Source organism: Chiloscyllium punctatum, chromosome 36 (assembly GCF_047496795.1).
Source record: "Chiloscyllium punctatum isolate Juve2018m chromosome 36, sChiPun1.3, whole genome shotgun sequence".
In the NCBI taxonomy this organism is placed as follows: domain Eukaryota; kingdom Metazoa; phylum Chordata; class Chondrichthyes; order Orectolobiformes; family Hemiscylliidae; genus Chiloscyllium; species Chiloscyllium punctatum.
In genome coordinates, this window is record NC_092774.1 from 18,112,825 (window position 1) to 18,377,353 (window position 264,529).

At 47.4% G+C, this 264,529-nt stretch overlaps 4 protein-coding genes, 3 long non-coding RNA genes and 1 pseudogene across 9 annotated transcripts; 2 read left to right on the forward strand and 6 right to left on the reverse strand.

Annotated features, from left to right (window-relative positions):
- The first annotated feature begins 10,160 nt into the window (after window positions 1–10,160).
- Window positions 10,161–214,427, forward strand: LOC140460023 (uncharacterized). The gene is made up of 12 exons (XM_072554429.1): window positions 10,161–11,154; window positions 39,543–39,679; window positions 47,088–47,214; window positions 49,088–49,159; window positions 79,871–79,884; window positions 82,612–84,012; window positions 105,183–105,308; window positions 114,813–114,870; window positions 115,115–115,251; window positions 122,767–122,893; window positions 124,762–124,875; window positions 212,898–214,427. Exons 1-12 carry the CDS (start codon window positions 10,524–10,526, stop codon window positions 214,226–214,228), a joined length of 4,275 nt encoding a protein of 1,424 aa, XP_072410530.1. The 5' UTR covers window positions 10,161–10,523; the 3' UTR covers window positions 214,229–214,427.
- On the reverse strand, window positions 25,357–46,881 carry LOC140460880 (uncharacterized). The gene is made up of 3 exons (XM_072555587.1): window positions 44,719–46,881; window positions 35,993–37,020; window positions 25,357–27,194 (listed from the first exon to the last, which is right to left on the reverse strand). The coding sequence occupies exons 1-3, from the start codon at window positions 46,078–46,080 to the stop codon at window positions 25,919–25,921; spliced, it is 3,666 nt and encodes a 1,221-aa protein (XP_072411688.1). The 5' UTR covers window positions 46,081–46,881; the 3' UTR covers window positions 25,357–25,918.
- Window positions 52,389–106,134, reverse strand: LOC140460848 (uncharacterized). 2 transcript variants are annotated; one of them, XM_072555537.1, is made up of 2 exons: window positions 106,105–106,134; window positions 52,389–54,797 (listed from the first exon to the last, which is right to left on the reverse strand). In XM_072555537.1, the coding sequence occupies exon 2, from the start codon at window positions 54,388–54,390 to the stop codon at window positions 53,002–53,004; it is 1,389 nt and encodes a 462-aa protein (XP_072411638.1). In that variant the 5' UTR covers window positions 54,391–54,797; window positions 106,105–106,134; the 3' UTR covers window positions 52,389–53,001. The 2 variants fall into 2 exon arrangements, with proteins under 2 accessions (XP_072411638.1, XP_072411637.1); XM_072555536.1 differs by lacking the exon at window positions 106,105–106,134 and adding an exon at window positions 57,385–57,448.
- Window positions 62,161–67,750, forward strand: LOC140460893 (uncharacterized). The gene is made up of 3 exons (XR_011954378.1): window positions 62,161–62,338; window positions 63,852–63,989; window positions 66,588–67,750. It is a non-coding gene; the product is annotated as an uncharacterized lncRNA (long non-coding RNA).
- LOC140460854 (uncharacterized) lies at window positions 95,744–115,162 on the reverse strand (annotated as a pseudogene).
- On the reverse strand, window positions 110,745–168,248 carry LOC140460847 (uncharacterized). 2 transcript variants are annotated; one of them, XM_072555535.1, is made up of 4 exons: window positions 166,776–166,912; window positions 164,050–165,667; window positions 120,744–121,455; window positions 110,745–112,638 (listed from the first exon to the last, which is right to left on the reverse strand). In XM_072555535.1, exons 2-4 carry the CDS (start codon window positions 165,258–165,260, stop codon window positions 111,325–111,327), a joined length of 3,237 nt encoding a protein of 1,078 aa, XP_072411636.1. In that variant the 5' UTR covers window positions 165,261–165,667; window positions 166,776–166,912; the 3' UTR covers window positions 110,745–111,324. The 2 variants fall into 2 exon arrangements, with proteins under 2 accessions (XP_072411636.1, XP_072411634.1); XM_072555533.1 differs by lacking the exons at window positions 110,745–112,638; window positions 120,744–121,455; window positions 166,776–166,912 and adding an exon at window positions 168,225–168,248 and having other exon boundaries at window positions 163,663–165,667.
- A 446-nt stretch (window positions 214,428–214,873) lies between the features above and the next one.
- LOC140460891 (uncharacterized) lies at window positions 214,874–226,663 on the reverse strand. Its single transcript, XR_011954377.1, has 4 exons — window positions 226,584–226,663; window positions 224,992–225,034; window positions 221,393–221,551; window positions 214,874–217,050 (listed from the first exon to the last, which is right to left on the reverse strand). It is a non-coding gene; the product is annotated as an uncharacterized lncRNA (long non-coding RNA).
- A 6,411-nt stretch (window positions 226,664–233,074) lies between these two features.
- On the reverse strand, window positions 233,075–238,528 carry LOC140460895 (uncharacterized). Its single transcript, XR_011954380.1, has 3 exons — window positions 238,428–238,528; window positions 236,785–236,922; window positions 233,075–234,182 (listed from the first exon to the last, which is right to left on the reverse strand). It is a non-coding gene; the product is annotated as an uncharacterized lncRNA (long non-coding RNA).
- Between the last annotated feature and the right edge of the window lie 26,001 nt (window positions 238,529–264,529).

A 264,529-nucleotide genomic window follows, 5' to 3' on the forward strand; every position in this document is an offset into this window, starting at 1 on the left:
CTTCATGTCTACAAAACTGAATGTTATCTTATACTGCAGGTTCAGCTAGGCTCTAATTACCGATAAGGGACAGAGAGAACCAATCCATCATTCTATGAAGCAGCACAGTCTAATGGCCTGAGGAGCAGAGACAGCCTGCAGCTGCAAGGTCAGGCTATCAAAACAGAATTCCTTAGCCAGGGCTCAGACAGCATTCTGTTAACAGGCTACATTTTACTGCAAACATTGCTTTGTGACAATATGGCTTCCATGCAGTTTTGTGTCAGGGGTAGCTAGCTTTTCTGTTTTTATATTTAAAATGCACCCGATTCCCACCAGTAACTGCAACAGGTACAAGTACAGCACATGCAATATTCCTCATTGCAGCTTCAAGCCGGTTTTGCATCCTCTGTTCTTCCTTCACTTTGGCTCCAGCACATTCAGCTTCCTTCCCTCATTCCCAGCCCCCCGCCCTAATGTTCCAAGCTGACCCGCAAAAGTTCGGTTTGTCCCTCCATTCTTTCCCAGTTGTCTTTTGTGGGTTTTGAAAACTTTCCCAATCCTCTGATTATAGGAGTTGAATTTATGTTGTAGCTGCACCAGACATTGGTTAGGCCACTTTTGGGATGTTGTGTGCAGTTCTGGTATCTCTGCTAGAGGAAGGATGTTGTGAAACTTGAAAGAGTTCGGAAAAGATTGACAAGGATGTTGTCAGGGTTTGAGCTGAACAGGCTGGGGCTGTTTTCTCTCGAGCACCAGAGGCTGAGGGGTGACCCTACAAACATTTATAAAATCAGGAGGGGCATGGAGAGGGTAAATAGACAAGATCTTTTCCCTAGATGGGTCGTAGTGTCAGGGTGAGGGTGAGATTTAAAAGGGGCAACTCCTCCATTCAGAGGGTGGTGCGTGGAAGGAATGAGCTGCCAGAGGAAGTGGTGGCGGCTGGTACAATTACAGCATTTAAAAGGTACCCAGCTGGTGTAATGGAAAATTAACATTTATTGTGAAATCTATAAAAGCATAGGGTAACAAAGAAGTCAGGGCCTGACTTTGCAGACAGGCAGAAAAAAAATGTCAAGTTAAACCGACCTAACAGCAGACTTACAAGGCCAGTAAACTACCATATCAAGAGTCAAGGAATGAGAAAAACAACTCCATACATGAAAAGGACCTCCAATGTTCCAGGCTCCTGGTCTTGAGCTGTTGATAAGGAGAAGTGAATCCAGCCAGGACTGACACAGTTAAGGCGAGTGTTGTAGAGCAAGGAGACCTTGGACTGTAGTTCCTTGAAATTGGAGTCGCAGGTAGGCAGGATAGTGAAGAAGGCGTTTGGTATGCTGGCCTTTATTGGTCAGAGCAGAGAGTACAGGAGTTGGGAGGTTAAGTTGTGGATGTGCAGGGCATTGGTCAGGCCACTTTTGGGAATACTGTGTTCAGTTCTGGTCTCCCTGCTGTAGGAAACACGTGTGATACTTCGAAAGATTGACAAGGCTGTTGCCAGATTTTGAGGGTTTGAGCTACATGGAGAGGCTGAATAGGCTGGGAATATTTACCCTGGAGCATCGGAGGCTGCATGGTGATTTTATAGACGTTTGTGAGGGGCATGGATAGGGTGAGTACTTAAAGTCGTTTCCCCAGGGTAGGGGAGTCCAAAACTAGAGGGCATCCATTTGAGGTGAGAGGGGAATGATTTGAAAGGGACCTGAGGGGCAACCTTTTCACACAGAGGGTGGTGCATGTATAGAACGAACTACCAGAGGAAGTGGTGGAGACTGGTAGAATTACAACTTTTAAAAGGCATCGAGATGTTAGTCTGTTCTCAGCTCTGCTGGATTTCTATAAATTCGGTGTCTTTTGATCTTATTCTCCACAACCACCTGGTGAAGGATCAGCGCTCCAAAAGCGAGTGCTTCCAAATAACCCATTGAACACTCACTCGGTGTTGTGTGATTTTTAAGTATGTCCAGGTATGGTTGGATTGACTGTGCTCAATTACATAGTGCCCAGGGATGTGCAGGTTAGGTGCATTAATCAGGGGATAAATGTTGAGCAATAGGGGTAAGGGAATGAGTGTGGGTGGGTTACCTTTGGAGGGTCAATGTGGAGTCTTTGTGCCAAGTGGCCTGCTCCCACACTCTGGGGATTCTCACAATCTCATTTTTTTTTTGCTTCCCAAAATCAGACCTGCTCACCTCTCCGCAGGATCCCAGTGTTGTGAAATATATTAACTTTCAGGTGGAGTTATCCAAAATTCAGAGAGATGTCAGTCTTGATGTTTTTGCTCATCTGCCCCTGTAAGATCCTGAATCAGCACCTTCAGGAGAATTAGTTAGAATGGAGTGAGAACAGAGGGGGAGAGAGAGTGGGATGGTGCCTTCAATTTTGTGGAATAACAAAAGAAAAGGATATTCCACAGAAAGTAGAATTCCTTGTTCAGGTTTTCTACCCTGCACTGACAGTGATGACCTTTGTAATCTCTTTTTACAGAGTATTTGAAGATCTGAAGATGGAAGTTTCAATATCAACACATGAAGTGCTTATGCCCAAAACATCGACTCTCCTGCTCCTCCGATGCTGCCTGACCTGCTGTGCTTTTCCAGCACTGCACTTTTCGACTCTGACTCTCCAGCATCTGCTGTCCTCACTTTGACGTCAGTGTCTGACAGTCACTGCAAGGATGCCTGCCTTGAAGAAGTTTTCCTCCTCTCTCTCTACAAGAATCTCAGGGAGTCCCTCTCCCACTGCAACTCCCAGGTCATTTCCTCTGCCCTGAAGCTCTTCAACCATGTCGTGAAACAGACTCGCTACCACAGCCTCCTTGACCTATCACCTTCATCCCCTCCCCCACTCACCCATTGTATTCTATGCTACTTTCTCCCCACCCCCACCCTCCTCTAGCTTATCTCTACACGCTTCAGGCTGACTGCCTTTATTCCTGATGAAGGGCTTTTGCCCGAAACGTCGATTTCGAAGCTACTTGGATGCTGCCCTAACTGCTGTGCTCTTCCAGCACCACTAATCCAGAATCTGGTTTCCAGCATCTGCAGTCATTGTTTTTACCTCGTCACTCAATCCATCAGGAACACAATGATTTTTGACTATGATTCTGTGAGAAGGAGCAAAGCCTTTTGGTTCCTGTTTGAGCACGTTTTCAGCATCAGTGGGACTGGATGAGAGACCCTACCGTTGCAGTGCACTGAGTGTGGGGCCTGGGAAGAGGAATTTACGGCGGGGAGGGGCTCCACACGCGTTGGTGTGTGGCTGAAGCTTTGGCCATGGAGAAACCTGAGGAATCCCGCCCCGTGGAGAAACCGTGGAAGTGTGGCGACTGTGGGACTGGCTTTCGTGCCCCGTCTGTCCCGGAGACTCATCGGCGCAGTCACACCGGGGAGAGGCCATTCCCCTGCACCGACTGCGGGAAGGCCTTCAGACATTCCTCCAACCTCCAGACCCACCGGCGGGTCCACACCGGGGAGAGGCCGTTCCCGTGCAACGAGTGCGGGAAGGCCTTCAGCAATTCCTCTAACCTGCTGAGGCACCAGCGGGTCCACACGGGGGAGAGGCCCTTCAGCTGCCCCGAGTGCGGGAAGGCCTTCACCCGCTCCTCCTACCTGCGGAGCCACCAGCGAGTTCATGTACCATCGCAGGGCGATTGAAGGAATGACGGCCGAGTACCATTTATTGACTGGACTATCAACCCAGTTCCAGGGATCCCGGGTTCAATTCCCACCACGACAGATGGTGGAATTGGAATTTGGTCAGAAATCTGGAGTTCAGAATCTAACGGTGAAACCATTGTCGGTGGGGTGGGGGTGGAAGAAAACCCCCACCCTGATTCACTCCGTTCTTTTTTAGGGAAAGAAACTGTCGTTGTGGGAGAGGATTCACTCAACCGTCCCAGCTGCATCCTTTACCCGGTCTGGCCTACACGTGACTCCAGACCCACAGCAGTATGATTGACTCTACACTGCCCATCCAACTTACTTGGAAACAGGGATACGTTGAAAATGCTGAGTGAGGCAGTACTTTCTCCGGGTTAAGGCTGTACCAAGGATCCAATTACAAAGGGTCAACTGGGTAATGACCAATAATGAAGAAAGTGAGGGGTTGGAGGGGGTGTGTGCTCTTTGGTGAAGCTGTATCAAAGTTGGGTCGCAATAAAGATTACCTGCCGAGCTCAGGCCAGCTCAGACTCTCATTGAGAGCTTTGAACTGCAACAGGTTTTTGTTTTAAAACTGCTCATTTCTTACAGGTGAAAGTGAGAACTGCTGATGCTGGAGATCAGAGTCGAGCTTAGAGTGGTGCTGGCAAAGCACAGCATGTCAGGCAGCATCCGAAGAGCAGGAAAATCGACATTTTTTGGGCAACGTTGATTTTCCTGCTCCTCGGATGCTGCCTGACCTGTTGTGCTGATTTCTGACAGCCTCCTGTACTATGTTTCCAATGTTATGTATCGGTTGCAGCAGTGAATGAGTAGCCAGTATTGTTAGAAATTGTGAATTTTTCAGGAGTGCAGGTACTCCATCATCCCATTGTCATTGTACAGTTTCCTGGCAGCACTGGGAGGTGTGGGCTGTGTCCATTGGAAACGATATGGAGGTGCTGGTGTTGGACTGGGGTGGAGAAAGTTACAAATCACACAACACCAGGTTATAGTCCAACAGGTTTATTTGTAAGCACGAGCTTTCGGAGCGGTGCCCCTTCATCAGGTAGCTGTGGAGCAAGGTCATAAGACACAGAATTTATAGCAAAAGATCACAGTGTCATGCAACAGACAGGACATATTAAACAAATCTAGATTGCAGATTAATCTTTCATCTTTTAGTATGGGCTGCAGGTTTCAGTTCATTAATATGTAAATCCCAGAACTACTTTTAATTCACCTTCTCGAGATGATGTAAGGTTTTATAAAAATAGGTGACGTTGCAGCTCAGATACTGCACAAAAGTGTCTGAATCCCAATCTTGAATCAGACTGGTTCTCCGAACCAAAGTAGGAATTCATAAAATATTACATGGATTGACTGTCTGCAGTTTGTATGATTTTGAGCAAAATTGAATATATCTGCAAATATAATTCTGCAAATGGAAATTCACCCCATTGACTTATGTGTGATTGTATCTGCACGAGTGTGTGTGTGTGTGAGATGGTGTATAAGCCTGTGAGATGGTGTGAGTGTTAGGGTGTGTGTGTGTCTGAGAGAGCGAGAGATAAAGGAAAGGGGTTGCATTTTGCTAAAAGAAGGAAGGGCAGGACTTGTACCATTAATGGTAGGGCCCTGCATCGTCATGTAGAACAGATTCATGGGGGGGGGGCGTTGAGGGGTTCAGGTACATAAAGTTAAAAATCTCTCAACACCAGGTTATTGTCCAACTGGTTTATTTGGAAACACAAGCTTTTGGAGCACTGCTCCTTCATGGGATGTTTGTGGAACAGGATCATAAGACACAACCACCTGATGAAGGAGCAGTACTCCAAAAGCTAATGCTTGCAAATGAGCCTGTTGGAGTATCAGCTGGTGTGGTGTGAATTTTAACTTCATCCACCCCAGTCCAACACCGGCATCTCCAAGTCGGGGACATAGTTCTTTGGAAGTTGCATCATTGGTAGACAGGGTGGTGAAAGAGGCATTTAGCACACTTTCCTTCATTGTTCACACCGTTCAGTGCAGGAGTTGGGACATCACGTTGAGGTTGGACAGGATATTGGTTGAGACCATGTGTAGAGTACTGAGTACACTTCTGGTCGCCCTATCGACGACCACAAGTTGTCGGGTGACCTTATTTCGATTTATAAAGTCATGGGGCGTGTAGGAAAGGTAAATATAACAGGGGAAAAAAATGATGCATCTCCCCTTTTTAACTTCTCTTGACATTCAGACACTTCAATCCTGTCAGTAACAGCCTCATCGCCAGAGAGCAGACTGCGCGTGCTCCTCACTGCACACAAGGCACACGTCTCGCGACTTTCTTTTGGTGGACCAATCGGAAGCCTTGGAGGACCGGAAGGTGACTGGTCCTCCTGCCAATCAGAGCCTTCCTATTGTCTGAATGCGGAAGTTGGAACACGAGCTTCGAGAGCTGCTGCTGCTCTGTCTCTGAATGAAGATTGAGTTTGCTCCAGACTGCAACCTCTTTACTCTGTCAACCATCTGTGAGTAGGGCACTCTCTTCCCAACTCCTTTTCCTGTTTTTCCCCCCCATTCTTGGATTCAGTCTTTGACTTCCATTTCCTTTCGGTTGCTGCAAGTGAATGCACGGCGTGGACCGATTCGGGAAAAGGTTTTCATAAACAGAGAGTGGTTCATGTATGGGATGAATGTCCAGAGGTAGTGGTGGATGCACTACCCCCAACAACCCTCTGAAGAGCAACCCTCCCAGACCCACTCCCCAACATTTACCCCTTCACCTGACCCTACACGCAATTTAGCGTGGCCAATTCACCTAACCTGCACATCTTTGGAGTGTGGGAGGAAACCAGAGCACCCGGAGGAAACCCACACAGACAGTTGCCCGAGGCAGGAATTGAACTTGGGTCTCTGGCGCTGTGACGCAGCAGTGCTACTCACTGTGCCACCTAGGACAGATGAGGAGGAACTGCTTTTCCTAGAGAATAGTCAATCTATGGAATTCTCTGCCCAAGGAAGCAGTAGAGGCATCTTCATTAAGTATATTCAAGACACAATGGATGGGTTTTCATGGTCAGGGAGTTAAGGGTAGTTGGGATAATGCAGGGAGAAAGAGCTGAGCCAATGGATATATCAGCCACAATCAGCTCGGATTTCAGTTTCCCACAGAGTAAGATATTGGTCTGTTCTCTGCTCTGCTGGATTTCTGCTGAAGCCTTGACCCCCCCACCCCCACACCTTCTGGAACAATAAAACATTCAGTTATTCAAGACTCAAGCCACAGTCTCCCAGCCTGTCAACCATCCAGACACAGAGTGAGGTCCTAGCTGGGAATCAAACAAGAAAAACAGAACAAAATTAGAAATAAATAAATGCTCGTGCTTAATGTTTGTTCATGAGGAAGTAAACCAGAAATAGGGCTCTCCCACGATTCTTATAGTGCCCCTCTTAAGGCACACTCTCACCCTAACATCTAACTATTCATACCCAGCTATGATTTACAACAATATTTACACCAGCAGAATTAAAGCATCTGTTATCAAGTAGACATCGGGATATACAGCACGAAATAGACTTTTCTCTGTCTCATTCACACACATATACACATATACATCCATGGGGGTGAATTTATATTTGCAGAATTATATTTGCAGAGACATTCTATTTTTCTCAAAAATGCACAATCTGAAGGCTGATCCATGTAATATTTTGTAAATTCCACTTTGGAAATAGAACCAGTCTGAATCAAGATCGTGTTACAGACACTCTGACCTTTAATGCATTGTCAGAGCTGAGATGTCACCTTTTCTTATAAAACCTTGAGTTATCGCAAGAAGATGTCTTTCAGGAAATTCTGGGATTTACAAATGAATGATACGAGCAGCCCATACTAAAAGATGAAAGACTTAACTATCCAGGGTTTTTCAATATATCATTTCAGTGCACAGTAATGTTTTTCCATCCATTCTGTGCCTTATGATTGTATTCTCCACAATCACCTGATGAAGGAGCCACGCTCTGAGTGTTAGTCATAGAGATGTACAGCATGGAAACAAACCCTTCGGTCCAACCCGTCCATGCTGACCAGATATCCCAACCCAATCTAATACCCCCTGGCAGCACGCAGTCCATATCCTTCCAAACCCTTCCTGTTCATATACCCATCCAAATGCCTCTGAAACGTTGCAATTGTACCCACCTCCACCACTTCCTCTGGCAGTTCATTCCATACATGCATAACCCTCTGCATGAAAAGTTGTCCCTTAGGCCCCTTTTAAATCTTTCCCTTCTCACCTTAAACCTATGCCTTCTAGTTTTTGACTCCCCCACCCTGGGGGGAAAAGACCTAGGCTATTTGCCCTATCTATGCCCCTCATGATTATATAAACCTCTCTAAGGTCACCCCTCAGGCTCTGATGCTCCAGGGTAAAATAAATGCCCCAGCCCCTCTCTCAGTCTGTTCCAAAGTCAGTTCATTGGGACACATACACTCATTCTGTGTAACCAGTTAAAGCTCAGTTCACTGGTATGTTCCTCTCCGAGTGCTCCTCTGCTCACACTGATGTCCAGTACCTTTTGAAGCAGGTCAAATGGATTTCTCTTTCCAGACTCAACCCCCCCAACGATATTGAGTGACCCTGTCAGATCTTGTTATGGAATTTCTTCCAAGATTTCTGACTGCAGATCCTCCCCTTCTGATACCCCGTTAGCAAAGTTGAAACAAGTCATCACTGTCTGTACCGAATAGAAATTCTGATTATATTGTATGTGTCTGTGTGTTTAAAGTACTAACCCAGCAACATACAAACGGTATTATTGATTTAAAATACACAGGAGACGTGAGGAGGGAGGTGTCAGGACCTGGCACACTCCAAACCCTAACAGGGTGTTCCAAAATATTTCAAAATGAAGGGGATGGCCATAGAGCTGTACAGCACAGAAACAGTCCATCTCGTCCATGCTGACTAGATATCCGAAATTAATCTATCCTATTTACCAGCACTTGGCCCATATTCCTCTAAACCCTACCTACTCACATACCCATCCAGCTGCCATTTAAAAGTTGTAATTGTGCCAGCCTCCACCACTTCCTCTCGCAGCTCATTGCACACACGCACCACCCTCTCTGTGAAAAAGTACAGAAATATTCCTTCCTCATTCCCCGTTTTACCTGTACTGATACCTTTGGGGATCTCTGAACTTGGACAGTAAGGTCCCTTTGTTCCTGAGCACTCTGTAGGGATCTACTATTTATTGCTTACTTCCTTCCCTATTAAGATGAGATGTTGTCCCTCCAATTTGTGGTTTGATTCGTTGTGGCAATAGAGGAGGCCAAAGATGGTCATGTCAGAAAGGAGGTGGGAAGGGGAATTGAAATGGGTGGTGACTGGGAACTCTGGTCGGCTCTGTGGACGTGGATATGATGTTCAGTGAACCATTTCCCAGGTTTGTGCTCACTCTCCCCGATATAGAGAAGACCACAACTGGCAAACACATGGCAAATGCAGTACCACAATATGAAGTTATAGCCTTTATTTTGGGAAAAAAATTAGAAAGGAAGTGCATTGTTTAAATGGAGATGTAATTGGATGTGGAGAAAGTGAGAACTGCAGATGCTGGAGATCAGGGTCAAAAAGTGTGGTACTGGAAGAGCACGGTAGGTTAGGCAGCATCCGGGGAGCAGGACAATTGACTTTTTGGGCACGAGCCCTTTATCAGGAATGATGTGTGGATAGACAAAGGAGCCTCAGCGTCCTTCTACATCAGTCACTGTCATTTGTCAGACAGGTGCAGCAAACAATCAGCAAGGCAAGTGGTGTATTAGCAAGAGGAATTGAGTTTAGAAATGGGGATGTCTTCCTCCAGTTAGGGGGTCATTGAATATATTCCAGGCTGAGTTCATCTGATTTTTGAAGAACAAAGAAGTGGATGTTTGTGGGGGAAGGCAAGAACATGGTTTCAAGACCAGTACAGAACAGTTCCAGAGTCAAACAGCACAGAAACAAACCCTTAAGTCCAACTAGTCAGAGAGATATACAGCATGGAAAGAGACCCTTCGGTCCAACCCGTCCATGCCGACCAGATATCCCATCCCAATCTAGTCCCATCTGCCAGCATCTGGCCCATATCCCTCCAAACCCTTCCCATTCATATACCCGTCCAGATGGCTTTTAAATCTTGTAATTGTACCAGCCTCCACCACTTCCTCCTGCAGCTCATTCCATACATGTCCTACCCTCTGTGTGAAAAGGTTGCCCCTCAGATCTCTTTTGTTTCTTTCTCACCCTAAACCTATGCCCTCTTGTTCTGAGATGTCAGTCTTGACGTTTTTGCTTTTTCTGCCCTTGTAAGATCCTGAATCAGCACTTCCAGGAGAATTAGTTAGAGCGGAGTGAGAACAGAGTGGGGGGGGGGGTAAGAGAGTGGGATGGTGCTTTCAATTTTGTAGAATAACAAAAGAAAAGAAAATTCTACAAAGTAGAATTGCTTGTTTAGAGTTTCTACCCTGGGGCTGACAGTGGTGACTTTTGTAATCTATTTTTACAGAGTATTTGAAGATCTGATGGTGGAAGTTTCTCAATCAACAGATGAGAAACATTGGCCCTCCTGCTCCTCAGATGCTGTCTGACATCCCCATGCTTTTCCAGTGCCACATTTTTCGACTGACTCTCCAGCATTTGCGGTCCTCACTTCAACCTCAACGTCTGACAGTCACTCAGTCCACCAGGACCGCAACGATTTACGACTGTGATTTCTGTGAGAGGGATCAAAGCTTTTTGGTTCCTGACTGAGTATGTTTTCACCGTCAGTCTGACCCACTGAGTGTGGAGCCTGAAACAGTTGGACGGCCTGGGAAGAGGAATTCACGGCAGGGAGGGGCTGGAAAAGGGTTTATGTGCAGCTGAAGCTTCAGCCATGGAGAAACCTGAGGAATCCCGCCCCATGGAGAAACGGTGGAAGTGTGGCGACTGTGGGAAAGGCTTTCATTTCCCGTCTGCCCTGGAGACCCATCGGCGCAGTCACACCGGGGAGAGGCCATTCCCCTGCCCTGTCTGCGGGAAGGCCTTCAGACATTCCTCCCACCTGCTGGCCCACCAGCGGGACCACACGGGGGAAAGGCCCTTCAGCTGTCCCAATTGTGGGAAGGCCTTCATGTTTTTCTCTGCCCTGTTGGCCCACCGGCGAATCCACATGGGGGAGAGGCCGTTCAGCTGCTCTGAGTGTGGGAAGGCCTTCAACTATTCCTCCGACCTGCTGAGGCACCGACGGGTTCACTCAGGGGAGGGGCCCTTCAGCTGCCCCGAGTGCGGGAAGGCCTTCAGCAATTACTCCAACCTCCAGACCCACCAGCGGGTCCACACGGGGGAGAGGCCCTTCAGCTGCCCCGAGTGTGGGAAGGCCTTTACCCAGGTCTCCACCCTGCTGAGACACCAGCGGATCCACACCGGGGAGAGGCCATTCACCTGCTCTCAGTGTGGGAAGGGCTTCACCCGCTCCTTCCATCTGCAGAAGCACCAGCGAGTTCACGTGCCATCGCAGGGAGATTGAAGGAGTGACGGCCGAGTGCCATTATTGATTGGACTATCAACCCGGTTCCGGGGACTCCCGGGTTCGAATCCTGCCAAGACAGATGGCAGAATCGGTATTCGGTCAGAAATGTGGAGTTCGGTATCTAACCATGAGGCCGTTTCAAGGAGGGGGTGGTGCAGGGGAGAAAGCCCCCATCTGATTCCCTCTCTCCCTTGTTAGGGAAGGGAACCACCATTGGGGGAAAGGATTCACTCAGTCGTTCCAGCTGCATCCTTTACCCGGTCTGGCCTACACCTGACTCCAGACCCACAGCAGTCTGGTTGACTCTACACTGCCCCTTCCTGGCAAATGAGCGGGGAGAAACTTACTTGGAGACAGGGTATGGGTTAAAATTGCTGAGTGAGGCAATACTTCCTCCGGGTTACCGATGTACCAAGGATCCAATTACAAAGGGACAACTTGGTGCTGACCAATAGTAAAGACAGTGGGGTGTGTGTGGGCTTTGATCTTGAATTGTTTAAAAAGCTGCTACTTTTTCTCTGCCTTTTTGCTGGGGGAATCTGAAGCTGTAACAAAGTCGGGTCACAATCAAGGTTACCTGAACTTACCGCCGGGCTCAGGCTCTCATTGAAAGGTTTGAGCTCCGAGAGGTTTTTGTTTTAAAGCTGCTCCTGTCTTTCAGCCTCCTGCAGAGTTTCCAATGTCGTGTATCAGATGGAGCAGTGAATGAGTAGCTTGTATCATTAGAAATTGTACATCTTTCAGGTACTGTGTTGTTTCATCAGCATTGTCAAGTTTCCTGGCAGCACCAGGAGGTGGGGGCTGTGTTCAGTCGAAATGATATGGAGGGGTTGGTATGAGACTGGGGTGATAAAGTTTAAAAAATCACAATACCAGGTTATTGTCCAACAGGTTTATTTGGAAGCACTAGCTTTCTGAGTGCTGCTCCTTTATCGGGTAGCTGTGGAGCAGACACAGAACGTATATCAAAAGATCATGCAACTGATAGAATATATTGAACAAGCCTAGATTGCTGTTAAGCCTTTCATCTCTTAGAATGGGTGCAGGTTTTGGTTCATTAATGTGTAACTGCTAGAACATCTTTTAAGTCACATTCTTGAGATGACTTAAGGTTTTATGAAAAAGATAACATCTCAGCTCAGACCATGCTTTAAAGGTGTGAGATTTGAGTCTGTCAGTATTCCAATCTTGAATCAGACTGATTCTATTTCCAAAGGAGGAATTCATAAAATAATTCATGGATTGACTGCCTGGACATTGTGTGCTTTTTGACCAAAATTGAATGTATCTGCAAATATAATTCTGCCAATACAAATTCACCCCAAAGAATTGTGTGTGCGTGCATGTGAGTTTGTGCATGAGAGTGTGTGCATGCTTGGTAAAGTGTGAGTGTGATGGTGTATAAGCCTGTGAGAGTATTGGGGGGAGGAGGAGTGTGTGTGTGTGTGTGTGTGTGTGTGTGTGTGTGTGTGTGTGTGTGTCTGAGTCTGAGGGGGAGCATATGTGTGAGAGATATTAATACAACCAAGGGGTTGCATTTTGCTAAAACAAGGAAGGGCAGCACTTGTCCAGATAATGATAGGGCCCTGGGTCATGTTATAGAACAGACAGACATGGGGGGGGTGGTGTTCAGGTACATGGTTCTTTGGAAGTTGCATCACAGGTAGCCAGGGCAGTTAAGAAGGCATTTAGCAGCATAGCATTCATTGTTCACACCATTGAGTATAGGGGTTGGGACATCATGTTGAGGTTGTACAGGATGTTGGTGAGGCCACTTTCAGAGGACTGAGTACAGTTCTGATGGCCCAGTATTCTTCCAATTACAATCAGAGAGGGTTCGGTAAAGATTTACCAGGATGTTGTAAGGACTGGAGGGTTTGAGTTATAAGGAGAGGCTGGGACTTTATTCACTGGAGCACAGGAGGTTGGGGGTGACCTCATTGAGATTGATAAAATCATGAAGAGTGGAGGTAAGGTGAATAGCAAATGGCTCTTGCTTAGCGTAGGGGAAATCAAAACTAGGGGGCTTTTTTTAACGTGAGGAGAGAGATTTAAAAGGAACCGGAGGGGCAACATTTTGAAAGAGGGTGATTTGTATGTGGAATGAACTTGCTGAGGATGTGGTAGATGCAGGTACAGTGACAACATTGAAACAGCATTCAGATGGATACATGAGTAGAAAGGTTTAGAGGGATATGGGCCAAATGCAGGCAAATGGGACTGGTTTAGTTTGGAATCCTGGTCAACATGGACAAATTGGACCGAAGTGTCTGTTTCTGTGCTGTCTACCTTTATTGAAACCAGTAGATTTCTGAAAGGGGCTTGACAGGATAGATGCAGATAAAATGCTCCTTTGTGGGGAGGGTCATCGAATTCCGACAAGTTGGAAGCGGGCCATTCAGCCCATCTATTTCACTCTGGCCCTCTGAACAGTATCCCACCCATACCCAACCCCTGACTCCGTATTTCCCATGGCCAAGCCACCCTAACCTGTACATCCCTGGTCACTATGGGTAACTTAGCACGGCCAATTCTCCCTAACCTCTACACCCTAATCTATAAATTACCTTCTCAAGAATGTAATTTAAATGCAGAGCTTTTCTAAGACTCAACATTGGGACACAGATTGTCTCTACTTATAAATAGGGCAACGTCTCTTTGAAATGTAGATTCATTTAGATATAACTGCGTCACTTTACATATGAAGATATCCCTCTGAATGTGCCCACATCCCCTTGAAATATAATCTTGTCCATTTAAACCTCTTTATTTGCAGAAATACCCGTTAAAATGTCCACGTCCCTTTAAAATGCAGATTTCCCCCTTTAGATATGACGCCGTTCCGTTCGATGTCGGAATATCTGTTTAAATTGAGCCGTGAGCTTTCCCAATGTAGACAGGGCTCCTCGAAACGTGGCAGTGTCCCCGCCCCCCGCAGCTGCAGAGTGAGACAGGAGAGTTTGTTTTTGTGAATGAACAGTTGGAGCGCGAGGTGGCTGTGACTTGGTGACGGTGAGGCCACGGCCCCGCCCATCCCCCACCCCGTGCCCCGCCCATCCCCCCACCCCGTGCCCCGCCCATCCCCCCACCCCGTGCCCCGCCCATCCCCCCACCCCGGGCCCCGCCCATCCCCCACCCCCCACCCCGTGCCCCGCCCATCCCCCCACCCCGGGCCCCGCCCATCCCCACCCCCGGCCCCGCCCATCCCAGCACGTGCAGACGTCACGCGGGGGTGAAGGCGGTTGGGAGGAGAAGTCGCTCGAGCGAGGAAGCGGCGGGAGGGCGGCCGTTAGGAAAATCCAGATATCCTGAATTAATCTAGTCCCCTTTGCCAGCGCTATATCCCTCTAAACCCTTCCTATTCATATACCCATCCAGATACCTTTTAAAGGCTGTAATTATACCAGCCTCCTCCACTTCCTCTGGCAGCTCATTCCATACCTGCACCACCCTCCACATGGAAACGTTGCCCCTTCAGGAACCTTTTATATCTTTGTGGCCTCACCCTAAACCTATTCCCTCTAGTTGTGAGTCTCACCCCAACACTGAGGAAAAGGCTTAAAAACATTGAGCAGCCAGAAAAATGCAAAAAACAATCAAATATCGAGCCACATTGGGGGGAATTATGACTCTGCCCTTTTTGTTCTCCGATAGGTAATTGGAAACTTAAAATCTGTCAATAACATCAGCATTGCTACAGAGCACGTTGTGTACACTCCTCAGTGTCAACAAGCAGGGCACGTGTTTGCCAATGTCACCAAAACATTGGGCATGTTCCTCACTGTTGGCAGAAAAGTTGCGAAACCTACTTTTGATGGACGAATAAGGAGCACTGGAGGACCGGGGGGAGACTTGTCCTTCTGCCATTCGGAGCTCCCCTATTGGTGAATGTGGAAGTTGGACCATGAGCTTCTTAAGGTCCTGCTCCTCCTCTCTCTGAAGGAAGATTGAGCTTCACCTCAGACTGCAACTTCTTTCCTCCGTCCAACATGTGAGTACAGCACTCTCTTTTCTCACCCCCTTTTCCATTTACGTTTCATTCTGGGGTTCAAGTGTTGACTTGGAGCAACTGAAAGGAATAGGAGTGAATCCAGCGAGGGGACAGACTCTGGAAAAGTTAGTCCAGGCCTGTGTCTCAATTGGCAAAATAGACAGACAGGAGACTGGAAGAGCAAGCCAGGCAGTATCAGGAGGTGGAGAAGTCGAGGTATCTGGTGCAACCCTTGTTCAGGACTGGGGGGTGGGTATAGGGAGAACTGTGGAACAAGGGTGTGCTGGGGGCAGGGTATTGAAGTGGGGATAGGTGGAGACAGGTAGAGGGTACAATAGACAATAGGTGCAGGAGTAGGCTGTTCTGCCCTTCGAGTCAGCACCACCATTCATTGTGATAATGGCTGATCATCCTCAATCAGTATCCTGTTCCTGCCTTATCGTCATAACCTGGTACGACCTGGTTGGTGAATGGGAGGAAGGAATCTAGTTGGCAGGGAAGAGTGGAAGGGGCTGGGAAGTGAGTTGGGGGATGGGATGGGAGATTATTTGAAATTGGAGAACTCTGTGTTGAGTCATCCGGGCTGTTGACTGCTCAGACAAGATGAGATTTTGTTCCTCCAATTTGTGGTTTGGTTTGTTGTGGTAATGGAGGAAGCCAAAGATAGTCATGTCAGAAGGGGAGTGGGAAGGGGCATTAAAATGGGTGGAGACTGGGAAGTCCGCTCAGCCTCTGCGGACCCGGCTGTGATGCTCAGCAAACCGTTCCCCAAGTTTATGCTCGGTTTCCCCGATGTAGAGAAGACCACAATTGACAAAGCACAGCAGGTCAAGCAGCATCTGAGCAGTAGGACAGTCGAAGTTTGGGGCACGAGCTCTTCATCAGGAATGATGTGTGGATGTTCCAAAGGGCATCAGTGTCCTTCTGTGCCAGTTGTCAGACAGGTGCAGCAGGCAATGAGCAAGGCAAGTGGTGTATTAGCAAGAGGAATTGAGTTCAGAAGTAGGGATGTCTTCTTGCAGTTAGGGGGTCATTGAATATATTCAAGGCTGAGTTCATCTGATTTTTATGTGAATGTTTATGGGGAAGGCAAGAAAATGGTTTAAAGACTAGTATAGAACCAAGTTACAGAAACAGACCCTTCAGTCCAACTAGTCCATGCTGACTATGTTCTCAAACTAAACCAGTCCCACCTGCCAGTGTTTTGGCTCATATCCCTCCAAGCCTTTCCTATTCATGAACTTATCCAAATGTCTTTTAAACATCGTTACTGTATCTGCATCCACCACTTCCTCTAGACATTTAGTCCACACGTGAACCACTCTATAAAAAAAAATTGTGCCCTTCAAGTCTTTTTAAAATTTCTTTCTCCTGTCACCATCAAAATTTGCTCCCTAATCTTGAAACCCCAACCCTAGGGGAAGGACACCCGTCGTTCACCTCGTCTCTCTCCTCATGATTTTATAAACCTTGATAAGGTCACATCTCCTCCTCCTCTGATCCAGTGAAAGTCCCAGCCCATCCACCAAGATGCAGGTAGATCCATATCCAATCATGATCAGTTCAATGCTGGTCCCAATTCTCTCTCTCGGTGTCCAGGACAGCAAGAGACCACAAGACACAGGAGCAGAAATTAGACCACCAGGTCTGCTCATTCCATTCAATCATGGCTGATATGTTTCTCAGTTACATTCTTCCGCTATAAGCAAAGTGAAAATGGAGGGAGTGAGTGTGGGATGGAGATTTTCGGTTTCCAGGGAATAAGAGAGGAAAGAGTTCACTATAAATTAGAATTTATGGGATCGGCTGATGAGCCGAGGAGTGTCAGTTGGAGTTTAATTTAGAGAAATCAGAGGTTTGTATTTTGGTCAAGCAATCCAGGCAGGACTGACACAGTTAAGGGGAGTTTTGCAGAATAAAGAGACCTTGGGAGTGCTGGAGTCTCAGGTGAACAGAGTAGTGAAGGCAGCGTTTGGTTTGCTTTCCTTCATTGCTAATAGCATTGAGTATAGAAGTTGTGAGATCATGTTATACACACTTCCCACTCGAACGTGTTATCTACCTGCTTAACTGTTTTTAGTGAATATAATCCACACCTCCCGCTGCTGCCATAACATGGTTTGTTTGGAAGCCCTAGATTTCAGAGTGATTAGATTTATTTTAGATTTTATTACTTACAGTGTGGAAACAGGCCCTTCAGCCCAAACCAGCCCTTCGAAGAGCTACCCTCCCAGACTCATTCCCCAACATTTACCCCTTCACCTAACACTACAGGCAAATTAGCGTGGCCACTTCACCTAACCTGCACATCTTTGGACTGTGGGAGGAAACCCACGCAGACACGGGGAGAATGTGCAAACTCCACACTGACAGTTGCCCGAGGTGGGAATTGAACCCGGATCTCTGGCACTCTGAAGTGCTGCTGCTGCTTCAGGTGGTTGTGGACAATAAGATCATGATTAGACTATTTATAGCCAACGGAGTCCAGATCATGGAGATGTGATACATTAAACAATTTAGATTAAATCTTCCATCTTTTAGAATGGAGTTCTGTTCTTTGGTATGTTAATTCCAGAACCTGTTTTCAGTAACTTTCTCAAGAACGTAATTTAAATGCATAGCTTTTCTATCAAAAATGTCAGGCTGACTCGACATTGGGACCAAGACAGAATTCACACCTATTGGTGGGTAGGCTGGGACTTTTTTCACTGGAGCACAGGAGGTTGAAAGGTGAAGGTATCGAGTGCCTCATTAGCAAGTTTGCAGATGACATTCAGATTGATGGAAAATCAGATAGTGAAGGGGACTGTCAGACGCTTCAGCAGAATATAGACCGGAGAGTTGGGAAGAGAAATGACAGATGGAGTTCAACCCAGACAAATGTGAGGTGATGCATTTTGGAAGATGCAATTCAAGAGCGAGCTATACAGTAAATGGAAAGGTCCTGGGGGAAATTGATGTACAGAGAGAGCTGGGTGTTCAGGTCTATTGTTCTCTGAAGGTGGCAAATGCATGTCAGTAGAGTGGTCAAGGCAGCATACAACACATGTTCCATCATCGGACGGATTGAGGAAAAGAGCTGGCAGGTCATGTTAAAGTTAGAAAAGATTTTGGTTTGGCGCATTTGGAATACTGCATACAATTCCGGTCGCCAGATTTCCAAAAGGATGTGGATACGTTTGGAGAGAGTGCAGAGGGGGTTCACCAGGATGTTGCCTGTTATGGAGAGCGCTAGCTATGAGGAGAGGTTGAGTAAATTAGGATTATTTTCACTGGAAATAAGGAGGTCGAGGCGGGGTGGGGGGGGTTCCTGATCGAGGCCGAAAAACCATGAGGGGTGTAAACGGGGTGGATAGGAAGAATTATTTTCCCAGAGGAGAAGACTTAATTACTCAGGGTTACGAGTTCAAAGTGAGAGGGGAAAGGTTTGAGGGAGATATACATGGAAAGTTCTTTACAGAGAGGGTGGTGGGCGCCTCGAATGCATCACCAGCAGAGGCAGTAGGGTGGGATCGATAGTGTCATTTAAGATGTATCTAGACAGATACATGAATGGGCAAGGAGCAGAGGGATACAGATCCTTAGAAAATAGGCGGCAGGTTTAGATAGAGTATCTCGATCAGCATAACCTTGGAGGGCTGAAGGGCCTGTTCCTGTGCTGTAGGGTTCTTTATTCTCTTTATAGAGGTTTCCAAAACCATGAGGGGCCTAGATAAGGTGAACGGCATGTGTCCTTTCAAGATTAGGCTGCAAATTAAGGGGAGAGGAGAAAGATTTGAAAAACACATGAGGAGCAAACACATGCAGGAAGCTGCAAGAAACAAAAACCGTTTGAAGCTCTAAGCTTTCAATGAGAGCCTGAGCCCGGCAGAACGTTCAGGTAACCTTTATTGTGTCCCAACATTGTTACAGCTTCAGATGCCCCCAGCAAAAAGGCAGAGAAAGAGTAGCTGTTTTTTCGACAGCTCAACAACAGGGGAGGAGCAAGAGGCGGGGCAAGGCCAACAGCAGGTCCCCGCACTACGCTTGCGTTACCTTGCACAGTTTACAAAAATCCCTTCCCCTTCAGAGACTCCCCACAGTGTGGGAGCAGGCCACTCGGCCCAAAGACTACACACTGATCCTCCGAAGGGTAACCCACCCACACAATTCCCCTACCCCTATTGCTCAACATTTACCCCTGACTAATGCACCTAACCTGCACATCCCTGTGCACGATATCCCAACCCAATCTTGTCCCACCTTCCAGCAGGGGGCCCATATCCCTCCAGTTGCCTTTTAAATGTTGTAATTGTACCAGCCTCCACCACTTCCTCTGGCAGCTCATTCCATACACGTACCACCCTCTAAATGAAAAGGTTGCCTCTTAGGTCTCTTTCATATCTTTCCCCTCTCGGTGTAAACCTATGCCCTCCAGTTCTAGACTCTCCCACCCCAGGGAAAAGACTTTGTCTCTCTATCCTATCCATGCCCCTCATGATTTTATAATCCTATAGAAAATCACCCCCCAGTCTCTGACGCTCCAGGGAAAACAGCCCCAGCCTGTTCTGTCTCTCCCTATAGCTCAAATCTTCCAGTCTTGGCAACATCCTTGTAAATCTTTTCTGAACCCTTAAGTTTCACAACATCTTTCTGATCGGAAGGGAACCAGAATTGCACGCAATATTCCAACTGTACAGTAGTAACATGACCTCCCAACTCCTGTACTCAATATTCTGACCAATAAAGGAAAGCATACAAAACACCATCTTCACTATCCTGTCAACCTGCAATTCCACTTTCAAGGAGTTATGAACTTGCACTCCAAGGTCCCTTTGTTCAGCAACACTCCCTAAGACTTTACCATTAAATGTATAAGTCCTGCTAGGATTTGCTTTCCCAAAGTGCAGCACCTCTCATTTACCTAAATTAAATTCCATTTCCCACTTCTCAGCCCATTGGCCCATCTGATCAAGATCCCATTGTAATCTGAGGTAACCTCCTTCGTTGTCCACAACACCTCCGATTTTGGTGTCATCAGCAAACTTACTTACTATACCACTTATGCTCACATCCAAAACGTAGTGGGCCCATTATCTATTTTCAAAGTGGAATTTACAATATATTACATGTATTGACTGCCTGCAGATTGTGCAGTCTTTCAGCAAAGTAGAATGTTTAGGGTGCAAGTTTGCTCGCTGAGCTGTAGGTTTGATATCCAGACATTTCATTACCTGGCTAGGTAACATCATCAGTGGTGACCTCCAAGTGAAGCGAAGCTGTTGTCTCCTACTTTCTATTTATACGTTTGTCCTGGATGGGGTTCCTAGGATTTGTGGTGATATCAAAGTTATGAAGAGAGATACATGTTTTGTTTAACCAACTACAATGGCAGTGCAGAGAATTTCAGAAAAGTGCAATAAATATTTACTTTTTACCCCTTATTCAACTCATTCAAGAATTTCAAATTGAATCTGAGCTAACTTGAGAGCAAATGGCAACATTCGTTTGTTAATAGACTCACCATATATTATGAAAGATCACTTTTAGCAAAGTCACAATGTTTAATCCCAAACAGAGCAATTAAGTGCAAAGTTACTTTCAACCATTTAATAAAACACTGCAAATTTCATTTCATATGAAAATACAATCATTTTATAATTTGGATAAGATCTTTACAAAGGAAATATATTAAACGAAATAGCTTTCCTGGGTATCAATATTGACAACAGTTATGCAGCTATTATTTGGCAATTGACCAACTAATTGAAATAGTTTCAGAATAAATGAGCTGCTTCATTATTATACATTGAGGTATTGCATATCTTGGCTCTCACCCAAGTATTGTCCGAAGAAAAAAATGTATCTGGATGGAGACATGAATAGGAAGCATTCAGAAGGATATGGGCCAAATGCTGGCAAATGGGTCACTTGATTAATTTAGGATATCTGGTTGGCCTGGACTGAAGGGTTTGTTTCTGTGTGTCATTACAGACGCCCCTCTTCTGGGATCCCCATACCAGCTGTTATTTTCATGAAATAATCTGACAATTGTTGACTTCCATCAACCTATTCCATCCGGAGAAATTTCCTCTCTCTGCCAAGTGTGGTTCACGTTGGCAAGTTCAATCCTCCTCAGCAAAAAGGCAGAGAGAAAGTAGCTGCTTTTTAAACAGCTCAAGATCAAAGCGCACCCCACCGTCCCCCCCCCTCCCTCCAACCCACCTCACTTCTATACTATTGGTCACCACCAAGTTGTCCCTTTGTAATTGGATCCTTGGTACAGCCTTAACCTGGAGGAAGTATTGCCTCACTCGGCAATTTCAACCCATACACTGTATCGCACCATCTGCTGCAGTGGGATTCAAACCCGGGAGCCCCTGGAACTGGGTTGATAGTCCAGTCGATAATGGCACTCAGCCATCGCGCCTTCAATCCACCTGTGATGGTACATGAACTCCCTGGTGCCTCCGGAGGTTGGTAGAGCTGGTGAAAGCCTTCCCGCACTCTGAGCAGCTGAAGGGCCTCTCTCCTGTGTGGATCTGCTGGTGAGTCAGCAGGTTGGAGGCCTGGGTAAATCTCTACCTGCACTTGGGGCAGCTGAAGGGCCTCTTCCCCCGTGTGGACCCACTGGTGCCTCAGCAGGATGGAGGAATCACTGAAGGCCTTCCTGCACACTGGCCAGCTGAAGGGTGTCTCCCCAGTGTGGATCCGCTGGTGGGTTAGCAGGGTGGAGGAAGTGCTGAAGCCCTTCCCGCAGACGGGACAGGAGAACGGGCGCTCCCTGGTGTGGCTGCGCCGATGAGTCTCCAGGACAGAGGGGACACGGAAGCTTTTCCTGCAGTCGCCACACTTCCACCATTTCTCCATGGGGTGGGATTCCTCGGGTTACTCCGTGGCCGAACCTTCAGTTACACACAAACGTGTGTGGAGCCCCTCCCCACCCTGAATTCCCCTTCCCAGGCTGTATAACTGTTTCAGGCTCCACACTCAGTGCACTGCAACAGTGGGGTCTCTCATCCAGTCCCACTGATGCTGAAAACATCCTCAAACAGGAACCAAAACACTTTGCTCCTTCTCTCAGACTCAGTTGAAAATTGTTTCCTGTCCCGATGGATTGAGCGACTGTCAGACATTGACGTTAAAGTGAGGTCTGCAGACGCTGGAGAGTCAGTGTCAAAATGTGTGGTACTGGAAAAGCACAGCAGGTCAGGCAGCATCCGAATCAAAGGAGAGTCAATGTTTCGGGCGTAAGGCCTTCATCTGTTGGTTTTGAAGCTTCCGTCTTCAGATCTTCAAATACACTGTTAAAAACAGATTACAAAAGTCATCACTATCCGTGCAGGGTAGAAATTCAGAACAAGCAATTCTACTTTCGGTGGAATATTCTTTTCTTTTGCTGTTCCACAAAATTAAAAGCACCATCCCACTGTCCCTTCCCCTCTGTTCTCACTCTGCTCTAACTAACTCACTCTCCTGAAGATGCTGAAAAGCAAAAACATCAAGACTGACATCTCTCTGAATTTTGGATACCTCCACCTGAAAGTTAATATCTTTCACAACACTGGGATCCTGCTGAGAGTGAGCAGGTCTGATTTTGGGAAGCAAAACAAAAGTGTCAATTCAGGGCGAACCTGCAATGCAGTTTCTTGAGGAAGGACCAGACACAAAATGGTTAATGACCCCGAGAAAGTGGGAGCAAAATGAGACATCAAGGCATTAACACCGACACACTTCAGACAAACTCTTCTGCTTCCAGTCAGGGCAAAACATGCTCTGAAAGTCCAGCCTTCACAACAACACTTCTGCTTTCACTGAAGACAATTAGAGTCACACAGCGCAGAAACAGAACCTTTGGCCCAATCTGCCCAGATATCCTAAATTAATCTAGTCAGATTTGCCATCACTTGGCCCCTATATGGGCCGGGTGCTGACAGCTGGGACTAAATTGGGTTGGCTCTCTTGTCAGCAAGGACGAGTTGGACCGAAGGGTCTGTTTCTGTGCTGCACATCTCTATGACTCCAGTCACATTTGCCATCACTTGGCCCTGACCCATCTGAACCCTTCATATTCAGATGCCCGTCCAGGAGCCTTTTAACTTGTCATCGTACCAGCACCCACCACTTCCTCTGGCAGCTCACTCCATCGCTCAAGCGACTCCACGTTGAAAGCGTCTGGTCTGGTGCACCAGATGACATCAGGATAATCTCAGATCGTTCCAGATCGCATCGATACTCAGTCAGTGGCATTCCCGATCAGGATGTTGTACGTGATCAAACAGGTCAGTGAGTAGGCGATCCCCCACCTCTTAGTTCAAGTATCTCTACGAGAGCTCCCTTGCTGGAGGGTCCCTTGGAGACACTTCAACTGGACTTCATTGAGTTGGAGAAATGAGTTGAGTTGCTATAAATATGTTTTGCTTATTGCTGATGTCTTTTCGAAGTGGATTGAAGTCTACCCTCCTCCTAACGCTACTGCTGAGACTGTGGTGAAGGTTTTGTTTAAGGAAATAATTCCCCCCTTCAGTATACCTGCGTGCATTAGCTCTGACAATGGACCACACTTTGTAGGTAATATTAACGGAGAACTCTGTTCCCAGCTTTGTATTTGTCGGCAACTGCACGGTGCTTATCATCCTCAGGTGACCGGCCTTGTTGAATGTTTTAACCAGACTCAAGACTAAACTTGCCAAATAAGTGGCAGAGTCTGGCCTCTCCTGGTTATGCTAATCCCTGTGGCCTTATTCCAGTTGTGATCCATGTCTGTGGGCAAGACACGACTGTCTCCAGCTGAGAGTCTCTCTGGTCACCCCCTCCGTACCCCTTGGAACGATTCGGCTCCCTTCTCAGTCCACGTCCATCACATGACCGAAGCAATGATTGGTTATGTTCTTGCTTTAACCAATGTTATGTGTGCCTTTCACCTCCCAGGAGCGTGCGGCCTAGAGCGATGTTCCCTCCCTTTCAGCCTCGTCACGGGTAGACCCTGGTTCATTGGTGCTCGTCAAGAACTGGACTGGCAAAGGTCTCCAACCTCGTTGGGATGGCCCCTTCCAGGTTTTACTTCCCACCCCTACGGCGGTCACAGTCACTGGGCGCTCAGCTTGGGTCCAACTGCACCATTGAGAATTGATTGACCGCACCAATCAAAAGTGGGGAAAGACGAGGAGAGAATCCTGGAATCTCATGAAAAGGAGTGGACCCTGTCCAGTTGGGTTTTTGAATCCTGCTGTTGTTCTAATGTTAATCTTATTACAGATACTTGAACTAAGAGGAGCGAGTGGTGGTTTATGGAAAATATTCAGCCTGTTGTCTGGTTACTAGTGGTGTGCCACAAGGATCTGTTTTGGGACTACTGCGGTTTGTCATTTTTATAAATGACTTGGATACAGGCATAGGTGGATGGATTAGCAGAATTGGACAGAGAGGAGGCAAATGGAGTTCAATGCAGCTAAATGTGAGGTGATTCACTTTGGGAAGAATAACAGGAAGGCAGTGATCTTGGAGTCCATGTGCACAGATCCCTGAAAGTTGCCACTCAGGTAAATAGTGCTGTGAAGAAGGCATACGGTGTGTTAGGTTTCATTTGTAGAGGGATTGAGTTCTGGAACCGCAATATCACACTGCAACAAAACCAAACACGGGTGCGGCCACATTTGGAATATCCTGTATAGTTCTGGCCCCCATATTTCAGGAAGGATGTGGGAAGCATTGGAAACGGTGCAGAGGAGATTTACCAGGTTGTTGCCTGGTCTGGAGGGAGGGTCTTATGAGGAAAGGCTGAGAGAGGGTCTGTTCTCATTGGAAAGAAGGCGGATAAGGGGGGATTTGATAGAGACATATAAGATATAGATAGGGTAGACAGTGAAAGACTCTTTCCTAGGATGGTGACGTCAGCTTGCACGAGGGGGCATAACTACAAATTGAGGGGTGATAGATTTAAGACAGATGTCAGAGGCAAGTTCTTTATGCAGAGAGTGGTAAGGGCATGGAATGCCCTCCCTGCTAAGGTAGTCAACTCAGCCACATTAGGGAGATTTAAACAATCCTTAGATAAGCACATGGTTGATTTTGGGATAGTGTAGGGGGACAAGCTGAGAATAGTTCACAGGTCAGCGCAACATCGAGGGCTGAAGGGCCTGTTCTGCAGTGTACTGTTCTATGTTCCATGTTCTAAACTTAGTGCAGGAGGCTGAAAGAAATGAGCAGCTTTAAAACAAAAACCTCTTGGAGCTCAAAGCTTTCAATGAGAGTCTGAGCCCGGCAGTAAGTTCAGGTAACCTTTATTGCAACCCAACTTTGTTACAGCTTCAGATTCCCCCAGCAAAAAGGCAGAGAAAAAGAAGTTGCTTTTTGAACAGCTCAAGGTCAAAGTGCACACACCACACCTCCCCTGTCCCACCTCCCCCTCACTGTCTTTACTATTGGTCAGCACCAAGTTGTCCCTTTGTAATTGGATCCTTGTTACAGCCGTAACCCGGAGGAAGTATTGCCTCACTCAGCAATTTTAACCCATACCCTGTCTCCAAGTAAGTGGCTCCCTGCTCATTTGCCAGGAAGGGGCAGTGTAGAGTCAACCAGACTGCTGTGGGTCTGGAGTCACGTGTAGACCAGACCGGGTAAAGGATGCAGCTGGAACGATTGAGTGAATCCTTTCCCCCAATGGTGGTTCCCTTCCCTAACAAGGGAGAGAGTGAATCAGATGGGGGCTTTCTCCCCCGCACCACCCCCTCCCTGAAACGGTCTCATTGTTAGATTCCGAACTCCACATTTCTGACCGAATACCGATTCAGCCATCTGTCGTGGCAGGATTTGAACCCGGCGGACCCCGGAACCTGGTTGATAGTCCAATCGATAATGGCACTCGGCCGTCACTCCTCAAATCCCCCTGTGATGGCACGTGAACTCGCTGGTGCTTCCACAGGTTGTAGGGGTAGGTGAAGCCCTTCCCGCACTGAGAGCAGGTGAACGGCCTCTCCCCCGTGTGGATCCGCTGGTGCCTCAGCAGGGTGGAAGATGTGCTGAAAGCCTTCCCACACTCGGGGCAGCTGAAGGGCCTCTCTCCCGTGTGGACCCGCCAGTGGGTCAGCAGATGGGAGGTATACCTGAAGCCCTTCCTGCACTGAGAGCAGGTGAATGGCCTCTCCCCCGTGTGGACCCGCTGGTGGATCAGCAGGGTGGAGGAATTGCTGAAGGCCTTCCCGCACTCGGCACAGCTGAAGGGCCTCTCCCCCGTGTGGACACGTTGGTGCCTCAGCAGGGTGGAAACCTGGGTAAAGGCCTTCCCACACTCGGGGCAGCTAAAGGGCCTCTCCCCCGTGTGGACCCGCTGGTGGGTCTGCAGGTTGAAGGAGCAGGTGAAGCCCTTCCCGCACTGAGAGCAGGTGAACGGCCTCTCCCCCGTGTGGATACGCTGGTGGGTCATCAGGGAGGAGACGTCGGTAAAGGCCTTCCTGCACTGAGAGCAGCTGAAGGGTTTCTCCCCCGTGTGGATACGCTGGTGACTCTGCAGGGTGGAGGAGCAGGTGAAGCCCTTCCCGCACAGAGAGCAGGTGTTTGGCCTCTCCCCCGTGTGGACATGTTGGTGCCTCAACAGGGCGGAGGAATTACTGAAGGCCTTCCTGCATTCAGGGCAGCTGAAGGGCCTCTCCCCCGTGTGGATACGCTGGTGGCTCCGCAGGTTGGAGGAGCAGGTGAAGCCCTTTCCGCACTGAGAGCAGGTGAACGGCCTCTCCCCATTGTGGACACGCTGGTGACTCCGCAGGGTGGAGGAATCGCTGAAGGCCTTCCCGCACTCAGGACAGCTGAAGGGCCTCTCCCCCGTGTGGACACGCTGGTGCCTCAGTAGGGTGGAGACCTGGGTAAAGGCCTTCCCACACTCTGGGCAGCTGAATGGCCTCTCCCCCGTGTGGACCCGCTGGTGGGTCAGCAGGGTGGAGGAATTACTGAAGGCCTTCCCACACTCGGGGCAGCTGAAGGGCCTCTCCCCTGTGTGGACACGCTGGTGCCTCAGCAGGGTGGAGACCTGGGTAAAGGCCTTCCCACACTCTGGGCATCTGAACGGCCTCTCCCCCGTGTGGATACGCCGGTGACTCTGCAGTGTGGAGGCCTGGGTAAAGGCCTTCCCGCACTCTGGGCAGCTGAAGGGCCTTTCCCCCGTTTGGTCCTGCTGGTGGGCCAACAGGTGAGAGGAATGTCTGAAGGCCTTCCCGCAGTCGGTACAGGGGAATGGCCTCTCCCCCGTGTGACTGCGCCGATGAGTCTCCAGGGCAGACGGGAAATGGTAGCCTTTCCCACAGTCACCACACTTCCACGGTTCCTCCACAGGGCGGGATTCCTCAGGTTTCTCCATGGCCACAGCTTCAGCTGCACACAAACACGTGTAGAGCCCCTCCCTGCCGTGAAGTCCCCTTCCCAGGCTGTATAACTGTTTCAGGCTCCACACACAGTTTGCTGCAACAGTGGGATCTCTCGTCCAGTCCCACTGATGCTGAAAACGTCCTCAAACAGGAACCAAAAAGTGTAGATCCCTCTCACAGAAATCACAGTCAAAAATCGTTGCGGTCCCGATGGATTCAGAGACTGTCAGACATTGACATCAAAGTGAGGACTGCAGACACTGGAGAGTCAGTCAAAAAATGTGGCGCTGGAAAAGCACAGCAGGTCAGGCAGCATCCGAGGAACAGGAGAGTCAATGTTTCGGGAATAAGCCCTTCGTCCGTTGATTTTGAAACTTCAGTCTTCAGATTTTCATATACTCTGCAAAAAGAGATTACAAAAGTCATCACTATCAGTACAGGGTAGAAATTCAGAATAAGCAATTCTACTTTCTGTGGAATATTCTTTTGCTGTTCCACAATGTTGAAAGCACCATCCCACTCTCCCTTCCCCTCTGTTCTCAGCCCGCTGTAACTAATTCCCCTGAAGGTGCTGATTCAGGATCTTACAGGGGCAGAAAAAGCAAAAACATCAAGACTGACATCTCTCTGAATTTTGGATACCTCCACCTGAAAGTTAATATCTTTCACAACACTGGGATCCTGCTTAGAGTGAGCAGGTCTGATTTTGGGAAGCAATAAAAAAGTGTCAATTCAGCTACAATGCAGCTTCTTGAGGAAGGACCAGACACAAAATGATTAATGACCCCGGGAAGGTGGAAGCAAAATGAGATATCAAGGCATTAACACCGACACACTTCAGTCAAACTCTTCTGCTCCCAGTCAGGGCAGAACATGCTCTCTACGAGAACTCCCTTGCTGGCGGGTCCCTTGGAGACACTTCAACTGGACTTCATTGAGTTGGAGAAATGAGTTGAGTTGCTATAAATATGTTTTGCTTATTGTTGATATCTTTTTGAAGTGGATTGAAGTCTACCCTCCTCCTAACACTACTGCTGAGACTGTGATGAAGATTTTGTTTAAGGAAATAATTCCCCGCTTCAGTATACCTGCGTGCATTCGCTCAGACAATGGACGACACTTTGCATGTAATATTAACGGAGAACGGAGAAACCTTCCAGGTTTTACTTCCCACCCCTACGACGGTCACAGTTGCTGGGCGCTCAGCTTGCGTCCAACTGCACCGTTGTCAATTGAATAGCCGCACCAATCAGTCACCGATTCCATTCTATTTGTCAGACTCCCTACTGCCGATCCTGTGAAGAGAAATATCACTTTCCAATACCTCCGGTCTGTGTATACAAACAGCCGGTGTAACACTGCCTGGGGTACAGCAGGCCTTATGTGGCACATGGACCTGGAACGGAACCCTTCCCTTGTGCATTTATAGGCCTTTTCTCTTTTCAGAACCAGATACTGTCACCAAGACCATGAACAATAGAGCTAAGGGAGAGCCCAATGGGAACAGCATTCTGAGGACCATTGTCTCCCATACAGTGCGAGTGCTCGAGTCACTTGGCCCATTTTGTACAGTGCTAAAGCGACTCCTCTTCCAAAACGTTGACCCTATACTCCTGTAGACCTGACCAGACCCCCTGCTGTAACATTTCGGTAACCTATTTTGACAAACTCTCCCTAATATACACCAAACCAGACTATTATTTCTTCAGCTAAGGTATAGCTACCAATTTCCTTGTCCTGGATGGCAAAGATGTCCCTCATAAGGTCACTATCGGAGCCCTTGTTCCCACAACAGTACCTTGTCCAGGCCAGTGGACAAGTCGATGGAACCTCAGCCAACCTTGTTCCAACTGAAAGGATCCCAAGGGACTGGGTGACAATACAGGACACCCGATAGGCTGGGGAATCCAGAGTACCCTGAGGTTGGAAGGATCGGCAGGGGTGACAAGTCAACAGAACCTCAATTCCCTCTTTTGTGGCCTGACCATTTGAGGAATTAAGAGTGAAGAGGCTCTGAATCAGAGTAGACTGGGATTATCAGACCTGTGTCTTTACTCTGTGCAGAATCGGTGTGCCTTAGACTATATACTCGCCTGGGAGGGTGAGGTCAGCACCATTGTCCAAGATAAACGCACTATGGGCATTCCCAATCTCACTGGCAATATTAACTAAGATACAAGAAGTGATCCAGGTATTCCGTGACAGAATGACTGAAGGGACCAGTTGGGGAAACTGCAGATTGGGCCGATGGTACAATTGGCTTATCGGTTTAGCTATGTCTGTTTGTTGGTATTGGTATTGTTAGCTATTTAATTGCTAGGCTTATGAGGTCCCTTAGCGATATAGATTTGCCCCAGAAGATGTTCCTTTCGCGATCTGATGGCTCACCCACACGTGTCGATGGTGATGATAAATATGACCAGATGAGCTGTGAAGATGGTGGTGCTGCTCTACAGGATGTTGATGGCTGGACCACCTTGAAGGGCATTCGTTTGGACTAGCCTTCTCTTTCAGTGATCGTGGTGCAATCAAAGGGAGGAATGAGAGTGTGGGCATCTGGGTGATAAAGTCTATAGCCTTAAAACTTGTCTTTAAACATTCAGACTAAAATGTAATGCTGAATTATTGAATACATTTACTGCACGAGAAAATAAACAGGTAGGAAGGCTCAGAAAGAGGAGAGAACTTAAAGATAGGGACACCTGGGCTCACCAAGTGATAACAGGATGCTGTAAGGCAATGAAGAACGTTTGCCTCAGCATCGGTGAATCTGTGTGAACAGGACACCAAGTGATAACATTCACAGCCGTTCCCTTGTGAGACCATTTTAGTGCTGAGACTGTTGAATCCTGTAGAAAATTAACTCTTAGTGCTTATCTGCAATGGATTGAAATGAATTGCATTTTGGGACTTTATGATGATATTGAGTATCCATTACTGGTTATTAAATACAAACTCTGTAAAAGGAAATATTGATAAAGCTTTACCTTACTTGCTGCAGGCGAGGCTCCAGCGGAGAAAACAGGCCGCGGCCACACTTCCGGCTTCGGGATGGCCACGCCCACTGATCCAGGTCCTGTCCCGCCCCCTCCTCCGCCAACGTCACACGTCAACCCCGCCCCTTCCGAACGCAGCTCGTAGACCCCGCCCCTTCCTGAAGCAGGTCATATGCCCCGCCGCTTCGGGACAAAGCCCCGCCTCTGGGAACCAAACCTCTTTCCCCCTCCTGCACTAAACCCCACCCCTTCGCCGCGAACCCCGCGCGAGTCAAAACCACGCCCCCCTTTCTCACGCGCAACCGCCCACAAAGCCGCGCGCGTCCACGCTGGACGCGCCGCATCGTCCGCTGAGCCTCGCCCCGCCTACAAGCGCGCGAACCTCACGAGACACGCCCCGCCCATGAGCACCGCCCTCCCGCTAAAACCCGTCCCCCAGGCTAAACCCCGCCCCTCCTGGTAAACCCCGCCCACCCAGGTGTATTTGGAAGCACTAGCTTCTGCAGCGCTGCTCCTTCTGCGGGTGGCTGTGCTGCAGGATCATAAGACACAGAATTAATAGCAAAACATCACAGTGTCTTGCAACCGATGCAATATTTGGCACAAACCTGGACCGCTGCTGAATCCTTCATCTTTTAGAAGGGGTTGCAGGTTTCAGTTCATCAATATATAAATTCCAGAACTTTAGATTAGATTGCCTCCAGTGTGGAAACAGGCCCTTCGGCCCAACAAGTCCACACCGACCCGTCGAAGAGCAAAACACCCAGCCCCATTCCCCGTCACCTAATACAATGGTGCAATTTAGCGTGGCCAATTCACCCTAACCCACACATCTTGGGACTGTGGGAGGATATCCGCGCAGACGTGGGAGGGGAATTGAACCCGGGGCTCTGGCGCTGTGAGGCAGCAGTGCTAACCACAAAAAAAACAGGTGACATTTTCTATTTTTCAGCGGCAGCAGCAACCCAGGAGTGGGGAGTCACTGAGTTGAGGTTTTACATTTGAAGTTGGAGAGCAGAGGTTCCTGGGAGAGGAGGGACGACTTATTTTTATTTTCTTCCTGCTGTATAAATCAGAGGGTACTGTTGAGGGGGGAAAACGTCCTACTAGGGGTATGCACTGGGGCCCAGGTCTCTTGCACCAGAAGAAAGGAGGGAAAGCAGGAGAGTATTAGTCATTGGGGAGTCGATACTTAGAGGGTCAGATAGAAGGTTTGTTGGGAACGAACAAGACTCGCGGTTGGTGTGTTGCCTCTCAGGTGCCAGGGTGCGTGATGTCTTGGATCATGTCTTTGGGGTCCTGAAGGGAGAGGGTGTCCTGCCCCAAACCATGGTCCACGTAGGTACCAACGACATAGGTAGAAAGAGGGATAGGGATGTAAGGCAGGATTTCAGGGAGCTAGGGTGGAAGCTGAGGGCTAGAACAAACAGAGTGGTTATCTCTGGTTTGTTACCCATGCCACGTGATAGCAGAGCAAGGAATAGGGAGAGATATTATCTGACCACGTGGCTGTAAGGATGGTGCAGGAGGGAGGGTTTCAGGTTTTTGGATAATTGGGGAAAGTGGGACTTGTACAAACAGGACAGTCTTCACTTGAACCAGGGTGGGAAATTTGCTGGTGCTATTCGGGTGGGTTTAAACTATCTCAGCAGGGGGTTGGGAACCAGGGGTGTAGCTGCAATGCACAGGAGGATGAGAATAGGAAGGACAGGGACAGGATTTCAGGGTCACAGGAATGTGCTGGCAGACAGCGAAGTGGTTTGAAGTGTGTCTACATCAATGCCAGAGTATCCACAATAAGGTAGGTGAGCTTGCAGCACAGATAGGTACCTGGGACTTGGATGTTGTGGCCATTTCGGAGACATGGATAGAGCAGGGTGAGGAATGGATGTTGCAGGTTCCAGGGTTTTGATCTTTCATTGAGAACAGCCAAGACGGTAAAAGAGGGAGAGGTGTGGCCTTGTTAGTCAAGGATAGTATAACGGTGGCTGACAGAACTTTTGATGAGGACTCGTCTACTGAGGTAATGTGGGCTGAGGTTAGAAACAGGAGAGGAGACGTTACACTGCTTGGAGTTTTTTTTAATAGGCCTCCGCAGAGTTCCAGGGAGGTGGAAGAGAGGATTAGCAAAAATTATTCTGGGTAGGAGTGAAAGGAACAGGATGGTCATTAGGGGGGACTTTACCTCCCCCAACATTGACAGGAAATGCTTTCACTCTAGTACATCGTATGGATCAGTTTTTGTCCAGTGTGTGCAAGAGGGTTTTCTGACACAGTATGTCGAAGGGCCAACAAGAGGGGAGGTCACACTGGATCTGGTGCTTGGAAATGAATCAGGCCAGATGTTTGATTTAGTGGAAGGTAAGCACTTTGGAGAGAGTGACCATAATTCAGTTAGGTTTCATTTAGCGATGTAAAGGGATAGGAACATGCCACAGGTCAAGAGTTATCGATGGGGCAAGGGCAATTATAATGCAATTAGGCAAGAGTTAGGATGCATAGAATAGGGTAGCAAAATGCAGGGGATAAGGACAATTGAAATGTGGAGCTGGTTTAAGGAACAGATATTGTGTGTCCTTGATAGGTATGTCCCTGTCAGGCAGGGAGGAAGTTATAGGGTAAGGGAAGCGTGGTTTACAATAGAAATTGCGTCTCTTGTTACAAAGAAGGAGACGGCTTATGTGTTGATGAGGCAAGATGGTTCAGATGAGGTGATGGAGAATTATAGATCAGCGAGGAAGGATCTAAAGAGAGAGTTAAGAGCAAAGAGAGGACATGAGCAGTCTTTAACAAATAGAATACAGGAGAAGCCTAAAGCTTTCTATAGGTATGTGAGGAATAAGAGGATGATTAGGGTAGGAATAGGGCCAGTCAAAGACAGAAGTGGGAAGTTGAGTGTGGGCCCTGTGGAGATTGGAGAGGTGTTAATGAATATCTCTCATCGGTCTTCACTCAGGAAAAAGAGAATATTGTAGAGGAGAAGAATGAGGTATGAGATATTAGACTCGAAAGGATCGAGGTTAGTTGCACACAGGTGTTATCAATTCTAGAAGGAGTGAAAATAGACAAATGCCCTGGGCCGAATGGGATTTATCAGAGGATTCTTTGGGAAGCGAGTGAGGAGATAGAAGAGCCTTTGGCTGTGATATTTGAGTCGTTATTGTCTACAGGTTTAGTACCAGAGTGGAGGATTGCAAATGTTGTGCCCTTGTTCAAGAAGGGCAGCAGAGATGACCCAGATAATTATAGACCAGTAAGCCTTACTTCTGTTGTAGGAAAGCTTTTGGAAAGGAATGTTAGAGATAGGATCTATAATCATCTAGCAAGCATCAATTTGATTTCAGATAGTCAACATGGTTTCATCAAGGGCAGATCGTGTCTCACAAACCTCATTGGGTTTATTGAGAAGGTGACCAAGCATGGAGATGAGGGTAGGGCAGTTGACATGGTGTACATGGACCTCAGTAAAGGTTCCACATGGCAGGCTGTTGGAGAAAATGCAGAGGCATGGGATTGTGGGTGATTTAGCAGTCTGGATTAGAAACTGGCTTTCTGAAAGAAGGCAGCATGTGGTGGTTTATGGAAAATATTCAGCCTGGAATCCAGTTACTAGTGGTGTGCCACAAGGATCTGTTTTGGGACTATTGCGGTTTGTCATTTTTATAGATGACTTAGATGCAGGCATAGGTGGATGGATTAGTAAATTTGCAGAAAACACTAAAGTGGGGGGAGTACTGGACAGTTTGGAAGAATGTTATAGGTTGCAGGGGGACTTGGATAAACTGCAGAATTGGGCTGAGAGGTGGCAAATGAAGTTCAATGCAGCTAAATGTGAGGTGATTCGCTTTGGGAAGAATAACAGGAAGGCAGTGATCTTGGAGTCCATGTACATAGATCCCTGAAAGTTGCCACCCAGGTGGATAGTGCTGTGAAGAAGGCATACGGTGTGTTAGGTTTCATTCATAGAGGGATTGAGTTCCGGAACCGCAATATCATGCTGCAACTGTACAAAACGCTGGTGCGGCCACACTTGGAATATTGTGTATAGTTCTGGCCCCCATATTTCAGGAAGGATATGGGAAGCATTGGAAAAGGAGCAGAGGAGATTTACCAGGTTGTTGCCTGGTCTGGAGGGAGGGTCTTATGAGGAAAGGCTGAGAGACTTGGGTCTGTTCTCATTGGAAAGAAGAAGGCTAAGAGGGGATTTGATAGAGACATACAAGGTAATCAGAGGATTAGATAGGGTAGACAGTGAAAGACTCTTTCCTAGGATGGTGATGTCAGCTTGTACGAGGGGACATAACTACAAATTGAGGGATGATAGATTTAAGACAGATGTCAGAGGCAAGTTCTTTATGCAGAGAGTGGTAAGGGCGTGGAATGCCCTACCTGCTAAGGTAGTCAACTCAGCCACATTAGGGAGATTTAAACAATCCTTAGATAAGCGCGTGGATGATTTTGGGATAGTGTCGGGGGACAAGCTGAGAATAGTTCAAAGGTCGGCGTAACATCGAGGGCTGAAAGGCCTGTTCTGCACTGTACTGTTCTATGTTCCATGTTCTAAACTTAGTGCAGGAGGCTGAAAGAAATGAGCAGCTTTAAAACAAAAACCTCTTGGAGCTCAAAGCTTTCAATGAGAGTCTGAGCCCGGCAGTAAGTTCAGGTAACCTTTATTGCAACCCAACTTTGTTACAGCTTCAGATCCCCCCAGCAAAAAGGCAGAGAAACAGCAGGTGCTTTTTGAACAGCTCAACGTGAAAGTGCACCCCCCTCCCCTCACTGTCTTTACTATTGGTCAGCACCAAGTTGTCCCTTTGTTATTGGATCCTTGGTACATCCGTAACCCGGAGGAAGTATTGCCTCACTCAGCAATTTTAACCCATACCCTGTCTCCAAGTAAGTTTCTCCCCGCTCATTTGCCAGGAAGGGGCAGTGTAGAGTCAACCAGACTGCTGTGGGTCTGGAGTCAGGTGTAGACCAGACCGGGTAAAGGATGCAGCTGGAACGACTGAGTGAATCCTTTCCCCCAATGGTGGTTCCCTTCCCTAACAAGGGAGAGAGGGAATCAGATAGGGGCTTTCTCCCCTGCTCCACCCCCTCCCTGAAACGGTCTCATCGTTAGATTCCAAACTCCACATTTCTGACCGAATACCAATTCTGCCGTCTGTCTTGGCGGGATTCAAACCCGGGAGTCCCCGGAACCTGGTTGATAGTCCAATCGATAATGGCACTCGGCCGTCACTCCTTCAATCCCCCTGCGATGGCACGTGAACTCGCTGGTGGGTCAGCAGGTGGGAGGAGTAGGTGAAGGCCTTCCCGCACTGAGAGCAGGTGAACGGCCTCTCCCCCGTGTGGATCCGTTGGTGCCTCAGGAGGGAGGAGGATGTGCTGAAGCCCTTTCCGCATTTGGGGCAGCTGAAGGGCCTCTCTCCCGTGTGGATCCGCCAGTGGGTCAGCAGGTGGGAGGTATACCTGAAGCCCTTCCCGCACTGAGAGCAAGTGAAGGGCCTCTCCCCCGTGTGGACACGCTGGTGCCTCAGCAGGGTGGAGGCCTGGGTAAAGGCCTTCCCACACTCGGGGCAGCTGAAGGGCCTCTCCCCCGTGTGGACACGCTGGTGCCTCAGCAGGGCGGAGGAGCAGGTGAAGCCCTTTCCGCACTGAGAGCAGGTGAACGGTCTCTCCCCCGTGTGGATCTGCTGGTGGGTCAGCAGGGTGGAGGAATTGCTGAAGGCCTTCCCACACTCGGGGCAGCTGAAGGGCCTCTCCCCCGTGTGGACCCGTCGGTGGGTCAGCAGGTGGGAGGAATCGCTGAAGGCCTTCCCGCACTGAGAGCAGGTGAACGGCCTCTCCCCCGTGTGGACCCGCTGGTGCCTCCGCAGGGAGGAGGAATCGCTGAAGGCCTTCCCGCACTTGGGGCAGCTGAAGGGCCTCTCCCCCGTGTGGACACGCTGGTGGCTCCACAGGTGGGACGAATTGCTGAAGGCCTTCCCGCACTCGGGGCAGCTGAAGGGCCTCTCCCCCGTATGGACCCGCTGGTGGGTCAGCAGGTGGGAGGGGCAGGTGAAGCCCTTCCCGCACTGAGAGCAGGTGAACGGTCTCTCCCCGGTGTGGACATGCTGGTGGGCCAACAGGGTAGAGGAATTGCTGAAGGCCTTTCCGCACTCGGGGCAACTGAAGGGTCTCTCCCCGGTGTGGACACGCTGATGCCTCAACAGGTGGGAGGAATACCTGAAGCCCTTCCCGCACTGAGAGCAAGTGAAGGGCCTCTCCCCCGTGTGGACCTGCTGGTGGGTCAGCAGGTGGGAGGAGCAGGTGAAGCCCTTCCCGCACTGAGAGCAGGTGAATGGCCTCTCCCCGGTGTGGACACGCCCGTGCCTCAGCAGGGTGGAGGAGTCGCTGAAGGCCTTCCCACACTTGGGGCAGCTGAAGGGCCTTTCCCCCGTGTGGACACGCTGGTGCCTCAGTAGGGTGGAGGCCTGGGTAAAGGCCTTCCCGCACTCTGGGCAGCTGAAGGGCCTCTCCCCTGTGTGGACCCGCTGGTGGGTCAGCAGGGTGGAGGCCTGGGTAAAGGCCTTCAAGCACACTGGGCAGCTGAAGGGCCTCTCCCCCGTGTGGACACGCTGGTGGGTCAGCAGGTGGGAGGATGTGCTGAAGGCCTTCCCACACTCTGGGCAGCTAAAGGGCTTCTCCCCCGTGTGGTCCCGCTGGTGGGCCAACAGGTGGGAGGAATGTCTGAAGGCCTTCCCGCAATCAGTGCAGGGGAATGGCCTCTCCCCGGTGTGACTGCGCCGATGTGTCTCCAGGGCAGATGGGACACGGAAGCCTTTCCCACAGTCGCCACACTTCCACGGTTCCTCCACAGGGCGGGATTCCTCAGGTTTCTCCATAGCCACAGCTTCAGCTGCACACAAACACGTGTAGAGCCCCTCCCTGCCGTGAAGTCCCCTTCCCAGGCCGTATAACTGTTCCAGGCTCCACGCACAGTGCGCTGAAAACGTCCTCAAAGAGGAACCAAAAAGTGTAGATCCCTCTCACAGAAATCACAGTCAAAAATCGTTGTGGTCCCGATGGATTCAGAGACTGTCAGACATTGACATCAAAGTGAGGACTGCAGACACTGGAGAGTCAGTCAAAAAATGTGGCGCTGGAAAAGCACAGCAGGTCAGGCAGCATCCGAGGAACAGGAGAGTCAATGTTTCGGGAATAAGCCCTTCGTCCGTTGATTTTGAAACTTCAGTCTTCAGATTTTCATATACTCTGCAAAAAGAGATTACAAAAGTCATCACTATCAGTGTAGGGTAGAAATTCAGAACAAGCAATTCTACTTTCTGTGGAATATTCATTTGCTGTTCCACAATGTTGAAAGCACCATCCCACTCTCCCTTCCCCTCTGTTCTCAGCCCGCTGTAACTAATTCCCCTGAAGGTGCTGATTCAGGATCTTACAGGGGCAGAAAAAGCAAAAACATCAAGACTGACATCTCTCTGAATTTTGGATACCTCCACCTGAAAGTTAATATCTTTCACAACACTGGGATCCTGCTGAGAATGAGCAGGTCTGATTTTGGGAAGCAAAAATAAAGTGTCAATTCAGGGTGAACCTGCAATGCAGCTTCTCGAGGAAGGACCAGACACAAAATGGTTAATGACCCCGAGAAGGTGGGAGCAAAATGAGACATCAAGGCATTAACACCAACACACTTCAGTCAAACTCTTCTGCTTCCAGTCAGGGCAGAACATGCTCTGAAGGTCCAGCCTTCACAACCACACTTCTGCTTTCACTGAAGACAATTAGGGTCACACAGCGCAGAAACAGACTCTTTGGCCCAACCTGCCCAGATATCCTAAATTAATCTAGTCACGTTTGCCATCACTTGGCCCCTATATGGGCCGGGTGCTGGCAGCTGGGACTAAATTGGGTTGGCTCTCTTGTCAGCAAGGACGAGTTGGACCGAAGGGTCTGTTTCTGTGCTGTACATCTCTATGAGTGCAGTTGCATTTGCCATCACTTGGCCCTGACCCATCTGAACCCTTCATATTCAGATGCCCATCCAGGAGCCTTTTAACTTGCCATCGTACCAGCACCCCCACCACTTCCTCTGGCAGCTCACTCCATCACTCAAGCGACTCCACGTTGAAAGCGTCAGGTCTGCTGCAGAACTCCCTTGCTGGAGGGTCCCTTGGAGACACTTCAACTGGACTTCATTGAGTTGGAGAAATGAGTTGAGTTTCTATAAATATGTTTTGCTTATTGTTGATGTCTTTTTGAAGTGGATTGAAGCCTACCCTCCTCCTAACACTACTGCTGAGACTGTGATGAAGATTTTGTTTAAGGAAATAATTCCCCGCTTCAGTATACCTGCGTGCATTAGCTCAGACAATGGACCACACTTTGCATGTAATATTAACGGAGAACTCTGTTCCCAGCTTTGTATTTGCCGGCAACTGCACGGTGCTTATCATCCGCAGGCGGCCGGCCTTGTTGAATGTTTTAACCAGACGCAAGACTAAACTTGCCAAATTAGTGGCAGAGTCTGGCCTCTCCTGGTTATGCTAATCCCTGTGGCCTTATTCCAGATGTGATCCATGTCTGCGGGCAAGACACGATTGTCTCCAGCTGAGAGTCTCTCTGGTCACCCCCTCCGTACCCCTTGGAACGATTCGGCTCCCTTCTCAGTCCACGTCCACCACATGACCAAAACAATGATTGGTTATGTTCTTGCTCTAACCAATGTTATGTGTGTCTTTCACTCCCAGGAGCGTGTGACCTACGGCGATGTTCCCTCCCTTTCAGCCTCGTCACGGGTAGACCCTGGTTCGTTGGTGCTCGTCAAGAACTGGACTGGCAAAGGTCTCCAACCTCGTTGGGATGGCCCCTTCCAGGTTTTACTTCCCACCTGTTGAATCCTGTAGAAAATTAACTCTTAGTGCTTATCTGCAATGGATTGAAATGAATTGCATTTTGGGACTTTATGATGATATTGAGTATCCATTACTGGTTATTAAATACAAACTCTGTAAAAGGAAATATTGATAAAGCTTTACCTTACTTGCTGCAGGCGAGGCTCCAGCGGAGGAAACAGGCCGCGGGCACACTTCCGGCTTCGGGATGGCCACGCCCATTGGCCCAGGTCCTGGTCCCGACCCCTCCTACGCCCAGGGGACACGTCAACCCCGCTCCTTCCTAACGCAGCTCGTAAACCCCGCCCCTTCCGAACGCAGCTCGTAGACCCCGCCCCTTCCTGAAGCAGGTCATAAGCCCCGCCGCTTCGGGACAAAGCCCCGCCTCTGGGAACCAAACCTCTTTCCCCCTCCTGCACTAAACCCCACCCCTTCGCCGCGATCCCCGCGCGAGTCAAAACCACGCCCCCCTCCTTCACGCTCCACCGCCCACAAAGACGCGCGTCTCCAAGATCGACGCGCCGCATCGTCCGCTAAGCCTCGCCCCGCCTACCAGCGCGCGAACCTCACGATACACGTCCATGAGCACCGCCCACCCGCTAAACCCCGCCCACCCAGGTGTATTTGGAAGCACTCGCTTCTGCAGCGCTGCTCCTTCTGCGGGTGGCTGTGCTGCAGGATCATAAGACACAGAATTAATAGCAAAACATCACAGTGTCTTGCAACCGATGCAATATTTGGAACAAACCTGCTGAGTCCTTCATCTTTTAGAAGGGGTTTGCAGGTTTCAGTTCATCAATATATAAATTCCAGAACTTTAGATCAGATTCCCTACAGTGTGGAAACAGGCCCTTCGGCCCAACAAGTCCACACCGACCCGCCAAAGAGCAAAACACCCAGCCCCATTCCCCGTCACCTAACAATACAGGGCAATTTAGCGTGGCCAATTCACCCTAACCCACACGTCTTTGGACTGTGGGAGGATATCCGCACAGATGTGGGGGGGGGGAGGGTGGAATTGAACCTGGGGCTCTGGCGCTGTGAGGCAGCAGTGCTAACCGCAAAAAAGCAGGTGACATTTTCTGTTTTTCAGCGGCAGCAGCAATCCAGGAGTGGGGAGTTACTGATTTGAGGTTTTAAATTTGAAGTTGGAGAGCAGAGGTTAATGGGAGAGGAGGGACGACTTATTTGTATTTCCTTCTGTATAAGTCAGTGGGTACTGCATAACTCAGGGGTATGCACTGGGGCCCAAGTCTCTGGCACAGAGCTTGTCCCTGTTGCATCAGAAGGGAAGGAGGGAAAGGAGGAGAGTGTTAGACATTGGGGACTCGATAGTTAGAGGGTCAGATAGAACTTTTGTTGGGAATTAACAAGACTCGCGGTTAGTGTGTTGCCTCCCAGGTGCCAGGGTGCGTGATGTCTCGGATCGTATCTTTGGAGTCCTGAAGGGAGAGGGTTTCCAACCCCAAGTCATGGTCCATGTAGGTACCAATGACACAGGTAGAAATGTGAGAAACAGAACTCAATCACAAATCAATCAGCCTGAGACAAAGCCTTGGAAACAAGAACAATTTATTACAGTCTTACAAGTACCGGACGCTTCCGCAATTGAGCAGAAATGTGTGCCAAAACAGAGCATGTTCGCTTTCTTATTCAGTTTACAAGTTGCTGAATCACACCTCCCTTTTCCCATCCTATCATAAGCCGATTACCTCACTTATTAGTAATTTTCTGATCTGGCCATCCTGCTGTCCTTGTCTGCATTCTTTGTTCCTTGTTTGTTACAGCTTGTTCTTTTATCCAGTTTCTCTTATCATACTAAAAGCTTTATTGTGAAATGTCCCTGCTGCTTCTTTTTGTGGTCAACTACAACACTTTAAAGTTATTTCCTAGCTTAAAACTATTTTCTTTAAAAGACCCTCTATATTCATTACGTACGCTACATGCTACAAGAATTCCGCTTCCCTTCCCCCCACTTCGCCTCCTCTGCAAAAAACAACATTTCTAATCTCCCACAGCAAGAGGGATAGGGATGTAAGGCAGGATTTCAGGGAGCTCGGGTGGAAGCTGAGGGCTAGAACAAACAGAATGGTTATCTCTGCTTTGTTACCCGTGCCACGTGATAGCAAGGCAAGGAATAGGGAGAGATATCAGCTGAACATGCGGCAGCAAGGATAGTGCAGGAGGGAGGGTTTCAGGTTTTTGGATAATTGGGGCTCATTCTGGGGAAGGTGGGACTTGTACAAACAGGACAGTCTTCACTTGAACCAGAGGGGTACTAATATCCTGGGTGGGAAATTTGCTGGTGCTATTCGGGTGGGTTTAAACTAGCTCAGCAGGGGGATGGGAACCAGGGGGTGTAGCTGCAATGCACAGGAGGATGAGAATAGGGAGGACAGGGACAGGATTTCAGGGTCACAGGAATGTGCTGGCAGACAGCGAAGTGGTTTGAAGTGTGTCTACATCAATGACAGAGTATCCACAATAAGGTAGGTGAGCTTGCAGCACAGATAGGTACCTGGGACTTGGATGTTGTGGCCATTTCGGAGACATGGATAGAGCAGGGTGAGGAATGGATGTTGCAGGTTCCAGGGTTTTGATCTTTCATTGAGAACAGCCAAGGCTGTAAAAGAGGGAGAGGCGTGGCCTTGTTAGTCAAGGATAGTATAACGGTGGCTGACGGAACTTTTGATGAGGACTCGACTACTGAGGTAATGTGGGCTGAGGTTAGAAACAGGTGAGAAGAGGTCACACTGCTTGGAGTTTTTTTATAGACCTCTGCAGAATTCCAGGGAGGTGGAAGAGAGGATTAGCAAAATTATTCTGGGTAGGAGTGAAAGGAACAGGGTGGTCATTATGGGGGACTTTAACTTCCCCAACATTGACTGTAAATGCTTTCATTCTAGTACAGGTATGGATCAGTTTTTGTCCAGTGTGGGCAAGTGGGTTTTCTGACACAGTATGTTGAAGGGCCAACAAGAGGGGAGGTCACACTGGAGCTTGGTGCTTGGTAATGAACCAGGCCAGATGTTTGATTTAGTGGAAGGTGAACACTTTGGAGAGCGTGACCATAATTCAGTTAGGTTTCATTTAGCGATGTAAAGGGATAGGAACATGCCACAGGTCAAGAGTTATCGATGGGGCAAGGGCAATTATAATGCAATTAGGCAAGACTTAGGATGCATAGAATAGGGTAGCAAAATGCAGGGGATGGACACAATTGAAATGTGGAACTGGTTTAAGGAACAGATATTGTGTATCCTTGATAGGTATGTCCCTGTCAGGCAGGGAGGAAGTGATAAGGTCAGGGAACCATGGTCTACAATAGAAATTGTGTCTCTTGTTACAAAGAAGGAGGAGGCTTATGTGTTGATGAGGCAAGATGGTTCAGATGAGGCGATGGAGAGTTACAGATCAGCTAGGAAGGATTTAAAGAGAGTTAAGAGCAAAGAGAGGACATGAGCAGTCTTTAACACATAAAGGAGAACCCTAAAGCTTTCTATAGGTATGTGAGGAATAAAAGGATGATTAGGGTAGGAATAGGGCCAGTCAAAGACAGAAGTGGAAAGTTGAGTGTGGGCCCTGTGGAGATTGGAGAGGTGTTAATGAATATCTCTCATCGGTCTTCACTCAGGAAAAAGAGAATATTGTAGAGGAGAAGAATGAGGTACGAGATATTAGACTCGAAAGGATCGAGGTTAGTTGCACACAGGTGGTATCAATTCTAGAAGGAGTGAAAGTAGACAAATTTGCAGACGACACTAAAGTTGGTGCAGTACTGGACAGTTTGGAAGAATGTTACAGGTTGCAGGGGGACTTGGATAAACTGCAGAATTGGGCTGAGAGGTGGCAAATGAAGTTCAATGCAGCTAAATGTGAGGTGATTCACTTTGGGAAGAATAACAGGAAGGCAGTGATCTTGGAGTCCATGTACATAGATCCCTGAAATTTGCCACCCTGGTGGATAGTGCTGTGAAGAAGGCACACGGTGTGTTAGGTTTCATTGGTAGGGGGATCGAGTTCCGGAACCGCAATATCATGCTGCAACTATACAAACGCTGGTGCGGCCACACTTGGAATATTGTGTATAGTTCTGGTCCCCATATTTCAGGAAGGATGTGGGAAGTATTGGAAACGGTGCAGAAGAGATTTACCAGGTTGTTGCCTGGTCTGGAGGGAGGGTCTTATGAGGAAAGGCTGAGAGACTTGGGTCTTTTCTCATTGGAAAGAAGAAGGCTAAGAGGGGATTTGATAGAGACATACAAGGTAATCAGAGGATTAGATAGGGTAGACAGTGAAAGACTCTTTCCTAGCATGGTGACGTCAGCTTGTACGAGGGGACATAACTACAAATTGAGGGATGATAGATCTAAGACAGATGTCAGAGGCAAGTTCTTTATGCAGAGAGTGGTAAGGGGGTGGAATGCCCTACCTGCTAAGGTAGTCAACTCAGCCACATTAGGGAGATTTAAACAATCCTTAGATAAGCACATGGTTGATTTTGGGATAGTGTAGGGGGACAAGCTGAGAATAGTTCACAGGTCGGCGCAAAATCGAGGGCAGAAGGGCCTGTTCTGCACTGTACTGTTCTATGTTCCATGTTCTAAACTTAGTGCAGGAGGCTGAAAGAAATGAGCAGCTTTAAAACAAAAACCTCTTGGAGCTCAAAGCTTTCAATGAGAGTCTGAGGCCGGTGTTAAGTTCAGGTAACCTTTATTGCAACCCAACTTTGTTACAGCTTCAGATCCCACCAGCAAAAAGGCAGAGAAACAGCAGGTGCTTTTTGAACAGCTCAAGGTCAAAGTGCACACACCACTCCTCCCCTGTCCCACCCCCCTCACTGTTTTTACTATTGGCCAGCACCAAGTTGTCCCTTTGTAATTGGATCCTTGGTACAGCTGTAACCCGGAGGAAGTATTGCCTCACTCAGCAATTTTAACCCATACCCTGTCTCCAAGTAAGTGTCTCCCTGCTCATTTGCCAGGAAGGGGCAGTGTAGAGTCAACCAGACTGCTGTGGGTCTGGAGTCAGGTATAGGCCAGACCGGGTAAAGGATGCAGCTGGAATGACTGAGTGAATCCTTTCCCACAATGGTGGTTCCCTTCCCTAACAAGGGAGAGAGGGAATCAGATGGGGGCTTTCTCCCCTGCACCACCCCCTCCCTGAAACGGTCTCATTGTTAGATTCCGAACTCCACATTTCTGACCGAATACCGATTCTGCCATCTGTCGTGGCAGGATTTGAATCCGGCAGACCCCGGAACCGGGTTGATAGTCCAATCGATAATGGCACTCGGCCGTCACTCCTTCAATCCCCCTGCGATGGCACGTGAACTCGCTGGTGCTTCCACAGGTTGCAGGAGTAGGTGAAGCCCTTCCCGCACTGAGAGCAGGTGAACGGTCTCTCCCCGGTGTGGATCCGCTGGTGTCTCAGCAGGGTGGAAGATGTGCTGAAGGCCTTCCCACACTCGGGGCAGCTGAATGGCCTCTCCCCCGTGTGGACCCGCTGGTGGGTCAGCAGGGTGGAGGAATTGCTGAAGGCCTTCCCGCACTCGGGGCAGCTGAAGGGCCTCTCCCCCGTGTGGACACGTTGGTGCCTCAGCAGGGTGGAAACCTGGGTAAAGGCCTTCCCACACTCTGGGCAGCTAAAGGGCCTCTCCCCCGTGTGGACCCGCTGGTGAGTCAGCAGGTTGAAGGAGCAGGTGAAGCCCTTCCCGCACTGAGAGCACGTGAACGGCCTCTCCTCCGTGTGGATCCGCTGGTGGGTCATCAGGGAGGAGACGTGGGTAAAGGCCTTCCCGCACTGAGAGCAGCTGAAGGGTCTCTCCCCTGTGTGGATACGCTGGTGACTCTGCAGGGTGGAGGAGCAGGTGAAGCCCTTTCCGCACTGAGAGCAGGTGAATGGCCTCTCCCCCGTGTGGACATGTTGGTGCCTCAACAGGGCGGAGGAATTACTGAAGGCCTTCCTGCATTCAGGGCAGCTGAAGGGCCTCTCCCCCGTGTGGATACGCTGGTGGCTCCGCAGGTTGGAGGAGCAGGTGAAGCCCTTTCCGCACTGAGAGCAGGTGAACGGCCTCTCCCCATTGTGGACACGCTGGTGACTCCGCAGGGTGGAGGAATCGCTGAAGGCCTTCCCACACTCCGGGCAGCTGAAGGGCCTTTCCCCCGTGTGGACACACTGGTGCCTCAGTAGGGTGGAGACCTGGGTAAAGGCCTTCCCGCACTCTGGGCAGCTGAATGGCCTCTCCCCCGTGTGGACCCGCTGGTGGGTCAGCAGGGTGGAGGAATTACTGAAGGCCTTCCCACACTCGGGGCAGCTGAAGGGCCTCTCCCCTGTGTGGACCCGCTGGTGCCTCAGCAGGGTGGAGACTTGGGTAAAGGCCTTCCCACACTCTGGGCATCTGAAGGGCCTCTCCCCCGTGTGGATACGCCGGTGACTCTGCAGTGTGGAGGCCTGGGTAAAGGCCTTCCCACACTGTGGGCAGCTGAAGGGCCTTTCCCCCGTTTGGTCCTGCTGGTGGGCCAACAGGTGAGAGGAATATCTGAAGGCCTTCCCGCAGTCGGTGCAGAGGAATGGCCTCTCCCCCGTGTAACTGCGTCGATGAGTCTCCAGGGTAGGTGGGACAAGGAAGCCTTTCCCACAGTCACCACACTTCCACGGTTCCTCCACAGGGTGGGATTCCTCAGGTTCCTCCATGGCCACAGCTTCAGCTGCACACAAACACGTGTAGAGCCCCTCCCTGCCGTGAAGTCCCCTTCCCAGGCTGTATCACTGTTTCAGGCTCCACACACAGTGCGCTGCAACAGTGGGATCTCTCGTCCAGTCCCACTGATGCTGAAAACGTCCTCAAACAGGAACCAAAAAGTGTAGATCCCTCTCACAGAAATCACAGTCAAAAATCGTTGTGGTCCCGATGGATTCAGAGACTGTCAGACATTGACGTCAAAGTGAGGACTGCAGACACTAGAGAGTCAGTCAAAAAATGTGGCGCTGGAAAAGCACAGCAGGTCAGGCAGCATCCGAGGAACAGGAGAGTCAATGTTTCGGGAATAAGCCCTTCATCCGTTGATTTTGAAACTTCAGTCTTCAGATTTTCATATACTCTGCAAAAAGAGATTACAAAAGTCATCACTATCAGTACAGGGTAGAAATTCAGAACAAGCAATTCTACTTTCTGTGGAATAATCTTTTGTTGTTCCACAAAACTGAAAGTACCATCCCACTCTCCCATCCCCTCTGTTCTCACTGCGCTCTAACTAATTCCCCTGAAGGTGCTGATTCAGGATCTTACAGGGGCAGAAAAAGCAAAAACATCAAGACTGACATCTCTCTGAATTTTGGATACCTCCACCTGAAAGTTAATATCTTTCACAACACTGGGATCCTGCTGAGAGTGAGCAGGTCTGATTTTGGGAAGCAATAAAAAAGTGTCAATTCAGCTACAATGCAGCTTCTTGAGGAAGGACCAGACACAAAATGGTTAATGACACCGGGAAGGTGAGAGCAAAATGAGACATCAAGGCATTAACACAGACACACTTCAGTCAAACCCTTCTGCTCCCAGTCAGGGCAGAACATGCTCTCTACGAGAACTCCCTTGCTGGAGGGTCCCTTGGAGACACTTCAACTGGACTTCATTGAGTTGGAGAAATGAGTTGAGTTGCTATAAATATGTTTTGCTTATTGTTGATGTCTTTTTGAAGTGGATTGAAGCCTACCCTCCTCCTAACACTACTGCTGAGACTGTGATGAAGATTTTGTTTAAGGAAATAATTCCCCGCTTCAGTATACCTGCGTGCATTCGCTCAGACAATGGACGACACTTTGCATGTAATATTAACGGAGAACGGAGAAACCTTCCAGGTTTTACTTCCCAACCCTATGACGGTCACAGTCGCTGGGCGCTCAGCTTGCGTCCAACTGCACCGTTGTCAATTGAATGGCCGCACCAATCAGTCCCCGATTCCATTCTATTTGTCAGACTTCCTACTGCCAATCCTTTGAAGAGAAATATCACTTTCCAATACCTCCGGTCTGTGTATACAAACAGCTGGTGTAACACTGCCTGGGGTACAGCAGGCCTTATGTGGCACATGGACCTGGAACGGAACCCTTCCCTTGTGCATTTATAGGCCTTTTCTCTTTTCAGAACCTGATACTGTCACCAAGACCATGAACAATAGAGCGAAGGGAGAGCCCAACGGGAACAGCATTCTGAGGACCATTGTCTCCCATACACTGCGAGTGCTCGAGTCACTTGGCCCATTTTGTACAGTGCTAAAGCGACTCCTCTTGCAAAACGTTGACCCTATACTCCTGTAGACCTGACCAGACCCCCTGCTGTAACATTTCAGTAACCTATTTTGACAAACTCTCCCTAATATACACCAAACCAGACTATTATTTCTTCAGCTAAGGTAAAGCTACCAATTTCCTTGTCCTGGATGGCAAAGATGTCCCTCATAAGGTCACTATCGGAACCCTTGTTCCCACAACAGTACCTTGTCCAGGCCAGTGGACAAGTCGATGGAACCTCAGCCAACCTTGCTCCAACTGAAAGGATCCCAAGGGACTGGGTGACAATACAGGACACCCGATAGGCTGGGGAATCCAGAGTACCCTGAGGTTGGAAGGATCGGCAGGGGTGACAAGTCAACAGAACCTCAATTCCCTCTTTTGTGGCCTGACCATTTAAGGAAATAAGAGTAAAGAGGCTCTGGAACAGAGTAAACTGGGATTATCAGACCTGTGTCTTTACTCTATGCAGAATCGGTGTGCCTTAGGCTATATACTCGCCCGGGAGGGTGAGGTCTGCACCATTGTCCAAGATAAACGCACTATGGGCATTCCCAATCTCACTGGCAATATTACAAAGATACAAGAAGTGATCCAGGTATTCCGTGACAGAATGACTGAAGGGACCAGTTGGGGAAACTGCAGATTGGGCCGATGGTACAATTGGCTTATCAGTTTAGCTATGTCTGTTTGTCGGTATTGGTATTGTTAGCTATTTAATTGCTAGGCTTCTGAGGTCCCTTAGTGATATAGATTTGCCCCAGAAGATGTTCCTTTTGCGATCTGATGGCTCACCCACACGTGTCGATGGTGATGATAAATATGACCAGATGAGCTGTGAAGATGGTGGTGCTGCTCTACAGGATGTTGATGGCTGGACCACCTTGAAGGGCATTCGTTTGGACTAGCCTTCTCTTTCAGTAACCACAGTGCAATCAAAGGGAGGAATGAGAGTGTGGGCATCTGGATGATGAAGTCTATAGCCTTAAAACTTGTCTTTAAACATTCAGACTAAAATGTAATGCTGAATTATTGAATACATTTACTGCACTAGAAAATAAACAGGCAGGAAGGCTCAGAATGAGGAGAGAACTTAAAGATAGGGACACCTGGGCTCACCAAGTGAGAACAGGATGCTGTAAGGCAATTAAGAACGTTTGCCTCAGCATCGGTGAATCTGTGTGAACAGGACACCAAGTGATAACATTCACAGCCGTTCCCTTGTGAGACCATTTTAGTGCTGAGACTGTTGAATCCTGTAGAAAATTAACTCTTAGTGCTTATCTGCAATGGATTGAAATGAATTGCATTTTGGGACTTGATGATGATATTGAGTATCCATTACTGGTTATTAAATACAAACTCTGTAAAAGGAAATATTGATAAAGCTTTACCTTACTTGCTGCAGGCGAGGCTCCAGCGGAGGAAACAGACCGCGGGCACACTTCCGGCTTCCGGATGGCCACGCCCACTGGTCCAGGTACTAGTCCCGCCCCCTCCTCCGCCCAGGGGACACGTCGACCCCGCCCCTTCCGAACGCAGCTCGTAAACCCCGCCCCTTCCAGGATTGACTCGTAAACCCCGCCCCTTCGGAACAAAGGAGAGTCAGTCGAAAAATGTGGCGCTGGAAAAGCACAGGGGAGTCAGGGAGCATCCGAGGAACAGGAGGGTCAATGTTTCGGGAATACGCCCTTCATCCGTTGATTTTGAAACTTCAGTCTTCAGATTTTCATATACTCTGCAAAAAGAGATTACAAAAGTCATCACTATCAGTACAGGGTAGAAATTCAGAACAAGCAATTCTACTTTCTGTGGAATAATCTTTTCTTTTGTTGTTCCACAAAATTGAAAGCACCATCCCACTCTCCCTTCCCCTCTGTTCTCACTCCGCTCTAACTAATTCCCCTGAAGGTGCTGATTCAGGATCTTACAGGGGCAGAAAAAGCAAAAACATCAAGACTGACATCTCTCTGAATTTTGGATACCTCCACCTGAAAGTTAATATCTTTCACAACACTGGGATCCTGCTGAGAGTGAGCAGGTCTGATTTTGGGAAGCAAAAAAAAAAGTGTGTCAATTCAGGGTGAACCTGCAATGCAGTTTCTTGAGGAAGGACCAGACACAAAATGGTTAAGGCCCCGGGAAGGTGGGAGCAAAATGAGACATCAAGGCATTAATACCGACACACTTCAGACAAACTCTTCTGCTTCCAGTCAGGGCAAAACATGCTCTGAAAGTCCAGCCTTCACAACAAAACTTCTGCTTTCACTGAAGACAATTAGAGTCACACAGCGCAGAAACAGAACCTTTGGCCCAATCTGCCCAGATATCCTAAATTAATCTAGTCAGATTTGCCATCACTTGCCCCCTATATGGGTCGGGTGCTGACAGCTGGGACTAAATTGGGTTGGCTATCTTGTCAGCAAGGACGGAGTTGGACCGAAGGGTCTGTTTCTGTGCTGTACATCTCTATGACTCCAGTCACATTTGCCATCACTTGGCCCTGACCCATTTGAACCCTTCATATTCAGATGCCCGTCCAGGAGCCTTTTAACTTGTCATCGTACCAGCACCCACCACTTCCTCTGGCAGCTCACTCCATCGCTCAAGCGACTCCACGTTGAAAGCGTCTGGTCTGGTGCACCAGATGACATCAGGATAATCTCAGATCGTTCCAGATCGCTTCGATACTCAGTCAGTGGCTTTCCCGATCAGGATGTTGTACGTGATCAAACAGGTCAGTGAGTAGGCGATCCCCCACCTCTTAGTTCAAGTCTCTCTACGAGAACTCCTTTGCTGGAGGGTCCCTTGGAGACACTTCAACTGGACTTCATTGAGTTGGAGAAATGAGTTGAGTTGCTATAAATATGTTTTGCTTATTGCTGATGTCTTTTCGAAGTGGATTGAAGCCTACCCTCCTCCTAACACTACTGCTGAGACTGTGGTGAAGATTTTGTTTAAGGAAATAATTCCCCCCTTCAGTATACCTGCGTGCATTAGCTCAGACAATGGACCACACTTTGTGGGTAATATTAACGGAGAACTCTGTTCCCAGCTTTGTATTTGTCGGCAACTGCACGGTGCTTATCATCCTCAGGTGACCGGCCTTGTTGAATGTTTTAACCAGACTCAAGACTAAACTTGCCAAATTAGTGGCAGAGTCTGGCCTCTCCTGGTTATGCTAATCCCTGTGGCCTTATTCCAGATGTGATCCATGTCTGTGGGCAAGACACGACTGTCTCCAGCTGAGAGTCTCTCTGGTCACCCTCTCCGTACCCCTTGGAACGATTCGGCTCCCTTCTCAGTCCACGTCCACCACATGACCGAAGCAATGATTGGTTATGTTCTTGCTTTAACCAATGTTATGTGTGCCTTTCACTCCCAGGAGCGTGCGGCCTAGAGCGATGTTCCCTCCCTTTCAGCCTCGTCACGGGTAGACCCTGGTTCATTGGTGCTCGTCAAGAACTGGACTGGCAAAGGTCTCCAACCTCGTTGGGATGGCCCCTTCCAGGTTTTACTTCCCACCCCTACGGCGGTCACAGTCACTGGGCGCTCAGCTTGGGTCCAACTGCACCATTGAGAATTGATTGACCGCACCAATCAAAAGGGGGAAAGAGGAGGAGAGAATCCTGGAATCTCATGAAAAGGAGTGGACCCTGTCCATTTGGGTTTTTGAATCCTGCTGTTGTTCTAATTTTAATCTTATTACAGATACTTGAACTAAGAGGAGCGAGTGGTGGTTTATGGAAAATATTCAGGCTGGTGTCTGGTTACTAGTGGTGTGCCACAAGGATCTACTGCGGTTTGTCATTTTTATAAATGACTTAGATACAGGCATAGGTGGATGGATTAGCAGAATTGTACAGAGAGGTGGCAAATGGAGTTCAATGCAGCTAAATGTGAGGTGATTCACTTTGGGAAGAATAACAGGAAGGCAGTGATCTTGGAGTCCATGTGCACAAATCCCTGAAAGTTGCCACTCAGGTAAATAGTGCTGTGAAGAAGGCATACGGTGTGTTAGGTTTCATTCGTAGAGGGATTGAGTTCTGGAACCGCAATATCACACTGCAACAAAACCAAACACAGGTGCGGCCACATTTGGAATATCCTGTATAGTTCTGGCCCCCATATTTCAGGAAGGATGTGGGAAGCATTGGAAACGGTGCAGAGGAGATTTACCAGGTTGTTGCCTGGTCTGGAGGGAGGGTCTTATGAGGAAAGGCTGAGAGAGGGTCTGTTCTCATTGGAAAAAAGGCGGCTAAGGTGGGATTTGATAGAGACATATAAGATATAGATAGGGTAGACAGTGAAAGACTCTTTCCTAGGATGGTGACGTCAGCTTGTACGAGGGGGCATAACTACAAATTGAGGGATGATAGATTTAAGACAGATGTCAGAGGCGAGTTCTTTATGCAGAGAGTGGTAAGGGCGTGGAATGCCCTCCCTGCTAAGGTAAGTCAACTCAGCCACATTAGGGAGATGTAAACAATCCTTAGATAAGCACATGGATGATTTTGGGATAGTGTAGGGGGACAAGCTGAGAATAGTTCACAGGTCAGCGCAACATCGAGGGCTGAAGGGCCTGTTCTGCACTGTACTGTTCTATGTTCCATGTTCTAAACTTAGTGCAGGAGGCTGAAAGAAATGAGCAGCTTTAAAACAAAAACCTCTTGGAGCTCAAAGCTTTCAATGAGAGTCTGAGCCCGGTGGTAAGTTCAGGTAACCTTTATTGCAACCCAACTTTGTTACAGCTTCAGATCCCCCCAGCAAAAAGGCAGAGAAAAAGAAGTTGCTTTTTGAACAGCTCAAGGTCAAAGTGCACACACCACACCTCCCCTGTCCCACCTCCCCCTCACTGTCTTTACTATTGGTCAGCACCAAGTTGTCCCTTTGTAATTGGATCCTTGGTACAGCCGTAACCCGGAGGAAGTATTGCCTCACTCAGCAATTTTAACCCATACCCTGTCTCCAAGTAAGTGGCTCCCTGCTCATTTGCCAGGAAGGGGCAGTGTAGAGTCAACCAGACTGCTGTGGGTCTGGAGTCACGTGTAGACCAGACCGGGTAAAGGATGCAGCTGGAACGACTGAGTGAATCCTTTCCCACAATGGTGGTTCCCTTCCCTAACAAGGGAGAGAGTGAATCAGATGGGGGCTTTATCCCCCGCACCACCCCCTCCCTGAAACGGTCTCATTGTTAGATTCCGAACTCCACATTTCTGACCGAATACCGATTCTGCCATCTGTCGTGGCAGGATTTGAACCCGGCGGACCCCGGAACCGGGTTGATAGTCCAATCGATAATGGCACTCGGCCATCACTCCTTCAATCCCCCTGCGATGGCACGTGAACTCGCTGGTGCTTCCACAGGTTGCAGGAGTAGGTGAAGCCCTTCCCGCACTGAGAGCAGGTGAACGGCCTCTCCCCCGTGTGGATCCGCTGGTGCCTCAGCAGGGTGGAAGATGTGCTGAAAGCCTTCCCACACTCGGGGCAGCTGAAGGGCCTCTCTCCCGTGTGGACCCGCCGGTGGGTCAGCAGGTGGGAGGTATACCTGAAGCCCTTCCTGCATTGAGAGCAGGTGAATGGCCTCTCCCCCGTGTGGACCCGCTGGTGGGTCAGCAGGGTGGAGGAATTGCTGAAGGCCTTCCTGCACTCGGGGCAGCTGAAGGGCCTCTCCCCCGTGTGGACACGTTGGTGCCTCAGCAGGGTGGAAACCTGGGTAAAGGCCTTCCCACACTCTGGGCAGCTAAAGGGCCTCTCCCCCGTGTGGACCCGCTGGTGGGTCTGCAGGTTGAAGGAGCAGGTGAAGCCCTTCCCGCACTGAGAGCAGGTGAACGGCCTCTCCCCCGTGTGGATACGCTGGTGGGTCATCAGGGAGGAGGAGCAGGTGAAGCCCTTCCCGCACAGAGAGCAGGTGAATGGCCTCTCCCCCGTGTGGACATGTTGGTGCCTCAACAGGGCGGAGGAATTACTGAAGGCCTTCCTGCATTCAGGACAGCTGAAGGGCCTCTCCCCCGTGTGGATACGCTGGTGGCTCCGCAGGTTGGAGGAGCAGGTGAAGCCCTTTCCGCACTGAGAGCAGGTGAACGGCCTCTCCCCATTGTGGACACGCTGGTGACTCCGCAGGGTGGAGGAATCGCTGAAGGCCTTCCCACACTCAGGACAGCTGAAGGGCCTTTCCCCCGTGTGGACACGCTGGTGCCTCAGTAGGGTGGAGACCTGGGTAAAGGCCTTCCCACACTCTGGGCAGCTGAATGGCCTCTCCCCCGTGTGGACCCGCTGGTGGGTCAGCAGGGTGGAGGAATTACTGAAGGCCTTCCCACACTCGGGGCAACTGAAGGGCCTCTTCCCTGTGTGGACACGCTGGTGCCTCAGCAGGGTGGAGACCTGGGTAAAGGCCTTCCCACACTCTGGGCAGCTAAAGGGCCTCTCCCCCGTGTGGATACGCCGGTGACTCTGCAGTGTGGAGGCCTGGGTAAAGGCCTTCCCGCACTCTGGGCAGCTGAAGGGCCTTTCCCCCGTTTGGTCCTGCTGGTGGGCCAACAGGTGAGAGGAATGTCTGAAGGCCTTCCCGCAGTCGGTGCAGAGGAATGGCCTCTCCCCCGTGTAACTCCATCGATGAGTCTCCAGGGTAAGCGGGACAAGGAAGCCTTTCCCACAGTCACCACACTTCCACGGTTTCTCCACAGGGCGGGATTCCTCAGGTTTCTCCATGGCCACAGCTTCAGCTGCACACAAACACGTGTAGAGCCCCTCCCTGCCGGGAAGTCCCCTTCCCAGGCTGTGTAACTGTTTTAGGCTCCACACACAGTTCGCTGCAACAGTGGGATCTCTCGTCCAGTCCCACTGATGCTGAAAATGTCCTCAAACAGGAACCAAAAAGTGTAGATCCCTCTCACAGAAATCACAGTCAAAAATCGTTGCGGTCCCGATGGATTCAGAGACTGTCAGACATTGACATCAAAGTGAGGACTGCAGACACTGGAGAGTCAGTCAAAAAATGTGGCGCTGGAAAAGCACAGCAGGTCAGGCAGCATCCGAGGAACAGGAGAGTCAATGTTTCGGGAATAAGCCCTTCGTCCGTTGATTTTGAAACTTCAGTCTTCAGATTTTCATATACTCTGCAAAAAGAGATTACAAAAGTCATCACTATCAGTGTAGGGTAGAAATTCAGAACAAGCAATTCTACTTTCTGTGGAATATTCTTTTGCTGTTCCACAATGTTGAAAGCACCATCCCACTCTCCCTTCCCCTCTGTTCTCAGCCCGCTGTAACTAATTCCCCTGAAGGTGCTGATTCAGGATCTTACAGGGGCAGAAAAAGCAAAAACATCAAGACTGACATCTCTCTGAATTTTGGATACCTCCACCTGAAAGTTAATATCTTTCACAACACTGGGATCCTGCTGAGAGTGAGCAGGTCTGATTTTGGGAAGCAATAAAAAAGTGTCAATTCAGCTGCAATGCAGCTTCTTGAGGAAGGACCAGACACAAAATGGTTAATGACCCCGAGAAGGTGGGAGCAAAATGAGACATCAAGGCATTAACACCGACACACTTCAGTCAAACTCTTCTGCTCCCAGTCAGGGCAGAACATGCTCTCTACGAGAACTCCCTTGCTGGAGGGTCCCTTGGAGACACTTCAACTGGACTTCATTGAGTTGGAGAAATGAGTTGAGTTGCTATAAATATGTTTTGCTTATTGTTGATGTCTTTTTGAAGTGGATTGAAGCCTACCCTCCTCCGAACACTACTGCTGAGACTGTGATGAAGATTTTGTTTAAGGAAATAATTCCCCGCTTCAGTATACCTGCGTGCATTCGCTCAGACAATGGACCACACTTTGCATGTAATATTAACTGAGAACGGAGAAACCTTCCAGGTTTTACTTCCCACCCCTACGACGGTCACAGTCGCCGGGCGCTCAGCTTGCGTCCAACTGCACCGTTGTCAATTGAATAGCCGCAGCAATCAGTCCCCGATTCCATTCTATTTGTCAGACTTCCTACTGCCGATCCTTTGAAGAGAAATATCACTTTCCAATACCTCCGGTCTGTGTATACAAACAGCCAGTGTAACACTGCCTGGGGTACAGCAGGCCTTATGTGGCACATGGACCTGGAACGGAACCCTTCCCTTGTGCATTTATAGGCCTTTTCTCTTTTCAGAACCAGATACTGTCACCAAGACCATGAATAATAGAGCTAAGGGAGAGCCCAATGGGAACAGCATTCTGAGGACCATTGTCTCCCATACAGTGCGAGTGCTCGAGTCACTTGGCCCATTTTGTACAGTGCTAAAGTGACTCCTCTTCCAAAACGTTGACCCCATACTCCTGTAGACCTGACCAGACCCCCTGCTGTAACATTTCGGTAACCTATTTTGACAAACTCTCCCTAATATACACCAAACCAGACTATTATTTCTTCAGCTAAGGTAAAGCTACCAATTTCCTTGTCCTGGATGGCAAAGATGTCCCTCATAAGGTCACTATCGGAGCCCTTGTTCCCACAACAGTACCTTGTCCAGGCCAGTGGACAAGTCGATGGAACCTCAGCCAACCTTGCTCCAACTGAAAGGATCCCAAGGGACTGGGTGACAATACAGGACACCCGATAGGCTGGGGAATCCAGAGTACCCTGAGGTTGGAAGGATCGGCAGGGGTGACAAGTCAACAGAACCTCAATTCCCTCTTTTGTGGCCTGACCATTTGAGGAAATAAGAGTAAAGAGGCTCTGAATCAGAGTAGACTGGGATTATCAGACCTGTGTCTTTACTCTGTGCAGAATCGGTGTGCCTTAGACTATATACTCGCCTGGGAGGGTGAGGTCAGCACCATTGTCCAAGATAAACGCACTATGGGCATTCCCAATCTCACTGGCAATATTAACTAAGATACAAGAAGTGATCCAGGTATTCCGTGACAGAATGACTGAAGGGACCAGTTGGGGAAACTGCAGATTGGGCCGATGGTACAATTGGCTTATCGGTTTAGCTATGTCTGTTTGTCGGTATTGGTATTGTTAGCTATTTAATTGCTAGGCTTATGAGGTCCCTTAGCGATATAGATTTGCCCCAGAAGATGTTCCTTTCGCGATCTGATGGCTCACCCACACGTGTCGATGGTGATGATAAATATGACCAGATGAGCTGTGAAGATGGTGGTGCTGCTCTACAGGATGTTGATGGCTGGACCACCTTGAAGGGCATTCGTTTGGACTAGCCTTCTCTTTCAGTGATCGCGGTGCAATCAAAGGGAGGAATGAGAGTGTGGGCATCTGGGTGATAAAGTCTATAGCCTTAAAACTTGTCTTTAAACATTCAGACTAAAATGTAATGCTGAATTATTGAATACATTTACTGCACTAGAAAATAAACAGGCAGGAAGGCTCAGAATGAGGAGAGAACTTAAAGATAGGGACACCTGGGCTCACCAAGTGAGAACAGGATGCTGTCAGGCAATTAAGAACGTTTGCCTCAGCATCGGTGAATCTGTGTGAACAGGACACCAAGTGATAACATTCACAGCCGTTCCCTTGTGAGACCATTTTAGTGCTGAGACTGTTGAATCCTGTAGAAAATTAACTCTTAGTGCTTATCTGCAATGGATTGAAATGAATTGCATTTTGGGACTTTATGACGATATTGAGTATCCATTACTGGTTATTAAATACAAACTCTGTCAAAGGAAATATTGATAAAGCTTTACCTTACTTGCTGCAGGCTAGGCTCCAGCGGAGGAAACAGGCCGCGGCCACACTTCCGGCTTCGGGATGGCCACGCCCACTGATCCAGGTCCTGTCCCGCCCCCTCCTCCGCCAACGTCACACGTCAACCCCGCCCCTTCCGAACGCAGCTCGTAAACCCCGCCCCTTCCTGAAGCAGGTCGTAAACCCCGCCGCTTCGGGACAAAGCCCCGCCTCTGGGAACCAAACCTCTTTCCCCTCCTGCACTAAACCCCACCCCTTCGCCGCGATCCCCGCGCGAGTCAAAACCACGCCAGGTGAGCTTGCAGCACAGATAGGTTCCTGGGACTTGGATGTTGTGACCATTTTGGAGACATGGATAGAGCAGGGTGAGGAATGGATGTTGCAGGTTCCAGGGTTTTGATCTTTCATTGAGAACAGCCAAGACGGTAAAAGAGGGAGAGGAGTGGCCTTGTTAGTCAAGGATAGTATAACGGTGGCTGACAGAACTTTTGATGAGGACTCATCTACTGAGGTAATGTGGGCTGAGGTTAGAAACAGGAGAGGAGACGTTACACTGCTTGGAGTTTTTGTATAGGCCTCCGCAGAGTTCCAGGGAGGTGGAAGAGAGGATTAGCAAAAATTATTCTGGGTAGGAGTGAAAGGAACAGGATGGTCATTAGGGGGGACTTTACCTTCCCCAACATTGACAGGAAATGCTTTCACTCTAGTACATCTTATGGATCAGTTTTTGTCCAGTGTGTGCAGGAGGGTTTTCTGACACAGTATGTCGAAGGGCCGACAAGAGGGGAGGTCACACTGGATCTGGTGCTTGGTAATGAACCAGGCCAGATGTTTGATTTAGTGGAAAGTGAACACTTTGGAGAGAGTGACCATAATTCAATTAGGTTTCATTTAGCGATGTAAAGGGATAGGAACATGCCACAGGTCAAGAGTTATCGATGGGGCAAGGGCAATTATAATGCAATTAGGCAAGAGTTAGGATGCATAGAATAGGGTAGCAAAATGCAGGGGATGGGGACAATTGAAATGTGGAACTGGTTTAAGGAACAGATATTGTGTGTCCTTGATAGGTATGTCCCTGTCAGGCAGGGAGGAAGTGATAGGGTAAGGGAAGCGTGGTTTACAATAGAAATTGCGTCTCTTGTTACAAAGAAGGAGACGGCTTATGTGTTGATGAGCCAAGATGGTTCAGATGAGGCGATGGAGAATTATAGATCAGCGAGGAAGGATCTAAAGAGAGAGTTAAGAGCAAAGAGAGGACATGAGCAGTCTTTAACAAATAGAATACAGGAGAACCCTAAAGCTTTCTCTAGGTATGTGAGGAATAAGAGGATGATTAGGGTAGGAATAGGGCCAGTCAAAGACAGAAGTGGGAAGTTGAGTGTGGGCCCTGTGGAGATTGGAGAGGTGTTAATGAATATCTCTCATCGGTTTTCACTCAGGAAAAAGAGAATATTGTAGAGGAGAAGAATGAGGTACGAGATATTAGACTCGAAAGGATCGAGGTTAGTTGCACACTGGTGTTATCAATTCTAGAAGAGGTGAAAGTAGACAAATGCCCTGGGCCGGATGGGATTTATCAGAGGATTCTTTGGGAAGCGAGTGAGGAGATAGAAGAGCCTTTGGCTTTGATATTTGAGTTGTCATTGTCTACAGGTTTAGTACCAGAGTGGAGGATTGCAAATGTTGTGCCCATGTTCAAGAAGGGCAGCAGAGATGACCCAGGTAATTATAGACCAGTGAGCCTTACTTCTGTTGAAGGAAAGCTTTTGGAAAGGAATATTAGAGATAGGATTTATAATCATCTAGCAAGCAACAATTTGATTTCAGATAGTCAAGATGGTTTCATCGAGGGCAGATCGTGTCTCACAAACCTCATTGGGTTTATTGAGAAGGTGACCAAGCATGGAGATGAGGATAGGGCAGTTGACGTGGTGTACATGGACCTCAGTAAAGCCTTTGATAAGGTTCTATATGGAGGCTGTTGGAGAAATTGCAGAGGCATGGGTTGTTGTGGGCTCACCCAGTGATAACATAATGCTGTAATGCAATTAAGAATGTTTACCTTAGCGTCGGTGAATCTGTGTGAACAGGACACCAAGTGATAACATTCACAGCCGTTCCCTTGTGAAATTAATGATAGTCTTTGAATCTGACCCTGAAACAAGACTCGGTACTATCCATAGCTTTGTAATTAATGGTTGGATCTTATCCATTATAATGGATTCTTCTTCCCCTTGCAAGCGGGGTATTCACAAAATAAATCTTTGCTGTCTTCAGCATTCAAAAGGACGAGAGAGAGAGAGACAGAGAGAGAGAGAGAGAGAGAGAGAGACAGAGAGAGAGAGAGAGAGACAGAGAGAGAGAGAGAGACAGAGAGAGAGAGAGAGACAGAGACAGAGAGAGAGAGAGAGAGAGAGACAGAGAGAGAGAGAGACAGAGAGAGAGAGACAGAGACAGATCGAGATCTGCTATGGATTGAATTGAATTGCATTTGGGGCTTTATGATGAGAGATTTTTATTCCACGCTTCCAAAGAGTATGATTTCCAGGACAAACCAAGAGTGAGGCTTTACAGGTCTGAGTTCTCAAAGGATTCCCTGGGCCACCTCAAATCTCCACTTTAACATGGGAGGTAGGACAAAATGGCTTCTGCTTGGCTAACTCGGTGGGACTGAGTCAGGCAGATACGACTCAGAACAAACAAGAAACCTCAGACAGATGTAAGTCCAGTGAAAAAAATTGCAAATGCAGAAGTAACAAATCTGAACCTAACCATCAATCGCACAAGTAACGTTTAATCCTAACCACCAGACAGGACAAATACGATCCCAAGAACAGGTTGTCTACAAGAGATTATGCTAGATTAGATTAGATTCCCTACAGTTTGAAACAGGCCCTTTGGCCCAACCAGTCCACACTGACCCTCTGAAGAGTAACCCACCCAGAACTATTTTCCCTCTGACTAATGCACCTAACACTATGGGCAATTTAGCATGGCCAATCCACCTGACCTGCACATCTTTGGACTCTGGGAGGAAACCGGAGCACCCGGAGGAAACCCACGCAGACACAGGGAGAATGTGCAAACTCCACACAGACGGTCACCCAAGGCTGGAATCGAACCTGGGACCCTGGTGCTGTGAGGCAGCAGTAGCTAACCACTGAGCCACCATGCCACCCTAGGCTAAGTCAAAAATGCACGAGGACCTTGCAGGATCTGATTGGTTGTTACTATGTGATCATGCTCAATGTCTGAGTCTGAACAATGTACATAAGTTCTATCCAAACTCTGTAAAAGTCGGCGGATTCTTTTGGCACTCTAGGAGTACTCATCGGTGGCTCAGTGGTTAGCACTGCTGCCTCACAACACCAGGGTCCCAGGTTCAATTCCAGCCTTGGGTGACCGTCTGTGTGGAGTTTGCACAATCTCCCCGTGTCTGCGTGGGTTTCCTCCCACAATCCAAAGATGTGCAGGTTTGGTGAATTGGCCATGATAAACTGCCCGTAATGTTAGGTGAATTAGTTAGAGGGAGATGGGTCTGGGTGGGCTACTCTTCAGAGGGTCGGTGTGGACTGGTTGGGCCGAAGGGCCTGTTTCCACACTGTTGGGAATCTAATCTAATCCTTCTGGGCTGATCAGAGTCTACCGACCCGGCCGTATCAAAGAATAAACTATTGCTTGTATGATTGACAAAGAGTCATTTCCAGGTGTGTTTATTGACCAATCCCAGAAATCCAAAGATCCAGACAGCAGTCCAGATCAGAACAACCAGACAGGAAATAGTTAATGTCCCCAGGATGTGGGGAGCAAAATAAGACACCAAGGCGTTAACACCAACACCAGGGAGAACCTGAACATACAGACGTGACAAACATTAGTGGCAAGCCAGAATCACAGATGTACAGCACAGAAACAGTCCCTTCAGTCCATGCTGACCAGATATCCTAAATCAATCTAGTCCCACTTGCCAGCACTTGGCCCATGTCCCTCTAAATGTTTCCCAACATATACCCATCCAGATACCTTTTAAAGGTTATAATTGTAGCCACCACTTCCTCTGGCAGCTCATTCTTTACACACACCACCCTCTGTACATAGGAGTTTCTCCTTAGGTTTCTTTTAAATCTCACCCTAAACCAATGAGCAATCCCAGATCAAAGATCCAAAAATGTGCAGGTTAGGTGAATTGGCCGTCCTAGTCTTGTGAAGTTGGTTCCAACTATCTAGAAATAGCGTCACAGAGCACAGAAACATACCCTTCGGTCTATGCCGACCAGATATCCTAAATTAATCTAGTGATCCATTTGCCAGTATTTGGCTCCTTATCCCTCTGAATCTGTCCTATTTATATCCCCATCCAGATGCATTTTAAATATTATCATTGTACTAGCCTCCACCACTCCCTCTGGCTGACACGCACCAGCGTCTGTGCAAAAAGGTTGCCCCTCAGAAATCTTGCCCCTCTCACCCTAAACCCATGCCCTCCAGTTCTGGACTCGCCCCCCAACGTGGGGAAAAGACATACAAAAGTTGAGCAGCCAGACAGAATGCAAAAACAATACAATGTCGAATCACAGCGATTAAACAAATAGTAGCTCGACCCCTTTTTTGTCCTATTAAAATCTGACAGGAACACCAGCACCCCTAGTGAGCATACTGCGCATGTTTCCCGGTGTCAGTAACGCAGTGCACATGCCCAATGGTGTCAGCTAAACACTGGGCATGCTCGTCGCTTTCCGCAAAAAAAGGCGCGCGACCTTCCTTTCATAGTCCAATACGGAACCGTGGAGGACCAAACAAAACCTGGTCCTCCTGCCAATCAGAGCCACCCCATTGTCTGAATGCGGAAGTTGGACCATGAGTTTCTGAAGCTGCTCTTCCTGCTCCTCTCTTTCTGAATCAACATTGAGCTTCACTCAGACCGCAAATTCATTCCTCTGTCTCAGATCTGTGAGTACGGCACTCTCTTATCTCGCCCCCTTTGCCATTTCTGTTTCTTTCCGGAGTTCAATTGTTGACTTACACCAACTGAAAGGAAAGGGATTGAACCCAGGGAAGGGGCGGACGATGGAAAAGTGATCGAGGTCTGTGTCTCAATTGGCAAAATAGACAGACAGGAGGCTGGAAGGACACAGCAAATCAGGCAGCATCAAGAGGTGTAGAAGTTGATATTTCGGGTGTAACCCTTCATGGCTGGGGCTGGGGGCTAAAGTGGGGATAGGTGAAGACAGGGAGAGGGTCCGGCCTGATTAATCATTGGGTGGAAGAAATCAGGTTGGTGACAGGAAGGAGTGATAGTGAGGGGCACGGGGCTGAGAAGGGAGTCGGGGGATGGAAAGGGAGGTTATTTGAAATTGGAGAACTCGATGTTGGGTCCTGTAGGCTGCCCGGGTGGAAGATGGGGTTTGTTCCCTAATTTGCGGTTTGGTTCGTTGTGGCAATAGAGGAAGGCTAAGATGTTCTTGTCAGAAAGGGAGTGGGAAGGGGAATTAAAATCAATGGTGACTGGGAGGTCTAGTCAGCCTCTCGGACCCAGCTGTGATCCTCACCAATCCGTTCCCCAAGTTTACGCTCAGTCTCCCCGAAGTAGAGAAGACCACAATTTACAAACACGTGGCAAATGCAGTATCTCTATGTGAAGTTATAGTCTTTGCTATGAAAAAAAAGCAGAAAGACAGTGTATTATTTAAATGGTGATACTTTGGGATGTGGAGAAAGTGAGAACTGCAGATGCTGGAGATCAGAGGCAAAGTGTGGTGCTAGAAAAAGGCAGTAGGTCAGGCAACATCTGAGGATCAGGAGATTCGACATTTCAGTCCCAAGCACTTCATCAGGAACGATGTGTGGATGGACAAAGGGTCTGATTCTGTGCTGTATGACTCTAATCATCTTCGGGGAGAGCAGAAGGGTGATTGTGAAGGTTGGAGTTTAAGAGGAGCTTTCAAAGATGTTTGCCCTGAATGGGAGCAGAAGAAGTTACAATGAAATCTTGCATTTGTGAGACAGCAACTAAGTGAGTGAGTAAATCCGAGGTTTTGGTGCAAAGTGGGAATTCATTGCACTGTGAGGATGAAGCCCTACCTATTGAGTCATTTCTGCTGGTGAATGAAACCAGGCTCAAGATTAGGAGGAGTAAATTTAGGACAGGGATGAGGAGGAACTGCTTTTCCTGGAGTCGAGTGAATCTATGGAATTCTCTGCCCCAGGAAGCAGTGAAGGCAGCTTCATTAAGTATATTCAAGACACAGTTGGATGAGTTTTTGCATGATAGGGGAATTAAAGGTAGTTGGGACAATGCAAGGAGGAGGATCTCAGATGATGAATAGATTAGCCATGATCTTAATGAATGGCGGAGCAGGTTGGATGGGCCAAATGGCCTTCTCCTGCTTCTACCACTATGTAACTGTAACCCTGCATTTCCCACAGCTAACCCACCTAACCTACACATCCGTCATCATTATAGGCAATTTAGCATGGCCAATCCAAATCAAGGCTGGTGAGCAGTGAGGTGATGTGGGAAATGAATATTAGAGAAAGGGACAAGGAGAGTAAATGGACCAGCAATCAAAACTGGATTCTAAAGATCACAAAAACTGAAACGGTGAGTCTGAATGTGTGCTGCATTGTAACAAAAGTGAATGAGTTAACTGCACACATTGAAGTGAATAATTATGGTCTGAGACTCCTTACAGAGACATGGCTTTAGGATGGCAAGGATTAGATTCTGCATATTGAGGGTGTTGTCTAATGGGAAGCTTGGTAAAGGTAAAGGGTTGGCACTGCTCATCAAAGCTCTGATCACATGGTAGTCTGATGTCAGCTCGGGTTTTAGGGCCTGGTTTCTCTGTCCTCTGTTGATCTCCCTGTCCCCAAGGAGTATGATGTCGGTCTGTGCTCAGCTCTGCGGATTTCTGCTGAAGCTTTGTCCCCTTTCTCACCTTCTGGAACAATAAAGCATTCAGTCAATCAAGCCCGAACCCACCATCTCCCAGCCTGTCAGCCACCCAGGCACAGTGTACTCACAGCAGGTGATCTCACAAGAAAAAGGAAACCAAATTCGAAATGACGAGGTGCTCGTGTTTTAATGTTTGTTCATGAGAAAGTAAACCACAAATGGGGCTCTCCCAGGATTCTTATACTATCCTACTTGAGGAATTCTCTCTCCCTTACATCTAACTCTGAGAACCCAGCTATGATTTACAACAAATTTACACCAGCAGAAGTAAGGCACCTGTTCTCAAATAGACAGAGAGATATACAAGATCTCTCATACACACACACACACACACACAAGTTCACGGGAGTGAATGCACATTTGCAGAGCTGAGCTCAAGTGTCACTTTTTGTCATAAAACTTTAAGTTCGCTTGATAAGGTGCTTTCCAGGAAGTTCTGGGATTTGCATATTAATGATACCTACAACCCATTTGTAAAGATGAAAGCCTTAACAATCCAGGTTTGTTCAATGGATCATTTCAGTGACAGGACACTGTCATGTTTTTCGCTAAATTCTGTGTCTTATTATCTTATTCTCCATAACCACCTGATGAAGGAACAGTGCTCCAAAAGCTAGTGCTTCTAAATAAACCTCTTGGACTATAACGTGGTGTTGTGATTTTTAACTTTGTCCAGTTTAGGGGGGGAAATTGCTATGCTAAATTACCCATAGTGCCCAGGGATGTGCAGGTTAGGTGTGATAGTCAGGGAGTAGAGCAACAGGTGTAGGGGAATGGATGTGGGTGGGTTACCCTTCGGAGGGTCAGTGTGGACTCGTCGGGCCGAGTGGCCTGCTTCCACACTGGGGATTCTGTGAAGGGAAGGAATTCCTGCAAACTGTGCAGGGCAGTGCAGGCTAGCCAGCCGGCCGGCCGCGCCCCACCCCTTCCTCTCTCCCCTTTTCCCATTCCCTACCCCACCCCTGACCCATTGAAGGCGTCACAACGTGGTAGTGGCCCTGTCAGTTTGCATGAAACTCCCTCCCTCTTGGCAATTCTTCATCGTGTGGTGTGTGTGTGGGGGGTGGGATGGCGGGGGAGGGGAATATGTTCACTTGTGCCAACTGGAGTGAATCCAAGGAGGCAGCAGACTCTGCAAACTCAGGTATGTGTCTTAATTACCCGGGTGAGGAGGGACAGAAGGATGGGGTGGAGCTGTTTTCCCCTTCGCGCCAGAGTCTTGAGACTTTTATAAAATCATGAGGGGTATAGATAGGGTAAATAGACAAGGTCTTTCCCTTGGGATGGGAGAGTCCCAAACTAGAGGGTCATAGGTTCAGGGTGAGGGCGGGGGGAGATGTAAAAGAGACCTCAGGGGCAACTTTATCATGAAGAGGGTGGTGCTTTTATGGAATGAGCTGCCAGAGGAAGTGGTGGGGGCTGGTACAATTCCAACAGTTAAAAGGCATTTGGATAGGTGTATGAATACAAAGGGTTCAGATGGGTCAGGGCCAAGTGATGGTAAATGCGACTGGCGTCATAGAGATGTACAGCACAGAAACAGACCCTTCGATCCAACTCGTCCTTGCTGACAAGATAGCCAACCCAATTTAGTCCCAGCTGCCAGCACCCTGCCCATATAGGGGCGAAGTGATGGCAAACGTGACTAGATTAATTTAGGATATCTGGGGAGGTTGGGCCAAAGGGTCTGTTTCCGTGCTGTGTTACCCTAATTGTCCTCGGTGAAAGCAGAAGTGTGGTTGTGAAGGCTGGACTTTCAGAGCATGTTTTGCCCTGACTGGGAGCAGAAGGGTTTGTCTGAAGTGTGTTGGTGTTAATGCCTTGATGTCTCATTTTGCTCCCACCTTCTTGGGGTCATTAACCATTTTGTGTCTGGTCCTTCCTCAAGGCGCTGCATTGCAGGTTCACCCTGAATTGACACACTATTTTTTTGCTTCCCAAAATCAGACCTGCTCACTCTCAGCAGGATCCCAGTGTTGTGAAAGATAACTTTCAGGTGGAGGTATCCAAAATTCAGAGAGAAGTCAGTCTTGATGTTTTTGCTTTTTCTGCCCCTGTAAGATCCTGAATCAGCACCTTCAGGGGAATTAGTTCAAGTGGAGTGAGAACAGAGGTGAAGGGAGAGTGGGATGGTGCTTTCAATTTTGTGGAACAACAAAAGAATATTCCACACAAAGTCGATTTGCTTGTTCTGAATTTCTACCCTACACTGATAGTGATGACTTTTGTAATCTCTTTTTGCAGAGTATTTGAAAATCTGAAGTCAGAAGATTCAAAATCAACAAATGAAGGCCTTATGCCCGAAACGTGGACTCTCCTGTTCCTCGGATGCTGCCTGACCTGCTGTGATTTTTCCAATGCCACACATTTCGACACTGACTCTCCAGCGTCTGCAGTCCTCACTTTGAGTCAATGTCTGACAGTCACTCAGTGCATTCGGACCGCAACAATTTTCAACTATGATTCTGTGAGAAGGAGCAAAGCTTTTTGGTTCCTGTTTGAGTACGTTTTCAGTGTCAGTGGGACTGGATGAGAGACCCTACTGTTGCAGCGCACTGATTGTGGAGCATGTAACCGCTATACAGCCTGGGAAGGGGAATTGACGGCAGGGTGGGGCTGTATGCGTGTTTGTGTGTAACTGAAGCATTGGCCATGGAGAAACCCAAGGAATCCCACCTTTTGGAGAAACGATGGAAGTGTGATGACTGTGGGAAAAGCTTCTGTTTCCCATCTACCCTGGACTCTCATCGGCGCAGCCACACCGGGGAGAGGCCGTTCCCCTGCCCCGAGTGCGGGAAGGCCTTCAGCAATTCCTCCAACCTGCTGACCCACCAACGGGTTCACACGGGGGAGAGGCCCTTCAGCTGCCCAGAGTGCGGGAAGTGCTTTACCCAGGTCTCCACCCTGCTGACCCACCGGCGGGTCCACACGGGGGAGAGGCCGTTCACCTGCTGTCAGTGCAAGAAGGCTTCCACCTGCTCCTCCGCCCTGCGGAGGCACCAGCGAGTTCACCTGGAGGGGAATTGAAACTGTGATGGCCAAGTTGCATCCTTTACCCGGTCTGGCCTACACATGACTCCAGGTCTACAGCAGTGTGGTTGACTCTACACTGCCCCACCCCTCCTCGCTCGGCAAATGAGAGGGGAGAAACTTACTTGGAGACAGAGTATGGATTGAAATTGCTGAGTGAGGAGGCAACACATCCTCCTGGTTACAGCTGTACCAAGGATCCAATTACAAAGGGACGACTGGGTGCTAACCAATAGTAAAGAATGTGGGGGTGGGGGGTGGAGTGTATGTACTTTGACCTTGAGCTGTTTAAAAAGCAGCTACTTTTTCTCTGCCTTTTTGCAGGGGGATCTGAAGCTGTAACAAAGTTGGGTTGCAATAAAGGTTACCTGAATTTACCCCCTGGCTCAGACTCTCATTGAAAGCTTTGAGCTCCAAGAGGTTTTGTTTTAAAGCTGATCATTTCTTTCAGCCTCCTGCACTAAGCTTCCAATGTTGTCTGTCAGATGGAGCAGTGAATGAGGAGCCAGTATCATTCGAAATTGTAAGTTTTTCAGGATTGTAGAGTGCATCATTTCATCGTCATTGTAAAGTTTCCTGGCAGCATCGGGAGGTGTGGGCTGTGTTCAATGGAAACGAGGTGGAGGAGCCGATGGGGGACTGGCCTGGATGAAGTTAAAAATCCCACAACACCAGGTTATAGTCTAACAGGTTTATTTGGAAGCACTAGCTTTCGTAGCGCTGCTCCTTCACCGGGTAGCTGTGGAGCCGGATCAAAAGACACAGAATTGATAGCAAAAGCTCACAGTGTCATGCAACTGATAGGATATATTGAACAAACCTAGATTGCTGTTCAGACTTCCATCTTTGAGAATGGATTGCAGGTTTTGGTTCATTTATATGTAAATCCCAGAACATCTTTTAAGTTACGTTCTTGAGATGACTTAAGGTTTTATTTTTAAAAAAGGCTTACAGCTCAGACAATGCATTAAAGGTGTGAGGTTCGAGCCTGTCATACCCCAATCTTGGATCAGACTGGTTCCAGTTCCAAAGTAGGAATTTATAAAATATTACACAGATTGACTGCCTGCAGTTTCTGCACATTTTGAGCAAAGTAGAATGTATTTGGAAAGGCAAGGACTGATTTAGGGCTAGTCAACATGACATTCTGCATGGGAAATCATGTCTGACGAACTTGATTGAGTTTTTCTGAAGAAATTACAAAGAGGATAGATGAGGGCAGAGCTGTAGATGTGATCTATATAGACTTCAGTAAGGCATTCAACAAGGTTCCCCATGGGAGACTGATTAGCAAGGTTAGATCTCATGGAATACAGGGAGAACTAGCCATTTGGATACAGAACTGGCTCAAAGGTAGAAGACAGAGGGTGGTGGTGGAGGGTTGTTTTTCAGACTGGAGGCCTGTGACCAGTGGAGTGCCACAAGGATCGGTGCTGGGTCCTCTACTTTTTGTCATTTACATAAATGATTTGGATGCGAGCATAAGAGGTACGGTTAGTAAATTTGCAGATGACACCAAAATTGGAGGTGCAGTAGACAGCGAAGAGGGTTACCTCAGATTACAACAGGATCTGGACCCAATGGGCTGAGAAGTGACAGATGAAGTTTAATTCAGATAAATGCGAGCTGCTGCATTTTGGGAGAGCAAATCTTAACAGGACTTATACACTTAATAGGAAGGTACTAGAGAGTGTTGCTGAACAAAGAGACCTTTGGAGTGCAGGTTCATAGCTCCTTGAAAGTGGAGTTGTAGGTAGATAGGATAGTGAAGAAGGCATTTGGTATGCTTTCCTTTATTGGTCAGAGTATTGAGTACAGGAGTTGGGAGGTCATGTTGTGGCTGTACAGGACATTGATTAGGCCACTGTTGGAATGTTGGATGCAATTCTGGTCTCCTTCCTATCGGAAAGGTGTTGTGAAACTTGAAAGGGTACAGAAAAGATTTACAAGGATGTTGCCAGGGTTGGAGGATCTGAGCTTCAGGGAGAGGCTGAACAGGCTGGGGCTGTTTTCCCTGGAGCGTTGGAGGCTGAGGGGTGACATTATTGAGGTTTCCAAAATTACAAGGGGCATGGATAGGATAAATAGACCAAGTCTTTTCCCTGGGGTCGGGGAGTCCAGAACTAGAGGGCATAGGTTTAGGGTGAGAGGGGAAAGATATAAAAGAGACCTAAGGGGCAACATTTTCATGCAGAGGGTAGTACGTATATGGAATGAGCTGCCAGAGGATGTGGTGGAGGCTGGTACAATTGCAACATTTAAAAGGCATTTGGATGGGTATATGAATAGGAAGGGTTTGGAAGGATATGGGCCGGGTGCTGGCAGGTGGGACTAGATTCAATTGGGATATCTGGTCAGCATGGACGGGTTGGACCAAAGGGTCTGTTTCTATGCTGTACATCTCTATGACTCTAAAAGCAAGTTGTAGACAAGTAAAAAGGCCCAACCAGGCAAGGAGGTGGTTAACAACCTTAGGGCATCCCTCTTAAACCATGCATCTTGTTTGTTTACAAATTAAACATGCTTCAGCTCTTTTCCTATCTGCTTTCTGGAAATCTGGGTGACACCAGGTTTGTAATACAGTATTAACCATTCCCTCCTTGCCCACGTGTGTACAATACTGCACATAATCAATAGAAAAAGGCAGAGGCAAAGAAGGAACACAAAGTAGTCCATCAGGGGTCACCCACATTTCGGTTTGAGTATCGAGGGAGTACCCTGTTTGAGGCCATAGTTTGTGCTGCTCAGCAGGGGGCGCACCCTGTGATTTCAGTCCCATAGCCAGGCCTGGCATTTCTATCCCCATATTGTCTCTGTCGGGGTTTTGCTGGGGACCCAATGGGACCAGAGGTTTGGGGTGTCAGGCTGCCTGCTTGGCAGCAGCATCCATCTGCTCATTCCTTTGGAGACTGTATCCATTGCCTCAGCATGAGCTGAACATCTTGATAGCTGCCAGATTGATTGGACAAAACAGCATTACTGTTCGTCTGCCCCATGGGGGTTAAAAATCCTCTCCGTTCCCCCAAGTCTCTGTAATCATGGGTCACACCAAAAGCACAGTGAGAGTTGAAGATCTCAACCCCGGGGAGGGGTCTCTCAGTTCCGAGATCGGTCAAACAAACACTAGGATTATGGTCTGCTTCAGCAAGGTTTCACACTTTAATTTGTAACGGCCGGGCAAAGATTTGTCCAGCAACACAGATATTAAAAGATTGTGTTCCTTCGAGAAACTGTGTGATTAACGTGGAATAAAATATCAATTTTCATATGTTTCTTAAGAGACAGTACAGCCTTAATTACAGAATAATCCAATAAAATGTAATAAAATTACATAGTGGACAACAGATTAACCCAATGATATTTCCTGGGAACAATGTTCTTATACTTGTGATTCAAGGTTAGCTAGGATGGTTAGTAATGTCTTAATTAGATCCATACAATGAAGAAGGCATTGTTTGCTTAATCTGTAATTCAGTTAGCTCAGGAATGCAGAAATGCAGCTTTTAGCCATTTTAAACACAGTGTTAATTTGCAGCCTGAAGCCTACATTACTTTATAGTATATTACTTTATATTGAGATGCTATTTTGAGGTTATTAAAAGCTCCTGACAACAGCCTAAATCTAGGTATTAGATCCTCATCTGGTGTGGACCTGCTCCGTCACTCAAAACAAAACTAAATGTACGATTTAAAGCCATACGTGCTATTCTGCTAAATTAATCCAGCTGATTTGTTTTTCTTTAAATATGTGAAAACCTCGTGAACAGTTCTTCCAGTTAATTACTGGATATTCAACTTTCTCTTCAAAATTAAAGATCATCACAAAACTGGGTGTCATTGTGGAATTTTGAATCTGGAGGGTGTGCTTGAATGAACAATATTTCAAAGTGAATGTTATCGTGTTCAGTATTAAGACTTTCTGGAGATGAAAAATTTGCCCTTGTGTGTTTTGCAACACTTAACCAAGGTCAGTTCTATAGAATATGCAGACAGGTTGATGTGAGAGTTGAGAGCTGGGGCAAACATCAGAAATAATGGAGGCAGGAGCACAGCAATTAGAGTTAGAAAGTTAGCCAAAAATATAAAAACAGGAAGGAAAGTTTCGTCACTTTGTTAGCTTTTATAAGAAAAGCTAAGTGTTGGTTCTGTAAGACCATAAGACCATAAGACATAGGAGTGGAAGTAAGGCCATTCGACCCATCGAGTCCACTCCACCATTCAATCATGGCTGATGCGCATTTCAGCTCCACTTACCAGCGTTCTCCCCGTAGCCCTTAATTCCTCTAGACAACAAGAATCTATCAATCTCGGCCTTGATGACATGTAGTGTCCCGGCTTCCACTGCACTCCGTGGCAATGAATTCCACAGGCCCACCACTCTCTGGCTGAAGAAATGTCTCCGCATTTCTGTTCTGAAATGACCCCCTCTAATTCTAAGGCTGTGTCCACGGGTCCTAGTCTCCTCGTCTAACGGAAACAATTTCCTAGCATCCACCTTTTCCAAGCCATGTATTATTTTGTACGTCTCTATTAAGTCTCCCCTTAATCTTCTAAACTCCAACGAATACAATCCCAGTATCCTCAACCGTTCCTCATATGCTAGACCTGTCATTCCAGGGATCATCCGTGTGAATCTCCGCTGGACACGTTCCAGTGCCAGTATGTCCTTCCTGAGGTGTGGGGACCAAAACTGGACACAGTACTCCAAATGGGGCCTAACCAGAGCTTTATAAAGTCTTAGTAGTACATCTCTGCTTTTATATTCCAACCCTCTTCAGATAAGAGACAACATTGCATTCGCTTTCTTAATCACAGACTCAACCTGCATGTTTACCTTTAGAGAATCCTCGACTAGCACTCCCAGATCCCTTTGTGCTTTGGCTTTATTAATTTTCTCACCATTTAGAAAGTAGTCCATGCTTTTATTCTTTTTGCCAAAGTGCAAGACCTCGCACTTGCTCACGTTAAATTCCATCAGCCATTTCCTGGACCACTCTCCCAACCTGTCTAGATCCTTCTGTAGCCTCCCCACTTCCTCAGTACTACCTGCCTGTCCACCTAACTTCGTACCATCGGCAAACTTCGCTAGAATGCCCCCGGTTCCCTCATCCAAATCATTAATATATAATGCGAACAGCTGTGGCCCCAGCACCGAACCCTGCGGGACACTGCTCGTCACCGGCTGCCATTCTGAAAAAGAACCTTTTATCCCAACTCTCTGCCTTCTGTTAGACAGCCAATCCTCAATCCATCCCAGCAGCTCACCTCGAACACCATGGGCCCTCACCTTGCTCAGCAGCCTCCCGTGTGGCACCTTATCAAAGGCCTTTTGAAAGTCTAGATAGACCACACCCACTGGGTTTCCCTGGTCTAACCTACTTGTTACCTCTTCAAAAAATTCCAACAGGTTTGTCAGGCATGACCTCCCTTTACTAAATCCATGTTGACTTGTTCTAATCAGACTCTGCTCTTCCAAGAATTTAGAAACCTCATCCTTAATGATGGATTCTAGAATTTTACCAACAACCGAGGTTAAGCTGATTGGCCTATAATTTTCCATCTTTTGCCTTGATCCTTTCTTGAACAAGGGGGTTACAACAGCCATCTTCCAATCATCCGGGACCTTTCCTGACTCCAGTGACTCTTGAAAGATCTCAACCAATGCCTCTGCTATTTCCTCAGCCACCTCTCTCAGAACTCTAGGGTGTATCCCATCGGGGCCAGGAGATTTATCAATTTTAAGACTTTTTAACTTTTCTAGCACTATCTCTTTCGTAATGGCAACCATACTCAACTCAGCCCCGTGACACCCTTTAATTTTTGGGATATTACTCATGTCTTCCACTGTGAAAACTGACGCAAAGTACTTATTAAGCTCTCCTGCTATTTCCTTATCTCCCATCACTAGGCTTCCTGCATCAGTTTGAAGTGGCCTCATGTCTACTTTTGCCTGTCGTTTGTTTCTTATGTACTGAAAGAAACTTTTACTATTATTTCTAATATTACTGGCTAGCCTACCTTCATATTTGATCCTCTCATTTCTTATTACACTCTTTGTTATCCTCTGGGGAGTCTGGGGATTCAATAACGGAGGATAAAGAGATGGTCGGTGAATTGAAAAGAGCTTGAATCTGTCTTCAGTAGAGAGGATACAAGTAACACCCTAGAACGAGCTGGAAATCAGGAATTGAAAGTGAAGGAGGAACTGAAGACAATTACAATTACCGGGGAAGTAGTACTGAGTAAACTGTTGGAACTACAAGCTCACAAGTCCCAGGGGTCCAAAGGATTATATTCTAGATCCTTAAAGAAAAACTAGCTGGTGATATAGTTAATGCATTGGTTTTAATTTTCCAAACGTCATTAGTTTCAGGGAAGGTTTCTGTAGATTGGAAAACTCCTTTATCCAAAAAGGGAGACCGAGAACAGGAAACTGCAGACCATTTACCTTAACATATGCCATCGGGAAAATGTTCAAAGCTATGATTAAAGATGTGATGACAGGGCACTTGTACAAGTTCAAGGGAATCAGGCAGCGTGAATGTGTTTTTGTCAATGGGAAATAATGTTGTAATAATGTTTTGAAGAACTGCCTCTCCCACCTGTGACTGAGCTGATAAATCTCATGGACCGACAGGGAATGGAATCCGTTAGCACAGTCCCCGCATTTCTACGACTTCTCTGTCGTTCTGGTGTCCTTTTGGCTCCCTGTTTCTGATGAACGATTGAAACTGTGATCACACTCAGGAAATGTGTGCAGTTACTCCCTGCTGCGAATACTATAATGTTACTTCAGTCTGTGTAACTGGTTACAGCTCCATCCCATAGACAGCTCACTGGGGCACACTCTCTCTCAACAAGGACAAAAGACATACAAAAGTGGAGTAACCAGACAAAACGCAGAAGCGATAAAATGTCGAACCACAGGGGGAAAAAATTGTGGCTCTACCCCTTTTTTCCCTGTTGGCATTTGGACACTTCAAATCTGTCAATAACAGCAGCAGCCTCAAAGAGCATACTGCGCATGTTTGCCGGTGTCAGCAACGCAGTACGCATGCTCGCTGGTGTCAGCAAAAACTGGTGCGCATGCTAATCGCTATCGGCAAATAAGACGCGAGACCATCTTTTGATTGACCAATAGGGACCATAGGAGGACCGGAAGGACGTTGGTCCTCCTGCCAATCAGAGTCACCCCATTGTCTGAATGCGGAAGTTGGACCATGAGGTTCTGAAGCTGCTGCTGCTCGTGTCTGAATGAACATTGAGCTTCATCCCAGACTGCAAATTCCTCCCTCTGTCCATTATCTGGGAGTACGGCACTCTCTTCTCTTGTCACCTTTTCCATTTATTTTTTTCATTCTGGGATTCAGTTGTTGACTTGCAGCAACTAAAAGGAAAGGGAGTGTGTCGGGATGGGGACAGACTCTGGAAACGTTGCTCCAGGTCTGTGTCTCAATTGGCAAGATACACAGGAAGGAGGCTGGAAGAACACAACAAGCCAGGCAGTATCAGGAGGTGGAGAAGTCAACGTTTCGGGTGTAACCCTTCTTCAGGATTGGGGATGGGTGTAGGGGGCGATGCAGATAAAGGGTGTGCTGGTTGGTGAAGTGGGCACAGATGTAGACAGGTAGAGGGTTCAACCTAGGCAAAAGGGAGGACTGCAGATGCTGGAAACCAGAGTTTAGATCAGAGTGGTGCTGGAAAAGCACAGTAGGTCAGGCAGCATCCGAGGAGCAGGAAAGTCGATGCTTCGGGCAAAAGCCCTTCATCAGGAATTTCCCCAGGGTTGGGGAGTCCAAAGCTAGAGGACATATGTTTGAGGTGAGAGGGGAATGATTTAAAAGAGACATGAAGGACAACCTTTTCACATAGACAGTTGTGCATGTGTGGAACGAGCTGCCAGAGGAATTGGTGGAGGTTGGTACGATTATATTTAAAATGCATCTGGCTGGGTACATGAATCGGGATGGTTTGGAGCCGTGTGGGTCACATGCTGGCAAACGGGATTAGATTAATTTTGGATATCTGGTCATCATGGACAAGTTGGGCCAAAGGGTCTGTTTCCATGCTGTATGACTCTTAATCGTCTTTGGTGAAAGCAGAAGTGTGGTTGTGAAGACTAGAGTTTCAGAGCAGCTTTCGAAGATGTTTTGCCCTTACTGGGAGCAGAAGAATACAATGAAATCTTGCATTTGTGAGCGAGCAACTGAGTAAAGGGAGTACATCTGCGTTTTTGGTGGAAAATGGGAATTCATTGCACTGTGGGGATGAAGCCCTACACTATCCAGTTATTTCAGCACGTGGATGAGACTCGGCAGTTCACACAGGCAGTCAATCCAGTAATATTTTGTAAATTTCACTTTGGAAATAGAACCAGTCTGATTCAAGATTGGGATACAGGCAGACTCTGACCTCACACCTTTAATGCATTGTCTAAGCTGATATGACACCTTTTTCTTATAAAACCTTGTTATCTCAAGAAAGTGTCTTACAGGAAGTTCTGGGATTTCCATATTAATGATACCTGCAACCCATTCTGAAATATGAAAGGCTTAACAATCCAGGTTTGTTCAATATATCATTTCAGTGGCAGGACACCGTAATGTTTTTCTATAAATTCTGTGCCTTATGATCTTATTCTCCACAACCACCTGATGAAGGAGCAGCACTCCAAATGCTGGTCCTTCCAAATAAACCTGTTGGACAATAACCTGGGTGTGTGTGATTGTTTTTTTAAACATTGTCCAGGTTAGGTTGTGTTCCATGGCGAAGTTGTGCAATTACATTTGAAAATGACACGTTATTTATTTAGGTTTTTTTAAGAGACAGTACAGCCTTAATTACAAGAAAAGACCAATCAAATGTAATAAGGTGACATGATTTAGAGCAGGTTAATCCAATGATATTTCCTGGGGAAGGGGTCTTAATTACATAAATCATCATGCCATGGTAGCAGCTCAAGGTTAGTTCAAATGGTCAATTAATGTGTCCGTGTTCATTTTAAACAAACTCCATTGTCCTCTTATCTTTGGATTTTAGCTTAATTCTGCAAAACAGCAGGACAAGCTCACAGAGTTCAATCATTATTCTCAGCCATTTTGTTGTATTATTTTAAATTGAAAAGCCATTTTGTGGTTCGTAAAAATCTACATATACTTGTTGAGTCTGACAATAACCTAAATTCAAATTTTAGATCCTCACCTGAAGCATCAGAGTCTGAGGGGTGACCTGATAAACGTTTGTAAGAGGCATGGATATGGTGAATACCCAAGGTCTTTTCCCCAGGGTAAGTGAGTCCAAAGCTCGAGGCCATATGTTTGAGGTGAGAGGGGAATGATTTCAAAGGGACCTGAGGGGCAACTTCACACAGAGAGTGGTGCATGTATGGAACGAGCTGCCAGAGGGAGTGGTGGTGGTGGGTACAATTACAACATTTAAAAAGCATCCGGATGGGGATATGAATAGGAAGGGTTCAGAGGGATATGGGGCACATGCAGATAAATGAGACTAAATTAGTTTAGGATATCTGATCAGATGAATTGGACCAAAGGGTCTGTTTCTGTGCTGTACGACACTAATCGTCTTTGGCGAAAGCAGAAGTGTGGTTGTGAAGACTGGACTTTCAGAGCAGCTTTCAAAGGTGTTTTGTCTTTACTGGGAGCAGAAGAAGTTACAATGAAATCTTGCATTTGTGAGACATCGACTAAGTGAGTGAGTACATCCCAGATTTTGGTGGAAAGTGGGAATTCATTACACTGTGGGGATGAAGCCGGACCCTATCCAGTCATTTCTGCTGGTGGGTAAGACCAGACCTCAAGACTAGGGGGAGTAGATTTAGGACAGAGATGAGGAGGAGAAAGTGAGGACTACTGCTCTTCCTGGACTATAGTGAATCTATGGAATTGTCTTCATTAAGTATATTCAAAATGGGCTTTTGCATGGTTGGGGAATTAAGGGTAGTTGGGGCAATGTTGCTAGGAGGAGCTGAGATGATGGATAGATCGGCCATGATCACAATGAAGAACGGGGCAGGCTGGATGGGCCAAATGGCTGACTCCTGCTTTTATTACTATGAAACTATTTCCCATGGCTAACCCACCTAATCTGTACATTACTGGGCACTATGGGTAATTTAGCACAGCCAATCCAACCGAATCCGCACAACACTGAACACTGGGTAATTTAGCATGGTCAATCCACCCGAACCTGGACAAAGTTAAACATCACATAACACCAGGTTATAGCCCGACAGGTTTATTTGGAAGTACTAGCTTTCGGAGCACTGCTCCATCATCAGGTGGTTGCGGAGTATAAGATCAGAACGCACAGAATTTATGGGAAAACATGACAATGTCCTGCTACTGAAATGATATATTGAACAAATCTGGATTGTTACCCCTCTCATCTTTTACAGTGGGTTGCAACTACCATTCATATGTAAATCTCGATAACATAAGGTTTTATAACAAAAGGTAACAACATCTGGGCGGCACGGTGGCTCAGTGGTTCTTAATTCTGCCTCACAGCGCTTGGGACCCAGGTTCAATTCCAGCCACTGGCCACAGTCTGTGTGGAGTTTGCACATTCTCCCCGTGTCTGCATGAGATTTCTCCAGATGCTCCGGTTTCCTCCCACAATCCAAAAATATGCAGGTGAGGTGAATTGGCCATGCTTAAATTGCGCGGTGTGTTACATGCATTGGTCAGGGGGTAAATATGGGGAATGGGGCCTGGTGGGTTACTCTTTGGAAGGTTAGTGTGGACCTGTTGGGCCAAAGGGCCTGTTTCCGTACTCTAGGGAATCTAATCCAATCTCAGCTCAGACAATGCGTTAAAAGTCAGAGTCTGTCTTTATCCCCACCTTGAATCTGACTAGTTCTGTTTCTAAAGTAGGAATTTATAAAATACAATATGTTCCGACAGCTTGCAGATTGTGCATTTTTGAGCAAAATAGAATTTATCTGAAAATATAATTCTGCAAATGCAAATTCACCCCCAAGGACTTGTGTATACTTACAGCAAAAAAGTTTATTTCCGTGCTGTGTATCTCTGTCTATTTGGTAACAGATGCTTTATTTCTGTTGGTGTAAATATTGTTGTAAATCATAGCTACGTACGAACAGTTACATGTAAGGGAAAGAGAATTCCTCAAGTAGGGCACTATCGGAATCCTGGGAGACCCCTATTTCTGGTTTACTTCCTATTGACAAACATTAAGCATGAGCACGTATTTATTTCTTTTTTTTGTTTCACTTTTCTTGTTTGATTCCCTGGTACGACTACACTCTGTGACTGGTCGGTTGTCAGGCTGGGAGGTAGTGGATTGGGTTTCGATTGACTGAATGTTGTATTGTTCTGGAAGGAGTAAAGGGGTTGAGGGGTGGGGTGTTGGGGAATCAAAACTTCAGCAGAGCTGAACATCTTGCTCTTTGAGAACAGGGAGATCAACAGAGGACAGAGAAGCCAGGACCTGAAATCCGACCTGACACCGGATTACTGTGATCAGTGTTTTGATTTGCAATGCCAACCCTCTACCTTCACCTAGCTTCCCGTTTGACTACCCCCTCGACGTTCAAGGACTAATCCTTGTCGTCCTGAAGCCACGTCTCTGTAAGGAGTCTCAGACCATAATTATTCTCTTCAATGTGTGCAGTCAATTCATTCACTTTTGTAACAGTGCAGCACACATGCAGACACCCTGTTTTCGGTTTAGATCTTTGCAATCCAGATTTAATTGCTGGTACATTTCCTCTCCTTGTCTCCATCATTCTGTGATGTTCATTTCCCACATCACTACATTGCTCACTGGCCTTGATTGGGATTGGCCGTGCGAAATTACCCATAGTGCCCAGGGATGTGCAGGTTAGGTGTATTTGTCAGGGTAATGTAGAGCAGTATGGGTGGGTTCCCCTTCAGAGGGTCCGGTGTGGACTCGTTGGGCCGAGTGGCCTGCTCCCACACTGTGGGGATTCTCTGAAGCGAAGGGATGGTTGCAAACGGTGCGGGGCAGGACAGCGCAGGCGCAATGCGTGCGCCCGGCTTGGCCCCGCCCACCCGCTCCTATTGTGGCGTCACAACGCGGAAGTGACACTGAATGAATGAAAATCCCTCCGTCTGGGCAAATGGTGGGGCGGGAAAATCTGTTCACTTGGAGCAATGGGAGTGAATCCAGGGCGGGAGCAGACCCTGTCAGCTCAGGGATGGGAGTTAATTACCGCGGAGGGTCGGCAGGAGGGAGTCTGACGAATAGATTGGATTCGGGGACTGGGGACGGGGCAAGTCAGTCATCTCCCGTTAGAGAGGAGTAACATACTACCGCCTCTGGGGTGAAGAGCGTTCTGTGGGCCTGTATAAATAAGTTCATTGTGGATTGAGGAGTTTCCCCTATCAGGCTTCCCTTTTCTCGAATCGGCCCGTCCTACAAAAAGGGATGGTGTTCCTGGGCGTCCTTAAAATATTTACCATAATGACGGGGTTGATCATTTTTATCCTCACTAGGCTTGCGTCTGCAGGTAAGATCAAAAAGACAGGTTCGGTAAAGACATGGTAACTCCCCCTGATTTCTACTGTCCAGATGGACCATCTGGTCTTTCTGATGGAAGAGTCCATTACAATAATCAATCTTCATCACGTTCCACACGTCAAAGGCGTCTGGTCCGGTGCACTGGACGACATCTCCTCAGTATGGGTGGTGATAACCTCTGATCATTCCTGGTCCCATCCATACTTAGTGGCTTTCCCCATCAGGATGTTGTACGTGATCAGAAAGGTGAGGAGATAAGCGATCCCCCACATGTCCCTCCTCTTAGTTCAAGTATCTGTAATAAGATTAACATTAGAACAACAGCAAGATTCAAAAACCCAAATGGACAGGGTCCACTCCTTTTGTTGGGATTCCAGAATTCTCTCCTCGTCTTTCCCCCTTTTGATTGGTGCGGTCAATCAATTTACAACGGTGCAGTTGGACCCAAGCTGAGTGCCCAGCGACTGTGACCGCCATAGGGGTTGGAAGTAGAACCTGGAAGGGGCCATCCCAACGAGGTTGGAGACCTTTGCCAGTCCAGTTCTTGACGAGCACCAACGAACTGGGCTCTACCCGTGATGAGGCTGAAACGGAGGGAACATCGCTGTAGGCCGCATGCTCCTGAGAGTGAAAGGCACGCATAACACTAGTTAGAGCAAGAACATAACCAATGATTGCTTCGGTCACGTGGTCGACGTGGACTGAGAAGGGAGCCGAACCGTTCCAAGGGGTACGGAGGGGGTGACCAGAGAGACTCTCAGCTGGAGACAGTCGTGTCTTGCCCGCAGACATGGATCACATCTGGAATAAGCCCACAGGGATTAACATAACCAGGAGAGGCCAGATTCGGCCATTAATTTGGCAAGGTTAGTCTTGAGTCTGGTTAAAAATTCAACAAGGCTGGTCACCTGAGGACGATAAGCACCGTGCAGTTCCCGACAAATACAAAGCTGGGAACAGAGTTCTCCGTTAATATTACATGCAAAGTGTGGTCCATTGTCTGAGCTAATGCATGCAGGTATACTGAAGGGGGGAATTCTTTCCTTAAGCAAAATCTTTATCACAGTCTCAGCAGTAGCGTTAGGAGGAGGGTAGGCTTCAATCCACTTCGAAAAGACATCAGCAATAAGCAAAACATATTTATAGCAACTCAACTCATTTCTCCAACTCAATGAAATCCAGTTGAAGTGTCTTCAAGGGACCCTCCAGCAAGGGAGTTCTCGTAGAGATACTTGAACTAAGAGGTGGGGGATCGCCTACTCACTGACCCGTTTGATCACGTACAACATCCTGATCGGGAAAGTCACTGACTGAGTATCGATGCGATCTGGAACGATCTGAGATTATCCTGGTGTCATCTGGTGCACCAGACCAGATGCTTTCAACGTGGAGTCGCTTGAGCGATGGAGTGAGCTGCCAGAGGAAGTGGTGGGTGCTGGTACGATGACAAGTTAAAAGGCTCCTGGATTGGCATCTGAATATGAAGGGTTCAGGTGGGTCAGGGCCAAGTGATGGCAAATGTGACTGGAGTCATAGAGATGTACAGCACAGAAACAGACCCTTCGGTCCAACTCCGTCCTTGCTGACAAGAGAGCCAACCCAACTTAGTCCCAGCTGTCAGCACCCGGCCCATATAGGGGGCAAGTGATGGCAAATTTGACTAGATTAATTTAGGATATCTGGGCAGGTTGGGCCAAAGGTTCTGTTTCCGTGCTGTGTGACTCTAATTGTCTTCAGTGAAAGCAGAAGTGTGGTTGTGAAGGCTGGACTTTCAGAGCATGTTTTGCCCTGACTGGAAGCAGCTGAAAATGTGTTGTTGGAAAAGCGCAGCAGGTCAAGCAGCATCCAAGGATCAGGAGAATTGACGAACCAGGCGTGAGCCCTGAAGAAGGGCTCATGCCCGAAGCGTCGATTCTCCTGCTCCTTGTATGCTGCCTGACCTGTTGTGTTTTTCCAGCAACAGATTTTCAGCTCTGATCTCTAGCATCTGCAGTCCTCATTTTCTCCTGACTGGAAGCAAAAGAGTTGGACTGAAGTGTGTTGGTGTTAATGCCTTGATGTCTCATTTTGCTCCCACCTTCCCAGGGACGTTAACCATTTTGTGTCTGGTCCTTCCTCAAGAAGCTGCATTGCAGGTTCACCCTGAATTGACACTTTTATTGCTTCCCAAAATCAGACCTGCTCACTCTCAGCAGGATCCCAGTGTTGTGAAAGATATTAACTTTCAGGTGGAGGTATCCAAAATTCAGAGAGATGTCAGTCTTGATGTTTTTGCTTTTTCTGCCCCTGTAAGATCCTGAATCTTCAGGGGAATTAGTTAGAGCAGAGTGAGAACAGAGGGGAAGGGAGAGTGGGATGGTGCTTTCAATTTTGTGGAATAACAAAAGGAAAGGATATTCCACAGAAAGTAGAATTGATTGTTCAGAATTTCTACCCTGCACTGATCATCCCTTTTGTAATCCCTTTTTGCAGAGTATTTGAAAATCTGAAGACTGAAGTTTCAAAATCAACGAATGAAGGGCTTACACCCGAAACATTGACTCTCCTGCTCTCCAAATGCTGCCTGACCTGCTGTGCTTTTTGATTGACTCTCCAGTGTCTGCAGTCCTCACTTTGATGTCAATGTCTGACAGTCTCTGAATCCATTGGGACCGCAACTATTTTTGACTGTGATTTCTGTGAGAGGGATCTACACTTTTTGGTTCCTCTTTGAGGACGTTTTCAGCATCAGTGGGACTGGACGAGAGACCCCTCTGTTACAGCGCACTGTGTGTGGAGCCTGAAACAGTTATACGGCCTGGGAAGGGGACTTCACGGCAGGGAGGGGCTCTACACGTGTTTGTGTGCAGCTGAAGCTGTGGCTATGGAGAAACCTGAGGAATCCCGCCCCGTGGAGAAACCGTGGAAGTGTGGTGACTGTGGGAAAGGCTTCCGTGTCCCGTCTGCCCTGGAGACTCATCAGCGCAGTCACACCGGGGAGAGGCCATTCCCCTGCACCGACTGCGGGATGGCCTTCAGACATTCCTCCCACCTGTTGGCCCACCAGCGGGACCACACGGGGGAGAGGCCCTTCAGCTGTCCAGATTATGGGAAGGCCTTCAGATATTCCTCCTCCCTGATGAGGCAACAGCGTGTCCACACGGGGGAGAGGCCCTTTAGCTGCCCCGAGTGCGGGAAGGCCTATACCGACATCTCCTCCCTGATGAGGCACCGGCGGGCCCACACTGGGGAGAGGCCCTTCAGCTGCCCCGAGTGCGGGAAGGCCTTTACCGACATCTCCTCCCTGATGAGGCACCAGCAGATCCACACGGGGGAGAGGCCCTTCAGCTGCCCCGAGTGTGGGAAGGCCTTCAGTTATTCCTCTGCCCTGCGGAGCCACCGGCGCATCCACACGGGGGAGAAGCCCTTCAGCTGCCCTGAATGTGGGAAGGCCTTCACAGATGTCTCCACCCTGCAGAAGCACCAGCGTATCCACACGGGGGAGAGGCCCTTCAGCTGCCCCGAGTGTGGGAAGGCCTTTACCCACGGCTGCGCCCTGCGGAGACACCAGCGTGTCCACACCGGGGAGAGGCCCTTCAGCTGCCCCGAGTGTGGGAAGGCCTATACTGACATCTCCTCCCTGATGAGGCACCAGCGGGCCCACACGGGGGAGAGGCCCTTCAGCTGCCCCGAGTGTGGGAAGGCCTTTACCGAAGTCTCCTCCCTGATGAGGCACCAGCGGATCCACACGGGGGAGAGGCCCTTTACCTGCTCTCAGTGCGGGAAGGCCTTCAGCAATTCCTCCACCCTGCTGACCCACCAGCAGATCCACACGGGGGAGAGGCCATTCACCTGCTCTCAGTGCGGGAAGGGCTTCACCAGCTCCTCCAACCTGCGGAGCCACCGACGCGTCCACACGGGGGAGAGGCCCTTCAGCTGCCCCGAGTGTGGGAAGGCCTTTAGCGATTCCTCGAACCTGCTGGCCCACCAGCGGATCCACACCGGGGAGAGGCCGTTCACCTGCTCTCAGTGCGGGAAGGGCTTCACCCGCACCTCCCACCTGCTGACCCATCAGCGAGTTCACGTGCCATTGCAGGGGGATCGATTGGACTATCAACCCGGTTCCGGGGAGTCCCGGGTTTGAATCCCGCCAAGACAGATGGCAGAATCGGTATTCGGTCAGAAATGTGGAGTTCGGAATCTAACAATGAGACCGTTTCAGGGAGGGGGTGGTGCGGGGGAGAAAGCCCCCATCTGATTCACTCTCTCCCTTGTTAGGGAAGGGAACCACCATTGGGGGAAAGGATTCACTCAGTCGTTCCAGCTGCATCCTTTACCCGGTCTGGCCTACACCTGACTCCAGACCCACAGCAGTCTGGTTGACTCTACACTGCCCCTTCCTTGCAAATGAGCAGGGAGCCACTTACTTGGAGACAGGGTATGGGTTAAAATTGCTGAGTGAGGCAATACTTCCTCCGGGTTGCGGATGTACCAAGGATCCAATTACAAAGGGACAACTTGGTGCTGACCAATAGTAAAGACAGTGAGGGGGGTGGGACAAGGGGACGTGTGGTGTGTGCACTTTGACCTTGAGCTGTTCAAAAAGCAACTGCTTTTTCTCTGCCTTTTTGCTGGGGGGATCTGAAGCTGTGACAAAGTTGGGTTGCAATAAAGGTTACCTGAACTTACCACCGGGCTCAGACTCTCATTGAACGCTTTGAGCTCCAAGAGGTTTTTGTTTTAAAGCTGCTCATTTCTTTCAGCCTCCTGCACTAAGTTTAGAACATGGAACATAGAACAGTACAGTGCAGAACAGGCCCTTCAGCCCTCGATGTTGCACTGACCTGTGAACTATTCTCAGCTTGTCCCCCTACACTATCCCAAAATCAACCATGTGCTTATCTAAGGATTGTTTACATCTCCCTAATGTGGCTGAGTTGACTACCTTCGCAGGTCGGGAAATCCACGCCCTTACCACTCTCTGCATAAAGAACTTGCCTCTGACATCCATCTTAGATCTATCATCCCTCAATTTGTAGTTATGTCCCCTTGTACAAGCTGACGTCACCATGCTAGGAAAGAGTCTTTCACTGTCTACCCTATCTAATCCTCTGATCATCTTATATGTCTCTATCAAATCCCCTCTTAGCCTTCTTCTTTCCAATGAGAACAGACCCAAGTCTCTCAGCCTTTCCTCATAAGACCCTCCCTCCAGACCAGGCAACATCCTGGTAAATCTCCTCTGCACCTTTTCCAATGCTTCCACATCCTTTCTGTAATTGGGCGACCAGAACTATACACAATATTCCAAATATGGCTGCACCAGTGTTTTGTATAGTTGCAGCATGATATTGCGGTTCCAGAACTCAATCCTTCTACGAATGAGACCTAACACACCGTGTGCCTTCTTCACAGCACTACCCATCTGAGTGGCAACTTTCAGGGATCTATGTACATGGACTCCAAGATCCCTCTGCACATCCACACTACCAAGAATCTTTCCATTGACCAACTACTCTGCCATCCTGATATTCTTCCCGAAGTGCATCACCTCACATTTAGCTGCATTGAACTCCATTTGCCACCTCTCAGCCCAATTCTGCAGTTTATCCAATCCCCCTGCAACTTGTAACATTCTTCCAAACTGTCCAGTACTCCACCGACTTTAGTGTCATCTGCAAATTTACTAATCCATCCACCTATGCCTGTGTCTAAGTCAGTTATAAAAATGACAAACAGCAGTGGTGCCAAAACAGATCCTTGTGGAACACCACTAGTAACTGGACTCCAGGCTGAATATTTTCCATCAACCACCACTCGCTGCCTTCTTCCAGTTTCTAATCTTTTCTACAATAGATGTAAGACTCACTGGTCTATAATTACCTGGGTCATCTCTGCTGCCCTTCTTGAATAAGGGCACATTTGCAATCCTCCAGTCCTCAGGTACTAAACCCGTAGACAATGACGACTCAAATATCAAAGTCAAAGGCTCTGCTATCTCCTCCCTCGCTTCCCAGAGAATCCTTGTATAAATCCCATCTAGCCCAGGGGACTTGTCCACTTTCACTCCTCCTTGAATTGATAACACCTGTGTGTAACCAACCTCGGTCCTTTCGAGTCCAATATCTCGTACCTCATTCTTTTCCTGAGTGAACACTGATGAGAAATGTTCATTTAGCCTCTCTCCGAACTCTACAGGGCCCACACTCCACTTCCCACTTCTGTCTTTGATTGGCCCTATTCCTACCCTAATCATCCTTTTATTCCTCACATACCTATCGAAAGCTTTAGGGTTCTCCTTTATTCTGTTTGCTAAAGACTGCTGGTGTCCTCTCTTTGCTCTTCTTAACTCTCTCTTTCAATCCTTCCTCGGTGATCTGTAATTCTCAATCGCCTCATCTGTACCATCCTGCCTCATCGACACATAAGCCTCATAGAACAGCATCATAAGACACAGAACTTACATCAAAAGATCAGTGTCATGCAACTGATAGAATATATTGAACAAACTTAGATAGTCTTCATCTCTTAGAATGGGTGTGGGCTTTGGTTCATTAATGTGTAACAATGTTCTTGAGATGACTTCAGGTTTTATAAAAAAAAGACATGTCTGCTCAGACAATGCATTAAAGGTGAGATTTCAGTCTGTTGGTATTCCAATCTTGAATCAGACTGGTTCTGTTTCCAAAGTCTGAATTTGTAAAATATTACATGCATTGACTGCCTGCAGATTGTGTGCTTTTTGAACAAACTTGAATGTAGCTGCAAATATAGTTCTGCCAATACAATTTCACCCCACAGAGTAGTGTGTGTGTATCTGTGTGCATGTGAGTTTGTGTGTGTGTGTGGGGTGGGGGGGGGGGGGTGGTGGTGGTGTTCAGGTACATAGTTCTTTGATAGTTTCATTACTGCTAGTCAGGGTGGTTAAGGTGGCATTTCGCAACATTGCCTTCATTGTTCACCCCATTGAGTATCGGGGTTGGGACATCATGTTGTGGTTGTACAGGATGTTGGTGAGGGCACTTTCAGAGTACGGAGTACAGTTCTGGTGGCCCTGTAATAGGAAGAACACTATTAGAGAGGGTTTAATAAAGATTTACCAGGATGTTGGAAGGACTGGAGGGTTTGAGTTATGAGGAGAGGCTGGGACTTTATTCACAGGAGCACAGGAAGTTGGGGGTGACCTCATTGAGATTGATAAAATCATGAAGAGTGGAGGTAAGGTGAATAGCAAATGGCTCTTGCTTAGCGAAGGGGAAATCAAAACTAGGGGGCTTTTTTTAATGTGAGGAGAGAGATTTAAAAGGAACCAGAGGGGCAACATTTTGAAAGAGGGTGATTTGCATGTGGAATGAACTTGCTGAGGATGTGGTAGATGCAGGTACGGTTACAACATTGAAACAGCATTCGGATGGATACATGAATAGAAAGGTTTAGAGGGATATGGGCCAAATGCAGGCAAGTGGGACTGGTTTAGATTGGGAATCCTGGTCAACATGGACAAATTGGACCGAAGTGTCTGTTTCTGTGCTGTATACCTCTATTGAAACCAGTAGATTTCTGAAAGGGGCTTGACAGGATAGATGCAGATAAAATGCTCCTTTGTGGGGAGGGTCATCGAATTCCGACAAGGTGGAAGCGGGCCATTCAGCCCATCTATTTCACTCTGGCCCTCTGAATGGTATCCCACCCATAACCCAACCCCTTACTCTGTATTTCCCATGGCCAAGCCACCCTAACCTGTACATCCCTGGTCACTATGGGTAACTTAGCACGGCCAATTCTCCCTAACCTCTACACCCTAATCTATAAATTACCTTCTCAAGAATGTAATTTAAATGCAGAGCTTTTCTAAGACTCAACATTGGGACACAGATTGTCTCTACTTATAAATAGGGCAACGTCCCTTTGAAATGTAGATTCATTTAGATATAACTGCGTCACTTTACATATGAAGATATCCCTTTGAATGTGCTCACATCCCTTTGAAATATAATCTTGTCCATTTAAACCTCTTTATTTGCAGAAATACCCGCTAAAATGTCCACGTCCCTTTAAAATGCAGATTTCCCCCTTTAGATATGACGCCGTTCCGTTAGATGTCGGAATATCTGTTTAAATTGAGCAGTGAGCTTTCCCAATGTAGACAGGGCTCCTCGAAACGTGGCAGTGTCCCCCCGCCCCCATCCCTCTAATCCCTTCCTGTTCATATACCCATCCAGATGTGTTTTAAATGCTGTAATTATACCGGCCTCCACTACTTCCTCTGGCAGTTCATTCCATACATGCACCACCCTCTACATGGAAAAGTTGCCCCTTAGGTACCTTTTAATATCTTTCTGCTCTCACCCTAAACCTGTGCTCTCTAGTTGTGAACCTCACCCCTACACTGACAAAAAGACATTTTTAAAAAAAGTTGAGCAGCCAGACAACATGCAAAAGCTATAAAACGTTGAGCCACTTGGGGAAAAAAGAACTGTGGCTCTACCCTTTGTTTCTCCTCTTGGCATTTGAACACTTAACATCTGTCAATAACACCAGCATCGCCACAGAGCATATTGTGTCTGCTCCTCTGTGTGAACAACAACGCACCTGCTCGCTGGTGTCACCAACACATTGTCCATGCTCCTCGCTGTCGGCAGAAAAGGCGACATCGCTTATCTCTGTTCCTAAAGTTCTTCCCTTTATTCTTAAAGCTGTGCCCTCTGGTACTAGTCTCTCCTACCAATGGAAACAGCTTCCCAATGTCATTGCACTGTGGGGATGAAGCCCTACCCTGTCCGGTAATTTCTGCTGGTGGGTGAGACTAGGCCTCAAGGTTAGAGGGAGTCGCTTTCAGACTGAGATGAGGAACTGCTTTTCCCAGAGGGTCGTGAATCTTTGGAATAGTCTAGATTAGAGTGGTGCTGGAAAAGCACAGCAGGTCAGGCAGCGGCCGAGGAGCAGGAAAATCGACATTTCGGGTAAAAGCTCTTCCTCAGGTGCTGCCAGACCTGCTGTGCTCATTTCTGACAGTCTGCTGTACTATGTTTCCAATGTTGTGTATCGATTGCAGCAGTGAATGAGTAGCCAGTAGTGTTAGAAATTGTAAAGTTTTCAGGAGTGCAATGTCATCAGCATTGTCGTTTCCTGGCAGCACTGAGAAGGGTGGGCTTGGTTCATTGGAAACGATGTGGAGGTGCCCGTGTTGGACTGGGGTGGATAAAGTTCAAACTCAACACCAGGTTATCGTCCAACTGGCTTATTTGGAAGCACAAGCTCCTTCATGGGGTGTTTGTGGAACAGGATCATAAGACACAGCCACCTGATGAAGGAGCAGTACTCCAAAAGCTAGTGCTTACAAATGAGCCTGTTGGAGTATCACCTGGTGTTGTGTGAAATTTAACTTCATACACCACAGTCCAACACCAGTATCTCCAAATCAGGTACATAGTCCTTTGAAAGTTGCATCATTGGGAGACAGGGTGGTGAAAGAGGCCAGTCAGGAGCCCTGGAGGACTGGAAGGTGACTGGTCCTCCTGCCAATCAGAGCCTTCCTATTGTCTGAATGCAGACGTTGGAACATGAGCCTCGGAAGCTGCTGCTGCTCTGTCTCTGAATGAAGATTGAGTTTGCTCCAGACTGCAACCTCTTTACTCTGTCAACCATCTGTGAGTAGGGTACTCTCTTCCCAACTCCTTTTCCATTTTTTTCATTCTGGGCTTCAATTTACGACTTGCAGCAACCGAAAGGAAAGGGAATGAATTCAAGGAGTGGACAGAATCAGGAAAAGTTTGTTTATAAACAGAGCGGTTCATGTGTGGAGTGAATGTAAAGAGGAAGTGGTGGATGCACATTCAGATGCAACGTTTAAAAGACATTTGGATAAGTATATGAAGAGGCACGGTGCACAGGGATATGGGCCAAGCACTGGCACGTGGCCCTAGTTTAGTTTGAGAACGTAGTCAACGTGGACTAGTTGGATTGAAGGGTCCGTTTCTGTGCTGTCTAACAGTAACTGTTCTGTCGTGGTCTTAAAACCATTTTCTTGCCTTCCACTTTCAACGTGGATACTGGACCTGCATCCAACACATAAGCCATTCAAAAGAAAAACCCACCTCCCGCGCACAAAAAAATCCACACTTTATTGTTCAAAAATCAGATGAACTCCGCCTTAAATATATTCAATGACCCCCCTAACTGCAGGAAGACATCCCCACTTCTAATCTCAGTTCAACCTGCTAATATACCACTTACCTTGCTGAACCTGTCTGACAACTGGCATTGACTGATGTAAAAGGATGCTGCTAATCAAAGCACTGATCACAGGGTGGAATGGTGTCAGCTCGGGTTTCAGGCCCTGATTTCTCTGTCCTCTGTTGATCCTCCTATTCCCACAGACTAAAATGTCGGTCTGTTCTCAGCACGGCTGGATTTCTGCTAAAGCGTTGACCCCCCTCCCCCTCCCCCTCCCCCCTCTCCCCTCTCCTTTATAACTTCTGGAACGATAAAATATTCAATCCAGACCCAACCCACAATCTCCCAGCCTGTCAACCATCCTGATAAAAGGTGCAGTCATAGCAGGGAATCAAATAAGAAAAATGAAAATCATAAATAGGCGCACGTGCTTAATGTTTGTTCATGAGGAAGTAAACCAGGAGTCTCTTAGGAATCTTACAGTGCCCTACGTGAGGAATTCTGTCACCATTGCATCTATTAGTACCCAGCTATGAATTACAACAACATTTACACCATCAGAAATAAAGCATCTGTTATCAAATAGACATAGAGATATACAGCACGGGCGTAGACTTTTTTTCTGTCTCATACACACACAAGATAGATCATCCATGGGGGTGAGTTTGTATTTGCAGCATGATGTTTAGGGTGTAGGTTTGCTCGCTGAGCTGTAGGTTTGATATCCAGACGCTTCATTACCTGGCTAGGTAACATCATCAGTGGTGACCTCCAAGTGAAGCGAAGCTGTTGTCTCCTGCTTTCTATTTATATGTTTGTCCTGGATAGGGTTCCTGGGGTTTGTGGTGATGTCATTTCCTGTTCATTTTCTGAGGGGATGATAGATGGCATCTAGATCTATGTGTTTGTTTCTGCCGTTGTGGTTGGAGTGCCAGGCCTCTAGGAATTCTCTGGCATGTCTTTGCTTAGTTTGCCCCAGTCGAAATTGTGGGGTTATTTTCATCCGTACGTAGGGCTACGAGGGATAGAGGGTCGGGTCTTTTTGTGGCTAGCTGGTGTTAGTGTATCCTGGTGGCTAACTTTCTTCCTGTTTGTCTGACGTAGTGTTTGTGGCAGTCCTTGCAAACCCCGCCCCCCCGGAACCCCACCCAGGAGAAAGATATAAATAGAAAGTAGGAGACAACAGCTTCACTTCACTTGGAGGTCACCACTGATGATGTTACCTCGCCAGGTAATGAAATGTCTGGATATCAAACCTACAGCTCAGCGAGCAAACCTGCACCCTAAACATTCTACTTTGCTGAAAGACTGCACAATCTGCAGGCAGTCAATACATGTAATATATTGTAAATTCCACTTTGAAAATAGATAATGGGCCCACTACGTTTTGGATGTGAGCATAAGTGGTATAGTAAGTAAGTTTGCAGATGACACCAAAATCGGAGGTGTAGTGGACAACGAAGGAGGTTACCTCAGATTACAATGGGATCTTGATCAGATGGGCCAATGGGCTGAGAAGTGGGAAATGGAGTTTAATTTAGGTAAATGAGAGGTGCTGCACTTTGGGAAAGCAAATCCTAGCAGGACTTATACATTTAATGGTAAAGTCTTAGGGAGTGTTGCTGAACAAAGAGACCTTGGAGTGCAAGTTCATAGCTCCTTGAAAGTGGAATCGCAGGTTGACAGGATAGTGAAGATGGTGTTTTGTATGCTTTCCTTTATTGGTCAGAATATTGAGTACAGGAGTTGGGAGGTCATGTTACTGCTGTACAGTTGGAATATTGTGTGCAATTCTGGTTCCCTTCCTATCAGAAAGATGTTGTGAAACTTAAGGGTTCAGAAAAGATTTACAAGAATGTTACCAAGGCTGGAGGATTTGAGCTATAGGGAGAGACAGAACAGGCTGGGGCTGTTTTCCCTGGAGCGTCAGAGGCTGGGGGGGTGACCTTCTGTAGGATTATAAAATCATGAGGGGCATGTATAGGATAGAGAGACAAAGTCTTTTCCCTGGGATGGGGGAGGGCATAGGTTTACAGTGAGAGGGGAAATATACGAAAGAGACCTAAGAGGCAACCTTTTCATTTAGAAGGTGGTACGTGTATGGAATGAGCTGCCAGAGGAAGTGGTGGAGGCTGGTACAATTGCAACATTTAAAAGGCAACTGGAGGGATATGGGCCCCCTGCTGGCAGGTGGGACAAGATTGGGTTGGGATATTGTGCATAGGGATGTGCAGGTTCGGTGCATTAGTCAGGGGTAAATGTTGAGCAATAGGGTTAGGGGAATTGTGTGGGTGGGTTACCCTTCGGAGGATCGGTGTGTAGTCTTTGGGCCGAGTGGCCTGCTCCCACACTGTGGAGAGTCTCTGAAGGGGAAGGGATTTTTGTAAACTGTGCAAGGTAATGCAGGCGTTGTGCGGGGACCTGCTGTTGGCCTTGCCCCGCCCCGCCCCTTGCTCCTCCCCCTGTTGTTGAGCTGTCTAAAAAACAACTACTCTTTCTCTGCCTTTTTGCTGGGGGGATCTGAAGCTGTAACAATGTTGGGATGCAGGTACATACTTCATCGAAAGTTGCATCACTGGTTGGAAGGGTGGTTCAGAAGGCATTCAGCACACTTACCTTATGTGTTCACACCATTGAATAAAGGAGTTGGGACATGATTTAGAAGTTGTACAGGATGTTGGTGAAGCCACTTGTAGAGTACTGAGAACGCTTCTGGTGGCCCTGTAATAGGAAGAATACTATTATAGAGGGTTCAGTAAAGACTTACCAGGATGTTGCCAGGATTGGAGGGTTTGAGTTATAAGGAGAGGCTGAGACTCTCTTCACTGGAGCACAGGAGGTTGAGGGGTGACCTCATTGAGATTGATATAATCATGAGGGTTCGAGGTAACATGAACATCAAAAATAGCGAGGAGCCTGCACGGTTATGTCAAGTGTGCCTTACTGAAGTCCATATAGATCACATTACTGCTCTACCTTCCTCAAAAAACTCAATCAAGTTTGTGAGACATGATTTCCCATACACACAACCATGTTGACGATCCCTAATTAGTCTTTGCCTTTTCAAATACATGTACGTCCTCTCCCTCAGGATTCCCTCCAACAATGTGCCCACCACTGATGTCAGGCTCATTGGTCTATAGTTCCCTGGCTTGTCCTTACCACCCTTCTTAAACAGTAGCACCACGTTTGCCACCTCCTGATACTGCCTGGCTTGCTCTTCCAGTCTCCTGTCTGTCTATTTTGCCAATTGAGACACAGGCCTGGACTAACTTTTCCAGAGTCTGTCCCCTCGCTGGATTCACTCCTATTCCTTTCAGTTGCTCCAAGTCAACACTTGAACCCCAGAATGAAACATAAATGGAAATGGGGGTGAGAAAAGAGAGTGCTGTACTCACATGTTGGACAGAGGAAAGAAGTTGCAGTCTGAGGTGAAGCTCAATCTTCATTCAGAGAGAGGAGGAGCAGGACCTTAAGAAGCTCATGGTCCAACTTCCACATTCACCAATAGGGGAGCTCCGAATGGCAGAAGGACAAGTCTCCCCCCCGGTCCTCCAGTGCTCCTTATTTGTCCATCAAAAGTAGGTTTCGCAACTTTTCTGCCGACAGCGAGGAACATGCCCAATGTTTTGGTGACATTGGCAAACACGTGCCCTGCTTGTTGACACTGAGGAGTGTACACAACGTGCTCTGTAGCAATGCTGATGTTATTGACAGATTTTAAGTTTCCAATTACCTATCGGAGAACAAAAAGGGCAGAGCCATAATTCCCCCCCAATGTGGTTCGATATTTGATTGTTTTTGCATTTTTCTGGCTGCTCAATGTTTTTAAGCCTTTTCCTCAGTGTTGGGGTGAGACTCACAACTAGAGGGAATAGGTTTAGGGTGAGGCCACAAAGATATAAAAGGTTCCTGAAGGGGCAACGTTTCCATGTGGAGGGTGGTGCAGGTATGGAATGAGCTGCCAGAGGAAGTGGAGGAGGCTGGTATAATTACAGCCTTTAAAAGGTATCTGGATGGGTATATGAATAGGAAGGGTTTAGAGGGATATAGCGCTGGCAAAGGGGACTAGATTAATTCAGGATATCTGGATTTTCCTAACGGCCGCCCTCCCGCCGCTTCCTCGCTCGAGCGACTTCTCCTCCCAACCGCCTTCACCCCCGCGTGACGTCTGCACGTGGGAGATGGGCGGGGCCGGGGGAGGGGATGGGCGGGGCCGGGGGAGGGGATGGGCGGGGCCGGGGATGGGGGGATGGTTGGGGGGATGGGCGGGGTCGGGGTGGGGGATGGGCGGGGTCGGGGTGGGGGATGGGCGGGGTCGGGGAGCCTCACCGTCACCAAGTCACAGCCACCTCGCGCTCCAACTGTTCATTCACAAAAACAAACTCTCCTGTCTCACTCTGCAGCTGCGGGGGGCGGGGACACTGCCACGTTTCGAGGAGCCCTGTCTACATTGGGAAAGCTCACGGCTCAATTTAAACAGATATTCCGACATCGAACGGAACGGCGTCATATCTAAAGGGGGAAATCTGCATTTTAAAGGGACGTGGACATTTTAACGGGTATTTCTGCAAATAAAGAGGTTTAAATGGACAAGATTATATTTCAAGGGGATGTGAGCACATTCAAAGGGATATCTTCATATGTAAAGTGACGCAGTTATATCTAAATGAATCTACATTTCAAAGGGACGTTGCCCTATTTATAAGTAGAGACAATCGGTGTGAATTCTGTCTGTGTCCCAATGTTGAGTCTTAGAAAAGCTCTGCATTTAAATTACATTCTTGAGAAGGTAATTTATAGATTAGGGTGTAGAGGTTAGGGAGAATTGGCCGTGCTAAATTACCCATAGTGACCAGGGATGTACAGGTTAGGGTGGCTTGGCCATGGGAAATACAGAGTCAGGGGTTGGGTTATGGGTGGGATACTGTTCAGAGGGCCAGAGTGAAATAGATGGGCTGAATGGCCCGCTTCCACCTTGTCGGAATTCGATGACCCTCCCCACAAAGGAGCATTTTATCTGCATCTATCCTGTCAAGCCCCTTTCAGAAATCTACTGGTTTCGATAAAGGTATACAGCACAGAAACAGACACTTCGGTCCAATTTGTCCATGTTGACCAGGATTCCCAATCTAAACCAGTCCCACTTGCCTGCATTTGGCCCATATCCCTCTAAACCTTTCTACTCATGTACCCATCCGAATGCTGTTTCAATGTTGTCACTGTACCTGCATCTACCACATCCTCAGCAAGTTCATTCCACATGCAAATCACCCTCTTTCAAAATATTGCCCTGCCAGTTTCTTTTAAATCTCTCTCCTTATATTTAAATAAAAATGCCCCCCCACCTAGTTTTGAGTTCCCCAGCGCTGGATTGTTCTATGTTCTAAACTTAGTGCAGGTGGCTGAAAGAAATGAGCAGCTTTAAAACAAAAACCTCTCGGAGCTGATAGCTTTCAATGAGAGTCTGAGCCCGGTGTTAAGTTCAGGTAACCTTTATTGCAAACCAACTTTGTTACAGCTTCAGATCCCCCCCAGCAAAAAGGCAGAGAAAAAGCAGTTGCTTTTTGAACCCCACACCTCCCCTCCTCCACACCCCCTCCCCCACCCCCCACACAACACCTCCCCTCCTCCTCACCACCCCCACCCCCCACACCACACACCACACCTCCCCTCCTCCTCACCCCCCCCCCACCCTGTCTTTACGATTGGGTAAAAACAATGACTGCAGATGCTGGAAACCAGATTCGGGATTAGTGGTGCTGGAAGAGCACAGCAGTTCAGGCAGCATCCAAGTAGCTTCGAAATCGGCGTTTCGGGCAAAAGTCCTTCATCAGGAATAAAGGCAGAGAGCCTGAAGCGTGGAGAGACTAGTGAGAGGAGGGTGGGGGAGTGGAGAAAGTAGCATAGAGTACAATAGGCGAGTGGGGGAGGGGATGAAGGTGATAGGTCAAGGCGGAGGGTGGAGTGGATAGGTGGAAAAGAAAATAGAAAGTTAGGACAAGTCAGGGGGACAGTGCTGAGCTGGAAGTTTGGAACTAGGGTGAGGTGGGGGAAGAGGAAATGAGGAAACTGTTGAAGTCCACATCGATGCCTTGGGGTTGAAGTGTTCCGAGGCAGAAGATGAGGCGTTCTTCCTCCAGGCGTCTGGTGGTGAGGGAGCGGCGGTTGAAATGTTGGGCCACCGCGCAGTGTGGTTGATTGGTGCGGGTGTCCCGGAGATGTTCCCTAAAGCGCTCTGGTAGGAAGCACCCAGTCTTCCTAATGGGTTGGGGGGGGGGGGGTTGACCTAACCAAGTAGATACGGAAGGCGGAAAAGGGGTGGGGAGGGAAATATATCCCTGGTGGTGGGGTCTTTTTGGAGGTGGCGGAAATGTCGGCAGACTATTTGGTTTATGCGAAGGTTGGTAGGGTGGAAGGTGAGCACCAGGGGCGTTCTGTCCTTGTTACGGTTGGAGGGGTGGGGTCTGAGGGCAGGAGTGCGGGATGTGGACGAGATGCCTTGGAGGGCATCTTTAACCACGTGGGAAGGGAAATTGCGGTCTCTAAAGAAGGGGGGCATCTGGTGTGTTCTCTGGTGGAACTGGTCCTCCTGGGAGCAGATCCGGCGGGAGCGGAGGAATTGGGAATACGGGATGGCATTTTTGCAAGAGGTAGGGTGGGAAGAGGTGTAATCCAGGTAGCTGTGGGAGTCGGTGGGTTTGTAGAAAATGTCGGTGTCAAGTCGGTCATCATTAATGGAGATGGAGAGGTCGAGGAAGGGGAGGGAGGTGTCAGAGATGGTCCAGTTAACTTTAAGGTCAGGGTGGAATGTGTTGGTGAAGTTGCTGAATTGCTCAACCTCCTTGCGGGAGCACGAGGTGGTGCCAATGCAGTCATCAATGTAGCGGAAGAAGAGGTGGGGAGTGGTGCCGGTGTAATTACAGAAGATCAACTGTTCTACGTAGCCAACAAAGAGACAAACATAGCTGGGGCCCATACGTGTGCCCATGGGCTACCCCTTTGGTCTGGAGGAAGTGGGAGGATTCGAAGGAGAAATTGTTAAGGGTGAGGAGCAGTTTAGCCAAATGAATGAGAGTTTCGGTGGAAGGGTACTGTTGGGGACGTCTGGAGAGGAAAAAACGGAGGGCTTGGAGGCCCTGGACATTGCGGATGGAGGTGTAGAGGGATTGGATATCCATGGTGAAGATAAGGCGTTGGGGGCCGGGGAAACGGAAGTCTTGGAGGAGGTGGAGGGCGTGGGTGGTGTCTCGAACGTATGTGGGGAGTTTCTGGACTAGGGGGAATAGGACAGTGTCGAGGTAGGTAGAGATGAGTTCAGTGGGGCAGGAGCACGCTGAGACAATGGGTCAGCCAGGGTGGTCAGGCTTGTGGATCTTGGGAAGGAGGTAGAACCAGGCAGTGCGGGTTCCCGGACTATGAGGTTGGAAGCTGTGGTTGGGAGATCTCCTGAGGTGATGAGGTTCTGTATGGTCTGGGAGATGATGGGTTGGTGATGGGGGGTTGGGTCATGGTCGAGGGGGCAGTAGGAAAAGGTGTCTTCGAGTTGGCGTTTGGCTTCAGCGGCGTAGAGGTCAGTGCGCCAGACTACCACTGCGCCCCCTTTATCCGCTGGCTTGATGGTGAGGTCAGGATTGGAGCAGAGGGATTGGAGGGCTGCGCGTTGTGAGGGTGAGAGGTTGGAGTGGGGGAGGGGGGGTAGACTGGTTGAGGCGGTTAATGTCCCGGCGGCAGTTGGAAATGAAGAGGTCGAGGGCAGGTAATAGGCCAGCGCGGGGTGTCCACGTGGATGCAGTGTATTGGAGGTGGGCGAAGGGGTCCTCGGAAGGTGGGCGGGCGTCCAGATTGTGAAAGTAAGCTCGGAGGCGGAGGAAGTGTTCGACATCACGGCGTGTATTAAATTCATTGATGTGTGGACGGAGGGGGATGAAGATGAGTCCTTTGCTGAGGACTAATCGTTCGTCCTCAGTGAGGGGGAGGTCTGGGGGGATGGTGAAAACGCGGCATGGCTGGGAGCTGGGATCTGGTGTGGGTGTGGAGCTGGGAGTGGGGGCGGAGCCGGTAACTGGAGTGGGTGTGATGGGGGGGGGGAATGGGGGGTGGAGTCGTGAGCAGGGGTGGTGTTCCCCTCAGGGTTCTGTCGGCCAGGAATGGTGACAGTGGGATCTGTGGGGGGCATGTCAGCAGAATGCAGGTGAGTGGCGTTGGTGGGGGCGGAAGTGGGGGTGACCACAGCAGTAGAGGTGGCGGAAGTCACTGAGCGTGTGACATCAGCGATGATGTGAGGGGCAGAAATGATGTCACATGTGATGCATGAGGAATTGTGAGGGGCGGAAGTGGCTGTGGGAGTAGCCATGATGGGGGCGGAAGTGACATCAATCAGTGTGGGGGCGGCAGCTGCACCAGCCGCATGGCTAATGGCGTCCGAGCAATTTCAGAGGCCGGGGGAATCTTCTGGAATGTTTGAGGAGCGCTGGTTATGGAGGTGGGTGGATAAAAGTTTGTTGTACTGACAGTTTTTGATGTTTAAGATGGAGTTGAAATACTGTTTGTTGAGAGTATGAATTCTCCTGAGGATGTAGTACAGAGTGGGTCCTTTGTAATTCTGAGAGAGTGTGGCCCTCAGCTGAGGCAGGGCTGACTGGAGAGAGGTTAGGTGCCGGCGCATTGCTGCAAGCGTGGAGCGGAGGATCTTGAAGGAGAACCGTTGCTGGTGTTTTTTGAATCTGTAGTCTGTACTGTTTGTCCTGTTCGGATCCGAACTGTGCTGGTTTAAAGGTGGTCTGGAGTCCGTGTGGGATGAGTTGGTTACGGAGGCAGGCACTGAGGAAGCGAATGGGGCTGTGGTGGCGAGTCTGTTTCAGGACATGGTTGAAGAGCATCAGGGCAGAGGAAATGACCTGGGCGGCACCGTGGGCGGCACGGTGGCAGTGGGCGGCACGGTGGCACAGTGGTTAGCACTGCTGCCTCACAGCGCCAGAGACCCGGGTTCAATTCCCGCCTCAGGCGACTGACTGTGTGGAGTTTGCACGTTCTCCCCGTGTCTGCGTGGGTTTCCTCCGGGTGCTCCGGTTTCCTCCCACAGTCCAAAAGATGTGCAGGTCAGGTGAATTGGCCATGCTAAATTGCCTGTAGTGTTAGGTAAGGGGTAAATGTAGGGGTATGGGTGGGTTACGCTTCGGCGGGGCGGTGTGGACTTGTTGGGCCGAAGGGCCTGTTTCCACACTGTAAAGTAATCTAAAAAACCTGGGAGTTGCAGTGGGAGAGGGACTCCCTGAGATTCTTGTAGACAGAGGAGGAAAACTTCTTCAAGGCAGGCATCCTTGCAAGAGGATTCGCTGTAGGGTTAAAATCAACAAGGTAAAAACAAGGACTGCAGATGCTGGAGACCAGATTCTAGAATCACACAACTCCAGGTTGGAGTCCAACAGGCTTCTTTGGAAGCAGTAACTTTTGGAGTGCTGCCTCATCATCAGGTGGTTGTGGAGGATAAGATCCTGAGACACAATTTAGAGCAAAACATTCCAGCGTCCTGCCACTGAAATGGTATATTGAACAAACCTGGATTGTTAAGTCTTCCACCTTTTCAAATAGGTTGCAGGTGTCATTACAATGTGAATCCCAGAACTTCTTGTTGTCACCTTCTCGAGATAACAAGGTTTGATAGCAAAAGCTCACATCTCAGCTCAGACAATGCATTAAAGGTGTGAGGTCAGAGTCAGCCTGTATCCCAATCTTGAGTCAGACTGGTTCTGTTTCCAAAGTCAAAGTTACAAGCTATTACATGTGTTGACTGCCTGCACACACCACACCTCCCCTGTCCCACCGCCCCCACCTCACTGTCTTCACTATTAGCCAGCACCAAGTTGTCCCTTTGTAATTGGATCCTTGGTACATCCGTAACCCGGAGGAAGTATTGCCTCACTCAGCAATTTTAACCCGTACCCCGTCTCCAAGTAAGTGTCTCCCTGCTCATTTGCCAGGAAGGGGCAATGTAGAGTCAACCAGACTGCTGTGGGTCTGGAGTCAGGTGTAAGCCAGACCGGGTAAAGGATGCAGCTGGAACGGCTGAGTGAATCCTTTCCCACAATGGCGGTTCCCTTCCCTAACAAGGGAGAGTGGGAAATCAGATGGGGGCTTTCTCCCCCCACCGACCTCCCCCTCCCTGAAACGGTCTCACCGTTAGATTCCGAACTCCACATTTCTGACCGAATACCAATTCTGACATCTGTCGTGGCGGGATTTGAACCCGGGAGTCCCCGGAAACAGGTCGACAGTCCAACTGATATGGTCACTCGGCCGTCACTCCTTCAATCCCCCTGCGATGGCACGTGAACTCGCTGGTGCTTCCACAGGTGGGAGGAGTAGGTGAAGGCCTTCCCGCACTGAGAGCAGGTGAATGGTCTCTCCCCCGTGTGGATCCGCTGGTGTCTCAGCAGGGAGGAGACCTGGGTAAAGGCCTTCCCACACTCGGGGCAGCTGAAGGGTCTCTCCCCCGTGTGGATACGCTGGTGGGTCAGCAGGTTGGAGGAACTGCTGAAGGCCTTCCCGCACTTGGGGCAGCTGAAGGGTCTCTCCCCCGTGTGGATACGCTGGTGGGTCAGCAGGTGGGAGGAACTGCTGAAGGCCTTCCCACACTCGGGGCAGCTGAAGGGTCTCTCCCCCGTGTGGACGCGTCGGTGGATCAGCAGGTTGGAGGAACTGATGAAGCCCTTCCCGCACTGAGAGCAGGTGAACGGCCTCTCCCCGGTGTGGACCCACTGGTGGGTCAGCAGGGAGGAGACCTGGGTAAAGGCCTTCCCACACTCGGGGCAGCTGAAGGGTCTCTCCCCCGTGTGGATACGCTGGTGGGTCAGCATGTGGGAGGAACAGCTGAAGGCCTTCCCGCACTTGGGGCAGCTGAAGGGTCTCTCCCCCGTGTGGACCCGCTGGTGGGTCAGCAGGTGGGAGGAACTGCTGAAGGCCTTCCCGCACTCGGGGCAGCTGAAGGGTCTCTCTCCCGTGTGGATACGCTGGTGCCTCAGCAGGGTGGAGGAGCAGGTGAAGCCCTTCCCGCACTGAGAGCAGGTGAACGGCCTCTCCCCCGTGTGGACTCGCTGGTGGATCAGCAGGTGGGAGGTATACCTGAAGCCCTTCCCGCACTGAGAGCAGGTGAAGGGCCTCTCTCCCGTGTGGATCCGCTGGTGGGCCTGCAGGTTAGAGGAATGTCTGAAGGCCTTTCCGCAGTCGGTGCAGGGGAATGGCCTCTCCCCGGTGTAACTGCGCCGATGAGTCTCCAGGGCAGACGGGAAACGGAAGCCTTTCCCACAGTCACCACACTTCCACGGTTCCTCCACAGGGCGGGATTCCTCTGCTTTCTCCATGGCCACAGCTTCAGCTGCACACAAACACGTGTAGAGCCCCTCCCTGCCGTGAAGTCCCCTTCCCAGGCCGTATAACTGTTTCGGACTCCACACACAGTTCGCTGCAACAGTGGGGTCTCTCGTCCAGTCCCACTGCTGCTGAAAACGTCCTCAAACAGGAACCAAAAAGTGTGGATCCCTATCACAGAAATCACAGTCAAAAATCGTTGCGGTCCCGATGGATTCAGAGACTGTCAGACATTGACATCAAAGTGAGGACTGCAGACACTGGAGAGTCAGTCAAAAAATGTGGCGCTGGAAAAGCACAGCAGGTCAGGCAGCATCCGAGGAACAGGAGAGTCAATGTTTCGGGAATAAGCCCTTCATCCGTTGATTTTGAAACTTCAAGTCGTCAGATTTTCATATACTCTGCAAAAAGAGATTACAAAAGTCATCACTATCAGTACAGGGTAGAAATTCAGAACAAGCAATTCTACTTTCTGTGGAATATTCTTTTGTTTTTCCACAAAATTGAAAGCACCATCCCACTCTCCCTTCCCCTCTGTTCTCACTCCACTCTAACTAATTCTCCTGAAGGTGCTGATTCAGGATCTTACAGGGGCAGAAAAAGCAAAAACATCAAGACTGACATCTCTCTGAATTTTGGATACCTCCACCTGAAAGTTAATATCTTTCACAACACTGGGATCCTGCTGAGAGTGAGCAGGTCTGATTTTGGGAAGCATAAAAAAAGTGTCAATTCAGGGTGAACCTGCAATGCAGCTTCTTGAGGAAGGACCAGAGACAAAATGGTTAATGACCCCGGGAAGGTGGGAGCAAAATGAGACATCAAGCCATTAACACCGACACACTTCAGTCAAACCCTTCTGCTCCCAGTCAGGGCAAAACATGCTCTGAAAGTCCAGCCTTCACAACCATACTTCTGCTTTCACTGAAGACAATTAGAGTCACACAGCACGAAAACAGACCCTTTGGTCCAACCTGCCCAGATATCCTAAATTAATCTAGTCACGTTTGCCATCACTTGGCCCCTATATGGGCTGGGTGCTGACAGCTGGGACTAAATTGGGTTGGCTCTTTTGTCAGCAAGGACGGAGTTGGACCGAAGGGTCTGTTTCTGTGCTGTACATCTCTATGACTCCAGTCACATTTGCCATCACTTGGCCCTGACCCATCTGAACCCTTCATATTCATATGTCCATCCAGGAGCCTTTTAACTTGTCATCGTACCAGCACCCACCACTTCCTCTGGCAGCTCACTCCATCGCTCAAGCGACTCCACGTTGAAAGCGTCTGGTCTGGTGCACCAGATGACACCAGGATAATCTCAGATCATTTTCAGATCGCATCGATACTCAGTCAGTGACTTTCCCGATCAGGATGTTGTACGTGATCAAACAGGTCAGTGAGTAGGCGATCCCCCACCTCTTAGTTCAAGTATCTCTACGAGAACTCCCTTGCTGGAGGGTCCCTTGGAGACACTTCAACTGGACTTCATTGAGTTGGAGAAATGAGTTGAGTTGCTATAAATATGTTTTGCTTATTGTTGATGTCTTTTCGAAGTGGATTGAAGCCTACCCTCCTCCTAACACTACTGCTGAGAGTGTGGTGAAGAATTTGTTTAAGGAAATAATTCCCCGCTTCAGTATACCTGCGTGCATTAGCTCAGACAATGGACCACACTTTGTGGGTAATATTAACGGAGAACTCTGTTCCCAGCTTTGTATTTGTCGGCAACTGCATGGTATTTATCATCCTCAGGTGACCGGCCTTGTTGAATGTTTTAACCAGACGCAAGACTAAACTTGCCAAATTAATGGCAGAGTCTGGCCCCTCCTGGTTATGCTAATCCCTGTGGCCTTATTCCAGATGTGATCCATGTCTGCGGGCAAGACACGACTGTCTCCAGCTGAGAGTCTCTCTGGTCACCCCCTCCGTACCCCTTGGAACGATTCGGCTCCCTTCTCAGTCCACGTCCACCACATGACCGAAGCAATGATTGGTTATGTTCTTGCTCTATCTAATGTTATGTGTGCCGTTCACTCCCAGGAGCGTGTGACCTACGGCGATGTTCCCTCCCTTTCAGCCTCGTCACAGGTAGACCTTGGTTTGTTGGTGCTCGTTGAGAACTGGACTGGCAAAGGTCTTCAACCTCGTTGAAATGGCCCCTTGCAGGTTTTACTTCCCACCCCTACAACGGTCACAGTCGCTGGGCGCTCAGCTTGGGTCCAACGGCACCGTTGTAAATTGATTGACCGCACCAATCAAAAGGTGTAGAAGAGGAGGAGAGAATCCTGGAATCTGAACAAAAGGAGTGGACCCTGTCCAGTTGGGTTTTTGAATCCTGCTGTTGTTCTAATGTTAATCTTATTACAGATACTTGAACTAAGAGGAGGGACATGTGGGGGATCGCTTATCTCCTCCCTTTCTGATTACGTACAACATCCTGATGGGGAAAGGCTCTAAGTATAGATGGGACCGGGAATGATCAGAGGTTATCACCACCCATACTGAGGAGATGTCGTCCAGTGCACCGGACCAGACCCCTTTGACGTGTGGAACGTGATGAAGATTGATTGTTGTAATGGACTCTTCCATCAGAAAGACCAGATGGTCCATCTGGACAGTAGAAATCAGGGGGAGTTACCATGGCGTTACCGAACCTGTCTTTTTGATTTTATCTGCAGACGCAAGCCTAGTGAGGATAAAAATGATCAACCCCGTCATTATGGTAAATATTTTAAGGACGCCCAGGAACACCATCCCTTTTTGTAGGACGGGCCGACTCGAGAAAAGGGAAGCCTGATAGGGGAAACTCCTCAATCCACAAGGAACTTATTTATACAGGCCCACAGAACGCTCTACACCCCAGAGGCAGTAGTATGTTACTCCTCTCTATCGGGAGATGACTTACTTGCCCAGTCCCCAGTCCCCGATTCCATTCTATTTGTCAGATTTCCTACTGCCGACCCTGCGAAGAGGAATATCACTTTCCAATACCTCCGGTCTGTGTATACAAACAGCTGGTGTAACACTGCCTGAGGTACAGCAGGCCTTATGTGGCACATGGACCTGGAACGGAACCCTTCCCTTGTGCATTTATAGGCCTTTTCTCTTTTCAGAACCTGATACTGTCACCAATACCATGTACAATAGAGCTAAGGGAGAGCCCAATGGGAACAGCATTCTGAGGACCATTGTCTCCCATACACTGCGAGTGCTCAAGTCACTTGGCCCATTTTGTACAGTGCTAAAGCAACTCCTCTTGCAAAACGTTGACCCTCTACTCCTGTAGATCTGACCAGACCCCCTGCTGTAACATTTCAGTAACCTATTTTGACAAACCCTCCCTAATATACACCAAACCAGACTATTATTTCTTCAGCTAAGGTAAAGCTACCAATTTCCTTGTCCTGGATGGCAAAGATGTCTCTCATAAGGTCACCATCGGAGCCCTTGTTCCCACAACAGTACCTTGTCCTGGCCAGTGGACAAGTCGATGGAACCTCCATCTGAGGAGGATGCAGCGATCGGTCTCAGCCAACCTTGCTCCAACTGGAAGGATCCCAAGGGACTGGGTGACAATAGAGGACACCCGACAGGCTGGGGAATCCAGAGTACCCTGAGGTTGGAAGGATCGGCAGGGTTGACAAGTCAACAGAACTGCAATTCCCTCTTTTGTGGCCTGACCATTTGAGGAAATAAGAGTAAAGAGGCTCTGGAACAGAGTAAACTGGGATTATCAGACCTGTGTCTTTACTCTATGCAGAATCGGTATGCCTTAGACTATATACTCGCCCGGGAGGGTGAGGTCTGCACCATTGTCCAAGATAAATGCACTATGGGCATTCCCGATCTCACTGGCAATATTACTAAGATTCAAGAAGAGATCCAGGTATTCCGTGACAGAATGACTGAAGGGACCAGTTGGGGAAACTGCAGATCGGGCCGATGGTACAATTGGCTCATCGGTTTAGCTATGTCTGTTTGTCGGTATTGGTATTGTTAGCTATTTAATTGCTAGGCTTATGAGGTCCCTTAGTGATATAGATTTGCCCCAGAAGATGTTCCTTTCGCGATCTGATGGCTCACCCACACGTGTCGATGGTGATGATAAATATGACCAGATGAGCTGTGAAGATGGTGGTGCCGCTCTACAGGATGTTGACGGCTGGACCACCTTGAAGGGCATTCGTTTGGACTAGCCTTCTCTTTCAGTGATCGCGGTGCAATCAAAGGGAGGAATGAGAGTGTGGGCATCTGGGTGATAAAGTCTATAGCCTTAAAACTTGTCTTTAAACATTCAGACTAAAATGTAATGCTGAATTATTGAATACATTTACTGCACTAGAAAATAAACAGGCAGGAAGGCTCAGAAAGAGGAGAGAACTTAAAGATAGGGACACCTGGGCTCACCAAGTGAGAACAGGATGCTGTAAGGCAATGAAGAACGTTTGCCTCAGCATCGGTGAATCTGTGTGAACAGGACACCAAGTGATAACATTCACAGCCGTTCCCTTGTGAGACCATTTTAGTGCTGAGACTGTTGAATCCTGTAGAAAATTAACTCTTAGTGCTTATCTGCAATGGATTGAAATGAATTGCATTTTGGGACTTTATGATGATATTGAGTATCCATTACTGGTTATTAAATACAAACTCTGTAAAAGGAAATATTGATAAAGCTTTACCTTACTTGCTGCAGCCGAGGCTCCAGCGGAGGAAACAGACCGCGGGCACACTTCCGGCTTCGGGATGGCCACGCCCACTGGTCCAGATCCTGGTCCCGCCCCCTCCTCCGCCATTGTCACACGTCAACGCCGCCCCTTCCGAACGCAGCTCGTAGATCCCGCCCCTTCCTGAAGCAGGTCATAAGCCCCGCCGCTTCGGGACAAAGCCCCGCCTCTGGGAACCAAACCTCTTTCCCCCTCCTGCACTAAACCCCACCCCTTCGCCGCGATCCCCGCGCGAGTCAAAACCACGCCCCCCTCCCTCACACGCAACCGCCCACAAAGCCGCGTGCGTCCAGGCTGGACGCGCCGCATCGTCCGCTGAGCCTCGCCCCGCCTACCAGCGCGCGAACCTCACGAGACACGCCCCGCCCATGAGCAGCGCCCTTCCGCTAAAACCCGCCCACCCAGGAGTATTTGGAAGCACTAGCTTCTGCAGCGCTGCTCCTTCTGCGGGTGGTTGTGCTGCAGGATCATAAGACACAGAATTAATAGCAAAACATCACAGTGTCTTGCAACCGATGCAATGTTTGGCACAAACCTGGACCGCTGCTGAATCCTTCATCTTTTAGAAGGGGTTGCAGGTTTCAGTTCATCAATATATAAATTCCAGAACTTTAGATCAGATTCCCTACAGTGTGGAAACAGGCCCTTCGGCCCAACAAGTCCACACCGACCCGTCGAAGAGCAAAACACCCAGCCCCATTCCCCGTCACTTAATACAATGGTGCAATTTAGCGTGGCCAATTCACCCTAACCCACACATCTTGGGACTGTGGGAGGATATCCGCGCAGACGTGGGAGGGGAATTGAACCCGGGGCTCTGGTGCTGTGAGGCGGCAGTGCTAACCGCAAAAAAAACAGGTGACATTTTCTATTTTTCAGCGGCAGCAGCAACCCAGGAGTGGGGAGTCACTGAGTTGAGGTTTTACATTTGAAGTTGGAGAGCAGAGGTTCCTGGGAGAGGAGGGACGACTTATTTTTATTTTCTTCCTGCTGTATAAGTCAGAGGGTACTGTTGAGGGGGGAAAACGTCCTACTAGGGGTATGCACTGGAGCCCAGGTCTCTTGCACCAGAAGGAAAGGAGGGAAAGCTGGAGAGTATTAATCATTGGGGAGTCGATACTTAGAGGGTCAGATAGAAGGTTTGTTGGGAACGAACAAGACTCGCGGTTGGTGTGTTGCCTCTCAGGTGCCAGGGTGCGTGATGTCTTGGATCGTGTCTTTGGGGTCCTGAAGGGAGAGGGTGTCCTGCCCCAAACCATGGTCCACGTAGGTACCAACGACATAGGTAGAAAGAGGGATAGGGATGTAAGGCAGGATTTCAGGGAGCTAGGGTGGAAGCTGAGGGCTAGAACAAACAGAGTGGTTATCTCTGGTTTGTTACCCATGCCACGTGATAGCAGAGCAAGGAATAGGGAGAGATATTATCTGAACACGTGGCTGTAAGGATGGTGCAGGAGGGAGGGTTTCAGGTTTTTGGATAATTGGGGAAAGTGGGACTTGTACAAACAGGACAGTCTTCACTTGAACCAGGGTGGGAAATTTGCTGGTGCTATTCGGGTGGGTTTAAACTAGCTCAGCAGGGGGATGGGAACCAGGGGTGTAGCTGCAATGCACAGGAGGATGAGAGCAGGAAGGACAGGGACAGGATTTCAGGGTCACAGGAATGTGCTGGCAGACAGCAAAGTGGTTTGAAGTGTGTCTACATCAATGCCAGAGTATCCACAATAAGGTAGGTGAGCTTGCAGCACGGATAGGTACCTGGGACTTGGATGTTGTGGCCATTTTGGAGACATGGATAGAGCAGGGTGAGGAATGGATGTTGCAGGTTCCAGGGTTTTGATCTTTCATTAAGAACAGCCAAGACGGTAAAAGAGGGAGAGGTGTGGCCTTGTTAGTCAAGGATAGTATAACGGTGGCTGACAGAACTTTTGATGAGGACTCGTCTACTGAGGTAATGTGGGCTGAGGTTAGAAACAGGAGAGGAGACGTTACACTGCTTGGAGTTTTTTTTAATAGGCCTCCGCAGAGTTCCAGGGAGGTGGAAGAGAGGATTAGCAAAAATTATTCTGGGTAGCAGTGAAAGGAACAGGATGGTCATTAGGGGGGACTTTACCTCCCCCAACATTGACAGGAAATGCTTTCACTCTAGTACATCGTATGGATCAGTTTTTGTCCAGTGTGTGCAAGAGGGTTTTCTGACACAGTATGTCGAAGGGCCAACAAGAGGGGAGGTCACACTGGATCTGGTGCTTGGAAATGAATCAGGCCAGATGTTTGATTTAGTGGAAGGTAAGCACTTTGGAGAGAGTGACCATAATTCAGTTAGGTTTCATTTAGCGATGTAAAGGGATAGGAACATGCCACAGGTCAAGAGTTATCGATGGGGCAAGGGCAATTATAATGCAATTAGGCAAGAGTTAGGATGCATAGAATAGGGTAGCAAAATGCAGGGGATGGGGACAATTGAAATGTGGAGCTGGTTTAAGGAACAGATATTGTGTGTCCTTGATAGGTATGTCCCTGTCAGGCAGGGAGGAAGTTATAGGGTAAGGGAAGCGTGGTTTACAATAGAAATTGCGTCTCTTGTTACAAAGAAGGAGACGGCTTATGTGTTGATGAGGCAAGATAGTTCAGATGAGGTGATGGAGAATTATAGATCAGCGAGGAAGGATCTAAAGAGAGAGTTAAGAGCAAAGAGAGGACATGAGCAGTCTTTAACAAATAGAATACAGGAGAAGCCTAAAGCTTTCTATAGGTATGTGAGGAATAAGAGGATGATTAGGGTAGGAATAGGGCCAGTCAAAGACAGAAGTGGGAAGTTGAGTCTGGGCCCTGTGGAGATTGGAGAGGTGTTAATGAATATCTCTCATCGGTCTTCACTCAGGAAAAAGAGAATATTGTAGAGGAGAAGAATGAGGTACGAGATATTAGACTCGAAAGGATCGAGGTTAGTTGCACACAGGTGTTATCAATTCTAGAAGGAGTGAAAGTAGACAAATGCCCTGGGCCGAATGGGATTTATCAGAGGATTCTTTGGGAAGCGAGTGAGGAGATAGAAGAGCCTTTGGCTGTGATATTTGAGTCGTTATTGTCTACAGGTTTAGTACCAGAGTGGAGGATTGCAAATGTTGTGCCCTTGTTCAAGAAGGGCAGCAGAGATGACCCAGGTAATTATAGACCAGTGAGCCTTACATCTGTTGTTGGAAAGCTTTTGGAAAGGAATGTTAGAGATAGGATTTATAATCATCTAGCAAGCAACAATTTGATTTCAGATAATCAACATGGTTTCATCAAGGGCAGATCGTGTCTCACAAAACCTCATTGGGTTTATTGAGAAGGTGACCAAGCATGGAGATGAAGGTAGGGCAGTTGACATGGTGTACATGGACCTCAGTAAAGGTTCCACATGGCAGGCTGTTGGAGAAAATGCAGAGGCATGGGATTGAGGGTGATTTAGCAGTTTGGATTAGAAACTGGCTTTCTGAAAGAAGGCAGGGAGTGGTGGTTTATGGAAAATATTCAGACTGGAGTCCAGTTACTAGTGGTGTGCCACAAGGATCTGTTTTGGGACTATTGCGGTTTGTCATTTTTATAGATGACTTAGATGCAGGCATAGGTGGATGGATTAGTAAATTTGCAGAAAACACTAAAGTGGGGGGAGTACTGGACAGTTTGGAAGAATGTTATAGGTTGCAGGGGGACTTGGATAAACTGCAGAATTGGGCTGAGAGGTGGCAAATGAAGTTCAATGCAGCTAAATGTGAGGTGATTCGCTTTGGGAAGAATAACAGGAAGGCAGTGATCTTGGAGTCCATGTACATAGATCCCTGAAAGTTGCCACCCAGGTGGATAGTGCTGTGAAGAAGGCATACGGTGTGTTAGGTTTCATTCATAGAGGGATTGAGTTCCGGAACCGCAATATCATGCTGCAACTGTACAAAACGCTGGTGCGGCCACACTTGGAATATTGTGTATAGTTCTGGCCCCCATATTTCAGGAAGGATATGGGAAGCATTGGAAAAGGAGCAGAGGAGATTTACCAGGTTGTTGCCTGGTCTGGAGGGAGGGTCTTATGAGGAAAGGCTGAGAGACTTGGGTCTGTTCTCATTGGAAAGAAGGCGGCTAAGAGGGGATTTGATAGAGACATATAAGATGATCAGAGGATTAGATAGGGTAGACAGTGAAAGACTCTTTCCTAGGATGGTGATGTCAGCTTGTACGAGGGGACATAACTACAAATTGAGGGATGATAGATTTAAGACAGATGTCAGAGGCAAGTTCTTTATGCAGAGAGTGGTAAGGGCGTGGAATGCCCTACCTGCTAAGGTAGTCAACTCAGCCACATTAGGGAGATTTAAACAATCCTTAGATAAGCGCGTGGATGATTTTGGGATAGTGTCGGGGGACAAGCTGAGAATAGTTCAAAGGTCGGTGCAACATCGAGGGCTGAAAGGCCTGTTCTGCACTGTACTGTTCTATGTTCCATGTTCTAAACTTAGTGCAGGAGGCTGAAAGAAATGAGCAGCTTTAAAACAAAAACCTCTTGGAGCTCAAAGCTTTCAATGAGAGTCTGAGCCCGGCAGTAAGTTCAGGTAACCTTTATTGCAACTCAACTTTGTTACAGCTTCAGATCCCCCCAGCAAAAAGGCAGAGAAACAGCAGGTGCTTTTTGAACAGCTCAACGTGAAAGTGCACCCCCCTCCCCTCACTGTCTTTACTATTGGTCAGCACCAAGTTGTCCCTTTGTTATTGGATCCTTGGTACATCCGTAACCCGGAGGAAGTATTGCCTCACTCAGCAATTTTAACCCATACCCTGTCTCCAAGTAAGTGTCTCCCTGCTCATTTGCCAGGAAGGGGCAGTGTAGAGTCAACCAGACTGCTGTGGGTCTGGAGTCAGGTGTAGACCAGACCGGGTAAAGGATGCAGCTGGAACGACTGAGTGAATCCTTTCCCCCAATGGTGGTTCCCTTCCCTAACAAGGGAGAGAGGGAATCAGATGGGGGCTTTCTCCCCTGCACCACCCCCTCCCTGAAACGGTCTCATCGTTAGATTCCAAACTCCACATTTCTGACCGAATACCAATTCTGCCGTCTGTCTTGGCGGGATTCAAACCCGGGAGTCCCCGGAACCTGGTTGATAGTCCAATCGATAATGGCACTCGGCCGTCACTCCTTCAATCCCCCTGCGATGGCACGTGAACTCGCTGGTGGGTCAGCAGGTGGGAGGAGTAGGTGAAGGCCTTCCCGCACTGAGAGCAGGTGAACGGCCTCTCCCCCGTGTGGATCCGTTGGTGCCTCAGGAGGGAGGAGGATGTGCTGAAGCCCTTTCCGCATTTGGGGCAGCTGAAGGGCCTCTCTCCCGTGTGGATCCGCCAGTGGGTCAGCAGGTGGGAGGTATACCTGAAGCCCTTCCCGCACTGAGAGCAAGTGAAGGGCCTCTCCCCCGTGTGGACACGCTGGTGCCTCAGCAGGGTGGAGGCCTGGGTAAAGGCCTTCCCACACTCGGGGCAGCTGAAGGGCCTCTCCCCCGTGTGGACACGCTGGTGCCTCAGCAGGGCGGAGGAGCAGGTGAAGCCCTTTCCGCACTGAGAGCAGGTGAACGGTCTCTCCCCCGTGTGGATCTGCTGGTGGGTCAGCAGGGTGGAGGAATTGCTGAAGGCCTTCCCACACTCGGGGCAGCTGAAGGGCCTCTCCCCCGTGTGGACCCGTCGGTGGGTCAGCAGGTGGGAGGAATCGCTGAAGGCCTTCCCGCACTGAGAGCAGGTGAACGGCCTCTCCCCCGTGTGGACCCGCTGGTGCCTCCGCAGGGAGGAGGAATCGCTGAAGGCCTTCCCGCACTTGGGGCAGCTGAAGGGCCTCTCCCCCGTGTGGACACGCTGGTGGCTCCACAGGTGGGACGAATTGCTGAAGGCCTTCCCGCACTCGGGGCAGCTGAAGGGCCTCTCCCCCGTATGGACCCGCTGGTGGGTCAGCAGGTGGGAGGGGCAGGTGAAGCCCTTCCCGCACTGAGAGCAGGTGAACGGTCTCTCCCCGGTGTGGACATGCTGGTGGGCCAACAGGGTAGAGGAATTGCTGAAGGCCTTTCCGCACTCGGGGCAGCTGAAGGGCCTCTCCCCGGTGTGGACACGCTGGTGCCTCAACAGGTGGGAGGAATACCTGAAGCCCTTCCCGCACTGAGAGCAAGTGAAGGGCCTCTCCCCCGTGTGGACCTGCTGGTGGGTCAGCAGGTGGGAGGAGCAGGTGAAGCCCTTCCCGCACTGAGAGCAGGTGAATGGCCTCTCCCCGGTGTGGACACGCCCGTGCCTCAGCAGGGTGGAGGAGTCGCTGAAGGCCTTCCCACACTTGGGGCAGCTGAAGGGCCTTTCCCCCGTGTGGACACGCTGGTGCCTCAGTAGGGTGGAGGCCTGGGTAAAGGCCTTCCCGCACTCTGGGCAGCTGAAGGGCCTCTCCCCTGTGTGGACCCGCTGGTGGGTCAGCAGGGTGGAGGCCTGGGTAAAGGCCTTCAAGCACACTGGGCAGCTGAAGGGCCTCTCCCCCGTGTGGACACGCTGGTGGGTCAGCAGGTGGGAGGATGTGCTGAAGGCCTTCCCACACTCTGGGCAGCTAAAGGGCTTCTCCCCCGTGTGGTCCCGCTGGTGGGCCAACAGGTGGGAGGAATGTCTGAAGGCCTTCCCGCAATCAGTGCAGGGGAATGGCCTCTCCCCGGTGTGACTGCGCCGATGTGTCTCCAGGGCAGATGGGACACAGAAGCCTTTCCCACAGTCGCCACACTTCCACGGTTCCTCCACAGGGCGGGATTCCTCAGGTTTCTCCATAGCCACAGCTTCAGCTGCACACAAACACGTGTAGAGCCCCTCCCTGCCGTGAAGTCCCCTTCCCAGGCCGTATAACTGTTCCAGGCTCCACGCACAGTGCGCTGAAAACGTCCTCAAAGAGGAACCAAAAAGTGTGGTTCCCTCTCACAGAAATCACAGTCAAAAATAGTTGCGGTCCCGATGGATTCAGAGACTGTCAGACATTGACATCAAAGTGAGGACTGCAGACACTGGAGAGTCAGTCAAAAAATGTGGCACTGGAAAAGCACAGCAGGTCAGGCAGCATCCGAGGAACAGGAGAGTCAATGTTTCGGGCATAAGCATTTCATCTGTTGATTTTGAAACTTCAGTCTTCAGATTTTCATATACTCTGCAAAAACAGATTACAAAAGTCATCACTATCAGTGCAGGGTAGAAATTCAGAACAAGCAATTCTACTTTCTGTGGAATAATCTTTTGTTGTTCCACAAAACTGAAAGTACCATCCCACTCTCCTTTCACCTCTGTTCTCACTCCGCTCTAACTAATTCCCCTGAAGGTGCTGATTCAGGATCGTACAGGGGCAGAAAAAGCAAAAACATCAAGACTGACATCTCCACCTGAAAGTTAATATCTTTCACAACACTGGGATCCTGCTGAGAATGAGCAGGTCTGATTTTGGGAAGCAAAAATAAAGTGTCAATTCAGGGTGAACCTGCAATGCAGCTTCTCGAGGAAGGACCAGACACAAAATGGTTAATGACCCCGAGAAGGTGGGAGCAAAATGAGACATCAAGGCATTAACACCAACACACTTCAGTCAAACTCTTCTGCTTCCAGTCAGGGCAGAACATGCTCTGAAGGTCCAGCCTTCACACCACACTTCTGCTTTCACTGAAGACAATTAGGGTCACACAGCGCAGAAACAGACTCTTTGGCCCAACCTGCCCAGATATCCTAAATTAATCTAGTCACGTTTGCCATCACTTGGCCCCTATATGGGCCGGGTGCTGGCAGCTGGGACTAAATTGGGTTGGCTCTCTTGTCAGCAAGGACGAGTTGGACCGAAGGGTCTGTTTCTGTGCTGTACATCTCTATGAGTGCAGTTGCATTTGCCATCACTTGGCCCTGACCCATCTGAACCCTTCATATTCAGATGCTCATCCAGGAGCCTTTTAACTTGTCATCGTACCAGCACCCAACACTTCCTCTGGCAGCTCACTTCATCACTCAAGCGACTCCACGTTGAAAGCGTCAGGTCTGCTGCAGAACTCCCTTGCTGGAGGGTCCCTTGGAGACACTTCAACTGGACTTCATTGAGTTGGAGAAATGAGTTGAGTTGCTATAAATATGTTTTGCTTATTGTTGATGTCTTTTCGAAATGGATTGAAGTCTACCCTCCTCCTAACACTACTGCTGAGACTGTGGTGAAGATTTTGTTTAAGGAAATAATTCCCCCCTTCAGTATACCTGCGTGCATTAGCTCAGACAATGGACCACACTTTGCATGTAATATTAACGGAGAACTCTGTTCCCAGCTTCGTATTTGTCGGCAACTGCACGGTGCTTATCATCCGCAGGCGGCCGGCCTTGTTGAATGTTTTAACCAGACTCAAGACTAAATTTACCAAATTAATGGCCGAATCTGGCCTCTCCTGGTTATGTTAATCCCTGTGGCCTTATTCCAGATGCGATCCATGTCTGCGGGCAAGACACGACTGTCTCCAGCTGAGAGTCTCTCTGGTCACCCCCTCCGTACCCCTTGGAACGATTCGGCTCCCTTCTCAGTCCACGTCCACCACATGACCGAAGCAATGATTGGTTATCTTCTTGCTCTAACTAGTGTTATGTGTGTCTTTCACTCCCAGGAGCGTGTGACCTACGGCGCTGTTCCCTCCCTTTCAGCCTCGTCACGGGTAGAGCCTGGTTCGTTGGTGCTCGTCAAGAACTGGACTGGCAAAGGTCTCCACCCTCGTTGGGATGGCCCCTTCCAGGTTTTACTTCCCACCTGTTGAATCCTATAGAAAATTAACTCTTAGTGCTTATCTACAATGGATTGAAATGAATTGCATTTTGGGACTTTATGATGATATTGAGTATCCATTACTGGTTATTAAATACAAACTCTGTAAAAGGAAATATTCATAAAGCTTTACCTTACTTGCTGCAGGCGAGGCTCCAGCGGAGGAAACAGGCCGCGGGCACACTTCCGGCTTCGGGATGGCCACGCCCATTGGACCAGGTCCTGATCCCGCCCCCTCCTCCGCCAACTTCACACGTCAACCCCGCCCCTTCCGAACGCAGCTCGTAAACCCCGCCCCTTCCTAATTCAGGTCATAAGCCCCGCCGCTTCGGGACAAAGCCCCGCCTCTGGGAACCAAACCTCTTTCCCCTCCTGCACCAAACCCCACCCCTTCGCCGCGATCCCCGCGCGCGTCAAAACCACGCCCCCCTCCCTCACGCGCAACCGCCCACAAAGCCGCGCGCCTCCAGCCTATTCCCGCCTATCAGCGCGCGAACCTCACGATACACGTCCATGAGCACCGCCCACCCGCTAAACCCCGCCCCTTCTGGTAAACCCCGCCCACCCAGGTGTATTTGGAAGCACTCGCTTCTGCAGCGCTGCTCCTTCTGCGGGTGGCTGTGCTGCAGGATCATAAGACACAGAATTAATAGCAAAACATCACAGTGTCTTGCAACCGATGCAATATTTGGAACAAACCTGGACCGCTGCTGATTCCTTCATCTTTTAGAAGGGGTTGCAGGTTTCAGTTCATCAATATATAAATTCCAGAACTTTAGATCAGATTCCCTACATTGTGGAAACAGGCCCTTCGGCCCAACAAGTCCACACCGACCCACCGAAGAGCAAAACACCCAGCCCCATTCCCCGTCACCGAACAATACGGGGCAATTTAGCGTGTCCAATTCACCCTACCCACACGTCTTTGGACTGTGGGAGGATATCCGCGGAGATGTGGGGGGGGGGGGGGGAGTGGAATTGAACCCGGGGCTCTGGCGCTGTGAGGCAGCAGTGCTAACCGCAAAAAAGCAGGTGACATTTTCTGTTTTTCAGCAGCAGCAGCAATCCAGGAGTGGGGAGTTACTGATTTGAGGTTTTAAATTTGAAGTTGGAGAGCAGAGGTTAATGGGAGAGGAGGGACGACTTATTTGTGTTTCCTTCTGTATAAGTCAGTGGGTACTGCATAACTCAGGGGTATGCACTGGGGCCCAAGTCTCTGGCACAGAGCTTGTCCCTGTTGCACCAGAAGGGAAGGAGGGAAAGGAGGAGAGTGTTAGACATTGGGGACTCGATAGTTAGAGGGTCAGATAGAACTTTTGTTGGGAATTAACAAGACTCGCGGTTAGTGTGTTGCCTCCCAGGTGCCAGGGTGCGTGATGTCTCGGATCGTATCTTTGGAGTCCTGAAGGGAGAGGGTTTCCAACCCCAAGTCATGGTCCATGTAGGTACCAATGACATAGGTAGAAATGTGAGAAACAGAACTCAATCACAAATCAATCAGCCTGAGACAAAGCCTTGGAAACAAGAACAATTTATTACAGTCTTACAAGTACCGGACGCTTCTGCAATTGAGCAGAAATGTGTGCCAAAACAGAGCATGTTCGCTTTCTTATTCAGTTTACAAGTTGCTGAATCACACCTCCCTTTTCCCATCCTATCATAAGCCGATTACCTCACTTATTAGTAATTTTCTTATCTGGCCATCCTGCTGTCCTTGTCTGCATTCTTTGTTCCTTGTTTGTTACAGCTTGTTCTTTTATCCAGTTTCTCTTATCATACTAAAAGCTTTATTGTGAAATGTCCCTGCTGCTTCTTTTTGTGGTCAACTACAACACTTTAAAGTTATTTCCTAGCGTAAAACTATTTTCTTTAAAAGACCCTCTATATTCATTACGTACGCTACATGCTACAAGAATTCCGCTTCCCTTCCCCCCACTTCGCCTCCTCTGCAAAAAACAACATTTCTAATCTCCCACAGCAAGAGGGATCGGGATGTAAGGCAGGATTTCAGGGAGCTCGGGTGGAAGCTGAGGGCTAGAACAAACAGAATGGTTATCTCTGCTTTGTTACCCGTGCCACGTGATAGCAAGGCAAGGAATAGGGAGAGATATCAGCTGAACATGCGGCAGCAAGGATAGTGCAGGAGGGAGGGTTTCAGGTTTTTGGATAATTGGGGCTCATTCTGGGGAAGGTGGGACTTGTACAAACAGGACAGTCTTCACTTGAACCAGAGGGGTACTAATATCCTGGGTGGGAAATTTGCTGGTGCTATTCGGGTGGGTTTAAACTAACTCAGCAGGGGGATGGGAACCAGGGGTGTAGCTGCAATGCACAGGAGGATGAGAGCAGGAAGGACAGGGACAGGATTTCAGGGTCACAGGAATGTGCTGGCAGACAGCGAAGTGGTTTGAAGTGTGTCTACATCAATGCCAGAGTATCCACAATAAGGTAGGTGAGCTTGCAGCACGGATAGGTACCTGGGACTTGGATGTTGTGGCCATTTCGGAGACATGGATAGAGCAGGGTGAGGAATGGATGTTGCAGGTTCCAGGGTTTTGATCTTTCATTGAGAACAGCCAAGGCTGTAAAAGAGGGAGAGGCGTGGCCTTGTTAGTCAAGGATAGTATAACGGTGGCTGACGGAACTTTTGATGAGGACTCGACTACTGAGGTAATGTGGGCTGAGGTTAGAAACAGTTGAGAAGAGGTCACACTGCTTGGAGTTTTTTTATAGACCTCTGCAGAATTCCAGGGAGGTGGAAGAGAAGATTAGCAAAATTATTCTGGGTAGGAGTGAAAGGAACAGGGTGGTCATTATGGGGGACTTTAACTTCCCCAACATTGACTGTAACTGCTTTCATTCTAGTACATTGTATGGATCAGTTTTTGTCCAGTGTGGGCAAGTGGGTTTTCTGACACAGTATGTTGAAGGGCCAACAAGAGGGGAGTTCACACTGGAGCTTGGTGCTTGGTAATGAACCAGGCCAGATGTTTGATTTAGTGGAAGGTGAACACTTTGGAGAGCGTGACCATAATTCAGTTAGGTTTCATTTAGTGATGTAAAGGGATAGGAACATGCCACAGGTCAAGAGTTATCGATGGGGCAAGGGCAATTATAATGCAATTAGGCAACACTTAGGATGCATAGAATAGGGTAGCAAAATGCAGGGGATGGACACAATTGAAATGTGGAACTGGTTTAAGGAACAGATATTGTGTATCCTTGATAGGTATGTCCCTGTCAGGCAGGGAGGAAGTGATAAGGTCAGGGAACCATGGTCTACAATAGAAATTGCGTCTCTTGTTACAAAGAAGGAGGAGGCTTATGTGTTGATGAGGCAAGATGGTTCAGATGAGGCGATGGAGAGTTACAGATCAGCTAGGAAGGATTTAAAGAGAGTTAAGAGCAAAGAGAGGACATGAGCAGTCTTTAACACATAAAGGAGAAGCCTAAAGCTTTCTATAGGTATGTGAGGAATAAAAGGATGATTAGGGTAGGAATAGGGCCAGTCAAAGACAGAAGTGGGAAGTTGAGTGTGGGCCCTGTGGAGATTGGAGAGGTGTTAATGAATATCTCTCATCGGTCTTCACTCAGGAAAAAGAGAATATTGTAGAGGAGAAGAATGAGGTACGAGATATTAGACTCGAAAGGATCGAGGTTAGTTGCACACAGGTGGTATCAATTCTAGAAGGAGTGAAAGTAGACAAATTTGCAGACGACACTAAAGTTGGTGCAGTACTGGACAGTTTGGAAGAATGTTACAGGTTGCAGGGGGACTTGGATAAACTGCAGAATTGGGCTGAGAGGTGGCAAATCAAGTTCAATGCAGCTAAATGTGAGGTGATTCACTTTGGGAAGAATAACAGGAAGGCAGTGATCTTGGAGTCCATGTACATAGATCCCTGAAATTTGCCACCCTGGTGGATAGTGCTGTGAAGAAGGCACACGGTGTGTTAGGTTTCATTGGTAGGGGGATCGAGTTCCGGAACCGCAATATCATGCTGCAACTATACAAACGCTGGTGCGGCCACACTTGGAATATTGTGTATAGTTCTGGTCCCCATATTTCAGGAAGGATGTGGGAAGTATTGGAAACGGTGCAGAAGAGATTTACCAGGTTGTTGCCTGGTCTGGAGGGAGAAGAAGGCTAAGAGGGGATTTGATAGAGACATACAAGGTAATCAGAGGATTAGATAGGGTAGACAGTGAAAGACTCTTTCCTAGCATGGTGACGTCAGCTTGTACGAGGGGACATAACTACAAATTGAGGGATGATCGATCTAAGACAGATGTCAGAGGCAAGTTCTTTATGCAGAGAGTGGTAAGGGGGTGGAATGCCCTACCTGCTAAGGTAGTCAACTCAGCCACATTAGGGAGATTTAAACAATCCTTAGATAAGCACATGGTTGATTTTGGGATAGTGTAGGGGGACAAGCTGAGAATAGTTCACAGGTCGGCGCAAAATCGAGGGCAGAAGGGCCTGTTCTGCACTGTACTGTTCTATGTTCCATGTTCTAAACTTAGTGCAGGAGGCTGAAAGAAATGAGCAGCTTTAAAACAAAAACCTCTTGGAGCTCAAAGCTTTCAATGAGAGTCTGAGGCCGGTGTTAAGTTCAGGTAACCTTTATTGCAACCCAACTTTGTTACAGCTTCAGATCCCACCAGCAAAAAGGCAGAGAAACAGCAGGTGCTTTTTGAACAGCTCAAGGTCAAAGTGCACACACCACACCTCCCCTGTCCCACCCCCCTCACTGTTTTTACTATTGGCCAGCACCAAGTTGTCCCTTTGTAATTGGATCCTTGGTACAGCTGTAACACGGAGGAAGTATTGCCTCACTCAGCAATTTTAACCCATACCCTGTCTCCAAGTAAGTGTCTCCCTGCTCATTTGCCAAGAAGGGGCAGTGTAGAGTCAACCAGACTGCTGTGGGTCTGGAGTCAGGTATAGGCCAGACCGGGTAAAGGATGCAGCTGGAACGACTGAGTGAATCCTTTCCCCCAATGGTGGTTCCCTTCCCTAACAAGGGAGAGAGGGAATCAGATGGGGGCTTTCTCCCCTGCACCACCCCCTCCCTGAAACGGTCTCATTGTTAGATTCCGAACTCCACATTTCTGACCGAATACCGATTCTGCCATCTGTCGTGGCAGGATTTGAATCCGGCAGACCCCGGAACCGGGTTGATAGTCCAATCGATAATGGCACTCGGCCGTCACTCCTTCAATCCCCCTGCGATGGCACGTGAACTCGCTGGTGCTTCCACAGGTTGCAGGAGTAGGTGAAGCCCTTCCCGCACTGAGAGCAGGTGAACGGTCTCTCCCCGGTGTGGATCCGCTGGTGTCTCAGCAGGGTGGAAGATGTGCTGAAGGCCTTCCCACACTCAGGGCAGCTGAAGGGCCTCTCCCCCGTGTGGACCCGCCAGTGGGTCAGCAGGTGGGAGGTATACCTGAAGCCCTTCCTGCACTGAGAGCAGGTGAATGGCCTCTCCCCCGTGTGGACCCGCTGGTGGGTCAGCAGGGTGGAGGAATTACTGAAGCCCTTCCCGCACTCGGGGCAGCTGAAGGGCCTCTCCCCCATGTGGACACGTTGGTGCCTCAGCAGGGTGGAGACCTGGGTAAAGGAATTCCCGCACTCTGGGCAGCTAAAGGGCCTCTCCCCCGTGTGGACCCGCTGGTGGGTCTGCAGGTTGAAGGAGCAGGTGAAGCCTTTCCCACACTGAGAGCAGGTGAAAGGCCTCTCCCCCGTGTGGATACGCTGGTGGGTCATCAGGGAGGAGACGTGGGTAAAGGCCTTCCCGCACTGAGAGCAGCTGAAGGGCCTCTCCCCCGTGTGGATACGCTGGTGACTCTGCAGGGTGGAGGAGGAGGTGAAGCCCTTCCCACACTGAGAGCAGGTGAATGGCCTCTCCTTCGTGTGGACATGTTGGTGCCTCAACAGGGCGGAGGAATTACTGAAGGCCTTCCTGCATTCAGGGCAGCTGAAGGGCCTCTCCCCCGTGTGGATACGCTGGTGGCTCCGCAGGTTGGAGGAACAGGTGAAGCCCTTCCCACACTGAGAGCAGGTGAACGGCCTCTCCCCATTGTGGACACGCTGGTGACTCCGCAGGGTGGAGGAATCGCTGAAGGCCTTCCCGCACTCAGGACAGCTGAAGGGCCTCTCCCCCGTGTGGACACGCTGGTGCCTCAGTAGGGTGGTGACCTGGGTAAAGGCCTTCCCGCATTCTGAGCAGCTGAATGGCCTCTCCCCCGTGTGGACCCGCTGGTGGGTCAGCAGGGTGGAGGAATTACTGAAGGCCTTCCCACACTCGGGGCAGCTGAAGGGCCTCTCCCCTGTGTGGACCCGCTGGTGCCTCAGCAGGGTGGAGACCTGGGTAAAGGCCTTCCCACACTCTGGGCATCTGAACGGCCTCTCCCCCGTGTGGATACGCCGGTGACTCTGCAGTGTGGTGGCCTGGGTAAAGGCCTTCCCGCACTCTGGGCAGCTGAAGGGCCTTTCCCCCGTTTGGTCCTGCTGGTGGGTCAACAGGTGAGAGGAATGTCTGAAGGTCTTCCCGCAGTCAGTGCAGAGGAATGGCCTCTCCCCGGTGTAACTGCGTCGATGAGTCTCCAGGGTAGGCGGGACAAGGAAGCCTTTCCCACAGTCACCACACTTCCACGGTTCCTCCACAGGGCGGGATTCCTCAGGTTTCTCCATGGCCACAGCTTCAGCTGCACACAAACACGTGTAGAGCCCCTCCCTGCCGTGAAGTCCCCTTCCCAGGCCGTATAACTGTTTCAGACTCCACACACAGTGCGCTGTAACAGTGGGATCTCTCGTCCAGTCCCACTGATGCTGAAAACGTCCTCAAACAGGAACCAAAAAGTGTAGATCCCTCTCACAGAAATCACAGTCAAAAATCGTTGTGGTCCCGATGGATTCAGAGACTGTCAGACATTGACATCAAAGTGAGGACTGCAGACACTGGAGAGTCAATTGAAAAATGTGGCACTGGAAAAGCACAGCAGGTCAGGCAGCATCCGAGGAATAGGAGAGTCAATGTTTCGGGAATAAGCTCTTCATCCGTTGATTTTGAAACTCCAGTCTTCAGATTTTCATATACTCTGCAAAAACAGATTACAAAAGTCATCACTATCAATGCAGGGTAGAAATTCAGAACAAGCAATTCTCCTTTCTGTGGAATATTCTTTTCCTGTTCCACAATGTTGAAAGCACCATCCCACTCTCCCTTCCCCTCTGTTCTCAGCCCGCTGTAACTAATTCCCCTGAAGGTGCTGATTCAGGATCTTACAGGGGCAGAAAAAGCAAAAACATCAAGACTGACATCTCTCTGAATTCTGTTCTCAGCCCGCTGTAACTAATTCCCCTGAAGGTGCTGATTCAGGATCTTACAGGGGCAGAAAAAGCAAAAACATCAAGACTGACATCTCTCTGAATTTTGGATACCTCCACCTGAAAGTTAATATCTTTCACAACACTGGGATCCTGCTGAGAGTGAGCAGGTCTGATTTTGGGAAGCAATAAAAAAGTGTCAATTCAGCTACAATGCAGCTTCTTGAGGAAGGACCAGACACAAAATGGTTAATGACCCCGGGAAGGTGGGAGCAAAATGAGACATCAAGGCATTAACACCAACACACTTCAGTCAAACTCTTCTGCTCCCAGTCAGGGCAGAACATGCTCTCTACGAGAACTCCCTTGCTGGAGGGTCCCTTGGAGACACTTCAACTGGACTTCATTGAGTTGGAGAAATGAGCTGAGTTGCTATAAATATGTTTTGCTTATTGTTGATGTCTTTTTGAAGTGGATTGAAGCCTACCCTCCTCCTAACGGTACTGCTGAGACTGTGATGAAGATTTTGTTTAAGGAAATAATTCCCCGCTTCAGTATACCTGCGTGCATTCGCTCAGACAATGGACCACACTTTGCATGTAATATTAACGGAGAACAGAAAAACCTTCCAGGTTTTACTTCCCACCCCTACGACGGTCACAGTCGCTGGGCGCTCAGCTTGCGTCCAACTGCACCATTGTCAATTGAATGGCCGCACCAACCAATCAGTCCCCGATTCCATTCTATTTGTCAGACTTCCTACTGCCGATCCTGTGAAGAGAAATATCACTTTCCAATACCTCCGGTCTGTGTATACAAACAGCTGGTGTAACACTGCCTGGGGTACAGCAGGCCTTATGTGGCACATGGACCTGGAACGGAACCCTTCCCTTGTGCATTTATAGGCCTTTTCTCTTTTCAGAACCTGATACTGTCACCAAGACCATGTACAATAGAGCTAAGGGAGAGCCCAATGGGAACAGCATTCTGAGGACCATTGTCTCCCATACACTGCGAGTGCTCGAGTCACTTGGCCCATTTTGTACAGTGCTAAAGCGACTCCTCTTGCAGAGCGTTGACCCTATACTCCTGTAGACCTGACCAGACCCCCTGGTGTAACATTTCAGTAACCTATTTTGACAAACTCTCCCTAATATACACCAAACCAGACTATTATTTCTTCAGCTAAGGTAAAGCTACCAATTTCCTTGTCCTGGATGGCAAAGATGTCCCTCATAAGGTCACTATCGGAGCCCTTGTTCCCACAACAGTACCTTGTCCAGGCCAGTGGACAAGTCGATGGAACCTCAGCCAACCTTGCTCCAACTGAAAGGATCCCAAGGGACTGGGTGACAATACAGGACACCCGATAGGCTGGGGAATCCAGAGTACCCTGAGGTTGGAAGGATCGGCAGGGGTGACAAGTCAACAGAACCTCAATTCCCTCTTTTGTGGCCTGACCATTTGAGGAAATAAGAGTAAAGAGGCTCTGAATCAGAGTAGACTGGGATTATCAGACCTGTGTCTTTACTCTGTGCAGAATCGGTGTGCCTTAGACTATATACTCGCCTGGGAGGGTGAGGTCAGCACCATTGTCCAAGATAAACGCACTATGGGCATTCCCAATCTCACTGGCAATATTACTAAGATAGAAGAAGAGATCCAGGTATTCCGTGACAGAATGACTGAAGGGACCAGTTGGGGAAACTGCAGATTGGGCCGATGGTACAATTGGCTTATCGGTTTAGCTATGTCTGTTTGTCGGTATTGGTATTGTTAGCTATTTAATTGCTAGGCTTATGAGTGATATAGATTTGCCCCAGAAGATGTTCCTTTCGCGATCTGATGGCTCACCCACATGTGTCGATGGTGATGATAAATATGACCAGATGAGCTGTGAAGATGGTGGTGCCGCTCTACAGGATGTTGACGGCTGGACCACCTTGAAGGGCATTCGTTTGGACTAGCCTTCTCTTTCAGTGATCGCGGTGCAATCAAAGGGAGGAATGAGGGTGTGGGCATCTGGGTGATAAAGTCGATAGCCTTAAAACTTGTCTTTAAACATTCAGACTAAAATGTAATGCTGAATTATTGAATACATTTACTACACTAGAAAATAAACAGGCAGGAAGGCTCAGAATGAGGAGAGAACTTAAAGATAGGGACACCTGGGCTCACCAAGTGAGAACAGGATGCTGTAAGGCAATGAAGAACGTTTGCCTCAGCATCGGTGAATCTGTGTGAACAGGACACCAAGTGATAACATTCACAGCCGTTCCCTTGTGAGACCATTTTAGTGCTGAGACTGTTGAATCCTGTAGAAAATTAACTCTTAGTGCTTATCTGCAATGGATTGAAATGAATTGCATTTTGGGACTTTATGACGATATTGAGTATCCATTACTGGTTATTAAATACAAACTCTGTAAAAGGAAATATTGATAAAGCTTTACCTTACTTGCTGCAGGCGAGGCTCCAGCGGAGGAAACAGGCCGCGGGCACACTTCCGGCTTCGGGATGGCCACGCCCACTGATCCAGGTCCAGGTCCTGGTCCCGCCCCCTCCTCCGCCAACGTCACACGTCAACACCGCCCCTTCCGAACGCAGCTCGTAGGCCCCGCCCCTTCCTGAAGCAGGTCATAAACCCCGCCGCTTCGGGACAAAGCCCCGCCTCTGGGAACCAAACCTCTTTCCCCTCCTGCACTAAACCCCACCCCTTCGCCGCGAACCCCGCGCGAGTCAAAACCACGCCCCCCTCCCTCACACGCAACCGCCCACAAAGCCGCGTGCGTCCAGGCTGGACGCGCCGCATCGTCCGCTGAGCCTCGCCCCGCCTACCAGCGCGCGAACCTCACGAGACACGCCCCGCCCATGAGCAGCGCCCTTCCGCTAAAACCCGCCCCCCAGGCTAAACCCCGCCCACCCAGGAGTATTTGGAAGCACTAGCTTCTGCAGCGCTGCTCCTTCTGCGGGTCGCTGTGCTGCAGGATCATAAGACACAGAATTAATAGCAAAACATCACAGTGTCTTGCAACCGATGCAATGTTTGGCACAAACCTGGACCGCTGCTGAATCCTTCATCTTTTAGAAGGGGTTGCAGGTTTCAGTTCATCAATATATAAATTCCAGAACTTTAGATCAGATTCCCTACAGTGTGGAAACAGGCCCTTCGGCCCAACAAGTCCACACCGACCCGTCGAAGAGCAAAACACCCAGCCCCATTCCCCGTCACTTAATACAATGGTGCAATTTAGCGTGGCCAATTCACCCTAACCCACACATCTTGGGACTGTGGGAGGATATCCGCGCAGACGTGGGAGGGGAATTCAACCCGGGGCTCTGGTGCTGTGAGGCAGCAGTGCTAACCGCAAAAAAAACAGGTGACATTTTCTATTTTTCAGCGGCAGCAGCAACCCAGGAGTGGGGAGTTACTGAGTTGAGGTTTTACATTTGAAGTTGGAGAGCAGAGGTTCCTGGGAGAGGAGGGACGACTTATTTTTATTTTCTTCCTGCTGTATAAGTCAGAGGGTACTGTTGAGGGGGGAAAACGTCCTACTAGGGGTATGCACTGGAGCCCAGGTCTCTTGCACCAGAAGGAAAGGAGGGAAAGCTGGAGAGTATTAATCATTGGGGAGTCGATACTTAGAGGGTCAGATAGAAGGTTTGTTGGGAACGAACAAGACTCGCGGTTGGTGTGTTGCCTCTCAGGTGCCAGGGTGCGTGATGTCTTGGATCGTGTCTTTGGGGTCCTGAAGGGAGAGGGTGTCCTGCCCCAAACCATGGTCCACGTAGGTACCAACGACATAGGTAGAAAGAGGGATAGGGATGTAAGGCAGGATTTCAGGGAGCTAGGGTGGAAGCTGAGGGCTAGAACAAACAGAGTGGTTATCTCTGGTTTGTTACCCATGCCACGTGATAGCAGAGCAAGGAATAGGGAGAGATATTATCTGAACACGTGGCTGTAAGGATGGTGCAGGAGGGAGGGTTTCAGGTTTTTGGATAATTGGGGAAAGTGGGACTTGTACAAACAGGACAGTCTTCACTTGAACCAGGGTGGGAAATTTGCTGGTGCTATTCGGGTGGGTTTAAACTAGCTCAGCAGGGGGATGGGAACCAGGGGTGTAGCTGCAATGCACAGGAGGATGAGAGCAGGAAGGACAGGGACAGGATTTCAGGGTCACAGGAATGTGCTGGCAGACAGCGAAGTGGTTTGAAGTGTGTCTACATCAATGCCAGAGTATCCACAATAAGGTAGGTGAGCTTGCAGCACGGATAGGTACCTGGGACTTGGATGTTGTGGCCATTTTGGAGACATGGATAGAGCAGGGTGAGGAATGGATGTTGCAGGTTCCAGGGTTTTGATCTTTCATTAAGAACAGCCAAGGCGGTAAAAGAGGGAGAGGCGTGGCCTTGTTAGTCAAGGTTAGTATAACGGTGGCTGACAGAACTTTTGATGAGGACTCGTCTACTGAGGTAATGTGGGCTGAGGTTAGAAACAGGAGAGGAGACGTTACACTGCTTGGAGTTTTTGTATAGGTCTCCGCAGAGTTCCAGGGAGGTGGAAGAGAGGATTAGCAAAAATTATTCTGGGTAGGAGTGAAAGGAACAGGATGGTCATTAGGGGGGACTTTACCTTCCCCAACATTGACAGGAAATGCTTTCACTCTAGTACATCGTATGGATCAGTTTTTGTCCAGTGTGTGCAGGAGGGTTTTCTGACACAGTATGTCGAAAGGCCAACAAGAGGGGAGGTCACACTGGATCTGGTGCTTGGTAATGAACCAGGCCAGATGTTTGATTTAGTGGAAGGTGAACACTTTGGAGAGAGTGACCATAATTCAATTAGGTTTCATTTAGCGATGTAAAGGGATAGGAACATGCCACAGGTCAAGAGTTATCGATGGGGCAAGGGCAATTATAATGCAATTAGGCAAGACTTAGGATGCATAGAATAGGGTAGCAAAATGCAGGGGATGGGGACAATTGAAATGTGGAGCTGGTTTAAGGAACAGATATTGTGTGTCCTTGATAGGTATGTCCCTGTCAGGCAGGGAGGAAGTGATAGGGTAAGGGAAGCGTGGTTTACAATAGAAATTGCGTCTCTTGTTACAAAGAAGGAGACGGCTTATGTGTTGATGAGCCAAGATGGTTCAGATGAGGCGATGGAGAATTATAGATCAGCGAGGAAGGATCTAAAGAGAGAGTTAAGAGCAAAGAGAGGACATGAGCAGTCTTTAACAAATAGAATACAGGAGAAGCCTAAAGCTTTCTCTAGGTATGTGAGGAATAAGAGGATGATTAGGGTAGGAATAGGGCCAGTCAAAGACAGAAGTGGGAAGTTGAGTGTGGGCCCTGTGGAGATTGGAGAGGTGTTAATGAATATCTCTCATCGGTCTTCACTCAGGAAAAAGAGAATATTGTAGAGGAGAAGAATGAGGTACGAGATATTAGACTCGAAAGGATCGAGGTTAGTTGCACACAGGTGTTATCAATTCTAGAAGAGGTGAAAGTAGACAAATGCCCTGGGCCGGATGGGATTTATCAGAGGATTCTTTGGGAAGCGAGTGAGGAGATAGAAGAGCCTTTGGCTGTGATATTTGAGTCGTTATTGTCTACAGGTTTAGTACCAGAGTGGAGGATTGCAAATGTGCCCGTGTTCAAGAAGGGCAGCAGAGATGACCCAGGTAATTATAGACCAGTGAGCCTTACTTCTGTTGAAGGAAAGCTTTTGGAAAGGAATGTTAGAGATAGGATTTATAATCATCGAGCAAGCAACAATTTGATTTCAGAGAGTCAACATGGTTTCATCAAGGGCAGATCATGTCTCACAAACCTCATTGGGTTTATTGAGAAGGTGACCAAGCATGGAGATGAGGGTAGGGCAGTTGACGTGGTGTACATGGACCTCAGTAAAGCCTTTGATAAGGTTCTATATGGAGGCTGTTGGAGACATTGCAGAGGCATGGGTTGTTGTGGGCTCACCCAGTGATAACAGGATGCTGTAAGGCAATTAAGAATGTTTACCTTAGCATTGGTGAATCTGTGTGAACAGGACACCAAGTGATAACATTCACAGCCGTTCCCTTGTGAAATTAATGATAGTCTTTGAATCTGACCCTGAAACAAGACTCGGTACTATCCATAGCTTTGTAATTAATGGTTGGATCTTGTCCATTATAATGGATTCTTACTACCCCTTGCAAGCGGGGCATTCACAAAATACATCTTTGCTGTCTTGAGCGTTCAAAAGGACAAGAGAGAGAGAGAGATCGAGAGAGAGAGAGATCGAGAGAGAGAGAGAGAGATCGAGAGAGAGAGAGAGATCGAGAGAGAGAGAGAGAGATCGAGAGAGAGAGATCGAGAGAGAGAGATCGAGAGAGATCGAGAGAGAGAGATCGAGAGAGAGAGAGAGATCGAGAGAGAGAGAGAGAGATCGAGAGAGAGAGAGAGAGAGATCGAGAGAGAGAGAGAGAGAGAGATCGAGAGAGAGAGAGAGATCGAGAGATCGAGAGAGAGATCGAGAGAGAGATCGAGAGAGAGAGAGAGAGATCGAGAGAGAGAGATATCTAGAGAGAGATCTGCTATGGATTGAATTGAATTGCATTTTGGGGCTTTATGATGAGAGATTTTTATTCCAGGCTTCCAAAGAGTATGAATTCCAGGACAAACGAAGAGTGAGGCTTTACAGGTCTGAGTTCTCAAAGGATTCCCTGGGCCACCTCAAATCTCCACTTTAACATGGGAGGTAGGACAAAATGGCTTCTGCTTGGCTAACTCGGTGGGACTGAGTCAGGCAGATACGACTCAGAACAAACAAGAAACCTCAGACAGATGTAAGTCCAGTGAAAAAAATTGCAAATGCAGAAGTAACAAATCTGAACCTAACCATCAATCGCAGAAGTAACGTTTAATCCTAACCACTAGCCAGGACAAATACGATTCCAAGAACAGGTTGTCTCCAAGAAATTATGATAGATTAGATTAGATTCCCTACAGTTTGAAACAGGCCCTTCGGCCCAACCAGTCCACACTGACCCTCTGAAGAGAAACCCACCCAGAACCATTTTCCCTCTGACTAATGCACCTAACACTATGGGCAATTTAGCATGGCCAATCCACCTGACCTGTACATCTTTGGACACTGGGAGAAAACCGGAGCACCCGGAGGAAACCCACGCAGACACGGGGAGAATGTGCAAACTCCACACAGACGGTCACCCAAGGCTGGAATCGAACCTGGGACCCTGGTGCTGTGAGGCAGCAGTAGCTAACCACTGAGCCACCATGCCGCCCTAGGCTAAGTCAAAAATGCACGAGGACCTTGCAGGATCTGATTGGTTGTTACTATGTGATCATGCTCAATGTCTGACTCTGAACAATGTACATAAGTTCTATCCAAACTCTGTAAAAGTCGGCGGATTCTTTTGGCACTCTAGGAGTACTCATCGGTGGCTCAGTGGTTAGCACTGCTGCCTCACAACACCAGGGTCCCAGGTTCGATTCCAGCCTCGGGGGGCTGGCTGTGTGGAGTTTGCACAATCTCCCCGTGTCTGCGTGGGTTTCCTCCCACAATCCAAAGATGTGCAGGTTTGGTGAATTGGCCATGATAAACTGCCCGTAATGTTAGGTGAATTAGTTAGAGGGAGATGGGTCTGGGCGGGCTACTCTTCAGAGAGTCGGTGTGGACTGGTTGGGCCGAAGGGCCTGTTTCCACACTGTTGGGAATCTAATCTAATCCTTCTGGGCTGATCAGAGTCTACCGACCTGGCCGTATCAAAGAATAAACTATTGCTTGTATGATTGACAAAGTCACTTCCAGGTGTGTTTATTGACCAATCCCAGAAATCCAAAGATCCGGACAGCAGTCCAGATCAGAACAACCAGATAGGAAATGGTTAATGTCCCCAGGATGTGGGGAGCAAAATAAGACACCAAGGCGTTAACACCAACACCAGGGAGAACCTGAACATACAGACGTGACAAACATTAGTGGCAAGCCAGAATCACAGATGTCCAGCACAGAAACAGTCCCTTCAGTCCTTGCTGACCAGATATCCTAAATCAATCTAGTCCCATTTGCCAGCACTTGGCCCATGTCCCTCTAAATGTTTCCCAACATATACCCATCCAGATACCTTTTAAAGGTTATAATTGTAGCTACCACTTCCTCTGGCAGCTCATTCTTAACACACAACACCCTCTGTACATAGGAGTTGCTCCTTAGGTTTCTTTTAAATCTCACCCTAAACCTATGAGCAACCCCAGATCAAAGATCTTGTCTGTTTACCCTCGCCATGCCCCACATTATTTATACAAGGTTGTAGGGTCACCCCTGTGGGATATAGGTAAAGCACTGTTACTTCTGCAACCATAATTGCTTCTGCAAAGTAAATGAACTAACACCAGGGTATAATTGTTTCAGCCAACAGTGGAGTTAACAAGAATGAAAGCTATGTGAATGGGGGCAGGGGCGGGGGGGCAGGGGCGGGGGGGGCAGGGGGCACCCTAACCTACACATCCCTGGGCACTATGGGTAATTCAACATGGCCACTCCACTTTTGATTAGAGTGGTGCTGGAAAAGCACAGCAGTTCAGGCAGCATCCGAGGAGCAGGAAAATGGACGTTTCGGGCAAAAGCCCTTCATCAGGAATAGAGCCTGCAGGGTGGTGAGATAAATGAGAGGAGGGTGGGGGTGGGGAGAAAGTAGCATAGAGTACAATAGGTGAATGGGGGTGGGGATAGGTCAGGGAGGAGGGTGGGAAAGGTAGCAAAGAGTATTGAAGAGTAAGGAATTCTGTTTTGAAAGCCTGACCTTGCAGCTGCAGGCTGTCTCTCCTCCTCAGGCCATCATAATGTGCTGCTTCATAGAATGACAGATTCGTTCTCTCTGTCCCTTATCAGTAATTAGAGCCTAGCTGAACCTGCAGTATAAGATAACATTCAGTTTTGTAGACATTAAGAAATGTAGGTCTGGACAATGTATGTGAACCTTACGACTGCCCCTCAGTTGCATAATCAATGGAGAGTGGGGCTTGTGTTTTACATAAAACTTGTAACATTCTGTATTTTATTGGATTACGTCAGACTTTATTTTGAACTAAGAGGTATTCCCCAATGGCAACGAATAAAGCTAGTTAATTGCTCAAGGTCTCTTCTCCTGACTACTTTACTTTAAACGATTTGACACACGAGTTACTTTGCTCCAACAGTACTAATAGTTACATCGAAGGGAGAGAGAATTCTTCAATTAGGGCACTCTCAGAATCCTGGAAGAGCCCTATTTCTGGTCGATTGTGGGTTGGCTTTCGATTGACTGAATGTTTTCTTGTTCTGGAAGCTGTAAAAGAGGCGTGAAAGCTTCAGCAGAAGTCCAGCAAAGGTGAGGACAGACCAACATCTTAGTCAGTGGGAACAGGGAGATCAGAGGACAGAGAAATCAGGGCCTGAAACCCAAGCTGACACCAGACTACCCTGTGATCAGTGCTTTGATTAGCAGTGCCAATCCTCTGCCTTTACCTCGCTTCCTATCTGACTACACCTCAATATTCAGGATCCAATCCTTGCCATCCTGAAGCCATGTCTCTGTAAGGAGTCTCAGACCATAATTATTCACTTCAGTGTGTGCAGTTAATTCATTCACTTTTGTTACAATGCGGCACACATTCAGACACACCATGTATCGTTTCAATTTTTGTGATCTTTAGAATCCAGTTTTGATTCCTGGTATCGTTACTCTCCTTGTCCCTTTCTATCATTCTCTGATGTTCATTTTCCACATCACTACACTGCTCACCGGCCTTGATTTGGATTGGCCATGCTAAATTGGCCACAGTGCCCAGGGATGTGCAGGTTAGGTGGGTTAGCCATGGGAAATGCAGGGTTATAGTTTCATAGTAATAGAAGCAGGAGTAGGCCATTTGGCCCATCCAGCCTGCTCCACCATTCATTACGATCAGGGCTGATCTATCCACTGTCTGAGCTCCTCCTCCCTGCATTGTCCCAACTACCCTTAATTCCCAGACTCAACAGAGACACTCGGTCTTGCAGCTGTACTGTTACCTGATAAATAAATTCTTTCCTTGCATGGGATTATCTTTCTCTTTGCAAGGACCTATTGCACACATCAGCTACTAACCAACACTGTCCAGACACTACGTGACTGGGCAAAGTGCCTCAGTTTGCTCAATTTCCTGCAATTAACAGTTTGCTAATTGTTAAATGATTGTAACTTATAGAATCACACAACTCTGTTTCTCGTCGGAGTGACTTGTGACCATGAGGTCGACTTGGCTCTCCCCGTGAGCTCCGAATAAACAGTCAATAACCCAAGGTTTGTGTGTCATGATTACTTACCTAATACTTATTGGACTACTAAGAGCAAGTCACCCACAACATAATCCACTTCCATCCCCAACATGGATCAAGACGCCATCCCTTTTTGCCAGACAAGTAAATGTCTCAAGCTCAGGAAACAAAGCCTGTCAAACATTAATAGACACAGATCTAGACCAACCTTTTCCAGAGTCTGTCCCTTCACCTCGATTGACTTTCTTTTTCCCCTCAGCTCCTACAAACCAACAGCTGAACCCAAGGATGAGAAAAGAAATGGGAAAGAGGGCGAGAAAAGAGAGTGCGGTCCTCCCAGATGTTAAACAGAGGAAGGAAGCTGCAACCTGGGATAAAGCTTAACCTTCATTCAGAGAGAGAGGAGCAACAGCAACTTCAGAAGCTCATGGTCGACCTTCCGCATTCAGACAGTGGCGGAGGTTCTGATTGGCAGGAGGACCAGGCCCCTTCCGGTCCTAGAGGGTTTCCCAAAGATTGGTCTCCCCGTCCATCAGAACGACGAGGGGAGGGGCCCTATGTCGATCTCACACATGCGCACCATGAACACTGCTCACGGCCGATAGAGCGGTGTCTGGACCGCATAGGATTGTGGGTACTACGTCAGCCATTAAAGAGATGAAATCAAGAGTCCCATATGCCTTCTTAACCGTCGTTTTTCATGTATTGAGGACGTACACGTCAAGAGCTAATCTTGAATCGATTGTCAATTGATACACTGAGTGAAACACTACAGGTGTTTAACTCTCTATTTCCAGTTCAGTGTCAGTATATCGCTCTTTATCTGTCCTCAAATAAGGACCGAATCAAAGCCCGACGTCTGTTCCACCTGAACGTTGATTTGTGTTTAGTTTGCAGGTTCCAACCCTCCGTTTCAATCATTTATTAAAAGTTATTCGTGTTACATGGGCTTCGCTGGCTAGCCAGCATTTAGTTCCCCTTGAGAAGGTGATGGTAACCTTCTGTGGTCCACACGCTGTACGGTGACCCACAATGTCCTGAGGGAGAGAATTCCAGGATTTAGACCCAGCAACATTGAAGGAACAGCAATGTGTTTCCAAGTCAACAGGTTGTGTTCCCAAGCATCTGTTGCCTTGGTGCTTCTAGATGGAAGTGGTTGTTGGTTTGGAAGGTATTTTCTAAATATCTTTGGTGAATTTCTGTGTTGCATCTTGTAGATCGTACACACTACTGCTTCTGAACAATGGGACAGAGGGAATGGATGTATGTGGAGATGGTGCCAATCAAGCAGGCGACTTTGTCCTGGATGGTATCAAGCTTTTTGGATGCTGTTGAAGCTGCATCCATCCAAGCTGGTGGGAGAGTATTCCATTACACTGCTGACTTGTGATTTGTAGAAGATGGACAGAGTTTGGGGAGTCAGGAGGCGAGTTACTCGCCATAGTATTCCTGACCTGTTGCCTGCTCTTGTTGCCATTGTGTCTGTGATTAGTCTAGTTGAGTTTCTGGTCAATGGTAAACCCCAAGGATGTTGATAGTGGGGTGTTTAGTGACAGTAACACTGTTGAATATCACGGGGCAGTGGTCAGATTATCTCTTTTGGGGATGAGTCATTGTTTGTCATTGGCATAGCATACATGTTACTTGCCACTCCTGAGCCCATTGGATATTGTTAAGATCTTGTTGCATTTCAAACTGAACTGCATCAGTTTGTGAGGAGTTGTGAATCGTGCTCAACATTGTGCAATTATTGGTGAATATCACCACCTCTGACCTTATGATGAAGATGGTTAAGCCTCAGACACTATCCTGAGGGACTCCTGCAGAGACATCCTGGAACTGAGATGACTGACCTCCAACAATCAAAGCCATCTCTCTATATGCCAGGAATACCTTAACAATTATCACACACAAACAATATTTCAAAACTAATTGAAGGAATACATATGAGACACCCCTCTTTTTGATTCAATTCCCTATAGTGTGGAAACAGGCTTTTCGGCCTACCCAGTCCACACCGACCCTCTGAAAAGTCACCCACCCAGACCCATTTACCCCTGGCTAATGCACCTAACACCATGGGCAATTTAGCATGGCTAATTCACCTGACCTGCACATCTTTGGACTGTGGGTGGAAACTGCAGCACCCAGAGGAAACCCATGCAGATACAGGGAGAATGTGCAAACTCCACACAGGCAATCGCCCGAGTCTGGAATCAAAACTGGCACCCTGATGCTGTGGGGCAGCAATGCTAACCACGTAGCTCCCCCTTGTCCATTCCCCCTGACACCCACAGCTCCCCCTGTCCATTCCACCCACTGTCCATTCCCCCCGACATTCTCTCTCTCTGTCCATTCTCTTTTCACTACCAGCTTCTTTTCCATTCTCCCTCTATAATCCGAACACTCTGTCCGTTCTCTCTCACGCAACCCTCTGCACCCCTGTCGTTTCTTTCCCCACCCTCTGCCTCCTGACTAGTCCTTCTATCAAACCTCTGCCCCCATCTATTCTCTCTCCACCCCACCCCCTGCCCCCATCTATTCTCTCTCCACCCCATCCCCTGCCCCCATCTCTCCTCTCTCTCACCCCACCCCCTGCCCCCATCTATTCTCTCTCACCCCACCCTCTGCCCCCAACTCTCCTCTCTCCACCCCACCCCCTGCCCCCATCTCTCCTCTCTCTCACCCCACCCCCTGCCCCCCCATCTATTCTCTCTCCACCCCACCCCCTGCCCCCATCTATTCTCTCTCCACCCCACCCTATGCCCCAATCTATTCTCTCTCCACCCCACCCCCTGCCCCCATCTATTCTCTCTCCACCCCACCCCCTGCCCCCATCTATTCTCTCTCCACCCCACCCTCTGCCCCCCCATCTATTCTCTCTCCACCCCACCATCTGCCCCCATCTATTCTCTCTCCACCCCACCCCCTGCCCCCATCTATTCTCTCTCCACCCCACCCCCTGCCCCCCCATCTATTCTCTGTCCACCCCACCCTCTGCCCCCATCTATTCTCTCTCCACCCCACCCCCTGCCCCCATCTATTCTCTCTCCACCCCACCCCCTGCCCCCATCTATTCTCTCTCCACCCCACCCTCTGCCCCCATCTATTCTCTCTCCACCCCACCCCCTGCCCCCATCTCTCCTCTCTCCACCCCACCCCCTGCCCCCCCATCTCTCCTCTCTCACCCCACCCCCTGCCCCCATCTCTCCTCTCTCCACCCCACCCCCTGCCCCCATCTATTCTCTCTCTCCACCCCACCCCCTGCCCCCATCTATTCTCTCTCCACCCCACCCTCTGCCCCCATCTATTCTCTCTCACCCCACCCGCTGTCCCATGTCCATTCTTCCAGCCCCCACCATCCAATCTCTCTCGCTCATCCCACTATTTGCCACCCCCCGCATCATTCTCTCTCCCCTGTTGTGGGGAAAAACAACAGGCTCGGAGTCAGAATTGGGGTTCAATGACAGAGTTTATTGCACAAGGAAATACCGGGGCTCCAGGGAGAGAAAGACACCAACAGCACAGTGTCAGCTGCGAGACTTCTCTCGACCTGGAGCACACGTCAAGAAACTTTTATACATTTTATGATACAATCGGTCAGGGATGAGAATATTGTCTTTGTAACATGATTTGTTTATGGTAATCCTTGTAGAATCGTTGATAGTTGATACAATCATTGTCAGTTCCAGCACAACCTTTGTTAATTTCCGCACAGTCGTTGTCAGTTTCAGTGCAGACATTGTCCATTTCAATGTCTGCATGGAAATCCATTGTTGTTGTAAAGGGCGCTAATTGCTCTCCCTGAGAAGGAGGATTCCTGCAGCCCTGGCTGTTAGCATTTGGTATTGAGTCTGTATCATGCTGTTGGCACTTCTATAAGAGGTGTTGGCTGGACCCAGACACTTCGGTGGGCAGTGTTCATTACTCATGAATATTCTCACCCCCACCCGCCTTAAACTAATCACCTGGGTTGTGAGTCCATTGTGCTAACATTCTGGTGGCCCCAGGCAGTGTCTGTATCTGCTCTGCTGTTTCTCTCCATATTGTGATCCAGTGGCCATGTTGTGTGTCAAGTTGGCCAACTGATGGCTCAGTGGCCATCTTGTGTGTCTGTGTGCCTAGTATCACCCTGCCCTGTGCCATCTCCCACTTCTCCACCACGCCCACTCTCTCTCCCCCGCTCAATCTCTCCATCAACCCCACTCATTCTCTCTCTCTCTGTACCCCCTAGTCTCTCTCTACCCCCACCCCCTGCCCACCATCCATTTTCTCTCTCTGTCCCCCATCCTTTCGGTCTCTTTTCTCCCCAGCCCCCACCACACCGTCCTTTCTCGAGCCTCGAACCATCTTTGACCTCTGTATCAAACCCTTCAAAGGACAGAGAGAGAGAGAGAGATAATGGATGGTGATGACTCTACCTGGGAGTCGGGAGGGGTGAGAAATGGCTGATCTTCTAAATTGAGAATACCTAAAATGATTTTTGCAAGGTTTGTAGCTCAGGTTGAGGTTTAAGGTGTAGGTTTGTTCGCTGAGCTGTAGGTTTGATATCCAGACGTTTAATTACCTGGTGATGAAACCAGCGTCTGTGCAAAAAGGTTGCCTCTCAGAAATCTTTCCCCTCTCACCCTAAACCCGTGCCCTCCATATCTGGACTCGCGAAACGTGGGGAAAAGACATACAAAAGTTGAGCAGCCAGACAGAATGCAAAAACAATACAATGTCGAATCACAGGGAAAAACAAATTGTAGCTCGACCCCTTTTTTGACCTATTGGCATTTGGACTCTTAAAATCTGACAGGAACACCAGCACCCCTAGTGAGCATACTGCGCATGTTTCCCGGTGTCAGTAACGCAGTGCACATGCCCACCGGTGTCAGCTAAACACTGGGCATGCTCATCGCTTTCCGCAAAAAAAAGGCGCGCGACCTTCCTTTGATGGCCCAATAGGGAACCGTGGAGGACCAGAACAAAACTGGTCCTCCTGCCAATCAGAGCCACCCCATTGTCTGAATGCGGAAGTTGGACCATGAATTTCTGAAGCTGCTTCTCCTGCTCCTCTCTTTCTGAATCAACATTGAGCTTCACTCAGACCGCAAATTCCTTCCTCTGTCTCAGATCTGTGAGTACGGCACTCTCTTTTCTCGCCCCCTTTGCCATTTCTATTTCTTTCCGGAGTTCAATTGTTGACTTACAGCAACTGAAAGGAAAGGGATTGAACCCAGGGAGGGGATGGACTGTGGAAAAGTGATCGAGGTCTGTGTTTCAATTGGCAAAAGAGACAGGCAGGAGGCTGGAAGGACACAGCAAATCAGGCAGCATCAAGAGGTGTAGAAGTCGATATTTCGGGTGTAACCCTTCTTCAGGACGGGGGCTAAAGTGGGGATCGGTGAAGATAGGGAGAGGGTCCGGCCTGATTAATCGTTGGGTGGAAGAAATCAGGTTGGTGACAGGAAGGAGTGATAGTGAGGGGCACGGGGCTGAGAAGGGAGTCGGGGGATGGAAAGGGAGGTTATTTGAAATTGGAGAACTCGATGTTGGGTCCTGCAGGCTGTAGGCTGCCCGGGCGGAAGATGGGGTTTGTTCCCTAATTTGCTGTTTGGTTCGTTGTGGCAATAGAGGAAGCCTATGATGTTCTTGTCAGAAAGGGAGTGGGAAGGGGAATTAAAATCGATGGTGACTGGGAGGTCTGGTCAGCCTCTCGGACCCGGCTGTGATGCTCGCCAATCCGTTCCCCAAGTTTACGCTCAGTCTCCCCGAAGTAGAGAAGACCACAATTTACAAACACGTGGCAAATGCAGTATCTCAATGTGAACTTATAGCCTTTGCTATGGAAAAAAAAAGCAGAAAGACAGTGTATTATTTAAATGGTGATACTTTGGGATGTGGAGAAAGTGAGAACTGCAGATGCTGGAGATCAGAGGCAAAGTGTGGTGCTAGAAAAAGGCAGTAGGTCAGGCAACATCTGAGGACCTTGAGAGTTGACATTTTAGTCCCGAGCACTTCATCAGGAATGATGTGTGAATGGACAAAGGGTCTTATTCTGTGCTGTATGACTCTAATCATCTTCGGGGAGAGCAGAAGGGTGATTGTGAAGGTTGGAGTTTAAGAGGAGCTTTCAAAGATGTTTGCCCTTCATGGGAGCAGAAGAAGTTACAATGAAATCTTGCATTTGTGAGACAGCAACTGAGTGAGTGAGTAAATCCGAGGTTTTGGTGCAAAGTGGGAATTAATTGCACTGTGAGGATGAAGCCCTACCTATTGAGTCATTTCTACTGGTGAATGAAACCAGGCTGAAGATTAGGAGGAGTAAATTTAGGACAGGGATGAGGAGGAACTGCATTTCCTGGAGTCGAGTGAATCTATGGAATTCTCTGCCCCAGGAAGCAGTGGAGGCAGCTTCATTAAGTATATTCAAGACACAGTTGGATGGGTTTTTGCATGGTAGGGGAATTAAAGGTAGTTGGGACAATGCAAGGAGGAGGATCTCAGATGATGAATAGATCAGCCATGATCTTAATGAATGGCGGAGCTGGTTGGATGGGCCAAATGGCCTTCTCCTGCTTCTATTACAATGTAACTGTAACCCTGCATTTCCCACGGCTAACCCGCCTAACCTGCACATCTGTCATCATTATAGGGAATTTAGCATGGCCAATCCAAATCAAGGCCGGTGAGCAGTGAGGTGATGTGGGAAATGAATATTAGAGAAAGGGACAAGGAGAGTAAATGTACCAGCAATCAAAACTGGATTCTAAAGATCACAAAAACTGAAACAGTGAGTCTGAATGTGTGCTGCATTGTAACAAAATTGAATGAATTAACTGCACACATTGAAGTGAATAATTATGGTCTGAGACTCCTTACAGAGACATGGCTTTAGGATGGCAAGGATTAGATTCTGTATATTGAGGGTGTTCTCTAATGGGAAGCTTGGTAAAGGTAGAGGGTTGGCACTGCTCATCAAAGCTCTGATCACATGGTAGTCTGATGTCAGCTCGGGTTTTAGGGCCTGGTTTCTCTGTCCTCTGTTGATCTCCCTGTCCCCAAGGAGTATGATGTCGGTCTGTGCTCAGCTCTGCTGGATTTCTGCTGAAGCTTTGTCCCCTTTCTCACCTTCTGGAACAATAAAGCATTCAGTCAATCAAGCCCCAACCCACCATCTCCCAGTCTGTCAGCCACCCAGGCACAGTGTAATCACAGCAGGGGATCTCACAAGAAAAAGGAAACCAAATTCGAAATGACGAGGTGCTCGTGTTTAATGTTTGTTCGTGAGAAAGTAAACCACAAATGGGGCTCTCCCAGGATTCTTATACTATCCTACTTGAGCAATTCTCTCTCCCTTATATCTAACTCTGAGAACCCAGCTATGATTTACAACAATATTTCTACCAACAGAAGTAAGGCACATGTTCTCAAATAGACAGAGGGATATACAAGATGCGCACATACAAGATCTCTCAGACACACACACACACACACACACACACACACACACACACAAGTTCACGGGAGTGAATGCACATTTGCAGAGCTGAGCTCAAATGTTACTTTTTGTTATAAAACTTCAAGTTCGCTTGATAAAGTGCTTTCCAGGAAGTTCTGGGATTTGCATATTAATGATACCTACAACCCATTTGTAAAGATGAAAGCCTTAACAATCCAGGTTTGTTCAATGGATCATTTCAGTGACAGGACACTGTCATGTTTTTCTATAAATTCTTTGTCTTATTATTTTATTCTCCAGAACCACTTGATGAAGGAACAGTGCTTCAAAAGCTAGTGCTTCTAAATAAACCTGTTGGAGTATAACGCGGTGTTGTGATTTTTAACTTTGTCCAGTTTAGGGGGAGAAATTGCTATGCTAAATTACCCATAGTGCCCAGGGATGTGCAGGTTAGGTGTGATAGTCAGGGAGTAGAGCAACAGGTGTAGGGGAATGGATGTGGGTGGATTACCCTTTGGAGGGTCAGTGTGGACTCGTCGGGCCGAGTGGCCTACTTCCACACTGTGGGGATTCTGTGAAGGGAAGGAATTCCTGCAAACTGTGCAGGGCAGTGCAGGCTCGCCAGCTGGCCGGTATCGCCCCACCCCTTCCTCTCGCCCCTTTTCCCATTCCCTACCCCACCCCTGACCCATTGAAGGCGTCACATCGTGGTAGTGGCCCTGTCAGTTTGCATGAGACTCCCTCCCTCTCAGCAATTCTTCATCCTGGGAGTGTGTGGGGGGAATCTGTTCACTTGTGGCAACTGGAGTGAATCCAAGGAGGCAGCAGACTCTGCAAACTCAGGTATGTGTCTTAATTACCCGGGTGAGGAGGGACAGAAGGATGGGGTGGAGCTGTTTTCCCCATCGCGCCAGAGTCTGAGATTTTTATAAAATCATGAGGGGTATGGATAGGGTAAATGGACAAGGTCTTTCCCTTGGGATGGGAGAGTCCCAAACTGGAGGGTCATAGGTTCAGGGTGAGGGCGGGGGGAGATGGAAAAGAGACCTCAGGGGCAGCTTTATCATGAAGAGGGTGGTGCTTTTATGGAATGAGCCGCCAGAGGAAGTGGTGGGGGCTGGTAGAATTCCAACAGTTAAAAGGCATCTGGATGGGTGTATGAATACAAAGGGTTCAGATGGGTCAGGGCCAAGTGATGGTAAATGTGACTGGAGTCATAGAGATGTACAGCACAGAAACAGACCCTTCGATCCAACTCGTCTTTGCTGACAAGAGAGCCAACCCAATTTAGTCCCAGCTGTCAGCACCCGGCCCATATAGGGGCCAAGTGATGGCAAACGTGACTAGATTAATTTAGGATATCTGGGCAGGTTGGGCCAAAGGGTCTGTTTCCGTGCTGTGTGACTCTAATTGTCTTCAGTGAAAGCAGAAGTGTGGTTGTGAAGGCTGGACTTTCAGAGCATGTTTTGCCCTGACTGGGAGCAGAAGAGTTTGACTGAAGTGTGTTGGTGTTAATGCGTTGATGTCTCATTTTGCTCCCACCTTCTCGGGGTCATTAACCATTTTGTGTCTGGTCCTTCCTCAAGAAGCTGCATTGCAGGTTCACCCTGAATTGACACTTTATTTTTGCTTCCCAAAATCAGACCTGCTCACTCTCAGCAGTATCCCAGTGTTGTGAAAGATATTAACTTTCAGGTGGAGGTATCCAAAATTCAGAGATGTCAGTCTTGATGTTTTTGCTTTTTCTGCCCCTGTAAGATCCTGAATCAGCACCTTCAGGGGAATTAGTTAGAGTGGAGTGAGAACAGAGGGGAAGGGAGAGTGGGATGGTGCTTTCAATTTTGTGGAACAACAATAGAATATTCCACAGAAAGTAGAATTGCTTGTTCTGAATTTCTATCCTACACTGATAGTAATGACTTTTGTAATCTCTTTTTGCAGAGTATTTGAAAATCTGAAGTCAGAAGATTCAAAATCAACAAATGAAGGGCTTATGCCCGAAACGTTGACTCTCCTGTTCCTCGGATGCTGCCTGACCTGCTGTGATTTTTCCAATGCCACACATTTCGGCCCTGACTCTCCAGCGTCTGCAGTCCTCACTTTGAGTCAATGTCTGACAGTCACTCAGTGCAGTCGGACCGCAACAATTTTCAACTATGAATCTGTGAGAAGGAGCAAAGCTTTTTGGTTCCTGTTTGGGTACATTTTCAGCGTCAGTGGGACTGGATGAGAGACCCTACTGTTGCAGCGCACTGAGTGTGGAGCCTGAAAAAGTTATACGGCCTGGGAAGAGGAATTGACGGCAGGGTGGGGCTGTATGCGTGTTTGTGTGTAACTGAAGCGTTGGCCATGGAGAAACCCGAGGAATCCCACCTTTTGGAGAAACGATGGAAGTGTGATGACTGCGGGAAAAGCTTCTGTTTCCCATCTACCCTGGACTCTCATTGGCGCAGCCACACCGGGGAGAGGCCGTTCCCCTGCCCCGAGTGCGGAAAGGCCTTCAGCAATTCCTCCAACCTGCTGAGGCATCAGCAGGTCCACACGGGGGAGAGGCCCTTCAGCTGCCCCAAGTGCAGGAAGGCCTTCAGTAATTCCTCTGCCCTGCTGACCCACCGACGGGTCCACACAGGGGAGAGGCCCTTCCGCTGCCCAGAGTGCGGGAAGTGCTTTACCCAGGTCTCCACCCTGCTGACCCACCGGCGGGTCCACACAGGGGAGAGGCCGTTCACCTGCTGTCAGTGCAAGAAGGCTTACACCTGCTCCTCCGCCCTGCGGAGGCACCAGCGAGTTCACCTGGAGGGGAATTGAAACTGTGATGGCCAAGTTGCATCCTTTACCCGGTCTGACCTACACATGACTCCAGGTCTACAGCAGTGTGGTTGAATCTACACTGCCCCACCCCTCCTCGCTCGGCAAATGAGAGGGGAGAAACTTACTTGGAGACAGAGTATGGATTGAAATTGCTGAGTGAGGAGGCAACACATCCTCCTGGTTACAGCTGTACCAAGGATCCAATTACAAAGGGACGACTGGGTGCTAACCAATAGTAAAGAACGTGGGGGTGGGGGGTGGAGTGTGTGTACTTTGACCTTGAGCTGTTTAAAAAGCAGCTACTTTTTCTCTGCCTTTTTGCAGGAGGGGGTCTGAAGCTGTAACAAAGTTGGGTCGCAATAAAGGTTACCTGAATTTACCCCCTGGCTCAGACTCTCATTGAAAGCTTTGAGCTCCAAGCGGTTTTTGTTTTAAAGCTGATCAGTTCTTTCAGCCTCCTGCACTAAGCTTCCAATGTCGTGTATCAGATGGAGCAGTGAATGAGGAGCCAGTATCATTCGAAATTGTAAGTTTTTCAGGATTGTAGAGTGCATCATTTCCTCGTCATTGTAAAGTTTCCTGGCAGCATCGGGAGGTGTGGGCTGTGTTCAATGGAAACGAGGTGGAGGAACCGGTGGGGGACTGGCCTGGATGAAGTTAAAAATCCCACAACACCAGGTTATAGTCCAACAGGTTTATTTGGAAGCACTAGCTTTCTGAGCACTGCTCCTTCACCGGGTAACTGTGGAGCCCGATCAAAAGACACAGAATTGATAGCAAAAGCTCACAGTGTCATGCAACTGATCGGATATATTGAACAAACCTAGATTGCTGTTAAGTCTTCCATCTTTGAGAATGGATTGCAGGTTTTGGTTCATTAATATGTAAATCCCAGAACATCTTTTAAGTTACGTTCTTGAGATGACTTAAGGTTTTATTTTTAAAAAGGCTGACAGCTCAGACAATGCATTAAAGGTGTAAGGTTCGAGCCTGTCATACCCCAATCTTGGATCAGACTGGTTCCAGTTCCAAAGTAGGAATTTATAAAATATTACACAGATTGACTGCCTGCAGTTTCTGCACTTTTTGAGCAAAGTAGAATGTATCTGCAAACATAATTCTGCCAATTCAAATTCATTTCTTAGAGTTATTTGTGTGTGTGCATGTGAGTTTGTGTGCATGCTTGGTAAAGAGTATAAGCCTGTGAGAGTGTTGGGGGGTGTATGTGTGTGTGTATATGTATGAGAGAAGTATGAATAAAAGCAAGGGGTTGCATTTTGCTGAAACAAGGAAGGGTGGACCTATACAGGTAGTGGTAGGGCCTTGAGTCTTGTTGGAGAACAGAGACATGGGAGGATTCAGGTGCATAGCTGCATCACTGGGAGACAGGGTGGTCAAGAAGGTGTTTAGCACACTTGCCTTCATTGTTCACCCCATTGAGTATCGGGGTTGGGACATCATGTTGAGGTTCTACAGGATGTTGGTGAGGCCACTTGGAGAGTACTGAGTACAGTTCTGGTGGCCCTGTAATAGGAAGAATACTATTAGAGAGGGTTTAATAAAGATTTACCAGGACATTGCCAAGACTGGAGGGTTTGAGTTATAAGGAGAGACTGGGACACTTTTCACTGAAGTGCAGGAGGTTGAGTGGTAATGTCATTGAGATTTATAAAATCATGAAGAGTGGAGGTAAGGTGAATAGCAAAGGGCTCTTCCTTAGTGTAGAGGTGCTCAAAACTAGGAGGTATATTTTTTTAAAGTGAGGGGAGAGAGATTTAAAAGGAGTCTGAGGGACAACGTTTTGGTACAGGGTGGTTTGCATATGGAATTAACTTGCTGAGGAAGTGGTAGATGCGGGGACAGTTACAACATTGAAACGACATTTGGATGGGTACATGAATAGAAAGGTTTAGAGGGATATGGGCCAAATGTAAGTAAGTGGGACTAGTTTAGTTTGGGAATCCTGGTCGGCATGGACGAGTTGAACCGAAGGGTCTGTTTCTGTGCTGTCTACCTCTCTGAACCAGAAGTGATCTTATTGAAACCAATAGATTTCTGAAAGGGGCTTGACAGGATAGATGCCGATAAAATGCTCCTTTGTGGTGGGAGTCAGAGAATCCCGACAATGTGGAAGCAGGCCATTCGGCCCATCTATTCCACACTGGCCCTCTGAAGAGCATCCCACCCATTCCTAACCCCTTTCCCCGTATTTCCCATGGTTAATCTATCCTAACTTGCACATCCCAGGACACTATGGGTAATTTAGCACTGCCAATCCACCCTAAGCTACACCCTAAAATACAGATGAGGAAGTGTTGGATGTCTTCAAACATAAAGGTGGATAAATCCCCACGACCTGATCCGGTGTAGCCTAGAGCTCCGTGGGAAGCTAGAGAAGTGATTGCTGGGCCTCTTGCTGAGATATTATCATCAATAGTCACAGGTGAGGTGCCGGAAGACTGGAGCTTGGCTAACATGGTTCCACTGTTTAAGAAGGGTGGGAGTCCAGTAAGCCTGATGTCATTGGTGGGCAAGTTGTTGGAGGGAGTCCTGAGGGACAGGATGTACATGTATTTGGAAAGGCAAGGACTGATTCGGGATAGTCAACATGACATTGTGCGTGGGATATCATGTCTCACAAACTTGATTGAGTTTTTCTGAAGAAGTAACAAAGAGGATAGATGAGGGCAGAGCTGGAGATGTGATTTATATGGACTTCAGTAAGGCGTTCGACAAGGTTCCCCATGGGAGACTGATTAGCAAGGTTAGATCTCATGGAATACAGGGAGAACTCGCCATTTGGATACAGAACTGGCTCAAAGGTAGAAGACAGAGGGTGATGGTGGAGGGTTGTTTTCAGACAGGAGGCCTGTGACCAGTGGAGTGCCACAAGGATCGGTGCTGGGCCCTCTACTTTTTGTCATTTACATAAATGATTTGGATGCGAGCATTAAGAGGTACTGTTAGTAAATTTGCAGATGACACCAAAATTGGAGGTGTAGTGGACAGCGAAGAGGGTTACCTCAGATTACAACAGGATCTGGACCAGATTGGCCAATGGGCTGAGAAGTGGCAGATTAATTCAGTGGGAGTTTAATTCAGATAAATGGGAAAACAAATCTGAGCAGGACTTATACACTTAATGGTAAGGTCCGAGGGAGTGTTGCTGAACAAAGAGACCTTGGAGTGCAGGTTCATAGCTCCTTGAAAGTGGAGTTGCAGGTAGATAGGATAGTGAAGAAGGCGTTTGGTATGCTTTCGTTTATTGGTCAGAGTATTGAATACTGTTGTGGTGAGGTCATGTTGTGGTTGTACAGGACATTGGTAGGCCACTGTTGGAATATTGCATGCAATTCTGGTCTCCTTCCTATTGGAAAGATGTTGTAAAACTTGAAAGGGTTCAGAAAAGATTTACAAGGATGGTGCCAGGGTTGGAGGATTTGAGCTACAGGGAGAGACTGAACAGGCTGGGGCTGTTTTCCCTGGAGCGTCGGAGGCTGAGGGGTGACATTATTGAGGTTTATAAAATTACAAGGGGCATGGATAGGATAAATAGACCAAGTATTTTCCCTGGGGTCGGGGAGTCCAGAACTAGAGGGCATAGGTTTAGGGTGAGAGGGGAAAGATATAAAAGAGACTTAAGGGACAACATTTTCATGCAGAGGGTGGTACGTGTATGGAATGAGCTGCCAGAGGAAGTGGTGGAGGCTGGTACAATTGCAACATTTAAAAGGCATTTGGATGGGTATATGAATAGGAAGGGTTTGGAGGGATATGGGCCGGGTGCTGGCAGGTCGGACTAGATTCGATTGGGATATCTGGTCGGCATGGACGGGTTGGACCAAAGGGTCTGTTTCCATGCTGTCCATCTCTATGACTCTAAAAGCAAGTTGTAGACAAGTAAAAAGGCCCACCAGGCAAGGAGGTGGTTAACAACCTTAGGGCATCCCTCTTAAACCATGCATCTTGTTTGTTTACAAATTAAACATGCTTCAGCTCTTTTCCTATCTGCTTTCTGGAAATCTGGGTGACACCAGGTTTGTAATACAGTATTAACCATTCCCTCCTTGCCCACGTGTGTACAATACTGCACATAATCAATTGAAAAAGGTAGCAGCAAAGAAGGAACACAAAGTAGTCCATCAGGGGTCACCCACATTTCGGTTTGAGTATCGAGGGAGGACCCTGTTTGAGGCCATAGTTTGTGCTGCTCAGCAGGGGGCGCACCCTGTGATTTCAGTCCCATACCCAGGCCTGGCATTTCTATCCCCATATTGTCTCTGTCGGGGTTTTGCTGGGGACCCAATGGGACCAGAGGTTTGGGGTGTCAGGCTGCCTGCTTGGCAGCAGCATCCATCTGCTCATTCCTTTGGAGACTGTATCCATTGCCTCAGCATGAGCTGAACATCTTGATCGCTGCCAGATTGATTGGACAAAACAGCATTACTGTTCGTCTGCCCCATGGGGGTTAAAAATCCTCTCCGTTCCCACAAGTCTCTGTAATCATGGGTCACACCAAAAGCTCAGTGAGAGTTGAAGATCTCAACCCCCGGGAGGGGTCTCTCAGTTCCGAGATCGGTCAAATGAACACTAGGATTATGGTCTGCTTCAGCAAGGTCTCACACTTTAATTTGTAATGGCCGGGCAAAGATTTGTCCAGCATCACAGATATTAAAAGATTCTGTGTTCCTTGGAGAAACTGTGTGATTAACGTGGAATAAAATATCAATTTTCATATGTTTCTTAAGAGACCATACAGCCTTAATTACAGAATATTCCATTAAAATGTAATAAAATTACATAATGGAAACAGGTTAACCCAATGATATTTCCTGGGAAATAATGTTGTTTCACACGCATTATCTCCTCATATCTGTGCTTCATACAATGAAGAAGGCATTGTTTGCTTAATCTGTAATTCAGTTCGCTCAGGAATGCAGAAATGCAGCTTTTAGCCATTTTAAACACAGTGTTAATTTGCAGCCTGAAGCCATGTTGTTCTATTACTTTATATTGAGATGCCATTTTGTGATGAATAAAAGCTCCTGACAACAGCCTAAATCTAGGTATTAGATCCTCATCTGGTGTGGACCTGCTCCGTCACTCAAAACAAAACTCAATTTACAATTTAAAGCCATACGTGCTATTCTGCTAAATTAATCCAGTTGATTTTTTTTTAATTTAAAAATGTGAAAACCTCGTGAACAGTTCTTCCAGTTAATCACTGGATATTCAAATTTCTCTTCAAAATTAAAGATCATAACAAAACTGGGTGTCATTGTGGGATTTTGAATCTGGAGGGTGTGCTTGTGAAGTTTGAATGAACAATATTTCAAAGTGAATGTTATCGTGTTCAGTATTAAGACTTTCTGGAGATGAAAAATTTGCCCTTGTGTGTTTTGCAACACTTAACCAAGGTCAGTTCTATAGAACATGCAGACAGGTTGATGTGAGAGTTGAGAGCTGGGGCAAACATCAGAAATAATGGAGGCAGGAGCACAGCAATTAGAGTTAGAAAGTTAGCCAAAAATATAAAAACAGGAAGGAAAGTTTCATCACTTTGTTAACTTTTTAAAGAAAAGCTAAGTGTTGGTTCTGTAAAAAATGAGTCTGGGGATTCAATAACGGAGGATAAAGAGATGGTCAGTGAATTGAAAAGAGCTTGAATCTGTCTTCACTAGAGAGGATACAAGTAACAGCCTGGAACTAGCTGGAAATCAGGAATTGAAAGGGAAGGAGGAACTGAAGACAATTACAATTACCAGGGAAGTAGTACTGAGTAAACTGTTGGAACTACAAGCTCACAAGTCCCAGGGGTCCAAAGGATTTCATTCTAGACCCCTAAAGAAAAATTAGCTGGTGATATAGTTAATGCATTGGTTTTAATTTTCCAAACGTCATTAGTTTCAGGGAAGGTTTCTGTAGATTGGAAAACTCCTTTCTTCAAAAACGGAGACGGAGAACAGGAAACTGCAGACCATTTACCTTAACATATGCCATTGGGAAAATGTTCAAAGCTATGATTAAAGATGTGATGACAGGGCACTTGTACAAGTTCAAGGTAATCAGGCAGCGTGAATGTGTTTTTGTCAATGGGAAATAATGTTGTAATAATGTTTTGAAGAATTGCCTCTCCCACCTGTGACTGAGCTGATAAATCTCATGGACCGACAGGGAATGGAATCCGTTAGCACAGTCCCCGCATTTCTACGACTTCTCTGTCGTTCTGGTGTCCTTTTGGCTCCCTGTTTCTGATGAACAATTGAAACTGTGATCACACTCAGGAAATGTGTGCAGTTACTCTCTGCTGCGAATACTATAATGTTACTTCAGTCTGTGTAACTGGTTACAGCTCCATCCCATAGACAGCTCACTGGGGCACACTCTCTCTCAACAAGGGGAAAAGACATACAAAAGTGGAGTAACCAGACAAAACGCAGAAGCAATAAAATGTCGAACCACAGGGGAAAAAAAAATTGTGGCTCTCCCCCTTTTTTCCCTGTTGGCATTTGGACACTTCAAATCTGTCAATAACAGCAGCAGCCTCAGAGAGCATACTGCGCATGTTTGCCGGTGTCAGCAACGCAGTACGCATGCTCGCTGGTGTCAGCAAAAACTGGTACGCATGCTAATCGCTATCGGCAAATAAGACGCGAGACCTTCTTTTGATTGACCAATAGGGAGCACAGGAGGACCGGAAGGACGTTGGTCCTCCTGCCAATCAGAGTCACCCCATTGTCTGAATGCGGAAGTTGGACCATGCGGTTCTGAAGCTGCTGCTGCTCGTGTCTGAATGAATATTGAGCTTCATCCCAGACTGCAAATTCCTCCCTCTGTCCATTATCTGGGAGTACGGCACTCTCTTCTCTTGTCACCTTTTCCATTTATTTTTTTCATTCTGGGATTCAGTTGTTGCCTTGCAGCAACTAAAAGGAAAGGGTGTGTGTCGGGATGGGGACAGACTCTGGAAACGTTGCTCCAGGTCTGTGTCTCAATTGGCAAGGTACACAGGTAGGAGGCTGGAAGAACACAACAAGCCAGTCAGTATCAGGAGGTGGAGAAGTCAATGTTTCGGGTGTAACCCTTCTTCAGGATTGGGGATGGGTGTAGGGGGCGATGCAGATAAAGGGTGTGCTGGTTGGTGAAGTGGGGATAGATGTAGACAGGTAGAGGGTTCGATCTAGGCAGAAGGGAGGACTGCAGATGATGGAAACCAGAGTTTAGATCAGGGTGGTGCTGGAAAAGCACAGCAGGTCAGGCAGCATCCGAGGAGCAGGAAAATCGATGCTTCGGGCAAAAGCCCTTCATCAGGAATTTCCCCAGGGTTGGGGAGTCCAAAGCTAGAGGACATTTGTTTGAGGTGAGAGGGGAATGATTTAAAAGAGACATGAAGGACAACCTTTTCACATAGACAGTTGTGCATGCGTGGAACGAGCTGCCAGAGGAATTGGTGGAGGCTGGTACGATTATATTTAAAATGCATCTGGCTGGGTACATGAATCGGGATGGTTTGGAGCCATGTGGGTCACATGCTGGCAAACGGGATTAGATTAATTTTGGATATCTGGTCATCACGGACAAGTTGGGCCAAAGGGTCTGTTTCCATGCTGTATGACTCTTAATCGTCTTTGGTGAAAGCAGAAGTGTGGTTGTGAAGACTAGAGTTTCAGAGCAGCTTTCGAAGATGTTTTGCCCTTACTGGGAGCTGAAGAATACAATGAAATCTTGCATTTGTGAGAGAGCAACTGAGTAAAGGGAGTACATCTGCGATTTTGGCGGAAAATGGGAATTCTTTGCACTGTGGGGATGAAGCCCGACCCTATCCAGTTATTTCAGCTGGTGGATGAGACTCGGCAGTTCACACAGGCAGTCAATCCAGTAATATTTTGTAAATTCCACTTTGGAAATAGAACCAGTCTGATTCAAGATTGGGATACAGACAGACTCTGACCTCACACCTTTAATGCATTGTCTGAGCTGATATGACACCTTTTTGTTATAAAACCTTGTTATCTCAAGAAAGTGTCTTACAGGAAGTTCTGGGATTTACATATTAATGATACCTGCAACCCATTCTGAAATATGAAAGGCTTAACAATCCAGGTTTGTTCAATATATCATTTCAGTGGCAGGACACCGTAATGTTTTTCTATAAATTCTGTACCTTATGATCTTATTCTCCACAACCCCCTGATGAAGGAGCAGCACTCCAAATGCTGGTCCTTCCAAATAAACCTGTTGGACAATAACCTGGGTGTGTGTGATTTTTTTTTAACTTTGTCCAGGTTAGGTTGGATTGATCATGCTAAAGTACTCACAGTGCTCAGGGAGGTGCAGGTTTGTGTGAATTGGCTGTGCTAAATTACACATAGTGTCCAGGGATGCGCAGCTTAGAATGAATTGGCCATGCTAAATTACCTATAGTTCCCAGGAATGTGCAGGTTAGGGTTAATTGGCCAGGTCAAACTATCCAGATTGAAGATCTAGACCCCTCTTAAGGGGCCTTTTGGTTTGCAATTGGTCTAAAGAATCAATGAAATGCAGTCTGTACAAAGCTAGGTTATCAGTTTAATAAGGCATCTTGACCCAATTCTGTCCAACAACACAGCGATTAAAGCTTCTGTGTTCCATGGTGAAGTTGTGCAATTACATTTGAAAATGACACGTTATTTATTTAGGTTTTTTAAGAGACAGTACAGCCTTAATTACAAGAAAAGACCAATCAAATGTAATAAGGTGACATGATTTAGAGCAGGTTAATCCAATGATATTTCCTGGGGAAGGGGTCTTAATTACATAAATCATCATGCCATGGTAGCAGCTCAAGGTTAGTTCAAATGGTCAATTAATGTGTCAGTGTTCATTTTAAACAAACTCCATTGTCCTCTTATCTTTGGATTTTAGCTTAGTTCTGCAAAACAGCAGGACAAGTTCACAGAGTTCAATCATTATTCTCAGCCATTTTGTGTATTATTTTAAATTGAAAAGCCATTTTGTGGTTAGTAAAAATCTACATATACTTGTTGAGTCTGACAATACCCTAAATTCAAATTTTAGATCCTCACCTGAAGCATCAGAGTCTGAGGGGTGACCTGATAAACGTTTGGAAGAGGCATGGATATGGTGAATACCCAAGGTCTTTTCCCCAGGGTAAGGGAGTCCAAAGCTCGAGGGCATATGTTTGAGGTGAGAGGGGAATGATTTCAAAGGGACCTGAGGGGCAACTTCACACAGAGAGTGGTGCATGTATGGAACGAGCTGCCAGAGGGAGTGGTGACGGCTGGTACAATTACAACATTTAAAAAGCATCTGGATGGGGATATGAATAGGAAGGGTTCGGAGGGATATGGGGCACATGCAGACAAATGAGACTAAATTAGTTTAGGATATCTGATCAGATGAATTGGACCAAAGGGAAAAACATGACCGTGTCCTGCCACTGAAATGATATATTGAACAAACCTGGATTGTTACCTCTCTCATCTTTTACAGTGGGCTGCAGGTATTATTCATATGGAAATCTTGAGATTACTTAAGGTTTTATCACAAAAGGTAACCTCTGGGCAGTATAGTGGCTCATTGTTTCGCACTGCTGCCTCACAGCGTCAGGGACCTGGGTTCGAGTCCAGTCTCGGACGAATGCCTGTGTGGAGTTTGCACATTCTCCCTGTGTCTGCAAGGGTTTCCTCCCCGTGCTCCGGTTTCCCCTCTCAATCCAAAAATGTGCAAGTTAGGTGAATTGGCTATGCTATATTGCCCGTAGTGTGAGGTGCATTCATCAGGGGTAAATATGGGGAATGGATCTGGGTGGGTTGCTCTTTGGAGAGTCGGTGTGGACTTGTTGGGCCAAAGGAGCTGTTTCCATACTGGAGGGAATCTAATCTAGTCTCAGCTCAGACAATGTGTTAAAGGTGTGAGGTCAGAGTCTGTCAGTATCCCAATCTTGAATCACACTGGTTCGATTTCCAAAGTATGAATTTATAAAATACTACATGTTCTGACTGCTTGCAGATTGTGTGTTTTTGAGCAAAATAGAATGCATCTGAAAATATAATTCTGCAAATGCAAATTCACCCCCAAGGACTTGTGTGTACTTACATGCATGAGACAGTGAAAACGATTATTTCCGTGCTGTATATCTCTGTCTATTTGATAACAGATGCTTTATTTCTGTTGGTGTAAATATTGTTGTAAATCATAGCTGGGTAATAATAGTTAGATGTAAGGGAAAGAGAATTCCTCAAGTTGGGCACTATAAGAATCCTGGGAGACCCCTATTTCTGGTTTACTTCCTCGTTCACATTTAAACATGAGCAACAATTAATTTAATATTTGGTTTCATTTTTCTTGATTAATTCCCTGCTATGTCTACGCTCTGTGTCTGGACAGTTGACAGGCTGGGAGATTGTGGGTTGGGGCTTGATTGACTGAATATTTTATTGTTCTGGAAGGTGTAAAGTGGGGGGGGATGTTAAAGCTTCAGCAGAAATCCAGCATGTCTCTGTAAGGAGTCTCAGATCATAATTATTCTCTTCAATGTGTGCAGTCAATTCGCTCACTTTTGTTACAATGCAGCACACAATCAGACAACATTTTTCGTTTCAACTTTCGTGGTCTCTAGAATCCAGTTTTGATCGCTGAAATATTTACTCTCCTTGTCCCTTTCTATCGTTCTCTGATGCTCATTTTCTACATTGCTCGCTGGCCTTGATTTGGATTGGCCATGCTAAATTGCCCACAGTGTCCAGGGATGTGCAGGTTAGGTGGGTTAGCCATGGGAAATGCAGCGTTATAGTTTCATAGTAATAGAAGCAGGAGGAGGCCATTTGGCCCATCCAGCCTGCTCCACCATGCCTTAAGATCATGGCTGATCTATCCATTGTCTCAGCTCCTCCTCGCTGCATTGTCCCAACTACCCTTCATTCCCCTACCATGCAAAAACCCATCCAACTGTGTCTTGAATATACTTAATGAAGCTGTCTCTACTGCTTCCTTGGGCAGAAAATTCTGTCGATTCACTACTCTCCAGGAAAAGTAGTTCCTCCTCATCTCTGTCCTAAATCTACTCTTTCCCCTAATCTTAAGGCCTGGTCTCATCCACCAGCAGAAATGACTGGACAAGGTAGGGTTTCATCCCCACAGTGCAATGAATTCCCACTTCCCAAGACGTACTCACTCACTCAGTTGCTGCCTCATAAATGAAGGCTTTCATTGTAACTTCTTCTGCTTCCTGTAAGGGCAAAACACCTTTGAAAGCTGCTTTGAATGCAAGGAGGAGGATCTCAGATGATGAATAGATCAGCCATGATCATAGTGAATGACTGGCCAATCCAAATCGAGGCCAGTGAGCAATGTCGTGATGTGGAAAATGAGCATCAGAGAACGATAGAAAGGGACGAGGAGAGTAAATATTTCAGCGATCAAAACTGGATTCTAAAGAGCACAAAAGTTGAAACTAAAACGTTGTCTGATTGTGTGCTGCATTGTAACTAAAGTGAATGAATTGACTGCACACACTGAAGTGAATAATTATGATCTGAGACTCCTTACAGAGACATGGTTTCAGGATGACAAGGATTGGATCCTGAATATCGAGGGGATAGTCAAATGGGAAGCTAGGTAAAGGCAGAGAGTTGGCACTGCTAATCAAAGCACTGATCACAGGGTAGTCTGGTGTCAGCTCGGGTTTCAGATCCTGATTTCTCTGTCCTCTGATCTGCCTGTTCCCACAGAGTAAGATGTTGGTCTGTTCTCAGCTCTGCTGAATTTCTGCTGAAGCTTTGACCCCACCTTTACACCTTCTGGAACAATAAAACGTTCAGTCAATCAAGCCCCAACCCACAATCCCCCAGCCTGTCAACCGACCAGGCACAGACCGTAATCATAGCATGGAATCAAACAAGAAAAATGAAACAAAATTAAAAACATATCAGTGCTCAGGCTTAATGTTTGTTCATTAGGAAGCAAAGCAGAAATAGGGGTCTCCCAGGATTTTAAGACTGCTCTACTTGACGAATTATCTCTCCCTTACATCTAACCATTTGCACCCAGCTATGATTTACAACAATATTTACACCAACAGAAGTGAAGCATCTGTTACCAAATAGACGTAGATATATACAGCACCAATACAGACATTTTCTCTCCCTCACGCACGCATGCGCACACATGTCCAATAGGGGTTGAATGTGTATTTGCAGAATCGTGTTTGCAGATACATTTTATTGTGCATTTTTGCGCAAAATCTGCAAGCAGTCGGTACACGTAATATTTTGTAAATTCCACTTTGGAAGTGGAACCAGTTTGACTCAAGATTGGGATACAGACAGACTCTGGCCTCCATCCTTTAATGCATTTTCTGAGCTGAGATGTCACTTTTTGTTATAAAACCTTAATTTATCTTGAGAAGATGGCTGACACCAAGTTCTGGGATTTACATATTATTGATACCTGAAACCTGTACTAAACGATGAAAGACTTAACAACCAGGCTTGTTCAACTTTGTCCAGGTGAGAATGGATTCACCGTGCTAAGTTACCCATCGTGCCCAGGGAAGTAATGTCTTGATGGTGCCTTTCCCCCAACTTCCCATGTACGTTAACCATTTCATGCTAAAGTTGTTCCTCAAGAAGCTGCATCGCAGGCTCACCCTGAAATAACAGTTTATTTTGTTTCCCAAAATCTGACCTGCTCACTCTCGGCAGTGTCCGAATGCTGTGAAAGATATTAACTTTCAGATGTAGGTATTCAACATTCAGAGTAGTGATATTTTTGCTTTTCTGTCCCTATAAGATCCTGAATCAACACCTTCAGGAGAATGAGAGAGAGCGGAGTGGTGCTTTCAATTTCATGGAATAACAAAAGAACATTCCGCTGAATCGCTTGTTCTGAATTTCTACCCTGCACAGACAGGGAGGACTTTTGTGATCTCTTTTTAAGAGTACTTGAAGATCTGAAGACTGAAGTTTCAAAATCAACAGATGAAAGGCCTACGCCCAAAATGTTGACTCTTCTGCACCTCGGATGCTGCCTGACCTCCTGTGCTTTTCCAGCGCTACACTTTTCAGCACTGACTCTCCAATGTCTGTAGTGGTCACTGCCTGAGTCACTCAATTCATTGGGACTGTAACGATTTTCAGCTATGATTCTGTGATATTAACTTTCAGGCAGAGTTATCCAAAATGCTCTTCTGCTTCTGTACAATCCTGAATCAGAACATGCAGGAGGATTAGTTAGAGCGGATTGAGAACAGAGGGGGACAGAGAGTGGGATGGTGCTTTTAATTTTGTGGAATAACAAAAGAAAAGCATATTCTGCAGAAAGTCGAATTGCTTGTTCAGAATTTCTACCCTGCGCTGACAGTGAGGACTTTTGTAATCTGTTTTTGCAGAATATTTGAAGATCTGAAGGAGGAAGCTTCGAAACCAACAGATGAAGGCCTTATACCGGAAACATTGACTCTCCAGCATCTGCAGTTCTCACTTTGACATCAATGTCTGACAGTCTCTCAATCCATCAGGACCGCAACAATTTTCAACTATGATTCTGTGAGAAGGAGCAAAGGTTTTTGGGTCCCATTTAAGTATACTTTCAGTATCAGTGGGACTGGATGAGAGACCCTACCATTGCAGTGCAGTGTGTGTGTGTGGAGCGTGTAACAACTATACGGCCTGGAAAGAGGAATTCACGGCAGAGAGGGCCTGTACACACGTTTGTATGTCACTGAAGTTTTGGCCATGGAGAAACCAGAGGAATGCCGCTCTTTGGAGAAACCGTGGAAGTGTGCCAACTGTGGGAAAGGCTTTCGTGTCCCATTTGCCCTGGAGACTCATCAGCGTAGCCACACTGGGGGGATGGGGTGGGGTGGGGGGGGAGACCCTTCAGTTGCCCCAAGTGCAGAAAAGGCTTTACCCAGGCCTCTGCCCTGCTGACCCACCAGCAGATCCACACGGGGGAGAGGCCTTTCAGCTGCCCCGAATATGGGAAGGCCTTCAGCGATTCTTCTTCCCTGCTGAGGCACCGGCGGGTCCACACGGGGGAGGGACCATACCCCTGCCCCGAGTGGGGGAAGGCCTTCAACAGTTCACCGTCCCTGCTGAGGCACCGACAGGTCCACACGGGGGAGAGGCCTTTCAGCTGCCCTGAGTGCGGGAAGGCCTTCAACAATTCGCCCAACCTGTTGAGGCACTGGTGGGTCCACACGGGGGAGGGACCATTCCCCTGCCCCAAGTGCAGCAAGACCTTCACCCACTCCCTCCACCTGCAGAGCCACCAGCAAGTTCATGACCCATCGCAGGGGGATTGTAGGAGCGACGGCCGAGTACCAATATCGACTGGACTATCAACCAAGTTCCAGGGATCCCGGATTTGAATCCGGCTGTGGCAGATGGTGGAATTGGAATTTGGTCAGAAATCTGGAGTTCAGAATCTAACGGTGAAACCATTGTTTGGTTGGGGGGGGGGTGAGAAAACCCCCATCTGATTCACTCACGTCCCTTTTTTTAGGGAAGGAAACTGCCATTTTGTGAATAGATTCACTCAGTCATCCCAGTCTGGCCTATGTGTGACTCCAGACCCACATCAGTGTGGTTGACTCTACACAGATGCCCCAACCCCCACCTCCTGGCAGATGGGCAGGGAGACACTTACTTGGAGATAGGGTATGGGCTGAAATTGCTGAGTGAGGCAGTTGCGGGTTTTGGTACATTAATACTTAATCCCAGAGCTTTTTTTAATTCACATTCTCAAGGTGACATAAGGTCTTCTAAAATAGGTGACATCTGGGTTCAGATGTTGCATTAAAGGTGTGAACATTGAATCTGTATCCCAATCTTCAATCAGACCAGTTCTATTTCCAAACTAGGAATTTATATAAAACATTACATGGATTGATTTTCTGCAGATTGCTCAAAAAGTGCACAAAGTTGAATATATATGCAAATACAATTCTGCCAATACAAATTCACCCCATTGAGTTGTGTATGTGCACATGCATGCATGAGAGAGCATGTGTGTGCATGTGTTGAGTGTTTGCTTGGTACAATGTGTGTAATGGAGTATGAGCCTGTGTGAGTCAGAGAGAGTGTGTGTGTGGTTCGAGAGAGTGTGTGTGTGGTTCGAGAGAGCAGATGTGTATGAGCAAGGTATGAATCAAAGCGAGGGGTTGTATTCTGCTAAAACAGGGAAGGGCAGGACTTGCACAGAATGATAGGGCCCTGGCTCATGTTGTGCAATAGAGAGGGGGGTGTGTGTGTGTGTTTGTGTGGGGGGGGGGGGGTTCAGTTACATCGTTCTTTGGAAGTTGCATCACTGGTAGACAGGGTGGTTAAGAAGGCATTTAGCACCATTGCCTTCATTGTTCACACCATTGAGTACAAGGGTTGGGACATCATGTTCAGGTTGTACAGGATCTCCACACGGGTGTGGGCGGGGCCGGGGAGCCTCACCTTCACCAAGTCACAGCCACCTCGCGCTCCAACTGTTCATTCACAAAAACAAACTCTCCTGTCTCACTCTACAGCTGCGGGGGGAGAACACATAACACATTTAAAGGGCTGAGCTACAAGTAACGGGGCATTTTTATATTTAAAACGATACATTGAAATCTAAGGAGACTTGGACATAATTAATGGTATATGGTAATATTTACAAAGCATGACCATATTGGAAATAGTGCAGCCACTTTGAAAAAGGGGTTTGAGGTGACCTTGAGATAGTTAATTTTTAAGAAAATAAGCAAGTTATTACGATTTGAAATGATCGTGAAGGGGTAATGTAACCAGTAAATGGCAAAGGTAATTGCAAAATTCTTGAAAAGAAAACGATTCCAGATATATGCGGATGCAGGGAAATAATTCAACAAAACAGCCATTATTAATTTTTTTGGACCAAACACTCTCCTTTTGAGAGATATAAATAGGAGCATCAATGTCTCTGTCTTTTCAGAGTACAGTGCAAGCCAGTACCATTTGTTTTGCCATAGTAGACCTTGCAACTCAAGCTCACCGAATATTCATATCTGTGTTCTTAGCAGTCAAATTCTGGCTCTGCCAGTGATGCTCACATTCCACGAACAAATAAAACAGATTATGGTGCTGCTATCACTGCATGTGCCAGAATTAAAAGGAAGAGAAAAATTCTGAACTCACACGACACACAGTTTGTGTACAATGCCATTATCTCTACTTAGTCTGTACCAAATTAATAGCAGCCACAGTTGACATTTCTTTGGCAATTCTACATGTTGACTTTCTATCATCACAATCTCTTTGACGTTCTTGTAGGTGCCTAAATTAATCTTCAGATTATTCAATTGTGAAACAATGTTACTAGACTAAAAATTCACAACTTCACCAACTGCCAAAACATTTTTTTTAGGCTATTCGGGCAGTAGCAGTGACAAATGCAATATCAAAGAAATACAAAGTTATGAAGAGGGTTACATACACTTAACCAAATACAATGGCAGTGCAGAGAATTTCAGACAAAGTGCAATAAATATTCACTTTTTAACTCTTTATCCAACTCATTCAAGAATTTCAAATTGAATTTGTGGTAATTCAAGAGCAAATGGCAACATTTGTTTGTTAATAGACTCACCATAAATTGTGAAAGATCACTTTTATCAAAGTCACAATGTTTAATCCCAAACATTGCAATTAAGTCCAAAGTTACTTTCAACTGTTTAATAAAACACTGCAAACTGTATTTCATATGAAAATACAATCATTTTATAATTTGGATAAGATCTTTACAAAGGAAATATATTAAACAAAATAGCTTTCCGGGGTATCAATATTGACAACAGTTGTGCAGGTATTATTTGGCAATTGACCACCTAATTGAAATAATTTCAGAATAAATGAGCTCCTTCATTATTATACATTGAGATATTTTAATACTAATCACATGAAAAGGAAATCTTTGCCTTAAAGAGCCAAGTAAAGTTAAATAAAATAGAAAAGCATCTTACAGAATTCACTTCAAATCATCTCTGGTGAATCACAAGAAGATGATGCTCAATAAACCAAATGATGGACAATCACTGGTAATGATGGAAAAAACATTGTAAAGAATGTAGATATCTCAATTGTACCTTAAAAGAATATCTACTCTGCCTTGGACAAGGACAACTGAAAGTTTTTTTTTGTCTGATTGAAATCTACAATAACCAAGCTTTAGAAAATCCATCACTGAGCCCAATCTGGAATAAAAGTTTTTTTCCCCCAAGGAAATCCTTTACAGCTTTCAGCCTTCTCCAGCTACAATTAGCATGAAGGAAAGGTGAAGCTCAGTGGGGAAAGGCTGAGTAATAGCATATCTAGGCTCTCACCTAAGTATTCTTCGAAGAAAAACATATATCTGGATGGGGACATGAATAGGAAACATTCAGAGGGATATGGGCCAAATGGGTCACTAGATTAATTTAGGATATCTGGTTGGCCTGGACTGAAGGGTTTGTTTCTGTGTGTCATTACAGACTCCCCTCTTCTGGGATCCCCATACCAGCTGTTATTTTCATGGAATAATCTGACAATTGTTGACTTCCATCAACCTCTTCCATCCGGAGAAATTTCCTCTGTCTGCAAAGTGTGGTTCACGTTGGCAAGTTCAATCCTCCTCCGGTCCTCAGGAACACACTCTATAATGTGCAACATTCTCAATACTTGTTTAATGTTCAGTAGGGAAACTACTTTCAGTCCAACAGTTAAGACAGAACTCCTCAGAAATGTTTTTGGCAAATGCACTGCTCCCACGAGAGCTCATGGGCCCATAGTTCACATGCTTTTAACAGCCTGTTTTTATTTTCATTTCCCTGCCTTCCCAGGATACAGAATTTCTCCCACCAGAAATTGTTTGCCCTGAAAAATATCCAGCAGGAAGATGATTATGGAGCTATCAATAAAAATGCCTCATATAGGTCACCCAAGGTTAAAAATAGAAGAACATCTCTCTTCAAAGTTACTGTTCGTTTGCCCTTTCAAAATTCCTCGAATTTAAGGTGTTCCATTGTAGCATTTAATTATGATCCATTAAAAGCAGTATCCAGTCTCATCTGAGTGAGGAACTGACTGAACAAGCGAAATAACTTTTCTATCTGCTCTTTAGATGTGACATCCTCTCCCTCTCTGTGTTGATGCAACAGAATTACCAGAGCTGGAAGTACCACTCTCTGAATACAATTGCTGATTGACAGTTTACTTGAACTGCTTAACGTAAGGATTTAAAAGCTGCTCGCCCGATCTCGCACAAAGTACAAAAAACAAACTGTTCACCCGTGCCTGCACAGAGGAGAAATTTCACTTGGAATAGATCACAAAATAAGAACTGTTACCAGTCCCACAACTCATGTGTTTCCCATGGACAAAGTTAAACATCACCCAACATCAGGTTATAATCCAACAGGTTTGTTTGGAAGCACTAGCTTTCGGAGCGCTGCTCCTTCATCAGGTAGTTGTGGAGAATAAGATCATGATCACAATTTATATCCAAAGGAGTCTAGTGTCACGGAAATATGACACATCAACCAATTTTAGATTAAATCTTTCACCTTTCGAATGGGTTTCTGTTCTTTGCTATGTTAATCCCAGAATTTGATTTTAATTACCTTCTCAAGAATATCATTCAAATGTAGAGCTTTTCTAACAATAGGTGTGAATTCTGTATGCGTCTGAATATTGATTCAGAGTGACATTTATCTGAGAGAAAAGCTCTGCATTTAAATTTCATTTTTGAGGAGGTAATTTCTAGATTAGGGTGTAGAGGTTTGGGTGGATTGGCTGTGCTGAATTACCCATAATGACCAGGGATGTGCAATTTAGGGTGGATTGTCCATGGGAAATACAGAGGATGGGAATGGATATGGGTGAAACTCTTCGGAGGGCCAGAGTAAAATAAATGGGCTGAATGGCCTGCTTCCACATTGTCGGGGGAGTCATAGATTCCCAACAAAGGAGCATTTTATCGGCATCTATCCTGTCAAGCCCCTTTCAGAATTCTACTGGTTTCAATAAGATCACTTCTGGTTCAGAGAGGTAGACAGCACAGAAACAGACCGTTCGGTTCAATTCATCCATGCCGATCAGGATTCCCAAACTAAACTAGTCCCACTTGCCTGTGTTTGGCCCATATCCCTCTAAACCTTTCTATGCATATACTCATCCAAATTCCACATGCAAACCACCCTCTGCCAAAACGTTGTCCCTCAGGTTCCTTTTAAATCTCTCTCCTCTCACTTTAAAGATATATGCCCCTGAGCCTTGACTTCCCCTACACTAAGGAAGAGCCCTTCGCTATTCACCTTACCTCCATTCCTTATGATTTTATCAACCTCAATAATGTCACTCCTCAACCTCCTGTGCTCCAATAAATAAAGTCCAAATCTCTTCTTATAACTCAAACCATCTAGTCTTGGCAACCTCCTGGTAAATCTTTACCGAACCCTCTCTCGTAGGAAGACTTCTCTTACAGGGTCACCAGAATCGTACTCCGTACTCTACAAGTGGCCTCACCAACATCCTGTACAACCTCAACATGATGTCCCAACTCCGAGACTCAGTGGGGTGAACAATGAAGGCAAGTATGCTTAATGTCTTCTTGACCACCCTGTCGAGCAGCGATGCAACTTTCAAAGAACTGTGTACCTGAACCCCACCCTGTCTCTCTTTTACAGCACGACAAAGGGTTGGACCCTTAAATTGTTCATGGGCTTCCCTTCCTTGTTTTAGCCAAACGCAAGCCCTCGCTTTTGATAGCTCACTCATACACACGCTTTCTCTCCAGACACCCACACATACACGCCCCCAACACTCTCTCAGCGTATACTCCATCACGCACTCACTTTACCAAACATGCGCAGACACTTATGTGCATTCTCATGCACAAACTCATCACTTTTTGGGCAAACTTGTATTGGCAGAAATATGTTTGCAGACACATTCTACTTTGCTCAAAAAGTGCACAGTCTGCAGGCAGTCAATCCATGTAATATTTTATAAATTCCTACTTTGGAAATAGAACCAGTCTGATCCAAGATTGGGGTATGACAGACTCGAACCTCACACCTTTAATGCATTGTCTGGGCTGAGATGTCACTTTTTAAAAAAAAAACCTTAAGTCATCTCGAGAATGTGAATTAATAGTAATTCTGGGATTTACAGGTTAATGAACTGAAACCTGAAACTCAGTCTAAAAGGTGAAAGACTGAACAGCAATCTTGGTGTGTTCAATATGTCATTTCAGTTACATGACACTGATCTTTTGCTATAAAATTTGGGTGTTATGATCCTGCTCCACAGTTACATGATGAAGGAGCAGCGCTCCAAAAGCTCATCCTTCCAAATAAACCTGTCGGACTATAACCTGGTGTTGTGATTTTTAACTTTATCCAGCCCAGTCCAACATCGGCCTCTCCACATAATTTCTCGTGAACACTGCCCACACCTCCTGATGCTTCCAGGAAACTTTACAACGCCGATGAAATGGCACACTCTGCATTCCTGAAAAATTGACAAGTTCTCACGATACTGGCTGCTCATTCACGACTCCAACTGATAGGCGACATTGGAAATTTAGTGCAGGAGGCTGAAAGAAATGAGCAGCTTTAAAACAAAAACTCTTGGAGCTCAAAGCTTTCAATAAGAGTCTGAGCACAGCAGCAAGTTCAGGTAACCTTTATTGCGACCCAACTTTGTTACAGCTTCAAACCCCCTCAGCAAAATGGCAGAGAAAAAGCAGTTGCTTTTTAAACAGCTCAAAGTCAAAGCGCACACACCCCCCCACCCCCATTCTCCCCCACCCATCCCCCATCACTTTCTTTACTATTGGTCACCACCAAGATGTCCCTTTGTAACTGGATCCTTGGTACAGCCTTAACCTGGAGGAATTATTGCCTCACTCAGCAATTTCAACCCATACCCTGTATAGCGCCATCTGCCGCAGCGGGATTCAAACCCGGGATCCCTGGAACTGGGTTAATAGTCCAGTCGATAATAGCACTCAGCCATCATTCCTTCAATCCCCCCTGCGGTGGTACGTGAACTCGCTGGTGCCTCTGAAGGTGGGAGGAGCGCGTGAAGTCCTTTCCGCACTCGGGGCATCTGAAGGGCCTCTCCCCCGTGTGGACCCGCCGATGGGTCAGCAGGTGGGAGGAATTGCTGAAGGCCTTCCCGCAGTCGGTGCAGGGGAATGGCCTCTCCCCCGTGTGGGCCCGCTGGTGTCTCAGCAGGTTGGGGGAATGCCTGAAGGCCTTCCCGCACTCGGGGCAGCTGAAGGGCCTCTCCCCCGTGTGGACACGTTGGTGTCTCAGCAGGGTGGAGGAATTGCTGAAGGCCTTCCCGCACTCGGGGCAGCTGAAGGGCCTCTCCCCCGTGTGGATCCGCTGGTGGGTCAGCAGAGAAGAGGAATTGTTGAAGGCCTTCCCGCACTCGGGGCAGCTGAAGGGCCTCTCCCCCGTGTGGACGCGCCGGTGGGTCAGCAGGTGGGAGGAATTGCTGAAGGCCTTCCCGCACTCGGGGCAGCTGAAGGGCCTCTCCCCCGTGTGGCCCCGCTGGTGGGTCAGCAGAGAAGAGGAATTGTTGAAGGCCTTCCCGCACTCGGGGCAGCTGAAGGGCCTCTCCCCGGTGTGGACCCTCCGGTGGGTCAGCAGGTTGGAGGAATTGCTGAAGGCCTTCCCGCAGTCGGTGCAGCTGAAGGGCCTCTCCCCCGTGTGGACCCGCTGGTGTCTCAGCAGGTTGGGGGAACTGCTGAAGGCCTTCCCGCACTTGGGGCAGCTGAAGGGCCTCTCCCCCGTGTGGACCCGCTGGTGGGTCAGCAGGTTGGAGGAATTGCTGAAGGCCTTCCCACACTCGGGGCAGCTGAAGGGCCTCTCCCCCGTGTGGACCCGCTGGTGTCTCAGCAGGTTGGGGGAATCGCTGAAGGCCTTCCCACACTCGGGGCAGCTGAAGGGCCTCTCCCCGGTGTGGACCCGCTGGTGGGTCAGCAGAGAAGAGGAATTGTTGAAGGCCTTCCCGCACTCGGGGCAGCTGAAGGGCCTCTCCCCCGTGTGGACCCTCCGGTGGGTCAGCAGGTTGTTGGCCTGGGCAAATCTCTTCCCACACTCAGGGCAGGAGAACGGCCTCTCCCCCGTGTGGGCCAGCTGGTGTCTCAGCAGGTGGGAGGCCCGGGTAAATCTCTTCCCGCACTTGGGGCAGTTGAAGGGCCTCTCTCCCGTGTGGGAGCGCTGGTGCCTCAGCAGGTCGGAGCATTTGCTGAAGGCCTTCCCACACTCGGGGCAGGAGAACGGCCCCTCCCCTGTGTGGATGCGCTGATGAATCTCCAGGGCAGGCGGGAAATGGAAGCTTTTTCCGCCATCAGCACACTTCCACCGTTTCTCCACGGGGCAGGATTCCTCAGGTTTCTCCATGGCCGAAGCTTCAGCTGCGTGCACACACACGTTTCCAGCCCCTCCCTGCCGTCAATTCCTCTTTCCAGGCTGTAGATGCTTCTACACACCCCACACTCAATGCACTGCAACAGTAGGGTCTCTCATCCAGTCCCACTGATGCTGAAAACGTACTCAAACAGGAACCAAAACGCTTTGCTGCTTCTCACAGACTCAGTTGAAAATTGTTTCCTGTCCCGATGGATTGAGCGACTGTCAGACATTGACGTCAAAGTGAGGACTGCAGACGCTGGAGAGTCAGTGTCAAAATGTGTGGTACTGGAAAAGCGCAGGTCAGACAGCATCCGAGGAGCAGGAGAGTCAATGTTTCGGGTGTAAGGACTTCATGCGTTGATTTTGAAGCTTCTATCTTCAAATCTTCAAGTACACTGTTTAAAAAGAGATTACAAAAGTCATCACTGCCAGGGCAGGGTAAAAATTCAGAACAAGCAATTCTACTTTCTGTGGAATATTCTGGTCTTTTGTTACTCCACAAAATTGAAAGCACCATCCCACTCTCTGTTCTCACTCCAATATAACTAATTCCCCTGAAGGTGCTGATTCAGGATCTTACAGGGGCAGAAAAAGCAAAAACATCAAGACTGACATCTCCCTGAATTTTGGATAATACCACCTGAATGTGAATATCTTTCACGACACTGGGATCCTGCTGAGAGTGAGCAGGTCTGATTTTGGGAAGCATAAAAAAAGTGTCAATTCAGGGTGAACCTGCAATGCAGCTTCTTGAGGAAGGACCATACACAAAATGGTTAATGACCCTGGGAAGGTGGGAGCAAAATGAGACATCAAGGCATTAACACCGACGCACTTCAGTCAAACTCTTCTGCTTCCAGTCAGGGCAAAACATGCTCTGAAAGTCCAGCCTTCACAATCACAAGATGGTCATAAATCCTATCCCTCAGAATCCTTTCCAACACCTTGCAGACGACAGATGTGTTCTTGCCTTCCCCCACAAACATCCACTTCTTTGTTGTTCAAAAATCAGATGAAACCAGCCTTGGATATATTCAATGACCTTATTCTCTGAATCCTTTCAAGTTTCACAACATCCTTCCTCTAGCAGAGATACCAGAACTGCACACAACATTCCAAAAGTGGCCTAACCAGTGTCTGGTGCAGCTACAACATAACTTCACAACTTTTATAAGAAGAGCATTGGGAAAGTTTTCAAAACCCACAAAAAGAATGGAGGGACAAACCGATCTTTTGCGGGTCAGCTTGGAACATCAGGGCGGGGGGATGGGAATGAGGGAAGGAAGCTGAATGTGCTGGAGCCAGGGTGGAGGAAGAACAGAGGATGCAAAACCGGCTTGAAGCTGCATTGAGGAATATTGCATGTTCTGTACTTGTACCTGTTGCAGTTACTGGTGGGAATCGGGTGCATTTTAAACATCAAAACAGAAAAGATATCCAGCCCTCCCCCTTCCCAATCTCTATCCTTCAGTCCCTCCTCACCCGGGTAACTAAGACACATACCTGAGTTTGAGGAGTCTGCTCCCTCCCTGGATTCACTCCAGTTGCTGCAAGTGACCAATTTCCCCTCCTCCCATCTCTGTCTCCCTCCCAGGATGAAGAGTCGCCCAGAGGGAGGGAGATTCACTTTGAAACGGACAGGACCACTTCCGCGTTGTGACGTCACAAAAGAACTAGGGGCGGGGCGAGGAAACGTTACGGTACAGGAGGCGGGGCGAGGAAAAGTGGAGGTTGAAGGGGCGGGGCAAGACCGACTGTGGGACGCTGCACTGCGCATGCGCTGCTCCTTGGGGCGAAGGGCAGGAGAACACACTTTCCAAAACCCCCCTCCCTTCAGAGAATCCCCACAGTGTGGAAGCAGGTCACTCGGCCTCACCGACCCTCCCACACCCACATCCCTATCCCCATTGCTCTACATTTAACCCTGAGTCATGCACCTTACCTGTACATTATGCCTAATTTAGCATGGCCAATCCACCCGAACCTGCACATCCCTGGGCACTACGGGGAATTTAGCATGGCCATTCCATCCTAACCTGCACATCCCTGGGCACTATGGGGAATTTAGCATAGCCAATCCACCTTAACTTGGATAAAGGTTAAAATTACAACTCCAGGTTGTAGTCCAACAGGCTTCTCTGGAAGCAGTAACCTTTGGAGTGTCAGGAGACATAAGCATGGAAACAGACCCTTCGGTCCAACCTGTCCATGCCGACCAGATATCCCAACCCAAACCCATCTGCCAGCACCTGGCCCATATCCCTCCAAACCCTTCCTATTCATGTACTCATCCAAATGCCTTTTAAATGTTGCAATTGTACCAGCCTCCACCACTTCCTCTGGTAGCTCATTCCATACACGTACCGCCCTCTGCATAAAAAAAAGTTTCCCCTTCGGTCTCTTTTATATCTTTCCCCTCTCACCCTAAACCTATGCCCTCTAGTTCTGGACTCCCCGACCCCAGGGAAAAGACTTAATCTATTATTGGAAGCAGTAACTTTTGGAGTGATTTGGGTTCAATTCCCGCTTCGGGCAACTGTGCGGCATTTGCACGTTCTCCCAGTGTCTGAGCGGGTTTCCTCCCACAGTCCAAAGAATTGCAGGTTAGGTGAATTTGCCATGCTTAATTGCCCTGTAGTGTAGGTGCATTCGTCAGGGGTGAATGTAGGGGAATGGGTCTGGGTGGGTTGCTCTTCGGAGTGTCGATGTGGACTTATTGGGCTGAAGGGCCCGTTTCCACACCGGAGGGAATAATTATTTATATAAAATGCCCCCGATCCATTAGAGGGCCCAACATTAGTTTTAATTGGGTAGTAGAAATCTGAAGGATAATTGCTCGCTTCAGGACATCCAGACGTGAATGAATTTGGCACAGGACACATTGGGCAACTATTAAAGACTCCGTTGTATTTCACTGGGTTGTGGACTCATGCAGAGACAAGAACAACTTACTTTGATAACAGTGTTCGATTTGCAAATGGAACGGCTGACCGATATTGAGAGTTTGCACACTTGGTTAAGCAGCTATGTGTCATAGCCAGGATTTAGGAGGCTCAACTCCCCAATTTGCACTGTTCTGGAAAGTGTGTGCTTCATTTGCCTTGGAAGGAAGAAATAAACAAGAGCTGACAAACAGGTATGAGGAAAGTTGGAAAATATTACAGAGAGACACACACAGGCAGAAGTTTGCAGGAAAGTTAACACTTCATAATCTGGTTTCAATGCACATTAGCCTGGGTATGATACTGATATCACAGGGGCCTCAAAAAGGGCACTCCCTCAATACTCAAACCAAAACATGGGTGCCCCCTGCTGGACTGGTTTGTGTTCACTCTTTGCTGCTGCCTATTTCAGTTGATGATGTACATTATTGTACACGCTCACAAACCTGGTGGCACCCAGATTTTGGGAAAGCAGCTAGGAAAAGATCTGAAGCGTGTTTAATTTGTGAACAAACAAGGTGCATACTCGAAGAGGGATGTCCTGTGTTTGTTAACCACTTCCTTGCCTGGTCGGTCTTTTTTACTTGTCTACAACTTGCATATATAGTATCACCTCCCATACATTGTCATGAATATTGTCTAATAATAGTAGATGTATTTAGCAGATGAATCAAAACCATCTCAAATGACTGAAACAGCTGACACTGTATTGGTGGACAAGTGGGAAATATTTGTATCAGTTAACCAAAACACTTCAAAGTTTACAGTCACTGGTACGTCAAGCTGAAGAATTAGGACCGGGGCATTTTGGAGCCTGCTTCCTCGGGCAGAGAATTCTGCAGATACACTACTCTCTGGGAAAACCAGCAGCCCTCACTTCCTCCTCCTCATCTCGGTCCTAAACCTACTCCCCCCAAAGCTTGAGGCCTAGTCTCAGCCACCAGCAGAAATGACTGGATAGCTTTTGCATTTTGTCGGGCTGCTCACTCTTTTTTAAAATGTCTTTTTGTCAGTGTAGGGGTGAGGTTCACAACTAGAGGGCATAGGTTTAGGGTGAGAGCAGAAAGATATTAAAGGTACCTAAGGGGCAACTTTTCCATACAGAGGGTGGTGCATGTATGGAATGAACTACCAGAGGAAGTAGTGGAAGCCGGTATAATTACAGCATTTAAAACACATCTGGATGGATATTTGAACAGGAAGGGATTAGAGGGATAGGAGCCAAGTGCTGGCAAATGGGACTAGATTAATTTAGGATATCCGGTTGGCATGGACAGGTTGGACCGAATGGGTCTGGCTCCGCGCTGTACATCTCTATGATTCTAAATAATAAAAGTATATTTTTCCAAATAATAAACTATATCCATGTTAATAAGGCTTAGTGCACCACATTTACTAACCATTCTCAACAGGTCCTGCCCCTTCAATAACTGAGGAACATATACATGCTGGTGTATAATCTCCTTCACTAGGATTTACACACTACCCTCAGCAATTGCACAAGTAACAGTGAGGGGGGTAAACAGCCCAAGGATTAAACAGACAGTGAGGGGGGGTAAACAGCCCAAGGATTAAACAGACAGTGAGGGGGGTAAACAGCCCAAGGATTAAACAGACAGTGAGGGGGGTAAACAGCCCAAGGATTAAACAGACAGTGAGGGGGGTAAACAGCCCAAGGATTAAACAGACAGTGAGGGGGGTAAACAGCCCAAGGATTAAACAAACAGTGAGGGGGGGTAAACAGCCCAAGGATTAAACAGACAGTGAGGGGGGTAAACAGCCCAAGGGCCAGTAAAAGCAGATGGAAAGTGAGTGTAAAATGTCACTATGACAGGACAGGCCCCACATTCCCCACTGGTTGGGCTGAAGGGCCTGTTTCCACACTGTTGGGAATCCTTCTGGGCTGATCAGAGTCTAGCGACCCGGCTGTATCAAAGAATAAACTATTGCTTGTATGATTGACAAAGAGTCATTTCCAGGTGTGTTTATTGACCAATCCCAGAAATCCGACGATCCGGACTAGCAGTCCGAACAGCCAGACAGGAAATGGTTAATGTCCCCAGGATGTGGGGAGCAAATAAGACAACAAGGCATTAACACCAACACCAGGGAGAACCTGAACATACAGACGAGACAAACATTAGTGGCAAGCCAGAATCACAGATGTACAGCACAGAAACAGTCCCTTCAGTCCATGCTGACCAGATATCCTAAATCAATCTCGTCCCATTTGCCAGCACTTGGCCCATGTCCCTCTAAATGTTTCCCAACATATACCCATCCAGATACCTTTTAAAGGTTATAATTGTAGCCACCACTTCCTCTGGCAGCTCATTCTTTACACACACCACCCTCTGTACATAGGAGTTTCTCCTTAGGTTTCTTTTAAATCTCACCCTAAACCTATGAGCAACCCCAGATCAAAGATCTTGTCTGTTTACCCTCGCCATGTCCCACATTATTTATACAAGGTTGTAGGGTCACCCCTGTGGGATATAGGTAAAGCACTGTTACTTCTGCAACCATAATTGCTTCTGCAAAGTAAATGAACTAACACCAGGGTATAATTGTTTCAGCCAACAGTGGAGTTAACAAGAATGAAAGCTATGTGAAGGAAATATATAATTGCTTTTGTATTAGCTAAAATGTGCATACATGAAATGTGCCTGCAAACAATGTTACAGACAAACAGATAAAGGTGCTGTGAGGGGAGGGGGTGTAGATTAAGCTAGATGTGCTCGTACAAACAGTTATAACCATCTATTTCCTGCTTCTGCAAAAACAAAAAAACACAATCAAGGAGGTCAGAGAGCTCAGTGTCGGCGAAAAATGGGAGGAAATGTTGCTTTCGCAAACAAGGAAGCAGCTGGCAGTGAAAGAGGATATACGCTAACACTTTGTTCACACACAAGGCCGGATAAGGCAAGAAATAGACAAGAGGAATGGGCGCCATTGGGAAAGAATGGAGCTTGGAACATCAAGGCGGGGGGAAATGTGAATGAGGGAAAGAGGCTAAATGTGCAGGAACGAAGGTGGAGGAAGAACAGAGGATGCAAAACCGGCTTGAAGCTGCAATGAGGAATATTGCATGTGCTGTACTTGTACCTGTTGCAGTTGCTGGTGGGAATCGGGTGCATTTTAAACATCAAAACAGAAAAGATATCCAGCCCTTCCCCCTTCCCAATCTCTATCTTTCAGTCCCTCCTCACCCGGGTAACTAAGACACATACCTGAGTTTGTGGAGTCTGCTCCCTCCCTGGATTCACTCCAGTTGCTCCAAGTGACCAATTTCCCCTCCTCCCATCTCTGTCTCCCTCCCAGGATGAAGAGTCGCCCAGAGGGAGGGAGATTCACTTTGAAACGGACAGGGCCACTTCCGCGTTGTGACGTCACAAAGGAACTAGGGGCGGGGCGAGGAAACGTGCCGGGACAGGAGGCGGGGCGTGTCCTTCAGCGGGCCGCCGCACCGCGCATGCGCGGCCCCAGCAGCAGGCGGGGGGGACAACTCACTTTCCAAACCCCCTCCCTTCAGAGAATCCCCACAGTGTGGAAGCAGGCCACTCGGCCTCACCGACCCTCCCAAGGGTCACCCACCCACACCCATTCCCCCTGTCCCCATTGCTCTACATTTAACCCTGAGTCATGCACCTTACCTGCACATTATGCCTAATTTAGCATGGCCCATTCAAACTAACCTGCACATCCCTGGGCACTATGGGTAATTTAGCATGGCCAATCCACCCCAACCTGCATATCCCTGGGCACTATGGTTAATTTAGCATGGCCAATCCACCCTAACCTGCACATCCCTGGGCACGATGGGTAATTTAGCATGGCCAATCCACCCTAACCTGCACATCCTTAGACACTATGGGTAATTTAGCATGACCAATCCACCCTAACCTGCACATTCCTGGCCAGGATAGGGAATTTAGCACAGCCAATCCACCCTAACCTGCACATCCCTGGGCAGGATGGGGAATTTAGCACAGCCAATCCACCCTAACATGCACATCCCTGGGCACTATGGGTAGTTTCGCACGGCCAATCCACCCTAACCTGCACATCCTTAGACACTATGGATAATTCAGCATGGCCAATCCACTTTAGATTAGGTACTGGAAAAGTACAGCAGTTCAGGCAGCATCCGAGGACCAGGAAAATTGACATTTTGGGCAAAAGCATCAGCAATAGAGGCAGTGGGCCTGCAAGGTGGTGAGATAAATGAGAGGGGGGGGTGGGGAGAAAGTAATATAGAGTACAATAGGTGAATAGGGGTGGGGATGAAGGTGATAGGTCAGACAGGAGGGTGGAGTGGCCTGTTCAGATCAGAACTCTGTTTGGTTAAAGGTGGTCCAGAGTCTGTGTAGGATGAGCTGGTTACGGAGGCTGGCACTGAGGAAGCAAATGTGGCTGTGGTAGCGAGTCTGTTTCAGGACATGGTTGAAGAGCTTCAGGGCAGCGGAAATGACCTGGGAGTTGCAGTGGGAGAGGGACTCCCTGAGATTCTTGTAGAGAGAGGAGGAAAACTTGGAGAGAGAGGAGGAAAGGCAGGCATCCTTGCAAGAGGATTCGCAGTAGGGTTAAAATCAACGAGGTAAAAACAAGGACTGCAGATGCTGGAGACCAGATTCTAGAATCACACAACTCCACGTTGTAGTCCAACAGGCTTCTTTGGAAGCAGTAACTTTTGGAGTGCTGCCTCATCGTCAGGTGGTTGTGGGGGATAAGATCCTGAGACACAATTTAGAGCAAAACATTCCAGCGTCCTGCCACTGAAATGGTATATTCAACAAACCTGGATTGTTAAGTCTTCCACCTTTTCAAATAGGTTGCAGGTCTCATTACAATGTGAATCTCTGAACTTCTTGTTGTCACCTTCTCGAGATAACAAGGTTTTATAGCAAAAGCTCACATCTCAAACTAGACAATGTATTAAAGGTGTGAGGTCAGAGTCTGCCTGTATCCCAAACTTGAGTTAGACTGGTTCTATTTCCAAAGTCAAATTTACACACTATTACATGTATTGACTGCCTACAGAGTTTTGCTTTAAAAATTGCACATAAACAGGATGGTCTGCACCTGAACCTGAGGGGCACCAGTATCCTTGGGGGGAGGTTTGCTAGTGCTCTTGGGGGGGGGGTTTAAACTAACTCTGCAGGGGCATGGGAACCCAGACTGTAGCTTTAGGGTGCAGGACCTGGAGTGTAGGGCGGTTAGGAATATGGCATCAATCTTAAAGGAGGGTGCCTGTAAACAGAAGAGTGGTTTGAAGTGTGTATACTTTAATGCCAGAAGTATACGAAATAAGGTAGGTGAACTTGCAGCGTGGGTTGGTACCTGGGACTTCGATGTTGTGGCTATTACGGAGACATGGCTAGATCAGGGACAGGATTGGCTGTTGCAGGTTCCAGGGTTTAAATGTTTTAGTAGGGTCAGAGGTGGGGGTAAAAGAGGGGGGGGGGTGTGGCTTTGCTTGTCAAAGATAGTATTACAGCGGTGGAAAGGAAGATGGACGAAGATTTGCCATCTGAGGTAGTTTGGGTTGAGGTTAGGAATAGGAGAGGTGAGGTCACCCTGTTAGGAGTCTTTTACAGGCCTCCTAATAGTCCTAGAATCGTTGAGGAAAGGATTGCGAAGATGATTCAGGAGAAGAGTGACAGTAATAGGGTGGTTGTTATGGGGGACTTTAACTTTCCTGATATTGATTGGGAAAGCTATAGCTCAAGTACGTTAGATGGGTCAGTGTTTGTCCAGTGTGTGCAGGAGAGTTTCCTGACACAATATGTAGATAAGCCAACAAGAGGTGAGGCCATACTGGATTTGGTTCTGGGTAACGAACCAGGCCAGGTATTAGAACGAGAGGTAGGTGAGCACTTTGGGGACAGTGACCACAATTCGGTGATTTTTACTCTAGTGATGGAGAGGGATAAGTGTGTACTACAGGGCAAGAGTTATAGCTGGGGGCAGGGAAATTATGATGCGGTGAGGCATGACTTAGGATGTGTGGATTGGAAAAGTAGATTCCAAGGCAAGAGCGTAATTGATACGTGGAACTTGTTCAAGGAGCAACTATTGAGTGTCCTTGACAAGTACGTACCTATCAGGCAGGGAGGAAAGGGTCGTGTGAGGGAGCCGTGGTTTAATAAGGAATTGGAATCCCTTGTTAAATGGAAGAGGGCGGCCTTTGTAAAGATGAGGCGTGAAGGTTCAATAGGGGCGATTGAGAGTTATAAGGTAGCCCGGAAGGACCTGAAGAGAGAGCTAAGAGCAGCAAGGAGGGGACATGAAAGGTCCTTAGTTGGTAGGATTAGGGAAAACCCTAAGGCTTTCTATAGGTATGTTAGGAATAAAAGAATGACTAGGGTAGGAATAGGTCCAATCAAGGATAGTAATGGGAAGTTGCGTGTGGAGGCTGAAGAGATTGGGGAGGCACTGAATGAATACTTTTCGTCAGTATTCACTCAGGAACAGGATATTGTTGTCGATACGAATACTGAGGCACGAATAAGTAGAATGGATGGCTTTGAGATATGTAGAGAAGAGGTGTTGGAAATTCTGGCAAGGGTGAAAATAGATAAGTCCCCTGGGCCTGATGGCATTTATCCTAGGATTCTCTGGGAAGCAAGGGAGGAGATTGCAGAGCCATTGGCCTTGATTTTAGTGTCCTCTTTGTCTACAGGAGTAGTGCCGGAGGACTGGAGGCTAGCAAACGTGGTTCCCTTGTTCAAGAAGGGGAGTAGGGATAATCCTGGTAACTATAGGCCAGTGAGTCTCACTTCTGTTGTGGGCAAAGTCTTAGAGAGAATTGTAAGGGATAGGATTTATGCACATCTGGATAAGAATAATGTGATCAAGGATAGTCAGCATAGTTTTGTGAAGGGCAGGTCGTGCCTCACAAACCTTATTGAATTCTTTGAGAAGGTGACTAAGGAGGTAAATGAGGGGAAAGCGGTAGATGTGGTATATATGGATTTTAGTAAGGCATTTGATAAGGTCCCCCATGGTAGGCTACTGCAGAAAATACAGAGATATGGCATTGAGGGTGAGTTGGAGGTTTGGATTAGGAATTGGCTGGCTGGAAGAAGACAGAGGGTAGTAGTTGATGGCAAAGGTTCATCTTGGAGTGCCGTCACTCGCGGGATCTGTTTTGGGACCATTGCTGTTTGTCATTTTTATAAATGACCTGGAGGAAGGGTTAGAAGGTTGGGTGAGCAAGTTTGCGGATGATACGAAAGTCGGAGGAGTTGTAGACAGTGAGGAAGGATGTGGCAGGTTACAGCGGGATATAGAGAAGCTGCAGAGCTGGGCAGAAAGGTGGCAAATGGAGTTCAATGTAGCTAAGTGTGAGGTGATTCACTTTGGTAAGAGTAACAAAAAGATGGGGTACTGGGCTAATGGTCGGATACTTGGTAGTGTGGAAGAGCAGAGGGATCTTGGTGTCCATGTACACAGATCTCTGAAAGTTGCCACCCAGGTAAATAGTGCAGTGAAGAAGGCATATGGCGTACTGGCTTTTATTGGTAGAGGAATTGAGTTCCGGAGTCCTGAGGTCATGCTGCAGTTGTATAAGACTCTGGTGCGGCCGCATCTGGAATATTGTGTGCAGTTTTGGTCGCCATACTATAGGAAGGATGTGGAGGCACTGGAACGGGTGCAGAGGAAGTTTACCAGGATGTTGCCTGGTATGGTAGGAAGATCCTATGAGGAAAGGCTGAGGCACTTGGGGTTGTTTTCATTGGAGAAAAGAAGGTTTAGGGGTGACTTGATAGAGGTGTACAAGATGATTAGGGGGTGAGATAGGGTTGACAGTGAGAACCTTTTTCCACGTATGGAGTCAGCTATTACAAGGGGGCATAGCTTTAAATTAAGGGGGGGGGGGGGGTAGATATAGGACTGATGTTAGGGGTAGTTTCTTCACTCAGCGAGTCGTAAGTTCATGGAATGCCCTGCCAGTAGCAGTGGTGGACTCTCCCTCTTTATGGGTATTTAAGCGGGCATTGGTTAGGTATATGGAGGATAGTGGGTTAGTGTAGGTTAGGTGGGCTTTGATCGGCGCAACATCAAGGGCCGAAGGGCCTGTACTGCGCTGTATTCTTCTATGTTCTATCTGCAAATATACATCCCCTCCCCCTCCCCCCAACATGTGCACACACATACACACACAAGTTTGTTGGGTGAATTCGTACTTGCAGAATTATGCCTTACTTTGCTCAAAAATTGCATGAATCCATGTAAGATTCTGTAAATCAGTTTAACCATTGTGGCACAGACAGTCTCACACAGGGGAGCTCACACCTTCAATACATTATCTGGACTGACGTGACACCAATTGGTAACATTCACTTGAGAATTTAACTATATTAAAAGGTTTTGTGATTTACATTTGAAATAATTGAAACTATCGTGGTCATTCGAACAGATGAGAGACTTAACAAACAATCCGGGTCTTTTTCAATATATAATTTCAGTAACATCACACTATAAATTGTTGCTATAAATTCTGTATCTTACAATCTTATATTCCACAACCCCCTGATGAAGGAGCTGCACTCCGAAAGCTACTGCTTCCAATTAAACTTGTTGGACAGAATTTCTCAAGTAGGGCACCATAAGAGTCCTGGGAGTCTGCTATTTCTTGTTTACTTCGTAATGAACAAACATTAAGCACGGTCGCCTATTTATTTCTCATTGTGTTTCATTTCTCTTGTTTAATTCCCTGCGATGATGTGGGAGAATTATTAGATTTGGGTCAGCCATTTTGTCACATATTAAAGCCTGGAAACCATTTTGAATCTCAGCTTAGTGCCTGCTTGCTAAAGCTTGTGTTTCCCAGGCTCAGCGGAGACGGTTGGCCTTGCAGCTTTACTGCTTCCTGATAAACAAATTATTTTCTGACATGGGGCTTTATTTCCACCCCCCACAGTTGGCGAGTCAGGCAGGAGATACCCTGGTCCTCTCAGGTCACCGGCCGATATCCTTTGAGAGATGAAATATAGAGGGTGGTTGCTGCTTTTGTTGTGTCCAAAATAAAGAGGAAAGCTGGCCAGGGACAAAAATGCTGTTAGAAATGTTGATACAATTCTCCCTACTCAGCCACAAGATACTAGTCAGAGAACTCAACAGGGTCCTAGTGTCTGGACGTAATGTTGCTGAGAGCACTTGTGCTTTACAAAATTAGTAATAATGAATTTGCTTACCGCAGGGTTATGAGAGGTGAACCCCTATTTGATAAGCCCTGGACCCACACTGAGGTCCGTGCCATCCTTCAAGATGCCCCCGATCTGTTCGAGTGCCCAATATTAGTTTTAAATGGGGAGTAGAAATCTGCAGTAAGTATAATCGCTCGCTTCAGGATGTCCTGATTTGAATGAATTTGGCATACAGGACACATTGGGCAACTATTAAAGACTCCGTTGTACTTCCCCCGAGTTGTGGACTCATGCAGAGACACAAACAACTTGTGTTGAAAACAGTGTTCGATTTGCAAATGGAACAGCTGAGAGGGATTTAGAGTTTGCACACTTGGCAAAGCAGCAAAGTGTCATAGCCAGGATTTAGGAGGCTCAACTCCCTAACTTGGGCTGTTCTGGAATGTGAGTGCCTCATTAACCCTGGAAGGAAGGAATAAATAAAAGCTGACAAACTGAGATATGAAGCAAGTTGGAAAATGTTACAGAGAGACACACACAGGCAGAAGTTTGCAGGAAAGTTAACACTTCATAATCTGGTTTCAATGCACATTAGCCTGGGTATGGTACTGATATCACAGGGGCCTCAAAAAGGGCACTCCCTCAATACTCAAACCAAAACATGGGTGCCCCCTGCTGGACTGGTTTGTGTTCACTCTTTGCTGCTGCCTATTTCAGTTGATGATGTACATTATTGTACACGCTCACAAACCTGGTGGCACCCAGAGTTTGGGAAAGCAGCTAGGAAAAGATCTGAAGTGTGTTTAATTTGTGAACAAACAAGGTGCATATTCTAAGAGGGATGCCCTGTGTTTGTTAACCACTTCCTTGCCTGGTCGGTCTTTTTTACTTGTCTACAACTTGCATATATAGTATCACCTCCCATACATTGTTATGAATATTGTCTAATAAGAGTAGATGTATTTAGTAGATGAATCAAAACCATCTCAAATGACTGAAACAGCTGACATTGGATTGTTGGACAAGTGGGAAATATTTGCATCAGTTAACCAAAACACTTCAAAGTTTACAGTCACGGGTATGTCAAGTCGAAGAATTAGGACCGGGGCATTTTGGAGCCTGCTTCCTTGGACAGAGAATTCTGCAGATACACTACTCTCTGGGAAAACCAGCACCCCTCACTTTCTCCTCCTCATCTCGGTCCTAAACCTACTCCCCCCAAAGCTTGAGGCCTAGTCTCAGCCACCAGCAGAAATGACTGGATAGGGTAGGGCTTCATCCTCTCAGTGCAATGAATTCCCACTTTCTCCCAAATTCCCAGATGTACTCACTTAGTGGTTGCTGTCTCACAAATGAAAGATTTCATTCTAACTTCTTCCGGTCCTAAGAAGGGCAAAACATCTTTGAAAGCTGCTCCGAAAGCCCTGCCTTCACAACCACACTTCTGCTTTCTCCGAAGACAGTTAGAGTCATACACCACACAAACAGATCCTTCAGCCCAACTCGTCTATGCCAACCATATATCCAAAATCAATCTATTCCATTTGGCAGCATGTGACCCATATTCCTCAAAAACCTTCCCCTTCATGTACTCATCCAGATGCTGCTTAAATGTTGTAATTGTACCAGCCTCCACCACTTCCTGTCAGCTCGTTCCATACATGCAAAACCCTCTGAGAAAGTGGCCCCTCAGGTCCCTTTTAAATCTTTGTCCTCTCAGCTCAAACCTCGGCCTTCTAATTTTGGGCTCCCCTACCCGGAGGAAAAGACCTTAGTTATTCACCCTATCCATGCCCCTTATAACCTTCTATAAATGTCACCCCTCAGCCTCCAACACTGAGGGAAAACAGCCCCAGCCTATTCAGTCTCTCCCTCTCGCTCAAACCCTCCAACTCTGACATCAGCCTTATAAACCTTTACCAAACCCTTTCAAGTTTCACAACATCCTTCCATAGGATGGAGACCAGAATTACACACAATATTCCAAAAGTGGCCTAACCACTGTCCAGTGCAGCCACAACGTGACCTCCCAACTCCTTCACTCAATACTCTGACCAATAGAGGAAAGCATACCAAATATCATCTTCACTATCCTGTCTACCTACGACTCCACTTACAAGGAAGTATGAACATGCATTCCAAGGTCTCTTACTTCTGCAACACCTCCCCTGTGTACGTCCTGCCTGCATTGCTTGACCAAAATGCAACACATCACATTTCTCCAAGTTCAACTCCATCTGCCCTTCGTTAGCCTATCAGCCCATCCAATCAATTCTAATTTAAAGTGAACTCTCTTTCCTCTCTTATTCCTTAGAAGCTGAAGATCTCCATCCCACACACTCTCCATTTTCAATTTGCTGAACCTAATCCCTGCTGTACCTCATTCTGAAGGGTCTGGTTCATGCTGATTAACAGGGCCATACTCAGGGGAGATCGAATTGAAACATACAGAATACTGAACAGCCTGGACAGAGTGGATGTTGGGAAGATGTTTCCATTGATAGGAGAAACCAAGACTCGAGGGCACAGCTTTAGAGTAAAGGGATGACCTTTTAGAATGGAGATAAGGAGAAACGTCTTCAGTCAGAGTGGCGAATCTATGGAATTCATTGGCATAGAAGACTGCAGAGGCCAGGTCACTGAGGATATTCAGACTGAGATAGCTAGGGTCTTGAGTATTGAGGTGATCGAAGGTGACAGGGAGAAAGCAGCAGAATGGTGCTCAGAAACTGATCAGCCACGATTGAATAGTACGTGCAGACCTGATGGGCTGAATAGCCTACTTTCTGCTCCTATGTCTTATGGTCTCTTGCTGTCCAGGACACTGAGAATTGGGAGCAGGAGTCAGCCATTTGGTCTTTTAAGCCTGCACCAGCATTGAACAGATCACAAATGGATATGGATCTCCCTACATCGAGATGCAGAGGCTGGGACTCTTTTCACTGGAGCATCGGAGGTTAAGAGGTGTCCTGACAGAGGTTTAAAAAATCATGAGGGGTATAGGTGAGGTGAATGGCAGGTGTCATTTCAAGATTAGGGAGCAAACTTTTAAAGTGAGAGTAGAACGAGTCTAAAGACATAAGGAGCACTTTCTGTTTTTAAAAAAAGTGTGGTTGGTGTGTGGAATGAATGTCTAGAGGAAATGTTGGACGCAGGTACAGTTACAATGTTTAAAATACATTTGGATAAGTACATGAACAGGAAAGGTTCGGAGGGATATGGGCCAAACACAGGCAAGTGGGATTAGTTTAATTTGTGAATATAGTCAGCATGGATTAGTTGACCTGAAAGGTGTGTTTCTGTGCTGTATGTCACTGTTCTGTACTGGCGTTAAAACTATTTTCTTGCCTTCCCCAATAAACATCCACTTCGCTGTTCAAAGATTATATGAACTCAGCCTTGAAAATATTCCATGACCCCCTAACTGCAGGAAGGCATCCCCTCTTCTAAACTCAATTCCTCTTGCTAATATACCACTTGCCTTGCTGATTGCTTGCTGCACCTGTCTGACAACCGGCAGCGACTGGTGTAGGAGGACACTGAGGCCCCTTTGCACATCCATACATCATTCCTGATGAAGGGCTCTTACCCGAAACGTCAACTTTCCTACTCCTTGGATGCTGTCTACCTGCTGTGCTTTTCCAGCACCACACATATTTACTCTGATCTCCAGCATTTGCAGTCCTCACTTTCTCCACTTCCCAATATATCACCATTTAAACAATACACCTCATTTCTGCTTTTTTATTCCCCCCCACAGCAAAGACTATAACTTCACCCTGTGGTACTGCACTTGCCAGGTGTTTGAGGCACAGACCTGGACCAGCTTTTCCAGAGTCTGTCCTCTTTCTGGATTCACTCCCTTTCTTTTCAGTTGCTGCAAGTCAACAATTGGATCCCAGCATGAAAATAAAAGAAATAGAAAAGGGAGTGAGAGAAGAGAGTGTGCTGTTGGACAGAGGAAGGAAATTACAGTCTTGGATGAATCTCAATCTTCATTGAGTGAGAGTGAGAGTGAGAGAGAGAGAGAGAGAGAGAGAAGAGCAGTAGCAGCTTCAGAAGCTCATGGGTCAAGATTAGAGTGGTGCTAGAAAAGCACAGGTCAGGCAGCATCCGAGGAGCAGGAAAATTGACGTCTCCGATTCAGACAATAGGGCTGTTCTGAATGGTAGGAGGACCAGGCTCTTTCTGATGTTCCACTGCACCTCATTGGGCCGGCAAATGAAGTTCATGCACCATTTTTACAGACAGATGGGAGCATGTGCAGGTTTTTGCAGACACCGATGAACATGTGCAGTGCTTGCTGACACCGAGGAGCACGCGCAGTAGGCTCTGTAGATATGCTGGTGTAACTGACCGATTCAACTGGTCAAATGTCAAGGAGGAAGAAAAAAGGGTAGAGCCACAATTTTGTTTCAGCTTCCCACCCCACGGCTCGACATAACCGTGCATGTTCCTTGCTTTTCTCCTTACCCTCACCCCTCGTGATTTTTCATATCTCAATAAGGTCATCCCTCAACCTCCCCCATTCCAGTGAAAAAGTCCCAGCCTCTCCCTATAACTCAAACCCTCCATTCCTGGCAACGTCCAAGTAAATCTTTACCGAACCCCCTCTGATAATATTCTTCCTATTACAGGGTGACCAGAACTGTACTCAGTACTCTAAACAAAACGGCCTCACCAACATCCTGTACAACCTCAACATAGAACAAAAAAAATTTACAACTAAGGAACAGGCCCTTCAGCCCTTCAAGCCTAAGCCGATCCAAATCCCCTGTCTAAACCTATCGCGCAATTCCTGAATCTGTATCCCTCTGCTCTCCACCTACTCATGCATCTGTACAGATGTACTTTTTCTTTTTACAGCTATTTTTATTGAAAACTTAACATGTTTTTACAAGTTTACAAATAAAAAAAGACACGTACAAACATTAATATACAATTAAATCTTAAACAAATAGCCAAAACCTGTCAAACAAAGAGAAGAGATACAGAGAAGATAAAGATAAATTCAACTAACTACTAATCTAACCTATAACTAACCAGAGTGTATGATCAAATATCTTACATTATTCAAAAGAAAAAAGGATAACATAGTAATTAAGTAGTGAAGTACATGCTCGGAATGAGTTAACATAATTCGTAATAAAACCCGTATTCACGCGGGATTCCTCTCCCAAGGGACCCCGGACCAGCCAGAACTGTTACCTCAACTCGATGAAAGCCCTGGAAAGAATGGCCGAAATATCTGTATCTATGTAATTCAAAAAAGGGCTGACATATTTTATAGGATAATTCAGTTTTTTGGTGCACCATATTTGTAAGGAAGTCAAGGGGAATACATTCCATGATTAATCTGTGCCAATTCCTAAATCCTAGAGGGCCCTCAGCCACCCAGTTAACTAAGATACCCTTCCTTGCGTAGAAGGAGAGAATGGAAAATAATTTCCTCCAGTGCACATCCAGAGAAGGTAAGCTCGAGAAGCCCAGAAGAGGAGATACTGGATCTGCTGTAATTTCCGTTCCCAAGATTTCTGTCAGGGCATTTACTACTTTGGTCCAGTATTTGAGGATCTTATGGCATGTCCATAAGCGGTGTGTAAGAATGCCCACCTCTGTTTTACATTTGGGACACATTGGAGATGCTCCTGCCCTAAATTTTGCCAATCTTTCCAGTGCCATATGGGCCATATGAAGCATCTTTAACTGAATGGTCTGGGTTCTGTTACAAATGGAGATTTTTTTTGGTACTTTCCCAGATGTCATTCCACTGTTCTGTAGAAATTTCCAGCCCCAAATCCTGATCCCATGTTCTAAGCAGATGGTCCATATCTTCCGACACTTCATCACGTAATAAGTGATAAAGAGTGCTGACCGAGGGTACACCCATTGGCCACAACACACTACATTCTCTATCTGATTTATAGAGAACATCTAATAACGCAGTAGTCTCCAGTATGTAGTCTCGAATGTAGAAGTATCGAAAGGGGTCTCCATGAGGTAATCCAAATTTCTGATGCAGCTGTTCAAAAGACATCAGGACCCCCTTCTCGAACAGATCCCCTAAACAGGAGATACCCCTGGATCTCCAGGATTTGAATGCAGCATCTGTAAGCCCTGGTTGAAAACCCCATGCCCCCACTATAGGAGTATAGGGGGATGTTTTATGTGAATTACCCTCGTTTTGCCACATTATATTCCAAGCTTTAATTGTGTTTAGTACTGTAGGGTTTCTACAGTGGTCCGTAATGATTTTCATCTGATCTAAAAATAAGAGATGAATAAGAGGGCACTGTACTTGAGAATACACTATGTCCATCCAGATTGATTGCGGGTCAGACGTGACCCAATCGGCTATGTAGCTTAACAAGGAACTTAACTGATACTTCGTAAAGTCTGGAAAATCCAGCCCTCCCCCCTTGCCTGTGGAAGCTGTAGCTTCCTTAACTTAATAAGGGGCCGTCTAGGATTCCAGATGAAAGAACCCAGCCAACCATACAATCTGCGCAGTGCCGTACTCGGCAGCATTCTCATCGGGTATAAGAGATCGGGGCAAGACATTCATCTTAATTAGGGCTATTCTACCTAGCCAGGAAATTGGAAGGTCTCCCCAACGTTGAAGGCCTTGTCTTACCCTTTCCAATAGATGCACAAAATTGAGCTTGTATAGCTGGCCAAATACTGGGGTGATAAAAATGCCAAAGTATAAGAAACCCTCCAGAGACCACTGAAAGGGGAAGTGGGATCTGTCCAATAAGTGGGACATACCAGTGAGGCATGGCCTCCGATTTTGAAAAATTCGTTTTGTAGCCTGAAAATGCACTAAATGTATTAATAACTTGGATTAAGTGAGGCAAGGACATCAGAGGATTACTAAGAAAAAGGAGATCATCATCAGCATATAGGGTAATTTTATGTTTACCTGTACCAACCCTCGGGGCCGTTATATTAGAGTCAGCCCGTATCGCTACCACCAATGGCTCAATTATTAGCGTGAATACCAACAGTGAGAGAGGACATCCCTGACGGCAGCCTCTCCCCACTCTATCTGTGCCTAATGCATTGGTGATCACAACTGCTTTGGGATCATTATACAGTGTTGAGAGCCATTTGGCAAATACGTTTCCAACGCCAAACCTTTCCGATGTATAGAACAGATATGACCATTCAACCCTGTCGAATGCCTTCTCCGTGTCCAATGAGACTACTATTCCCGGTATTTTTTCCTGATGACAGACTTGATTCACATTCAAGACCCTTCTAATCTTATCAGATGGTCTACGGCCCTTAATAAACCCAGTCTGCTCCTCTTTTATGATATATGGCAGCACCCTCTCGAGCCTCAACGCTAATGTTTTAGAAAGAATTTTAAAATCTACAGTTAGCAAGATGCATAATCTTCTGGATCCTTTCCTTTTTTGAGAATAGGGGAGATATTCACCTCTTTCAGTGAAGGTGGGAGGCAGCCCTGACTCTTTGTGTAGATTAGATTAGATTAGATTACTTTACAGTGTGGAAACAGGCCCTTCGGCCCAACAAGTCCACACCGCACCCGCCGAAGCGCAACCCACCCATACCCCTACATCTACCCCTTACCTAACACTACGGGCAATTTAGCATGGCCAATTCACCTGACCTGCACATCTTTGGAGTGTGGGAGGAAACCGGAGCACCCGGAGGAAACCCACGCAGACACGTGGAGAATGTGCAAACTCCACACACAGAGTCGCCTGAGGCGGGAATTGAACCCGGATCTCTGGCGCTGTGAGGCAGCAGTGCCGCCCATGTAGTTATACATGTCCATAAGTGGGGCCAGCTAATACTCCTGTGAACTCTTTGTAAAGTTCAACCTGAAAGCCCTCTTGGCCAGGTGCCTTACCGCTCTGAAGTTGCCTGATTACGTCAAGTATTTCCTGGGTTGTTGGGGGAGCATTCAGGACTGATACCTGTTCCAGGATTAAGTCCGGAAAGGCCAGGCTTTTAAAAAAGGACTGCATCCTCCTGGCTCTATCTTCACAACCCTGCGATCAGGATTAAACTTTCTGAAGATTGTGTTGATCCTTTTAGGATCGTGAGTCAGAGTACCAGCACTTTCCCCGATAGCTTGAGGGGCCCTTTTTCTCCTCGCGAGAAATGCTACGCATCTACCAGGTTTATCGCCAAATTCATATAATCTTTGTTTTGCAAATAATATTTCCCTCTTTGCTGTTTGGGTGACGGCGGTATTCAGAGCTGTCCTAAGGGCCGTAATCCTTTGTAATTTGGTAATAGAAGGTGTGTCAGTTGCTTTTAAGCAAGCCTCAAGTAGACGCTGTTGCTCTCCCTTTAATGTTTTCTGGGTCACCGAGTATGAAACGATCAGACCTCACGCATCAGCATCAATAGTCTCCCACATCATTGACGGGTTACTAGCCGGACCTGAATTAATTTCCAAGAAAGCTTTAAATTCTTGAGAAAAATATTTTGCAAATTTACTATCCTTCATTAAGAAGGAATCCATACGCCAATGTCAGGGGAATGCCTCATTGTTCCTAGCCTTGATTTCCATGTACACAACAGCGTGATCAGAAATTATTATATCACCTATTTTACAGGATGATATGGAATTTTAAAACGTTGAGGGGGCAAAAAACATGTTAATTCTAGTGTGACATTTATGTGGTTTAGAGTAAAAAGAGAAATCTCTGCCGTGCAGGTGGAGGCACCTCCACGCATCTATTAATCCTAATTCTTGATTCAAATCCACCAATTGTCTAGATCTGGGGCATCCACCCGCAGTACTCTTGGGTATCCTGTCTATTTCCAGCTCCATAGTGCAATTAGAGTCTCCCCCCATAATTGTATGACGAGCACCGAGAGCCATCAGTTTGGAGAAGGCTTCCGTTATAAATTTGAAAGGATGCGCCGGGGGATAATACTGGTTTAAAATCCCATATTCCTCTTCATTTATAAGGGCTTTAATTAGTATATATCGTCCAGATTCATCTTTTATCTGACTTAGGATTTTGAAAGGGAGATTCTTCCAAATAAGAATGACTACTCCCCTACGTTTTGAGCTGAAGGAAGAAAAGAAGGCCTGATCAAATCCACCCTGTTGTAATTTCAAACGTCCTTTAACCAATAAATGGGTCTCCGATATCAACCCTTTCTTTTTTGAGGTTTGGTAATATTTTCTTCCTTTTGATTGGAGAATTACTCCCCTTGACATTCCAGGTGGACCATTTAATTGAATGACTAACCATAATCATCCAGACAAGTCCGAGACCCCCTGGGAGGAGAAACACCATCCAAAACACCACGAGCATAGACCATAGAAAATTCACAAAAATAGAGATTCTTTAATATACTCACACTAATATAATAAAAAACTATTTCTAAATTAAAAAAAACAAAAACATATTTAAACAGAGATTTCCCCCACGTTTCCGGGGGAACCCCTTCCTTTCCGACAATCCATCATATCCTCTCCCGCCCAGTGCCCCACCCTCGACCCAGGCACCCCATAATAAAGTGAAGAAAATTCAAGTGTACGACCAAGCTAAAATTAACAGTGAGTACCCTACCCTCCTCCTCCTCCTCCCCTAGATATATTTGGTGATGTTAATACCACGTATAAACTTAAAACTATAAAACTATACTCTCAGCAGGTAATAATTATGGTAATACAAAATAAACAGGGGGAAAACAACCCCGCTTTAAAAGAAAGAGAAAAAATAAGACAAAGCAGAGACCCCTCCTCCCCTAAATCTACAAGGCCACCCGGCCTATAAATATTTACGAAAAAAAGGGGAAAAAAAAAAATCGCAGAGTGGAGAACAAATAAGACCCCCCTCCCTACTCCCCGGAGATAATATTAAGCAATAAAGTAATAAAAAAGAGAAAAAAGGGTGAACAGGAGAAGGGGTAGGGCAGAACAACATCATTCACCACACGAGTTCACTCTTACAATTTATCTAAGAGAGTCCAAAAATTCCTTGGCCTTCTCCAGCGATCCGAAGTTATACATTGACCCTTCATGGCTAAAATGTAGCGCAGGGAGTACTGAATGTTTAAATCCCTTAAACGCCCTCCTCTTTTGAACCAGAGCTGGAGAAAGGTCCTGAAACAGCATAATCTTAGATCCTTTGTAAATCATGGCTTGGGGATCTTTCCCAAGATTTCTGGAAGCTTCCAGGAGCATCTGCTTCTCCTAAAAGCACTGCAGCCCGAACAGGACCGGGTGGGGGTGCTGGCCCAAGCCAGGCCTGTGTATTGCAACCCGGTGGGCCCATTCTACCCTGACCCGGCCTGATCCAGCCTCCAGATTCAATAACTGCGGAAGCCACTGCTCCAGAAACGTTGTAAGCTGGCCTTCCTCTTCCCGTTCGGGAAGGCCCAGCAAACGAATATTTTCTTGACGACCTCGATTTTTGAGGTTGATGTGATCGTCCAAGGCCCGGACTCGCTGTTCGAGAGTCCAGACCCGACCCACGGCTGATTCTGCAGCAGCCTCTGAGGTTGCGGCCTTTAGCTCCGCCCCGCCGACTCGATGTTCGATTCTTTCAATATCTCGGTTGTGCTTCTGCAGAGCGACCGAGAACGACTCCCACCTGTTCCTGGACTCTTCTATAAAGGTGTCGATCTTCTCTTCCAGCTTAGAAATCACTGCAACAAGGCTCGCTACCATAGTTAATTCCCCTGGGGCAGCTGCGGACGCCTCTGCTGCAGCTGGGAAGGGGTTCCTATGTGCTGCGAGCCGCGGGCATTCTTTCCTTTAGTCATTTTAACGGGGCACTAAACTGCTCATGTTTGTTGCAAAATAACTAGCTGTATTTAAATAAAAGCTATTTAAATGATTTGGCAGGTGTGGTGGAGGCAGGCAGGCAGCCCACGTTGCCTGAGTCTTGGACAGAGCACTACAGACTCAGACTTGCTGGGTCGCCGCCATCTTGGATCTCCCCCGCCCAGATGCACCTTAAATGAATCTACCGTCCCTGCCTCGACTGCTGCTGGCAATGCTTTCCAAACGTCTATCACCCTCTGAGTAAAGTACTTTCTGTGTGCATCTCAACATGATGCCCCAACTCTTGTACTCAGCATGTGAACAATGAATTCTGGATTAGTGGTGCTGGACGAGCACAGCAGTTCTGGCAGCATCCGAGGAGCAGTAAAATCGACGTTTTGGGCAAAAGCCCTTCATCGGGAATAAAGGCAAAGAGCCTGAAGCGTGGAGAGATAAGCTAGAGGAAGGTGGGGGTGGGGAGAAAGTAGCATAGAGTACAATGGGTGAGTGGGGGAGGGGCTGAAGGTGATAGGTCAGGGGGGGAGGGTAGTGGAGTGGATAGGTGGAAAAGATGATAGGCAGGTAGGACTAATCATGGAGACAGTGCTGAGCTGGAAGTTTGGAACTAGGGTGAGGTGGGGGGTGGTGGCGCGGCGCGGGGGAAATGAGGAAACTGTTGAAGTCTACATTGATGCTCTGGGGTTGAAGTGTTCCGAGGCAGAAGATGAGGCGTTCTTCCTCCAAGCGTCTGGTGGTGAGGGAGCGGCGGTGAAGGAGGCCCAGGACCTTCATGGCCTCAGCAGAGTGGGAGGGGGAGTTGAAATGTTGGGCCACGGGGCGGTGTGATTGATTGGTGCAGGTATCCCGGAGATGTTCTCTAAAGCGCTGTACTATGAGGCGTCCAGTCTCCAAAATGTAGAGGAGACCGCAGCGGGAGCAACGGATACAATAAATGATATTAGTGGATGTGTAGGTAAAACTTTGATGGATGTGGAGGGCTCCTTTGGGGCCTTGGATGGAGGTGAGGGAGGTGGTGTGGGCACAGGTTTTGCAGTTCTAGCAGTGGCAGGGGAAGGTGCCAGGATGGGAGGGTGAGTTGTAGGGGTGCGTGGACCTGACCAGGTAGTCACAGAGGAAACGAAAGGTGGAAAGGGGTGGGGAGGGAAATATCTCCCTGGTGGTGGGGTCTTTTGGGAGGTGGCGGAAATGTCGGCAGATGATTTGGTTTATGCAAAGGTTGGTAGGATGGAAGGTGAGCACCAGGGGCGTTCTGTTCTTGTTACGGTTGGACGGGTGGGGTGTGAGGGCAGAGGTGCGGGATGTGGACGAAATGCGTTGGAGGGCATCTTTAACCACGTGGGAAGGGAAATTGCGGTCTCGAAAGGAGGCGGCCATCTGGTGTGTTCTGTGGTGGAACTGGTCCTCCTGGGAGCAGATACGGCGGAGGCGGAGGAATTGGGAATACGGGATGGCATTTTTGCAAGTGGTAGGTTTTACCTATGTGAACAATGAAGGCAAGTGTGCGAAACACCTTCTTCACTCCCCGTCTACCAGTGATTTAACTTTCAAGAACAATGAACCCGAACACCTCCTGGTCTCTGTTCTGCAACACGATCCAGGCCCTAACATTACTTGTCCAAGTCTTGCCCTCCTTTATTTTAGTAAAATGCAAACCCTCACTTATATCCATACCTCTCTCATGCACACACACACTCTCTCAGACATACACATACACCATCCTCTCAACACAAATTCTCCATCACAAATCACACTTCATCAAGCAAATACACACATGCAAATACACACTCACCGATGCACAGTCTTATACACAAACTCACATACACACTTTCCTGATGAAAGGCTTTTCTCCGAAACATTGATTTTCCTGCTCCTGGGATGCTGCCTGACTTGCTGCAACACCACACTCTCGATCCTAAACTTATTACCCGCTATTTCTGGGCTCCCCCATCCAAACGAAAATACCATGTCTATTTACCCTATCCATGTCCCTCATGACGATATAAAAGCATACAAGGTCACTCCTCAGACTCTGGCAAGCTACGGAAAACAGTCCCAGCCTGTCCTTCAGTCCCTCCTCACCCAGGTAACCAAGACACATACCTGAGGTCGCAAAGTCTGCTCCCTCCCTGGATTCACTCCAGTTGCTACAAGTGAGCCTGCTCCGCAATCATTAAGATCATGGCTGATCTATCCATAGTCTCATCTCCTCCTCCATGCACTGTTACAAGGAACCCCTTAATTCCACAACCAGGCAAAAACCCACCCAACTGTGTCTTGAATATACTTAATGAAGCTGCCTCTATTGCTTCCTTGGCCAGAGAGTATTCCATAGATTTTGATGAAAGCCTTTTGCCCTAAACATCGATCTTCCTGCTCTCCGGATGCTGCCTGACCTGCTGTGCTTTTCCAGCACCACTCTAATCTAGACTATTCCATAGATTCACGACCCTCTGGGAAAAGCAGTTCCTCCTCATCTCTGTCTGAAAGCTACTCCCTCTAACCTTGAGGCCTAGTCTCACCCACCAGCAGAAATTACCGGACAGGGTAGGGCTTCATCCCCACAGTGCAATGACATTGGGAAGCTGTTTCCATTGGTAGGAGAGACTAGGACCAGAGGACACAGCTTTAAGAATAAAGGGAAGACCTTTAGGAACAGAGATAAGCGATGTCGCCTTTTCTGCCGACAGCGAGGAGCAAGGACAATGTGTTGGTGACACCAGCGAGCAGGTGCGCTGTTGTTCACACCAAGGAGCAGACACAATATGCTCTGTGGCGATGCTGGTGTTATTGACAGATGTTAAGTGTTCAAATGCCAATGGGAGAAATAAAGGGTAGAGCCACAGTTCTTTTTTCCCCAAGTGGCTCAACGTTTTATAGCTTTTGCATTTTGTCTGGCTGCTCAACTTTTTTTTAAAAATGTCTTTTTGTCAGTGTAGGGGTGAGGTTCACAACTAGAGAGCACAGGTTTAGGGTGAGAGCAGAAAGATATTAAAAAGGTACCGAAGGGGCAACTTTTCCATGCAGAGGGTGGTGCATGTATGGAATGAACTGCCAGAGGAAGTAGTGGAGGCCGGTATAATTACAGCATTTAAAACACATCTGAATGGGTATATGAACAGGAAGGGATTAGAGGGATAGGAGCCAAGTGCTGGCAAATGGGACTAGATTAATTTAGGATATCTGGTTGGCATGGACAGGTTGGACCGAATGAGTCTGGCTCCGTGCTGTACATCGGTGACTCTAAATAATAAAGTCTACTTTTCCAAATAATAAACTATATCCATGTTAACAAGGCTTAGTGCTCCACATTTACTAACCATTCTCAACAGGTCCTGCCCCTTCAATAACTGAGGAACATATACATGCTGGTGTATAATCTCCTTCACTAGGATTTACACACTACCCTCAGCAATTACACAAGTAACAGTGAGGGGGGTAAACAGCCCAAGGATTAAACAGACAGTGAGGGGGGTAAACAGCCCGAGGATTAAACAGACAGTGAGGGGGGTAAACAGCCCAAGGATTAAACAGACAGTGAGGAGGGTAAACAGCCCGAGGATTAAACAGACAGTGAGGGGGGTAAACAGCCCAAGGATTAAACAGACAGTGAGGGGGGTAAACAGCCCGAGGATTAAACAGACAGTGAGGGGGGTAAACAGACAGTGAGGGGGGTAAACAGCCCAAGGATTAAACAGACAGTGAGGGGGGTAAACAGCCCGAGGATTAAACAGGGATTTTCCTAACGGCCGCCCTCCCGCCGCTTCCTCGCTCGAGCGACTTCTCCTCCCAACCGCCTTCACCCCCGCGTGACGTCTGCACGGGGGGGATGGGCGGGGCCGGGGTGGGGGGATGGGCGGGGCCGAAGGAGATGGGCGGGGCCCGGGGAAGGGCGGGGCCGGGGTTGGGGATGGGCGGGGCCGTGGGGCCTCACCGTCACCAAGTCACAGCCACCTCGCGCTACAACTGTTCATTCACAAAAACAAACTCTCCTGTCTCACTCTGCAGCTGCGGGGGGCGGGGACACTGCCACGTTTCGAGGAGCCCTGTCTACATTGGGAAAGCTCACGGCTCAATTTAAACAGATATTCCGACATCGAACGGAACGGCGTCATATCTAAAGGGGGAAATCTGCATTTTAAAGGGACGTGGACATTTTAACGGGTATTTCTGCAAATAAAGAGGTTTAAATGGACAAGATTATATTTCAAAGGGATGTGGGCACATTCAAAGGGATATCTTCATATGTGAAGTGACGCAGTTATATCTAAATGAATCTACATTTCAAAGGGACGTTGCCCTATTTATAAGTAGAGACAATAGGTGTGAATTCTGTCTGTGTCCCAATGTTGAGTCTTAGAAAAGCTCTGCATTTAAATTACATTCTTGAGAAGGTAATTTATAGATTAGGGTGGAGAGGTTAGGGAGAATTGGCCGTGCTAAATTACCCATAGTGACCAGGGATGTACAGGTTAAGGTGGCTTGGCCATGGGAAATACGGAGTCAGGGGTTGGGTTATGGGTAGGATACTGTTCAGAGGGCCAGAGTGAAATAGATGGGCTGAATGGCCCGCTTCCACCTTGTCGGAATTCGATGACCCTCCCCACAAAAGGAGCATTTTATCTGCATCTATCCTGTCAAGCCCCTTTCAGAATTCTACTGGTTTCAATAAAGGTAGACAGCACAGAAACAGACACTTCGGTCCAATTCGTCCATGTTGACCATTATTCCAAACTAAACCAGTCCCACTTGCCTGCATTTGGCCCATATCCCTCTAAACCTTTCTATTCATGTATCCATCCGAATGCTGTTTCAATGTTGTAACCGTACCTGCATCTACCACATCCTCAGCAAGTTCATTCCACATGCAAATCACCCTCTTTCAAAATGTTGGCCCTCCGGTTCCTTTTAAATCTCTCTCCTCACATTAAAAAAAGCCCCTAGTTTTGATTTCCCCTACGCTAAGCAAGAGCCATTTGCTATTCACCTTCCCTCCACTCTTCATGATTTTATCAATCTCAATGAGGTCACCCCCAACTTCCTGTGCTCCAGTGAATAAAGTCCCAGCCTCTCCTCATAACTCAAACCCTCCAGTCCTTACAACATCCTGGTAAATCTTTATTAAACCCTCTCTGATTGTAATTGGAAGAATACTGGGCCATCAGAACTGTACTCAGGACTCTGCAAGTGGCCTCACCAACATCCTGTACAACCTCAACATGATGTCCCAACCCCTGTACTCAATGGGGTGAACAATGAATGCTATGCTGCTAAATGCCTTCTTAACTGCCCTGTCGACCTGTGATGCAACTTCCAAAGAACTATGTACCTGAACACCACCCTCCCCATGTCTGTCTGTTCTATAACATGACCCAGGGCCCTATCATTATCTGGACAAGTGCTGCCCTTCCTTGTTTTAGCAAAATGCAACCCCTTGCTTGTCTTAATACCTCTCACACAAATGCTCCCCCTCAGACTCAGACACACACATACACACGTTCCTCCTCCCCCCAATACTCTCACAGGCTTATACACCATCACACTCACACTTTACCAAGCATGTACACACTCTCACGCACAAACTCACATGCACGCGCACACAATTCTTTGGGGTGAATTTGTATTGGCAGAATTATATTTGCAGATACATTCAATTTTGGTCAAAAAGCACACAATGTCCAGGCAGTCAATCCATGTAATATTTTATGAATTCCTCCTTTGGAAATAGAACCAGTCTGATTCAAGATTGGGGTACAGACAGACTCTGACCTCACACCTTTAATGCATGGTCTGAGCTGAGATGTTATCTTTTTCATAAAACCTTAAGTCATCTCAAGAATGTGACTTAAAAGATGTTCTGGCAGTTACACATTTTTGAACCAAAACCTGCACCCATTCTAAGAGATGAAAGGCTTAACAGCAATCTAGGCTTGTTCAATATATTCTATCAGTTGCATGATCTTTTGATATACGTTCTGTGTCTGCTCCACAGCTACCCGATAAAGGAGCAGCACTCAGAAAGCTAGTGCTTCCAAATAAACCTGTTGAACAATAACCTGGTGTTGTGATTTTTTAAACTTTATCACCCCAGTCTAATACCAACCCCTCCATATCATTTCGACTGAACACAGCCCCCACCTCTTGGTGCTGCCAGGAAACTTGACAATGCTGATGAAACAACGCAGTACCTGAAAGATGTACAATTTCTAATGATACAAGCTACTCATTCACTGCTCCATCTGATACACGACATTGGAAACTCTGCAGGAGGCTGAAAGACAGGAGCAGCTTTAAAACAAAAACCTCTCGGAGCTCAAAGCTTTCAATGAGAGTCTGAGCCCGGCGGTAAGTTCAGGTAACCTTGATTGTGACCCGACTTTGTTACAGCTTCAGATTCCCCCAGCAAAAAGGCAGAGACAAAGTAGCAGCTTTTTAAACAGTTCAAGATCAAAGCCCACACACACCCCACTGTCTTTACTATTGGTCAGCACCAAGTTGTCCCTTTGTAATTGGATCCTTGGTACAGCCGTAATCCGGAGGAAGTATTGCCTCACTCAGCAATTTTAACCCATATCCTGTCTCCAAGTAAGTTTCTCCCTGCTCATTTGCCAGGAAGGGGCAGTGTAGAGTCAACCAGACTGCTGTGGGTCTGGAGTCAGGTGAAGGCCAGACCGGGTAAAGGATGCAGCTGGAACGACTGAGTGAATCCTTTCCCACAATGGTGGTTCCCTTCCCTAACAAGGGAGAGAGGGAATCACATGGGGGCTTTCTCTCCCACACCACCCCCTCCCTGAAACGGTCTCATGGTTAGATTCCGAACTCCACATTTCTGACCAAATACCAATTCCACCATCTGCCACAGTGGGATTCAAACCCAGGAGTCCCCAGAACCTGGTTGATAGTCCAATCGATAATGGCACTCGGCCGTGACTCCTTCAATCTCCCTGCGATGGCACGTGAACTCGCTGGTGCTTCCGCAGGTGGGAGGAGTAGGTGAAGCCCTTCCCGCACTGAGAGCAGGTGAAAGGCCTCTCCCCCGTGTGGATCCGTTGGTGTCTCAGCAGGGTGGAAGATGTGCTGAAGGCCTTCCCACACTCTGGGCAGCTGAAGGGCCTCTCCCCCGTGTGGATACGCTGGTGGCTCCGCAGGTTGGAGGAGCACGTGAAGCCCTTCCCGCACTGAGAGCAGGTGAACGGTCTCTCCCCCGTGTGGACATGCTGGTGGGTCAGCAGGGTGGAGGAACTGCTGAAGGCCTTCCCACACTTGGGGCAGCTGAAGGGTCTCTCCCCCGTGTGGACCCGCTGGTGGGTCAGCAGGGTGGTGGCCTGGGTAAAGGCCTTCCCACACTCGGGGCAGCTGAAGGGCCTCTCCCCCGTGTGGATCTGCTGGTGCCTCATCAGGGAGGAGACGTGGGTAAAGGCCTTCCCGCACTCGGGGCAGCTGAAGGGCCTCTGCCCCGTGTGGACACGACGGTGACTCCGCAGGGTGGAGGAATCGCTGAAGGCCTTCCCACACTCGGGGCAGCTGAAGGGCCTTTCCCCCGTGTGGACCCGCCGGTGGCTCAACAGGGTGGAGGAATACCTGAAGGCCTTCCCGCACTCGGGGCAGCTGAACGGCCTCTCTCCTGTGTGGACCCGCTGATGGGCCAACAGGGCAGAGAAAAACACGAAGGCCTTCCCACAATCTGGACAGCTGAAGGGCCTCTCCCCCGTGTGGTCCTGCTGGTGGGCCAGCAGGTGGGAGGAATGTCTGAAGGCCTTCCCACAGTCGGTGCAGGGGAACGGCCTCTCCCCGGTGTGACTGCGCCGATGAGTCTCCAGGGCAGACGGGAAACGGAAGCCTTTCCCACAGTCACCACACGGTTTCTCCACAGGGCGGGATTCCTCAGGTTTCTCCATGGCCAAAGCTTCGGCTGCACACAAACACGTGTAGAGCCCCTCCCTGCCGTGAAATCCCTTTCCCAGGCCGTATAACTGTTTCAGTCTCCACGCACAGTGCGCTGCAACAGTGGCGTCTCTCGTCCAGTCCCACTGATGCTGAAAACATACTCAGACAGGAGCCAAAAAGCTTTGATCCCTCTCCCAGAAATCACGGTCGAAAATGTTTGCTGGCCCCAGTGGATTGAGTGACTGTCAGACATCGACATCAAAGTGAGGGTCAGAGATGCTGGAGAGTCAGTGGAAAAATGTGGCACTGGAAAAGCACAGGGGAGTCAGGCAGCATCTGAGGAGCAGGAGGGTCAATGTTTCGGGCATAAGCCCTTCATCCGTTGATTTTGAAACTTCCCTCTTCAAATCTTCAAAAACTCTGTCAGAATAGATTACAAAGCTCATCACTGCCAGTGCAGGGTAGAAATTTTGAACAAGCAATTCTACTGTCTGTGGAATATTCTTTTCTTTTGTTATTCCACAAAATTGAAAGCACCATCCCACTCTCTCTCCCCCTCTGTTCTCACTCTGCTCTAACTAATTCCCCTGAAGATGCTGCTTCAGGATCTTACAGGGGCAGAAAAGCAAAAATGTCAAGACATGATATGATATCTCTCTGAATTTTGGATACCTCCACCTGAAAAGCTAATATCTTTCACAACATTGGGATCCTGCTGAGAGTGAGCAGGTCTGATTTTGGGAAGCAAAAAAAAAGTGTGTCAATTCAGGGTGAACCTGCCACGCAGCTTCTTGAGGAAGGACCAGACACAAAATGGTTCACATCCCCGGGAAGGTGGGAGGAAAGTGAGAACATCAAGGCATTAACACCGACATTAGAGAGAAAGTGAACCTACTGACATGGCAAAAGTTAGTAGAAAGCCAGAGTCATCGAGACTTCTAGCACAGAAACAGACCCTTCTGTCCAACATGACTGTACTGACCAGATATCCTAAATCAATCTAGTCCCATTTGCTGGTATGTGGCTCATAGCTGGGGTCATCCCCACCCCCTGTCCTGAGACCTCGATGCCTCCAAGCTGACCCTCAAAGGTTCGGTTTGTCCCTCCATTCTTTCCCGGTTGTCTTTTGTAGGTTCTGAAAACTTTCCCAATCCTCTGAGTATAGGATTTGGGAAGTTATGTTGTAGCCGTACAGGACATTGGTTAGGCCACATTTGGAATATTGTGTGCAATTCTGGTTTCCTTACTATCGGTAAGATGTTGTGAAACTTCAAAGTGTTCAGAAAAGATTTACAAGGATATTGCCAGGGTTGGAGGATTTGATCTCTAGGGAGGCTAGGGCTGTTTGCCCTGAGCATTGGAGGCCAAGGAGTAACCTATAAAATCATGAAGGGCATGGATAGGATAAATAGACAAAGCCTTATCTGTGGAAGGGGGTCAGGGGGAAAGAGTCCAAAACTAGAGGGCATATGTTTGGGGTGAGGGGAAAAGATACAAAGGAGATCTGAGGGGCAACTTTTTCACACAGAGGGTATTACGTGTATGGAATGAGCTGCCAGAGGAAATGGTGGAGGCTAGTCCAATTGCAACATTTAAAAAGACAGCTGGACAGGTATATGAATAGGAAGGGTTTGGAGGGATATGGGCCAAATACTGGCAGGTGGGACTAGATTGGGTTGGGATATCCGGTTGGCATAAACGGGTTGAGCCGAAGGGTCTGTTTCTATGCTGTATATCTCTATGACTAGTTGGACTAAAGGGTCTGTTTCTGTGCAGTATGACTTTGGAACTGGCCTTAAAACCACTTTCTTGCCTTCCCCCACAAAATCCACCGCTGTGTTGCTCAAAAATCAGATGAACTCAGCCTTGACCATATACAATGACCCCCTAACTGCAGGAAGACATCCCCATTTCTAAACTCAATTCCTCTTGCTAATATACACTTGCCTTGCTGATTGTTTGCTACACCTGTCTGACAAATGACAGTGACTGGTGTAGAAGGACGCTGAGGCCTCTTTGTCCATCCACACATCATTCCTGATAAAGGGCTCGTGTCCAAAACATTAACTCTCCTGCTCCTCGGATGCTTAAAAATGTGTTGCTGGAAAAGCGCAGCAGGTCAGGCAGCAAAGGAAGAGAATCGACGTTTCGGGCATAAGCCCTTCTTCAGGAATGATTCTCCTTCTCCTTTGATGCTGCCTGACCTGCTGCGCTTTTCCAGCAACACATTTTTAAGCTCTGATCTCCAGCATCTGCAGTCCTCACTTTCTCCCTGCTCCTCGGATGCTGCCTAACCTACTGTACTCTTCCAGTAACCCCACTTTTTGACTCTGATCTCCAGCATCTGCAGTTCTCACTTTCTCCACATTCAAATACATCTCCAGTTAAACAATACACCTCCTTTCTGCGTTTTTTTTCCACAGCCAAGGCTATAACTTCATATTGTGGTACTGCATTTGCCATGTGTTTACCAATTGTGGTCTTCTCTATATCGGAGAGCGAGTGCAAACTTGGGGAACGATTCGCCAAGCATCGCAGCTGTGTCTGCAGAGGGCGACCAGACCTCTCAGTAACCACCCATTCCAATTTCCCTTCCCAACCCCTTTCTGACATGACCATCTTTGGCCTCCTCCATTGCCACAACGAATCTAACCACAAATTGGAGGAACAACACCTCATCATCCGGGCAGCCTGCAGCCCGAAGGACTCAACGTTGAGTTTTCCAATTTCAAACCCCCCAACCCTCCCTTCCCTGACTCCATTCCCATCCCCGACCTCCTCCCTGCCACCAACCAGATTCATTCCTCCCACTGACCAACCAGGTCGTACCCTCTAACTGTCTCGACCTATCCCCACTTCCCCACCACCCCCTTTTTATCTGCAGTTTCTGCACCCAGCCCCAGCCCTGAAGAAGGGTTACACCTGATATATCGACTTCTCCACCATCTGATGACTCCTGCCTCACTATTTTGCCAATTGAGATACAGACCTGGATCAACGTTTCCGGAGTCTGTCCCCGCCGAATTCACTCTCTTTCCTTTCAGTTGCTGAAAGTCAACAATTGAATCACAGAATGGTAAAAAAAAGTGGAAAAGGGGGCGAGATAAGAGAGTGCCGTCCTCACAGACCTGAGACAGAGGAAGGAATTTGCAGTCGGGGTAAAGCTCAATCTTTATTCAGAGAGAGAGAGAGGATCAGGACTCGCAGCTTGAGAAGATCATGGTCCAACTTCCGCATTCAGACAATGGGCTGGCTCTGATTGGCAGGAGGACCAGTCTCCTTCCAGTCCTCCAATGCTGCCTATTGGTCAATCAAAAGAAGGTCTCGCGCCGTTTTTGCGGACAGTGATGAGCATGCCCAGTGTTTTGCCCAGTCTGCTCTCCGGGGATGTTGGTGTTACTGACAGATTGTAAGGGTCCAAATACCAATGGGGGAAAAAAGATAGAGACACAATTTTTTTTCCCCTTATGGCTCGATATTTTATTCCTTTTGCATTTTGCCTGGCTGCTCAATTTTTGTATGTTTTTTTCCCCCTTGTTGTGGGGGCAAGAACCAAAGACCAGAACTGGAGGGCATAGGTTTAGGGTGAGAGGGGAAAGATTTCTGGGGGTCTTTAGGGGCGATCTTTTCGCACAGAGGATGAGGTATGTACATGGAATGAGCTGCCAGAGGAAGTGGTGGAGGCTGGAACAATTACATTATTTAAAATGCATCTGGATGCGGATATGAATAGGAAAGATTCAGAGGGGTAGGGGGCAAATGCTGGCAAATGGGTCACTAGATTAATTTAGGACATCTGGTCGGTGTGGACCGAAGGGTTTGTTTCTGTGCTCTACAACCCTGAGTCTATTTTTAGATAGTATGGAAAATAAAGAGCATGAAGGCATGGGAAGGGTTAGAGCATGGAGACCACTGCCAGTTTGTTGCAAAGGATAGTGGAAAGCTCTTACACCAATTAGCAGAGTAAGGTTGAGGCTGAAAGGTCACTATGGCAAGATGTGATAACAGTCAGTAAAGTTAGCCTCACCTGCTAAATATGATTGACAGGATTGGGACAATAAATATTTGGGACATGACATTAAATATCTAATTAATGATTAGTAGAGTCAGTCTGCTTGAGACTATTGATAATAAATATCTAATCATGACATTAGGAAAATATTAAGTAGGGTCTGGAATGCTGACACTAAACCTCTAACCGTGACATTAGAATAACATTAAGTAGAATGTAGGAAAAACTATAAGGGTGCAACTAAAGAGATAATGGGAACTAACATCACTGGTTTATTGTGTAGCTAACGTGAGGTACTTTTGATTAATATAGTTGGACATGCTGATAAGCTAACAAACACACTGCTGAGCTGGAGACAATGCTGTCCCCTCTGTCCAGGAGTAAATGCTGGAAAGGTGGGATTGTTCATAGGGAGGAGGATGGTCTCCGGCTACACTCTGGTATCTATCAGCTCGTAAATGGGGCAGAACTGTGGAATTTAATCTCCAGGCAGTTTGGGAAATTTAATAAGGGAAGGAAGTAAGCAATAAATAGTAGATCCCTACAGAGTGCAGAGGAACAAAGGGTCCTTGCTGTCCAAGTTCAGAGATCCCCGAAGGTATCAGTACAGGTAAAACGGGGGATGAGGAAGGCATCGATTTGTACTTTTTCACAGAGAGGGTGGTGCGTGTGTGCAATGAGCTGCGAGAGGAAGTGGTGTAGGCTGGCACAAATACAATTTTTAAAAGGTAGCTGGATGGGTATGTGAATAGGGAGGGTTTAGAGGAATATGGGCCAAGTGCTGGTAAATAGGATAGATTAATTTCGGATATCTAGTCAGCAGGGATGAGATGGACTGTTTCTGTGCTGTACAGCTCTATGGCCATCCCCTTCATTTTGAAATATTTTGGAACACCCTGTCAGGGTTCAGAGTGTGCCAGGTCCTGACACCTCCCTCCTCATGTCTCCTGTGCATTTTAAATCAATAATACCGTTTGTATGTTACTGGGTTAGTACTTTAAACACACAGACACATACAATATAATCAGAATTTCTATTCGGTACGGAAAGTGATGACTTGTTTCAACTTTGCTAACAGGGTATCAGAAGGGGAAGATCTGCAGACAGAAATCTTGGAAGAAATTCCATAACAAGATCTGACAGGGTCACTGAATATCGTTGGGGGGGGTTGAGTCTGGAAAGAGAAATCCATTTGACCTGCTTCAAAAGGTACTGGACATCAGTGTGAGCAGAGGAGCATTCAGAGAGGAACACACGAGTGAACTGAGCTTTAACTGGTTACACAGAATGAGTGTATGTGTCCCAGTGAGCTGACTTTGGAACAGACTGAGAGGGGGGCTGGGGCATTTATTTCACCCTGGAGCATCAGAGCCTGAGGGGTGACCTTAGAGAGGTTTATAAAATAGTGCCCAGGGATGTGCAGGTTGGGGTGGATTGGCTATGCTAAATTACCCATAGTGCCCAGGGATGTGCAGGTTAGGGTGGATTGGCCATGCTAAATTACCCATAGTGTCTAAGGATGTGCAGGTTGGGGTGGATTGGCCATGCTAAATTACCCATCGTGCCCAGGGATGTGCAGGTTAGGGTGGATTGGCCATGCTAAATTAACCATAGTGCCCAGGGATGTGCAGGTTGGGGTGGATGGGCCATGCTAAATTACCCATAGTGCCCAGGGATGTGCAGGTTAGTTTGAATGGGCCATGCTAAATTAGGCATAATGTGCAGGTAAGGTGCATGACTCAGGGTTAAATGTAGAGCAGTGGGGACAGGGGGAATGGGTGTGGGTGGGTGACCCTTGGGAGGGTCGGTGAGGCCGAGTGACCTGCTTCCACACTGTGGGGATTCTCTGAAGGGAGGGGGTTTGGAAAGTGAGTTGTCCCCCCCGCCTGCTGCTGGGGCCGCGCATGCGCGGTGCGGCGGCCCGCTGAAGGACTCGCCCCGCCTCCTGTACAGTCACGTTTCCTCGCCCCGCCCCTAGTTCCATTGTGACGTCACAACGCGGAAGTGGCCCTGTCAGTTTCAAAGTGAATCTCCCTCCCTCTGGGTGACTCTTCATCCTGGGAGGGAGACAGAGATGGGAGGAGGGGAAATTGGTCACTTGCAGCAACTGGAGTGAATCCAGGGAGGGAGCAGACTCCACAAACTCAGGTATGTGTCTTAGTTACCCGGGTGAGGAGGGACTGAAAGATAGAGATTGGGAAGGGGGAGGGCTGGATATCTTTTCTGTTTTGATGTTTAAAATGCACCCGATTCCCACCAGTAACTGCAACAGGTACAAGTACAGCACATGCAATATTCCTCATTGCAGCTTCAAGCCGGTTTTGCATCCTCTGTTCTTCCTCCACCTTCGTTCCTGCACATTTAGCCTCTTTCCCTCATTCTCAACCCCCCGCCCTTGATGTTCCAAGCTCCATTCTTTCCCGATGGCGCCCATTACTCTTGTCTATTTCTTGCCTTATCCGGCCTTGTGTGTGAACAAAGTGTTAACGTATATCCTCTTTCACTGCCAGCTGCTTCCTTGTTTGCGAAAGCAACGTTTCCTCCCATTTTTCGCCGACACTGAGCTCTCTAACCTCCTTGATTGTGTGTTTTTTGGTTTTGCAGAAGCAGGAAATAGATGGTTATAACTGTTTGTACGAGCACATCTAGTTTAATCTAAACCCCCTCCCCTCACAGCACCTTTCTCTGTTTGTCTGTAACATTGTTTGCAGGCACATTTCATGTATGCACATTTTAGCTAATACAAAAGCAATTATATATTTCCTTCACATAGCTTTCATTCTTGTTAACTCCACTGTTGGCTGAAACAATTATACCCTGGTGTTAGTTCATTTACCATGCAGAAGCAATTATGGTTGCAGAAGTAACAGTGCTTTACCTATATCCCACAGGGGTGACCCTACAACCTTGTATAAATAATGTGGGTCATGGCGAGGGTAAATAGACAAGATCTTTGATCTGTGGTTGCTCATAGGTTTAGGGTGAGATTTAAAAGAAACCTAAGGAGCAACTCCTATGTACAGAGGGTGGTGTGTGTAAAGAATGAGCTGCCAGAGGATGTGGTGGCTACAATTATAACCTTTAAAAGATATCTGGATGGGTATATGTTGAGAAGAGTTTAGAGGGACATGGGCCAAGTGCTGGCAAATGGGACTAGATTGATTTAGGATACCCTATCCAGTCATTTCTGCTGGTAGCTGAGACTAGACCTCAAGCTTTGGGGGAGTAGGTTTAGGACCGAGATGAGGAGGAGGAAATGAGGGCTGCTGGTTTTCCCAGAGAGTAGTGTATCTGCAGAATTCTCTGCCCGAGGAAGCAGGCTCCAAAATGCCCCGGTCCTAATTCTTCAGCTTGACATACCCGTGACTGTAAACTTTGAAGTGCTTTGGTTAACTGATGCAAATATTTCCCACTTGTCCAACAATACAGTGTCAGCTGTTTCAGTCATTTGAGATGGTTTTGATTCATCTGCTAAATACATCTACTATTATTAGACAATATTCATGACAATGTATGGGAGGTGATACTATATATGCAAGTTGTAGACAAGTAAAAAAGAATGACCAGGCAAGGAAGTGGTTAACAAACACAGGACATCCCTCATAGAGTATGCACCTTGTTTGTTCACAAATTAAACACACTTCAGATCTTTTCCTAGCTGCTTTCCCAAAATCTGGGTGCCACCAGGTTTGTGAGCGTGCACAATAATGTACATCATCAACTGAAATAGGCAGCAGCAAAGAGTGAACACAAACCAGTCGAGCAGGGGGCACCCAGTTTTTGGTTTGAGTATTGAGGGAGTGCCCTTTTTGAGGCCCCTGTGATATCAGTATCATACCCAGGCTAATGTGCATTGAAACCAGATTATGAAGTGTTAACTTTCCTGCAAACTTCTGCCTGTGTGTGTGTGTCTCTCTGTAACATTTTCCAACTTTCCTCATACCTGTTTGTCAGCTCTTGTTTATTTCTTCCTTCCAAGGCAAATGAAGCACACACTTTCCAGAACAGTCCAAATTAGGGAGTTGAGCCTCCTAAATCCTGGCTATGACCCATAGCTGCTTAACCAAGTGTGCAAACTCTCAATATCGGTCAGCCGTTCCATTTGCAAATCGAACACTGTTATCAAAGTTGTTCTTGTCTCTGCATGAGTCCACAACCCGGAGAAATACAACGGAGTCTTTAATAGTTGCCCAATGTGTCCTGTGCCAAATTCATTCACGTCTGGATGTCCTGAAGCGAGCAATTATCCTTCAGATTTCTACTACCCAATTAAAACTAATGTTGGGCCCTCTAATGGATCGGGGGCATTTTATATAAATAATTATTCCCTCCGGAGTGGAAACGGGCCCTTCAGCCCAATAAGTCCACACTGACGCTCCGAAGAGCAACCCACCCAGACCCATTCCCCTACATTCACCCCTGACGAATGCACCTACACTACAGGGCAATTAAGCATGGCAAATTCACCTAACCTGCAATTCTTTGGACTGTGGGAGGAAACCCGCTCAGACACTGGGAGAACGTGCAAATGCCGCACAGTTGCCCGAAGCGGGAATTGAACCCAAATCACTCCAAAAGTTACTGCTTCCAAAAATAGATTAAGTCTTTTCCCTGGGGTCGGGGAGTCCAGAACTAGAGGGCATAGGTTTAGGGTGAGAGGGGAAAGATATAAAAGAGACCTAAGGGGAAACTTTTTCATGCAGAGGGTGGTACGTGTATGGAATGAGCTACCAGAGGAAGTGGTGGAGGCTGGTACAATTGCAACATTTAAAAGGCATTTGGATGAGTACATGAATAGGAAGGGTTTGGAGGGATATGGGCCAGGTGCTGGCAGATGGGTTTGGGTTGGGATATCTGGTCGGCATGGACAGGTTGGACCGAAGGGTCTGTTTCCATGCTTATGTCTCATGACACTCCAAAGGTTACTGCTTCCAGAGAAGCCTGTTGGACTACAACCTGGAGTTGTAATTTTAACCTTTATCCAAGTTAAGGTGGATTGGCCATGCTAAATTCCCCATCGTGCCCAGGGATGTGCAGGTTAGGGTGGATTGGCCATGCTAAATTCCCCATAGTGCCCCAGGGATTAGATTAGATACCCTGCAGTGTGGAAACAGGCCCTTCAGCCCAACCAGACCACACCAACCCTCCGAAGAGTAACCCACCCAGACCCATCTCCCTCTGACTAATGTACCTATGGGCAATTTAGCATGGCCAATTCATCTAATCTGCACATCTTTGGACTGTAGGAGGAAACCGGAGCACCCAGTGGAAACCCATGCAGACACTGGAAGAATGTCTGTATGGAGTTTGCACAGTCACCCAAGGCTGGAATTTGACATCCATCTTGGGTCAAATATTGTTTAACAAGGCTCCCGAGAAGTAATTTGGGATGGTTTATGTTAAAAGCACTACATAAATACAAGTTGGCCATGCTGTTGGCCCTCTTTAATGCACCAATGCTATTTACCTCAACTACAGAATGTTACATTCTAACCATAATCAGAGGAATAAGTTACTTCTATATTCCTCATGAGATTTATTAATGACATATTTACATCCTCCAGTTTTGGACTCCCTCATGAATAGAATCATCCCAATATCTAACCTATAAAATCACTTATTTGTTTTAAAGACCCAACCTATTCACCTACTTTTAAAAACCTGTGTCTGTGCAGGTTAGGGTGGAATGGCCGTGCTAAATTCCCCATAGTGCCCAGGGATGTGCAGGTTAGGGTGGATTGGCTGTGCTAAATTACCCATCGTGCCCAGGGATGTGCAGGTTGGGGTGGATTGGCCATGCTAAATTCCCCATAGTGCCCAGGGATGTGCAGGTTAGTTTGAATGGGCCATGCTAAATTAGGCATAATGTGCAGGTAAGGTGCATGACTCAGGGTTAAACGTAGAGCAGTGGGGACAGGGGGAATGGGTGTGGGTGGGTGACCCTTGGGAGGGTCGGTGAGGCCGAGTGGCCTGCTTCCACACTGTGGGGATTCTCTGAAGGGACGGGGTTTGGAAAGTGACTTGTTCCCCCCGCCTGCTGCTGGGGCCGCGCATGCGCTGTGCGGCGGCCCGCTGAAGGACTCGCCCCGCCTCCTGTACAGTCACGTTTCCTCGCCCCGCCCCTAGTTCCTTTGTGACGTCACAACGCGGAAGTGGCCCTGTCAGTTTCAAAGTGAATCTCCCTCCCTCTGGGTGACTCTTCATCCTGGGAGGGAGACAGAGATGGGAGGAGGGGAAATTGGTCACTTGGAGCAACTGGAGTGAATCCAGGGAGGGAGCAGACTCCGCAAACTCAGGTATGTGTCGTAGTTACCCGGGTGAGGAGGGACTGAAGGATAGAGATTGGGAAGGGGGAGGGCTGGATATCTTTTCTGTTTTGATGTTTAAAATGCACCCGATTCCCACCAGTAACTGCAACAGGTACAAGTACAGCACATGCAATATTCCTCATTGCAGCTTCAAGCCGGTTTTGCATCCTCTGTTCTTCCTCCACCTTCGTTCCTGCACATTTAGCCTCTTTCCCTCATTCCCATCCCCCCGCCCTGATGTTCCAAGCTGACCCGTGAAAGATCGGTTTGTCCCTCCATTCTTTCCCGGTGGCGCCCATTACTCTTGTCTATTTCTTGCCTTATCTGGCCTTGTGTGTGAACAAAGTGTTAGCGTATATCCTCTTTCACTGCCAGCTGCTTCCTTGTTTGCGAAAGCAACATTTCCTCCCATTTTCCGCCGACACTGAGCTCTCTGACCTCCTTGATTGTGTTTTTTTGTTTTTGCAGAAGCAGGAAATAGATGGTTATAACTGTTTGTACGAGCACATCTAGTTTAATCTACACCCCCTCCCCTCACAGCACCTTTATCTGTTTGTCTGTAACATTGTTTGCAGGCACATTTCATGTATGCACATTTTAGCTAATACAAAAGCAATTATATATTTCCTTCACATAGCTTTCATTCTTGTTAACTCCACTGTTGGCTGAAACAATTATACCCTGGTGTTAGTTCATTTACCATGCAGAAGCAATTATGGTTGCAGAAGTAACACTGCTTTACCTATATCCCACAGGGGTGACTCTACAACCTTGTATAAATAATGTGGGACATGGCGAGGGTAAATAGACAAGATCTTTGATCTGGGATTGCTCATAGGTTTAGGGTGAGATTTAAAAGAAACCTAAGGAGAAACTCCTATGTACAGAGGGTGGTGTGTGTAAAGAATAAGCTGCCAGAGGAAGTGGTGGCTACAATTATAACCTTTAAAAGGTATCTGGATGGGTATATGTTGGGAAACATTTAGAGGGACATGGGCCAAGTGCTGGCAAATGGGACTAGATTGATTTAGGATATCTGGTCAGCATGGACTGAAGGGACTGTTTCTGTGCTGTACATCTGTGATTCTGGCTTGCCACTAATGTTTGTCACGTCTGTATGTTCAGGTTCTCCCTGGTGTTGGTGTTAATGCCTTGTTGTCTTATTTGCTCCCCACATCCTGGGGACATTGACCATTTCCTGTCTGGCTGTTCGGACTGCTAGTCCGGATCTTCGGATTTCTGGGATTGGTCAATAAACACACCTGGAAATGACTCTTTGTCAATCATACAAGCAATAGTTTATTCTTTGATACAGCCGGGTCGCTAGACTCTGATCAGCCCAGAAGGATTCCCAACAGTGTGGAAACAGGCCCTTCAGCCCAACCAGTGGGGAATGTGGGGCCTGTCCTGTCATAGTGACATTTTACACTCACTTTCCATCTGCTTTTACTGGCCCTTGGGCTGTTTACCCCCCTCACTGTCTGTTTAATCCTTGGGCTGTTTACCCCCCTCACTGTCTGTTTAATCCTTGGGCTGTTTACCCCCCTCACTGTTTGTTTAATCCTTGGGCTGTTTATCCTTTGCTGTTACTTGTGCAATTGCTGAGGGTAGTGTGTAAATCCTAGTGAAGGAGATTATACACCAGCATGTATATGTTCCTCAGTTATTGAAGGGGCAGGATCTGTTGAGAATGGTTAGTAAATGTGGTGCACTAAGCCTTATTAACATGGATATAGTTTATTATTTGGAAAAATATACTTTTATTATTTAGAATCAGAGAGATGTACAGCACGGAGCCAGACCCATTCGGTCCAACCTGTCCATGCCAACCAGATACCCTAAATTAATCTAGTCCCATTTGCCAGCACTTGGCTCCTATCCCTCTAATCCCTTCCTGTTCAAATATCCATTCAGATGTGTTTTAAATGCTGTAATTATACCGGCTTCCACTACTTCCTCTGGCAATTCATTCCATACATGCACCACCCTCTGTATGGAAAAGTTGCTCCTTAGGTACCTTTAATATTTTTCTGCTCTCACCCTAAACCTATGCCCTCTAGTTGTGAACCTCACCCCTACACTGACGAAAAGACTTTTTTTTTTCAAAAGTGAGCAACCAGACAAAATGCAAAAGCTATCCAGTCATTTCTGCTGGTGGCTGAGACTAGGCCTCAAGCTTTGGGGGGAGTAGGTTTAGGACCGAGATGAGGAGGAGGAAGTGAGGGCTGCTGGTTTTCCCAGAGAGTAGTGTATCTGCAGAATTCTCTGTCCAAGGAAGCAGGCTCCAAAATGCCCCGGTCCTAATTCTTCAGCTTGACATACCCGTGACTGTAAACTTTGAAGTGCTTTGGTTAACTGATACAAATATTTCCCACTTGTCCAACAATACAGTGTCAGCTGGTTCAGTCATTTGAGATGGTTTTGATTCATCTGCTAAATACATCTACTATTATTAGACAATATTCATGACAATGTATGGGAGGTGATACTATATATGCAAGTTGTAGACAAGTAAAAAAGACTGACCAGGCAAGGAAGTGGTTAACAAACACAGGACATCCCTCTTAGAGTCTGCACCTTGTTTGTTCACAAATTAAACACACTTCAGATCTTTTCCTAGCTGCTTTCCCAAAATCTGGGTGCCACCAGGTTTGTGAGCGTGTACAATAATGTACATCATCAACTGAAATAGGCAGCAGCAAAGAGTGAACACAAACCAGTCCAGCAGGGGGCACCCATGTTTTGGTTTGAGTATTGAGGGAGTGTCCTTTTTGAGGCCCCTGTGATATCAGTATCATACCCAGGCTAATGTGCATTGAAACCAGATTATGAAGTGTTAACTTTCCTGCAAACGTCTCTCTGTAACATTTTCCAACTTTCCTCATACCTGTTTGTCAGCTCTTGTTTATTTCTTCCTTCCAAGGCAAATGAAGCGCACACTTTCCAGAACAGTGCAAATTAGGGAGTTGAGCCTCATAAATCCTGGCTATGACCCATAGCTGCTTAACCATGTGTGCAAACTCTCAATATCGGTCAGCCGTTCCATTTGCAAATCGAACACTGTTATCAAAGTAAGTTGTTCTTGTCTCTGCATGAGTCCACAACCCAGTGAAATACAACGGAGTCTTTAATAGTTGCCCAATGTGTCCTGTGCCAAATTCATTCACGTCTGGATGTCCTGAAGCGAGCAATTATCCTTCAGATTTCTACTACCCAATTAAAACTAATGTTGGGCCCTCTCATGGATCGGGGGCATTTTATATAAATAATTATTCCCTCCGGAGTGGAAACGGGCCCTTCAGCCCAATAAGTCCACACTGACGCTCCGAAGAGCAACCCACCCAGACCCATTCCCCTACATTCACCCCTGACGAATGCACCTACACTACAGGGCAATTAAGCATGGCAAATTCACCTAACCTGCAATTCTTTGGACTGTGGGAGGAAACCCGCTCAGACACTGGGAGAACGTGCAAATGCCGCACAGTTGCCCGAAGCGGGAATTGAACCCAAATCACTCCAAAAGTTACTGCTTCCAAAAATAGATTAAGTCTTTTCCCTGGGGTCGGGGAGTCCAGAACTAGAGGGCATAGGTTTAGGGTGAGAGGGGAAAGATATAAAAGAGACCTAAGGGGAAACTTTTTCATGCAGAGGGTGGTACGTGTATGGAATGAGCTACCAGAGGAAGTGGTGGAGGCTGGTACAATTGCAACATTTAAAAGGCATTTGGATGAGTACATGAATAGGAAGGGTTTGGAGGGATATGGGCCAGGTGCTGGCAGATGGGTTTGGGTTGGGATATCTGGTCGGCATGGACAGGTTGGACCGAAGGGTCTGTTTCCATGCTTATGTCTCATGACACTCCAAAGGTTACTGCTTCCAGAGAAGCCTGTTGGACTACAACCTGGAGTTGTAATTTTAACTTTTATCCAAGTTAAGGTGGATTGGCCATGCTAAATTCCCCATAGTGCCCAGGGATGTGCAGGTTAGGGTGGAATGGCCATGCTAAATTCCCCATAGTGCCCAGGGATATGCAGGTTAGGGTGGAATGGCCGTGCTAAATTCCCCATAGTGCCCCAGGGATTAGATTAGATACCCTACAGTGTGGAAACAGGCCCTTCAGCCCAACCAGACCACACCAACCCTCCGAAGGGTAACCCACCCAGACCCATCTCCCTCTGACTAATGTACCTATGGGCAATTTAGCATGGCCAATTCATCTAATCTGCACATCTTTGGACTGTAGGAGGAAACCGGAGCACCCAGTGGAAACCCATGCAGACACTGGAAGAATGTCTGTATGGAGTTTGCACAGTCACTCAAGGCTGGAATTTGACATCCATCTTGGGTCAAATATTGTTTAACAAGGCTCCCGAGAAGTAATTTGGGATGGTTTATGTTAAAAGCACTACATAAATACAAGTTGGCCATGCTGTTGGCCCTCTTTAATGCACCAATGCTATTTACCTCAACTACAGAATGTTACATTCTAACCATAATCAGAGGAATAAGTTACTTCTATATTCCTCATGAGATTTATTAATGACATATTTACATCCTCCAGTTTTGGACTCCCTCATGAATAGAATCATCCCAATATCTAACCTATAAAATCACTTATTTGTTTTAAAGACCCAACCTATTCACCTACTTTTAAAAACCTGTGTCTGTGCAGGTTAGGGTGGAATGGCCGTGCTAAATTCCCCATAGTGCCCAGGGATGTGTAGGTTCGGGTGGATTGGCCGTGCTAAATTAGGCATAATGTACAGGTAAGATGCATGACTCAGGGTTAAATGTAGAGCAATGGGGATAGGGATGTGGGTGTGGGAGGGTCGGTGAGGCCGAGTGACCTGCTTCCACACTGTGGGGATTCTCTGAAGGGAGGGGGCTTTTGGAAAGTGTGTTCTCCTGCCCTACGCCCCAAGGAGCAGCGCATGCGCAGTGCAGCGTCCCGCAGTCGGTCTTGCCCCGCCCCCTCAACCTCCACTTTTCCTCGCCCCGCCTCCTGTACCGTAACGTTTCCTCGCCCCGCCCCTAGTTCCTTTGTGACGTCACAACGCGGAAGTGGCCCTGTCCGTTTCAAAGTGAATCTCCCTCCCTCTGGGCGACTCTTCATCCTGGGAGGGAGACAGAGATGGGAGGAGGGGAAATTGGTCACTTGTAGCAACTGGAGTGAATCCAGGGAGGGAGCAGACTCCGCAAACTCAGGTATGTGTCTTAGTTACCCGGGTGAGGAGGGACTGAAGGATAGAGATTGGGAAGGGGGGAGGGCTGGATATCTTTTCTGTTTTGATGTTTAAAATGCACACGATTCCCACCAGTAACTGCAACAGGTACAAGTACAGCACATGCAATATTCCTCATTGCAGCTTCAAGCCGGTTTTGCATCCTCTGTTCTTCCTCCACCCTGGCTCCAGCACATTCAGCTTCCTTCCCTCATTCCCATCCCCCCGCCCTGATGTTCCAAGCTGACCCGCAAAAGATCGGTTTATCCCTCCATTCTTTTTGTTGGTTTTGAAAACTTTCCCAATGCTCTTCTTATAAAAGTTGTGAAGTTATGTTGTAGCTGCACCAGACATTGGTTAGGCCACTTTTGGAATGTTGTGTGCAGTTCTGGTATCTCTGCTAGAGGAAGGATGTTGTGAAACTTGAAAGGATTCAGAGAATAAGGTCATTGAATATATCCAAGGCTGGTTTCATCTGATTTTTGAACAACAAAGAAGTGGATGTTTGTGGGGGAAGGCAAGAACACATCTGTCGTCTGCAAGGTGTTGGAAAGGATTCTGAGGGATAGGATTTATGACCATCTTGTGATTGTGAAGGCTGGACTTTCAGAGCATGTTTTGCCCTGACTGGAAGCAGAAGAGTTTGACTGAAGTGCGTCGGTGTTAATGCCTTGATGTCTCATTTTGCTCCCACCTTCCCGGGGTCATTAACCATTTTGTGTCTGGTTCTTCCTCAAGAAGCTGCATTGCAGGTTCACCCTGAATTGACACTTTTTTTTTATGCTTCCCAAAATCAGACCTGCTCACTCTCAGCAGGATCCCAGTGTCGTGAAAGATATTCACATTCAGGTGGTATTATCCAAAATTCAGGGAGATGTCAGTCTTGGATGTTTTTGCTTTTTCTGCCCCTGTAAGATCCTGAATCAGCACCTTTAGGGGAATTAGTTATATCGGAGTGAGAACAGAGAGTGGGATGGTGCTTTCAATTTTGTGGAGTAACAAAAGACCAGAATATTCCACAGAAAGTAGAATTGCTTGTTCTGAATTTTTACCCTGCCCTGGCAGTGATGACTTTTGTAATCTCTTTATAAACAGTGTACTTGAAGATTTGAAGATAGAAGCTTCAAAATCAACGCATGAAGTCCTTACACCCGAAACATTGACTCTCCTGCTCCTCGGATGCTGCCTGACCTGCGCTTTTTCAGTGCCACACATTTTGACACTGACTCTCCAGCGTCTGCAGTCCTCACTTTGACGTCAATGTCTGACAGTCGCTCAATCCATCGGGACAGGAAACAATTTTCAACTGAGTCTGTGAGAAGCAGCAAAGCGTTTTGGTTCCTGTTTGAGTACGTTTTCAGCATCAGTGGGACTGGATGAGAGACCCTACTGTTGCAGTGCACTGAGTGTGGGGTGTGTAGAAGCATCTACAGCCTGGAAAGAGGAATTGACGGCAGGGAGGGGCTGGAAACGTGTGTGTGTGCGCGCAGCTGAAGCTTCGGCCATGGAGAAACCTGAGGAATCCTGCCCCGTGGAGAAACGGTGGAAGTGTGCTGATGGCGGGAAAAGCTTCCATTTCCCGTCTGCCCCGGAGATTCATCAGCGCATCCACACAGGGGAGGGGCCGTTCTCCTGCCCCGAGTGTGGGAAGGCCTTCAGCAAATGCTCCGACCTTCTGAGGCACCAGCGCTCCCACACGAGAGAGAGGCCCTTTAACTGCCCCAAGTGCGGGAAGAGATTTACCCGGGCCTCCCACCTGCTGAGACACCAGCTGGCCCACACAGGGGAGAGGCCGTTCTCCTGCCCTGAATGTGGGAAGAGATTTGCCCAGGCCTACAACCTGTTGACCCACCGGAGGGTCCACACCGGGGAGAGGCCCTTCAGCTGCCCCGAGTGCGGGAAGGCCTTCAGCAGTTCCCCCACCCTGCTGAGACACCAACGTGTTCACACGGGGGAGAGGCCCTTCAGCTGCACCGAGTGCGGGAAGGCCTTCAGCGATTTCTCTTCCCTGCTGACCCACCAGCGGGTCCACACGGGGGAGAGGCCCTTCAGCTGCACCGACTGCGGGAAGGCCTTCAACAATTCCTCTTCTCTGCTGACCCACCAGCGAATCCACACGGGGGAGAGGCCCTTCAGCTGCCCAGAGTGTGGGAAGGCCTTCAACAATTCCTCTTCTCTGCTGACCCACCGGCGCGTCCATACGGGGGAGAGGCCCTTCAGCTGCACCGACTGCGGGAAGGCCTTCAGCAATTCCTCCAACCTGCTGACCCACCAGCGGATCCACACGGGGGAGAGGCCCTTCAGCTGCCCCGAGTGCGGGAAGGCCTTCAACAATTCCTCCACCCTGCTGAGACACCAACGTGTCCATACGGGGGACAGGCCCTTCAGCTGCCCCGAGTGCGGGAAGGCCTTCAACAATTCCTCCACCCTGCTGAGACACCAGCGGGCCCACACGGGGGAGAGGCCGTTCCCCTGCACCGACTGCGGGAAGGCCTTCAGCAATTCCTCCCACCTGCTGACCCATCGGCGGGTCCACACGGGGGAGAGGCCCTTCAGATGCCCCGAGTGCGGAAAGGACTTCACGCGCTCCTCCCACCTTCAGAGGCACCAGCGAGTTCACGTACCACCGCAGGGGGGATTGAAGGAATGATGGCTGAGTGCCATTATCGACTGGACTATTAACCCAGTTCCAGGGATCCCGGGTTTGAATCCCGCTGCGGCAGATGGCGCTATACAGGGTATGGGTTGAAATTGCTGAGTGAGGCAATAATTCCTCCAGGTTAAGGCTGTACCAAGGATCCAGTTACAAAGGGACATCTTGGTGGTGACCAATAGTAAAGAAAGTGATGGGGGATGGGTGGGGGAGAATGGGGGTGGGGGGGTGTGTGCGCTTTGACTTTGAGCTGTTTAAAAAGCAACTGCTTTTTCTCTGCCATTTTGCTGAGGGGGTTTGAAGCTGTAACAAAGTTGGGTCGCAATAAAGGTTACCTGAACTTGCTGCTGTGCTCAGACTCTTATTGAAAGCTTTGAGCTCCAAGAGTTTTTGTTTTAAAGCTGTCATTTCTTTCAGCCTCCTGCACTAAATTTCCAATGTCGCCTATCAGTTGGAGTCGTGAATGAGCAGCCAGTATCGTGAGAACTTGTCAATTTTTCAGGAATGCAGAGTGTGCCGTTTCATCGGCGTTGTAAAGTTTCCTGGAAGCATCAGGAGGTGTGGGCAGTGTTCGCGAGAAATTATGTGGAGAGGCCGATGTTGGACTGCGCTGGATAAAGTTAAAAATCACACAACACCAGGTTATAGTCCGACAGGTTTATTTGGAAGGATGAGCTTTTGGAGCGCTGCTCCTTCATCATGTAACTGTGGAGCAGGATCATAACACCCAAATTTTATAGCAAAAGATCAGTGTCATGTAACTGAAATGACATATTGAACACACCAAGATTGCTGTTCAGTCTTTCACCTTTTAGACTGAGTTTCAGGTTTCAGTTCATTAACCTGTAAATCCCAGAATTACTATTAATTCACATTCTCGAGATGACTTAAGGTTTTTTTTTAAAAAAGTGACATCTCAGCCCAGACAATGCATTAAAGGTGTGAGGTTCGAGTCTGTCATACTCCAATCTTGGATCAGACTGGTTCTATTTCCAAAGTAGGAATTTATAAAATATTACATGGATTGACTGCCTGCAGACTGTGCACTTTTTGAGCAAAGTAGAATGTGTCTGCAAACATATTTCTGCCAATACAAGTTTGCCCAAAAAGTGATGAGTTTGTGCATGAGAGTGCACGTAAGTGTCTGCGCATGTTTGGTAAAGTGAGTGCGTGATGGAGTATACGCTGAGAGAGTGGTGGGGGCGTGTATGTGTGGGTGTCTGGAGAGAAAGCGTGTGTATGAGTGAGCTATCAAAAGCGAGGGCTTGCGTTTGGCTAAAACAAGGAAGGGAAGCCCATGAACAATTTAAGGGTCCAACCCTTTGTCGTGCTGTAAAAGAGAGACAGGGTGGGGTTCAGGTACACAGTTCTTTGAAAGTTGCATCGCTGCTCGACAGGGTGGTCAAGAAGACATTAAGCATACTTGCCTTCATTGTTCACCCCACTGAGTATAGGAGTTGGGACATCATGTTGAGGTTGTACATGATGTTGGTGAGGCCACTTGTAGAGTACTGAGTACGATTCTGGTGACCCTGTAAGAGAAGTCTTCCTATGAGAGAGGGTTCGGTAAAGATTTACCAGGATGTTGCCAAGACTAGATGGTTTGAGTTATAAGAAGAGATTTGGACTTTATTTATTGGAGCACAGGAGGTTGAGGAGTGACATTATTGAGGTTGATAAAATCATGAGGAATGGAGGTAAGGTGAATAGCGAAGGGCTCTTCCTTAGTGTAGGGGAAGTCAAGGCTCAGGGGCATATATCTTTAAAGTGAGAGGAGAGAGATTTAAAAGGAACCTGAGGGACAATGTTTTGACAGAGGGTGGTTTGCATGTGGAATTTGGATGGAGTACATGCATAGAAAGGTTTAGAGGGATATGGGCCAAACACAGGCAAGTGGGACTAGTTTAGTTTGGGAATCCTGGTCGGCATGGATGAATTGAACCGAACAGTCTGTTTCTGTGCCGTCTACCTCTCTGAACCAGAAGTGATCGTATTGAAACCAGTAGAATTCTGAAAGGGGCTTGACAGGATAGATGCCGATAAAATGCTCCTTTGTTGGGATTCTATGCCTCCCCCGACAATGTGGAAGCAGGCCATTCAGCCCATTTATTTTACTCTGGCCCTCCAAAGAGTTTCACCCATATCCATTCCCATCCTCCGTATTTCCCATGGACAATCCACCCTAAATTGCACATCCCTGGTCATTATGGGTAATTCGAAAGCTAGTGCTTCCAAACAAACCTGTTAGACTATAACCTGGTGTTGGGTGATGTTTAACTTTGTCCATGGGAAACACATGAGTTATGGGACTGGTAACAGTTCTTATTTTGTGATCTATTCCAAGTGAAATTTCTCCTCTGTGCAGGCACGGGTCAACAGTTTGTTTTTTGTACTTTGTGCGAGATCGGGCGAGCAGCTTTTAAATCCTTACGTTAAGCAGTTCAAGTAAACTGTTAATCAGCAATTGTATTCAGAGAGTGGTACTTCCAGCTCTGGTAATCCTGTTGCATCAACACAGAGAGGGGGAGGATGTCACATCTAAAGAGCAGACAGAAAAGTTATTTCGCTTGTTCAGTCAGTTCCTCACTCAGATGAGACTGGATACTGCTTTTAATGGTTCATAATTAAATGCTACAATGGAACACCTTAAATTCGAGGAATTTTGAAAGGGCAAACGAACAGTAACTTTGAAGAGAGATGTTCTTCCATTTTTAACCTTGGGTGACCCATATGAGGCATTTTTATTGATAGCTCCATAATCGTCTTCCTGCTGGATTTTTTTCAGGGCAAACAACTTCTGGTGGGAGAAATTCTGCATCCTGGGGAGGCAGGGAAATGAAAATAAAAACAGGTTGTTAAAAGCATTTGAACTATGGGCCCACGAGCTTTCGTGGGAGCAGTGCATTTGCCAAAAACATTTCTGAGGAATTCTGTCTAACTGTTGGACTGAAAGTAGTTTCCCCACTGAACATTAAACAGGTATTGAGAACGTTGTGCATTATAGAGTGTGTTCCTGAGGACCGGAGGAGGATTGAACTTGCCAACGTGAACCACACTTTGCAGAGAGAGGAAATTTCTCCGGATGGAAGAGGTTGATGGAAGTCAACAATTGTCAGATTATTCCATGAAAATAACAGCTGGTATGGGGATCCCAGAAGAGGGGAGTCTGTAATGACACACAGAAACAAACCCTTCAGTCCAGGCCAACCAGATATCCTAAATTAATCTAGTGACCCATTTGCCAGCATTTGGTCCATATCCCTCCTGAATGCTTCCGATTCATGTCCCCATCCAGATATATGTTTTTCTTCGGAGAATACTTAGGTGAGAGCCTAGATATGCTATTACTCAGCCTTTCCCCACTGAGCTTCACCTTTCCTTCGTGCTAATCGTAGCTGGAGAAGGCTGAAAGCTGAAAAGGATTTCCTGGGGGGAAAAAACTTTTATTCCAGATTGGGCTCAGTGTTGGATTTTCTAAAGCTTGGTTATTGTAGATTTCAATCAGACAAAAAAAACCTTTCAGTTGTCCTTGTCCAAGGCAGAGTAGATATTCTTTTAAGGTACAATTGAGATATCTACATTCTTTACAATGTTTTTTCCATCATTACCAGTGATTGTCCATCATTTGGTTTATTGAGCATCATCTTCTTGTGATTCACCAGAGATGATTTGAAGTGAATTCTGTAAGATGCTTTTCTATTTTATTTAACTTTACTTGGCTCTTTAAGGCAAAGATTTCCTTTTCATGTGATTGGTATTAAAATATCTCAATGTATAATAATGAAGCAGCTCATTTATTCTGAAATTATTTCAATTAGTTGGTCAATTGCCAAATAATACCTGCACAACTGTTGTCAATATTGATACCCCGGAAAGCTATTTTGTTTAATATATTTCCTTTGTAAAGATCTTATTATAATTTGGATATGAAATAAAGTTTGCAGTGTCTTATTAAATAGTTGAAAGTAACTTTGTACTTAATTGCTCCGTTTGGGATTCAACATTGTGACTTTGATAAAAGTGATCTTTCACAATTTATGGTGAGTCTATTAACAAACAAATGTTGCCATTTGCTCTTGAATTACCACAAATTCACTTTGAAATTCTTGAATGAGTTGAATAAGGGGTTAAAAAGTGAATATTTATTGCACTTTTTCTGAAATTCTCTGCACTGCCATTGTATTTGGTTAAGTGTATGTAACCCTCTTCATAACTTTGTATTGCTTTGATATTGCATTTGTCACTGCTACTGCCCGAATAGCCTAAAAAAAATGTTTTGGCAGTTGGTGAAGTTGTGAATTTTTAGTCTAGTAACATTATTCAATTGTGAAACAATCTGAAGATTAATTTAGGCACATACAAGAACGTCAAAGAGATTGTGATGAGAGAAAGTCAGCATGTAGAATTGCCAAAGAAATGTCAACTGTGGCTGCTCTTAATTTGGTACAGACTAAGTAGAGATAATGGCATTGTACACAAACTGTGTGTGGTGTGAGTTCAGAATTTTTCTCATCCTTTTAATTCTGGCACATGCAGTGATAGCAGCACCATAATCTGTTTTATTTGTTCGTGGAATGTAAGCATCACTGGCAGAGCCAGGATTTGACTGCTAAGAACACAGATATGAATATTCGGTGAGGTTGAGTTGCAAGGTCTACTATGGCAAAACAAATGGTACTGGCTTGCACTGTACTCTGACAAGACAGAGACTTTGGGAGAACAAAAATAGGAATTTCTGCTTCAATATTGATGCTCCTATTTATATCTCTCAAAAGGAGAGTGTTTGGTCCCAAAAAATTAATAATGGCTCTTTTGTTGAATTATTGCCCTGCATCCGCATATATCTGGAATCGTTTTCTTTTCAAGAATTTTGCAATTACCTTTGCCATTTACTGGTTACATTACCCCTGCACGATCATTTCAAATCGTAATAACTTAGTTAATTTTTAAGAAAATAAGCATCTCAAGGTCACCTCAAACCCCTTTTTCAAAGTGGCTGCACTATTTCCAATATGGTCATGCTTTGTAAATATTACCATATACCATTAATTATGTCCAAGTCTCCTTAGATTTCAATGTATCGTTTTAAATATAAAAATGCCCCGTTACTTGTAGCTCAGCCCTTTAAATGTGTTATGTGTTCTTCCCCCCGCAGCTGCAGAGTGAGACAGGAGAGTTTGTTTTTGTGAATGAACAGTTGTAGCGCAAGGTGGCTGTGACTTGGTGAAGGTGAGGCTCCCCGGCCCCGCCCATCCCCAACCCCGGCCCCGCCCACCCCTCCCCCGGCCCCGCCCACCCCTCCCCGGCCCCGCCCACACCCGTGTGGAGATCCTGTACAACCTGAACATGATGTCCCAACCCTTGTACTCAATGGTGTGAACAATGAAGGCAATGGTGCTAAATGCCTTCTTAACCACCCTGTCTACCAGTGATGCAACTTCCAAAGAACGATGTAACTGAACCCCACCCCCCCCCCCCCCCCCCCCCCACACACACACACACACACACACACACACACACACACACCTCTCTATTGCACAACATGAGCCAGGGCCCTATCATTCTGTGCAAGTCCTGCCCTTCCCTGTTTTAGCAGAATACAACCCCTCGCTTTGATTCATACCTTGCTCATACACATCTGCTCTCTCGAACCACACACACACACACACACACACACACACACACAGGCTCATACTCCATTACACTCATTGTACCAAGCAAACACTCAACGCATGCACACACATGCTCTCTCATGCATGCATGTGCACATACACAACTCAATGGGGTGAATTTGTATTGGCAGAATTGTATTTGCATATATATTCAACTTTGTGCACTTTTTGAGCAATCTGCAGAAAATCAATCCATGTAATATTTTATAAATTCCTACTTTGGAAATAGAACTGGTCTGATTGAAGATTGGGATACAGATTCAATGTTCACACCTTTAATGCAATATCTGAACCCAGCTGTCACCTATTTTAGAAGACCTTATGTCACCTTGAGAATGTGAATTTAAAAAAGCTCTGGGATTAAGTATTAATGTACCAAAACCCGCAACTGCCTCACTCAGCAATTTCAGCCCACACCCTGTCTCCAAGTAAGTGTCTCCCTGCCCATCTGCCAGGAGGTGGGGGTTGGGGCATCTGTGTAGAGTCAACCACACTGATGTGGGTCTGGAGTCACGTATAGGCCAGACTGGGATGACTGAGTGAATCAGATGGGGGTTTTCTCACCACCCCCCCCCCCCACCAAAAAATGGTTTCACTGTTAGATTCCAAACTCCAGATTTCTGACCAAATTCCAATTCCACCATCTGCCACAGCGGGATTCAAATCCGGGATCCCTGGAACTTGGTTGATAGTCCAGTCGATATTGGTACTCGGCCGTCGCTCCTACAATCCCCCTGCGATAGCTCCTGAACTTGCTGGTGGCTTTGCAGGTGGAGGGAGTGGGTGAAGGTCTTGCCGCACTTGGGGGCAGGGGAATGGCCTCTTCCCCCGTGTGGACCCGCCAGTGCCTCAACAGGTTGGACGAATTGTTGAAGGCCTTCCCGCACTCAGGGCAGCTGAAAGGCCTCTCCCCCGTGTGGACCCGTCGGTGCCTCAGCAGGGACGGTAAACTGTTGAAGGCCTTCCCCCACTCGGGGCAGGGGTATGGTCCCTCCCCCGTGTGGACCCATCGGTGCCTCAGCAGGGAAGAGGAATCGCTGAAGGCCTTCCCACATTCGGGGCAGCTGAAAGGCCTCTCCCCCGTGTGGATCTTGCTGGTGGGTCAGCAGTGCAGAGGCCTGGGTAAAGCCTTTTCTGCACTTGGGGCAACTGAAGGGTCTTTCCCCCCCCCCCCCCCCCCCACCAGTGTGGCTACGCTGATGAGTCTCCAGGGCAAATGGGACACGAAAGCCTTTCCCACAGTTGGCACACTTCCACGGTTTCTCCAAAGAGTGGCATTCCTCTGGTTTCTCCATGGCCAAAACTTCAGTGACATACAAACGTGTGTACAGGCCCTCTCTGCTGTGAATTCCTCTTTCCAGGCCGTATAGTTGTTACACGCTCCACACACACACACACACTGCACTGCAATGGTAGGGTCTCTCATCCCAGTCCCACTGATACTGAAAATATACTTAAATGGGACCCAAAAACCTTTGCTCCTTCTCACAGAATCATAGTTGAAAATTGTTGCCTGTCCCGATGGATTGAGTGACTGTCAAGACATTGATGTCAAAGTGAGAACTGCAGACGCTGGAGAGTCAATGTTTCCGGTATAAGGCTTTCATCTGTTGGTTTCAAAGCTTCCTCCTTCAGATCTTCAAATATTCTGCAAAAACAGATTACAAAAGTCCTCACTGTCAGCGCAGGGTAGAAATTCTGAACAAGCAATTCAACTTTCTGCGGAATATGCTTTTCTTTTGTTGTTCCACAAAATTGAAAGCACCATCCCACTCTCTCTCCCCCTCTGTTCTCACTCCACTCTAACTAATCCTCCTGCATGTTCTGATTCAGGATTGTACAGAAACAGAAGAGCATTTTGGATAACTCTGCCTGAAAGTTAATATCACAGAATCATAGCTGAAAATCGTTGCAGTCCCAACGAATTGAGTGACTCAGGCAGTGACCACTACAGACATTGGAGAGTCAGTGCTGAAAAGTGTAGCGCTGGAAAAGCACAGGAGGTCAGGCAGCATCCGAGGTGCAGAAGAGTCAACGTTTTGGGCGTAGGCCTTTCATCTGTTGATTTTGAAACTTCAGTCTTCAGATCTTCAAGTACTCTGATAAAAAGAGATCACAAAAGTCCTCCCTGTCAGTGCAGGGTAGAAATTCAGAACAAGCGATTCAGCGGAATGTTCTTTTGTTATTCCATGAAATTGAAAGCACCACTCCGCTCTCACTCATTCTCCTGAAGGTGTTGATTCAGGATTTTATAGGGACAGAAAAGCAAAAATATCACTACTCTGAATTTTGAATACCTCCATCTGAAAGTTAATATCTTTCACAGCATTCGGATACTGCCGAGAGAGTGAGCAGGTCAGATTTTGGGAAACAAAATAAACTGTCATTTCAGGGTGAGCCTGCAATGCAGCTTCTTGAGGAACAACTTTAGCATGAAATGGTTAACGTACATGGGAAGTTGGGGGAAAGGCACCATCAAGACATTACTTCCCTGGGCACGATGGGTAACTTAGCACGGTCAATCCACTCTCACCTGGACAAAGTTGAACAAGCCTGGTTGTTAAGTCTTTCATCGTTTAGTACAGGTTTCAGGTATCAATAATATGTAAATCCCAGAACTTGGTGTCAGCCATCTTCTCAAGATAAATTAAGGTTTTATAACAAAAAGTGACATCTCAGCTCAGAAAATGCATTAAAAGGATTGAGGCCAGAGTCTGTCTGTATCCCAATCTTGAGTCAAACTGGTTCCACTTCCAAAGTGGAATTTAAAAAATATTACGTGTACCGACTGCTTGCAGATTTTGCGCAAAAATGCACAATAAAATGTATCTGCAAACATGATTCTGCAAATACACATTCAACCCCCATTGGACATGTGTGCGCATGCGTGCGTGAGGGAGAGAAAATGTCTGTATCGGTGCTGTATATCTCTACGTCTATTTGATAACAGATGCTTCGCTTCTGTTGGTGTAAATATTGTTGTAAATCATAGCTGGGTGCAAATGGTTAGATGTAAGGGAGAGATAATTCGTCAAGTAGAGCAGTATAAAAATCCTGGGAGACCCCTATTTCTGCTTTGCTTCCTAATGAACAAACATTAAGCCTGAGCACCGATAAGTTTTTAATTTTGTTTCATTTTTCTTGTTTGATTCCATGCTATGATTATGGTCTGTGCCTGGTCGGTTGACAGGCTGGGGGATTGTGGGTTGGGGCTTGATTGACTGAATGTTTTATTGTTCCGGAAGGTGTAAAGGTGGGGTCAAAGCTTCAGCAGAAATTCAGCAGAGCTGAGAACAGACCAACATCTTACTCTGTGGGAACAGGGAGATCAGAGGACAGAGAAATCAGGACCTGAAATCCGAGCTGACACCAGACTACCCTGTGATCAGTGCTTTGATTAGCAGTGCCAACTCTCTGCCTTTGCCTAGCTTCCCATTTGACCATCCCCTCGATATTCAGGATCCAATCCTTATCATCATGAAGCCACGTTTCTGTAAGGAATCTCAGATCATAATTATTCACTTCAGTGTGTGCAGTCAATTCATTCACTTTAGTTACGATGCGGCACACAATCAGACAACATTTGATTAATCTAGTCTAATTTGTTTGCATGTGCCCCATATCCCTCCGAACCCTCCTTATTCATATCCCCATCCAGATGCTTTTTAAATGTTGTAATTGTACCAGCCGTCACCACTCCCTCTGGCAGCTCGTTCCATACATGCACCACTCTCTGTGTGAAGTTGCCCCTCAGGTCCCTTCGAAATCATTCCCCTCTCACCTCAAACATATGCCCTCGAGCTTTGGACTCCCTTACACTGGGGAAAAGACCTTGGGTATTCACCATATCCATGCCTCTTACAAACGTTTATCAGGTCACCCCTCAGACTCTGATGCTTCAGGTGAGGATCTAAAATTTGAATTTAGGGTATTGTCAGACTCAACAAGTATATGTAGATTTTTACTAACCACAAAATGGCTTTTCAATTTAAAATAATACACAAAATAGCTGAGAATAATGATTGAACTCTGTGAACTTGTCCTGCTGTTTTGCAGAATTAAGCTACAATCCAAAGATAAAAGGACAATGGAGTTTGTTTAAAATGAACACGGACACATTAATTGACCATTTGAACTAACCTTGAGCTGCTACCATGGCATGATGATTTACGTAATTAAGACCCCTTTCCCAGGAAATATCATTGGATTAACCTGCTCTAAATCATGTCACCTTATTACATTTGATTGGTCTTTTCTCGTAATTAAGGCTGTACTGTCTCTTAAAAAACCTAAATAAATAACGTGTCATTTTCAAATGTAATTGCACAACTTCGCCATGGAACACAGAAGCTTTAATCACTGTGTTGCTGGACAGAATTGGGTCAAGCTGCCTTATTAAACTGATAACCTTGCTTTGTACAGACTGCATTTCATTGATTCTTTAGACCAATCGCGAACTAAAAGGCCCCTTAAGAGGGGTCTAGATCTTCACTCTGGATAGTTTGACCTGGCCAATTAACCCTAACCTGCACATTCCTGGGAACTATAGGTAATTTAGCATGGCCAATCCATTCTAAGCTGCGCATCCCTGGACACTATGTGTAATTTCGCACAGCCAATTTACACAAACCTGCACCTCCCTGGGCACTGTGAGTACTTTAGCATGATCAATCCAACCTAACCTGGACAAAGTAAAAAAAAAATCACACACACCCAGGTTATTGTCCAACAGGTTTATTTGGAAGGACCAGCATTTGGAGTGCTGCTCCTTCATCAGGTGGTTGTGGAGAAGATCATAACGCACAGAATTTATAGAAAAACATTACGGTGTCCTGCCACTGAAATGATATATTGAACAAACCTGGATTGTTAAGCCTTTCAGCTTTCATAGTGGTCTGCAGGTATCATTAATATGTAAATCCCAGAACTTCCTGAAAGACACTTCCTTGAAATAACTTAAGGTTTTATAAGAAAAGGTGTCATCTCAGCTCAGACCATGCATTAAAGGTGTGAGATCAGAGTCTGTCTATATCCCAATCTTGAATCAGACTAGTTCTATTTCCAAAGCAGGAATTTATAAAATATTACCTGGATTGACTGCCTGCATGAACTGCCGAGTCTCACCCACGAGCTGAAATAAATGGATAGGGTTGGGCTTCATCCCACAGTGCAAAGAATTCCCATTTACCACCAAAATCCCAGATGTACTTCCTTACTCAGTTGCTCTCTCACAAATGCAAGACTTGATTACATTCTTCTGCTCCCAATAAGGGCAAAACACTGGGTGCCTCCGAGCAGAGCGCTTTAGGGAACATCTCCGGGACACCCGCACCAATCAACCACACCGCCCCGTGGCCCAACATTTCAACTCCCCCTCCCACTCTGCCGAGGATATGGAGACCCTGGGCCTCCTTCGCTGCCGCTCCCTCACCACCAGACGCCTGGAGGAAGAACGCCTCATCTTCCGCCTCGGAACACTTCAACCCCAGGGCATCAATGTGGACTTCAACAGCTTCCTCATTTCCCCTTCCCCCACCTCACCCTAGTTCAAAATTTCCAGCTCAGCACTGTCCCCATGACTTCTCCGGACTTGTCCTACCTGCCTATCTCTTTTTCCACCGAGCCACTCCACCCTCTCCTCCCTGACCTATCACCTTCATCCCCTTCCCCACTCACCCATTGTACTCTATGCTACTTTCTCCCCACCCCCACCCCCCTCTAGCTTATCTCTCCACGCTTCAGGCTCTCTGCCTTTATTCCTAATGAAGTGCTTTTGCCCGAAACGTTGATTTCGCTGCTCCTTGGATGCTGCCTGAACTGCTGTGCCCTTCCAGCACCACTAATCCAGAATCTGGTTTCCAGCATCTGCAGTCATTGTTTTTACATCTTTGAAAGCTGCTCAGAAAGTCCAGTCTTCACAACCACACTTCTGCTTTCACAGCATGGAAGCAGACCTTACGGCCCAACTTGTCTGGGCCGACCACATATCTGAAATTAATCTAGTCCCGTTTGCCAGCACGTAACCCATACAACTCCAAACCATCCCGATGTATTTTAAATATAATCGTATCAGCCTCCACCAACTCTTCTAGCAGTTTGTTTCATATATGCACAACTGTCTCTGTGAAAAAGTTGTCCTTCACGTCCCATTTAAATCATTCCCCTCTCACCTCAAACAAATGTCCTCTAGCTTTGGACTCCCCTACCCTGGGGAAATTTCTGATGAAGGGCTTTTGCCCGAAACGTCGATTTTCCTGCTCCTCTGATGCTGCCTGACCTGCTGTGCTTTTCCAGCACCACTCTGATCTAAACTCTGGTTTCCAGCATCTGCAGTCCTCCCTTTTGCCTAGGTCGAACCCTCTACCTGTCTCCACCTGTGCCCACTTCACCAACCAGCACACCCTTTATCTGCATCGCCCCCTACACTCATCCCCAATCCTGAAGAAGGGTGACACGCGAAACATTGACTTCTCCACCTCCTGATACTGCCTGACTTGTTGTGTTCTTCCAGCCGCCCGCCTGTGTATTTTGCCAATTGAGACACAGACCTGGCGCAACGTTTCCAGAGTCTGTCCCCATCCCGACACACTCCCTTTCCTTTTAGTTGCTGCAAGTCAACAACTGAATCCCAGAATGAAAAAAATAAATGGAAAAGGTGACAAGAGAAGAGAGTGCCGTACTCCCAGATAATGGACAGAGGGAGGAATTTGCAGTCTGGGATGAAGCTCAATGTTCACTCAGACACGAGCAGCAACAGCTTCAGAACCTCATGGTCCAACTTCCGCGTTCAGACAATGGGGTGACTCTGATTGGCAGGAGGACCAATGTCCTTCCGGTCCTCCTGTGCTCCCTATTGGTCAATCAAAAGTAGGTCTCGCGTTTTATTTGCCGACAGCGATTCGCATGCGCACCAGTTTTTGCTGACACCGGCGAGCATGCGTACTGCGTTGCTGACACCGACAAACATGCGCAGTATGCTCTTTGAGGCTGCTGCTGTTATTGACAGATTTGAAGTGTCCAAATGCCAACAGGGAAAAAAGGGGTAGAGCCACAATTTTTTTTTCCACTGTGGTTCGACATTTTATTGCTTCTGCGTTTTGTCTGGTTACTCCACTTTTGTATGTCTTTTGTCCTTGTTGAGAGAGAGTGTGCCCCAGTGAGCTGTCTATGGGATGGAGCTGTAACCAGTTACACAGACTGAAGTAACATGATAGTATTCGCAGCAGAGAGTAACTGCACACATTTCCTGAGTGTGATCACAGTTTCAATTGTTCATCAGAAACAGGGAGCCAAAAGGACACCAGAACGACAGAGAAGTCGTAAAAATGCGGGGACTGTGCTAACGGATTCCATTCCCTGTCGGTCCATGAGATTTATCAGCTCAGTCACAGGTGGGAGAGGTAATTCTTCAAAACATTATTACAACATTATTTCCCATTGACAAAAACACATTCACGCTGCCTGATTACCTTGAACTTGTACAAGTGCCCTGTCATCACATCTTTAATCATAGCTTTGAACATTTTCCCGATGGCATATGTTAAGGTAAATGGTCTGCAGTTTCCTGTTCTCGGTCTCCCTTTTTGAAGAAAGGAGTTTTCCAATCTACAGAAACCTTCCCTGAAACTAATGACGTTTGGAAAATTAAAACCAATGCATTAACTATATCACCAGCTAGTTTTTCTTTAAGGATCTAGAATGAAATCCTTTGGACCCCTGGGACTTGTGAGCTTGTAGTTCCAACAGTTTACTCAGTACTACTTCCCTGGTCATTGTAATTGTCTTCAGTTCCTCCTTCCCTTTCAATTCCTGATTTCCAGCTAGTTCCAGGCTGTTACTTGTATCCTCTCTAGTGAAGACAGATTCAAGCTCTTTTTAATTCATCTGCCATCTCTTTATCCTCCGTTATTGAATCCCCAGACTCATTTTTTACAGAACCAACACTTAGCTTTTCTTAAAAAAGTTAACAAAGTGATGAAACTTTCCTTCCTGTTTTTATATTTTTGGCTAACTTTCTAACTCTAATTGCTGTGGTCCTGCCTCCATTATTTCTGATGTTTGCCCCAGCTCTCAACTCTCACATCAACCTTTCTGCATATTCTATAGAACTGACCTTGGTTAAATGTTGCAAAACACACAAGGGCAAATTTTTCATCTCCAGAAAGTCTTAATAATGAACACGATAACATTCACTTTGAAATATTGTTCATTCAAACTTCACAAGCACACCCTCCAGATTCAAAATTCCACAATGACACCCAGTTTTGTTATGATCTTTAATTTTGAAGAGAAATTTGAATATCCAGTGATTAACTGGAAGAACTGTTCACGAGGTTTTCACATTTTTAAACAGAAAAAAATCAACTGGATTAATTTAGCAGAATAGCACTTATGGCTTTAAATTGTAAATTGAGTTTTGTTTTGAGTGACGGAGCAGGTCCACACCAGATGAGGATCTAATACCTAGATTTAGGCTGTTGTCAGGAGCTTTTCTTAACCACAAAATGGCATGTCAATGTAAAGTAATAGAACAACATGGCTTCAGGCTGCAAATTATCATTGTGTTTAAAATGGCTAAAAACTGCATTTCTGCATTCCTGAGCTAACTGAATTACAGATTAAGCAAACAATGCCTTCTTCATTGTATGGATCTAATTAAGCTAGATAGGACATTACTGACCATCCTAGCTAACCTTGAAGCACAGGTATGAGGAGATAATGCGTGTGAAACAACATTATTTCCCAGGAAATGTCATTGAGTTAACCTGTTTCCATTGTGTAATTTTATAACATTTTATTGGATTATTCTAGAATTAAGGCTGTATGGTCTCTTAAGAAACATATGAAAATTGATATTTTATTCCACGTTAATCACACAGTTTCTCCAAGGAACACAGAATCTTTTAATATCTGTGTTGCTGGACAAATCTTTGCCCGGCCATTACAAATTAAAGTGTGAAACCTTGCTGAAGCAGACCATAATCCTAGTGTTCATTTGACCGATCTCGGAACTGAGAGACCCCTCCCGGGGGTTGAGCTCTTCAACTCTCACTGTGGTTTTGGTGTGACCCATGATTACAGAGACTTGTGGGAACGGAGAGGATTTTTAACCCCCATGGGGCAGACGAACAGTAATGCTGTTTTGTCCAATCAATCTGGCAGCTATCAAGATGTTCAGCTCATGCTGAGGCAATGGATACAGTCTCCAAAGGAATGAGCAGATGGATGCTGCTGCCAAGCAGGCAGCCTGACACCCCAAACCTCTGGTCCCATTGGGTCCCCAGCAAAACCCGGATAGAGACAATATGGGGAGAGAAATGCCAGGCCTGGGTATGGGACTGAAATCACAGGGTGCGCCCCCTGCTGAGCAGCACAAACTATGGCCTCAAATAAGGTACTCCCTCGATACTCAAACCGAAATGTGGGTGACCCCTGATGGACTACTTTGTGTTCCTTCTTTGCTGCTGCCTTTTTCAATTGATTATGTGCAGTATTGTACACACGTGGGCAAGGAGGGAATGGTTAATACTGTATTATAAACCTGGTGTCACCCAGATTTCCAGAAAGCAGATAGGAAAAGAGCTGAAGCATGTTTAGTTTGTAAACAAACAAGATGCATGGTTTAAGAGAGATGCCCTGAGGTTGTTAACCACCTCCTTGCCTGGTGGGCCTTTTTACTTGTCTACAACTTGCTTTTAGAGTCATAGAGATGTACAGCATAGAAACAGACCCTTTGGTCCAACCCGTCCATGCCGACCAGATATCCCAATCCAATCTAGTCCCAGCTGCCAGCACCCGGCCCATATCCTTCCAAACCCTTCCTATTCATATACCCATCCAAATGCCGCTTAAATGTTGCAATTGTACCAGCCTCCACCACATCCTCTGGCAGCTCATTCCATGCACGTACCACCCTCAGCATGAAAAAATTGCCCCTTTGGTCTCTTTTATATCTTTCCCCTCTCACCCTAAACCTATGCCCTCTAGTTCTGGACTCCCCGACCCCAGGGAAAAGACTTAGTCTATTTATCGTATCCATGCCCCTCATAATTTTGTAAACCTCTATAAGGTCACCCCTCAGCCTCTGACACTCCAGGGAAAACAGCCCCAGCCTGTTCAGCCTCTCCCTGTAGCTCAGATCCTCCAACCCTGGCAACATCCTTGTAAACCTTTTCTGAACCCTTTCAAGTTTCACAACATCTTTCCAATAGAAAGGAGACCAGAATTGCACGCAATATTCCAACAGTGGCCTAACCAATGTCCTGTACAGCCGCAACATGACCTCCCAACTTCTGTACTCAATACCCTGACCAATAAAGGAAAGCATACCAAACGCCTTCTTCACTATCCTATCTACCTACAACTCCACTTTCAACTATGAACCTGCACTCCAAAGGTCTCTTTGTTCAGCAACACTCCCTAGGACCTTACTATTAAGTGTATAAGTCCTGCTAAGATTTGCTTTCCCAAAATGCAGCAGCTCGCATTTATCTGAATTAAACTTCATCTGCCACTTCTCAGCCCATTGGCTCATCTGGTCCAGGTCCTGTTGTAATCTGAAGTAACCCTCTTCGCTGTTCACTACACCTCCAATTTTGGTGTCATCTGCAAACTTACTAACTGTACCTCTTATGCTCGCATCCAAATCATTTATATAAATGACAAAAAGTAGAGGGCCCAGCACCGATCCTTGTGGCACTCCACTGGTCACAGGCCTCCAGTCTGAAAAACAACCCTCCACCACCACCCTCTGTCTTCTACCTTTGAGCCAGTTCTGTATCCAAATGGCTAGTTCTCCCTGTATTCCGTGAGATCTAACCTTGCTAATCAGTCTCCCATGGGGAACCTTGTTGAATGCCTTACTGAAGTCCATATAGATCACATCTACAGCTCTGCCCTCATCTATCCTCTTTGTTCCTTCTTCAGAAAAATTCAATCAAGTTTGTGAGACATGATATCCCACACACAGTGTCATGTTGTCTATCCCTAATCAGTCCTTGCCTTTCCAAATACATGTACATCCTGTCCCCCAGGACTCCCTCCAACAACTTGCCCACCAATGCCATCAGACTTACTGGACTACCACCCTTCTTAAACAGTGGAACCATGTTGGCCAAGCTCCAGTCTTCCGGCACCTCACCTGTGACTATTGATGATAATATCTCAGCAAGAGGCCCAGCAATCACTTCTCTAGCTTCCCACGGAGCTCAAGGCTACACCGGATCAGTCCTGGGAATTTATCCACCTTTATGTTTCAAGACATCCAACACTTCCTCTTCTGTATTTTAGGGTGTAGCTTAGGGTGGATTGGCAGTGCTAAATTACCCATAGTGTCCTGGGATGTGCAAGTTAGGATAGATTAGCCATGGGAAATACAGGGAAAGGGGTTAGGAATGGGTGGGATGCTCTTCAGAGGGCCAGTGTGGAATAGATGGGCCGAATGGCCTGCTTCCACATTGTCGGGATTCTCTGACTCCCACCACAAAGGAGCATTTTATCGGCATCTATCCTGTCAAGCCCCTTTCAGAAATCTATTGGTTTCAATAAGATCACTTCTGGTTCAGAGAGGTAGACAGCACAGAAACAGACATTTCGGTTCAACTCGTCCATGCCGACCAGGATTCCCAAACTAAACTAGTCCCACTTACTTACATTTGGCCCATATCCCTCTAAACCTTTCTATTCATGTACCCATCCAAATGTCGTTTCAATGTTGTAATTGTCCCCGCATCTACCACTTCCTCAGCAAGTTAATTCCATATGCAAACCACCCTGTACCAAAACGTTGTCCCTCAGGCTCCTTTTAAATCTCTCTCCCCTCACTTTAAAAAAATATACCTCCTAGTTTTGAGCACCTCTACACTAAGGAAGAGCCCTTTGCTATTCACCTTACCTCCACTCTTCATGATTTTATAAATCTCAATGACATCACCACTCAACCTCCTGCACTTCAGTGAAAAGTGTCCCAGTCTCTCCTTATAACTCAACCCCTCCAGTTCTGGCAATGTCCTGGTAAATCTTTATTAAACCCTCTTTAATAGTATTCTTCCTATTACAGGGCCACCAGAACTGTACTCAGTCCTCTCCAAGTGCCCTCACCAACATCCTGTACAACCTCAACATGATGTCCCAACCCCGATACTCAATGGGGTGAACAATGAAGGCAAGTGTGTTAAACACCTTCTTGACCACCCTGTCTCCCAGTGATGCAGCTATGCACCTGAATCCTCCCATGTCTCTGTTCTCCAACAAGACTCAAGGCCCTACCACTACCTGTATAGGTCCACCCTTCCTTGTTTCAGCAAAATGCAACCCCTTGCTTTTATTCATACCTCTCTCATACATATACACACACATACACCCCCCAACACTCTCACAGGCTTATACTCTTTACCAAGCATGCACACAAACTCACATGCACACACACAAATAACTCTAAGAAGTGAATTTGAATTGGCAGAATTATTTGCAGATACATTCTACTTTGCTCAAAATGTGCAGAAACTGCAGGCAGTCAATCTGTGTAATATTTTATAAATTCCTACTTTGGAAATAGAACCAGTCTGATCCAAGATTGGGGTATGACAGGCTCGAACCTCACACCTTTAATGCATTGTCTGAGCTGTCAGCCTTTTCTAAAATAAAACCTTAAGTCATCTCAAGAACATAACTTAAAAGATGTTCTGGGATTTACATATTAATGAACCAAAACCTGCAATCCATTCTCAAAGATGGAAGACTTAACAGCAATCTAGGTTTGTTCAATATATCCTTTCAGTTGCATGACACTGTGAGCTTTTGCTATCAATTCTGTGTCTTTTGATCCGGCTCCACAGCTACGCGGTGAAGGAGCAGCGCTCCAAAAGCTAGTGCTTCCAAATAAACCTGTTGGACTATAACCTGGTGTTGTGGGATTTTTAACTTCATCCAGGCCAGTCCCCCACTGGCTCCTCCACCTCGTTTCCATTGAACACAGCCCACACCTCCCGATGCTGCCAGGAAACTTTACAATGACGATGAAATGATGCACTCTACAATCCTGAAAAACTTACAATTTCTAATGATACAGGCTCCTCATTCACTGCTCCATCTGACAGACAACATTGGAAGCTTAGTGCAGGAGGCTGAAAGAACTGATCAGCTTTAAAACAAAAACCTCTTGGAGCTCAAAGCTTTCAATGAGAGTCTGAGCCAGGGGGTAAATTCAGGTAACCTTTATTGCGACCCAACTTTGTTACATCTTCAGACCCCCTCCTGCAAAAAGGCAGAGAAAAAGGAGCTGCTTTTTAAACAGCTCAAGGTCAAAGTACATACACTCCAACACCCCCCCCACGTTCTTTACTATTGGTTAGCACCCAGTCGTCCCTTTGTAATTGGATCCTTGGTACAGCTGTAACCAGGAGGATGTGTTGCCTCCTCACTCAGCAATTTCAATCCATACTCTGTCTCCAAGTAAGTTTCTCCCCTCTCATTTGCCGAGCGAGGAGGGGTGGGGCAGTGTAGATTCAACCACACTGCTGTAGACCTGGAGTCATGTGTAGGCCAGACCGGGTAAAGGATGCAACTTGGCCATCACAGTTTCAATTCCCCTCCAGGTGAACTCGCTGGTGCCTCCGCAGGCCGGAGGAGCAGGTGGAAGCCTTCTTGCACTGACAGCAGGTGAACGGCCTCTCCCCTGTGTGGACCCGCCGGTGGGTCAGCAGGGTGGAGACCTGGGTAAAGCACTTCCCGCACTCAGGGCAGCTGAAGGGCCTCTCCCCGGTGTGGCTGCGCCGATGAGTCTCCAGGGTAGATGGGAAACAGAAGTTTTTCCCGCAGTCATCACACTTCCATCGTTTCTCCAAAAGGTGGGATTCCTCGGGTTTCTCCATGGCCAACGCTTCAGTTACACACAAACACGCATACAGCCCCACCCTGCCGTCAATTCCTCTTTCCAGGCTGTATAGCGGTTACATGCTCCACACTCAGTGCGCTGCAACAGTAGGGTCTCTCATCCAGTCCCACTGACGCTGAAAACGTACCTAAACAGGAACCAAAAAGCTTTGCTCCTTCTCACAGGCTCATAGTTGAAAATTGTTGCGGTCCGAATGCACTGAGTGACTGTCAGACATTGACTCAAAGTGAGGACTGCAGACGCTGGAGAGTCAGTGTCGAAATGTGTGGCATTGGAAAAATCACAGCAGGTCAGGCAGCATCCGAGGAACGGGAGAGTCAATGTGTCGGGAATAAGGCCTTCATTTGTTGATTTTGAATCTTCTGACTTCAGATTTTCAAATACTCTGCAAAAAGAGATTACAAAAGTCATCACTATCAGTGTAGGGTAGAAATTCAAAACAGGCAATTCTACTTTCTGCACAATATTCTTTTGTTGTTCCACAAAATTGAAAGCACCATCCCACTCTCCCTTTCCCTCTGTTCTCACTCTGATCTAACTAATTCTCCTGAAGTTGCTGATTCAGGATCTTACAGGGGCAGAAAAAGCAAAAACATCAAGACTGACATCTCTCTGAATTTTGGATACCTCCACCTGAAAGTTAATATCTTTCACAACAGTGGGATCCTGCTGAGAGTGAGCAGGTCTGATTTTGGGAAGCAAAAAAAAAAGTGTGTCAATTCAGGGTGAACCTGCAATGCAGCTTCTTGAGGAAGGACCAGACACAAAATGGTTAATGACCCCGAGAAGGTGGGAGCAAAATGAGACATCAAGGCATTAACACCGACACACTTCAGTCAAACTCTTCTGCCTCCAGTCAGGGCAAAACATGCTCTGAAAGTCCAGCCTTCACAACCACACTTCTGCTTTCACTGAAGACGATTAGGGTCACACAGCGCAGAAACAGACCCTTTGGTCCAACCTGCCCAAGATGCCCAGATATCCTAAATTAATCTGGTCACATTTGCCATCACTTGGCCCCTATATGGGCCGGGTGCTGACAGCTGGGACTAAATTGGGTTGTCTCTCTTGTCAGCAAGGACAAGTTGGACCGAAGGGTCTGTATCTGTGCTGCACATCTCTATGACACCAGTCGCATTTACCATCACTTGGCCCTGACCCATCTGAACCCTTTGTATTCATACACCTCTCCAGATGCCTTTTAACTGTTGGAATTCTACCAGCCCCACAACTTCCTCTGGCAGCTCATTCCATAAAAGCACCACCCTCTTCATGATAAAGTTGCCCCCGAGGTCTCTTTTACATCTCCCCAGTGCCCTCACCCTGAACCTATGACCCTCTCGTTTGGGACTCTCCCATCCCAGTGGAAAGACCTCGTCTATTTTCCCTATCCATACCCCTCATGATTTTATAAAAGTCTCAGACTCTGGCGCGATGGGGAAAACAGCTCCACCCCATCCTTCTGTCCCTCCTCACCCGGGTAATTAAGACACATACCTGAGTTTGCAGAGTCTGCTGCCTCCCTGGATTCACTCCAGTTGCCACAAGTGAACAGACTCCCCCCACACACTCCCAGGACGAAGAATTGCTGAGAGGGAGGGAGTTTCATGCAAACTGACAGGGCCACTACCACGTTGTGACGCCTTCAATGGGTCAGGGGTGGGGTAGGGAATGGGAAAAGGGGCGAGAGGAAGGGGTGGGGCGCGGCCGGCCGGCTGGCTAGCCTGCACCGCCCTGCACAGTTTGCAGGAATTCCTTCCCTTCACAGAATCCCCACAGTGTGGAAGCACGCCACTCGGCCCGACGAGTCCACACTGACCCTCCGAAGGGTAACCCACCCACATCTGTTCCCCTTCACCTGTTGCTCTACTCCCTGACTATCACACCTAACCTGCACATCCCTGGGCACTATGGGTAATTTAGCATAGCAATTTCCCCCCCTAACCTGGACAAAGTTAAAAATCACAACACCACATTATAGTCCAACAGGTTTATTTAGAAGCACTAGTTTTTGGAGCACTGTTCCTTCATCAAGTGATTCTGGAGAATAAAATAATAAGACACAGAATTGAAAGAAAAACATGACAGTGTCCTGTCACTGAAATGATCCATTGAACAAACCTGGATTGTTAAGTCTTTCATCTTTACAAATGGGTTGTAGGTGTCATTAATATGCAAATCCCAGAAATCCCTGGAAAGCACCTTATCAAGCGAACTTAAAGTTTTATAACAAAAAGTGACACTTGAGCTCAGCTCTGAAAATGTGCATTCACTCCCGTGAACACGTGTGTGTGTGTGTGTGCATGAGAGATCTTGTATGTGCGCATCTTGTATATCTCTGTCTATTTGAGAACAGGTGCCTTACTTCTGTTGGTGTAAATATTGTTGTAAATCATAGCTGGGTTCTCAGAGTTAGATGTAAGGGAGAGAGAATTCCTCAAGTAGGATAGTATAAGAATCCTGGGAGAGCCCCATTTGTGGTTTACTTTCTCATGAACAAACATTAAACACGAGCACCTCGTCATTTCGAATTTGGTTTCCTTTTTCTTGTAAGATCCCCTGCTGTGATTACACTGTGCCTGGGTGGCTGACAGACTGGGAGATGGTGGGTTGGGGCTTGATTGACTGAATGCTTTATTGTTCCAGAAGGTGAAAAAGGGGACAAAGCTTCAGCAGAAATCCAGCAGAGCTGAGCACAGACCGACATCATACTCCTTGGGGACAGGGAGATCAACAGAGGACAGAGAAACCAGGCCCTAAAACCCGAGCTGACATCAGACTACCATGTGATCAGAGCTTTGATGAGCAGTGCCAACCCTCTACCTTTACCAAGCTTCCCATTAGACAACACCCTCAATATACAGAATCTAATCCTTGCCATCCTAAAGACATGTCTCTGTAAGGAGTCTCAGACCATAATTATTCACTTCAATGTGTGCAGTTAATTCATTCAATTTTGTTACAATGCAGCACACATTCACACTCACCGTTTCAGTTTTTGTGATCTTTAGAATCCAGTTTTGATTGCTGGTACATTTACTCTCCTTGTCCCTTTCTCTAATATTCATTTCCCACATCACCTCACTGCTCACCGGCCTTGATTTGGATTGGCCATGCTAAATTGCCTATAATGATGACGGATGTGCAGGTTAGGTGGGTTAGCCGTGGGAAATGCAGGGTTACAGTTACATAGTGATAGAAGCAGGAGAAGGCCATTTGGCCCATCCAACCTGATCCACCATTCATTAAGATCATGGCTAATCTATTCATCATCTGTGATCCTCCTCCTTGCATTGTCCCAACTACCTTTAAATTCCCCTACCATGCAAAAACCCATCCAACTGTGTCTTGAATATACTTAATGAAGCTGCCTCCACTGCTTCCTGGGGCAGAGAATTCCATAGATTCACTCGACTCCAGGAAAAGCAGTTCTTCCTCATCTCTGTCCTAAATTTACTCCTCCTAATCTTCAGCCTGGTTTCATTCACCAGCAGAAATGACTCAATAGGTAGGGCTTCATCCTCACAGTGCAATGAATTCCCACTTTGCACCAAAACCTCGGATTTACTCACTCACTCAGTTGCTGTCTCACAAATGCAAGATTTCATTGTAACTTCTTCTGCTCCCATTAAGGGCAAACATCTTTGAAAGCTCCTCTTAAACTCCAACCTTCACAATCACACTTCTGCTCTCCCCGAAGATGATTAGAGTCATACAGCACAGAATCAGACCCTTTGTCCATCCACACATCATTCCTGATGAAGTGCTCGGGACCGAAATGTCGACTCTCCTGATCCTCAGATGCTGCCCGATCTACCACCTTTTTCACCGCCACACTTTGATTCTAATCTCCAACATCTGCAGTTCTCACTTTCTCCACATCCCAAAGTATCACCATTTAAACAATACATCTACTTTCTGCTTTTTTTCACAGCAAAGACTATAACTTCACATTGAGATACTGCATTTGCCACGTGTTTGTAAATTGTGGTCTTCTCGACTTCGGGGAGACTGAGCGTAAACTTGGGGAACGGATTGGTGAGCATCACAGCTGGGTCCGAGAGGCTGACCAGACCTCCCAGTCACCATCGATTTTAATTCCCCTTCCCACTCCCTTTCTGACAAGAACATCTTAGCCTTCCTCTATTGCCACAACGAACAAAACTGCAAATTAGGGAACAAACCCCATCTTCCACCCTGGCAGCCTACAGCCTGCAGGACCCAACATCGAGTTCTCCAATTTCAAATAACCTCCCTTTCCATCCCCCGACTCCCTTCTCAGCCCCGTGCCCCTCACTATCACTCCTTCCTGCCACCAACCTGATTTCTTCCACCCAATGATTAATCAGGCCGGACCCTCTCCCTATCTTCACCTATCCCCACTTTAGCCCCAGTCCTGAAGAAGGGTTACACCCGAATTATCGACTTCTACACCTCTTGATGCTGCCTGATTTGCTGTGTCCTTCCAGCCTCCTGTCTGTCTATTTTGCCAATTGAGACACAGACCTCGATCACTTTTCCATAGTCCGTCCCCTCCCTGGGTTCAATCCCTTTCCTTTCAGTCAACAATTGAACTCCGGAAAGAAATAGAAATGGCAAAGGGGGCGAGAAAAGAGAGTGCCGTACTCACAGATCTGAGACAGAGGAAGGAATTTGCGGTCTGAGTGAAGCTCAATGTTGATTCAGAAAGAGAGGAGCAAGAGGAGCAGCTTCAGAAACTCATGGTCCAACTTCCGCATTCAGACAATGGGGTGGCTCTGATTGGCAGGAGGACCAGTTGTGTTCTGGTCCTCCACGGTTCCCTATTGGGCCATCAAAGGAAGGTCGCGCGCCTTTTTTTTGCGGAAAGCAATGAGCATGCCCAGTGTTTTGCTGACACCGGTGGGCATGTGCACTGCGTTGATGACACCGGGAAACATGCGCAGTATGCTCATTGGGGGATGCTGGTGTTTCTTGGAGAAAGTGAGGACTGCAGATGCTGGAGACCAGAGTTGAAAATTCTGGCATAAAATTCCTGAAGAAGGGCTTATGCCCGAAACGTCGATTCTCCTGCTCCTCGGATGCTGCCTGGCCTGCTGTGTTTTTCCAGCACCACACTTTTCAATGCTGGTGTTTCTGTCATATGTTAAGAGTCCAAATGCCAACAGGAAAAAAAGGGTAGAACCACAATTTGTTTTTCCCTGTGATTCGACATTGTATTACTTTTGCATTCTGTATGGCTGCTCAACTTTTGTATGTCTTTTCCCCAGCTTTTCCCCGATTCCAGAACTGGAGGGCATGGGTATAGGGTGAGGGGGGAAAGGTTTCTGAGGGGCAACCTTTTTGCACAGACGCTGGTGTGTGTCAGCCAGAGGGAGTGATGGAGGCTAGTACAATGATAATATTTAAAATGCATCTGGATGGGGAGATGAATAGGACAGATTCAGAGGGATAAGGGGCAAAATACTGGCAAATGGGTCACTAGATTAATTTCGGATATCCGGTCGGCATAGACCGAAGGGTATGTTTCTGTGCTCTGTGATGCTATTTCTAGATAGTTGGAACCAACTTCACAAGACTAGGACTAGGCCATTCACCCCTTACATTCAAGATCAGAGTGGTGTTGGAAATGACAGCAGGTCAGGCAGCATCCAAGGAGCAGGAACATTGACGTTTCAGACAAAAGTCTCGAATGCTGCCTGACCAGCTGTGCTTTTCCAGCACCACTCTAATCTCCTGCATCTGCAGTGCTCACTTTTGCCCATTCACCCCTTCCAGCCTGTCCTGAGCGGTGGCCTGACTGCGTTTATTTCAGTGAAAGAATCAGATAGATTTCAGCAGCTCTTTTAAAAAACTTGAACGCGCTTTCTGGCTTTAATGATGTTTCTGAAGATATCATTTTAGGTATTCTCAATTTTGAAGATCAGCCATTTCTCACCCCTCCCGACTCCCAGGTAGAGTCAACACCATCCATTATCTCTCTCTCTCTCTCTCTCTGTCCTTTGAAGGGTTTGATACAGAGGTCAAAGATGGTTCGAGGCTCGAGAAAGGACGGTGTGGTGGGGGCTGGGGAGAAAAGAGACAGACTGGATGGGGGACAGAGAGAGAGAAAATGGACGAGGGGGCAGAGTGTGGGGGTAGAGAGAGACTAGGGGGTACAGAGAGAGAGAGAGAATGAGTGGGGTTGATGGAGAGATTGAGCGGGGGAGAGAGAGTGGGCGTGGTGGAGAAGTGGGAGATGGCACAGGGCAGGGTGATACTAGGCACACAGACACACAAGATGGTCACTGAGCCATCAGTTGGCCAACTTGACACACGAGATGGCCGCTGGATCACAATATGGAGAGAAACAGCAGAGCAGATACAGACACTGCCTGGGGCCACCAGAATGTTAGCACAATGGACTCACAACCCAGGTGATTAGTTTAAGGCGGGTGGGGGAGAGAATATTCATGAGTAATGAACACTGCCCGCCGAAGTGTCTGGGTCCAGCCAACACCTCTTATAGAAGTGCCAACAGCATGATACAGACTCAATACCAAATGCTAATAGCCAGGGCTGCAGGAATCCTCCTTCTCAGGGAGAGCAATTAGCGCCCATTACAACAACAATGGATTTCCATGGAGACATTGAAATGGACAATGTCTGCACTGAAACTGACAACGACTGTGTGGAAATTAACAAAGGTTGTGCTGGAACTGACAATGATTGTATCAACTATCAACGATTCTGCAAGTATTACCATAAACAAATCATGTTACAAAAACAATAATCTCATCCCTGACCGATTGGATCATAAGATGTATAAAAGTTTCTTGACGTGTGCTCCAGGTCGAGAGAAGTCTCGGAGCTGACACTGTGCTGTTGGTGTCTTTCTCTCCCCGGAGCCCCGGTATTTCCTTGTGCAATAAACTCTGTCATTGAACCCCAATTCTGACTCCGAGCCTGGTGTATTTCAGGGGAGAGAGAATGGGGCGGGTGGCAGATGGTGGGGGGAGGGGAGAGAGAGAGAGAATGGATGGTGGGGGCTGGAAGAATGGACATGGGACAGAGGGTGGGATGAGAGAGAATAGATGGGTGTAGAAGGTGGGGAGACGGACTGGACAGGGCCTGAGGAATGAAACGACAGGGGTACAGAGGGTGGCGTGAGAGAGAGTGGACAGGGTGTTTGGAGTATAGAGGGAGAACGGGCAAGAACCTGGGGATGGAGAGAGAATGGACAAGGGGCGCTGTGGTTGGCGGTGGAATGGACAGTGGGAGCTGTGGGTGGTGGGAGGAAAGAACGGGGGTGCTGTGAGTGGTGAGGGAGAATGGATAGGGGGCGCTGGAGTGCCGGGGTAGAAATGGACAGGGAGCGCTGGAGTGGCGGGGGCTAATGGACAGGGGGCGCTGTGTGTGGCCAAGATCAAAAAGGTTGATGACAGTCAACACTTATCAGATGGTTTCCCGAACAGAAAACCTTGCACTGGACACTCCCAGAAGAGGGGTGTTTCATCTGTATTCCTTCAATTAGTTTTGAAATATTGTTGTGTATCTGAATTGTTCAGGGATACCTGGGACAGAGAGAGATGGCTTTGGTTGTTGGAGGTCAGTCATCTCAGTTCCAGGACGTCTCTGCAGGAATTCATAGGGTCGTGACTTCTTAGGCTCAACCATCTTCATCAGTGACCTTCCTCCATCATAAGGTCAGAGGTGGAGATATTCACCAATAATTGCACAATGTTCGGCACGATTCACAACTCCTCACAAACTGAAGCAGTTCAGTTTGAAATGCAACAAGATCTTAACAATATCCAATGGGCTCAGGAGTGGCAAGTGACATATATGCCATGCCAATGACAAACAATGACTCATCCCCAAAAGAGATAATCTGACCACTGCCCCGTGATATTCAACAGTGTTACTGTCACTAAACACCCCACTATCAACGTTCTTGGGGTTTATCATTGACCAGAAACTCAACTAGACTAATCACAAACACAATGGCAACAAGAGCAGGCAACAGGTCAGGCATACTGTGACTCCCCAAACCCTGTCCATCTTCTACAAATCACAAGTCAGCAGTGTAATGGAATACTCTCCCAACAGCTTGGATGGGTGCAGCTTCAACAGCATCCAAAAAGCTTGATACCATCCAGGACAAAGTCGCCTGCTTGATTGGCACCATCTCCACATACATCCACTCCCTCTACCCCACTGTTCAGAAGCAGGAATGTGTACGATCTACAAGATACAACACAGAAATTCACCAAAGATACTTAGAAAATACCTTCCAAACCAACAACCACTTCCTCTAGAACGACCAGGGCCACAGATACTTGGGAACACAACCTCTTGCAAGTACCCCTCCAATCCACTCACCATCTTGATTTGGAAACACATTGCTGTTCCTTCAGTGTTGCTGGGTCTAAATCCTGGAATTCTCTCCCTCAGGACATTGTGGGTCACCGTACAGCGTGTGGACTACAGCAGTTGAAGAAGGCAGGTCACCACCACCTTCTCAAGGGGAACTAAATGCTGGCCAGCCAGTGATGCCCATGTACCACGAGTAACTTTTAATAAATGATTGAAACGGAGGGTTGGAACCTGCAAACTAAACAAAAATCAACGTTCAGGTGGAACAGACGTCGTGCTTTAATTCGGTCCTTATTTGAGGACAGATAAAGAGCGATATACTGACACTGAACTGGAAATAGAGAGTTAAACCCCTGTAGGTGTATCAATTGAAAATCGATTCAAGATTAGCTCTTGATATATACGCCCCCAATACATGAAAAAGGACGGTTAAGAAGGCATATGGGACTCTTCCTTTCATCTCTTTAATGGCTGATGTAGTACCCACAATCCCATGCGATCCAGACACCGCTCTATTGGCCGTGAGCAGTGTTCATGGTGCGCATGTGTGAGATCGACATAGGGCCCCACCCCTCGACGTTCTGATGGACGGGGAGACCAATCTTTGGGAAACCCTCTCGGACCGGAAGGGGCCTGGTCCTCCTGCCAATCAGAACCTCCGCCACTGTCTGAATGCGGAAGGTCGACCATGAGCTTCTGAAGTTGCTGTTGCTCCTCTCTCTCTGAATGAAGATTGAGCTTCAGTCCAGACTGTAACTTCCTTCCTCTGTTTAACATCTGGGAGGACCGCACTCTCTTTTCTCGCCCTCTTTCCCATTTCTTTTCTCATCCTTGGGTTCAGCTGTTGGTTTGTAGGAGCTGAGGGGAAAAAGAAAGTCAATCGAGGTGAAGGGACAGACTATGGAAAAGGTTGGTCTAGATCTGTGCCTGTTAATGTTTGACAGGCTTTGTTTCCTGAGCTTGAGACATTTACTTGTCTGGCAAAAAAAGGATGGTGTCTTGATCCATGTTGGGGATGGAAGTGGATTATGCTGTGGGTGACTTGCTCGTAGTAGTCCAATAAGTATTAGATAAGTAATCATGACACACAAACCTTGGGTTATTGACTGTTTATTCGGAGCTCACGGGGAGAGCCAAGTCGACCTCATGGTCACAAGTCACTCTGACGAGAAACAGAGAGTTGTATGATTATATAGGTTACAATCATTTAACAATTAGCAAACTGTTAATTGCAGGAATTTGAGCAACCTAAGTCACTTTGCCCAACAACGCAGTGTCTGGATAGTGTTGGTTAGTAGCTGATAAGTATACAATAGGTCCTTGCAAAGAGAAGGATACTTCCATGCAAGACAAGAATTTGTTTATCAGGTAACAGTACAGCTGCAAGGCCGAGTGTCTCTGTTGAGTCTGGGAATTAAGGGTAGTTGGGACAAAGCAGGGAGGAGGAGCTCAGACAATGGATAGATCAGCCATGATCTTAATGTAGGCTGGAAGGGCTAAATGGCCTACTCCTGCTTCTATTACTATGAAACTATAACCCTGCATTTCCCATGCCTAACCCACCTAACCTGCACATCCCTGGGCACTGTAAGTAATTTAGCATGGCCAATCCAAATCAAGGCCGGTGAGCAGTGTAGTGATGTGGAAAATGAACATCAGAGAACAATAGAAAGGGACAAGGAGAGTAAATATACCAGCAATCAAAACTGGATTCTAAAGATCACAAAAATTGAAATGATACATGGTGAATCTGAATGTGTGCCACATTGTAACAAAAGTGAATGAATCACTGCACTCATTGAAATGAATAATTATGGTCTGAGACTCCTCACAGAGACATGGCTTCAGGATGGCAAGAATTGGATCCTGAATATTGAGGGGGGAGTCAGATGGGAAGCGAGGTAAAGGCAGAGAGGGTTGGCACTGCTAATCAAAGCACTGATCACAGGGTAGTCTGGTGTCAGCTTGGGTTTCAGGGCCTGATCTCTCTGTCCTCTGATCTCCCTGTTCCCACAGAGTAAGATGTTGGTCTGTCCTCACCTTTGCTGGACTTCTGCTGAAGCTTTCACGCCTCTTTTACAGCTTCCAGAACAAGAAAACATTCAGTCAATCGAAAGCCAACCCACAATCTCAGCCTGTCACTTTTCCAGACACAGAGTGTAGTCATAGCAGGGAATCAAACAAGAAAAGTGAAACAAAATCAAAAATAAATAAATGCCTAATGTTTGTTCATTAGGAAGTAAACCAGAAATAGGGCTGTCCCAGGATTCTGATAGTGCCCTACTTGAGGAATTCTCTCTCCCTTCGATGTAACTATTAGTACTGTTGGAGCAAAGTAACTCGTGTGTCAAATTGTTTAAAGTAAAGTAGTCAGGAGAGGAGACCTTGAGCAATTAACTAGCTTTATTCGTTGCCATTGGGGAATACCTCTTAGTTCAAAATAAAGTCTGACGTAATCCAATAAAATACAGAATGTTACAAGTTTTATGTAAAACACAAGCCCCACTCACCATTAATTATGCAACTGAGGGGCAGTCGTAAGGTTCACATACATTGTCCAGACCTACATTTCTTCATGTCTACAAAACTGAATGTTATCTTATACTGCAGGTTCAGCTCGGCTCTAATTACTGATAAGGGACAGAGAGAACCAATCCATCATTTTATGAAGCAGCACAGTCTAATGGCCTGAGGAGCAGAGACAGCCTGCAGCTGCAAGGTCAGGCTATCAAAACAGAATTCCTTAGCCAGGGCTCAGACAGCATTCTGTTAACAGGCTACATTTTATTGCAAACATTGCTTTGTGACAATATGGCTTCCATGCAGTTTTGTCAATTTTGATAAAATTCTCCCACAATCCCTCCTTTTTTATTAAAAAAGAGGAGTTTGGGGCTGTCAGCAAAAGTGGGATTATACCCAGAGCCAGGGGGATTGTCAGGGGTTGGTAGTCCTCGGGTTCAGTAAGGACAGGGACAGAAGGCGCCAGGGATTGGGAATCATCATCAGGGGTTTCATCAGGAATGGGAAATCTCGGCATCTGGGAGATCGCTGGAGAGGAGGGCCACAACAGTGAACTGAGCCGAGCACAGGATTGTCTGCGGGGTGACTTTGATTTCCAGTCGAGCAGTTCCAAAGGCAGGGGAAAGAAAGCTGCAAGTTGCTCAAACACCATAAGGGGTCGCTTGGTACGAGTTCAGGATGGATGGGGATATGGGCACATACCTAGCAGCTAGAGTGGTTGACCTTCTGTGCATAAAAAAAAGTATTAAACTGTAATTCCTGTTTATTAGAGGTTATCAGGCCCAATCAAATACAGTCAGTGAAAGAAAGATAAGGAAGAGTGCAGTGAAAGGCAGAATGATCAGGCTGAACCATTCACGATGAAGACTGAAGATGTGTCTCTGACGGGGGTCTTCTGGTGTTCCTCCAGGAGGTGGCGCTCGTTTTCATTGTGTTGTGTGTGTGTCCATGCGGCCTCCCCATGACCTTGACTGTTGACCGGGGAACCCCAGCAGGGACTAGGAACGGGCCTTTCCATCTCAGCCCCAATATGCCCCGGTCCTAATGCTGAGGCTTGGCGTTCCCGTGAATGTAAACTCTGAAGAGTTTTGGTTCACTGATGCAATTATTTCCCACTTGTCCAACACGAGAGTGTCCGCTGTTTCAGCCATTGGGGTGGTTTTGATTCATCGACTAAATACATCTACTCTTATTAGACAATATTCATAACAATGTACGTGAGGTGATTCTATAAAAGCAAGTTGTCGACAGGGAAAAAGGCTGACCAGGCAAGGAGGTGGTTAACAAACACACTCTCTCTGCCTGCACCTCTCTCTCTCCCTCTCTCTCTCTCTCTGTGTAACACTCTTCAACTTTCTACATGTCTCAGTTTGTCAGCTTTGATTATTCCTTCCTTCCAAGGGTAATGAGGCACTCACATTCCAGAACAGCCCAAGTTAAGGAGTTGAGCCTCATAAATCCTGACACATTGCTGCTTAGCCAAGTGTGCAAACTCTAAATCCCTCTCAGCTGTTCCATTTGTAAGTTGAACACTATTTCCAAAGCAAGTTGTTCATGTCTCTGCATGAGTCCACAACTCGGGGGAGGTAGAACGGAGTCTTTCATAGTTGCCCAATGTGTCCTGTATGTCGAATTCATTCAAGTCAGGACATCCTGAAGTGAGCGATTATACTTACTGCAGATTTCTACTCACCAATTAAAAGTAATGTTGGGCACTCGAACAGATCGGGGGCATCTTGAAGGATGGCACGGACCTCAGTGTGGGTCTAGGGCTTATCAAATAGGGTTTCACCTCTCAAAGCCCTGGGGCAAGCAAATTCATTATTACTAACTTTGTAAAGCACAAGTGCTCTCAGTAACATTACGTCCAGACGCTAGGACCCTGTTGAGTTCTCTCACTAGTATCTTGTGGCTGAGTAGGGAGAATTGTATCAACATTTCTAACAGTATTTTTGTCCCTGGCCAGCTTTCCTCTTTATTTTGGACACAACAAAAGCAGCAACCACCCTCTATATTTCATCTCTCAAAGGATATTGGCCGGTGACCTGAGAGGACCAGGGTATCTCCTGCCTGACTCGCCAACTGTGGGGGATGGAAATAAAGCCCCATGTCAGAAAAGAATTTGTTTATCAGGAAGCAGTAAAGCTGCAAGGCCAACCGTCTCCGCTGAGCCTGGGAAACACAAGCTTTAGCAAGCAGGCACTAAGCTGAGATTCAAAATGGTTTCCAGGCTTTATATTTGACAAGATGGCTGACCCAAATCTAACAATTTTCTCCCACATCATCGCAGGGAATTAAACAAGAAAAATGAAACAAAATGAGAAATAAATACATGCTTGTGTTTACTGTATGTTTATGAGGAAGAGAACCAGAAGGAGGGATCTCACAGGTTTCTCCTCATGCCCAACTTGAGGAATTCTCTCTCTCGCTTACATTTAACTATTCGTATGCAGCTTGGATTTACATCACTAGAAATAAAGCATCTGTTATCAAATACGCATAGAGATAGACAGCACTGATGTAGACTTTTTCTCTCCCTCATGCACATACACACATATAGAAGTCCATGCCAGTGAATGTGTATCTGCAGAATTATATTTGCAGATACATTCAATTTTGCTCAAAAAATGCAAAATCTGCAGGCACTCAATACGTGCAATATTTTGTGAATTCCACTTTGGAAATAGAATCAGTCTGACCCAAGATCGGGACACAGAAGACTCTGACCTCACACCTTTACTGCATTGTCTGAGCTGAGATGTCACATTTTGCTATGAAACCTTGAGTTATCTTGAGAAGGTGACAGACTAGAAGATGTCATGATACCTGCAACCCATTCGAAAAGATAAAAACTTAACAATCCCAGGTTTGTTCAATATATCATTTCAGTGGCAGGACACGGGAATGTTTTGCTATAAATTCTGTCTCTTATGATATTCTTCTCCACAACCACCTGATGGAGGAGCAGCACTCTGAAAGCTACTGGTTCCAAAGAAGCCTGTTGGACAAAACCTGGCGTTGTGTGGTTTTTAACTTTGTCCAGATTAGGGTGGATTGGCCGTGCTAAATTACCCATAGTGCCCAGAGATGTGCACATTAGGGTGGATTGGTCATGCTAAATTACCCATAGTGACCAGGGATGTGCAGGTTCGGGTGGATTGGTCATGCTAAATTACCCCTAGTTCCCAGGGATGTGCAGGTTAGGGTGGATTGGTCATGCTAAATTACCCCTAGTTCCCAGGGATGTGCAGGTTAGGGTGGATTGGTCATGCTAAATTACCCCTAGTGCCCAGGGATGTGCAGGTTCGGGTGGATTGGTCATGCTAAATTACCCCTAGTGCCCAGGGATGTGCAGGTTCGGGTGGATTGGCCATGCTAAATTACCCATAGTGCCCAGGGATGTGCAGGTTCGGGTAGATTGGCCGTGCTAAATTACCCATTGTGCCCAGAGATGTGCACATTAGGGTGGATTGGTCATGCTAAATTACCCCTAGTTCCCAGGGATGTGCAGGTTAGGGTGGATTGGTCATGCTAAATTACCCCTAGTGCCCAGGGATGTGCAGGTTCGGGTGGATTGGTCATGCTAAATTACCCATTGTGCCCAGAGATGTGCACATTAGGGTGGATTGGTCATGCTAAATTACCCATAGTGCCCAGGGATGTGCAGGTTAGGGTGGATTGGTCATGCTAAATTACCCATAGTGCCCAGGGATGTGCAGGTTCGGGTAGATTGGCTATGCCAAATTCCGCATAATATCCCAGGGATGTGCAGGTTAGGTGTATTATTCAGGGTTAAATGTAGAGCAGTGGGGGTGGGGGAATGGGTTACCCTTGGGAGGGTCAGTGGGGCAGTGTGGCCTGCTGCCACACTGTGGGGATTCCCTGAAGGGAAAGGGATTCTCCTCCCCTTCTGCTGCAGGGCTGCGCAGGTGCAGTGAGGCGGCCCCGCTGTCCACCTCGCCCCGCCCCCTTCACTGTAACCGTTCCCCGCCCCTGTAATGACGTCAGAATGCGGAAGTGGCCCTGTCAGTTTGAGTGACACTCCCTCCCTCTTGCCATCGCCTCATCCTGGGAGGGCCGGAGAGACGGGAGGCGGGGAAGACTGTTCCCTTGTTGCAACTGGAGTGAATCCAGGGAGGGAGCAGACTCCGCAAACTCAGGTATGTGTCTTAGTTACCCGGGTGAGGAGGGACTGAAGGATAGAGATTGGGAAGGGGAAGGGCTGGATATCTTTTCTGTTTTGATGTTTAAAATGCACCCGATTCCCACCAGTAACTGCAACAGGTACAAGTACAGCACATGCAATATTCCTCATTGCAGCTTCAAGCCGGTTTTGCATCCTCTGTTCTTCCTCCACCTTCGCTCCAGCACATTCAGCTTCCTTCCCTCATTCCCATCCCCCCGCCCTGATGTTCCAAGCTGACCCGCAAAAGTTCCTCCAGTGTCTTTTGTGGGTTTTGAGAACTTTCTCAATCCTTTTAATTGAGTAGATGAGTTGGGAAGTTATGTTGTAGCTGCACCAGACATTGTTTAGGCCACTTTTGGAATGTTGTGTGCAGTTCTGGTCTCTCTGCTAGAGGAAGGATGTTGTGAAACCTGAAAGGATTCAGAAAAGATTGACAAGGATGTTGTCAGGGTTTGAGCTGAACAGGGTTGGGCTGTTTTCCTTGGAGTGCCAGAGGCTGAGGGGTGACCCTACAGATTTCTATAAAATCATGAGGGGCATGGATAGGATAAAAAGACAAGGTGTTTTCCCTGGGATGGGGGAGTCCAGAACTACAGGTTTAGGGTGAGGGTGGGGGGAAGATTTAAAAGGGACCTTTGGGGCAATTCTTATATTGAGGGCAGTGCATCTAAGGAATGAGCTGCCAGAGGAAGTGGTGGAGGCTGGTACAACTACAACATTTAAAAGGCATCTGGATGTATATATGACTAGGAAGGGTTTTACAGGGATATGGGCCAAGTGTTGGCAAATGGGACCAGATAGATTTTGGATATCTTGCCAGCATGGACGAGTTGGACCAAAGGGCCTGTTTCTGTGCTGTACGTCTGGTAGACAGTGGTCCTCAGAATTCTGTTCCCATTAAGCTCTCCCTTAACTCAATTGCAAGTGGTCTTGGTGACAGTATGAGATTCTGAAAAGAAAAAGGACCCCATAAATGCACAAGGGAAGGATTCCGTCCCGGGTCTGTACATGGAGATGGGTATAGTTACTTATGCCGCATAAGGCCTGCTGTATCCCAGCCAGTGGAACGCAAGCTGTTTGTCTATACAGGCAGGAGGTATATGGCCCCTTTGTCTTACACAAGTGGGTGAGACAAGTCTCAAATAGGCAGGAGATGTTATGTGGAACATGAACGATTGCACACCCATAGCTGGTACCATTAAAGCAATTCTCATACGACCCGGCAGTAGAGTTAAAAGACTTCAGCAAACAGGTGGTAGGAGGAAAACCTATCCTTAAACATTTTGACAAAAATGTTTAATTTTGAATAATATAACACATTTGCTGCACAATAGAAAATAGGCAGGGAGTGTAAGACAATTAAGAACGTTTGCCTGAACATCAGTGAACCTGTATAAACAGGACACCGAGTGATAACATTCACGGCTGTTCCTTTGTGAAATTAATAATAATGTTTGATTCTGACCTCAAAATGAAACTCGCTATCAATTGACTTCTCCCTTGAATTATTGTCCTTCACTATTATCTGTCTAGTTCAGAACATGCAGTGCTTTTGTTAACTTTTTTGTGTTTGTGACAGTATAGCCTTTGTAAACTTGTGGATAAAGGTAGTCTGTTTGTGATAGTAAAACAGAGTAGCCTGCCAGGGCTCTTGAAGGGAGAACAATGTCCTACTCTCCTGGCTTATTAGAATCCAGTTAGCCTGGCTTATAGGTATCAGTGTTAGGTTGTACTAATAGCATCACTGTTACATGAAGGGGATGATTAAAATTAAACTAAAACTGTCTGCAAGAGCTTTTTTTTAAAATTCCAGACTACCAAAGGTACGATCTCTGGGATGAGCCAAGAGAGGCTTACAAGTTCATAAGGAATTCCTTGGGCCATCTCAAATCTGTACTTTATCGAGAGTTCTTCATTACTATTACCAACAAAGTGCAGTCCATTGTCCGAGCGAATGCACGCAGGTATACCGAAGCGGGGGAGTCATTTCCTTAAGCAAAATCTTCACCACAGTCTCAGCAGTAGTGTTAGGAGGAGGGTAGGCTTCAATCCACACAGAAAAGACATCAACAATAAGCGAAACATATTTATAGCACTGACATTTCTGCAACTCAATGAAGTCCAGTTGAAGTGTCTCAAAGGGACCCTCTGCCAAGGGAGTTCTACCCGGAGTACAAGGCAAGCCTTTTCCGGGGTTATGTTCCTGACAAATAAGACACCGGCCGCTAACCCTTTGAGCTCGTTGTTGGAGGCAGGGGACACCACCAAGCCGTCAGGAGAAAGTCGGCGACCGAACGGGCACCACCGTGAGTTGCATAATGTACACAGTCAATAGCCCATAGAGCAAGATCATCAGACATACAAGTTTAACCCACGGGAGGAATCCAGAGTTGGAATTGTCCTCCTGCCTATCAGAGCCCCCCCATTGTCTAAATACAGAAGTTGGACCATGAGCTTCTGAAGCTCCTGCTCCTCTCTCTCTCTGAATGAAGATTAAGCTTCACCCCAGACTACAATGCCCTTCCCCTGTCCAACATCTCTGAGCCCGGTACTCTCTTTTCTCACCCCCTTTTTCCAGAGTGGTGAAGGGAGGTGATTTGAAATTGGAGAACTCAGTGTTGATCCTCAGGGCTGCAGGCTGCCCAGGCAGAAGGTGGGTTGTTCCTCCAATTTGCAGTTTGCTTTGTTGTGACAATGGAAGAGGCCAAAGATGGTCATATTGGGAAGGGGAATTAAAATGGGTGGTGACTGGGAGGCCCGGTCGGCTTCTGTGGACCCAGCTGCGATGCTCGGCGAACCGTTCCCCAAGTTTATGCTCAGAGTCCCCCATGTCGAGAAGACCACCATTGGCAAACACATGGCAAATGGAGTGCCACAATGTAAAGTTACAGCCTTTACTGTGGGGGGAAAAGAAAAGCAGAAAGGAGGTGAATTTCCGATGCTGGAGATCAGGGTCGAAAAGTGTGGTGCTGGAAAAGCACAGCTGGTCTGACAGCATCCGAGGAGCAGGAGAGTTGATGTTTCCGGCACCAGCCCTTCATCAGGAATGATGTGTGGATGTGCAAAGGGGCCTCAGCGTCCTCCTACACCAGTCACTGCCAGTTGTCAGACAGGTGCAGCAAGCAATCAGCAAGGCAAGTGGTGTATTAGCAAGAGGAATTCAGATCGGAAGTGGGGATGTCTCCCTGCAGTTAGGGGGTCATTGAATATATTCAAGGCTGAGTTCATCTGATTTTTGAAGAACAAAGAAGTGGATGTTTGTGAGGGAAGGCAAGGAAATGGTTTCAAGACCAGTACAGAATAGTTAGTCAGACAGCACAGAAACAGACCCTTCAGTCCAACTAGTCCATGCTGACTATATTCAGAAACTAAGCTAGTCCCACCTAGGTTGGTCCATATCCCTCCGAACCTTTCCTATTCATGTACTTCTCCAAATGTTAAGTTGGAGAACGAAGAGACCTTGGAGTGCAGGTTCATTGTTCCTCGAGAGCGGAGTCTCGGGAAGATAGTGAAGAAAGCGTTTGGGATGCTTTCCTATATTGGTCAGAACATTGAGTAGAGGGGTTGGGAGGTCATGTTGCAGCTGTACAGGACATTGGTGAGACCACTTTTGGAATACTGCATTCAGTTCTGGTCTCCCTGCTAGAGGAAAGATGTTGTGAAACTTTAAAAGGAGTTGGAAAAGATTTACAAGGCTGTTGCCAGGGTTGGAGGGTTTGAGCTACAGGGGGAGGCTGAATAGGCCAGGGATATTTTCCCTGGCACATGAGAGGCTGACGTTTAGCGGGAAAGATAAATTATACAAGAGGGGCGGGTTGCACCTTAATAGGTGGGGGACCAGCATTCTGGCAGGCAGGTTGTCCACTGCAACACAGCTGCATTTAAACTAAATAGTGGGGGGGGAGGGGACAAACTGGAAGTTTAAGAAGAAAGTTAGAACAAGAGAAGTCAAGAAAGACAACGGAATCAATGGAGCAGAAAACTCAAAAGAAAAGGATCATGCCGTAAGGTCAAGTGAAATAGGGATTGATGGGAAGGGTGAGGGGAGTAACAAATTAAAAATATGAATGCACGAAGCATTAGCAATAAGGTGGAGGAACTTGAGGCTCATTTGGAAATTGGCAGTTATGATGATGTGGGGATAACTGAGATGTGGCTTCAAGTGGACAGAGCCTGGGAAATGAATATTCCAAAGGTATACGTGCTATCGTAAGGACAGACTAACTGGCAGAGGGGGGTGGGGTGGCCCTGTTGGTAAGGAATGATATTCAGTCCCTTGCATGGGGGGACCTAGAATCAGGGGTTGGAGAGTCAGTATGGCTCGAACTGAGAAATTCTAAGGGTAGAAAGACCATAATGGGAGTTATCTACAGGCCCCCAAACAGTAGCCTGGATGTAGTGTGTAAGTTGAATAAGGAGCTGAAATTGGCCGGTCGCAAAGATATTAGTACATTGTTATGGGGGGATTTCAACATGCAGGTAGACTGGGAGAATCAGGATGGTACTGGACCCCAAGAAAGGGAGTTTGTGGAGTGTCTCCGAGATGGATTCTTAGAACAGCTTGTGCTGGAGCCGACCAGATGTTGTGCAACGAACCGGATTTGATCAGGAATCCCGAAGTAAAAGAGGCATTAGGAGGTAGTGACCACAATACAATAAACTTTAATCTGCAGTTTGAAAGGGAGAGGGTAGAATCGGAAGTGACAATATTTCAGTTGAATAAGGGAAACTATGGAGGTATGAGGGAGGAGCTGGCCAATGTTCAATGGTGCAATCCCCTGACAGGGATGGCAGTGGAGGAACAATGGCAGGTATCTCTGGGTATAATGCAGAAGATGCAGGACCAGTTCATTCCAGAAAGGAAGAAAGATCCTAAGGACAGGCAGGGATGGCTGTGGCTGATGAGGGAAGTTAAGGACCATATAAAGACAAAAGGGAAAAAGTATAACATAGCAAAGATGAGTGGGAAATCGGAGGACTGGGAAGCTTTTAAAGAACAACAGAGGATAACTAAAAAGGAAATATGCAAAGAACAAATCGGGTACGAAGGTAAACTGGCCAAAATTGTAAAGGAGGATAGTAAAGGCTTTTTTTAGGTGTGTGAAAAGAAAAAAAAAATGATTAAGACTAAAATTGGGCCCTTGAAGACAGAAGCGAGTGAATTTATTACGAGGAACAAAGAAATGGCAGAAGAGTTGAATTGGTACTTTTCTCGTGTCTTCCCCAGTGAAGTCAGATCTAATCTCCCAGATGTAATAGTGGCTGAAGGACCTGAACTGAAGGGAATTTGAAGTAGGCAGGAAATGGTGCTGGAGAGACTGTTAGGTCTGAAGGCCAATATGACCCCGGGACCTGATAGTCTGCATCACAGGGTACTGAAGGAGGTGGCTCTAGAAATCGTGGATGCATTGGTGATCATTTTCCAATGTTCTATAAATTCAGGATCAGTTCATGCAGATTGGAGGGTGGCTAATGTTGTCCCACCTTTTAAGAAAGGAGGGAGAGCGAAAACAGAGGATTATAGACCAGTTAGTGGTGGGAAAAATGCTGAAGTCACTTATAAAGGACGAAATTACGACACATCTGGATAGCAGTAACAGGATAGGTCAGAGTCAGCATGGATTTATGAAGGGGAAATCATGCTTGACTAATCTTCTGGAATTTTTTGAGGATGTAACTCTGAAGATGGACAAGGGAGATCCAGTGGATGTAGTATACCTGGACTTTCAGAAAGCCTTTGATAAAGTCCCACTTAGGAGGTTAGTGAGCAAAATTAGGACACATGGTATTGAGGGCAAAATACTGACATGGATTAAAAATTGGTTGGCTGACAGGAAACAAAGAGTCGTGATAAATGGCTCCCTTACGAAATGGCAGGCGGTGACCAGTGGGGTACCGCAGGGATCAGTGCTGGGACCCCAGCTTTTTACAATGTACATTAACGATATAGATGAAGGTATTAAAAGGAATATTAGCAAATTTGCTGATGAGACAAAGCTGGGTGGCAGGGTGAAATGTGAGGAGGATGTTAGGAGAATACAGGGTGACCTGGACAGGCTAGGTGAGTGGATAGATGTATGGTAGATGCAGTTTAATGTAGATAAATGTATGGTTATCCACTTTGGTGGCAAGAACAGGAAGGCAGATTGCTACCTAAATGGAGTCAAGTTAGGTAAAGGGGATCTGGGTGTTCTTGTACATCAGTCAATGAAAGTAAGCATGCAGGTACAGCAGGCAGTGAAGAAAGCTAATAGCATGCTGGCCTTCATAACAAGAGGAATTGAGTATAGAAGCAAAGAGGTCCTTCTGCAGCTGTACAGGGCCCTGGTGATACTGCACCTGGAATATGGCGCGCAGTTTTGGTCTCCAAATTTGAGGAAAGACAATCTGGCTATTGAGGGAATGCAGCATAGGTTCACAAGGTCAATTCCCAGAATGGCAGGACTATCTTACGCTGAACGATTGGAGCGACTGGGCTTGTGTACCCTTGAGTTTAGAAGGCTGAGAGGGGATCTGATTGAGACGTATAAGATTATTAAAGGATTGGACACTCTGGAGGCAGGAAGCATGTTTCTGCTGATGGGTGAGTCCCGAACCAGAGAACACAGCTTAAAAACAAGGGGTAGGCCATTTAGAACAGAGTTGAAGAGAAACTTCTTCACCCAGAGAGTGGTGGGTGTGTGGAATGCTCTGCCCCAGAGGGCAGTGGAGGCCAAGTCTCTGGATACTTTCAAGAAAGAGTTGGATGGAGCTCTTAAGGATAGTCGGATCAAGGGTTATGGGGATAAGGCAGGAACAGGATACTGATTGTGGATGATCAGCCATGGTGGTGCTGGCTCGAAGGGCAGAATGGCCTACTCATGCACCGATTGTCTATTGTCTGATGGATGTTCATAAGGGGCATGGATTGGGTGAATATCCAAGGTCTTTTCCCCTGGGTATGGGAGTCCAGAACTAGAGGGCATATGTTTGAGCTGAGAGGGGAATGATTTAAAAGGGACCTGAGGGGCAGACCTGCTCACTCTCCGCAGTATCCCAGTGTTGTGAAAGATATTCACTTTCAGGTGGATTTTTCTTGATGTTAGTCTTGACAGTTTTTGCTTTTCTGCCCTTGTAAGATCCTGAATCAGCATCTTCAGGGGAATTAGTTAGAGCGGAGTGAGAACAGAGGGGAAGGGAGAGTGGGATGGTGCTTTCAATTTTGTGGAATAACAAAAGAAAAGAATATTCCACAGAAAGTAGAATTCCGAGTTCTGAATTTCTACCCTGCACTGACAATGATCACTTTTGTAATCTCTTTTTAACAGAGTATTGGACGATCTGAAGACAGAAGTTTCAAAATCAACAGATTGAAGGGCTCTCCATTGTCTGCAGTCCTCACTTTGACATCAATGTCTGACAGTCACTCAATCCATCGGGACCACAACAATTTTCCAACTATGATTGTGTGAGAAGGAGCAAAGCTTTTTGGTTCCTGTTTGAGGATGTTTTCAGCATCAGTGGGACTGGATGAGAGACCCTACTGTTGCAGTGCACGGAGTGTGGAGCCTGAAGCAGTTCTATGGCCTGGGAAGAGGAATTCACGGTGGGGAGGGGCTCCACACGCGTTTGTGTGTGGCTGAAGCTTCGGCCATGGAGAGACCCGAGGAATCCTGCCCGGTGGAGAAACCGTGGAAGTGTGGTGACTGTGGGAAAGGTTTCCATGTCCCGTCTGTCCTGGAGACTCATCGGCGCAGCCACACCGGGGAGAAGCCGTTCTCCTGCTGTGTCTGCGGGAAGGCCTTCAGCGATTCCTCCACCCTGCTGAGGCACCAGCGGATTCACACCAGGGAGAGGCCCTTCAGCTGCCCCGAGTGTGGGAAGGCCTTCAGCGATTCCTCCGCCCTGCTGACCCACCAGCGGGTCCACATGGGGGAGAGGCCGTTCCCCTGTCCTGTCTGCGGGAAGGCCTTCAGCAGTTCCTCCAACCTGCTGACCCACCAGCGGGTCCACACGGGGGAGAGGCCCTTCAGCTGTCCCAAGTGCAGGAAGACCTTTACCCAGGCCTCCAACCTGCTGAGGCACCAGCAGGTCCACACGGGGGGAGAGGCCTTTCAGCTGCCCCGAGTGTGGGGAGGGGTTCTGTCAGGTGAGCTGCCTGCGGAGGCACGAGCAGCTCCACTAGGGGGAGAGGCCCTTCAGGGGCCCCCTGGTGCAGGAAGGCGTTCACCTGCTCGATTAAGCTGCTGACCCACCAGTGGCTCCACACCGGGGAGAGGCCGTTCACCTACTCTCTCAGTGCAGGAAGGGCTTCACCTGCTCCTCCCAACTGTGGACGCACTGAAGCAGCCACGGCCGAGTGCCATTATCGACTGGACTATCGACCCAGTTTCGGGGCTGCTGGGTTCGAATCCGGCCGTGGCAGATGGCGGAATTGGAATTTGTTCAGAAACTGGAGTTCAGAATCTAACGATGAAACCATTTTTTGTTGGGGTGGGGGGGGGGGGGGAGGGGGTGGGTGGAGCAAAAACCCCTATCTGATCGTTCCAACTGCATCCTTTACCCAGGCTGGCCTACACGTGACTCCAGACCCACAGCGGTGTGGTTGACTCGACACTGCCCATCCAACTTACTTGGAATACAGGATACGGGTTGAAATTACCGAGTGAGGCAACATTTCCCACAGGTTAAGGCTGTACCAAGGATCCAATTACAAAGGGACAACTTGGTGGTGACCAATACTAAGGAAAGTGTGGTTGTTGGGGGGAGGTGTGCGCACTTTGGTCTTGAGTTGTTTGAAAAGTAGCTACTTTTTCTCTGTCTTTTTTGCTGGGCGGATCTGAAGCTGTAACAAAGCTGGATCGCAATAAAGGTTACCTGAACTTACCACCGGGCTCAGACTCTCATTGAAGGCTTTGAGCTCCAAGGGGTTTTTGTTTTAAAGCTGCTCATTTCTTTCAGCCTCCTGCGCTGAGTTTCCAATGTCGTGTATCAGATAGAGCAGTGAATGAGGAGCTAGTATCATTAGAAATTGTAAATTTTTCCAGAGTGCAGGTACTGCGTCATTTCATCAGCATGGTCAAGTTTCCTGGCAGCACTGGGACGTTTGGGCTGTGTTCACCAGATGTGGAGGTGCCGGTTTTGGACTGGGATGGATAAAATTTAAAACTCTCACAACACCAAGTTTATTTGAAAGCACCAGCTTTTGGAGTGCTGCTCCTTCATTGGGTAGCTGTGGAGCAGGATCGAAAGACGTTACATTTTATAGCAAAAGATCACTGTCATAGATATATTGAACAAACCTAAATTGCTGTTAAGCCTTTCATCTTTTAGAACGGGTTGCAGGTTTCGGTTTGTTCGAATGTAAATCATTGAACATCTTTCAAGTCATGTTCTTGAGATGATTTAAGGTTTTTATTTTTTTTAAAAAGTCACATCTCAGCTCAGACAATGCCTTAAAGGTGTGAGGTTCGAGTCTGTCAGAACCAGTCTGATTCAAGGTTGGGATCCTATTTCCCAAAGTAGGAATTTATAAAATATTACATGGATTGACTGCCTACAGACTCTGCGCTTTTTGAGCAAAATTGAATGAATCTGCAAATATAATTCTGCCAATACAAATTCACCCCATAGTTTGTGTGTGTGTGTGTGGGTGTGGGTGTGGGTGTGCGTGCATGTTTGGTAAAGTGTGAGTGTGATGGAGTATAAGTCTGTGAGAGGCTTGGCGTATGTGTGTATGAGACAGGTATTAACGCAAGGGTTTATGTTTTACTAAAACAAGGAAGTGCAGTTAATTGTGGGACCCTGGGTCATCTTGTAAAAGAGAGAGACATAGAGTCATAGAGATATACAGCATGGAAACAGACCCTTTGGTCCAATCTATCCACAGCGACCAGATATCCCAACCCAATCTAGTCCCACCTGCCAGCACCCGGCCCTTATCTCTCCAAACCCGAGACATGGGGTGGGGCGGGGGTTAGGTACATAGTTCTTTGAAAGTTATATCACTGGTAGACAGTGGTTTAGAGTACTGGGTACAGTTCTGGTGGCCCTGTAATAGGAAGAAGACTATTAGAGAGGGTTTGGTAAAGATTTACCAGGACGTTGCCAGGACTGAATACCAAAGGGTTCTTCCTTCACGTCGGGGAGCTCAAAACTAGGGGGCATATTCTTTCAAGGTGAGAGGAGAGAGATTTAAAAGGAATGCGAGGGGCAACGTTTTGACAGAGGGTGGTTTGTGTGTGGAATGAACTTGCTGAGGAAGTGGTAGATTCAGGTACAATTACAACATTTAAACAACATTCAGATGGGTGCATGAATAGAAAGGTTTAGAGGGATATGGACGAAATACAGGCAAGTGGGACTGGTTTAGTTTGGGAAACCTGGTCAGCATGGACGAGTTGGACCGAAGGGTCTGTTTCTGTGCTGTATGCCTCTACGAACCGGAAGCGATCTTATTGAAACCAGTAGAATTCTGAAAGCGGCTTGACAAGATCGTTGCCGATAAAATGCTCCTTGTTTTGGGGGGAGAGTCATAGAATCCTGACAATGTGGAAGCAGGCCATTCGGCCCATCTATTCCACACTGGCATTCTGAAAAGCATCTCACCCATACCCACCCCCTTACTCTGTATTTCCCATGGCTCATCCACCCTAACGTGCACATCCAGGGCACTATGGGTAATTCAGCATAGCCAATCCGCCCTAACGTACCACTCCCTGGGCACTATGGGTAATTGAGCATAGCCAATCCACCCTAATGTACCACTCCCAGGGCACTATGGGTAATTTAGCATAGCCAATCCACCCTAATCTGCCCATCCCAATGCACTATGGGTAATTTAGCATGGCCAATCCACCCTATCCTACCCATCCCAATGCACTATGGGTAATTTAGCATAGCCAATACACTCTAACCTGCCCATCCCAGGGCACTATGGGTAATTTAGCATAGCCAATCCACCCTAACCTCCCCATCCCAGGGCAGTATGGGTAATTTAGCATAGCGAATCTACCTCAATTTATAAATTAGATTAGTCCACAAGGGTGAAAAGTACAAGGAATTAAAAACAAACATTGACGGTAAAAATCACAAGCCTAGTGACGGGTGTCTGCCCCCGGGGCCCGCACGGCGCCATTTTCCTAACGGCCGCCCTCCCGCTGCTTCCTCGCTCGAGCGACTTCTCCGCCCAACCGCCTTCGCCCCCGCGTGACGTCTGCACGTGGGGGGATGGGCGGGGCCGGGGAGCGGATGGGCGGGGCCGGGGGGGGGGGGGATGGGCGGGGCCCGGGGGATGGGCGGGGCCGGGGGAGCCTCACCGTCACCAAGCAACAGCGTCACCAATGGACCAACAATCGAAACTGGATCCTCATGTCCCCAAACCTGAAACGATACATGGTGTGTCTGAATGTGCGCCGCATCGTAACAAAAGGTGATGACAGATATTAACTTTCAGGGGGAGGTATCCAAAATGCAGAGAGATGTCAGTCTTGATGTTTTTGCTTTTTCTGCCCCAGTAAGATCCTGAATCAGCACCTTCAGGGGAATTAGAGCGGGGTGAGAACAGAGGGAGAGAGAGAGAGTGGGATGGTGCACTGAGTGTGGAGACTGAAACAGCTATACGGCCTGGGAAGAGGAATTCAAGGTGGGGAGAGGCTCCTCACGCGTTTGTGTGCAGCTGAAGCGTTGGCCGTGGAGAAACTGTGGAAGTGTGGTGACTGTGGGAAAGGCTTCCGTGTCCCGTCTGCCCTGGAGACTCATCGGCGCAGTCACACCGGGGAGAGGCCGTTCCCCTGCACCGACTGCAGGAAGGCCTTCAGACATTCCTCCCACCTGCTGACCCACCAGCGGATCCACACTGGGGACAGGTCCTTCAGCTGCACTGTGTGCGGGAAGGCCTTCAGCAAGTCCTCCAGCTTGCTGACCCACCAGCGGGTACACACAGGGGAGAGGCCATTTCCTTGCCCTGAGTGTGGGAAGGTCTTTACCCAGGCCCCCAATCTGCTGAGGCACCGATGGGTCCACAGATGGGAGAGGCCCTTCAGCTGCCCTGAATGCGGGAAGGCCTTCACCCGCTCCTCCTACCTGCGGAGCCACCAGCAAGTTCACGTACCATCGCAGGGGGATTGAAGGAATGACAGCCGAGTGCCATTATTGACCGGATTATCAAACCAATTCTGGGGATTCCCGGGTTTGAATCCCGCCGCGGCAGCTAGTGGAATTGGAATATGGTCAGAAATCTGGAGTGAAACCGTTGTTGGTGGGGTTGGGGGTGGAAGAAATCCCCATCTGATCCACTCAGCTCCTTTTTAGGGAAGGAAACTGTCGTTGTGGGAGAGGATTCACTCAGACATCCCAGCTGTCTCCTTTACCTAGTCTGGTCGACCTGTGACTCCAGACCCACAGCAGTGCAGCTGACTCTACACTGCCCATCCAACTTACTTGGATACAGGATACAGGTTGAAGTTCCTGAGTGAGACAATACTTTTTCCGGGTGAAGGCTGTAGTAAGGATCCAATTACAAAGGGACAACTTGGTGGTGACCAATAATGAAGAAAGTGAGGGGTTGGAGGGAGTGTTGTTTTTTAAAAAATTGCTACTTTTTCTGTGCCTTTCTGTTGCGAGATTCTGAAGCTGTAACAAAGTTGGGTCACAATAAAGATTACCTGAACTTCACATCAAGCTCAGACTCTCAATGAGAGCTTTGAACTCAACAGTTTTTGTTTTAAAACTGCTCATTTCTTGCAGGCGAAAGTGAAAACTGCTGATGCTGGAGATCAGAGTCAAGATGAGTGTGGTGCTGGCAAAGTACAGCAGGTCAGGCAACGTTGATTTTCCTGCTCCTCGGATGCTGCCTGACCTGCTGTGCTGATTTCTGACAGTCTCCTGTACTATGTTTCCAATATTGTGTATCGGTTGCAGCCGTGAATGAGTAGCCAGTATTGTTAGAAATTGTAAATTTTTCAGGAGTGCAGGTACTCCATCATCCCATTGTCATTGTCCAGTTTCCTGGCAGCACTGGGAGGTGTGGGCTGTGTCCATTGGAAACGATGTGGAGGTGCCGGTGTTGGACTGGGGTGGATAAAGTTAAAAATCACACAACACCAGGTTATAGTCCAACAGGCTTATTTGTAAGCATTAGCTTTCGGAGCGGTGCCCCTTCATCAGGTAGCTGTGAAGCAAGGTCATAAGACACAGAATTTATAGCAAAAGATCACACTGTCATGCAACAGACAGGACATATTGAACAAATCTAGATTGCGGATTAGTCTTTCATCTTTTACCATGGGTTGCAGGTTTCAGTTCAGTAAACCCCAGAACTACTTTTAATTCACCTTCTTGAGATGATGTAAGGTTTTATAAAAATGGGTGACATCTCAGCTCAGATACTGCACAAAAGTGTCTGTGTCCCAATCTTGAATCAGACTGGTTCTATTAATCAAAGTAGGAATTTATAAAATATTACATGGATTGACGGCCTGCAGTTTGTGTGCTTTTTGAGCAAAATTGAATATATCTGCAAATATAATTCTGCAAATGGAAATTCACCCCATTGACTTATGTGTGATTGTATCTGCACAAGTGTGTGTGTGTGTGTGTGTGTGTGTGTGTACTCATGAAGTGTGTGTGAGGTGGAGTATAAGCCTGTGAGATGGTGTGAGTGTTAGGGTGTGTGTGTGTCTGAGAGAGCGAGAGATAAAGGCAAGGGGTTGCATTTTGCTAAAACAAGGAAGGGCAGGACTTGTACAGTAGGGTCCTGCATCGTGTTGTAGAACAGATTCATGGGGGGGGGGGGTTCAGGTACATAAAGTTAAAAATCTCTCAACACCAGGTCATCGTCCAACTGGTTTATTTGGAAACACAAGCTTTTGGAGCACTGCTCCTTCATGGGGTGTTTGTGGAACAGGATCATAAGACACAACCACCTGATGAAGGAGCAGCGCTCCAAAAGCTAATGCTTCCAAATGAGCCTGTTGGAGTATCAGCTGGTGTGGTGTGAATTTTAACTTCATCCACCCCAGTCCAACACCGGCATCTCCAAGTCGGGGACATAGTTCTTTGGAAGTTGCATCATTGGTAGACAGGGTGGTGAAAGAGGCGTTTAGCACACTCTCCTTCATTGTTCACACCGTTCAGTGCAGGAGTTGGGACATCACGTTGAGGTTGGACAGGATATTGGTGAGACCATGTGTAGAGTACTGAGTACACTTCTGGTCGCCCTATCGACGACCACAAGTTGTCGGGTGACCTTATTTCGATTTATAAACTCATGGGGCGTGTAGGAAAGGTAAATATTACGTGGGGGGGGGGGGGGGGGGGGGGGAATGATGCATCTCCCCTTTTTTCCTTCTCTTGACATTCAGACACTTCAATCCTGTCAGTAACAGCCTCATCGCCAGAGAGCAGACTGCGCGTGCTCCTCACTGCACACAAGGCACACGCCTCGCGACTTTCTTTTGGGGGGCCAATCAGAAGCACTGGAGGACCGGAAGGTGACTGGTCCTCCTGCCAATCAGAGCCTTCCTATGGTCTGAATGCAGAAGCTGCTGCTCTGTGTCTCTGAATGGAGATTGAGTTTGCTCCAGACTCCCTTCTTACTTCTGCTCATCTAATCATTTTACCACATCTGTCTGTGGCGTGCAACCCTCCCCCAACGATAGCTGGGTCTTATTACTTTTGCTGGCCCAACGCAGATTCTTATTTGGTTATCTTGTTCATACTAACTCCCTTTGTGCGTGGTAAAAACAATGACTGCAGATGCTGGAAACCAGATTCTGGATTATTGGTGCTGGAAGAGCACAGCAGTTCAGGCAGCATCCAAGTAGCTTCAAAATCGACATTTCGGGCAAAAGCCCTTCATCCAGAATCTCTATGTGTGTGATCATTGCTACTGTCATCTCAATACATCTGCTTCTACCAGTCGACCACCCCCCTTTTCAGTGAGTTATTTCTTGGAATATACCCTCATGATTCTGCCTTGCGATTTTTGCAGAAGCAAGATGCAGCTACTTGTAACTGCTTGCAAGCATATCTAGCTTAACATATTCCCCCCCCCAGCACCGACGAGTTGGGCCGGAAGGTCTGTTTCTGTGCCGTAATACTGGAATTGTCTTCGGTGTGGTTGGACTTTCAGAGCAGCTTTCCAAGATGTTGTGCCCTTACTGGGAGCAAAAGAATTTACAATGAAGTCTTTAGTTTGTGAGACAGCAACCGAGTGAGTACATCTGAGAGTTGGTGGAAAGTGGAAATTCATTGCACTGTGGGGATAAAGTCCTACCCTATCCAGTCATTTCTGCTGGTGGATGAGACCAGGCCTCGAGCTTTGGGGGAGTAGATTTAGGACAGAGATGAGGAGGAACTGCTTTTCCCAAAGAGCAGTCAATCGATGGAATTCTCTGCCCAATGAAGCAGTAGCAGCATCTTCACTAAGTATATTCAAAACACAGTTGGATGGGTACTTGCATGGTATGGGACTTAAGGGTAGTTGGGACAATGCATTGAGGAGGATCTCAGACGACGGTTATATCAGCCATGATCATAATGAATGGTGGAGCAGGTTCGATGGGCCAAATGGCCAACTCTTACTTCTTTTACTATGAAACTATTACCCTGCATTTCCCATGGCTAACCCACCTAATCTACACATATCTGGATATTATGGGCAATTTAGCATGGCCAATCAGCAATGTAGTGATGTGGAAAATGAACATCCG

Bases quoted from the DNA above. Each gene is read 5' to 3' on its own strand.
- LOC140460023 (XM_072554429.1), top strand. From the start codon at position 10,524: ATGGAGAAACCTGAGGAATCCCGCCCCATGGAGAAACGGTGGAAGTGT. The intron at 84,013-105,182 runs GTTTGAATCCCG...TACTCTATGCAG, and splicing joins CCGGTTCCGGGGAGTCCCGG to AATCGGTATGCCTTAGACTA. The intron at 124,876-212,897 runs GTCAACACCGCC...TGAGTCTGTGAG, and splicing joins CTCCTCCGCCAACGTCACAC to AAGCAGCAAAGCGTTTTGGT.
- LOC140460847 (XM_072555535.1), bottom strand. From the start codon at position 165,260: ATGGAGAAACCTGAGGAATCCTGCCCCGTGGAGAAACGGTGGAAGTGT. The intron at 121,456-164,049 runs GCCATTCCCCTG...AACGGGGGAAAG, and splicing joins CGGGCCCACACGGGGGAGAG to GCCCTTCAGCTGCCCAGAGT. The intron at 112,639-120,743 runs GTCTCCTCCCTG...GCCTTTACCCAG, and splicing joins GCGGGAAGGCCTTTACCCAC to GCCTCCACCCTGCTGACCCA.
- LOC140460848 (XM_072555537.1), bottom strand. From the start codon at position 54,390: ATGGAGAAACCTGAGGAATCCCGCCCTGTGGAGAAACCGTGGAAGTGT.
- LOC140460880 (XM_072555587.1), bottom strand. From the start codon at position 46,080: ATGGAGGAACCTGAGGAATCCCACCCTGTGGAGGAACCGTGGAAGTGT. The intron at 37,021-44,718 runs GTTCACGTGCCA...CTGACCCACCAG, and splicing joins ACCTGTGGAAGCACCAGCGA to CGGGTCCACACAGGGGAGAG. The intron at 27,195-35,992 runs GCCCTTCACTTG...CACGGGGGAGAG, and splicing joins CGTGTCCACACGGGGGAGAG to GCCGTTCAGATGCCCAGAGT.